The sequence below is a fragment of the Notolabrus celidotus genome, chromosome 16 (genome assembly GCF_009762535.1).
Source record: "Notolabrus celidotus isolate fNotCel1 chromosome 16, fNotCel1.pri, whole genome shotgun sequence".
Classification (NCBI taxonomy): domain Eukaryota; kingdom Metazoa; phylum Chordata; class Actinopteri; order Labriformes; family Labridae; genus Notolabrus; species Notolabrus celidotus.
Window position 1 is genome coordinate 9,849,259 of NC_048287.1, and position 288,358 is coordinate 10,137,616.

The 288,358-nt window shown below is 40.3% G+C and overlaps 7 protein-coding genes and 1 long non-coding RNA gene across 21 annotated transcripts in view; 6 read left to right on the forward strand and 2 right to left on the reverse strand.

Moving 5' to 3' along the window:
• The first annotated feature begins 2,870 nt into the window (after positions 1 to 2,870).
• LOC117828223 lies at positions 2,871 to 4,055 on the forward strand. Its single transcript, XR_004634360.1, has 2 exons — positions 2,871 to 3,069; positions 3,791 to 4,055. It is a non-coding gene; the product is annotated as an uncharacterized LOC117828223 (long non-coding RNA).
• Positions 4,056 to 67,663: 63,608 nt separating this feature from the next.
• Positions 67,664 to 69,718, reverse strand: med10 (mediator complex subunit 10). The gene is made up of 4 exons (XM_034705419.1): positions 69,444 to 69,718; positions 69,273 to 69,356; positions 68,661 to 68,763; positions 67,664 to 68,437 (listed from the first exon to the last, which is right to left on the reverse strand). Exons 1-4 carry the CDS (start codon positions 69,563 to 69,565, stop codon positions 68,342 to 68,344), a joined length of 405 nt encoding a protein of 134 aa, XP_034561310.1. The 5' UTR covers positions 69,566 to 69,718; the 3' UTR covers positions 67,664 to 68,341.
• Positions 69,719 to 71,323: 1,605 nt separating this feature from the next.
• Positions 71,324 to 85,980, forward strand: ube2ql1 (ubiquitin-conjugating enzyme E2Q family-like 1). Its single transcript, XM_034704183.1, has 3 exons — positions 71,324 to 71,609; positions 72,299 to 73,217; positions 82,506 to 85,980. The coding sequence occupies exons 2-3, from the start codon at positions 72,513 to 72,515 to the stop codon at positions 82,635 to 82,637; spliced, it is 837 nt and encodes a 278-aa protein (XP_034560074.1). The 5' UTR covers positions 71,324 to 71,609; positions 72,299 to 72,512; the 3' UTR covers positions 82,638 to 85,980.
• Positions 85,981 to 105,766: 19,786 nt separating this feature from the next.
• Positions 105,767 to 118,847, reverse strand: nsun2 (NOP2/Sun RNA methyltransferase 2). The gene is made up of 19 exons (XM_034704460.1): positions 118,162 to 118,847; positions 117,695 to 117,852; positions 116,770 to 116,874; positions 116,564 to 116,669; positions 116,357 to 116,428; positions 115,819 to 115,903; positions 114,792 to 114,984; positions 114,123 to 114,197; positions 113,808 to 113,938; positions 112,255 to 112,328; positions 111,962 to 112,092; positions 111,266 to 111,362; positions 110,755 to 110,963; positions 110,338 to 110,430; positions 110,116 to 110,251; positions 108,523 to 108,603; positions 107,067 to 107,205; positions 106,588 to 106,627; positions 105,767 to 106,476 (listed from the first exon to the last, which is right to left on the reverse strand). The coding sequence occupies exons 1-19, from the start codon at positions 118,225 to 118,227 to the stop codon at positions 106,161 to 106,163; spliced, it is 2,307 nt and encodes a 768-aa protein (XP_034560351.1). The 5' UTR covers positions 118,228 to 118,847; the 3' UTR covers positions 105,767 to 106,160.
• srd5a1 (steroid-5-alpha-reductase, alpha polypeptide 1 (3-oxo-5 alpha-steroid delta 4-dehydrogenase alpha 1)) lies at positions 118,846 to 126,865 on the forward strand. Of its 3 annotated transcripts, none has more exons than XM_034704463.1 (6): positions 118,846 to 118,952; positions 119,222 to 119,337; positions 119,455 to 119,621; positions 121,273 to 121,374; positions 125,546 to 125,696; positions 125,815 to 126,865. In XM_034704463.1, exons 1-6 carry the CDS (start codon positions 118,941 to 118,943, stop codon positions 125,879 to 125,881), a joined length of 615 nt encoding a protein of 204 aa, XP_034560354.1. In that variant the 5' UTR covers positions 118,846 to 118,940; the 3' UTR covers positions 125,882 to 126,865. The 3 variants fall into 3 exon arrangements, with proteins under 3 accessions (XP_034560354.1, XP_034560353.1, XP_034560352.1); XM_034704462.1 differs by lacking the exon at positions 118,846 to 118,952 and having other exon boundaries at positions 118,959 to 119,337; positions 125,815 to 125,911; positions 126,366 to 126,865; XM_034704461.1 differs by lacking the exon at positions 118,846 to 118,952 and having other exon boundaries at positions 118,959 to 119,337.
• A 2,661-nt stretch (positions 126,866 to 129,526) lies between these two features.
• tent4a (terminal nucleotidyltransferase 4A) lies at positions 129,527 to 152,404 on the forward strand. The gene is given in 14 exon segments (XM_034704466.1): positions 129,527 to 130,435; positions 130,437 to 130,598; positions 133,644 to 133,767; positions 137,114 to 137,160; positions 137,261 to 137,381; positions 140,023 to 140,130; positions 144,668 to 144,796; positions 145,008 to 145,221; positions 147,281 to 147,407; positions 147,494 to 147,597; positions 147,853 to 148,034; positions 148,361 to 148,519; positions 148,643 to 148,816; positions 149,067 to 152,404. Coding segments are annotated over 14 exon segments (2,451 nt in total). The 5' UTR covers positions 129,527 to 129,800; the 3' UTR covers positions 149,232 to 152,404.
• A 9,730-nt stretch (positions 152,405 to 162,134) lies between these two features.
• On the forward strand, positions 162,135 to 230,271 carry adcy2b (adenylate cyclase 2b (brain)). 5 transcript variants are annotated; one of them, XM_034705619.1, is made up of 26 exons: positions 162,148 to 162,364; positions 168,559 to 169,302; positions 179,369 to 179,566; positions 184,617 to 184,778; positions 187,240 to 187,389; positions 191,606 to 191,754; positions 194,238 to 194,349; positions 196,205 to 196,332; positions 197,191 to 197,349; positions 198,434 to 198,566; positions 211,719 to 211,895; positions 211,975 to 212,015; positions 212,095 to 212,175; positions 213,077 to 213,146; positions 213,343 to 213,440; positions 214,118 to 214,202; positions 216,284 to 216,424; positions 219,512 to 219,640; positions 220,282 to 220,466; positions 222,902 to 222,986; positions 224,813 to 224,971; positions 225,570 to 225,716; positions 225,861 to 225,968; positions 226,690 to 226,804; positions 229,152 to 229,276; positions 229,364 to 230,271. In XM_034705619.1, the coding sequence occupies exons 2-26, from the start codon at positions 169,039 to 169,041 to the stop codon at positions 229,514 to 229,516; spliced, it is 3,354 nt and encodes a 1,117-aa protein (XP_034561510.1). In that variant the 5' UTR covers positions 162,148 to 162,364; positions 168,559 to 169,038; the 3' UTR covers positions 229,517 to 230,271. The 5 variants fall into 5 exon arrangements, with proteins under 5 accessions (XP_034561513.1, XP_034561510.1, XP_034561511.1 ...); XM_034705620.1 differs by having other exon boundaries at positions 168,733 to 169,302; positions 229,364 to 230,267; XM_034705621.1 differs by having other exon boundaries at positions 169,008 to 169,302; positions 229,364 to 229,516.
• An 8,727-nt stretch (positions 230,272 to 238,998) lies between these two features.
• Positions 238,999 to 288,358, forward strand: part of LOC117827656 (triple functional domain protein) — an 88,802-nt gene continuing 39,442 nt past the window's right edge. For 2 of the 8 annotated variants that reach the window (XM_034704290.1, XM_034704292.1), the window contains exons 1-7: positions 238,999 to 239,448; positions 259,270 to 259,320; positions 280,477 to 280,551; positions 282,665 to 282,779; positions 284,531 to 284,723; positions 287,106 to 287,210; positions 287,396 to 287,592. In XM_034704290.1, the coding sequence (XP_034560181.1) occupies positions 239,379 to 239,448; positions 259,270 to 259,320; positions 280,477 to 280,551; positions 282,665 to 282,779; positions 284,531 to 284,723; positions 287,106 to 287,210; positions 287,396 to 287,592 (806 nt within the window). In that variant the 5' untranslated portion in view covers positions 238,999 to 239,378. Of the gene's footprint in view, positions 239,449 to 259,269; positions 259,321 to 278,466; positions 278,533 to 278,920; positions 279,018 to 280,476; positions 280,552 to 282,664; positions 282,780 to 284,530; positions 284,724 to 287,105; positions 287,211 to 287,395; positions 287,593 to 288,358 lie in introns of those variants that run through there. The other 6 variants (XM_034704288.1, XM_034704293.1, XM_034704289.1 and 3 more) reach the window with 4 other exon arrangements.

Genomic DNA, 288,358 nt, shown 5'->3' on the forward strand with positions numbered 1-288,358 from the left:
GGTGGTTATGAAGGCTAAGGTGAAGCGGATGACAATTCTCCACCTGAGCACTCAAAGCCAATGTTCAAGGTTTTTCAAATGAAGAATGCACTCATGCATTGCGTAAATACAACAATGTTTGAGATTAAAAAAAAAACAAGTTGACAATTAGTTTGACGCAAGTAATAATTTGACTGAGCATCTTTCATTTTTATTGTAAAATTTGACCAGGAGTGTCTTTACTTTGACTCAAGTAATAAAGTTGTATACTTTGTCCACCACTGATAATATAAAAGACAAAATATAAATGTTACTATACGAATCAATAAATGTGTATATTTTCACATTTAGAGACATTAAATCTGTCCACTCATTGATCTGTTATCTACAGCTGCTGTACTATAAACAAACAGTTGATTTCCAGTGATAGAAACGATCAGTGTTGTCAGCTAAACAATGTCAATGTCGTTTGTGAAATTTGTTGGAGTGCTTTCAGCCAATTTCTTTTTGTTTCAATGCATTTTTTGACATAGTTATTGATGAATCCATAACATAGAAAAAATCAATACAGATTACAAATCTTTAAATGTTAGACAGCCTAGTTCTTCTGGAGATGGAAGATTAAAAAAGCAGAGAGGTGATTGGTGAGCTCCTGACCATGGAGACCCTACATTGATTTCAGTTAGGTTGATGGGATTAAAATTAGATTCATCAACTTCAATACAATTTGAAAGATACTGATTATTAACTGATTATGTTTCATTAGGTTAGCAGGTCTGTGGGTGCTTCCCATGTGTTTCAAATAATTGTGTTTTCTGGGACGTTTTGCCACCAGTAATCAAATGATCTGTTGCTATTGGGTTTCATAATCAATTCTTGCCAGTCCATTACACCACTGATATGTGGGCTAAGATGTGAGTGGCAGGAAGTGGAAGCCTGTGTCAGTCCGGGATGAGTGAAAACATTACGAGGATTTCCATGAAAAAAAAGCTTCCATATTCCCTGATGTCATTTTGGTTCAGGCTTAGCCACTGCTATTCAGTCCAGGATAAGCCGTTAATTGAATTTGATGGCGCATCTGCTGCCTTATGAAATGACATAAGAAGCCACAGCCTATCGCTCATGCCCTCATACCAGTCTCACCCCCCCCCCTCGCTATTCTCGCTATCCGTCTCTCTGTGAAGCCACAGAAACACACGACAGACGACAGAACAATCACACAAACCAATTTGGCCTTTGTTTGAACTGCGGATCATTTGGAGCTGCTTATAGAAAGATGTGGTGTTTAACTAACCTCTGACAAACATATCAGAAGTCCTTAGCTCAGTGGGCTTAAGGATTATCTTATCTTATCTTATCTTATCTCTCTTATGGTGACAGCAAACAGCTGCATTTTTTTCAGATGTGCAGACAGAAGTATGTCTAAAATTATTATCTCTTAAACTTTCAACTACACAGGGAATTGGGTATTGTACAGAGTTAGTATTTAAAATAAAGTCACAGTTTTGTATTTGATTAGGTAATTCCTCTCTTATCATTTTTGCCATTCAAACAAAACTGTTAATTTAAGGGTATTGGGGACGTATAAATAGATAATAGAATTGCAAAGCTGATGTTTGCACAGAAAATTTACAGTATGCTCATATACATGTACACATCATGATGCAAGTATTTTGCACTGACATAAAAATTATATTTGTGCGCCCCTGGCTTGATGTTGGCAACCGTGACTTGGAGGAGGAATTTTTGCTCAAATTATGAAAGCTTTGCGTCGGGGTCTTGTCTCACCCTGTCAGGATTCTATTTCCCATAAATACCTGCTAAACATACATTATCCCACTCATTACCCGGTTACTAACTTAAGATACAGATACAATGTCAAAAAAACCTTGATTAAATGATAACTTTATTGATATAAAATTTATGTATACAGTTTTTAAAAATAGTCCCAGTTAGTATTCCATAGTGATGAATTCTTACCTGCCTGTTGCAGTCGATTTAACATAAAACTGTCCTTATTCAGCTCTCCTTCTCTGAGCTCTGCGGTTCACACACCTTAAAAATAAACAAAGTAAACGTCAAAACTTTTAAAACTGTTGCTATCATCACCACCCCTCGTGGTTTAAGTTTCTTAGTAGCGACCGGTAAAAAAGTTGCACTCACCTGCTCCGCTGCCGTTACTAAGATTGCTGGACAGGATCCAATTTGTAAATGTCCGTATCCTGCCGGTTTAGCATGCTAACCAAAACTAACATTGAAGCCACATTGTTTTGATGCTAACGAAGCTTACGGTTCTGCCAGAACTCTTTTCCTCAGATTGATTTGACATGACGTGTGATCGGTTAGCCTCTGGTGTTGCTCACGTTAGTAAAAGTTAATAACAGTCATCAAGGGGTTTTGACCAATCAGAGTCAAGCATCTTACACAGCCGGAAGATCTGTAAGAAAGCTGAGTAATAATAATGGAATATTAAAAGGAAAGCACAGAGAAGAAGACTGAGAATTTTGGAAGATGTAAGTAGTGATGTGTGTAGTGGTTAAAATCAGTCACTTTACTGGAATGTGTCAGAAAACATATCAGCTATAAGACTTTTCAAGTTGTACAGCTGATATTCTACAGCTTTGAAAAACAACATGGACTAAAACACGGTTTAGAGATCATGGAAGTGCGCACACATATAAACCTTTGAATGATACTGTGAACTAGAACATAATTGGGCATCCAGGATAAACCTAATCATCCTCAAACTGTCACACACATATTGGTGGGTTGATGTGGGAATTAAACAACAGTTTACTACTATCCCCAACATTTCCATTGATGACTGATATAAAACTCTTAAGTTTGAGTGCTTAAAGGATGTTTCTAAGTGATTTGAATGTCAACAACAAAGAACAAGCTACCTGCAGTCCTGGGAAAGCAATTTGACAGTATCAGTCTTCAAAAACCCATGTTGACGAGGGATAGCCTCCTGTCTGTCTGTTAAGAAGGAACGATGTAAGAGAGGTCATAGGCAGTGGCACAGGGGAAAACACAAAGACAGAGGGAAGAGATGAATGAGGCCGAAAGATCAAGGTAGAGAGCAAGGAGGTAGGAGAGAGAGATACAGAGAGATGTGGGCGCTCTGCCTTGGTTCAGTGAGTATTGATCTGGTGTCAGGTGCTGGAGGATGGATCATGAACCCTCCTTCTGTCTTCTCCTCCTCTACCTTCCCCCATGTCTAGTCCTTCCCACTCCTCTCTCCTTCGTCACTCAGCCATTCATTTCTTTACTAAGCCCTGGCTGTCAGGAGAGTTTGCAGAGGTGAAATTTTTCATCCCTTGCCTTCCCCGTCTTCCCCCGTCTCTTCTCGAGTACACAAATGTCTCTCTGTGGCTATCCATTTTGATCATACCACATCTATCCATCTCTGTCACCACTGTGGCTCCTTCCTGGACTCCTCTCTCCGTTTTTTTCTCGCTTTTCTTTGCATGAAAAATGAGAAACCCACACACATACAGCACATGGTCCATCTGATGTCCACTGGAAAGGTGACCATCAAGAAACAGGTTCTTTTATTTTGTTGGGGCTTGAGAAAAAACACAATACACCAAAATGTCATGTTGTAGTTGTCATGGTAACTATAGGTACATTTGTTTCAACTACATGATTGCAACAGTGCCTCATCGTGGACACAGTCTGCCTCTCTGAGCCTCCCTCTCCTCCTCATCTTCATCATGCTCTGACACTTGCAGTAAAGGACTAATGACTCAATTACATTCTCCTGTCTTTTACATAGCCCTCTTCCCCCATCTCATTTTTCTCTGGACAGAAAGCAGCGTATGACCCTGTTCATGCAGCCAGGGCTTGACCCAATTATTGACCATCCACAGGACAGGATACTCAGAGGATGCTAACTGGCTGCAGCACTGCCAAAACCAGCACGCCCTCGCTGCACTCACACATTTAAGGCCATGGCTGGACTATGAAAGAGACAGATGGGCCTGCAGTCAGAGAGGGGGTGAAGGGTGGGCATCATCAGCGGAGACAAAGTGGGTTTACAAGAGGTTACAAATAAAACAAGCTGAGGACATGAATATTGAAGAAACATTAATGACTTTCTTGGAAACTCCTCTGTCATATTTTGTAATCTAAATCACACCAACTGCACAATTTCAGATACTCAGAAATGCACTATTAACTTTGTACTAACCCGCAAATAGTGACCATTGTGACTGTCAAACTGTCTTTCATAGTACATTCACTTTACAATGATAAGTGGCATATCTACGGCTTAGAATTAGTCGTATTAAAATTATTCATTACTCAACTTTCTTACTGATCTTCCGGCTGTGTAAGATGCTTGATTCTGATTGGTCAAAACCCCTTGACAATGGTTATTAACTTTCACTAATGTATTTTGCTTCTGCTTGTTGACACCACAGACTGTAAGGTGAGGTAAAACTATTACTTTCTGTTCGCATCAAAACAATGTGTCTAAAACAGTAGTTTCTGTTAGCATGTGTAACCAAGCTAAGGCTGGAAAGGGATTTCTGGGTTTAGAAGATAAATTACCAACAACGCCACCTTGGGACTTTCACCCAAAGAGTTCTAACAATATACTTATTTTTATTTACCGACCCTTTAACAGAGGGTTTCCCCTTTAACAATACACAGGTGAGTTCACAAATGAATACAAAGGCATGGTTTAGAAAAATATATATACACTCTTTATTTAATTGGCAGACAGAGTTTTTTTTAAAACACAATAATCGTTAGTACTTCAACCATGAACAGACATCCAAGAGATCAGTGTTAGGACACCGCTAACTGCAGCCAGGTTATCTGCATCAGGCCTATAAACACGGCACACTCACTACAATAACACACATCTAGTTAATAAATTAGAAAATGCAAAGAACATGAAAAAGCCTGACACAATAAACTGTAGCTACAGCCACGGCTGCCTACACAGCCTGGACGGGGATACTTCAACACTGTTACTGAGCAGAGTCTTCAAATCACACTGTTACTGAGCAGAATCTTTAAATCACACTGTTACTGAGTAGAATCTTTAACTAAAGACAAAAGAACAAAAACAAAAGAGAAAGGCAAAAAGATACAAAAAGACACCGAAAAGACAAGGCAAAAGTGGCAATCTGGAACAAAATACATGAACGTTAACCACTTAAGCACAACAAAACACACGGCACATTAAGATAAACAAAAACCAGTTGAGGTTTACCTCAGCCGTCCGCGACCCTATCATGTCACTACCCCACGCTCGTACCGCGTACTATATGCATTGCCGGCAGACAACGATCCGCCAACCCGAAAGGAACACAGTCCTGGAATAAAAGTGAAAGTTACTCACATGTACGAACATTGAACACACTTAAAACACGCGACTCGTACCTGCTCTCAACCCGGAAGCTCTGCAGAGACTGAAGGGAGCTCCGTCACTCAATTTTATCCCCGCAAACAACCAGGTCACCACAGGTGATTGGTTCCCACCCAGCTGTGGAGCATGAGCGCTAATCAGCCGATTACACATGTAAATGCAATATTTTCATATTGGATCCTGTCCAGCAATATTGGCAACGCCAGCAGAGCAGGTGAGAGCAACTTTAAGTTACCCATTACTACAAAGAAACTTAAACCATGAGCGGTGGTGATGATAGCAACAGGGTTAAAAGTTGTGACGTTTGCCTCGTTTGTTTTTAAAAGAGTGTGAACCGCAGAGCTCAGAGAAGGAGAGCTGAATGAGGACAGTTTCATGTTAAATTGACTGCAACAGATACGAATCCATTGCCACGCTAACTGGGACTTTTTTTAACTGTTGACATCAATCATTTTAAATCAATAAAATCATCTTTTCATCATGTTTTTTGGCCAACATGTTTGTATTTTAAGTTAGTAGCCAGGTAATAAGTGGGATAATGTATGTTTAGCAGGTAGTCATGGGAAATAGAATCCCAACAGGGTGAGACAAGACCCCGACGCAAAGCGGGATGGTCTTTTCTCTCTTTCATATTAGCGACTGATTTTGCCAGCTACAAGGACATCTGCAAGACTTCATTAGCTTTTGCAAGCTTGAACCCTTGTCTCCCAAGAAAATCCTATCATTGTTTCATGCTTCCCTAACATCATATCGGACATTACCCCTCCATTATGTCACCAAGGGCATTTGCTCCAAGCTTCTAACACAGGTATGGGTGGCTTTGATGAAGAAACTTTGAGGTGTGACATGATTCAGAACTTGGAAATAAGAATAGAATAAAATGTGGTTAACGGTTAATTAGCTTTCGTTAACCTTTTTATGTCTTTCTTTTATTTTTAAGGTTGATGATGTGCTCCATTGCCTTGGAACATGGAGTGTTATTATTAGGTAATAAGCTTGCAAGCAAGACATCCTTACATTTGCACCTTGAGTGAGAGTAGGTTCATGTGATGCATTCCTTCCACTTTTGCTTTGATGTTTTTTTACTTTTGGATAAGAATGACACAACTCTCCTAAATCGTTTACATAACAACTTTTGGTGGCTCCAGTCCCATACACCATTTGGACTTAAGATTCAAAGGTCAACAAAAGCTGCCATGCCATTTAAAGCTGCTAAAGCTATTTTTGGATGGCTGTTTAAGGGAGGGTTTTATTAATTGACACCCATATGCATTCAAACATCAATATATAATCATCCCACTGTTGATAGGATTGATTGATGTTTTGCATGTGCATATCCATATGTGCCTGCTGCCAATCCTGGGGGAGTGCTGATATGAAAACATTGTTCATGACGTACCTGTAACCTTCAGTAGAGCTGCAAAGTCACTGCGACAGAGAAAGAAAGAAAGAAGGAAGGAAAGGGAGGGTGTTGTGGAGATAAGGCAAACAACACACATACATATGAATCCATACACACACACAAACAGGTAATCAAGCAAAGTCAAAGTGCAGGCTCTGACTTGAAGTCGTGTCCTGCAGGGGGCCGAGAGCACAGAGACGGCTGGCTCGGCTCCAGATGACAGGGGGAGATGAATGGAGTGAACTAAAGAAGGAAAGGGAAGATGTGAGTCTCTGCAGATCTTCCTTCACAGCAGACTGACAGACTGATCTGCATGGCTGCATACACAACAAGACGAACAGTGGAAAAAATAGTAAGAAGAGGGGGAGTTGGAAAAAGGATAAGGAAGGTAAAAAGAGGAATATGCTGCCTGTTGCCCCTGGTAATCTTTCTGCTGTTCCTGTTTTCTCTGAAAATAAGGACATGAAGTATCATGTGTATTTTAGTCAGTATTTATTAACAAGTGTTTGGTTTGCATTCAAACAATATATGTAATCAATGTATTAATTATTTTCTGTCACCATGTCCAAAGAAAAAATGACTGGATCCGTTCATTAGTTCTGCCAGCCAGGCCTGTCCCATGTTTTGATATAAAACATGAAACATAATTTATAAGGCATTGGTCAAATATATTTCTGTGTCTATGTGTGTCCACTACAGCATATCAAAAACAATAATTTCTATTTCCTAAAAATGTATTATCTTACTGTGTCATGCTATGTAAAGTGGATTTCAAACACCAAGTGTGACGGTCTTATATGAGAGGGATTTTGACTTTGTTTACGCACACTCAAGATGTTGCAAGGCCTCATTCAAACACCTGTGAATGAGGGTGTAACAGTTTTATTAGTTACAGTGAAAATGGATCAAAACTCTATACAAAACTATCCCAATGATGATTGCCAAAGCAGAGAGGTTTTTCTCATCCCTCTGAGTTAAAAAAGTTATAAGAGTGACAATAGTGACTCAAAAAAAGACTCAATAGGTAGCACTCAAGCAGGTGTTTTGGTGGCAGAGGATGGTTTTGGAGGACTTCACTCAGTTTAAAAACTGATAGAGACAGTTTGGAGGGATGACTCCACTAATTCTAAAAGGGAAACATGTTAGTATTAGTGATTCAGGGCCGTTTTTTTTTTAGAGTAGTGGGTCAGGTGCAGCCCAAGCTGCAATCGTAACATCCTACTTTTGTGTGCAGAGTAGGCAACAGTTTTTGAAATCATATCAAACGAAAGATAGTGTCTTACAAGTTATAATTGATGAAGTATTGCAGTTCACTTTGCCATTTAAGGATATGAATTAAACATGTCAGTAAAAAGGTAAAGTTTTCAGTGCTCATGTTGTAGCCATGGTTAGAGAAAGACTTTTGGAGTTGTTTTGCTTTTCACTCCAACAGATTGGACACAAATAATTTCTATTCAGCATTAAGTGCACACTCTGTCATTGTAATTTAGACCTACATTCTTATGTAGAGTAGAGGCATGAGCTTTCAGTGCAAGCATTGATGACAATTTTGTATTGCATTTCCTTCTCTGGATGTATATAGATAAACTGAATCCTGTTGAATCAGCAGCAGTGCCCTAGTTTTGATCTTATAGCAGATGATCTGGCCCAAACAGCTCTACATTGGAGGGTTTTGTTGCGAAGGCTCTGTTAGAAAGAGCACGCTCATGCAACATGGATGGCCTGAAAACACACTTTATCCATCCTCTTATAGTCATGCTGTTGTTAATGGAAATGAGATGGTGCTATTTAACAGCGACAAATGATGTTGAGGTTAGCCAGCCCTAAACCTCAAACACTCATCTTTTCTGTACAGTGCACAATGCTCATTGGCGGTCATTAAAGGGTCAGTGAGGAAAACATATGCAGAGCTCTTTCAGGCTTATACTGGCTACTACAAAGAGAACAAGGACAAGGAGAAACCAAGCACTCTTACCCCTCGTGCAGCCATACAGACATGCATTTATAGACAAATACATACTGATATCAATTAATCAGTCAATCTTTATTTATATAGCGCCAACTCAGTACAAACGTTTTCTCAAGACGCTTTACAAACGAGCAGTTCTAGACCATACTCTATGTTAAATTATTAACAAAGACCCAACATCAAGACAGGATAAGATCCAGTCCCATCTTACAGACAGGACTCAGTCTGATCTCATCTTAATCCACCATGAGCAGAGCACTTTGCAGCATTTAGCAAGTTACAGCAGCAAGAACAAACTTCCTTTAACAGGCAGAAACCTCGAGCAGAAACAGACTCAACCAAAATCTCAGACAATTCCCTCCACCTCATTAAACAAAAGCTACTTGAACTACAGCAGTGGAAACCTGGCACTATTGTCTATGAACATATGAGAGAAAAGGACCCTGGACTGAGACAAAATCTTTGAAAGGTATTCATTTTTGTAAAAGTGTTGGTATCTGACACCATGAATTTGTGTGATCTCAGTATCTAAAGGTGAAGTGCTAATTAAGTTCTGATAAAGAATATAATAAGTATGATGTCTTTCTAACCCATATTGTTTGTATTTGTATGTCCTTTGATTGGCTCTAAAGTCATATGCCTATCAATACTTTTATGACCATACCATTAATATCTTAACTATTTTTATCATAAAGGACTCCTTTCTTCGTTGGGAAGTACAGAATGGATAATAAATATCCCTATGTCTCCTCAGGGAGATATTTTCACCTTTTTTTTCTTGGTCTCCTTATAGTACAATTAGACATGTACGTCTTTAACACATCAGTTCATCAAGCTAAATGACGCATTCACTGGTTGTCATGTGTAGTGGATGAGCACATGGTATTACATCTTTCATACAGTCATATGTGTCACATGTTAAAACATCACACAGCCATAAAATTTACATTGTTTATAACATACAGTATGTGTTTGTTTCTATTACCATCTTTCCACATTATTGATGTGATTTATGTAGAAAATTACTTTTTTAATCCGTTGAAAAAGTCTCTTCAGTAATCCATCTACTGAAAGCATTTTGCAAAAGGAAGCCAAATCCTGTGCTATCTGCCATTTTGCATTTTTCTCTGTTGCACCTAATCATTGTCATCCATCTTCCTGACATCAAGACAGGAAATTAATTATGAAGCCAACTTCCTGTTTAATGAATTTTCACAGTCACACAAACACACTGAGGCATTATTATAGAGTCCACATGTTCAACACATTGATGCATGGCACAGTGTGTTCACAGCTCCCACATTCAGGCCCATTTAACTGCATTTCAATAAGGCTTTCAAATGCAACAGGAAGACACGAGGTGTAACATTTGTTGTTTGTTAGGCTGACACATAGAGACACAGGCCCCTAATGATGTCAAACTAACGATCTAAGAAGCATGGCTCAAAGTGTCTTAGGGCGTGTCTGACAGCATTTTGCTTGGTAAGCAGGGCACAGTCTATGTGCTAAGTGAGGCGTAGGGTTCAGAGATGTTGGATTAAGTTCCTTGATTAGACAAAGGTGTGTTTTGGACCAACACATCCATGGGCACTACCAAGGGTGAGTGTTCACAACATGGGTGCTAGGCATTAAAATGATGATTGTATTGTCAATGACACTCGAGCTGAAATCCAAGAAAAAGTATGACATACGTATGCATAGAAAAAGAGAAAACAGATATAGGACTTACATAACACATCACTCTATAAATGACATAGCCTCTGTATTTACTGTTTTCTATTAATAATGCACAGTGTGTCTGTATGTGAGCTTCTGAGAGGTCCTGTTCAGTTGGTAGATATTTGAGTATGGGTTTAAATGTGTGAGTGCGTGTGTGTTAGTGTTAGTGCGTGTTGAGATCAAACAAATGCAGACAGACACGGGTGAGGCAGGGTTCTTGGGATTTGCTTTGAACCAACTAAGTAAAAGAGAGCGAGTGGGTGCGAGCTAGAAAAGGATACAGAGGATGCGAGAGAGACAGGGGAAGGAGAGGTAAATCAAAGTGCCGGCCTTCACTCTCCATGTTTCATTTTCTCTCCCTGTGATCTTTCACTTCACACATTCAAACTCCTCAAAATCTTAATGGAGAAGTCTTCCTCATTTCATGGTCAACCTCGATACACCTCAAGGAATTATTGATCTCTGTAATAAGAGCTACTACTGTATGTGCACTGTATTTTTATCAATGAATAACATATTTATTTAGAGATTTGATTTATCTTGTAGAGATGGCACTTAAGAAATTGGGTCCAGGACATAAGATTAGAAGTGCTGAACTATTTTGCATTTCTTTGTTTCCTTTGCTGCTCAAAAAGGTATCAATTTCATGTTCATGTGTTTCTATTGTGCTTCATTTAACTATACAACTGGGATTGGATCTTAATTAACATACTGCTAATGAAGAATATTTTTTTTATTTTGGAGCACCGGTGGCCAAGTGGTCCAAGCTCGCCCCATATGCAGAGGCTATAGTCCTTGTCACAGAGATTGCTGCTTCGATTCCTGGCTGCGACCATTTGCTGCTTGTCTTCCTCCACTCTCTTCTCCCCACAGTTCCTGTCTCTCTTAAACTGTCCTATCAAAAAAGGCAAAAATGCCCAAAAATATAACTTGAAAATATATATGTTTAAATGTAAATATACAGTATATAGATATTTCTAATTATTTTACTTGAAATAACCAGAAATATAAAATAACATGTGTTTATAGTCTTTTAACATTGTGTCCTCAGCTCAGCTCAGCTGAATGCCTTGGTGCAATGAAACATTTTCCCAGTATGTGTTTATTTTTGGAGACAATAAAGTTTAGAAGCAAAAAAGTCAAGAGTCATTTTGCAACAGTTGTTTTATGTATGAGATAAGCCAGTCTAAAAAACCTTGTTATAATCTTAAAGAATGTATTTCTAAGTGACTTTTTTAGGCCCGCTTTTTCCTTGCCATTGATTTATAGGTGCACAAAGATAACTGGTTATACAAAATGAGGCATTATCTTGTTTCTCAAAATATGCGACTATCATCCCCAGTTTAGCTTATATGACATTAAACACACATCTGGGAGTAACAACTTCCTCAAACATATAAAAATGAAGGACGAGGAGTCGTACTAAACTAATTGACTATGGGTGTTTCAGCTTCACTTTCATTCATTAAACCACAATTTGAGGGATTTGATCTTTTCCGCTCAGTTTTCAATTCTGTTACTTTACCTTCAAGTATTCAAAAAGTATTCCTTTGAGCTTAGCGTCAGGCTAAAAACTCAAATGAGTAAACTTAATACGGCAATACAATCTGAAAAATTACGATAAATGATATTCAAAGGCGTTTTTCAACACCAAATATACAATCATAATAATACAATTCCAATGAGTGTGTAACAAGTTTAGAAATATAAAATACATCAGCCAAAACATGTTCAAAATGAGAAGAAAAATTTAAAGCAATGTGCCGTCAAGTGTGATCCCTGATCTCAACCATTCACACAAATGCATTAACACAGACAGATTGTTCACAGAGACCCATGCACACATGCTCCCCTACCCAGACTGTGATAACAGATGTACAAAAGAAAGAAAAAAAACACACAGGGGGAGATGAGCAATGCTCATCCATCTGGGCCGCAGACTGCTGTGTGTCATAAACATCACACATCATGATTTACACTAAACTACAGTGAAACAGAAAACACAGGGTTGAAGAGCAGAACTGGGTTTGAACGTGAGCAATCTTCTCCCTCAGTTCAAAGGTGAATTTGTATCCCTCTCTCTCAGCTATTTCCATACAGCAGGTGCACAAACCTGTTCTCAGTGTTTTTCTTCAATTTTTTCCCCAGCCTTTGTTTGTCTCCTTGTTCTATCACTTCTTTTCCTGCTGACCTGCCTTGTTCCCATGCTCTTAGATACTTCTGCTGTGACATCTCCAGAGCTTTCTCCAGGGCTCTCTCGCTCCAGTGTGCTGAAAAATAGAAAGACAAAGACATCAGAATCACTCTGTGCTGTCATCCTTCAGCTTTAATGCTTGCTGAAGGCTACTTTTGAAGGTCTAGCAGTATGAGGTATTTTTTTTACAGAGGATGTAATGATGAGCAAAGTGAAAGCTTTAGCTGTACTTGCTCCTGTCCAAATTGGGACAAAGGAAAAAACACACACACAAATACACACAAACACATTTGAGAGGCAACGGTCCAAATGTGACCTTTATTTGCCCCTTTGGTAGAGGCATGGATTGCAGATGGGAGCATTTGTTTTGGTTCATGATCACACAGACTAAACACACACTGGGTTTGTTTTCAGTGGGAGAGCTGGTGGTCAAATATATCCAGCAGAGGAAGTCATCCCATCACCATATGTCACCCCCACCCTAATTCCCACATCCCATTAGTCACCAAACTCTCTATCCCTCAAAACCAAACCATCCTCCACCCTCATTGGCCAAACAGTCCTGCACCACTTTGCCTTTAGGCTCCCTAAAACTGTTCACTGATGTGATGACATCATCTTCACACACTGCACTGCAGCACGACAACTCTTGTGTATATAAGTAACAAATGAAGCCAACTGTCTATGACGCTGACAACAGAGTCCAGCTCTGACTCAAGTGCCCATTTACTCATTCGTGGAGAGAGAAATGGTATCTGACAAGTTCTCTTCCTGTGCCATTAAGTAGAGGCAGTGAGGTGAAGGATACTAAAGTGTTATGACTAATAAGTGGTATTAAAACCAAACGTGATCTGATAAAGGCTTGGAAATCTTAGTGTTGTTGGCTTCTATTTCAAACCACAGTTAGGCCATGAGCGCATGTTAACAATCAAAAATCTGAAATATCATACGTGTTGTTAAATAATCAAGTTGCACACTGCATTTATAATCAAATGTATCTCTTACTCTACCTATTAAGCAGAAAATGTCAAACATATTGTAATATTATTTTAGTTCAATGTCACCTACGCACCACCCTTTTAGAAAGTAGTGATAGCCTTGCACTCACCCAACATTACTGCTACTACTTTACACGCTACCTTTCCAAATTATGTAAAACACCTCTGCACTGAAAAAAGAAAAACATTGGTTGAACTTAAAAAAATTGAGGTAATCATTCACATCTAATATTTTTTCGTTGACTCAATGTAAAGTGACGCGTTCAGTTTAATCTAAATTTTTTGAATCCATGCAAACTGTTATCTGATAGTGAGGCAAACTAATTATTTTGAGTTGACCTAAATTAAAAACAAATATTGCATTCATTGACTTAATGTAGATATTCCTTTCAGTTTAACCTAAAAAAGATTAGTTACATTTAATCGTAAATGAAGGTTAAAGCAAACTAATTATATTAAATTGCCCTTAATTAATAAATATAAACATTTCATAATACTGAAAATTTGTAGAAACTAATCTTTAAAAATGCTTTAAATATATTTTGAAAAAATTTAATAAACACATCAAATTATTTCAGAACACATGTATTTATTGTTCTATTGTTTTGTTACATTTCGCAACTGTGAAACATGTAAACACACATTTCTCACTTTGGTGCATGGAACAAGTGGTACAATTGTTACTACTGCAATACAAATTAAATTGTTTTCTAGAGGATTAGTGAACTCAGAAAATCTTTTAAAAGTACTTAGCCAACTTTGCTTGGTGATGTTGGTAGACTCTAAACTTTGATAAAACCATCTGTAAATACTGCAGTGAACACGCATTCATGTTGATACTATTTATTTTTCTCATACAGAACTCTCAAAACTGTCGGTTGTAAAAAAAGTAACCACCAATGGGGGGATCAAGAGAGTCCATTCAACTTAATTCTGTGTACTATGAGCTGCAAAGCTTGGTGCAGCCATTTAGCTGGTAATCATTGAACATTTGCAGACATATCTACAAATACTACAGTGCAAATGCAGTTCTTTTTCAGTGCAACCTCTGAAAATAAGCTTTTTCAAAAGGATTTAAAATCTTCAGTGCCAGCACAATTTCTCCCCAACATCTTTTAATAACACTTAGCGGACTTTGACCTGAGGCTGGTATTCTCTTTACCCTTGGTACAAACATTTACAATTGCAATGAACATGCAGTCATGTGACTGGAACCTCCAGCAACAACCTCTCCTGTAATGAACTGTCTTAAGTGTAGACTGTGGAAATAAATCAACTAAATATTAAACCACCAATAGAAAGGAAACAAGTGTAGTGAGTCAGTGCAACTCAACTCTTCCTACTCTGAGCTGTACAGCTGGTTGCAGAGTTTGTTAACTTTCGGGCTCATCTTTTTCCGATCAAGATCCATCAAGACTTTTTGCACAAACTCAAAGGTGGATTCCAATTTCTTTGGATACTTCAGATTGAGTGTGTATATGAGCCCAAAGATCATGGTAAAAGCTTCTGCAACTGAAGGCAAACCATTGAGAACCTCTGTTCCTTCGATGATGATCTTGATGTCTTTGGGTGGGTGGAGAGGATCCTCCTTTCCTGTGGTCAAGATTGCCATGGCTGTCTGCCTCAGTTCTTCAGTCTCATCCTGTGAAAAAATAAAAATATATATAAAGGTTGTAGTGTATTCACATTACATACATGGCTAAAGTGGTCACTTTCATCTCAAGACTTCATTTTAAAGGAATGTGGTTGCCACTGTATTTATAATGATTAGACAAGTGGCCCCAAGTATTTTTATCTTGAGCACCATAGAACAAATGGTGGTAGGAGACTGAGATTTTTTATCTAGACAAAACTTACAGGAATATGAATTTGTGCAATGTTTTATGGATTTCTTGCCTTTCATCTCAAAGTATTTTAATTAATATTATACGATTAATTCAAATCACAAGTATCACCTCTACAGTCATAGACAATTTATGCTAATTTCATATAGTTTTCGGTCCAAATCATGCCTTTTTTGCATTGTGAGTAAGTCTCATAAACTGAGTATGACTATAAAGCTGAGGCACGTGAAATTAAAGACCTTGTATATGTTCATGTGTATTTATGCATTATTTATAGTGGTCATATTTTATGAACCTTAAACGCACTGTATAAAATTACTTTTTTGCCCTCCAGGTTTAAGCCCCTTCACTATTTGTGAGAGCGTGAGATGCCCTTACCTGGGATTCTTTGATCAGGTGCTCAACACGTTCCCCCAGGTAGATCATCAGAGATGTGAGGATGCACTCTCTTCTAGTGTTGATGTCCAAAGTCTGATTGAGAACAATTACTATTAATTACAATCACAAACACACAAGGAAAATAAATATTCAGCATGGATCTGATGAAAAACCCATTCCAAGATACCTCATCTAAAAGCTGCAAGATCCTGGACGTCTTCTGTCTTACGGCTCCCCCTTTCTCCTGATGACCTCCAACAGTTTGGCGGAGATTTTATCTAACTGTGCAAATAACTTGGTCTCCAAGGGGACTGTTGTTATTCTCATGAACTCAGCATTGATCTATAAAAAAAAACAGAAACAGTAGCGCATACAAGATTAAGTTTGAAAATGTAGATTTTTTTTTTACAGCCACAATTACAGCTTAAAGTTTGGTGACACTGTTTCAAGATATATTTTTTGTCTATGTCAAATTTGCAATGAAGCAATTGATCATTATAACGGGTGCTTCTGATGTCAAATAAAGGCCACCTTAAAATAGGGACATCATAAATGTAATCAATGCAAAGCATTTGTTCATTAGGTAGACATTAACGTGTATATTATGCCCCTGGCACTGCGTTGTATTTTTTTTTTTTAGATGGGTGATATTCAAACCTGAAAGGAAAGAAGTGGTCATAAGTTTAACCGTTTCATTTCCCAAAATAAATTCTCAGAAATGTATAAAGTTATGCCTAATTGTTTTTATTATGTCCTGGTTATAAGCTACAAGACTATTTCTTGTATAGATTGAATAGTTCTTACTCTAAGCGCCATGTCTGTAACAATACACTACAGGCAGATCTGCAAAGAAATATGTTAGCAATATAATGAGCAAGCGTGTTGGAGGTCATTTTCATCCAAAAACATACCTCTTCCATCTGAAAAAGTGCAGGCCATCTCTCCAAGATGTCTTCAATGCCAGGCTTCTGATGCACTATTTCTTGTCTTCGGTATCCAAAAGTCTTTGCCATCTTCTCTTTAATTGTTTGTCGGTTGTTTCGTTTCTTAAGTTCTGCCAAGAGGGAAATCCTCTCTTGTTCCAGGCTTTCTTCAGTCTCGCCAAATGGCAAGGATGGAAAATGGTTGACCTCCGCTCGTCTAGGTCTCTTTACATTCTTTGCTGGATAGGCCTCCTCTTTAGACTTGGACTTCAAAGAATTAACAGCGACCTCTGGAGATGTGCCGTGTGCTTTAAGTAGAGTTCGGTAATTGGCCATTTTCACCTTAAGCCTTTGTTTCCATCCATAGCTCTCATTGAAAGACCCTGGTTCTCTCAGACACGGGTGCTTACTTGTCAGTGCAACAGCAACATCGCTAAAGTCTGCATCTGTAGGGTATGCTTTGTATTCGTAGACCTTTTCAGCCAGTTTCTCCAGTATGTCTGATAGCATTCTTGAGCCGGGTGTCAGTCTGGATTGGCTTCTTGCATACTCTGCATCTGCTATCTGTAGTTGACATTCAGTGTCAAAAGAGAAAAGTGGGATGGGAAAAACTTGTGGCCACTGCTGTGTCCTTAATGAGTCTGGGGAATGGCTCAGCAGTTCCGTGTCATCTGTGTGTGCAGACCCTGAGAAGGAGTCTTCACTGTTCATCCCAGGTGATGGGGTGCCACTTGTTAAGTTGTCAACTGGATACAAGACAACAGTTGTGTTATCGGGATCTAACTGGATAACCTTGATAACTGACAGATCCTTAATGACACTTGTAGAGGTCAGATTTACAAAGATGTTCCCAAAGTCAGTGTCCCTGTACTGCAGCCTAATGTACCCTCCTAATCCACATGCGTTCATGACCTCGTCAATGAGCTCTTCTGTTGAGTTGGGAATCCCATTGCGTAGTTGCACTCTGACACTGTTGTCTTCGCTCAAGATGACCAGCAATCGGACTGGAGCAATATCTGCCATGGTGCCCTGATGAAAGGAGAGAGAGTAAGAGAGAGTGAAAGAGAGTGTTAGTGTGCGTTTCTGAGGTCTGAGTATGGGTGTATGCATGAGATGGTGAATAGTGTGTGTGTGAGCAAGTTAGTGTCTGTGTGGAGTGAGACTATTATTGCATGTGTATGTTTGTCTAAATGTGTATGTTTGTCTAATCTAAATTAAGTGTAAACTGATTATCAATATGCTTCTATTTTATATTATGAATGGATAAATTGCACAATACACGAATAGCTAACAATTTGGTACATTTCAAGTGCATGTCTTGATGTCATAGTGTTGAAAACCAACCTTTCCACTTAGAATTAGCTAGGCCCTGTGAAACTATGCCTAATAAGAATTGAACAAAAAATAATTTGGGCAGTGAATTACAAATCACATGTTTTAAGGTATGAACAACTAACTTACCACAATAAACAAGCCTGGCAGCTTTTCAGACGTTACACTGCAAGAAAACAAGCAAACTTAGGTTAACTTTAGCTGAAATGATGCTTGCTACAATACAGACACTTTCAGACAACAGCTTTATTTATCAGATATTAACGTAAGATATGTCATTTATTAATTTGATAATTTTTCATTTTTTAAGAAAACAGCCACTACTCAGAAATAATGGGCAATGGCTCTACAACTAAGAAAAAGGTCTGATGCAGATATACAGTACAATTGACAATGCCTCCATCCTGATTCCTGACACTCACACGCATGCACATAATCTCTCTCTCTTCCACACACATAATCACACAACACAGAAACGTGTGTGGCTCCATAGTTTCATTTGCACGCAACTCGTCCACGGACCTAACATGCGCATGTTTCGGATCAAAGAGTGACCGTGATAACTTGTGACTTCCGGCCAAATGTGCTGCAGTCAGAACAGCTGCTGAAAAATGTCCTGGCGGCTGCCTCCTTGTTTAATTTTACATGCTGATGAGTATATTTCAACATTCTTAAGAAAAACTAATCAAGAGGCGAGGTCCATGCGGGATATCAACAACCGGTGTGACGGCGAAAACTCGCGTGTTCGCCTGGAGGTCACAAGTTAACGCGGTCACTCTTTAAAACGTAACACCCCTCATGGCTCCCGTTAACAGTAATATTACTTTAACGTTACTAATCAAACATTTAATACGACTTAGAAGTGCAAGCTACAGTAACCAGCAATTTAGCCATGGGTATGACGTTTACTAACAAACGTATGATTATAGCTTGTTATTTGCAGTGGGCTGTAAGCTAGCAAACTGAGTTCAAGACGGTTAATCCGATGTATAATTATTGACGCTTGCGCTAGAAAACGCAGGCGACCCTGCAATGATAATAAGAATAACATTAATACCACTTTCTAAAAGCTTTATTATGTTTTTCCTTACCTGTATTAAGGTTTCCCTCCGTCCAAGAGTCGTAGAGACTGTAGATGGACTCGACCGTTACTGCCAAATCCTTAGGTTTCGTTTTCCGGAACACGCATGCGCAAAACAAGTCAAACCTGATATTTTCACATTGATTAAATGAATAACTTCGTTTTGATGTCAAATTGCAAATTTATGTTGAAACGAACTAAAAAATATATATTCCATCATAAACACAACCCAGAAAGTATAGTTTAAATGTAAAAATGATTAATTTTGATCCAATGGAATGAGAATAAATACATTAAACGAACAACAGCAATGTTTTACTTTTTTCAGTGTGTTTATGAAGCATAGCCTGGTTTAATGAGTCTTTATTTGTCTTTTAATGAACTGATTAACCCTCCTGTTATGTTCGGGTAAGATTGACCCATTTCAAAGTACAAAAATAAAAAATAAATTGTATAAAGAAAACAAGTATTTTTTTTGGTATGAAACTTCTTCTGCTTGGCTTAATTAGCGTAATCAAGAATAAAATAAAAATTGTTCATTTAACACATTTGCAAACCCCCCTACATGTTTATATTACATAGATACTGTTCGTGGGTCAACTTGACTCAGCAGTCAAAGTGGCTAAAAGGGGTCAGAAGTGTCAAATACTAAATTTTTATTTGCTACTGCATGACATATTTCACCTCAATCACAAACACAAACACACACATGAAAAACGAGTGAGTTATCCTCATTGAACCATGATCTTTGGGAATTAAAGAACACCATTGCACTTAATATTGCTTTAAATGGTTAGTAATGGAGTTTATAATGAGGTTAAAACAAATTGTATTGGGGTTTTTTTCGGGTTCTGACACTTTTGGATAATTAGATATGCCAATTAAGGTCAATTAAGTTGAACCACTAACATTATTCCTGTTCCTGAGAACAAACATAACAGGAGGGTTTAAAACCAAAAACCTAATTTAGAAGCCTGATCATGATTTTGTAGTCATGCTAATCTGTATACACCTGATCACTCATCCAATACAAACATGAAAATAAAAAGGCGATTAAACCGAGAGTCTTTCAGTTGGACATAGATTGTGTTGTTCCTGTCACGATGGGCAACACAGAGGGAGGACCCATGTGCGGGAAAAAAAAAAGATATTAGTAATAAAAGAACAAAGGGTACGTACAGAAGTTACTAAAATGTCTAAGAAATAAATACAAAAGAAAACAATGGGATAATGAAGAAACACTGTGAACACAAGAAGACTTACAATGACCCAACACAGGAGAGGGGAAACAAAGATACTTAATACACAGAGTAATTAACACAGGTGTAGAACACAGGTGACACTAACAAGGTTAATCAAAAGGAGGGAAACACACAAGGGCAGGAAGTGAAATTAAACTGAAAACACAGGGATCAAAAACTACAAATTAAAACAAGAAACACAATAGACTGGACTAAAACACAAGACATGGGCTGTTTCCGAAATCGCCTACTATACTAGCAGTACGTACTGATATGTCCAAAATTCAGTATGCAGTAAGTAGTATGTGAACAAGAGCAAAATCTGCAGTATGCCAAAACTCCCCGGATGTCTACTGATTCGGGAAAATATCTCAGTGTGCATCGGACCAGTCTTCCTCGCGTACTGTTTCCCATAATGCACAGCGCTCGTTCTGCTTTTTCTTTTTCCTCATTTTTTGACAGGAGGAAATCCGTTTTTGGGTGCTGTGAAAGTTATCAAATTACATATAAACCACTTCCTAACTTTTTAAATCATAAATGGATGCTAAATAAGCATTTTATTTATCGGCTTCGCCGTTGTTTACTTCCGCTTTCCGAAACCGGAAATCCAGCGAAGTCTGGCTCAGCATGCTGCATGACAGATCGGACAGAACAGTCATACTACATACTAAATTCAAATGCAGTATGTAGTAGGCAATACCTACTGCCTACTACATTAGTAAGTAGTATGTAGCAGGCCGTTTCGGAAACAGCCATGGATCACAAATAACAAAAGGAAGTCATAGGTTAACTTGCAACTAACACAGAATACACACAGAGGAAACAGAAGTGAAATCTGTAATGTAACAAAGATGGATAAAACACAAGGGAAAATCAAACACTAAACAAGCTCAACTCATGACACTGACTTCACCACTGAAATGGATCAGAGCCACTTTTCATTCCTATTTATGCAAGAAGTAAAAACGTTTTATTCATACAAATAATTTACTGTTTCTATTCAAAGTGAACATTTTAAAATGTAGTTGCATGAGTGACTATGTCTTCTGAGGTAGACTATTTATTATAAAAACCTTTAAATCAAGGTTCATAACACACTATATTCCACTTACTGACTGACAGACAACCTCATAGAAATTCAAAGACTTGTTCTTGATTGTGTAATATCATCAAGACAAACAGAAATCATCTACAATATTTCCCGTCCCTTGCTTCTGGCGTTGCTCTGCCTTGAAATTAAAGAGTCTTAATTGTGAGGAACAGTTTATTGTCCTGTGAAAAGATTTAAGAAATGAAATTATACTGCAAGTATTACAGCGGCTGCTTTTTGTAGAGGGCTCTTATCAGAGAGACTTTGATGAGCCTGTCTTGCGTATTCTTACATCATTGTTACAAAAATGTTGAGAGGCTACAAAGACCAAACATGGTCCTCCTGATTTGTAGAACAAGTTATTTATTTTATGTTTGACAAGGTAACCTACGAGATCAATTTGTCCACATTCAACAGGGTGGTCTCACAAAGACATAGATGTCTGTTATTTAATTTAATCCTCATGTATATTTTTCAAAATAACTAGCAGCCCTGACCCCAAGAGAAAGGACAGAATAATGGTTTTGTTTCATGAGCTCAAAGTAGATCCTGTTGATCCTGTGGAGTGATGTGAGACAGTGATCAGGCTAAAGGGAGCACTGAGAAGTGGAGGAGGGCTTAGTAGTACTGGAGTGTCAGACTTAGTCTCCTTCTCTCTTTTGTTCTATTTATGACCATAATTCATTTCTGTATCACTATGGAAACTGAGAGGCCATAATCAGCGATCATTATACCAAGTGGTGCCTTAACAAAGGGACGATATTAAAGAATAGGCTGGAGAAGCACTGATGACTTTGGAGGGAGACAAGGAATGAAGAAAAACACAAGGGAAGATTTTGTATTGTTTTTAGTGAAAGGCTGGATAAAAGTTATTATCCTTTAGACAATAAAATAAGAGGCAATCAGTCAGCCTTAATGGGGCTGTTATTGGGACCAGTTTAGCAAATAGACATAAAAGCTTTGACTTAGATGTCATTTCAAAGGCAAGTCTGATTTCAACAAACTCATCAGTCTTAGATATATTGTGCACTGTGAAGATTAACCTGTTGGTTATGAGGCTCAAATCCATGTAGACACTACTTTCACTATGCCCATATATGGTGTTGGGAAGATTGGTTTACATAAAGAATGAGTCCACTGAAGGTGCTGAAGGTCTGTTTGGTCACACAAATAAATCAACAAGGGAAGAAGAAACTAGAGTTGGTTTGAGCTGGTTGAAATGGCTGTACTCACTATCTTCTCATTCTGCTCTTTATGTCAGCCAAAGTTCTGCTGCTCAACACCAGAAAATGTTTTGATCTGATTAAAGTAGTTGGAGATTAAACACAAAAAAAAAAATGATGTAGACCATAAGGATGTTTTTTTCTTTGGATGTAATAACAACATTGAATGATTATTGCAATAACAAGTCTACAGTATGATATTTATTGCAAGACAAATGAAGACTTGGGGGAAAAAAGCCAGTTATCTAGCTTTGCCCACGCATCTGTGGTGATTGAGATACACTCTGCTCGCTTGAGGCTCTGTGTAACTTTAGCCTTTGTTTCTTTGTAGAGATAGTAATAGTGTTTGACTAAAGTATGCCTGTGATGGGAATTAATCCTTTGAAGTCCATGACAGAAAATGTCCGTTGGTCTCTGGGTATATATTCAGCGATGCATCTTGTGATCTCTTGAGCTCTCTCACTTATATAGTGAGGTGAGGTTGTAAACACTTCCTTCTGAGTCTTTTGGCCTGGCTGCATTGTTTCCTTGCATATTCTCAAATCTTCTCTTTTTGGGGTGACTATTTGCCAAGAGGCTTCTCATGTGACTTGTATCATTCGACATGAATGAGGGACACCTCTCTGGCAGTGTCTGTTTTTTGTTCGTCCATCACCTTTCTCATTTGTTGACAAGGGGAAGCCAAAATGCTTCCACCCACACTGGAGCATCCATAATTTCCATTAATCCTCTTTGTTTCTCACCACTAATTCTGCTGTCTAACGTTTTGCTGCAGCACATCTGAAGTTGCTAGTAGAGCACAAAGGATAATGGCCTCTGTAGTTCCCACTGCAGCTGAAACAAAACTACAATTTTTGCCCAGAAGACGTATTATATACCATCACATGTACCACTACAGTATCGAGACACTTCTGTTTTCACGATATTGCATAATTGATAACAACGTTCACACCTATTTTATTCCTTGATGGTTGTTTTGTGTTTCACACAGAGTTTAATACATCCTGGTGTCTTAAATTGCTTGGAAAGTTGCAGTTACTGTATCTGCCTCAAATTCTTGATAGAGGTGATGCACCTGCATGTCAGAGGTTTGGCCTGCACACAGTTTCTGAATACATGTGTACTCAAGACTAATTGTTAACTTTTAATTCTATAAAAGTTAAACACAAAACTCACTACTTAAGTTATTTTTAGATGTTTTAACACTGTAGCTGAATGCAGATCAAGTACACAAATATTTTAAATTTTATTTCAGGGACCTACAAAGGACCAAAAAGTCACTGTGTGCCAGCCAATTCATCTCCTGAAGTGAGCTGGCACATGTCATTAGACATTTTTTGTCAAAGACAATTCAGACCATCTTCCTCGAGTTGAATAGGGAATTCAACGCAACATGGTCCAATGAAATCCTTACTTGTGTTTTGCATGGAAAAAAAACTTCTGTTGTACTAAAAATGATTCATTTGATAAGAATTTTGGTGTAGACTTTTTGTTTGTAAAATATTAAGTTTGTCCTCTAAAATATTCATAATGTTGGAACAAGCGAAATGTTACCCAAAGGTCCACAGTGGGTTAAAAAATCACCACAACCGCACCCTTTCAACTGAGCGGGCAAAATGATGAAACGTGGACAGACGCCCCCTCACCTTAGTGAGCAGATCGGTACCACAGCAGGATGGATGGACATCCAATACACCATGGGGAGGTCTGTGTGTGTGTTCATGTTTGGGCATATGTGTGTGCACTCAGCAGCGAGACAGACTGGCAGCCTTAAGCCCCCTGTGGAGAAAGTAGACGGAAGAAAGAGGGCGAGAGAGAAGTATCAGTGGGTGAGGGGGTGAAACAGTAGAGAGGTGAGAGAGACACCTAAAGAGAAGGAGAGGGATGGATAACCCTGCAAGAAGCTGGAGAGAGGGGGTAAAACCAGCCATGAAGCAGGGTCGGGGCTGGAGAAGAAGCAGATGACAACAAAAACTTGGGCAAGGAAGAAATGTATTTAGTACATGACGGTAAGAGGAAAGAGGGGAAATAGAGGTGGGGAAAAGATGACCAACAAAAAAAAAGGTAGGGGCAGGGTTGTGTGGAAGGGAGGTTAAGGGAATCTACCCATTTGGAAAGCTGTGAAGCAGATGGCCCCTCCTTATCTGTGCCTTTGTCTGGATTAGAACATCATCATCGAAAAACACCTTCGGAATTATGAACTCCAGCAAGGCACAAAGCGAGCGAGCACAAAGTGAGTTTACCACAATTTGGGTCTGATGTGAATCTTTTATGATTTGATTTATAGGACGCACAAGCAGACTGGGTTGTTTTGAGGAAACAAGAGAGAGAAGTAGATATTTTTTCTGCAATAATTCATGGATAACTTATAATAAAGAGAGCATGGGAATATAAACACAGCCTTCTGATGTCTTCATATGGCCTCAATAAACATGTATTTTAGCATTAATACGAATTTAATTAACTATTTTGTGATAAAGCAATCACAGATAAGCCAATCCTACACAATGAATTAATTAAGAATGTAAGTAAACACAATCAAGGAAATAAAAATCGAACTCTAACTCATATCATAACAGCACTGTGACTGGATGTGTGTTTGCATGCATTTATGTGTCTGTGATCATAAATGTGTATGTGTGACTTGTGTGCTTTTGATAGCTTGTGATTAACGTGCAAGGCAGGCAATGCATCTGTGATCACATTATTCCTGAAGCCAACCACCTCCTACTATACTGGCAAGGGTCCCTCCACTGTAGCTTGTAATTAGGACGCATTTATAGCAATTAAACACACACACACACACACACACACACACACACACACACACACACACACACACACACACACACACACTGCAAGGAGCTTATTTCGTCCATAGCGCTATTCTGAACAGTTGTGGTATTAGCAGCTTTTGTTGCAATTTTCAGTTGCAAAAATCAAGAACATCTACACAGCTATTGGTTGTTGCATGACATAATGTCACCCCCTTGTCATAATGTTGGTAAGTTAACCTGAGCATAAGTATCATTGAGGGTAAGTTGATGAGCAATACAAAACAGGTTAAGCACAACGGTTCATTATTAACCTTTAAAATAAAGCTCTAGTCTAACAGAGATAACAGAACAATGTGCAGTTCCACAACAATTTGCAAACAAAGATACATGTTTTCTCCTTCTCTGTATCTCTAGAAATCAGACAGCAGAGTTTGATCACATTCTGAAATCTCCTCCACTGAGATTTCTCCATCTGTTTGCATCTGACAGGAATTCCATTTGTGATGCTTAAAATATGTTAAAAATGTACTTCATGTTTTCAATTCAGGACAACTATCCTCAGCTTTTGTCACAGACATCTCCAGAGATATAAATAGAAGATGGAGAGTTTTTGTTTGTGAGTTTTTTTGGTCTTTCAAAGTGTTATCTTGTTTGGATGTTGAAATTATACTGATGCTTTTATATGACATACAGAAGCAAAAAGTGAATAAACAGATAGACTTTCTTGCCTGTTACTACCATCACTGGGTGTCAATTGAAGTGATAATAATCATGCTGCAGATTTGTTGATTTCCACATCAAAGATTCACAGTGAGTGAAATTATTGACTGTTACAAGAGAAGGAGGAGATTTTCTTCAGAAAATGTTACTTTCACATGTTCAAATACAGTTTAAATACAGTAAAGGTTCCACCTGTTTAACAGCAGACTTGCCAAATTATTTCCAGGAATGAATGAATGAAGACTGCTTAAGAAGTAGCACGTTTTGGGCCTGTTTAGGGCTAGACTTCTTCTGTACCTCTGTGTTTAATAAACTCTGTCAGAAGTGTGAGACACGCAGAACACACCGAACCCTATGACAGCTATATATGGGATGGCCCTACAAGTATGCAGTATCTCAGGGAGCCAGGCAGCTGTGGTGATCTTCTATTTGCTTCTTGCACGACGGCTCATCCTGCTTCACGCCACTTACCTAGAGGCGCTAGCTAGAAGACATATTGAATGAACCCCCTCACGGTGAAACAACTTAGATACACGACTCACTCAAAAGGTTTACGAAGATATGTCAGCCATTTCTGCATTTAATATTTGTAAAACCAAAAGTTCCTTGCAGTAGCATCATGGTTTTATTTTCAGTTTATTGTTTTGTTTTGTTTTGTTTTGTTTTGTTTTGTTTTGTTTGTGGATGAACCTGCCCGTCATACCACAGCTGCATTCCTCAAAGTGTAACACTGAAAAATATAAAATGAAAAAGGACAGTTAAATTATCCATGCCTTTATATTATGTAATTTGTTACATACTGTACCTTGTAAGAACAGCTTTCATCATCAGTAAAGATCTCCTCTCAGCAGTGACAAAACTTGCTGATAAAGCAGAAGGAAAGCTTGAAGACAACAGTTTACAAGCTTGACATCTGTTCAGATGTTGATAAAGTTCTCCTCTTCAATCAGGCAGTAATACAAACTGTTTGTATTGTAATATAGCTTTTTCTTGCTTGGTAATGATGGAACAGTAATGAGGTCCTTTGCATTGGGTAATGTGACATTACCATGCAGAAACACCAAACTAAGTGAACTATCCACTACTTAATGTTCATTTGAATGCACCAATAAGATGTCAACTAAAATAAATCTTACATTGTCTTTCCTGGTAAAGGGGGGAAGGGAGAGTAGAATGATTTTTATTTGGTTTATAATTGTGAAAAGTTGCTTCCCAATATGCACAGGTGGAGAATTTCCAATAGGACATTACCTAATTAAAATAATTTGGCTTTGTAGTGGAAAACATTTCACATCATTATTGAACATGATCCCATAACACTTCACACAAAGGTCTACACTTGTGAGGAGGAAACAAATGAAGCTCTAGCGGCAGTGCAACACACCCTCATTGTTAGCCAATCATTTTGCTGCTGCCCATTCAGTTAATTTATTCATTTCATGTGTGCAACCCTCCACCTTCCCATCACTGCCCAGATTTGGCAACTTCATCAACCATGGACGACATCGACAACAATATCACCGTTTATGCCGAGTGTTTGCAGTCCTTCAGCATCATCAGCCTTAGACGACTTCATCAACCATCTCATCATCACCACCAAGTCTTCACAGTTTTGATGAGCTCCTTCATGTCATCCACCTCAGGCATCTTCATCAGCAACATCTCCCCCACCAGTGTCTGAACTCCCCAGGGGGGATAGGTTTTATCTGCTGCTCAGGGCAGACACCCTTCGCTCACCCTTTCTCCCTGTAGAATTCAGGCGCCAAAGAAACTCTGACAATAAATCCTGAACGAATTTTGGCATCTTATGCAACCTCATACATTCAATATCACCCAGGATTTGTAAAATAAATAACATCTTTACTTCACTAACTTTACTCTCCTGATTCAACTGTTTTCAAGACAGCCCACATCTCTTCTTGGTGAAATGGCTATTGAACTGAGAGTTGAACAGTTATCGAACAGGACATTTTTTCAATCTGTGATTTATGCTATGCTGATCAGTTTGACATGTGTGTAGTCACAGTGTGTTACTTGGTGACAGTTATTAAAGGTACAGATTGACTAACCTAAATGATTATTGAACAGATGGTTTTGTCATTTAATACAAGTTAACACTAATGAAATGTATTTATGTCTGCTTTATTCTGAGGCCTGATTTTTAAACAAGCTGACTTTATATCCTTAATTAGCGTTTTATTTTATTGCTTTTAACTTGTGCAGCAGTGAAACAGGCCTGGAAGGGAAAGGTTTATAGATTAACTAACTTTGTGCAGTCTTGGTAAACATTAACTTTAGCACTAGCTGCCATTTGTAGTCGGAATCTCATGTGCCATCTTAGCTTGCCAAAGCTTTCTGGCCCAAAATAATATGTGGTAAAGTGTTTTGGAAATCCAAGTGCAACCAATACAAACCAATTTGATTATACAGCATGCACATACTTGCATGTTTTCAAAGCAATCTGATAATATCCATTATGTAGCTATTATAACGTTGCGGCGGTGTCTTTGTGTGCAGCTTGCAATGCTCAAACCCCTTCTTGGCAGATGCACAGAGTTCACAGAGTTCGCTGTTTTATTCACCAAATTGTCCAAAGAAGCATCCACATTGATCACAAACAAAAAAAAGTCTCATATACACTATACTGTAACACAATGTGCTCTGTGCAGCTCTGGTCCTGTGAAATAACAGAACACTCAACCATTTCATTTCACATTTAAATTGATTTTTCCTCCCTACAGAAAATGTTTGTAGCAGACCTTGATGTAATCTTGTGTTAAATTATAGACTGCAGCCAGGTGTACTTTCCATTAGAGGCTTCACATATACACACAACATTTACACACTCAAGCACACTTGAAAAGGTGAGATGGTGTTACACTGTGCAATACAGGCAAATCCTTTTATAATTTCCTTCCCTTTCTTGGCTCAGTTAATGGTCTTATCTAACAGAAACTCAGGCTGGGAGGAGGGCAGGTGATTCAGACCACTCTGTGTGTGTGTTACCGTCACAAGGTTGAGTCTGCTCAGATTGCTCTGATCAATAATGCAGGAAGAGGGGGAGAGAGAGAGAGACAGAGAGACAGAAAGAGAGAGAGAGCATCATCCCTGAATTATCTGACTCACAAGAACACACTGGAACAAAAGACAGGGAGGAAAATAGACTGAGGAGAAAAAGGGAAGGTAAAGGTGGAGCGATTGAAGGTAGGGGGACTTGGCACACAGGGTACAGGGAAACCAGTGTGACGAAGAATCATTAAAACACAAATATATTATTGACATCATTAGCACTCAATTAATCACCAGTAAACTCATGATTGATGACTCTGTTATCACTGTGTGAAAACTTAACTCACAAACCAGCCCACACACCGCTCAATCATGAGTACCCTTTTGTTAAAGGGGGATATTTTGCTTTATAAGGTTTGTGTTCGCAAACTCTCACATATTTACCCACAACAAATCATTTGTGTAATTTTGGGGATTCATAGACTGTCTCACCTGTTGCATTCTAGTTAGAGAGCATTATACTACGGTAGTACTCCTATGGTGTAGCCTACATATTACGACATCCTCGGGTCTCCGAGTCAGGTGTCAGACCTAAGATGACAAAGTATCAGGTCTCTGGGAAACCTCCAGGTTAAATCAGTCTGGGGCTTTGTGGGGCTCAACCCCTCAAATACAGGCTTTGCCATTATGCACAATAGGGTATTTATTTATTTATTTATTTTGAGGGAGCAGTTTTTGTTCTGGCTGTGTGTTTTATGCTTGCCCACAGGTGAATACTCGTCCTACATTTTTCAGATGTTTTGTAACAGCTATATCCAACAGGTCTGAACCCTCCACAGCAGATACCCAAGTCTTCTATTTTTACGAGATGTTGGCGCACAACGCAGATCAAGCGGGATAGGTAGTCAGGAACTGAAACATCAATAAAACATCCGATTCATTTTCAGCACAAAACACTGTGTTATCGCTAGATCCTATATCACTTAACTACAACATGCCGTCATTTCTTCTTATTGTGACATGTGAAGTCAAAAGACAGCCACAGTGTGTGCTTACATATTGCACTGGTTGAGCCATGACATGTGCAGAAGTGACCTGACTGGTGAAGCCATGGGACTGACGTCACACCCCTACCGAAGCACACACTTAACTCAAATGATGAAGACCCTTCAGGCTGGTACAGTCCACAGCAAAACACATTCTTCTGTTGATCTGAAGCAGACAATTAATTCTGTGTTCACACCAGACACAAATAAAAAATTGTTGCGACTGCATTTTATGTAAAGTCAATGCAAGTGACCCGAACAGAGCAAATGGAGCGAATCATATGCCCTGATGAGTTGTAAAATCAGATTGTCAACGAATCATTTGTGCCGTGATGGCCAATCAGCATGAAGATCCTCTGGTGACATATGATGTGAAGAGCAGACCAGTGGAGGTTAATTCATTTGGAAAATGAAGGAGAAATTGATAGTATCTGTGCTGCAAACCCATAACTGTACGAAACAACCTGTTTTTTTTTTTGTTGTTATATTTTTTCAATAGAAATCAAGCGGCAACCTCCTGACTTAAAATATGAAGCACATGTGGAAGTGCTAAAAACTCCAGTTCTTTAAGCATATCCTTGAGGCTGGCTGCAGAAACATCAGAAACCACACACACCCATTCAAAAGAGATGATCTTTACAGCATTAATAAACAGCCTGGTTCATAAAACAGTTTAGGTCTGAATACCTAATTTCTCTTTTGGCACACACTGTACGGGGGTACATTTTTTTATAACTCCGTATTTTCGAAGATATTCAACTTACGAGTTTTTCCCAAATAAGGGCATGACTGACTTGACTGACAGGCGGGCTCCCTGTAGCTGTTAGTGAAAAAGCCTAAAGCCCCGCCTCCTTACCTCACACAAGCTCGGATGAAGTTAGGTTGTGTTCAACATTTCCAATGTGACACCCGCAGACGATAGACTTCAAAACAGTGCTTCAGAAATAGATGGGTGACGTCACGGATACTACGTCCATTTGTTATACAGTCCATGGTCGAGACAGGAATAATAAGGAGCTTTGAGGAAAGGGAGTGAAGAGGTTGAATTATCTGGTAAGTTGAGAAAACCTTTGGCTGTCCTCGATTTCAGCTGTTGGTTGCACTAGCAGGGTATCACTGCCCCAATAAGCATAACTGGCCTCCCATCTTGTGATACTCGCTCAAGGCAATTTGACATGCGGTAGATATTAACACAAACTAACATAATTGTGTTAGTGTAATTGTGTAATTATATACATAATAATACACAATACACAACATAATTATGGAAAGTTCAATGACACTCGTGTTAGTGTTTATTTTTTCTCCGTTATTTTGGTAAAAAAAACAAAATACAAAAATAGTTGTATTTAAATTGACCTACACTGACTTTGGCTTCACAGTCAGTGATCACTGATACACACACTCAAACACACACCTCTTACACACAAACACACACCTACACACCAGGTTTGTATTCAAAAACAGTTTACACCTGACATCTTGTGTAAGTTCTTTACGTATGCAACGCATGCTGGGAGAACAAGGACAACAAGGTCTAGTTTTTTACAAGATGAAGAGCAGTGAAGTCTGTTCAGCCTCCTAGGCTTGGAGAGGTCAGTTACCACGGACACAAACATTTCATACAGAAGTGTAGAAACACCAAAAACACTTCTGCATCACCCTGCACCTTCTCTGTCTGTCTATCAACCTGACCCAGATACAGTAGCTAAAGGAGCGAGCGGGGGCGGGGGAGCCTGCATGCATCCACACAAAAGGAACATCTCATTCTGGGTTTAGTGCATCATCAGTGTGTGGATTTCATTTTATCAACAGCTGTATCCCACTTTCCCTTCGACTGTGGCCACCTTTCTGGATTTAATTTCATTGAATGCATGTCCAAGTGTCTTAGCTCTTTAAACCAGCAATGAAGCAGGGTTAAGGCTGCAGTTGGAGGAGGTGAAGATTTCTAAGACGGGATGTGCGTTCTCTGAAGCTTAGTAATGAAGGAATAGCATGCTCATGCTAGTTTATTATTGTAGCTCTTTGAGTTCCTCTCTTTGTTAAATATCAAATTCTGTGTAAACTGATTTTATATTCACTAGCTTCTTAAAATGAAGAGTAACTAATAAAGAGAGATGCTGTACTCTAACATATAGTTAACTTGTTATCTGTCAGTTAGCAAACATGCTAGCTGGATCGCTAAGTGGCCAGTGCTTCAATTTGCTGGTGTCTCTGCTCATGGCAGTATGCAACAGATGCATGTGAATAATAAATCAAAACATACAACTTGAGTTATTCACAAAAAGTTGTGGCCTTTTTCAGCTCTAATTCAATTCTCCTTTACTGCATTTGTCATTTCTGCACACCCAGTTTAGAATCCAGCCCTCTGACAAAGAAGAAATTGTCAAAACACATCACTAAACCCTATCCCCTCCACTTCTTGCCTCTTTGTCTGGCTCGTCTACCATCCTGCTGGCTCCTCTGTGTTCCAAAATACAGTTAGTAGGGTTTAAACAGCAAGGCGTGAGATTAGGTTGAGCAGGATGATTACTGTGCACCCTTGTTTTCCTTAGACTCCATGTTCTCGCTGGCCTCACAGGTCAAAGATCAGTGGTCACCCCCGGCGGTGTCGTGACACCTCATTACTCCCCCCCTGCTGCCCAGCCACCATGATGTGTCGTTATGGTAACAACAAGACAGAAAGCTTATCTCGATGCTGAGAAAATTGCACCTAAGCACCGAACCCCAGGGTGTAGCCTACGCACATGTGTGTGGGTGTGTGTGTGTGTGCGCCAGTGGCATATGGTGTCATATGGCTGCATGGGGAGGTTGTGGGCAGAGATGAGAGGAGAGCCTCCCTCATGCTGTGTAATGTTCATAAACCCCCACAGTGATGGAGGTTTCCAAAATAACAGGAGTGAGGTGGAGGCCCAGAAGGGTAGCAAGCATTAAATTAATGTCTTATATGGCCAGAATCCTGACTGGGGGGCAGGGATTTGTAAAGGTTAAATGTCTTTGTGTCATAAGCTATGCGTGGTGTCTCCTAGTTGTGCTTTTTAATTCAGAGTAATTCTATATTCACTTCTGTTCCTGGAGGCCTTGTAACAAACTGCTTTGTTGAGGAAAAAGAGTTTTCTTTAAAAATGCACCCACATTATCACATTAGAAGGTTTCTTTGTGCAGGAGTTGAGATGGCATGGTTTGTTTTGTAACCAGTAAGGTCGCTTGCTGAGTCTTTCCCACACAAAACATGTGACATAATAAAGCTACGTTTCAGTGATGAGCTGTGGGCAGTGCCAAGGCTCCGCTCTAAATTACATATTGATGACTTAAAAAAGTATTTCTTTAAAACGAAGGATTTTTTTTATATATATAAATTATTTTGATTTCTATGATTGATTTGATTTCTGCATAACGTTAATAGATCTGATGACAATTAAAGCAGCAGGAACTGGGGAAATGAGCAGGGGCATTTCTTTGTAACTGAGGTACAGTACCAGTCAAAAGTTTGGACATTCCTTCTCATTCAATGTTTTTTTAATTTATTTAATTTATTTTCAACATTGTAGATTACTACTGGAGGTATCAAACTATGAAAGAACACATGTAGAATTATTTAATTAACAAAAAGGTGTTAAACAAACCAGAGCATGTTTGATATGTTAGATTCTTTAAAGTAGCCCCCTTTACCTTGAAGACAGCTTTGCACTTTTGGTATTCTCTCAATCTGCTACATTAGGTCGTCTCCTGGAATGGTGTTGAGTTAATAGCTGCTTTGTCAAGAGTTCATTTGTGGGATGACTTGTCCTCTTAATGTGTTTGAAACCATCTGTGTTGTTCAGAGGTAGGGTTAGTACACAATGGATAGCCCTATTTGACTACTGTTGTAATCCATATTATGGCAAACCCATATTATTTCATAGTTTTGATGTCTTCAGTATTAATCTACAATGTTGAAAAGATTTCAAATAAATAAAAACAACATTGAATGACAAGGTGTGTCCAAACTTTTGACTAAATCCTGTCAATATCTGCAGCCATCTCAAAACATATTCACTAAGCAAAATTGCATTTTCAGGAGGGATCTATTGCAAGAGGGAGGACCACCCCCGACTCGACTAAGCTTCACAAACAAAGGGAGAGGAGATGTTTGTGTCGTAATAATTAAAATATATTGAGATTTTACTGTACTGATGTTAGAGGAGAAAAATAAAAACAAGAGGCCCTGAAGAAGACAGTTTATTAATCAATAATATTCAGTAATGTTATTTATACACTGAAGCAGATACTTGAATCAGCCTGCTCTTGCTAATGGAATAAATGGGGAACCCTCCATAACTCTGCGTTCAATGCTCAACTTTACTATAGAGGAGAGACCTTACAGTAATAGAACAGCTATTGGGTTACTAAACTGCATCACTAAGCTGATTTCTTGCTTTGCTTGACTGTGAGAGTAATTACTGTGTTTTAACAAGGCCTCGAAATGACTGAAGCAAAAAGTAAAGAACCAATACATAAGCTTTTCTGCTTTGTTGGCCACGTGAAGTCTTAGAATGCAAAAAATATATCAATAGAAAAGTAAAGTGATTTTATTGTTTTGTATTGTTGTGTTCATCTGTCCCAACTGTGATTCAGTGCACAGTATTTTTTCTTCACTTATCACCTTTTATAATGAAACTCACTGAGACAGCTCTAAATGATGTGTCAAAATGAAGAGTAGTTTCACATCAGGCCGCCTGTTATAATGGCATCATGCAAGTTTGATTACCAGTTTGCTTCAAAGTGAAACCTCAAATGAGCTCCACTCAATAATGCTGGCAATGTTTCATTTTCTTTATAGATGTGAAGTGAGGCTTTAAAGAAGAAATAAGTTCATAATTTACAACTAAGACACTGAATGTAAGTTTTATACCTGATTTTCTCAAATGCAGACTCATTCCACAGACCAGTTTTTACTATTTTAAAACCTTGTTTTTGCTGCCCAATTCCCCCATCCTCAAAGATATTATCACTTAATGAGTGTTGAGTGTTGAAATGATTTGGAAAATATATAGATATATTTTTCATTTCAGTTGAAGCTTCACATTGATAAGTAATTTATCTGTCCTGTTTGCTGGTTTTGACTTGTTACTTTGTTCTGGGAAAATAATAAGTATTTCCAGTTTTCTTTAAGTTATATTTTTGGGCATTTTCCCTTTATTGATAGGACAGCTGTAGAGAGACAGGAAACATTGGGAGCAGAAAGTGGGGGAAGCCATGCAGCAAATGGTGGCAGTCGGAAGTCGAACCGCCAACCTCTGTGACGCAGACCATAGTCCCTGTATGTGGGGCGCTTGGACTGCTAGGCCACCAGCACCCCAATGCATCTACAGTTTTCTGACACTTAAAATAAATTGGAAAATAATTCCAATCACCAAGAAGATGAGTCTGAGTGATTTCCAATGAAAAGTTGTGGCAATCAAAAAACGTCACCCTAATCACAACCCATCAAATTGATGGGCTTAGCTGCAACTAATGGTCTTTAACCAGACATGATAATCGAATAACAAGGACTATCTATAATGACTATCAACCTGCAGAGTAAAAAAGAACTCTGACTGTATATACTGAAATGTACTCATTTTTACGTGATACCTATTTTTCCCAGACCTTTTCCATATACATTCACACTCCACATTAACAAATAATGAAAATGAAACCTTTTAAACCACTTATTATTGCAAATACCACTCTGGCCATTACTGGTGTATGTCCTTCCCCCCCTTTTAAAGTGAGCAGATGTGTAATTTGAAAAGACACACACTTTGGAACGGTGGATCACAGATAAGGTGAAGGAAGCAGAGAGGCTCAGACTTCACAATTTGGAGCCTTTTTCTTTTTATCTTTCATCTCTCCGTCTCTCTGGCTGTTTGACAGTCCTCTTGTTGAGCAAACTAGTGCCTGATTGTTGAGGTGTACAATTTTAGAAATCAATACTCATTTACAACTCCGTAAACAACCATCGCACACTTACACAAAGCACAGAGTCAGTGTGACGTAGATCTTGATGTGAGTCAGACAGAATGGACAGCTATTCCTGTAAGAGCTGTTGACTGAGCTCTATTTTCCTGGGAAAGAGATAAGACACGCCCACACAGAATTGGTTCAGCCGGTGAACAAAATCAGCTGATAGCACCAATGACCTGTCCATCAAACTCTAATGTACCAGTCAAGCTTCTTTTGTGCAACAGCCATTCATTCAGCCTGATGGAAGCCCAGCTGGAATGAGGAGAGAGACTGAGTCACTCTTTTGTAATATCTCTCCATCTTCTATTTATCTGTCCTCTGCTTGTTTGCTATATTTTACTTCTTTTTTCATCAGAAGGATAAATTATCTCTGGAGAAACGTCAGCAAACGGAGATGTATTTCATAAAGAAAAATGTAAGATGTTTTGCAAAAGAGACCTGTTTTGGCATGCTGAAAACGAAGGTGTTTAGCTTTGTTTCTGACTCACAGTATGAGCTGATGCAATTCTTATAGCTGTGTTTCTGATAAAAATGACCAGGATGCCAAGTGAAGGAGCTTAAGTATCTCAGGGACGTGTTCAAAGTGAGGGTAAAATGGATCGTGCTGCATCGGTATCAATGCAGGCATTGTGCCGAACCGTGTGGTGAAGAGGGAGTTAAGTCGCAAGGTAAAGCTTTCTGCCTACCAGTCGGTCTACGTTCCAATGATCCTATGGTCATGAGCTATGGGTCCTGAATGAAAGAATAAGATTGCAGTATAAGCGGACGAAAAAAGGGTGGCTGGGCTCAGCCTTAGAGTTAGGCTCAGGAGCTCGGACACCCCGAGGGAGCTTGGAACAGAGCCGTTGCTCCTTCGCATCGAAGTCAGTTGAGGTGGTTCGGGCATTTGATAAGGATGCCTCCCGGACGCCTCCCTTTAGAGTCCACCTGGAAGGGGGCCTCGGGGTAGACCCAGAACTCGGTGGAGGGACTACACATCCCATCTGGCCTTGGAATGCCTCAGGTTCCCCCAGGATGAGCTGGAAAATTGTGTTGGGGAGAGGGATGCCTGGGTCGATTTGCTTAGACTGCTGCCCCCGCAACCCGATCTTGGATAAGCGAATGAAGATGGATGGATGGACATTAGATTACATAGAATAGTCTTTCCCATAAGTTCTAGTCAAGCTTTGGAGTGCCTTTGTTTAGTTTCACAAGACCATGTGTGCTATAGCATGGCAATGCGTAAATAAGACTTTTTACACAGATTTTAAAGGACCCCAGAGTTACAGGTACTACCATGAAAATGTTGTGATTGGTGGATCAAGGCAGACCGGCTGTTTTAGCCATTTTCAGTCTTTATGCTAAGCTAGGCTCACTGGCTGCTGGCTATAATAGGCTATTATACTTCAGCTATGGACAGGGGATTGGCGTTGACCATCTAATCAAACTCTGACTCTTTTACCAACAAGAAAAATTTGAATTGCATTTTCTAAATTTGAAGCATTGATCTAAAGAAGCAGCAGCATTAATCTTTCCTTTAGTTAAATTTGTGTCCCATTAATGTTTCTTTTATACCTTTCTACTGAACCACATCATGGAAACTCCCCCTTCGACATCTTGACTGTGTTTCTGTTTCATCAGGAAACAGAAGGTTAACATTTATGTTTCTTATTGCTTCCTCTGCTGTGCACAATGCTCATTAGCCTCTGCTAAAGCAGACTGACCATAGTTGCCATGGAAGCCAGAGCAGATAAAGAGACAGTGCTAGGACAGTAACACATACAGAAGCTGAAGGTACAGCATGCGGAGCTATTGCATTATGTTGGCCGTGGTGAAACCTTTAACAGCACACCACAGATTTTACTGATGGGTAGGCTTCATGATGCCTTCACTTTCTACGGGTTCATTTCTTCTTTAAAGAAGTTAGGCCCTGAGAGACAGATAAATGTTTTATCATCTCCAAACCTTTCACATCTTTTTGATTTATCCAAAACTCTAACAGCACCCACAGCCAATGCATTTTACTGCTGAATTTACTTTTTTACTTTAATTCAAGGTTGGTAAAATAGATCAGTCTTATCCCCATGTCATCTTGGATGCATGTAGCTGCAATAGATAGAGATCTTTCATTAACCTTTCATTTCATGTCTACCCTTCCAGTATTCAAAAGAATGCAAAGCTGTAGCTTTCAATTTCTTTTTTTTTTCAGCAGTAACACAAAAGTAAACAAACAGTGTGATGGAATGGGTGCTGTGTCCTTTATCTAGCTTGGTATTTAACTAACACTGAAAAAGCACAGAGAAGATAAAGCACTTCACATGGGACTCTGAGGCTCTTGGTGTGGGCAAACAAAGACTGTGAATCACACTGATACAATAGCTACAACAAATTGGTGCAATGTATCTTCCTCCAGTGATGCCTGTTGTTCTCTCACTCTGTGTGTGTGTGTGTGTGTGTGTGTGTGTGTGTGTGTGTGTGTGTGTGTGTGTGTGTGTGTGTGTGTGTGTGTGTTTAGGACGAGTGAAAAAAAAGGAATAGCTGCAGATGCACCGACAACAAAGTAACCACAGCATCATAAATTTGCCAGTACATGGTATGTTTTATTAACTAGCTGAGAAATTTAAAAAGACCACTTGGGGTTGGATCTTCTTTTCTTTTACAAATATGAGAGAAGCGAGTCCATCGCCTTCTCCCAAAACAAATGTTCATATAAGATTTACAATGACACAGAAACTCTCACTGGATGGTTCAGACCTGGATGATTTCCACTGAGTTTTAACCCAGACTTGGAAATAATCTTGGGGCAGTTTCCACTTGCTGGTCATGAAATATTCACCTCATATGAAATGAATTATAAATCCATTTGTACTGGCTTAAACTAAAATGCAGTTCCAGCGCTTTGTATCCCTTTCTGTGTACTGTCACAAAACAGAAATGAATTACATCCACAGTAATAATATATTCAGCTGAGGTATGAGTTATATAACCAATAATGCTGTTCAGAGACAGATGGGATAATTTTTTTAAGCCGTGCTGTCTATCATGATGGATGACGACACAATCTGGCACGGCTGAATGCATTCTTGCCGTGTTTTAGATGAAAGCTTGTTTTTTGAAACCAAAGTCAGCGTCTGGATGATTTTCACCCTATTCCTGCAGCAAATTCAACAGTCTGTTGACTTTCATAGATTTATTTCCATAACACAAGTTTATGTCTAAATCCTTATAACAGAGACAGAACACAGTGACGTAACTAATATTGCTGGAAAGGATCCAATATGTAAATATCTGTAGCCTGCTGATTTAGCATGCTAACCAAAACCAACGTTTTAGCCACATTGTTTTGATGCTAATGGAAGCTAACGGTTTTAACTCACCTTATGGTCTATGGTGTCAACAAGCAGAAGCAAAATGTGCCGGAACTCTTATCCGCGGATTGATTTGACATGACGTGTGATCAGTTTGTTTCTGATGTTGCTCATTTGCGTGAAAGTTAATAATTGTCATCCAGGGGTTGTCAAGGGGTTTTGACCAATCAGAATCAAGCATCTTCTGAAGAAAAGTAAGAAGCTGGGTAATATAAAACATGTTAACAAGCTATCCCAGCTGACAGGTTTGCCTGTGCCCCGGACAAGGCAACTCCTTGGCCCTAGGACAACTGACACGGCACTCAGTCCCCACACTTCCTCATTGACTCCCCTCTTAGCTCCTCTGAACACAACCTCTCTATCGTCTGTCATCACAGCCGCTCGTATTTCCTTTCTCTTTATCCTCATTGCACCTTACTCACAGACAGGTTTATATCCATTTGGACAGCAGTAACAGAGGGCTCATGCATGGGAATCCAACCTTGGCTCAAACAATTACAACAAACACAGTGATGAGTGGTACCACAATAATAGACCTGTCTTCTTGTTTTTTGCTTTGTCTATGTGATGAATCATAACATTATAAGGCCGGAATAGTTGTTTTGCTTTGTTGGTTCCAGTAAATGTCACCATTTATTCTTACCAGTTATCTCTGATCAACAAAAAATGTTACAATACCTCAATCAATCTTTATCAATCAATCTTTATTTATATAGTGCCAAATCCCAACAAACATTATCTCAAGACCCTTTTACAAACAGAGTAGGTCTAGACCATACTCTATGTTCTATTATTAACAAAGACTCAACATCAAGACAGGATAAGATCCAGTCACATCTTACAGACAGGACTCGATCTTATCTCATCTTAATCCACCATGAGCATTGCACTTTGCAGTATTTAACTAGTTCCAGCAGCAAGGACAAACTTCTTTTTAACAGGCAGAAACCTTGAGCAGAACCAGACTGGTGTTAGATAGACATCTGCTGAGACCGAGTTGAGGTTGGAAAGAGGGATAGAAGAGAATAAGAGAGAGAGAGAGAGAGCTATGATAACTATACCACACAACTTTCCCCTTCAGTTTAACAGACTTTAGAGCATCAGCTCATTCAGTTCATTTAAAGGATTGATTCATTTTCTATACAAAATTTCAGCCAAACAGATTCAATCAGGATGAATGTTGGACTTAATTTAGTTAGGAGACCAGAGACACTGCTCAAGAAGAGCTAACTGTGCTTTGCTTAATATGCACATTGGCAACTGATTCGTTATGAATTACCATATTGACCAAAAATACATAAACATTTCTACGCCCAAGTTTTTACCCAAGTGGAGTATATATTTTAAATAAATTCAATGAAAGCTGGCAAAACAGAATGGTAACTCTGAGAAAAGTTACAGTTTTGTTAGTCCTCCATACAGACCTGATGTCATATGCTTTTTTAGACTCATAAGTTTATGATGTAATAATAATTAAACCTTTGCTTGAAAAGTCTTTCGGTTGTTCTATTTTTTTCATTAATGATTGAATGTGTACATGAAACATGACTGATGTGTGGTAATAGTTTGATCTCTTGCAGCCAAATGACCAATAGCTATAACACCTGAACAACCAAATTTAAATGAATGGCTCCTTTTTGTAATGATTTATTTAAAAATAAACTTTGGAAGAAGTATTGTATTTTCCACAGACACAACTTTGATGAAAGTAAAAGGACAACAAAACTAAACCTATATACTCCCTAACAAGATGAAAGCCTGACTCAGTAAAGTCATGCTTTGTCACTGATCCCCTGGGTCCAGGGCAGGTTATGTAACTGATGCTGTCCTCTGCGTTTGGTTCCACTTCACCCTGTTCCACATCCTGTCCTTTCCTGTCCTCTCTATTTCTATGTTTTCTTTGTTTGCTCCCTTTCACCCTTTACTGTCACCGACCGATAGATAGATGTTGAATCATTAAGTGTAGTAGAGGATAATGACAGGTGAGGTGATGGCACTGTAAGTGGCCTTCTAAGAGTTAAAAGACCTGACAGAATTTGCCAAAAATATTCTCCTCTAATTAGCTCACGTCCTCCCTCTCTTCTCCTTGTCTTTTTTTTCCCCGGAAAAGATTGAACACATTAATTCCACTATGGATCCTGACAGCATGGCACAAGTTCACTGTATGACAGCAAATCAAATGTTAATCACCGTCTCTTAGGAACATTGCTCTATCGCTCTACCCAGCCATCATTTCCCCCTCCCTCTTTCCATTCTTCTCTCTCTCTCTCTCTCTCTCTCTCTCTCTCTCTCTCTCTCTCTCTCTCTCTTTCTCACTCTCTCTCTCTCTCTCTCGCTCACTCTCACTCTCTTTCCCCTCTCTCTTTCATGTCCCTTTTATTAAACTATTCTTCTCTGCTGCTCGAAGGTTGTGCTTTTGGACTCTCTTTGTTGACTTCACCACAGCACACCACAGTGGAGGCAGACACCATGTCCCTCTACTGACAGGTTGACAGTATAAGATGGGGCAAGTAATTTACAAAGGACAAGCTATAAGTTAGCTTTTAATTTGCAAAAATAAGTGGCACTTACCTCTCTGAAGTAGTTTTTTGGTGACTGAGAGCTTTTGCTCACCCAAAGCTTCTTAGATGCCTTTCATTTTTTGAAAAGCAATAATATAATGTTATTTTCAGGTCACTGCATCATGACAGCTAAGTCAAACAGACGGCCGTTTGTGTTAATTCTGTCTTTTAGTCTCTTGTGTTTTCCTCTCTAAATGCAATGTTTCTCTGGAACACATAAAGCTAGCTAGATGGAGAGATATTCAGACATTCTGTCTGGAAACACCATGTCTACCACTCCCCTGAGTACAATGTAGACTAAATTGACTACGCAGCAGCCGAGGAGCAATGCTATGATAATGATATGATAATTGAGAGTAGAATAAGGTTGAAACTGAACATCCGCCTGGATGCATAATTACTGAGGAGTCTCGGGCTGTTTGATCTGATGTATGCTAATTTCAGACATGTGAAGCATGGAAATGTGATAACATTTCATATTCACTGGTGCTACCTCCCATTCACACCCCCAACCTCAACATCTTAACTCATCCTGTTATACGCCCCAACACTGAAGCTATGTCCAGACTATTGCATGTGTAGGTGTGCACATGAAGCAAATGTTAATACATATGTTTTAGAAATAATGTTGAATGTGTCTGTAGATGTAAATGTATAAAGCACATGCAGTGTGAAATCCATTTTTTATATAGACTTAACATGTATGCCTTTTACATTACAATCTGAGATACTGTCATTATTTGTGGTCACTGACTTCTAACCTTATGTGGATGGTTTGAACTATAAATCATATCAACATCTGGTGATCCGCAACTCTCAGGAAAAAAGGTCAGTCATAGCAGATTAACCACTCAGGAAATAGTCTGTTTACTGCATTGGTTTAAAATGGAGCATCTTTGCTCTTAAGAATACAACAATAATGTATAAAATGAGTCAGGCACCTAGAGTCACCAGTGAATGAGTTACCGCTGTGGTGCTGTGAATGGTTGTCTGTGTTTATATGCGATTGTAGGGTTAAAGTCTTGTTCAGACTCTCATTTTCAAGCCTTCGGGATTTTTTTGTTACCTTGTTTTCTGATAAAAAAAAAAAGAAAGTAAGTCATCCAGGGTTGAACCCTTCTTGTTGTTTTTACAGATTAATTTAGTCAGCTTTAATATTGAAAGGTTTGGTGCTTTTGTTTTGCAAGAACAACAAAGAGTGATTCAAGAATCTTCTTCAGGAGGATGGAGTCAGGTCTGGAGCTCCTGTAGGTTTTTTTAATTGATTTTCGCAAACCAAGGATGGAAAATAATTTTTTATTTTGTCCTGCTTTGGTTTGTTTTGATTAATTCTTAAGTAATAATCAAGCGGCAACCTCCTCAAAATAAGAAGCCCATGCGGAAGTGTTATAAACTGCAGTTCATTGAGCGCCTACTTGAGACTGGCTGCAGAAACATAGGAAACTACAAAGAAGACGAACTTTACAGCAACAATAAACATGTTTACAGCCTGGTTCAAAAAATGGTTTCTGTCTGAATAGCCCATTTCTCCATCGGCACACACTGTACGGGGGGTGATTTTTTTTAGAATGCGACAGTTCAGTAGATATTAACACTTTGTGTTTTGCTAATCTCAAGACATGACTGACTTGACTGACAGGCGGGAACACTGTAGCTGTTGGCGAAGAGGCTCAAAGCCCGCCTCTTTGCCTAACACTAGCTCGTCAGCAGTTAGGTTGAGTTCAGCATTTCCAAAATGGCTCCCGCTGACAATTGGCTTCAAAACAGCGCTCAGGAACAGAGGGGTGACGTCACGGATTCTATGTCCATTAATTATACAGTCTATGGTAATAATTGAGTAAAATAATTGATTTTGAATATTAACTCAACTTTTAAAGGCTTTTGTCCACTCCAACGATAAATCCTTTCATTTGTTGAAGACATTTTTTTGTTAACTGAATCCTGGACAATACGGACCACTTATAATGTTTGGTTCATTTTGCTTCTTCCTTACAAAAGTAATGTACAATAAAAATAGCAAATTTTTTGTGAATAGGAAAGTTGTCCAAACTGAACCATGCAAGATTGCTACTCTGGCAAAGAGGACAGATTTAAAAAAAACAGCCAAATGACATATAAGTCAGCACAAACTGCTATATGTTTATGTATAGTTATCTTTTTTGTATGAGAAGTAGTGAATTCATTCACTCTGAATACATTTTCTGTATTTTTCTCTCACATATGAAAATGAAAATGACAGACTCGTCATGTCAGCATGAGCTCCTTTGTAATCCAGTATTGCTTTTTGATTGTGTTACTCTCACCAATAATGGATAACACCTGCTGCCTGTGCAAGCTTTTTGCTGGTGTCATAGTGACATCAAAAACCATGCTCAGATTATTCACAATGCTTTATTTGAGATGCAGATATCATCTTATTACCACATTTTCTTTATCAAAGGAGTGTGTCTGGGTTATGGCCAGAGGGTCATCTACACCTTAAATGTTATTGGCCACCCCAAAGAGTAACAAAGTCAATGAACCACAAAGATGGAAACATGCCAATGCAGCCAAGAAAGGTATTACCAACTCATTCCTTCTTTAATGAAACAAGATAAAAAAAAAGGGTGCCAACATTGCCATTTACTGTTTCCGCTCTTATCCTGTCTAGACACGAAAATACATGATCGATTGTCTTTTTTGAGATCCCCAGGCTAAATCAAATCCATCCCCAATTACACAAACAACACAAACATCACAAAATAATCACTGCATGGTGGTGTGGACTCATTCATTAAGCTGTGGTTCAGAGCTGAACCCTTTAACCCCCTGGGCCTGCACAGGAAAACAGATTAACAAGCCATAAACTGATAAGGAGGCAGACAGGAACTCTCACTTTAAAAAAAACTCTGAGACACCCCAGGAGGAGCCAAGTGTGGATGTAATCTTAAAATAGCTATGCAGTGACATGGCATGGCCACTGTTTTTGCAGTGTCATCCTCACCCATTTGCCAAATAAGGAAAGAATCAGCCACGACTTATGAGGCAGAATAAAGTCAATTAAATAAGACCTGCACTGGACAGACCTGCACTAGAGACAATTCACTCTGTGGTTGTACTGGCTAGCTAGAAGCAGCTATTATATGGTTTTAAAAATGTGATTCAATTGTGAAAATTTTATTATGTAAGGGCAAAACCAATTAACCCTCTTAAAGGGTTTAATGTGTCTATTACTGTAGATAAAAGCAGTGAAGCATTATTTTGAACTCTCTGAAGAGCAGAGTCTTTGCTCCTGATAACACTTCATTGACAACTCTCTAAGCTAAGGCCCATTCATGGATCTGGAGCTGTTTGTTTGTTTGTGTGTATCTGTGTTTAAGCTGCTTATTAGGACTATTCTGGTCTGTAGTGACTGCGACACACGGGTTCTTACATAAGATTATGGTTCTGCACCTAATGATCAACACATTGAGTGTGTGTGTAGTCAGGCTCACCTCACACAGTGACATTCAAACTGAACAGAAGGCCAGATGACACTCACTTTATGACCCCTTCTGCGTCATTTAAACACTCTGCCTTTCTAGCTCTCACACATACACATACACATACACACACATACACATCACACATGCTTGTTTGGTGGAAATGATTGGTGAGGGTGTATACATGCGTACATAAAGGCCTACTCTGCAGATGGAGTGTGACTAACATACATGGATTAATTAACAAAATTAGCAGGCATGTGCACACAAGCCCATCAATCAGCATGCAAATGATCCCACCAAAACACAGGCAGGGTATATGGCACCCATATATTTACACACCCTCCCAAACACACATACACACACACACATACATACACACACACACACACACACGGATTCAAACACAAAAATCAATCGTGCAGAAATTATAGTCAATTGAAAAAGCCTCTCCATGAGTGTGAAAGTACCATTATGTGGAACAGAAGAGTGCAATTCTATGCCTCCTTGTGTGCGCAACTCTGTGTGCATGTATGTATGTGTGTTTCTGCGTATGTATGAAGGATGTACAGTAGCATTTAGTGCTTTCCTCTTCATCCCAGCAGCAACTCTGAGGCTTAACTCTGTTACCCTCCATTACAGAGTGAAATCGCAGCAGTGCTTTCCTCAAAAAGCCTCATTGAAAATGTGATTTGGTCTTACACACAGACAAGCACACACAGATATTCAATGATATGATGGACAAACTCACTGTGTCCTGTTTCTGGCTACTGAAGTAAAAGATAGCAGGTGGTCCTTTATTTGGGAGGAGGCTGAATTCAAAAGCACAGAGGGAGCGTGATGTTCAGAGCACAGGATGCAACAGTGCCATGGACACTCTCATGCCCACCGTTATGCTGCACCGCACCATCAAATGGATCCAGATGGCTGTTTATGGTGTGCATTTATTCTGTATATCTGTCAATTTGTTGCATAAAAACCATTTTCATTTTCATCCAGTGTTAGCAAATATGTATGTCTGGGGCACCGGTGGCCCAGCGTGCCCCATTTACAGAGGCTACAGTTCTCCTTGCAGAGGTTGCTGGTTTGACTCCCTACCACGACCGTTTGCTGTATGTCGTCAATTCTGGTCCACTTCTTTATTATTGTCCTCTTCACTTACACTATGCTTATACGTTAGAATTAAAAAGGCTAAACTGATGTCACTCATGGTGGGAATGTTTTGTTGTGATGAATGGGGCAACTTTAGCAGAGCTCCACTTGATGTCACTGGGTCAATAACAATGGCGTCCCACCAGTGAATTTCTCAAAATGTAGAAATGAGTAGCTGTGATTGGGAGGGACTCACACACACACACACACACACACGCACGCACGCACACACACGCACATGCACACACACGCATGCACACGCACTACTGTCGGTACTAATAATGCTAGTGAGGCTCAAATAGGATAATGAGGGGTTGGTTTAATTAATAAAGATTAACCTACTTTTTCACAGACCAAAAGGAAGCCAAGGCCTTGACAAGCCCTCACGCAGTCGGACTTATCTATTTTGCATCATAACCCAGGAACCTCTCTGTGGCACTTTAACAGGGCACAACATTTCAAAGAGCATGAAATCATGACATCACCCTCTAATCCATCTTTATCCAGTCCTATTCCTGTCAGGCGAACAGCACGGAGTAAAGGAGTGAGGGTGACCTCTGGTTCTAAATAAATATGCAGAACCTTTGGTTAGTCTTTACAGACACGTCACTCATGTTGTTTTTAGGATTTCTATGCATCTCTGACTCATGTCAAATATATTTCAAAGTCTCTGCAATATCAAGCACCTCAGATAGATACTGTATGATAACTGTTGGGAAATGTTAAGGACAGATTTTGATGCGTTGACGAATGCCATCATATCGGAGAAGTGTTTATATCATAGAGATATGTTTTAGGAATATGTATCAGAGGATGTACAGTATTTGTGCAAAGAGGATACACACCCTGTGGTTGAATTCAGTCTGATGTGAGAAAGAATCTCAGTGGTCAGTAGAGATGGCATAGTGTTAGATAGATACAAGCCACAAAGCAAACAAAAGGAGCATCCCAAGAAAATTATCAGCATTAACCGCAACACAGCTTATTGACTTAAAATTCAGCAAGTGGGGATTTAAGCTGTAAACCCAGACAGATTAATTGTCTTAAATAAGCTCATAGACATGGATAAGAAAATCCTTCCTTATAACAGCACTGCTGTAGCTTTTCATTGTGTAAAGGCATGAGGGAGGGAGAAAGTGGGTTAAAGGGAAAGAAAGATGAAGGCAGAGGGGCTGAAAAATAAATGCAAAGCTGTTAGGTCTTTGGGAGAGGATTAGTTCATAGTCCCTGCACACTCACAAATGATCAGACACAGTTTAAACCCATGCTATTGCACGTGAATGATTGTAGGAATGAATAGATTGAAATACAAAGCTCTCAGATTTTTTCCACTGACAGTGGGTAAGAAGAAGGATTGCTGATCTGACAAGTCTGACCTTGACCTCATCAGCTTTCTAATGTGTCAAATAAACCTAGGTGGGGATAATGATATTATTACCTGATACATAAATCCTGCATTAACAGTAGAAACAGCTTTAGAAACCCAAACTGACAATTCAGTCTTTGTAATTCGTCATATAACTGGAATGTGTAATACACTTTTCAATTTCAGGGGCTTTATCCTACCATGCCTTGCCACTCAACTCTCAAAGGGCACATACGAGATTTAGAGTTACCCTACCATACAGTTAGTGTACTCATAAACAGATGGATTGAACACAAAATAAGCATCAACACACTAAACCAGGAGTGCCATAGTGGAGAAAGGGATTATTCTAAGGGCCCATGACTTACAGGGGGTCCTAAAAAATAGTACAACATTTGCAGGAACAGAGTGGTGGGGTCCACAAGATCTTTTTCCATATAGCTCAATTGCCCTGGTAGCATCCCTTAGCTTCATTGAGACAGTTTATCCAAAAGACATCCTCGTAATCAGAGTATGTTTAACTGCACAGAATATTGTGTCAGTCCATCCACTAGATCATACCTAACCCTATTTTGCCATTTTTTGATGTACAATTTTTCAGAGGGTTATTTTTTTTGGGGCTACACATATCACCACAGAGCAACAGTAAGGACATAACACATCTACTTCAAATCCTGAGCAGTACTCCTCATGAGCAGTAAACTGTGCACATTTAGTGAAGTGCTTTCTTCAGTCAAACAGAGTTAAAATGAGGATCCTGGATCTTCGCTGATAGTGACAATCTTGATAAGCTTTCTATTTGAAAACTGACTTTCCCTCATGGTTAACTCTTCTTCTGCTTTACTCCATGGCTCTCTTAATTTCTCCACCTATGTATGCCCTTAACAGACAAAGCGCTGACATTGTAGTTCAGTCAGCAGTTTTTCTGCCCATCTAAATTTGGCCAGCTCACGACTGTGCACTTTAAAATAACCCTTCCGCACCTCCACATCCTCCCACCTCCTCCCACTTCCCTCTTAACACCCTAGAGGCTGAAGCCTGAGCAACAAGGCAATTAAAATTTCCTCCCTTGTAGTTTCTCACCATCACACAGGTAGCACTGGTAGTCACATTAGCGTGTACTAGGATACAAGAACACACGTACTCTCTCTCTCTCTCTCTCTCTCTCTCTCTCTCTCTCTCTCTCTCTCTCTCTCTCTCTCTCTCTCTCTCTCTCTCTCTCTCTCTCTCTCTCTCTAACACACACACACACACACACACACACACACACACACACACACACACACACACACACACACACACACACACAAATACACACAAATGCTTACATGTCAGATTTGAATGCATGGTAGTGCCTGGCATGCAGCAGGAAGTAAGGCAGGACTGAAACCTACTTCTTGTCTTGTCTGGAAGTTTTTTGGGGGGCATTAATTATAACTGAAAGGTGTAGCTGCCTTTGCTGCTGTAGACCATGAGAAAAGGCTTTCACAACCACAAGCGCAGCCATACATTGAGAAATGCACAAAATATTTATGTCCTTTTAACCATTTCAAATACTACTCTGAACAAATGTGACTTATTCATGAAGCTGACTGGGTGCATTCTCACTAAAAAGTGTTTGGTTTGGGTCTTAAAAGGTGTAAAAAGTCCAACTTACATGAAAAATCCTAAATATTTAATGATCCTGTCTTTGCAGGTTTTTCTCAGGTCTAATGAGTCCAGTGTTGATTCGCCACAATGCTCTGAGAGGTTCTATGAGGACAGCCCAAATCTTACTCTGAGATTAACTTTACCAAAGCTAAATACAAGCATAACATTAGAATTATGTTGTGGTTCCAAGAGGAGCAGCCTCCCAGCTGTGAGCTAGAGAGGATGGCCACATCTAGTCCCATGAAGTATTGTTATGTAACTCTCTGCCAGTGTTGCCACTGACGGTCTGCCAGTCAGGACAAGCCGTTAAGCTGCTCAGCCTGTGAGCACAAGTTAACTAGGTCTAAATTTGCCAGCTTAGGATTATCTAGGCAGCGATACACTGACTGGCTATAGCCGTGTCTGAAGGATGACCATGGACCATGTATTACTCTGGGAACACACTCATTCGAGCGTCACAGAGAGAAAGTGTACAGTGTGTGTTTGGTGAACGGCAGGTGTGGAGGGCAAAGTGCAGCAGCCGTGAAGGTAACCCACAGCAGGATGTAGACATTTGAGACTGAGGTCTATTGGAGGCAACCAGTGAAACTATTATGTGACATGTTGATACCAGCAGAGATTCCTCCCTAAGCTGCTACATTTCTGACCGGCTTGCTGTGACTCCAAACTAAGCTCTCCTTGGTTGTGCCCTACCAAAAACAACCCAGTGCCATCCACAAGGTTTTTTCCTCTGCAGTCCACTCAACACAGCTTCTCTTCACAAATGTGACATGTTTTATGGAGATGCGAGGTTGATTGTAATCCCACTCTAAGGCTCACTTATTTTGTTCCTTATCAGAATGAAATTGTTATGTTTACATATGTCCAAACGATCCGAGCTAATGTGGAAAATGACCCCTGTTTGGGTGTGGAAGCACTTTAAGAGGGCTTAAGGTAATTTTTCTTTTTATAATAAGGATAACTTTGTATGTGGCTTGATTCATTAGTCCTTTTCATGGCTGTTAGTCAAGAGTTGCCTTTCAGGGCAAGGTTGAAAATCAGATTCATCCAAGAGGATGACCTTTCTTGAGTTCTCCATGATTCAATCTTGAGATCTTTTGTAAACCTCGGTCTAGCTCTCCTTTGCTACTCAGCAATGAGAAGCTTTGCTCTTGTTGAGCATTAAGCAAGCAACTCCACTAGGACAGGGGCTTTTCCAGGTTGGGCTCACCAAGGCTGTCAATGGCCTCCCTTACAATCTAATTGACCACCCCAGTGGGTCCTACACAATGATTGGGTGTTAGCCTTGTCAGAAGCAGGACTAAGGTTAGATTATCTATTTGGGCTTTGTTGCAACAGGCTGCCAGCAACTTTCTTCACGCAACATATTTCCATGTTATTAGTATAAGCACCTTTTGTTTAGTCCTTAATGATTCAATCGAAGAAGATTTAAATGTTGCCACCCTATTGTGATACCTTTAAAGTTAAAAAAAACAACTTCACAGGAACATAGCATCTTGTTTGAACAGTTTGAATAATATCATGTTAGTAATCGATGAATAAAAAGTGGGGTAAAAATGAGATTCATCATGTGTGCAAACATACCTATGCCCCCTGCAAAAGCTATTGCCCTGATTTGACCACCCTTAAAAAAGTCTGGTTCCGCCCCTGCACTTTAGGAGACAGTTTCAGATTTCCTCATTACAACCCAGCTGCCATCTGGTATTCTTTTTGTAAGCCTTTTTTGAAGGTTGCTATGTTACTTTGGATTAAGTTGGCAGTCATCACTGTCAGTTGATAGTTGTTCTTGCCCTTTACAATTTGTAGCTTTGCGGTGCCAGATATCTGCTGGTTGACCATGTTTTTTATGATCTTCCATTTTCATAGTTTCAACAATAAAGCAAATTTACATCTACTTCACTGTAGATGGAAATGTCCCAACCCAAATAAGTGGTATGCACTAATTAGGAAAATCAAGACCCTTATTCAGACTGCCAGCTACTATACATTTTTGCATATTCTGATTGCGGTTTGAAAGTCTTGACTAGGAAAGAAAGACATATTTGCACATCACATCACATCCAGGTCACAGATACATCAGTAGTATGTAAACCTGTCAAGGTAAACCTGTCTCCACCAGATGTGCAGCACTCCAACTTGTTTTCAGGTAGCATACCCTGCTGAGTGTCACCTCTCATCAACCAGAGCCATCTGGAAGACTTCTTTGCAGCCTCCAAGATGTTCTTAATAGCTCCTCTTCTTTGCAGTCAGCAGATGCTCAGGAGGAACATTGCAGGACAGTGAAGGGGTCCAGAGACCCTGATTTGAGGACTTGAAGCTCATTCTAGCCCATGAGATGAAGCACTCGTAGCAGCCACCTGCATCCGGGCACTGATGTGGTTGTGACTGTAAGGTCAAAAGCCCAAATCGGGGGTTGACAGGTCCCCCAATTTGGACATGGGCCTTCTGCACTCCATTTCAACTTCTACGACTTCACTCCACGGTTTATGGTCATTGTGAACAAGACAACAGAGATTGTGCAGCTGGTAAAAATGCCCTTGTCAAGATGATGTTATGTTGATGTTACTGATCGGGAAAGTTGTTGTAATAGTCAAGGATGAGGCCTTGGATCTTCTTAGGGACATGGTAACTGGACAGACCTTTCTCCTGGATTGAACCATAGGCATTTGCAAGGTCCAGCCACAGAACGGCCAAATCCCCTTATCCTTCCTCTTAATCAATCAATCAATCAACCAATTAATCTCTCGCCTCTCTTATCAGCCGGAACACTATGCCAGTGTGTTCTAGGCAGCCTGAAACTCCTTGGTTCCTCTCTTTTGGACCAAGGAGTCTAAATAGGAGTTCCTCTGGATGATGCTCATGAGGCATTCAACAACAATCCTGAAGTAGATCTTTTATTAAGCACTTACGGGTGAGATGGTTCTGAATTGTTCAACATTGCTAGCATTCTCCTTCTTTGGATTCCAAATACCCTCTACATATCTCCACTGCTGAGGCACTCATTCCCTTCTCCAGACCATCCTCAGGGTCTTCCAAAGGCACTCTAGAAGCTCAAGACCTTGTGTGGGACTCCACTTGGGCCTGGAGCACAGGCTGTCCTGATGGCCTCTCTGACCTCCTTCAGTAACAGTTCCTTATGTCAAAAAGGATGCTGGGTAGCGGGGTGAGAGGGTTAAGTGCTGCTGATATACTCCTCGTGACAGGTGACCACTGCGCTTTTGTCTAGCTTCTTCGTGAATCCAAATGGATCCACAGCAATCCCTGCAGAAAGAAACAAGATGTCTGGACTCACAAATCAAATCTTGACACTTGAATTCAGACAGTCAGTTTTAAGCTAATCTGAAAAACAAATCAAATTGACCTTGAGTTACAAAAAGAGCCAGAGATGTCAAACAATCAGCTTGCATTAAACAGTTTTTTTAGTTTCATGAAATTGGGAGGTCCTTACCTTAAAGGTAACCACTATCTTTCCCCCACACTGACCCGGACAAATAACCAGATTATTATTGAGGTGCAGATGCCTTAACCTCCAACAAATAATACACGTCTGTTGCAAATCATAGAAGTACAGGTGTTTATAATGATGGATTACTTCATAATCTGGACCCTGAATTCCACAGTTGCCTCACTGTCAACATGACAAAAAATACAATAATTACTAATCATTGAAAAAAATACAATCTGATAAAGGTCTCTTTACTGAAATATTTACTATCAAAAATAAACAGCATTGTGTGATTTACAGTATATAGAGCTTTGCACATCCAAAATGGAACTGAACCCTTTCCATTTATCTGCTAAGTTGAGCTACTAAACATGTAAGCCAACATCTGGACCTCCTCCAGAGTAATTTAATGTTTGAAGAAATCTGCTGGAACATCTTGATCAAAAGTCTATTAAGTAACACACATCAGTGTCATCCTCCTACCTTGGATGAGGTCAGAGAGTTTGCACTGATGAATGCACGAGTTAGAAGTGAGGCAGGATTAAAGAGAGTGGGAGACAGAGAAGAGGGGAATGATTGTACTCCTTCTGTTCATTCACTACTTTAGAATTAGTCAGGTGTGGGCACTACGTGGGTTCATCCGCAGTGGGTTTGAGTCATCAATGAGGAGGTGTGTGTCTATTTGTGTGTGGGCAACACAGAACAAACTGCCTCTGACATGGTCAAAATCACATGTAATCGAGGGAGAGCCAGAGAAACAGACCATAATGGATTGTGATTATCAGATTACCACTGGTATCTCTATATCAGTGGTGTGTGTGTGCATATGTTTTGGCTCGTATTTTTAAATGAGAAGCACATGGGATTGGCCGTGTGTGTGTGTGTGGTTTACTAGTGATAGCTGCTACCAGTGCTTTATGACGCTGGTGTCGCATCGAAGCCCGCCAGCTATAGGCTCTGAATTAGCCACTCCATCCTGTACCAGCGCACACCTACACACACCAATGGCTTTGAACACAGCCTCATACTTTCATTCTTGATTATTCCACAAGACCAAAAAAAACATACAAGTACTAAGAGTCAGACAGCAGGGAAATGCATGCATGTAAGAAAACACCTAGCAGAACAAGAATCCACACTCCACAGACAGTGATTAATGAGCTCTTGTTGTTTCTTTGTAACACAACATATGCTGCCACAGGGACTTTATCACAAGACGGAAACAATATGGCCCAATCGGCACATTATACAGTGGCCTGCCAGATTGAAACATACAGACAGACACACACACATGCAGACAGACACACACACATGCAGACACACACAGACACACACACACACACACACAAGCACACACACACACACACACACACACACACACACACACACGCCGGATAAAGAGTTTTGTTTTTTTTAATATTTATGATCAGCAAGAAATAACAAGGTGACAAGAAAAGGGATAACAAAAACATCTGCCCTCATTATGCTGGTTGCAACCTCGTTTTGTCCCAAACCACCCCCCTCTACACCTCTTTGTGTGCACAAACACAGACACATGACCCCTGCAGACACACACATATGCCCATGCATTTTGTATCCATCATCCCCCAAAGACCAGGGCTACCTGCATCCTTAAGAACTCCCAGAATGCTTCACTCAGGGTTTCCATTAAGACATTTCACATGGACATTCCACTGACTTTATGCAAACAGGGAGCTCAGTGACTCGGAGGACAATACCATAGACCAGAACGGTAATAGCTGTCTCTTTTTATGTTGCCTACAAGGCAGGGAACAGCAATATAGTGTTTTAATAAGAAACACTAAATATCCTCAGAGAAGACATTTGAGGAAAGGAAAGAATTAAAAAAAATATATAGAAACAATTTTAAAGCTGTCAAATGATGGGGAATTAAAGACATCAGCATTACTCCTATAATGACGTTAGGCTACTTCTCATTCGACAGCTTAAAGTTATCCAGAGTAAGGTCTAACCCTGTGTGGGGCCTTTGGAGATACAATTGATTTTATTATCAGAGAGTTTTGCATCCCGCTCTGTGTCTGTTCCCCCTCAGCCTCCCTGCAGCCCTCTTGATGTATGTGGCTGGCTCTCGGTCAGATGTGCGTGGGTGGAGGTTTGTGTGATGTGCATGTGGCCAGGTCACCTTGTGTGTGTGTTGGGGTGTGCTCTGCATGTCTGTTGGGGAGGGGCTCGACCGGCTTGGCATTTATATGATGACCTCCGCGGGGGTCACATCAGAAGACAGAAGTTAAAGCCAAATGGCGAAACAAAGGCAAGGCGTGGCAGTGGGTTTTATGGAGCCTGCAGTGTGTGTGTGTGTGTGTGTGTGTGTGTGTGTGTGTGTGTGTGTGTGTGTGGGTGTATGTGGGTGTGTGTGTGCATGACCATAGGGATGAAAGAGACACCCTGAGGACAATGGAAGTGTGTAGCAGCTGACTATGGGGGAAATTATTCAAGAAACAAATTAACATTTCACCGGACCACTTGGGGCCCTGGCTGTTAATCTCACATTGATATCTTTAAATGATCTGCAATCTTTTCTTTAAAATCAAAACTGTTTCACCCACACAAATACCATATATATAATATATTAAATGTTAGGTATAAGTACAGGTATTTTACAGGATACTTTCTGAGGCTATGTCCTTATAATGCACCTGATAAAATGATATATACCCCACATATTATCGTCTTTTCAGTGCTCATAAAGCACATCTGTTCCGTGTATAAAAACAAAAAGCTTCATCATAGCTGAATCTTATATTGATGATCTTATAACAATACTGTCCTCTTATTTTAAGCTTATTTTAATTGACAATCATTTGTTTGGTCTAAAGACACCAGAATGAAAACATCGCCCTTAACCATTCAGAAACACTGGTGAGAAACAACTTGTCTGTTTTGTTCAACCAATGGTTCAAAGCTCAAAGATATCATGTTATATTGTCATAAAGCACAAATATAAAATCCTTAATTGTGAAGATTATAAATAAATTAATTGAATGTCTATGCAGAGGTATTAACAAAGAACTATGATGTTTCATTAAGAGCAGAAATACCATTGGATAATAATAAAAATGTACCTACATGTAATTCGCTGATGTTGATAGAGATTATTTTAACAGTGTTAGATGTTGATTGGCTTGCGGTTTGTTAAAAATAGATTGTTCTAATCTGCCAATAAACTAATAACTCCAGCAACAAGATTACTAGTTTTAAGATTTAAGTGCTCTAAGAGGTGGAATCATTTCTCCTTAAATATAGAAGAGAAGATATAAAGACATCAAAGTAATGAAACAAAGTTGCTACAGGTACATGATACAGTCTTACCCTGATACATTTTGAAGTACATTTTTGTCAGTTTTGAAACAATAGAATACAGTCAGTGTTAATAGTGTTAATCATACAAGCTTTGTTAGGTTAACAGAAAAAAAAATCACTGTTAGTTTAGAGGAGATGATCTTCAAATCAGTCAACAGATGCAATTCAGATAATTAATATAAAGTCTGTTTCATTGACATTAGCCTGTTCCATTGTCCTTTATGTAGTATAACGACTCAATGGGACAGCCGATTGGATCAGGCTTCCTTTAATGATGTGCAAAGGGTAACCTACTCTGTGATAACAACAGACAGAGCTGAAATTTATATCAACCACAAGACATATAAAACAAAGAGACCAACAACAGCAAATGTATAATGAAGCAGAATTCCCCCAGTATATGTTTTGATATCCTGTGAAACACACAGCCTTGGGCCAAAACAGCCTCTGGCAAACACCAATAGCACAGAAGTGGCTATTAAAATGTGAGAATGATCAGCGATTGTCTTCCCAGGCAGTGTTTAAAGAGGAAGAACTATTTAGAAGTCAATTCAGATACGATGCGTCAGGGGAAATAGTGCATAACTGTACAGTAAATCATAACTATGAATAAATGACACCTCATTGGCTTGTATAATCACACAGTGACAGCGGGTGATGAAAATGATCGATTTTCTGTTTTGCACCATGTAATGAGCAAAGTTTAAACATCACAGTGGGATAAGGCTATTTGCTGCTCAGCACTGCTACCACTCCTTGTACTTTGCTGCACATGTAATATCTCATACACAAGATACACACAGACAGCTCACAATTTCACCTCTAACATTTAACGACAAGAGAGAAAGAGTAGGCTGTGTAACAGACGCAGATAATTAAACCAGAGGGAAATTATAGCAGCTCTCTTCTCTCTGCCCCCCCCCCCCCCCCCCCCCCCCCCCCCCCTCTCTCTCTCTCTCTCTCTCTCTCTCTCTCTCTCTCTCTCTTACTGCAACAGCAGCCTGGCTACGGATGAAAATGGTGATCCAAAAGAGAGGAGAGAAGAGAGAGGAGAAGGGAAAATACACATGCTGGCCACAAAGAGGAGATGAAAGTAATAATTCCAGTCTATTAACTTCCATCTGTGGTGATTTTTTGTTGTTTGTTTTTGTTTTTGAGGTTTTTCTTTTTTCTCTTCTTCTTTTTGGCGCAGTAATTCAGTCTCTGCTGTTAAGAGTGCTTAGCCGCAGCAGGTGCCAGGAGCATCATACAGCAGACATCAGTACGCTAATCGCTAATTTATAGTTTTTATTTTGAGTCTCTAGCATCCTTTTTGTGGCGTTTACTCACACACACTCTTCCTAGCCATTGTGTAATGTGTCTTATGTTAGCAACACAATCATGCCCTGCTCACCTCCTTGACCCACTCTGTGTGCATTCATGTGTGTGTGAGAGAAACACACAGATACTTGAAACATTCACCATCAGGCACTTACACACACACACACATATCCACAGCAAAGGCCATTGTCCAGACAGGAGAGAAAAAGGGTTTGTGGTGGGGAATGGGAGGGGTGTTTCCATGGTGACCAGGGCGACAGAAGGAAGAGGGGTCCGCCTCCCGACCTTCATTGAGAAGGTGAACGACTGTCACTAAGCTGAGGCAGGACAGCTAGTAGTCACAATGCTAGAGACAAGAGTGAGGCAGAGAGCGATCAGCTGCTACGCTGGGCTGTGGGCTGTGTGAGCTTCAGTGGTCAGTCAGAGGCTCTTATCATCCACATCAGAGACACATTATGCAAATAGCATCAAAGGCCACTGCCTTTGTGTTTCCTGCGCCAAAGTATTATACCAGGGATTTTCCATTTCAACCCTTCCTCTAGCACCAAACTCCCAAAGCATTTGCATGAAGACAAAGGGAAAATTAAGACAAAATGTGATACATTACACAAATAATGGAGCATGGCCAAGCTTCTAAAGGTCCACAGTCCACGCAGGCACTGAGGGGAAATGCAGAACAACAAAGTTAATGCTCACATCAGCTCACAGTACAGAATGAAGAGATAGAGTTAAACCAGAACTTGTGTTAAACATGTGCTCACAAGGTAGAAAAACTCACTGACATTTGTAATAACCAAGTTACTACATTTTTATTTCAAAAGACATTTGCGTTGTCTTTGTCCTTTTTCTGTTTCTCGCGCCTTTGGTGACAACCTTTTACGAAAAATCTCAAAACAATGCTGGTTGAATATAATCCATCATGTCTTATTGCTAACAAAGAGAGACAGAAGAGGGAAGACTGAGGCCGAACACAGGCCAAAATACTCCAGCTGGGAAAAAAGAATGTGTGAGACACAACCTGAATTTAAAGTGTTTCAAATGTAGGGGAGGCTGGGTATGGTTGCAACACTTTTTGAGTTAGCACCTCCACATGTTAGCACCTGTTACTCACCAAATTTTGGAGCCAGAATTTTAAAACTTGTATCTAAAAGTATCCAAATGTGTTTACCACAAATTAAAAAAACAAATACCTTTGCAAGAATTGTATAGACTTAAGTTGATGTGAAATCTGTACATAGTGGTTCTTAGTTACAACCTGCACCACTACTAAATACATGCTAGGGTAAGGAGTACCAATTAGGCAAAAGAAGAAAAAACAGAGGCCACATCTTTCGATACACTTACTCTACAGGCTTACTGAAATAAAAGATCAATCAAGAACAATGTTTCTCTCTCTGTGAGTGACCATAGCCAAAAACCCCTTTCTCCTTGAACTGGGAATATGTTATATACGTGTGTGCGCATGCATGCGTGTGTAATGTACAGCTGTGCTCATAAGTTTACATACCCTGGCAGAATTTGGGATTTTTTTGGCCATTTATGAATGATAAGAGAAAAACTTTTTTTTCATTCATGGTTAGTGGTTGGGTGAAGCAATTTTTTTTATCAAACAACTGTGTTTACTCTTTTTATATCATAAAGACAACAGAAACTACCCAAGCAACCATAAATTCTGCCAGGGTATGTAAACTTATGAGCACAACTGTATATTAGTCTATAAGAACAACCCTTCTTTATAGTTTATATCCATAACAAATGTATTTAAACACACTGAAATAACAATGTAACTGTAGAAATAACAAATGTTTGTATGTCGGCGTTGAATTTCTATAGGGCTAGTAAAATACACTTGATATATCACTGCAGCGAGGATCTGAAAATATGTTGTTAATGGGAGAAAAACTGTGAATTTACTGGGCAGTATGCAGTACATACTGTGCTGGTATGTACAGTAGCTAATATGTCAGTATGTGACAAGACATCTCTCAAAAAGTAATGCCCAAAAATGTTGCCGTTCCCCCTCCTGATTTGCTGCAGTATTGGTCATAAAGTCAGCCCCCACATTTCAACAAAAGGGACATGGGTCAAGATAGAAAATCAAACGCACACCACATAAAGTATTCTCTGTCATTTTTATTGCCATTCTTTTTGACCTCATCAAATGCATTTTCAAGCATTAGCAGGTTCACATCTGTCAGTCTTCCTTTTCCCCCACCTTGGTGGTCTGAAAAATGATCAAAATCAATAAAATGTCATTAGTTCTTTCTAAGGGGATAGTTAATGTGTTACAATACATGTCACCCCTGGCAACTATTGTTTAGCTAGCTGTATTAGCGTAGTGGTTTTGCAATTTTCAAGTAAAAATGCGAAACTATGAATCTGCATCATCAGCACAAGTACTCAACACAATATAAGTGTGCTCATTTCAAGAATTTGGCGACACTGAACCTAATGTCAGGTGATGCTGCTCTATTAGGACAATGTTAAAAGACAAATCATCTGTAAGCTTCCCAAAGAGGGAGGCACCAGAAAACAGCGGGAAGTTTTTATGCTTTCAGGACAACAACAGACCAAGCGGCAACCTCCCGTTTAAAAATATGAGTCCAATGCAGAAGTGTTAAAAACTGCAGTTCATCGAGGATCCACTTGAAACTGGCTCCGGAAGTACCGGAAACCACATACACACCAATCTTCAAATGAGAGGCACAGTTGACTTGATGGACAGGCAGGAACACTGCAGCTGTTGTCTAGGAGGCTCAAAGCCCACCTCCTTACCTCCAAATCGCTCGACAGCAGCAATATGGCTGCCGCGCTTCAGAAACAGATGGGTGACGTCATGGATACTACGTCCATATTTTATACAGTCTACGCAACAGACACAACTTAGCAGTTTACGCCTGCCATTTCACTGATGAATGTTTCTGAAACCAAGGGCTGTTCCATCTGTAAAGACTTCCCATGAAGGCTCTGAATCACAAGTTGTATGAAACATTTTAACAGCATGGAACTATAACGATAACTACCAGCTATAAAGGGGAGCTAACGGCTAGCCTCAGACATTTTCTGTAAAGACATAACTTTGAGGTCATTTTGTGACTTCTAAAGCTGTGTTGAAAGTAACACTCACAAGCTGTGTCTAACTTTATATATCTGGAAAAGCAGCCAAATGAAGCGCTTCAGGCAGAGGCAGAATAGTGCTGAAATGAGGTTTTTCACAGATGCCAGAGAGATGAGAGTTTTTGGAGCTGCAAATCATACAAAGCTACACTATAGGTGTCCCAGATTGATAATAGGGCTCCTTTAAATAGATGTAGAGTTGGTCACAAAAATGTGAGCTAGATAACACATTCACAATCATTGTAAAACAGTATTAACTTGAAGAGGACTAGATCCCTAAGCTGCTTGAAACTGAATACTTTGAATAAATTCATTTGTGTTTACCGAAAGGTGTTTGCCTTGTAATGATAACTAACCCCATGTCACTAGTCAAATCATGTAATTGATTTAAATGCAAAGTCTTCAAGGAACTGAATTAACTATAAGGCAACAAATCAGCTGATACTGCTCAAACACTCCTTCACAGTGTCATACCTGCAGGACAAAGACAGGTGTACTTATGCATTGCAATGAGTTACACCTAGAAAGTGAGGGTTCCTTGAGTCATTGGGGTGAGATATTGCAAGATCTAAAATTACTATGTTACTCACCCAGCATCTTATATTCCCCTTTTTCCCAGCATTAACCCCCCTTATGAGCTCATGGGAACTACAAATGACAAAGTGTAAGGACTGACATTCCTCTGACGCATCATTCCTCCACATGTAATAGTCAGCAGAGATGGAACCACAGAAAGAGAAAAGGTATTGGCCTTTGAAAAAAGGGAAGACGGTTACATTGGTAAAGGAAAATTATATTTGAATGGAGGTGTTGTACACAAGCCAACAAGAAGAGGTGACAAGTGTGGGGGAATAAAAAGAGGAGAGAGGAGGACTCATTCACCTTGGATGAGTCATTCAACACACCTCAGCACTTCATACAGAAACATATTTACAGTACAATGCTCTCTCCCTCTCCCCCTCCTTTTTCTGGTTAGCCAAGCATCACGACACGCATCCACACAGAGTCGGTGTCTCCCTGTGAAAGAAATGTCACAATGCACAGACACAAGCACAAACTGGATAAAAACAGCATTTAATCTTATTTCTTAGCCCTACCAATTCGCTTGTTATTGGATTTGAAATGATGCCCTTGACCGACACTGCTGTGACTCACTGCAGTGGAAATGTTCGTCATCCACGGACTGAAAAGAAGGGTCAAAGGGTAAAAATGGGATAGAAATGGAGAGAGCAGAGAAAAAGAAGTGGTGATAGCATTCAGTGAGTAGTGCTCAAGGTGCTCTGAGCAAAAATCCAGAATGTCTGTACCCTCTGTGAAGGACAGGTGCTGTGACGTGATCACCACCTCAAGAACAAGCAGTCCACTCTGATGCTGATGGCGTCACAGGTTTCCTGCTCTTTTGGTCCATACGAGACCAGAGGTTATTGTGTAATGTGAATGTCATAAAACAATTTGAAATACCAGGCTATTATTCAAAAACTATAACCTGATGTATAATTCTACATGTAACATTATACTAAGTCAACAAGTTGCAAAATGTATTTTATTTTTGGATAGGTGAGGGCTGTGTTGACAAGAGGTCATCTTTAGAGGCAATTTGACCTCTTGCCAGTTCACAAGTTGTAAATGTCCATGCAACAAAAAAAAAAGGTATCTAACAGCACAATTGGTGGCTTCCTCAAGCTCTTGCATCACCTTCCTCATTGCTCACCCATCCATTTAAGAGATCTGTTGATCCCCTATGTGTCTGGGCAGGCTCTGAGATCAGTGGATGCAGCTCTCCTGGATGTACCGAGATCCAGGCTTATAACTAAAGGTGACGGGGCCTTTTCTGTTAGAACTCTAAGACTGTGGAACCCTTTGCCATTAACAATAAGACAGTCCACAACCTTAGCTGCTTTTACTCATCACTCAAAACCTTTCAATATAAGAAGGCCTTTCTGAACCCTTAAATCATGGCTATTTTTTGGTCTTCTTATTTCCTGTTTTTCCCGTCTATTATTACTTATTTTGCATTCTGTCAATTAAAATGTAACCTGTCCATTGTATCTTATCTCCATTCTAATTCTTACTGAACATGCGTGTGGATTGTACAAATTTGCTGCGTGTGGATTGTACAAATTTGCACGAGTGGACCCCTGGTAGAGTAGTTGCTACCTTCGTAGTAACTAATGGGGATCCAGATAAATAAATAAAATAAAATATATGACTGTAGCAGCCTGAGAAACAAGTGAGAAACTGACTTATTTTGAAGTAAAATGGTATCTGTGACTTCCCTCCACTACTGACAAAAGGGGAGGCTGAGTCTACGCTACACCACAGCTGACTAAATGAGACACATGTTCAAAAATCCTCAGGGAAGAGTGACAGCCAGGGCCGTCTGTATTACTTTGCAGCATAGATCACAAACCAATAACAGGGCTCATTTCCCTCCTTCTGTCCCAGAGGATTGGCCTCAGGGGTCAGAGGGGCGTGTCGCCGTGGATAAGCCCCAGCAGGAGGAGGCGCGTTGGGCCTCCTGATGCCTGCCTGATGACGCAGCCTTGTCTGTTGCCAAAGCAACTGTCCCTATCTTATAGAAAGGCAGGCACGCTCTAACACAGGCAGGGTATAGTTACAAAGCTAGATGTTTTAGGATTGAAACTGGAGCTGAGTGACCCTGTGCAAGTCACTAATATGCCATCATGTCTTTGCAGGTCATGTCTGGGGTGGCCCACTGACACACTGTATTAACCTGTGTGTCAATGCTTTATGAAAAAGAAATGACGAGCACTGTGATATCATTAAAAGCTCTGATTTACGTTGAAATATTTAATTTATCGCTGTAGCAACAACAGTAAAGTTTGTAAGGAAGAATAAAGGTAAAATTGTAGTTCTCATTATATATATATATATATATATATATATATATATATATATATATATATATATATATATATATATATATATATATATATATATATATCGTTTGATATATTCATTTTTTTACCTGTACTTGCATTTTCACTAAAAAAGACAGATGGCACAAAAGATTGTCCTTTTAGAATACACCATCCTTGCTGGTATAGCCAAACAATTTCAGAATGTTTTTTTTTTGTGTAAAAATGCAAAGAGTTTGGGGGTCTCATCATCTACAGTACATAATATCATTAGAGTCTGGAAAAAACAGTACTGTATGGTCGTGATCTTCGAGCCCACAGGTAGCACTACAGTAAAAACATATGTGACTCAGTAGTGGAAATCACTACACAAGCTCTTCAAAAATCTTCCAAAAACCAGTGTCCGTGAACACAGTTTGTCACTACATCATGAAATGCAGATAAAAACGTTTCCATGCAAAGAAGAAATCCTGTATATAATGATCCAGAAATGCTGGCAACCTCTCTTATCCCAAACCCGTTTAAAATGGACAGATGCAAAGTGGAAAACTGCCTGTGGTATGACATATCAAGATCTGATATTGTTTTTGGAAATAATGGGCACTGCCTCCTCTGCTCTAAAGAGGTGAGGGGTCACCCATACCAGCACAGTCCAAAATCAAGTAATGTATCCCGGCAGTCAAACAGTAGTCTTGGTTGGGGAGGTCTGTGTCCAACTGGTACATCTGGGACCGCAATTCTAAGACTGCTGCTTTTTGCGACATCAATAGTTTATTTTATCAAAACAAGCTTGTGGCTCGCTGTGAATTATCCTTACCTGGAGATGACACCGGTAAGCTAGCAGTGTAAATCAAGATGCAAGATGTGCAACACAAAACACAACATATGACATGCAAGCCATCGCTCAAGCTAATAAATCAAATCAATGAATCGTGTGGTGTCATATGGGTAATGTGTAGTGTATATGATACAAATAAGTTTCTTGCAAGTAGTATATAACAACAAGGTGGGGGGTGAGGAAGAGCCACTACCAAGCACAAGCCATGAGCCCATTACTGCAGAGTGTATTCCTGTACAAGCTTCTCCGGCTCCCTACAAAATCTACAAATTTACATTCCTTCTTCTGACCAACAATGCTAACAAGTATCTAAAAGTAGTATGGGTGGTAGAGCCTTCAGTTATCAGGCATCTCTCCTTTGGAATCATCTACCAGTCGGTGTTTGGTAGGGTCCATCTCTCCTGTTAAGAGCAGGCTTTAAACTTTTGATGAAGCTTATAGTCACGGCTGGCTCAATCTTAGACCAGCTCTATGTCCTGTTGGTTTAGAATGCTGAGGGAACTGGCACACTAGGCTTCAGTTTTTTCCCTTTTCTCCTATCTCTACCTTGTCACTAACTTTAAATCTTCTTGTCTCATTAAAGTAACTAACCATAGATCCTTCTGTTAGTCCCTGAGCTCCCTTTTCTTATAGGTTGGTCTGGATCATTGCTGTAGATGGCCTGCTGCTGTGAACCTGCCAGACTCCTGCTGCTACAACTATTAACATCAGTCTAACCATTATAATCATTATTACAATGCCAATGTCAATTTTAGAACAGCTTGACTCCAACTGCTGAATGATACTTTCATTCCTGCCTCCCTTTTCAAAATCATCACAGTAAATGGTAATATGAGACTGACTTTAGCTACTTTAAATATGAAGATGATAAGTGTGCATGGGCTGTTGTTGTCTGTCTCTGCTCATCTCTCTCTCTGCATCTTCCTCCATCCCCCTTCCGATCCCAACACAGTGGAGGCAGATGGCTTTTCAACATGAGTCCTGTTATGTTCGAGGTTTCTGCCTGTAAAAATGACGTTTGTCCTTGCCACTGTAACTTGATAAATGTTGCAGAGAGCTCAAGATCAAGTCTTTCACTTTATGAGAGGATTATCCTATATTGATGTTTGGTCTTTGTAAGAAATACAGACTAAGAGTACAGTCTAGACATGATCTGTTTGTAAAGGATCCTGGGATATCATGTCTTGTGAATTTTTGCTATAGGCTATAAATAAAGATTGATTGAGAGCGGGCAAATAGGATTTAGTCAATGTAAATATTATACAGTAAGAGTACAGTATAGACCAGGGGTTCTCAAACTTTTCAGCCTGTGACCCCCAAAATATATGTGCCAAAGACTCGCGACCCCCACTGTCCCTCAAAGTGATTTAATGTGGCTTCATTTAGCTGGTCTGGAGAAAATTAGCCTATGAGCATGTGTCTGTGTTTCCTGTGCTGTCAGGAATTAACCTACTGCTATTGATGCTTTTGATAATTTATTGTTCACTAACCCTAAACTTAGGAGTCATCTGGCAAAAAGAAAGGCAGAGAACTCATTACATTTTCTATTTTCAAGGTTTTATTTCAAGGTTAGCTGCTATTTTTGTCAATATTTTTACTAACAAACAGATTTTGGAGTAACATATGCTGCCATTCAGACGGTGACGTTTTTTAGGGAAGATCCTGCATATTTCAGCAAGACAGTGCCAAACCACATTCAGCACACATTACAACAGCATGGCTCTGTAGAATAACTGATGCTGTGCTAAAGTAGCCTTCCCGCAGCCCTGAGTTGTTGCCCATTGAAAACATTTAGCACATCAAGAGGTGACCCTGAACTGTTGAGCAACTAAAATCCTTCATCAGGCAAGAATGGGACATTTCACTTTCAAAACTCCAGAAACTGGTCTCCTTAATTCTCAAACGTTAACAGAGTGTTCTTACAAGAAGAGGTGATGCAACACAATGGTAAACATGTCCCAATCATAGACTTTATAATTAATGGACATAGTATCTGTGACATCACCCATCTGTTTCTGAAGCCCTGCTCTGAAGCCAATCGTCGGCGGGAACCATATTGGAAATGTTGAATGCAACATAACTTCTGTCGAGCTAGTGTGAGGTAAAGAGGCGGGCTTTGAGCCTCCTAGCCAACAGCTACAGTGTTCCGTCTGTCAGTCAAGTCAGTCTTGTCCTTAAATGGGCAAAACTCCCAATCTTAATGTCTTCTGAACTGTTGCGTTATAAAGAAAATCACCCCCCGTACAGTGTGTGCCGATAGAGAAATTCGCTCTTCAGACCTAGGCCATTTTTAGAACCAGGCTCTAAACATGTTTATTAATGCTGCAAAGATTTTCTTTTTTGAACTGGTGTGTATATGGTTCAGGTGTTTCTGCAGCCAGCCTCAAGCAGACGCTCAATAAACTGCAGTTTATAATACTTCCACATGGGCTTCATATTTTGAGACTGGAGGTTGCCACTTGGTCCCAATCCCAACTTTATTTAAAACATGATGCTCGTAACAAATTCAAAATTCGAATATATTTTTCATAAAACAATAACATTTTTAAGTTTCAAGATTTGGTTAAAATGATTTACAAACCATTAAATGTTACTTGGATTAAACACAGCATCCCAATTTTTGGTAGTTGGGGTTGTTTATATTTATTGTATGGTTAATTCACTGTCATATGTATGGGCTTGTATAGTTCAATTATTTAGGAATGTAAGCAAAGAGTTGTAAATTTGATCTCTAGATGATTTTACATTATATGCAAACTTAAGTTTTTTATGAACTTGAGTTACAGAAATTCTATAAACTGTAAAGCCTACAAGTCTCCAAAGTGATTGTTTTGCTAAAGCTGATGACACTCTTTCATTTCATCACTTCAATGAAACAAACGAAAACATAACAAGAGTCCAACACAGATAATTTAATAACGAATAATACGTATGATACAAACAAGTTACAATTAAAGAGAGGGCTATTTTCGGTCAAGCGATCAGGCACAAAAATTACCAGCAATAACATTTGCATTTAAAAAGAATGGCCATTAGAAACCTGAGATTGATACAAAATGCCTGGAACTATGTGTGGTACAAATGAATGTTGCACTATGATTGAAAAGTATTACAAAAGTAGAGTATTGAGTTTATATATACTGTATGTACAACTGATAAAGGTAATTACTTTGTGCACCATCTGAGATGTGCCTTGTGGTTCTTCAACATTTTCTGCAGTGCAATTTGGAGTTGTAAGAATCGTAGCAACTGCATACTCAATGTTTATGCATCAGCAGGTACATTAAAAACATATGTGTCTCCTATTAAATTAAACTGAAGTTCTTCCTCTCTACTCAAAAGAGGTTTAATTATCAAGAAAGGGGAGAATTGGCTGAGTCAGGCCGCTAAGTAGAAATAACGCCTTCTCCCCAAGTGTACTCTTCAGAAACAGGATCACGACAGTTTGAGAATATTCAGGAGTTATCATATTCTGCAAAAACAGTAGATGCTACTGATTTGTCAAACTCCATTCAGGCTTTAATCTCAAGGGTCACAAGTTAAAGGTCAGGGGTCATGGCTCAGCAGCTACTAGGAGGGGGCATCTTCTCCATGGATAGCCTTATACTTGGACATCTCCTCTGGAAAGACTTTGCCGAGTTCCGAAATAAGGAGGCTTTTGAATTTCTGCAGTTCAAAAAAAAAGTAGATGTTAGTTCAAACTTGTGATTTCACTATTTATGGATCCAGATATCAATTGACAAGGTCACTTTCACAAACAGCATCTTGAGTATGTGGTACTTTCTGTATTGAAATGATAACTGACAGGGACATCATTATTTATGTCCTCAGCATGTTTTAAAGACACATGGGGCTCTGTTAATTCTTGCCAAGTGGCATCATGTCTTACAGTCATAGTGTCGATCTTTCCTTTGACCTGCTCATTCCTATCCAAGGCTCTTTCCAGACACTCCTTCGTGTACAGCTGAGGGTTTCGACCTTGGTCAATGTATCTACAAATAAAAGAATCAATATCAGTCAAATAAGTCATATTGAAGCTGAAAAGCACAAAAAGCATCTACACATTTCATTATGCAAATTTGATGATTCCTTTTCTTTCTTGACAAAGACAAGAAAGTAATATCAGAGACCCTAGAATCTGATAACTTTAATTACGATCTAATTTTAATCGTTTCTCTGCAGTTAGAAAAGAGGCAACAGAAACAGATAGCAACACTTTACTCAATAAGAAACCTCCACCTGATCACTCTGACAGCTCATGTGTGGATCAAATAGCTAACACAGAATGACGCTGAGGATATCACATCTTCATCATGGTCTAACACTTTGATTAAAACGGAAAGATTTTAAAATGGGGGTACGGTGGTGCTTCCTCATACTGACTGTGGGGCACACACAGCCTTACAGTACTGAATCAGAGCAGCAGATAAACAATTAAGAGATGAAATATCGTTCATAAGTTCATCACGCCGGTGGGTCAGAACAATACGAGGTTACTCACTCAAAGACCTCGAGCGGTACGTTGATCTCGTGAAGCTGCTGACGGCACTTCTCGATGTCCTGCAGTCCGGATATCATGAAATTTCTGAAACATAAAACAAAAGAAACGTAACAGAAAATGCGACATCATTCGGGTTCTTATTCGTAACCGCAAAACGACAAATGGACCCACAGTTTCTGGTTGAGTCCTGCCTGACTGCTGGGCTGGAAGTCGCTGACGATGATTCCCAGCTGTCGAATATTCTCAATAAATTTCTCCAAATGCTCCTCCAGATTATCAAACTTTTCAGCCATTTCGACTGAAAATTCAAAATCACTATGAATTTCTCCGCAAACTAAAGTCCTTTTGTCAAAAAATGCTGTTTACTGCTGTCTACCGACTCTCTACGACAGTCACTGCACTAACGTGCTTTACGGTAACAAGATAGCCAATCACTGTGGTTGCTCTTCTGCTACCTAGGTAACGACCAATGACAGATTGCCGGTTTAAAGCTCCAAACTGTCGTACAACTAGTTCAGAAAAATCTCCTTTGTGAGGAGCACCGGGTGCAATACCTTGGATATACTATGGCGAAGACTGATAATTTAATGTTCAATGATTTGTCTAGTGTCCTGTTGGATGATTCCACCAAAATTAACAGAAAAATCGAAAGAATATTGTTTCAGAGCAAAAAATGCTTTACTTTATTATCAGGCAAGTTTAATACTATTTGCGTCAATTACCTGAATTTGCAGACAGCACCTAATCTAATTTCAAGGGATTTCAAGAATCATTTTAAGAATTGATTTCAAATTATACGAATATGCTAAGCTACTACAAAACATATCATATTGTGCTAAAACTTCGAAAGTCAGAATATATATAGGCTACACCTGTTTATAACCGATCTTTAATGAAATTATCTAATATCATTATGTGTGGCTCAAAATGTTGGTTGTAGCTCTTCTCAGGTAGTCAGTGTTTCATTTCTGTACTGTTTAAGACAAGTCAGTTCAAATATTTAAACAGCCATTGCCTCTGTCTGACCATGTAAAGTTAAAAACATTTTTACACAGACACAGTTATTTATTCCATTATCTTTTTTTTAAGTAATTGGTGGCCCATCCAGTATACTACTGTTTAATGGTAGTGTTCTCCTGGTCGGAATAATGAAAAAGGCCATCCTAGTAATAGCTGATATTCTTATATAATTCGTAGGGAAAAAAAATAGTTACACCATTAAACTCTGTTGTAATAAACGTACGTATTAGTTGTGGGCTTCTACAGGAGATTAGGAGCGGGGAACCCTGTTTTTTCAATGATTCAGTCAGCAGTCAAGAAAAAGAGCAGAAATAGTCTGTTTTCCTCACCTCAGAGTAATTAGTATTGTGCACTGGAGTGGATATGAGATGAATGTAAAAGTAGGTGCAGTGACATTCTCATGGCAACTTCCCTCTTTCTTTGCTGTATATTGCAGTTATTCATAGCCAACGCCAATCCACACTTTATTAGGAAATAAATGAGAAAGTGAAAGGTAGCCTTCAAAATAAAGGTCTGCAATTATTTAAAATGTGATTTCCTGTTCTCGTCAATAATAGTGCTGTTTGCCTCAGGAAATAAACAATAAAGCTACTCTTAAAGCTGTAAGCTCTTATTATGTTTACTATTCAATAGCCTACTTCAAGTTTTTCTCCAGTGTATTGAGTTTATTCAGCATTAAATTTAGGCTGTTGGATGGAGCGGTGCAATGCCAGTGTTATACAGGCTATTCGTTTTATACTCGTTCAGTCTTTTATCTTTGCGTGCGTCGGTTGGGCTTTTTTATGTTCACCCAGGTGTTGATGAAAATTAAACAAATGTATAGACCAATGATTTTACTCAGGTGAATAATATGCACTTGAGTAGCTATGGGTTAATTTAAGGTTTCATCTCGTGCTGATGTTGCTTCAAAAGGTAAAAAAATATGTGAGTATGTGCTGTAACTTCAAATGTAGAGTGGATTATATCCATACATTTGCCATGTTGGTGTTTGGTTTGACTATGGACCTCCTGGGCTTTTATTTTGAAATGACGTAGCCTGTGCAGCGCATCACCGGTGAGAACAGACTGACTGAGGAGGATTACCGGGGGCTGGTTTGTCCTCGGCTGCATTAAAGCTGGAGCTGCAGCAGCTGCACACTCATCAAAGGCTCTCCTTCTTCTTCTTCTTCTTCTTCTTCTTCGCTCTGCGGCTCCTACCAACGACAGGTCCTTCTGGATGGTGAAGACATTTCCATATCTTTTCGAACAGCGGGATCGGTGTCCGCTGAACATAACGGAACATAAGACGGACATACCTCGAATTTCAGCCGTCAAACGGTAAAGCTGCGGTCAGACTGCTGGTATATTACTGGATCTGTGTGGGCGGGATAACACATAGGCGAAAATGGAAATATATCTCTTACAGGCTGTTTCATAATAAGGACTCACACCATAGCTATGTTTCTGACGCTTAGGAACCTTGTCGTGTATTTTTCAGGCGTTCTGGCATTCCCATCCTCTGTTCATTTATCCACTTTTCTCTTGGACATTGAAATATTACATTTTATATGTCACAAAACAAATGTAGAGTTGCCTCGGCAATATTCATCGAAATAGCCCACATTTTAAAGTCGAATTGATGGACTAGATATATTTTATCAGGCCTGAGGAGTCAAATGTGTCTAATGCATCAGTGAGATCATTAATAACAGTTTTGTGATGCATTTTGTTGTCCTAACATTTTTTTCTGTAGAATAAACGTCTCTGATTCTCATATAGACGCTATTTCTGTGATACTGCTTCGATGATATGAAACGCACCACTCAGTAAAAATGTAATATAGCATCACCTCAGTGCTTCTGCGTAATGCATCGTCCTATCATAGAACAACTGCAGTCATGATGTCGGTGTACTTGTGGGGGATGACTGAATCAAATTGATCTCTTTTGACAAACCTAGTTGAAACTGTTTTTAAGCAAATTATCATCCCTATCATTTATTCGTTCCTTATTTGTCTTTTTCTCTAGTCGATCCTCCTCGGGATGATCCTCTAAGGAGAAAGCTGCTCAGGATCCTGCTTGTGTTCTTTCTGAGGCTGCAGTGAACGGAGGGGGGTTGCGGTACAACAAGGTTAATAATCAGCATCAATAAAGGTCTTTTCTGTGAGCGGGAGCCAACTTCAAAGGGTGAATCTTGCCCCTGTGTGGGGGGATCAGCGGAGAAACATAGATCTATAAAATTATGGCCACCCTACTGCGGAAAATCGGTCTGATCCGCCTGCACGACCGAGACACAGAGGACCCAAAGCACCATCAGGGCTCGTTAAAAGGTACCAAAGGGAACCAGAAAAACAACACCAACAAACACTGTCAAACCGCCAACGAAGCCAACATCCTGAGCACCCCGGAGATTAAGGCGAGGAAGCTGGACCAGCACGGCAAGGACAAGCCGTCCGGCAAGGATAAACAAGTAAAGGATGCGAAGGAGAAGCAGCAAACTGGAGGAGGTGTGAGTAAAGCGACCACTGCCTCCTCGATACCACCGCTGGCGCCTCACCGGCAACACTGCACCCAGGTCCGGACGCGGAGGCTGATGAAGGAGCTACAGGAGATCAGGAGGCTAGGGGACAACTTTATCACGGTGGAGCTGGTTGAGGACAACCTGTATGACTGGAACGTCAAGCTGCACCAGGTGGACAAGGACTCGGCGCTATGGCAGGACATGAAGGAGACGAGCACCGAATTCATACTGCTTAACGTCACCTTCCCAGATAATTTCCCCTTCTCGCCGCCTTTCATGCGTGTCCTGACGCCCCGGCTAGAGAACGGCTACGTGCTGGACGGTGGGGCCATATGCATGGAGCTGTTGACCCCCCGCGGATGGTCCAGCGCTTACACGGTGGAGGCGGTCATGAGGCAGTTTGCAGCCAGCCTCGTAAAAGGACAGGTGAGAGGAGAAGGAGGGCTGGTGGGGGAGGGCCCTTTCATGGATTGTCATCAATCATATGGCATGCTTATCATCATAAGTATATTTATTTTTAGCCACTGCAACCACTGGATGTGAGCAATTCCATCAAGCATCCGCGCGTCATGCGTAATTTCAGCGTAAAACTGCTTTTACGCTGATACAACATAAAATATGTCCATCATACATGTTTCAAACAGTATTTCGATGAAAACGTGACCCATAGTTTTTCATTCGTTTCAACATGTTTGTTAGAAAATCGATGAAACGATGCTGCCAACATTAATTCAAAACATCACACGAGAGAAAATGTTATTTTATATCGTACAGATTAACATAACATGATTTTTTGTCAACTCGATAATTTGTTTTTGCTAAACGTTCGTCCTGTTTGTAGCATATTTAATGCTCAATGTAAGCTATGGTCACTGTAGGGCCTTCAGTTTCCCTCTCTATAAGCAAACAGTATTGTGAATATTATTAAGCTTATGATATATTACGGCAGCCATTTCATGCAGTGCAACCCTCAGTATCTCGCTTATGCCAGCTCCTCTCTGCAGTCCTGCTTTGCTCTCCCATCTCCTCTATAAATCAGCATCCTGAAAACAAAGAGCCGTTTCTTTCTATGTATCATTTCTACAGAGGCTGTAATGCAGTCTCACCATATCTGCACTCCTGTTCTCCAGGAGAATAATACAGTTATTTCAACGTGTGTGATGATGGAGAGAAAGAGATGAATAAATAGAGGCAGCAGGTTTGCCTACCTAACTGCAGTCCTCAGTGACTTAGACTGACTACGTTATGTAATCCTGTCAAATCCGTTGTGCACATCCTCAGTGCACTGCAGCAGCAGCAGCAGCACTGTAATTCCGATGGAAATGGCTGCATCTCCAAATGCACTCCAGGCTATTTTTGTTCAAAGCTAGATTAGATTATTTTGTTATCCACCCATAAGGATCACTATTTTAATGTATTTTCAAACACTCACTTTCTGCCACATTCCAGAGATTTATCTTTAGAGTGTGCTTCTCTCTGATTGACCCGTGCTTTTGACGTCAGCAGTATGACAGCGCTGTGGCAGGAGACCTTATGTAAACTGTCACTGGGTTCTCCTGCCTAACCCCCACCCCCAACCCTCTGTTCTTTTTTTGTCTTTGATGATATAACTGAACGTTATTATTCCTGAGTTATCTGTGGTTATTAAGCACCCGTTAGGAAAAGGAGTCCTGTAGAGATGTGTACTCTAAGCAGAGAGCATAAAGAGAATGTTTCCATTTTTCTTTGCTGCTTGAAGAGATTGGTGAGCAGCTCTGCAGTGCTCTCTAATTATGGTGCAGTCTTCCCTCTCCAGTTGGCTAATTGAAACAATATTGATTAATTATTCCTGTGTGTGTGTGTGTGTGTGTGTGTGTGTGTGTGTGTGTGTGTGTGTGTGTGTGTGTGTGTGTGTGTGTGTGTGTGTGTGTGTGTGTTTGGATCATTTTTGCCTCTTTTGTGGCTATGTGCCTACAAATATCCTTGCATGAGTTTCATATTATTTACTGGTGAATGGACTCACATGTGATGAATCAGAACAAACAGCGCTCCCATGACTGGCCTATACATAACCTTAAAACCCTCTGGTATATTTATTCTTCTTTCAGCACTTTTTCACTTTGACAATAGCAGTGTGGCTGTCCTATTTTTAGTGTGAGAGCCTGCATGCAATGACAGACTGAGACACGCATCTTGACCTGCAGATGTGAGGGAACACACAATCATGTGTGTTAACCATGTTAAGGTTTTAAACTTAAAGGTTTGAAGCAAAGAAAATCAGCAGTATATCAGCCTTCAAATGATTCGCTTTTAAACACCAACATATCAAAACGTGTTTGTCACATTATATTTTAGGTTGTGGGATAGAGAGTTGCGGGCTGGATTGTAGCAAACAGTCATCAGCAGCGTCTTGTTCTATTCAGCGGGCTTTATAGTGTGACTTAGTCTGGACTGCAGTGTTGTTGTCTGTCTAGCAGTGTTTGGTAAGAAGACTTTAATAATTTAGAATAAGTCTGTAAGCTACTGGCGAGAAGCTATTCTAATCTTAAGCTACAGCGCAGATCCACTTTTGCAGGCAAGTTGAGTAAGATTTTTACAAATATAAAGTCCCTATCATTACAAAAACCTACTCATGTTGATATTTTGTTATTTCAGCCTTCAACATGTTTATTTCAGCTTTGTTGTTCTAGTTAGCCTTGCATTTTCCCTCTAAATGTGTTTGTTTAATGTTGCCTTTATTTGAACTTTGCTAAATATTGCTCTCTAAATGATAAGTTGGGACACAAGTTCCAAGGCAACAACAATTTAAATCACTCATTAATTTCAATAAGTATTTTGTAGATGCAAATGCCCCTTTTCCAGTGTTTCCAGCCTCTGCAACACGATGTGAGGCTTTTCCTTTCCTTTCCTGGTGACATTTTACAAACGTAGTATTAATTTATTGAGAAAATGTTTCAATGAAGACAACAGAAGAATGAAATACTAGTTGGTTGCAATTATATATATAAAAATAATTCAATATTAAAGGGGTATTTCATCAATTTATAATGGTTTGAAGATTGGCATGAGCAAAAATGATAGAAAGGGTGACCATAAGAGAAAATAACTGGATAAGACTGAAAAAAGCCTGGAGCCTCCATTTCCCATGTTGCAGCTGGATAGTGTCTTTCATTTGATTCCTAAAGCCTTTGTGTGTCTTTCCCTTATCACCCAAATGTAAAATGAATAACGGCTGTTAAAAGTTTCCTCTTGACTGTGAAGGACTTGAATCTTGCTCTTATTGAAGTTCCCTGTTTGACTGTGGTACACTGAATGACAGCTGAGAGATCTGCCAACTGTGTGCAGACAAGGACATCTAGACCATTGATGCTATATATAAAAAAAAACATTGACATCGCCCTTTAATGACCCCGACATCAGTCCCACGGGGGTTTTCCTTAATGATCTAATGAGGATGATGATGACATTGATCCCTGTTTGTTTACCTCATCCCCTTTAAGCACATGTCTGAGTTACGCAATTGCCCTGCCTCCAGAACTGTTTTTCCCATCATGCACCTGGGCCTTCCCTGCTCTGCCCATTGACTGATCTCCATTCACACGATTACCCAGCAGCCACTTTACACGAGTATGTACCACTCGACAAGCAGGCGCTTAGCTGAAATAGATAAACACTGACATCTCACTGTATAGGCCCCCGGCACTCACTTAGCTGAGCTGCAACACACACACACAAACACACACACACACACACACACACACACACACACACACACACACACTCATCATCATCATCATCATCCCCCCAAAAATGGTATTAATGTTAAATTTTCCTTTTCTATGCTGGTCTTCTTCACAATCTCCTTGTCTTTGATAATATTTAAGCGATGTCTGTCTCTCCTCACACCTGAACTCCTGTTTTTACTCCATCTTTATCATCAACACCCTGTGTAATGTTCACAGTGGACACAAATGGATGAGAAATGAACAGCTGTTGCGATGCTCACAGTGATCAATTTTTGACAAGATGCTAGCAGAGGGTATATTCCCGGCTGTCATCAATCACCATGGTGATCACACCTCTTTAACAGTGACCGATTGCTACAACGCTATACATCCAAGGCAGCAGGCGCCATTTTGAGGTGGTGACAGCCAACATATGGCAGGGTGTTAAGATATGCCTGTGTCTTGTGATTCAGAAAAAGAACAACGTCCCAGTTTGTCACCAGTGCTCTCTGTCTGGAGCCTTACGGTGCACTATCTTTGTTCATCAGCCTCCAGTATTAGCATTACAGACCTCTGGCCGCACAAAGAGGCAGAACAGGTTTCAGGCAGCTCTGCTTAGGTGTCACCCAGCTGGTTTGTTTTCCATTTTGAAACCTGTTTGGATCAGTTACCTGAGAAAAGAGGAGGTTGTCATTAAATGTGATTTGGCAGAGCAAAGGAACAGAAACAAGTCCTCAAGGCCACTGCATGTAATATCCATCTCAGTGAGTCACTCAGTGAGTCATGTGTTAAGTTTCTCAAAACAAGCCAAAAACTTCCAGAATGAATAGACTTTTTTTTTACTCATGATGAGATCAGCTGTTTTCTCACTCATTTCAATCATCTGACTTCATTTGCAGCTGTTTCATTGTGTCAATCTTAATAGGAGATCAACTGATCCATCTTGTCATGTTCAGGCATTTACATCCGGTATTGATTACAATATAGATTGAAATCCATGTCGAAATAATAGGACAAGCACTTCAAAGTTTGTGTTCACTGAGAGGGACAAATTTAGAGGGAGTGCGGTGTCTCTAAGCCCTGCAGTGAAATGAGGCCAGCATTGCTGCAGGAATGGAAACTGCAACCCTAATCTCCAGATCATTCAGTGTTACCACTCATCTCCCTTTATCCTCCTGCATCACTTTTGACCCAAAATAACCGAGCGATCTTATGATGCCACATAATATCTTGATTTGATCCATGTCTTTTAATTCAAATCACTGATGTACAAACATTGTCTAACAACATTTCAGAACAAAATTTGATTCCCAGCTTAAAAGTATTTAAATGCACAAAGAGAAATTCTGGTGATCAGATGTTTCCAGTATTGAAGTGTGAGTAGGTTGAAGATAAATAAAACGCCATTATGATGTGTTTTATTGTCACATCAAGAAAATTTTAATTCATGTTTTGGCAGGAAACTTGAATAATACAGTTTTCTGAAGGAGATATTTGATTTTTCAGCAATACAATATAGATACTACAGATGAAATTACATTCTGTTTAACTTCCTGACAATAACTCTAATGAGCTTAAATACATCATGAAACTACTGATGAAAAAGCAAAGCAAATACTCAAATTAAAAGAAAAAGCAAGTATAAATTAAGCATATTTGTCCACTTCCAAGCTGACAGAGTATGAAAAACTTGAAAAATATCCCTTTAATATAGAAGAGATAAAAATGTGCGATTAATTTGCGATAAATCAAAAGTTAAATATGAACTATTGTGAAATTCCTTGCAGTTAAAAATTAATCGTTGGACAGCCCTTCCTAAAATAACTTTTATTACAGGGACTGACAATTTGAAAGTTCTAGCACTAATACAGTCTCTTGTCAGATGCTGTGGTATAATGCTGCCATATTCCAGGTAAAGCAGATTTAAGTTTATCTTTCTTCATCTCATCCCAAACTTGTTTTGTTATTGCCACAAAATTTGTTAAAAATTGGGTGAGCTGTTTTCACTTTGGAGCATGCAACATTGCTGAGGGTGTTTTAAGTGCAGCTCTTGTGAAGACTATATGCTCCTGCAAAAATCAAAGAGTACCATAACATGTAACAAGTTCCATTGCTACATTAGCCTCAATCTACCAGAAATAGTAAATAACAAAATGAAGGATAATATAGAAAAAGGTGAATACCACAAGTGTCTGTTTTTATATCTTAAACCCAGAGTTAAATGTTTACTCTACTTAATGTAGTTATCTCTTTGTTTCATCTGTCTTATGTTTAAAAAAAAAAAAAAAACTGAAAGAACTTTACTCACAATTAAATTTTCAAAAGAATGTAGAATGTAGGGAGTGGATGGTTTAAGTTTATTTTGAGGAATTTCTTTACTGTAGAGATACTAAAGACTGACATTGGTTTGGACTTTCCTGTAAAGCTTTCTAAATTAGAATAGGAAAAATGGTTAGTGGTCAGCAGATAGCATTGCATATGTCATAGTTTTTTTTGACCAGGGTCTGTAATTAATCTGGAACCAAGCACCTTGTACAGAGGAGGAGGTTGTTTTCACTCACGGTGTTTTATTGAAAGGAAAGTAAACAGGATGTAACATGCTTATAAAAGAGCTGTTTGAAAGAAGATTTGGTTGTTTTTATCAAGAGCCAGGATAGCTTTTTCCACCTGTTTCTTCTGTTTGAACTCAGCTAAACAGCTGCTTGCTGTAAATAGAGATAGAGAGATAGGGTAGTAATATCAACATTTTCACCCAAGAGATGAAGTATGCATATTTCCTCGGATGTCAAACTTTTCCTTTAAGAACAAGATGGAAAATAGAACAGGTTGAAAATGTTCGGCTGCCCTGTCATTGGTTTACCCAAATGTTCTATCCTTTGAAACTTCAAAGAAGATAAAGGTGAAACTTAAGGTGCAGACCAACAATATTAAACAATATGAGAACATTTATCTGTGCTGCACTGCAGCATGCAGAGAGTGCACCACCCCATAGAATTTCATTAGTGCTGGTCTTTATTGGGGACGGCCTCAGTGGCATTTTCCATCTTCAACAAATCTGTATTACAGACACACACACACACACCGAAAAACCTGATGTGTGACACAGAACCAGGCTAAGATTAAATGAGTCTAACATACAGCAGAAATGTTCATACAGCTGAGAACGAACAGCAGACACACATTCATTGTGTGGGATGACCTGTTTTTCACAACCTTGTATTGGTGGGTTTTTTGTGACTCTGCATGAGGCTATTTTTAGACTAGAAATGATGCACTTTAAAGAACATTGACACTTTTCTTGAATCACACAGATGTCATAGCTGTGTATCTACCTAAGTGTTCTCTTCAATCTGCCGATGGTTGTTTCAGTTCCAATTCATGTTCCCATGCTCCTCTTTAGGGAGAACTCAGCGCTTCAGCCAGAGACAGAAACGGCAGCTGTATTCTCACAGGCAGCACTAACACCTCTTTTTGTTTGGCATGATGTCATCCTATGTTTATTCTTAGTCCCAATGTGTGAAGACTCCAGTAAGGTGCTGAAAGTGTCTCTGTTGTCTGCTTGAGATGCTTTTCACACTGAGCACTAGCGGTTTGCATGCTGGTATCTTTATTTACAGCCTTTTCATGATTCAGTGCAGCGATCCGTCTGTGCCTCACTTATCTCCCTTTGGCCCGGTGTAGTGGAGGGAATGTTTTCACTTCTGATCAAATTTGACGTCTTAAAAGCCTTTTCCCTGCGTTTAAACATTGATCTAATGTTGGTCAACCTGCAATAGACAGCCCGTCCTGTCAACATCTCCCCTGTGGAAGCACATTTACCTCTATGTTTATCCTTAGGCACATGAGGGTTTTTTTTTCCTTTTTTTTAATTGTGTAAAGATGTGTTTTACAAAAGGGGTGACTATGAAAGGGTAATGTAGGGAGTAACAAAGTTACCACCACAGCAGCAAAAATGACAGCAACAATGACAAAGACCAACAAATAAAAACATGAGGAAGAGGAAGAGCAGCAAATAAACAAACAAAAGCAAAAACAAAACAAAGAAAAATGGTGAAAGACAGTTCAAGAGAGTGAATGAGAGAAAAGTGATGGCATCTGCTTATTTACAAGTAGGAGTATATAATTTATTGCATCATTAGAGAGTAGATGTGTTTATAAGATTGAGTGTTCATGTTGTGGTAGATGACAAATAAGTTAATAAACAATATTTTTTAAAAATCTGAGATTTGAACCGAAAGGCGTAGTGCAAGATGAGCTGAATAAGATCTCTGACAATCATGAACAAATGGAACAATATTTCCTTTTACTTGACAGAGTTAACAAGATCAGACATGAAATGTGATGATATGCACGGGGTTTTGAATTTTTTAAAATGAAGTTGTTTCTCAAATAGATAGGAAACTGAATCAGTGTCAACATGCTTAAAGGCACAATGACAATCAATATATTGTATTCCTCTTATGTATCTCATATATAGCTTGAATGTATTGTTCAAACTTTTCTAATTACGGTGGCACCATCAATGACTTTTACTGGTAACAGAAGGAGAGGGGCTCTAAACATCTGAAAATATAGCTTTATAGCTTGATAAGTTGATCACCACAATTTTAATCTGGAACAATTTCATGAATACCAGTAATCATTTCATGTCTTTTTAAGCACAAGTGCCAAAAAAGCTCTGCATATCTTTCTCTGTCCAAAATTGAATAAGTCACTTTGGGTTCTGGATTGGTGATCAGACAATGTGAGACGACAGAAGATATCACAATGACTGTGACATATCAATAAAGACACTTATTGGTAGTTGTGGCTTCAACTAGTAATTACTTACCCCTTTATATTATTGCACATAGGCCTAATCAGGTTTAAATGTTAGATAGAATAAAAATCATCGCAATGAAAATAATAGAAAAGCCTGTTTGTGATCTTCTTTCTCCGTTCATTTTAAAGTAAAGTCTGCAAAACAACACATCAATCCTAGATATAAATGACTTTAAAGAAGGAATGATGATCCTTGGCTTTGTATCTGTTAGTCTCTATAGTTCTGTGGAGAGTCATTCATCATTTGGAGATTTTCTTCAGACAAACAAATGTTTTTCAGAGTAAACAGCTTTTCTTTTGCAGACATTTATCATCTTTACAAGGCTGTCGTTAAGATTTCAAAATTCTGAGGCCAGAAGTTCATGTTCCGTCAGGATGGCACATTTTTTAAACAACGTATTTGACAACGAATGAACAAACTATTTTATTTTCAGATTCCTTTTACCCTCATGTTTTTATTATGTGCCTGTTACAAAGCAGATGATCAGGTTTCAAAATGCTAATAATTACATGATGGTTAAAATGACAAAAATGACACTGACTCTTAATAATGTCACAATGAAATCTGTATATGAGCTCTTCTTCTTTAGAATAACACTTGTTTTTGGTCTGACAGAGACGATTTGTACCTCTCAATCTCTCTGAGCAGGGCAGACACTTTGCTTTGCCTCAAGATTGGAAACAAATGAAAAGAAAGGCCTGGCTCTGCCTAAAGATGCTTAATATTCCTATTGGTGCCTGTAAAACTCATCAATCTAATCTATTTCATCCATATCCAATGAGTTAAATATATAAATAGATATGTACAATGATTCCAATCTGCATCCCTCTGAACCACCAAGCAAATAAGTTATGCAAGTTATTTTTCTTTAAAGTGCCATCATGTGTGTTTTGTTTGGAATTGTAGATTTTCAACTTATCCTCATTCCTAAAATAACTTCATGGATTTCATAAAAATCATTACTTCTGCTGGGTGCACTTGAGATAAAATGGAAGAACATTGATTTAAGATTTTAAACATATGCATGATGTGACAGGCTTTGGGTTTCTGACAGTGTTTCCTAAAGACATCAAGTGTTGAGTTAAATAGTCACTGAGGCAGAGTTTCTAAATATTTCATATCCTTCAACTCATTCCTAACCTCATTTCCTTCTTGTCCCCTTCTCCTCTCTCTGTCTTTCTTTCACAGGGGCGTATATGTAGGAAATCAGGGAAGTCCAAGAAAGCTTTCAGCCGTAAAGAAGCCGAGGCTACCTTCAAGTCCCTGGTGAAGACCCACGAGAAGTACGGCTGGGTGTCCCCTCCCGTGTCTGACGGCTGAGCGCTAAGCTGGCTACACTCCATCGCCCGCGCTAGCTGGACAAATCCCAGCTAGCCCTGACACGCAAAACGACACACCACGCTAACTCAACAATCTCTCATCTTCACCTTCTGCTGTTTCCTTTTTTTCCTGGTTTTGTGTGTCTGTGGTTTCATGTTTTGGGGAGGGGGGACTGGGGCTTGGCTCTTATCTTCACCAAAATGCTATGAGAGAAGACGCGTCATCATCACCGCCACTACTCCACCAAGAAGCAACTTTCCTTCCCCTCCCTCTTTCCCAGGGAAGTTCTTTCCCCTTATTTCAGAGGGACCTGAGAGAGAAGCGTACGAGTGTGTGCGTGTATGTGAGTGTGTGTTTGTTACTACATAGGACATCAGCTGGGAGTGTGTTCACGTGCAGCGGAGTGTACGTTACTGTCTTACTGTACTGTTTTGTTTTGTTTTGTTTTTGCACATCCAAGCACATGCAGTGGGAAAAATCAGTTATTGTAGAACTTTCCACCCCATGTGAAAGACTACTGAATGAACAAGACTCATTACTCTCTCCTGACCTCTTCGTCCCTCCTTTTTTCTCTTCAATATGCTTCGTTCCCTTCCTCTTTAAAGCACTGAACTAGCGTCACTTCCCTCCGTCTCTCTCTGTAGCTGTCGGTTCATTTACATATAAATGAAGCCGTTAATGTTTAATAGACGGCTGAACACTCACTCACTCCTTCATTTCCCCCTTTTTTTCAACTGTGCCGTTGCTCACAGTTCAATGCAACATGAAGATTGTAATTTAAATGGAGCTGTGCTCTTTCTCTTTCTCTTTCTCTCTATCACTTCCTTTAGCTTGCTGGTTCACTCTCCCTCCCTCCCTCCCTCCCTCCCTCCCTCCCTCTCTCTCTCTATCTCACTCTGTCTCTGTGGCTAAATTTAGAGCTCACTGTTGTGTAGATGGATATTGATTTCTAATGAAATAAGAAATCACATGTTGCTTTATGCAGAGACTATGTACGATAAATAGAATGACAGTCGGTCACTTCTCTTTCTTTTATCTCTACTCTCATGTTATGGTACGTGTGTAAGTGTGTGTGGCTGTAGAGAGGAACAAGACTTTAATGCTCATGATTTAGATACCAGATGGTACAGCTGAAGGCTAGGCCTCTGTTTGTGTATGTAACAGCCCTTTAAACAGAAAAGAATATGATTTACTGTGAATGATACTAAGGCCCAAAGGGAGTGCTGTTTTATGTTAAATTACAGTCTCTGTCTTGTCCTACTTCCTATGTCAGCTCTTTATTACTACTACTGATAACACATGCGTGGTTGTGACTGAAGGTCTACATGCACACAGCCTCATCTGTCCCTCTGGTCCAAGTAAAGCCCTAAAGGTCAGTAGAATATACGCTTCAGATGTGTAGCTGTGCTCCAGACATGTGCACGTATGCAAGAGCGCCACAGAACACTCACATGCAACACACACACACATTTGTGCATACACCTGCAGCAGCAACCCCTTAGAATTAAGACAGACAGGGAAAGGCGCGCCGCAATGGATGGAGTGGTGCTTTAAATGAGCAAACGCTTCAGAGCCCATCTGATTGATGTCTGCTAGAGGAGAGGGAAAGGAGAAGAAGGAGCCCGAGGAGAGAATTGTGGGAGCTTTGATCACTGATGGCTGCTTCTTGGAAATGTCAGGTGGCTTGCACAAAGGCCAAAGAGAGACATTACCTGTCCAACCTGCTGTGACTAGTTAAACGACACATCGTTTCTGAATTCCGACCTTTAAAAGGACTTATAAATATCTAATATTAACTCTACAGACTTTCAATCAATCAGAAACTCACACAAACCTCAGACTATCTGTCCGTCAAGTCCAGCGAGCTCTTCCTGTGTTTGTTTTGCTATCTGCCAGTTAAATGTCAGTGGGAAAGCTGCTAATTGGTCTGACATTTCAGCTGAGCGTCATTAGAGAAGAGCTGCTGAGAGCAGAAGGATGGAGGATGTCAAACCTCCTGCTCGGCACTGACATTTCGTCACCGCTTCTGCCCCGCTATTTTAGGGGGAAACAGAAGAGTTGGTTCTGTGAGTTGAGGAGAGGATGAGATAACGGAACAGCTCGATGCCAGTCAGCTCTTAGTTAGCCAAATAGTAATCCAAGAGTAGGATGTTGCAACCTCTGAGCTGGGGCCAACATGTCGTGATCTCCCTGTGTGTTGCGTTCGTGGTCTATGACAACTGTCCACCTGTGTGTGAGTGCATGTGTGAGCAAATGTGTTACACTCCCATCATAAAAAAATAGGCAAAAGAAAAAACTGCAACACACCATCTGGTATGTGATCATGTACAAAAGCGTGTTAGTTCTCTTTGAATTTGGCTAGTTATTTCAGGGTCGATCGTTTAGTGATCTCTTGGCTGTCAGCTGAGGAAACTGTTAACTGAATTACTATTAAGTCAAAATATCTCAAAAGATGAGTGTTTGCTGGTTTCAAGAGAATAATTTTGTGATATAGTTTAGATCGGTAGTTTGCAGACACTAACTGGGTGAACTGATTATGTTGTAATATATCTGCATGTGAAATGTGATTGGTAGCTAGCTACTGTATATCTTTTTTCAAGAAAAGCAAGAAAAATATGGGAAAAACAAAAGTGCAAATGCTTCTCTTATCTTGGTCTTTTTTTCTGTTTTGGGATTCTGTATTGTATGTATCTTTTTTTTTTTCTTTCTAAGCGTCCTAAAAGTGTCACATTATGTTATATGAATGTTTGTGTTTTAATTTATTTGTGGTTTGCCAAAATGAAGATTTGAAGCATGTTGCAGGTATTGTCACAAGAAAAAGAGAAGAAAAAAAACATTACTAAGAACTACAGCCTATGTATAGTGAGAAGGGGAACATTTGTTTGTTTGGGGGGATTTCAGGGAGTATAAATGGAAAGGAGTCGGCAAAGCCTCAAGATTATAAAGGGAGTATTTCTTTCATTATAGGTTCATCAAAATGGATACAAATTCCTGTTCTCCTTTGAATACTTCCTAGTCCCCTCAATGATGTCACTGCTGTCCCTTCCCCATTGGTCCTGCTCTAGATAGTGAATTGGCTGATGGGAAGTGCTGTCAACACAAAGATCTGGACTGAAAGCTCCCCCAGTCACAGATCTAGGATCAGTATGACCTCCCTGTGCTTCAAATCTCACTCATAAAGGGAATGTGCACATCTGACCTGTGATCAGTTACTCTGGGCAACTTCATCCCACTCCTGACTTGAGTGTTTGGTGAAGACCGAGGTCTTAAAAGTTTAAAAGGTGAAGGTCAATGCAAGACCAAACAGGAATGTGCAATAAAAAGTTACAGCTTATTCAAACTCTGCTGATTTGGTTGTGATTTTGTTTAGTATTTGCATTTGAGCTTACTTGATACATAGCTGTGTTTGCAGCCACAATTGCATATATTTTAATGACCCACTTCAGGCTGCTGCGTCCTCTTCACCGCCCCCTGAATTGTCCTACTTAAAATTGCTGCAGTCAATAAGACACTGTATTTTTCTTGCCACATACTTTTTCTTTAACAGCAGGTGTCACTCACTTTTTTCGCCAACTTTATTATTTGTGTTGAGAAAATCAGATATTCACACAGTCAGGTAAGAATATGTATCCTGCCTAAAGTCAAGTTTTGTATTAAACCAGTAACCAATGTTAAGTAGATAAGCTTACCACCTAGACAATCATACCGGAGCAAAGAAGAGTCAGAGTAGATGACAAAGTGGTGATGAGCGGCCCTTTGGACTCTACAGCATCGAACTGCTGTTAACTTCCATCTTTAACCCTTTTGAGGAGCAGATAATAAGTAAGTTTACAGTCTGCCATGTGGTTGCTCCTATATTGTTCTACATCCAAGGACACAGCTAAAGGAACAAAAGTGTGCTTTCACGTGGAGATACAAAACGCTAACTGTAGCACACCCTTAAACGTGCATGCTGGCTCAGTGAGTGCTCGGCATCTTTGACTACAGAGGAATGACGTTTGAAGGGCAAGAAGAGTAAGCTAGCCTGCGTATTGCAATGTGCCACTGGGTGTAGCAAGTCATGGAATTTTTGGGATACTGCATTTGGCACATGTATTGGGACAAAATCTTTCTCTGGCACACTACATGGTATTGATATTGGAACACAGCCACAGTTTAGCTAGCTCCCTCAGTAAAGACAGACTCTAATCATCCGTCCTCTCCTCTTGGGCTTTTATCAGACGGCCTCCAGCTTTATGGAAACGGTGTTGGCTGTTCACGGTGGTCATCCTAATCTGAAGGGCCTTTAAGTGGATTTGTTAAAGAAAGAGAGTGCATATTTTAAATTGATAAATGAAAGAGATACTTTGGTGTCTTTAGGAAGTGGAGATGTATGAGGTACTTGTCAATAATAATTGTTTTACCCATAGGTAATGCCAGTACTGTGTAATGACACCATATTGGTAGGGTGAACCACATATTGTGTCAGTTGACTTATGCAGGGTCAGTTTTAGGCTTAATGACTTTTAGTAGGAAGAAAAAAGGCAATTTCCCTTACCCAAGAAGCCAATAATGCCAATCAGAGGCAACTCTCCTGTGAGCAAAGATTACCTATAGGATTTCATTTTCAAATATATGATGTGCATGGATTTATTATGAGACACCCAAGAGATGTCTAGGGGGGGTTAAATAACAGGATCCACTTCTGTATCCAGCTGTCAAGGCCAACAGCCAATAATAACACCAAATATGATGGTGTGAGGTATGGTTCTCCATTTATGCTATGGGAAAGAGATCTTACACTTTCGGCAGAAATCATATTCTTTCTTTTTTCCTTTGCTAGAGTTCAGGGCATAAACAAGAACAAGGTGGGATCACCAGATTAGAAATCCACTTCAGACAGAAGAAACTCCCGTCTTGCACTTAGCCTTGCAACTTTTCTTGACTTACTTTGCAGATGTTTTATGTAGTTTGTCCATACATCCGGATGTCTCTTCTCATGAGTTTACATTGGGATGTTCCATTCTTCCAGGTTCAGCCCATCCCACTCCAATCCAAAAGCAAGGACCAATAAACGAACTGAAAACACATGTATGGTCCTTTTTTGTGTGTTTTTTATTTTATTTTTTATAAGTTATCTGACATATTGGAAAACAATTTCACCTAATAAAGCTCCTGAAAGAGGCTCATCTCCAATGCACTTCCCCCCACTCCCCAACTAAAACTTTTATTGGCTTTAGATTTGCTGTTTTCCCAGCAAGGAAGACCTTTTGCATATAAATAACTGCTTACTGGAGAACTGGAACACTTATATAAGGTCTACAAGACGAGGGTGCAAGTATTCTTCATCAAGAGCCGATACACTCTTCCTTCTCTGGACTATTAATCCTTATTTCAGGCATCACATTTCAACAAACCCATATGAGTGGACTTAATATAGCGCATACACAGTATGAACATCACAGACATATTTGAAAACATTGATGACTGAAATCCATCAAGTCGTTCCGATTCAGGCTGTACATATACTTGTTTACTGAAAGGCCTCATTCAGATACTCCAAAATGAAGGCTTTGTCCATTTTGTTGGTTGCACCTTTAATTTTACTGTGAGGCGAGATTTAAATGATATGCCTTTCTCATGTATTCAATGAATATCATTTACATAACATCAAATCTACTCCTAAAGAGTTGTTGTTCAGCATCGTCAGATCTTCTGTCTTGCTGAGACTTAATTAGCTACAGCTGGCCAGTGGTTAGCTTAGCTTAGCATAATGACAGCTAACCTGACTCGGCTATCCCTAGTTTACTCAATTACTTCTGATTGTTTTGTCATGAAACTTTTACAAACTCACGTCAGAACTGTCTTTGTCAGCACCTGTTCAGCAGGTGTTAGCTAACGCTTCTCTGCTGAACAAGACAAAGTTTCTAAATTACAGTAAATGAGCACCCATACATCCACCTATGACACAGAGACATGCATCTTGCTATCATCATTGCTGACATATCCCAATTAATTGATCCCTGAGCACTCTTGTTTTTATCTAGCTGATGTTTCCCTGCTGCTCATTAGGCCGGTGGAGAGACAAAGCTGTGTATGGATCAAAGAGAGCACGCAAGATGTTGATGACGCCATCCTGTATACTCTTGGGGCACCGGGGCAAGTTTACTGATTAGTGATCAGTGCTGGCATACAAAGAAGCCAGTTCTGTATGTACCTGACTGTGTTTGCGTGCAGTCCTGCTTGTGTTTAAGCAACAGACATTGACATTCATTATTCAATTTTGAGACAACTAGAGTTAATCCTCTGAAGGTTACCTTGACACAGAAAACATCCAAAACAACTTCAGCGAGGTGCAGGGAGGCAGATAAAAAGCACGGGAGGAAGTGAGAGACACAGTGAGACAGAAGGAGCAAGCTTAGAAAAAGGGGACTGTGTTTTTATATTCAGGTCATTCCTTTCATTTTAAATATAAAGACAAATCCCCCACAGAGGAAGCTGTTCATGTGGTTTGTGAAAGCAGCATGCTGCATGATGAAATAACGCGGTGACAAACTGAGAGATACAATCTCATGGCACCTGTTTTCCTGTGGCAAGATTACTTGGAATTAAATTTAAACAGGGGTAAGGAAATAGTGATAAGATGTTTTATATGTGTGGTGGCAAACTTTAGTCAGGATTACGAATAGTGGAGGGTAACACCTCTGAAATGAAGTCTAACCTTGTTTGTATCTGTAGTGGTTACCTTTTACACATTGGGTATAAATCTGTGTGATAAAGACAGATCGCTGCAGCACATCTGGAGATGAGTAGGAGATGTGTTTAGTATGGAAGCCCCAAGCGAACATGCCATATATTTTATGTTTTCCTTTTTCCTGTGATGACTAGTAATTGTTTTTTGAGATCTGGACTTTTTATCTCCTTATCTCAAACCTGTTTCCCAGTTGTGACAGATAACACCACTATCTCAAGATAACAAAGTTTGTTTTCTCTCTTTCTGGCAAAAGTGTAAATAAAAGTGTTATACAAGAGCTCCTTTGGCCACTTTGGCTAATGGCATCAAAAGATTCAATGTTTCTTTATTTGTACCCATAGGTAGATTTGGATTGCAGTGAGTCTTCCTGCTTTTAACAACCACCAAGGAACAGCACAAGACAAGACATGATACCCATGCATCAGTGGCAGAAATACACATTCACCTTGACCCAATTAATCGACAAAAAATGAAGACTGTTGGCACCAAATGCTAGATTTGATGGCCCAAATTGATCGCCAATTTTTTCCCACGTAACACAAGCACTCAGGGCTTAAAAACTGTATTTTTCCTGATAAATGACTGAGCTGTAATGACCCACCTCATCAGAAAATATAATGTATCTCTTGGTTTTAAGATAAGCTGCTTTCTGGGCTAATGCAACTAATGGCTGTCATTATAGTAAGCAAACGTTTCATATCACCATAACAGCAAATATCATTCTCTGGCAAGAACATGTTCAAAGAGAAACATGAAATGCTTTTTTGAATGTTTTCTGATGACAACCAAAAATGAAGATGATCAATAATTGTTTATTTTATTGTAAGGATGTGTTACTTGTTAATCTATGAATTCTACTTCACTTAATCCATCACTAGCATCTTCATCCAAAGGCTACATTTTACTGTCAGCTGGCAAATGTTTTTTTTAATTTCTTCTTCCAGTGTTAGGGTAAGAGTTAGTGCAGACAGTGGAAGGAGGGGGGAGGGATGCAACCAGACAGTTAAATAAGGCCGCACAGAGCAGAGGTCAGCCTCTGCTCTCCTTAAATTAAATTAGCTTCATTTGATAAGATGTGATTTGCGTGTCGCCCATTTCCTCTGCCCTATCCTCGCTGAAACATATCATTTTGAGGAGATTTGCCAGATTGTTTCCATATGAGATTAACCATTTAGAGACCTGACCAGAGGATGCTTGCTGCTAGCATAAAACAGAAACACATGAACTATTAAGTACATAAATACAACAAACAGGCACATACATGGAAACACTGGCTGATCAATTGATAACATAGTCGATGTAAGAAGACTTAACAGGGACTGGAGAGACTGAAAGAGGGTCAGAGAAAAAAAAAAACAGAAGAGCAAGAAGCCTCATGGGGAAAGTCATCGAAAAGCCAGTGTTGAATTATAGATTCTCCCTCCTAACCATATATACACCAATACATGATGTATAGCTGTCCTTCAAAATGCATTAAATACTGAAGGTGCTGATATAAAGATCAGAGAACATTATCTCTTTCCCACAAGGTGATTTACATTGATACTGTTTGTAATATCATAGATGCAAAAGCTTGAAGGTTCCCCTGTAAGCTGAGAAATATTGTGTGCATAAGTGATGCTATAGCATATACAGCGCAGGATGCAACACGGCTTTAACCATGCAGAGTGAGGAGACATTGGGATTGGGATTCCATTCTATATAGGCTGCATGCATTATGCATCTATGCCCATTACACTGTGCCTCAGTGAGATATGAGGTGTTAAATAATGAATTTGTTTTGTTGATGTACAGATGTATGGATAAAATTGGGTCTATGCATGTGTGTGGGAAGATTTACATCTAAATAAAGCACGCATTGTGCTTGTGCTTGAATAACAGGCCATGTACATTTTATTTTACTCCATGAGCAAATATGTGCCTGACAGACTGGAGGCATCTTAAAGCTGTGTTGAGAATTGAAGCTATTTGCAGAATGCTAACGCTCGGTACATACACTGTATTAATTAGTATCACTACATATCATCTCTCAAGCTAACAATAGCGATTCCAAGAGATAACAACATAGCAGTGTTATAGTCGAGTTGGCAAACCCCAAGTCTTGAGTCCCCAGTGTTCAAGGCCCATCAAGTCAGAGTCACCTGAGATGAATCTGGGTCAATTCTGAGTCTAGTCTTCATTTACCTGAGGATTTATAAGGAGGAACACTGTTTCTCTGAACTATTCCCTGTATGAACTTTGACTGACCATTGAGGACCCCCCCCCACACACACACACACACAGACACACACACAAACACTTTCAGATGTTATGATGTGTAAGTGATAATAACCCTGGTAGTACCCAATAGTTGTAGTACCCTGTGTAATAATACCCTGTGAGTCCACAGTACTGGGGGCATGTTAGTGTTTGGCCAACATGCCAGGCAAAAGGGCAAAGCAGCTTGGCTCAGCAGCATCAAGCACACAGCCTGACAGAGACCAAACTCTACAATACTCATACAATACATGAAGATTTAGTTTCATGAACTAATTCAACCCTAAAACCCTGATCAGAGTTTATAGATATCAAGTTTTCTTAACCAGCAAATGTTTTCTTCTTAATGTGTTAATAAAACTTCATCACGGTTCGTCTGATGGAGATGTTTTTAGCTGTTAGAATCTGTCTGCCCTTATCCGCCACGGTAGAAATACTTGCTATCAAAAGATATGGTTTTGTCTGAGATCTAGTCCTCCCTGACTGCGCAGCCAGACGAAAGAGCAGGAGGTGTTTGGCAATTATTGCAGTGTCAAAGTAGCTGAATTTATTCTTCTAATCTCTAATAATTAGCCTTTTTAAACTGGGGGACGGACCTGACAGCCACAGCACACAGCTCTCTGTTGTGCATCAGTTTCAAGGTGTTTTGCAGAAATTGTAATCCATTTTTCAAAAATATGAAAAAGAAAAATCATGAGTTATGCAGAATTAACAAGGGCAGGTTTAGTTTGTTTTTCAAAATAGGTGTTTGTGGAAGCTTAAAGCTCCTGTTGTTTTGTATTTATTTTGGCGCCCCCTGTGGACAAACTGCTACCTCCTATCTACAATTTTGTCCTGTAGATGTTGTGTTTTTCACCAAAAATAGTTCTATCCTGCTGTCTGTTAACATATGTACCATTCATTGTAAATTGTTGTGGTTTTATAAGTGTATAATGGATCACTTTATCTGTTACCTATGCTGCAGCAGTTTCAGGTATCCCAACCACAAAATAGTAATAATATAGCTCATTGATTAATGTCTCATTTATTTTTGTTGCCAATCAAGTCAAAAACAGTTCAATTTTCATTCTATTTTATACTCAGAGGAGCTTTACGATTGTAGCATCCTTAAACTTGGTGTTGTAGCTGCTTAACTTGTTAGCTTATAAGCTTATTAGTCTACTTATTATCATAACTTGCACTTTTATCAATAAATGAAAGAGTTCAACAACCCTGACCCGGTTGATCTTTCCTCCAGTTACACTATTCAATTGCAACAGTAGATTGTATATCACAGGAGCATCAGCTGGACATAAACAATACTTTTGGTTGATAAGTCATTTTTGGACAGTGAATTTTTCAACTTGGGGACAAAGTATTCCATCATCCTCCTGTGTGTTTTGATAACATATCTCACCATGCACACACTTGTAGATGTGTCACTGCAACTGTGAGAGAGCAACTCTGAGGGACTTCCTCTGTGCAGAAAGTTGAGGAAAGTACCCAACTTTTTACAGAGGATGTGCTTGTGCACTTGTGCAGTTTTGTCCGCCCACACAAAACAGGATTCACTGCCACTCCAGTGAAGCTTGTGAAATGAGTAAAGCCTCATAAGAAGTAAGAAATGACAACACATGTGACAAAATACCTGAAGGACTCAGGTAGGCTAGTGCATGTTATGATGCGATTTCTTGTTTTTTTTATTCCCACTGAATTCGCTTTTCTCTGTTCAACTGGCTGCAGTGCTTACTTGGTCAAGTAATGTAACTGTAAAGAACTCAAAATCAGAATTCTGTGTTTTAATTACATGTCATATTCTTGACTGATGAAAAAGTCCCATAACTGTAAACTTGGTCAAATGGATGTGTTGCCAGTAAGTTGTGTGATTCAGTTGTATATGCGTATATGTATATTAAACACACAGAGAGAGTGTAAAGCTCTGCACTACTCTCTCTAAAACTGCAGTTAGCTCTTATGTAAGTTCTGGCACTTGAATAGAAGCTACTGCAAGCTTTGGCAGACACCCCCCACCCCCACCCCTTCTCTCATTCTCTCTCTTTCTGTAGCATCCTTGCCATTCTGAGCAGACTGGGGCTCACTATAAATATTTTATATGGCACAGTGCATGTGGGAAAAATGTATTTTTAGCATCTAATGCTTTAACTTGAAGCCAGCTCTCTGTGAAGCCAGACAGCTTTTTGGTGTGGATCCGTTTGGCTCTTCCTGTCCGTGCATGTGTAAGGGCATGTGCATCAGGGCTGGCTTGATTAATTTGATCAATTCTGACTCCTGTCCACTGGCTTTGGATACAGAATTGATTCTCACCAAGTTCTTTTGAGGTAACATAGCTTTATTGGCTTTGAAAGCAGTAGATGTACTCTCTCAGGAATCTGCATCTCAGCCTACTGGGTGTTTCACAAGGTGATCCTTCTCCCAAAGGACAGCTCGACAGACAGGGACTGTGATACTGCAGCACTGTTACTGCACAGGGAAATCAAAGAATAGAAGGAGAGAAAAGCATTTGCAGATGTCTCTAGTGAGGGATGGATGTTAAAATGCAAAGCACACCCTACCCCTGACCACCAAGACATGCATGCATGAACATGAGCAGCAGACAGCGGACACACTCTGTTGCAGCACTGCTAACACCCAAGGATGTTGCTCTTAGCATCTGCTTAGACAAAAGAGATGAGGGAAAGATTAAAAAAAGAGACACTCATTAGTAGTCCAGGCATTAGACACATCCTTGGATCATTAGCTACGCTAGTGATGCAACTTGTGTGCATGGCCAGAGGAGGATCTGCTCGGTTTTAAAGCAAAAACAAAAAACATTGTCATGGGAATTTTGAATGTAGGGCAACAGAGGAACAATGTGGTTGTTTTTCTCTGTGTCCCCGTATTTACACCTGATCTGGTAAAGGGCTGCAGTTAGTTGGTCCGATCACACACTCTCTCACGCTCAGAGTGCCCTCAGTCTAACCTTGATCAATGCTACAAAGGCTCTTGATGGGATGTGGGAGACAGGAGTACATCGGGTCCCTTATCCAGCTGCTCATTCTATAAGCTCTTTGATGAGATAAGTAATGTCAGTCAGAGTCATTTAAAGCCATCATAGTTTGTGTTTATTGTGGCTGTGTTTAAAGTGAAGAATACCTGAACAAAACCAGCCTCCACAGACCAAATTGATTAGAAAGTGCAGCAGAGCAACAAATGCTATGGCAACAACCTTGGTGTTTTGTTTTTTTTACAGAATGATTTCAGAGTTTTTTTTTCTCCCTCATGTCTACTTTTTCTCTCTAAGTCATCTCTCTCCTTCTGCCTCTCCTTGCCCCCGTTTCCTCGTCTTCCTTCTGACAGGAGGACAGCAGCCATACTGACTGCTAATGAGGGACGGAGCTTTTGCTAGTTGTGTTTCTGTGTGTGTGGGTGTGTGTGTGTGTGTGTGTGTGAGCGCGTGTGTGTGTCTGTGTGTGTGTGTGTGTGTGTGTGTGTGTGTGTGTGTGTGTGCGTGTGTGTGACAGAGTCTGAGGAAGAAAGACGCAGAGAGAGTGTCTTTGTTTGTGTGTGAGTGCATGCGTATCTGTAATGGGATTTTGGAAGAGGGTAAGGCCAGAAGCAGAAAGAGAAGGAGAGAAAAAGATAAAGGGAGATGTGCTCTCCAGCTCTCTTCCCTCGATCTGTTTCCTCTCTGTTACTAGGCAACACCTGCAGGCATGCACTAAATAAAGCCTTGTACCCACTATTCAACCTCCCTCTAACTCTGACTCTCCTTCTCTCTCCTCATGGAACTCATCCATCTCTCATTCTCATGTTCACCCCACAACTCTACAGAACCCTTAACCTTCACCCCGTCATCCGCGCACTTGTTCATTCCCCCTCCCCTCAAACGCTGTTTTTACTCCTTCTTTCTATATTCAACCATCACACACGGGACTACAGAGCAAGGTTTCTCAGGTCTTTAAGGTTTCAGTTTTTCTATGACACAGCATGACTTGGTTAAGGGAAGAAACATGCAAGTTAAATCTGATCCAGTTTTGTGTTTAAGAAAAGAACAAAAGGGGCGCTGGTGGCCTAGCAGTCTAAGCGCCTCACATACAGAGGCTATAGTCCTCGTCGCAGAGGTCGCTGGTCCGACTCCTGGCGGCTACCATGTCCTGCATGTCTTTCCCCACTCTCTACTCCCCACATTTCCTGTCTCTCTTCAGCTGTCCTATCATAAAGGCACAAAAGCCCCAAAAATATAACTTTAAAAAAAAGAAAAGAACAAAAGTAGATATAATATCTTTAGTCCCAGCAGCTGTTAAAGCCACATTTTTGTTATCACTTCTCCGAACAATAATGAAGTCAGGCTGTATAGAAATCAGAAGTACGGAGATAAAAACAACTACAGTAAAAGATCACCCGATGGATTGACTTGCACCAACAATTTAAAGTCTCCATTAAGAGTCGATCTGTTCATCCTGAAACTTTTAGGGCAGCTTTGGTTCAGTCATAGAATCAGTTGTGTTGGTTTGATTCCAGCACCCACAGTCACATGATGAAGTGTCATGCTGAAGTCACATGCTGAAGTGTCCTTGTGTAAAACACTGAACCTCAAATGTTCCTGGGGACATTGTCGGTGGTGTATGAATTGAATTCATCAATATTGACAGTTCCCTTGAATAGCATCCTCTGCCATCAGTGTATGAATGTAGTGTGAATGCATAAATAAGATGTGAAGCACTTTGAGTGTTTAGAGGGATTGAAAAAAGCTCTATATAAGTACAAGTGCATTTACCATTCATGATCATTATTTAATATAAACCCTGAGTAGATGAATAGCTGATTTACTATTTTACACTTAACAGCCAGTCCTTCAAACAATTTTATCTTAATAAGGAGTGCATAAATGTAGTATATCTCTCTGAAGGAAAACTTTTCAACTAAGAAAAGCTGATTATAGAAACCATATTAATGTTAATACATCTTATAGAAAAGCTCAAGGTGATATGAAGGCATGTTGTGTCACATTTTGATATGTCTTTCATAATCTGCTCTGATTAAATGATATAAAATAGAGTTATATAAAGTGCAGGTCCCAATTTATTTCACCATAAATTATAGTCCTCTTTTAATCTTCACTTTCACTCATGTTAGCAATAAGCATGCTAGCATTTATGTTGAACATTTGCTCAATTTGATAAAAGTTACTCATAACAGTAATGGAATAATGTTTTGTTACAGTTAGTTATTATGAAAACACTGTCCTGTGCAATGCAACCAAGCTGCAACCTCCAGCCACGAGATTTGAAGCCAAAGCACAACTGTTAAAAACTGCATTTCCTAGAGTGTCCGCTTGAGGCTGGCTCTGAAAGTACCAGAAACCACTTACACACCAATTCAAAAAAGACAATCTTTACAGCAGAAATAAACATGTTTACAGCCTGGTACAAAAAACGAGTGTAGTCTGAATAGCTAATTTCTCAATCGGCACACACTGTAGGTGGGTGAATTTTTCCTGAATGAGTTTTCCAAAAGGAGAGGCACAGCTGACTTGACTGACAGGCGGGACCACTGTAGCTGTTGGCGAGGAAGCTCAAAGCCTGCCTCTTTACCTCACACTAGCTTTGACAGAAGTTAGGTTGAGTTTAGCATTTCCAATATGGCTCCCGCTAAAGATTGGCTTAAAAAAAGCGCTTCAGAAACAGATGAGTGACGTCACGGATACTACGTCCTTTATTTATACAGTCTATGGCTTCAACTCTTCATTTTGTGATACGTAGGTCATCCTTAAGTGAATACTTGTAAAGACTAAGTTTAAACTGTGCTCGCTCTGGAGAGATAATATCATGTATATTACAGACATAATGCTTACACGAAAGTACATTTATGTCGCCTTAGGAAAGCTGTGATATGTTTTCTATATGACACAATATTAAAGACATAAAATGCTTCCATGAACAGTTAATCCAAAGAAGTCAAATGGTCTCTGTAGAGGTTTAATACAGATGAAGCTGTCCAGTAGTAGAACAATACGTGTTCTGCTACTAATATTATCATTTATTTTGGATGCAAGGTGTTTCAAAGTTCCTTCATAGCACAGAGGACCACCCTGAATAAACCTCCTCCATACACACAGTCAGGAACTCTCCATGCTCCTCTCTTTGAGCTATTTTTCTCTTCATACTGTACATGGAGCATTTCATGCATTCTTAAAAGTCTCTGCGCGAGTAAAAGCCTCCAGAACTACTTCCAAGCACTGTACTTGTTGAGGATTATATTCTCCATTATTGAGTAGTAAAGGCCAGAAGAGCTGAGTGGTATGAGCTCATCTGGTTCGAGGAATTGAAACTCTGCTGCTAATAAAATCTGGAGAATCCCAAGAGTGTTCACGTAGAGAGTGAAAAGTGACCTGACCCACACCTGGATTCGTCTCCGAGCCTTCAATCCACTTGCAGAGAGAATATTATTTCTCTTCGGGTGATTTGTCAGCAGAGACAGGGGAGGGCTGAGGTTACAGAGATGCAGACAGAGACGGATAGAAAGAGCGAGGCGATAGCTAAAGACAGCTCACCTGGGGACTCCGGCAGGTAAAAGTAACCCCAAACTGTCACTGTGACATAACACCCCATCTGTCTCTGCTTGCTGCTGAGGAGGATACAATTTCGCCTGTACATGAGATCAGTCAACCTGACAGGCAGCAAGTAAGTACACTTAGCACGCAATGATCCTGAACTGTGCTGTGATCTTAGATCTGACCCATACGCGCAATTTAGTGAATGGATAGCGAAAAGTCCTTCTTTTTAAACTCTGTTTAATGATCAGTTTAACACACACGTAAATAAAAAAAACTTCTTAAAATTCATATCACTGATTCATCAAATGATTCATAAGATAGTATGTTCCTGATTAATCTTCTGTTTGACCTTTTTTCTTCTCATAAGACGCTGCATGACGTGTAAGCATGGAGACTCATCTTGTTGTTCAGCTGTTGATTACAAATAAGTGTGAAGAGGACTCAAGGGTTCCTCTTGAGGCTTTCATCTGGTCTAATGCAGGAGAGGATGTTTGCTCACCCATGAGAAACAATTTTGTAACACATTAGTGGCACAACATTCTGGTTTAAAAAAAAAACAGTAAATGCATCCTGTGAGTTAGCACAGTCATACACAGTAAATGCATACTGTTTAAAACACCTGCATACATGTCAGGTGTCAGGGCCGGATGAGGAGGGGGAGACGTGAGTGAAGGCCTGTGAAAGCTGCAGCATCATACACCAGAGAACAGACTGTGTATCTTTTAATAAAAAGCCCACATAGCTCAGTCTGTGCATGCGTGGAGTGGAAAGGGAGCTGCATTAAATTTTTATATTTTGTGAGTGCAAACAAGGACACAAACACAGAGGCCTGCACAATAACACTATCAGACAGACCCAACATCCATAACCAGAGATTTACCCGTGGATTTTAAAAGGGCGAGCGATTGTGTATGTGTGTGTAGAGCTGAGTGGGATTTGGTATAATCCAAACATGAAACACAAGAGTCCCCACCACCACAGGCACACACCGTACACACACTGCCCCTCCTCTCTGTCACTCTCTGTAAGTGTGTGTGTGTGTGTGTGTGTGTGTGTGTGTGTGTGTGTGTGTGTGTGTGTGTGTGTGTGTGTGTGTGTGTGTGTGTGTGTGTGTGTGTGTGTGCGTGCGTGTGAGTGAGCTTGCCTCCCTTAGTCTCTTTTAGCGTTGCGTAACAGCTTGATTATATAATCCCAAACATATATGCATGTCCACGAGGCTGAGCGCTGGAGTGCATGAAGCATCCAAGAGCATCAAACTGAAGAGGGGGATGATGTGGAGCAGGAGGAGGAGGAAGAGGAAGAGGAGGAGGAGGAGAAAGAGGAAGAGGAGGAGGAGGAGGAGGAGGAGGAGGAGGAGGAGGAGGACTAAGAAGAGGAGGAGGAAAGAGGAAAAGAAAAGGAGAGGAAGAGGTGATGAGGGGACAACTTCTACAGCCCTTTAGTACTGAGGACATGTCTTGTCTGAGTGGAGCTGCTGTGACATCACACATTTACTGCTGTTAATTCAGTCATGTTGACATGAATGTAAATGTTGGTGAGCTTAGCGAACACATTCAATAAAATAATATCGTAATAAAATTCAAAGAATATGACAGTGTTTCATAATATCAAATTCTGTTCATAAAATTGTTTGATAATGCTGTAAGCGCTCTGAATTGCTCCTTGTACAGATGCTACAGTCCACATAGAGGACAGCCCGGGCTTGATTCCAACCCAGCCCTTCTACCACATGTCATTCCCCCCTCCCTCCCGAGTATCCCACTCTATCCACTGTGCCATCTCTAAATAAAGGCATAATACCCCATAAATAAACTTCAAAAACATGGGACAGCTTATTTTCATTTGTTCATTTTATGCCACTTTGCTGCAGGGAAATGTAGCACCAACTGAACAAATTCATCTTAAGACACAGAGGAACATTTGTTTTGTTATAGTGTTTCTTAACGCTTAGTGATGATTCCAATGTTTCTTTAGTGTTCGCTCTTTTTTATGCTGCACCAGCTTCTGAGGGAAATTAAAGTCCTAACTTGTTATCTTTGTCTGAGCAGGTTTTCATGGTTTGCCAGCATAATTTTGATACAACTAAACCAATTTTAGTTATGGAAATGGAAAAAACTTTATATAGAACATACATAAATTATTCCAATAAATTTGACTATTGACCCAAAAAAATCTCCAGACTAATCTACTTTTTCATATGTCAGCATGAAGTGCTCGAGTGTTCTAGTTCGTAGTTGGCATGAAAAAGTGAATCTGTAAAATCTGGTTTAATGTACCCAAAAATGATAAGGTTATGGTAAAGTTTGAGTTCAAAGTTGATGTTTCGCTGAGTCAGAGATTAAAAAAATAAAAAACTGTTCAACACCGCTATTCGTAAAATGTCATTTTTCAATACATGCTATAATCTCTATCACAACATATATTTGAAAGTAAAATTAATTAAAATTTAAAATCACACTAAGAATATTTTGTAGTTTTGAAAACCAATATATAAATATATTTTAATAAACCAATGTTTGCACTTTGTTAGAAGTAGTTTGAAAGCCTATAGGAGAAGAATTGAAAGCAGTTTACCATGTAAACAATGTCTTTAAAATACTTCACTTGATTCTTTTTTTATATTTGGGTACATCTGTGTGTGACAATTTGTTACACATTCTGAAAATAGAAGATGTATTGATGTTTGTTAAAAAACAACTTTTTTGTAACGTGATTAAAATGACTTTTTCCTCTGCTTGTGCAATTAAAGGAACAATGAAACAAGAATGAAACATATCGAAGGTGTTCTTGTTACACAATGAGTGGGATTTTTTTTTAAAGTTTCCTTGTTGCAGAATCACCCATTAACAAGTGATACGTTTCAAGTTTCTGGAGCTTTTATAGGCCATTAAATATGTTTTTGCTACATCAGAATCATTATCAAACCTTTTCCAGTTGGTAAGTGGTAAGAAGTCTAACTTATAAAATAAAATCTAATCAGAGGCAAAACTACGAGTCATGTTATCCCCTACATAGTAGTCAATTCACCCATGGCCACAAACAGGGCCTGTGATCGGTAAGAATCATTCAATCTGAGCTTTAATGTGTACGCAGAAGTTAACTGCGGATTTTATGAATGTAGTTATTTGCAACCAAAAAAGACAGATCTTCATTTTTTCTTAACATGAATTTAAGTTAAGGATTTTTTTTATCTGGTAATGAAAGAGAATGATTTTTGGTGGGTGTCAGATTAAGCAGTTCACAGCATGCAGCAAAACAGTCTTTGTCGGCATTTTCCAGATTCTGGTAAGCAGCACATTAGCTAGATGCTAGATGCTAGTGTGTCATAAGAAATAGAATACCCTGCACACACGGCTGGGACGCGATCAGCAATAAGATGAGATATACGCTTTGTCCTGGTCAACCTATAAGATCACAAACTGAAATTCCATCAGTGATTCTTTAGGTAGGTAGTTGAATGCATTCATATTAGCAAGTATACAATACAACAACATCAAATAAGAGATGAATGCTTTGCACTAGACTTAACTGAAAGCTCATCTTTAATATTTACCATTAAAAAATTAGCAATGCACCTCTGGTGTGCAGTGATAGTCAATGTATTAAGCTGGAACAGATACTTTAAGGTTCCAGCAGACATGATTTCTGATGTCTGAAGTCTTGAAAAATATCAGAGTATCATTTTTATAGTGATAAGAATAACAACAGAGCTAGAAAAAAAGAAAAAAAAAAGGTAAACTATAGACGAACTAATGGCAGAGACTTTAACGAGAGGACAGTTTGAGAACATTTAGAAACAGAGCGTTCGAAGGTTGTGAGTGCTTTCAGAGAGAGCTCTTTAAGGGAGAGAGATAATCAAAATGGAAAGAGGAATCCAGGGGTATGAAGTGAGTTGGAGAGAAGTACTGGATGGACATTTAAATAAGAGTGTAAAAAAGAATACACAGAGGTGAGGATGAGAGAGAATGATGGAGACAGAAAACAAAGTTATTAAGTGTGTCCCTGGGCTGAGTTATGTCATTTCCATGGTGGGGAGACAATGCTAACACTGACAAACCAGCACACAAACTTGAGACACACAAAGAGGAGCTTAGCTAGAGCATACACACATATTCAGACGCAGGCTTAACTCAAACACACACTCCCACGCACAAAGACAGGCCGATGACTCAGTAACAACTTTTGCCTTATCTCCAAACCTTTCTCTATCTGTCCAATTCAATTTATTCATCCCCCACCCTCTCTGTAACACTCCATCCACTCATCTTTCCTCGTCCTCCCAAGGCTTTTATCATTTTTGACTCCTTCCATTTTCATACGCTATCCTCTGCTCAGGTAGAGAAATTGAGTTTTCTTTTCTCCTTGTTCACCCTTGACTGACTCCAGCAGCAGCCCCCCTCCTCTTCTCCTCTTCTTCACCCCCACTCTGAGGTACTAAATATTGCTCAAAACAATAAACTCCATTCTCCAAATCAATGTTTTGCTCCTCCTCAAGTCTAACCTTTCCTCTCCCTCCCTCAGCTATGTTTTTCAAAAACGAAGCAGCCTTTCATCTCAACCTGCCGCTGTCGTACAGAAAGTCAGAAATTAGAACATTTTGTAAAATGCTCATTCGCAGTTTCTTTTTTTTAAAAATTGGTTAAAGAAAGGCCAGGAAAACCACGCTCTAACTGTGTTAACTCCACTTTATCTTCACATGTAAATCCAGCACTGAGTCGCATCCCAGGCTTGTCCTCCTCCGCCTCTGCAAAGCGCTGTCACAGCCATTTCCATAGCCCAAGGAATTGACATGACAGTCACTCCACTGGATGGTTAATACCCATAGTCATACACTTTAGAGGTCACAGATCAGATTAAAAACAAAGGGAATGAGGGACAACAGAGAATGAAGGAGAAAAGTGAGGAGAGAGCTAGGAGAAGAAAATAAACAGCAGAGCGGAGGAGTGCAGGATGCTTTCTGTGGTCCCTCTGTCCTCATCCCTCCCATCAACAGAGAGGTGAGGGGGCTGGTTGTCATGACGGCTGTTGTCATGGCAGCTGGACTAGGTTATAAACAGGAGAGCTGTCTGTCCATCCAGTGCAGTGAGGCTACCGTGGCAAATGCAGACAAGATGTGCCAACTGAGCTCATATCGTAGGAGATTCAAACTGTGTATTTATACATTTGTGACTGTCACTTAAAGTTCCCTGATATACACTTGTTTATAGATACACTGCTCCAACAGGAAACCCACTCTGTAACCATGCTAATGTTAGTCCAGACCTGCATATCTAAACAAATATAGAACATTGGCACAGGACATTTACAGCTGCCAGAGAACACATCAGAACATGTAGTATTTGGAACCATTTTGCTAAATCTGCAGGTCAAGACCTCTTAAATTTCTCAACAGCTACAAAAACTTTCACACATTTGAGCTCTCTTTCTGGCACAATGTCAAGATAATATAACATTAGACTCAGACATTTTGTCTAATGAGGGATTCAGTGGAATTGTTTAGGTGAACACTTCTTATTTAGACTGTGGCTTAGCAGTAGAGCCCTCCTCTCAATTTGACAGTTGGTGGTTTGAATGTAGCTAATGCAGTCTCATGCTGACAACAGTGTCTGATCGTGCACGGTAATTGGTAAATGTGACGTTGTATTAAGGAGCTTTCAGCTCAGAAGACTCCAACAAATATAGTCTTACCACCATCATATAAAACATTCATTCTATACTTCCTTTATGACTATTTACTAAAAAAAAAAAAGTATAATATTCACGTCAGCTTCATCTGTAATTTCTGTTTATTGTTGCATTGTGACTGTCATGATGCCAACATGCTAACAAGGATGGTAGACACGCTAAACATACAGTATCTCACAAAAGTGAGTACACCCCTCACATTTCTAATAAAGATGATGCACAAGAAAGTCCGCAAACGGTTTACTAAAGACAGCAAACTAAGGACATGGATTACTGGAACCATGTCTTGTGGTCTGATGAGACCAAGATAAACTTATTTGGTTCAGAAGGTGTCAAGCGTGTGTGGCGGCAACCAGGTGAGGAGTACAAAGAAAAGTGTGTCTTGTCTACAGTCAAGCATGGTGGTGGGAGTGTCATGGTCTGGGGCTGCATGAGTGCTGCCAGCACTGGGGAGCTACAGTTCATTGAGGGAACCATGAATGCCAACATGTACTGTGACATACTGAAGCAGAGCATGATCCCCTCCCTTCGGAAATTGGGCCACAGGGTAGTATTCTAACATGATATTGACCCCAAACACACCTCCAAGATGGCCACGCCTTGCTAAAGAAGCTGAGGGTAAATGTGATGGAGTGGCCAAGCATGTCTCCAGACCTAAACCCTAATGAGCATCTGTGGTGAATCCTCCGACAGAAGGTAGAGGAGCGCAAGGTCTCTAACATCCACCAGCTCCGTGATGTTGTCATGGAGTAGAAGAGGATTCCAGTGGCAACATTTGAAGCTCTGGTGAACTCCATGCCCAAGAGGGTTAAGGCAGTGCCAGAAAATAATGGTGGCCACACAAAATATTGACACTTTGGGCCGAATTTGGACATTTTCACTTAGGGGTGTACTCACTTTTGTTGCTGGTGGTTTAGGCATTAATGGCTGTTTGTTGAGTAATTTTGAGGGGACAGTAAATTTACACTGTTATACAAGCTGTACACTGACTACTTTACATTGTATCAAAGTGTCATTTCTTCAGTGTTGCCCCATGAAAAGGTATAATTAAATATGTGCAGGTATTTCAGGGGTGTACTCACTTTTGTGAGACACTATAGCTAGAAAATGCTAGCATTTAAGAAGGAAGATTGAGGGTCGGAAAATATACGCAGCAACATGCATTTTGTTTGTTGCTTAGCTTTGTAGTTTTTTAGACAAAGACAAATTATATTTGATGACAGGAGATATTTATTGAGTTGTATAGATTTTATTTAAGGGACCATGTACAATATTGAACATAAAATGTTGCCATTTGATGCATGGTATCAGAGTTAGCTTAGAGCTAATTTACATCTGCAGTCGTGCAATAGCCTACCTGTGATCCTCATTAGGTAGCTGCTGTATAAGACGGATCAACATAAACATTTACTTTTGGAGAACTTTTTGGTGCTTTCATACCTTTACTGAGAAGGACAGACCAGTGGATAAAGTTGGAAACAGTGCAGGAGAGTGGGAGTTGAACCTCCAGGCCCTCGCTTGGAGGACTGTACTTTCCATGATGCGTGGGATTTAGTCTTACTACTGGACAAAACTGGCAACCCATAACGGCATATTTGAGTATTCAATAAGGTGATTATCGCTTCCTTCTTTCGTTTATATTTGAATACAATTTAATGTCAGCCATTATGGTTTTTAATGTGGGCAATCTTGAAGAAACTGGATATATATCTTCCCCCTAGCATGTCCTGAAGACACTTTGGGGGCTTTTGTTGCTATGATTTACATTACCTGAAGATCTGTTTGGTTATTCATAACTCAGTTCTGTTATTTCTATGATTAATAGAAATTAATTAGCTAAATCAACCCCTTCTCTTGCATGGCTTCAGCAGTCAAGGATACGCTTGAAGTCCAATACTAATAACATGACTACTGACACAATTGACCTTCAAATGCTTTAATCAACTCTGTATTTCTCCATAATAACAGGTGTAGAAAATGAAATGCCGATTCATATAAACCTTTCTGAACACAAGCAACTAAAAGAAAATTGAGGGTTACAGTTCAGTGAAATAAATGTGTTAAAACATAAAAAAAACATGTTGTAAAACAAGACAAGCCTTTTAACTAAAAGCTGACTCCCAGAGAGGATCCAAACATCTTAAATCCAAACGGAGTCCATCTCTGAGAGGGAATCCTTCTGCGTTGGCAGTGTGTTGAACAGGGGGATCGGTACAGGCACATCACTCTCCTGAGGTCTTAGACCTGGATCACAGCTCTCAGAGCTCTAATAGTAGTTCAGTCAATCATCCTCCCCAACTTCTCTTCGACATCCTCAGCTGCTGGTCACCTGGTTGCCAGTGTCCATCTTTGGTGATCCATTTTCATTACCATTCTCCAAGTCCAGCTCAGCCTCAATTTTCACTGCTCCTTCCTCCTGTCCGTCCTTTCCCTCCTCGTCCTCTACATCTCCCTCTCCCTCCTTTGTTTCCTTCCTCTGTTCCTGCCCGAGGCCCTGTTTGCCTCTAAAGACCTCTATGCCTAACATTCGAAGGTAATGAAATCTCTCGTTACGTGGGACGAAGGCTCTGATGGAGATTTTTCCCCTCCAGCCACACAGCTGGATGGGACACTGGGGCTCTGATGGGTTACTGATGAAAAGGAGGTAACAGCAGGTGTCATGAATGAGGAACAAAAGAACATCACTTTAAAATCATAGTGATAATATAAATGTGAAAGACAATACACTAATAAAAACTTACCTTGGGTTGGGAATGTAATTCAACACAATGCTTCCCATAACTGTTGAAAGAATGAGAGATTAATAAATAAATGAAACAACCAAATCAGCAGAGAACATAGTTCGATCTGAAAGTATTGTTACTTGCATTTATCTCTGAAAACAACCAGTGTAACTAGAGTTTCCTTTTTTTAGAAATGCTTTGCTCCTCTTCAGAGTTTTTTGGGTCAATACCTTGCTCAAGGGCAGCTCTACACTGTTGCTGAGGACGACTGAGCATTACTCATTCATTTCACTCTCTTATTGTATGCCAACAAAGCTGGAAACCTCCAAGTCAATATCTACTTCTCTAACCATTGTGTTTCTTCCCTGTCAACATCTGGAGTCAGTAACTGTGAAAATTTCACTAAGATTAATTACCCAAGCTTTACTTCTGTGAAAGGGTTAATCACATGAAATACATCTCTTATTTTTTGGTATGAGAATATTTTGCCTGTGTACCCATTTTCTTGACTTGAGCGTAAGCATCCTTCTGCAGTTTGTGGAGAAAGGGGTTCTCCTGGGTCAGCAGCACTTTGATGTCCTCCACACTCACTCTGATTATCCTGGAGCGGATGTACGGCTGAAGAGTGTAAATACCCTGACGGAAAAAGAAGAAACAAGTGGTTGAAAATCTGTGTACCAAAATAACATTTAAATGATGAAACCAAACTCAACTATCACCGAGTCTGAGTGTGACCTCTGCCATATGGAGTCTTTATTGTTCTGAGATCTTCTGATAGATCTGAATAATAAGAATGATGGTGAGATTGACTTGATGAATGTTATCACTCAGGTAGGACCATAAACTGTATAAATAATGGACGTAGTATCCATGACTTCACCAATCTGTATCTGAAGCGCTGTTTTGAAGCCAATCGTTGGCGGGAGCCATATTGGAAATGCTGAACTAAACCAAACTTCTGTCTAGCTAGTGTGAGGTAAAGAGGCAGGCTTTGAGCCTTCTGGCCAACAGCTACAGAGTTCCTGCCTGTCAATCAAGTCAACTCTTCACTAATCTTAATATCTTCGAAATTGCCGCATAATGAAAAAAATTCACCCCCCGTACAGTGTGTGCCAATCGAGAAATGAGCTGTTTATTCCTACTGTAAAGATCGTCTTTTTTAAATTTGTGTGTACTTCCAGAGCCAGACTCATGCGGACACTTGATGAACTGCAGTTTTTAACACTTCTGCATTGGCTTCAAATCTAGCGGTCAAAGGTTGCCCCTTGTGTAGGACCTGCTTTTTCACCAAATTTCGTGAGAGGATGTCTGAAGAATTTTCTCCTCTGAAGAAAGAATGTTGTAGCTGACAAAACTGCATCGCTAGCTGGAGTCCTGGCTTACACGTGTCTCCCTGTTGTCTCCCATAGCAATCATCCACTCGTGAGCCGTTGAATGTTGTAAAAACTAAAACTACTTTATTTTGATGTTCCATCAGTGTCACAAATCCAAAAATGTAGTACATGATGCAGGATTCCATGATAATAAACACAATTCTAACAGACAGGGTAAAAAACCATGCGACTCCAAAACAGTCTAGCTTCCACTGACTCCTCTCCCACTGTCTGTGCCATACACACAAATCTATATTAAAGAGACAGTGTCTTCTCATCAAAAAAGGAACTAAAATAGCATAAAAAACAACCAAATCTAATTATAAATTTGACATGTTGTACCACAACAATTTTCAACTATATTAACGCTAAATGAATCTATAAATAGTAATTTACAACCTGAAACACTACTTTGCCCCATTTAAATGTGTTTGGATGAGAAGTAGTATTCGTGTGTGTGTGTGTGTGTGTGTGTGTGTGTGTGTGTGTGTGTGTGTGTGTGTGTGTGTGTGTGTGTGTGTGTGTGTGTGTGTGTGTGTGTGTGTGTGTGTGTGTGTGTGTGTGTGTGTGTGTGTTTTACCTCCTGAGCTAGCCTGAAGGCACAGCCAAACTCCTCTCCGTCACAGTTGCGAGACCACACCTTCACCCCGGTGTTAATGACCTGAGAAACAAATAAAAAAATCACCCACTGAAACATGTCTCTTAGCACAAAAAAACACAAATCCCACTTCATTTGACTCATTCATCTCTCCTGAAAACAAAATCAGGATTAATTTAAACAAAGATTAAGGAGTCATTATGTTACTTTTTGTTATGTAGCATCACTGGTAATGTTCTTGTAATACTGATTCTCTCTAAATTGCCTTGCTTGAGGCATCTACTGAACAACATAATACAAAACTGGGCAAACACAGTAAAGTGGCTCTTTAGTGTCCCAGCGGGAGTAGTAGGCAACTGTCAGTGATTTGCAGAGTAAAATACAACCTCACTCATGCAAATTAATATGCACGTTGAACTTCTCAACAACCCTTGGGAAGTAGAGCAAGATAAATTACGTTAGCATTGTTAATTGATAAGAGAATATTGCAAAAGGGTACATATGTGTAAGAAAATCAAATACTCATGATTCTAATATTTCTTCAAAGTTCCTCTGGTTGTCAAATCTCTGTTGATGGTGAATAAAGTGAACTGAATCAACATATTTCTCAGTGTGTGTTGTATTAACAAGAAAAGCTGAGTTCATCTGCCCACTGAGCTGTGCTAGTAGAGCCAGACATTAACCAGAGGTTGGTAATCCAAGCTGAAACAAACAGAAATGTTACTAACAACATCAATGTATGTGTCACTTTAGGGCTCTGGTGCTGAGAAGCACAGATTTCCCAGCATCATCAGGCCGAACCCCAACAACACTGACAGCATCAGCAGACACTGAAGCATTTTTATATCATAAACTTATCACAGGCACATAACTCAAGGGAAAGTCGAAAAAACTACACTACATTTCTTATTGATGTTCTGAAAAGAGACAATTTCTTATATCATTTGTGAAAATTGAAAGACTGTAACAACAAGAGAAGTGAAGTGGATATAGGCTTTTGTTTTTCAATCACCAAGCCCAAAAGCTGTTATGATTGTGGAGAAATCCATTTCATTGTGGTTAAGCCCAACCAACTGATTCAAGTGATTCAAAAGTGAGGCACATTAAACACAAGGGGAACAAAGAGACTGAGGCACACAAACAAAATCACATGCACAGTGCCACCTGTGCAGGTGCTGCAGGGCGGAGGACTAGAGGGACTTTGGGTAGAGAAGAGGGTCCCATCTGTTAGGCTGCTTTCCTCTGATAGGCAGGTAAATGTACACACAGATGTACATAAAGGAACTGTTGCATCCATCTTAAGTATGTAGCTTCAGTATTAGCTGCACTGTCACCAGGAGAGAAGTGATCATGCATGTTCAAGAGAGGCATGACACACAGCAGAGCCCTGGTGGGATCTGAACCCAGTCCTTGTGTTAATGACTCAGTGTTGGTACATGGGGCACCGTACTCAAAGTTGATCTATTTAAATATTTGTTCTTGTATAAAAAGTAGGTGTTATATCATCATCACAACACATGGCTTTAATGTGTGAAATGATGCAAACCCTGTTCCAAAAGGGGAACAAACACACACCTTCATGCGCTCACTGTTGTTGAGAAGCACGTTGCGGAGCTCTTTTGACACCATGTACAAGTGTCGCTTCTTGCCGTCATGGGTCCTGGTCAGAACATTGACCTTGGGGAAGTCAGGTGACAGATCATAGAAAGATCTAGAGAAAAGAGAAAATCAAATTGTTTGGTGTAAGTAAAGAGCTGAACTCTGATTACCATTTCTAACACATGTTGAGGAACTCACTGTATGCTGGTGAAGACCGGGTCTTCCTCTGTGAGGAACACAAAGGGGTCTTCTTTATACCCAAACAGCTTCATCTTCTTAGAGGGTGGAGGGCTGTTTAACAGAGAGCAGAGACCATTCATCCATGCTTATTTGAAAACTGAAGACCAAATGTACTGTGATGAGGCTGAAAAACATCACTAGCTTGGTAACAGTTCAAAATGAGGCAAACATTGTTCATGAACTTTTAATTATGACCTTCATATTAATCATTGACATTAGAGATGTTGACTTCAGAAGAAAAAAAGCCAATTTGAGCACTTTCTTTAGAACCAGAGATGGCTTTCTTGATTCAATGACAATTTCATCTGTATTTGTAAATCAATAATGGCTCAAGACATTCATCTGTGCATCAGCTCACCAAAACAAATGACTCACCCACACACTCCCTCTTGTTTAGTAGATATCTCCGGGGCCAAGGAAGCTCCTTTGGGTGCCTCCTCCACCACTTTTTCCCCTGAGCCCTCTCCCTCTCCCTCCTCCTCCTTCTTCACAGCTTTCTCTGGGAGACATGGAGTGTCAGGGGACGAGCCTGCTGCAGGGACTCCAGCTCGGACCTCTGAGGTGGATGACACGTCCTTCCTCAGCTGGAGACGACGGGGAGGGAGATGAGCAGATAAATAAAAGAAGAAGACCCAGCTGTGGTTTGTAAAACTGGATAAATGAGGGATGCAAGGAGGCATGTTTGTGTGTTTTGGGCAGGGGCAGAGGGGGGCTCTACTGGTTTCAGAGACATACTCCAAATCCACATGGGGAATTCTGCTCCATTTACCTCTTCAAGTACAACTGACAATTTAATCATCCATTAAGTGTGTGTGTGTGTGTGTGTGTGTGAGTGTGAGTGTGAGTGTGAGTGTGAGTGCGTGCGTGCGTGCGTGCGAGGAAGTACCTTGGGATATCTTTTGTTCCACGGCATTGGCGCTTTCTTCACCAGTACAGCAACAAAGAAGCCTCCAGTGTTCTGGTGATGTGGCAGAATCCTCATACTGACATTAAAATACACACAAACATAAATCACTGCTTTGACTTTCATGGTGCCGCCTACCGTGAGAAACACAGGCCTTTGTTGACATTAAATGAAAAGGGTGCCTTAAAAAAAACACGTGACAATAGCTCCCTCTGCTGGCCAGTAATGTAACTGTCTGTGCTTAGGTAAAAGCTACAGAGTGGGGATGACATCATCCTCCCATGATGTGAGTGCAGGTGTGTACATACTGTATATGCACATCAATGCAGACACGTGTGTGTTTGAAGCTAAGCCAAGAAAATAAATCAAACATTAATCAGCTAATGGATTTGGAATCAGTGAAGACAGGAGAGACTGCATGTGTGTGTACTTAAAGGATACCCCATGATTATTTTGGCCCTCATGGGAGCATTAAACAAGTCTGCTGGCTCTCACTGCCCCTACTTTCTTTGGTTACAGGATCTTAAACAGAACATACTGAAACAAGGCTACACTACAATTAGAACTTACTTTACTTACAAGATAAATTGTTTTAAGGTTAGATGTATCGAAAAGGATCAGAAAAGTCATATTCACACAGCTCACAGTACAAAAGTTTAGAGTGCAAAGTGTTCGTACCATCTCTCCAGATGCATGCTAGCAAGTTTCTCTGGGTCTGTTGGTGGAAACATAGTGGGGCGGATCTGTGTATGACGAGTGCTAGGTACCTCAGACCAGTCTGAGAACCACTGGCCCTCTTTGGTCATCAGCTAAAGAGAAAACAGCTGTTTAAATTTGAAATTCAATCAAAGCAATTCACATCAAAAAACATCAAAGTTGAGGAGCCCTCGTGGCTTAAACACAGTTTTGTGGCTTGTTGTTGGAGCGCTCGTTTTTTTATAATGACCACCAAAGACTAAATGTTCCAGTACCTTCCAGGAAGTGACCCCAGGCATCCACTTCAGCCCTGGCAGATCAGCGGAGCTGTCGGCCAGCTCTAAGGCTCCTGCCAACGGGAACAGGAAAGACATTAAGACATGGCAAAAAAAAGACTCAAGTTGTTATGTTTAGACATAATTTTCATGTACCATTTTACATCCACATGTACTTTTGGCATCTCAGAAGCTCCTGTGATGTGGGCTGTAAAGCTATTTATATAAAGTAAATGGGTTTAAGCAGCAGGAAGTGCTCTTACTCCAGTGTTTTGTATTATCTTACTGGTTTAATAAAGGCGGCCATGGCTTGGAGAAAATTAGAGCCGTCCCTCTTCAACGGTCACTCCTACAATAACAGAAATGTCCTGTCTGGGCTCTTTGAATGCTCAGATACTACTAAACAAGATATTTTCATCAAAACACTCAGACGGAACTCAAATGGTTTTGAAAACTAGACCATTAACAGCAAACATGGTGTCAGGCCATGGCAGCCAAAACACGCATCGACAGCTTACACCTGGTCTTAGACACGAGTCCTGGGTGATCTGATCACAAGTGGACAGCTCTCGGCACAGCTGTTCACACCTGGTCAGATCATGTATCTACAAATGTGTCTCCAGTGGCCACTTGTCTTATGCAGTGTAGCGAGCTGAGCGCACAAACACGGGACAGATCGCTTTCCTTGTTAGTGAAGGTCAGAGCATGACAGAACGGCAAACACTACATCCGCTTGTCTCGTTTATAAATCATCTGTCATCTCTTCTTCTGCTGCATGATTGCAGACTGATGAACTGCTCGTGTATCAGAACTCTGACCTCTGCTGTCTCACAGATTTCTCTCGCCAGTAAAGGTACTGGAAAAATGTCATGCAGACCCGATACATTCTGTATTTCAGTGCACAAGCCTTCATTGAACAAAACTTTGTATCTCGTGAAAATATGTTCATATTCATTTTGCATGCAGAGTGGGAATACTGAATCAATCAAGTATAAAAGGGGGATTCTGCTACTATTCAACAGCATTGCCATGGATACAAGGAAAGTAAGTGGTCCTTAATGTGGCCATGGACACGTGTGTGTTCACACTGCTGTATAAATGTGGAGAAATGTGTCCCAGACCACCTCCGTATGAGGCCTGACTGACTGGCTCTGCATCCTGACTGCACTCTGTGTGTTTACATCTGTTGTTAAGGCTGTCCACTTGTGATCCGATCACTTAGACCACATGTTGACACGAGGTGTAAAAAGGGCTTTTTGACAATATAATGACAGGGGAGGTTGAGGTGGATATCTGTTCCCATCTTGGAAAAACGTATTATAGGCTGCATAAACCAATCAGAGCTCTGACATTTGACTTGTGTTCAAATGCCGGCTTTTAAAATGTCAAAGATAAAACAAACACTGTGACAATAATAAGGGGTTAGGTCAATAGAACGATGACGAGGAGGCATGTTAGTAACTGCAGGTAATGGTGAAAACTGGAGCACATAGAACAAAAAGAAACTGGAGCTTATTTGTGTAGTACTGGTATTGATTCTGTGTGTTTCTAACCTTCGCTTTTCTCCAGCAGTGCTGCAATGACAGCTTCGTCCTCTATAGGGTTGAGTGAACAGGTGGAATAGACCATCCTCCCACCCACGGCCAGCTGTTCTACACCACGCACTGCAATACGGATTTGGAGCCTGGTAACGATAAACACGCAAACACACACACACATAAAAACAAGCTACCTTATACTTCCAACTTTTTTAATTAGCACCAAAAGATCACATAACGTTCCCTTGTTGTTTAGTCAATTTTGTCTACCACAGGCGCGCATGAATTCCTATGTTGTCATAAAAGCACAGATTCTCTCTCTCCACTCACCCATGGAGATGCAGGCTGTTGCTGGTTGTCCACTTCTTCCACACGTCTATGTTCTTCCTCATGGTGCCGTCCCCGCTGCAGAACACAGAGCAGACAGTGGTACATGAGAGAAACATCCACACTCTGGCCCAAGGCACTGAAAACACCAGGCGCTTTTCATACAGCAGAAATGTCTACATTGCACAAACTATCTAAATTCTAGGCTTTAGCTGACTGCTCAAATCACTGCTGCCTGCCTGCCCTCCATTCTGTCTCCATTACTGCTTTCCTTGCCTATCTCTCCCTATGTTGTGTTTTTTGGCAGGGTCTTCTGACTTCTGCACAACAGCTGGCCAAACTCAGGCAGCATTTGCAAACACTTGGAAGTTCTGTTTTGGCCAGAAAGTGATGCTAGATTTGAAGAGAGGAACAATGTTTTACCACCAAGCATGAAGAAGTAAACATTATAAAGAGCTATTTATAGAGGATCTGTAAAAAGCCTGCATCTACCAGAAGGCGTTTGGAGGGAGGGGGGCTCATCTTCAGTGGTCTTAATAAATCTCTTCTCCAGCTGATCAACCATCTTTTTCTCTGTATCTGCTTCGTCCTCAGACTTTTAAACTCCAACCCAGCTGCAGTGTTCTAATGTGCATCATTGATAAAGACAGAAAGTTCTGCAGCCTTCCCGACCTGCAGGGCACATCACACAGGATGCGGTCGTAGAAGAGGATGTCCTTCTTGCCATCTACGTCGATTTTCAGCATGGGGATGCAGGAGGCGTCATGGTTGACTACCATGATGCAGGGGCTGTTGAGACGCTTGGCTTGGTGCACAAGCAGGTAGCAGCGCTTATTGTCCACATCGTTGGCAATGACAAAGCCCTCTGAAGGTAAAGAAACAGATTTAAGTTACCAACCAATGAAACGAGAGCACAGATTTTGGCAGTCGGCTACCTATAAGATGATCTCTAGGTTAAATTCATGGATGTTCTCTGTGTTCTGTAATAACTCAAAGAGCCGCATATGAGTGTATTTTAACTGTTTCTTAATCCCTCTACATTTGATCGGTCTTTAATCTCATCTGCACCCTCCACAGGTGGTGAAGGCGCTCGCTTGTCTTTAGTTCAGGGTGCATAGAGCACATGATGGAAAGACTGGTCACAGCACATACCATCATTGACCTCAGGCACAGCAGATTGCTGTTAAAGATTAACATTTCCACTGTCATGGTGAAAAAGCATCCAAGCTTTGAATATTGTTTTTCATTGTATAATTATTTTTGCAATAAAACACTGAGTAACTTAAAACATCTGCCAAGTTGTTGTGTTTATTTTTGATCAAGGCTGCTTGTGTGATGAAACTTAACCTGTACTTCTCCTGTGGTACAGAAATTAGAATATGAAAGGAGGCTACGGTGAAAAAAAAAAGGCCTTTTAAGTTTTTGTCTCTTCAGTTAAATTCTTCGCAAAGTTCCAGCTGTTACGGCAGCATTTTTTTTTTAAAGTTTTATTTTTGGGGCTTTTACACCTTCATTGATAGCGGAGAGGACAGTGGACAGTGTAGGAAACTGCGAGAGAGTGGGGGAATGACAAACAGGAAAGGAGCCACAGGCTGGATTCGAACCTGGGTTGCCCGCTACATGGGCTCGCAACTTAACCAGTAGGCCAAGTCCCCGCCCACGGCAGCATTTTTACAGATTTTGAATGTCCAATTCTGACCTGGAAAAGGCACATCCATGTCAGCATGGAGCATCTCAATCAGCTGGGCTGTCTTTGACCCGGGAGCAGCACACATGTCCAGGATCTGTAAGAAACACACGTCAACAGATCAAGATCAATCTTTCTCAACAGACAGCTGGTTTTTAAAGCCAAAGGGAGAGAGAGAGAGAGAGAGAGGGAGAGAGCTTTACAAGGGAACAGAACGCTGAAAAAAATAAAAATGTATTACTGTTTGGCAGCTCACGTCCTTCAACAAGCATGCAGAAATTTGATGATATCTTAAAACTCCTTGACACAGCTCTCAAACAAGTGCAGTGCTGGTGCAGGATGGTGATGGCAGTGAAAGAGCAGAGGGGTGATGGGAAACTTGCAGCAGAAGTGGACGCCAAAGATACTGTGTTTTGTCATGTGATTGTGAAGTGAGAGACGTCAACTGTGAGTAACAGTGCAGCTCATTGGCTGCCTGAACTAACTTCCAAGCACTGCCCCGCTAAGCCCCGTCTGACCCCATAATTTCAACTTTAACCTGTGCTCTTACCTTGTGGTGGGACTCAATCTTCATGAGCAGAGGGGGGATCATGCTGACGGCTTCCTGTCGGCTGATGTTACCCTGAACAGATGAATGTAAAAATTGTACTTGACTCTTTTGTTTTCTTGTTATCATTCCTTTCTTTCTCTCTGAAGTATAACATCAAAGCCACAAGTGATTCCAATAAATGTTTGATTTGATCTGTGCGTTACTCACCGACTCTGTCTCGCTAACCAGAAACTGGTGGAACTTCTCCAGCAGGGGAGACTTCCTGATGATCTTCCTGCTCATGTTAGTGTGCCAGGCTTGCTCATCAGGATACCTGAAAAGGACAGGACACGGAGAGCAACTTAAACTCTTAGAGTGAGACTTTAACCGAGTATGTGAGCCCTTTGAGCCAGGGGTGAACCGTGACATCTTACCAGCTCAGAGGCTGTGGAGCCTCAATCTTCTGGCCATCAATCTCCACCTCCTGGATTTCCCTAAAGTATTTGTCCTTTAAAAAGTGGAGGATTTCTTTGGCATGGCTGGAACAAGACAGAAAGAAGGTGAGTAGCAAAGAATGTTATAGTAGTTGTACTAATAAAAACAAGTCCCCCCTATAGAGATAAAAAATCACATAAAAAGTCATTCAGATGTCTGTCAGCTCATCTCCCATTGGCTAGAGAGTTATGAAGCCTAATGGCTGCAGGGATGAACGATTTTCTGTATCTCTCAGTCCTGCAGAGATAAGCCGTCCACTGCTGCTGTTTCTCTGGTCCACAAAGAAGTTGTGAAGTGGATGATCTGTGTAATTTAGAATGGCCTATAGCTTCTTCTGAGTGCATCTCTCCACCACAGCCCCCAGTGAGTCCAACCTGGTTCCAACAGTGCCAGCTCTTTTCACTAGTTTGTCCAGTCACCCCGCATCCTTGTGTTTTATACTGCTTCCCCAGCAGACTGCAGCATAGAATAACATACTTTCCACCACAGACTGATAAAACATCTGCAGCATCTTACAGCAGATGTCTAAGGATCTGAGTCTCCTTAAGAAAAAGAGGCAGCTCTGCCCCTTCCTGAAGTACGTCTGTGTTACTATCAAAACAATTGGAGCTTGGATCAAGCTTTACAGATGTGCATGGTTCTGGGTCTAATGTATATGGGCTTTTATTTGTGTGCGTGAGAAAAATGTGAATTTAAAGATGAGAAATATTCAACAAACAAAGGAGTACTTTTGTGAATGTTTTTAAAGCATGTGTATGCTTTGCCTGTAAGAAAAAGGCACACATTTAGAGCAGCTCGCATGCCCAGCTTGCATGAGACACTTTCTACCTGCTTGAAAGCACAGGATAAGTTTCTCCAGCTCACCTCTTATATCCAGTGATGCGGATGGTTGCAGGCAGCGGTTCCCTCATTGCGTCCATGAACTGCTCAAACTCTCCATCAGGCACCAAACCTAGCTCTTGGTAGTAGTGCTCAAACAGTTTATTCTCCTTGACGATGTCGGCATAGCCAGCTCCCCAGGCCTAAACACACGGAATCAGGGTTGTTAGTAATGACTGATCTTGTAAAGCCGGGTGACACGGCATGTAGCTAGAAGTGGGTAAAACGAGACAAATGGTGGCCACACATGGCTTTGAGCTAACAGTGTTGTAGTTGTACAGCACTGCCACATACGCACGACAGCATGTTTTTCGTACAGATAACTTTTGAGAGGTGAGGTCGTGTGTGTGTGAGGTTCCCATGCATGTATTAATAATGCTAGTGTATGGCCTGACTCCGCTCTTTCCACCTCACTGTAGGAAGAGTTGCAGCTGTAAACGTGTGAATCTTACTGCGTTGTCTCTGTCATCCCGGCCAGTGCCCTGGTTTTTCTGCCGCTGTCTGCTTCTTTTCCCCATGTTTGACGAGCGGACAACTCGGGAGAACAGTCTGCTGAAGGACGTGGTGAGTGGATGCCGAGGAAAGTCACCAGTAAATTGATATAAACCTAAATCTACTGGGCGTTTGGTGTTGGAAGGCTACGCTGTGTGTATCATGGAAGCGTGTTACCTGCGTCAGACGCACATGAATGAGGACCCTTCGAGCGAGGCGGCCCAAGATCTGCCTGAACATAAATAAAATATATTCGATGATAGCGGAGCACAAGATTCTTTAAATGTTGTTGGTTTCTATTGCTTCATTGCGCTTTGAGATTGACACAACTTTATAGGATTTCGCTCAAAAAACACATCCCATTTTTTAATTTTATTTTTGGGGTTCATAATAACTCCCTTGTATTCCAATTTAACGACAAATAGAAAGCCACATTGCACTTGTATGTTATGTACATTGGATAGTAGTGCACTAGTTTGTTGAATGCATGTTAGTATCAATTATCAGTCTATGGTAAAAAATCATAGACTGCATAAAATAGGTAAAAATCATCGGTAAAAATCTATGGTAAAAATGCATAATCATTAGCCTGTGCATAACAAGAAGATTTAAAAGGAGCAGAAGCGAACGTTTCTATTGGTTGATAACACTCAAACGTCATATCTGTTCAGGGCTAGTGATTGGTTCTCGATAGGACTATTCATCGGGGGCGTGTGTTCGGTGCGCGCTCTGCACTCCTATGTTTGGCATGGTAATAATACTACATTATCTGAACCGGTTGATAACTTACATTGATTTTGTTCTTGTTTTGTAAGCATAGAAGAAATGGACTCGCTCCTCTCTTGGCTCTTCTCTTCGGAGGAAGAAGAGTTGTACATTTTGGACTGCCTGGGTTACTTTATGGTTTTCATGGCAGCCTGCACTTTCGTTACTTTGCTCTTTGAAAATGTCCCATACGGGCGATATGCTACAAGCAAATATGGGTTTCCAGTGAATGTCAGGTTTGCGTGGTTTGTTCAGGAGCTTCCTGCCTTCCTGGTCCCTTTCTGTTTAGTGTTCTGGACGTCATGTGCGAAAACCTCCCAGCTGCCCAACCAGCTGCTAATAACCATGTATTTCTGCCACTATGTTCAAAGGTAGGTAGGACACTATCAAATAGTAGCATTTTATCCTTTTCAGTGGTATTAATTAACTTATCCATGCATAATTTAAAAAATCCATATAAATATATTGCAACTTTTGTTTTATTTCAGATCCCTTATTTATCCATTTCTGATAAGAGGAGGCAAACCAACACCATTCGCCTCATTTGCTCTGGCCATTGTTTTCTGTCTGTATAATGGATACATGCAGATCAGATATCTGAGCCATTATGCTGAGTATCCTGCACACTGGGTTACACATCCATGTTTCATTGCAGGTAGGTGTCACTTGTCTGTCAGACCGTTTATACAAGAGAAACTTGAATTGTTTTGACCTGGTGACACGTTTTAGGTTGTATAATAGGCTAGGTTTGTTTGAAGTTAATGTGTGTTAAATGCCTATGGAAAATAGACTTGTATTGAATTTAAAATGTATTGACAGCAACATTTAAATAGTGTTTAAGTGGCAGAGAGAACAATGCTGTGTCATGCAAAAACATCTGCATGTTAATAATGAAATCTACTTCCAAAGACCCCCTGGGAGGAGTTCTAGAGTGGTTGTGAAACAGCCTGAAATTAGCACAGATGCCTCTTTGTGAGCCACAAAAGCAAGCAAGCCTATCATCATCAGCAAGACTGACTTTCCATATTGTAATTTTCATACCCGAAAAACTGCAAGAGGGTGGTTGTCAAAACAGTACCTTGACTGCACACTGAATAAACAGCCTTTCTTTACATTTATTCATCTACAAATATTCACTCAAGTGATGAAGTCTGTTGAAAGAAAGCATGGTGATCGTTTTTGTCAGATAAAATACCTTGACAGGTACAGGACAAGAACAGCACAGAGAAAAGCTGTAATTCTTTGCCCACAGGGGGCGCCATCATTGACATAAACTGTAAGTTCATCACAGGAGCTCTAATCAAAGTTATTAAGCTAAAATAATATTTGACGTGGAACTGCAAGTTACTGTGTGATGAGTGTAAGTGTGCATGTGCAGGTTAGACTCCATCCCTCCTGCACCTCTGCTCTTCACTGTCCCTTCTCTTTCTATAATTTTAGTTGTATTCAATATTCAAGCTTTCCATACAGCTGTCAATCCAACTTCATCATTAGCTCTGTCATCAGTTTTGGAGTCACTACAGGTGCTTTTAAGGCTCTCCAAATTGAAAAGTGGTCTTTGGTTTTTCTTGGCCACCCTTGCTGTTGAAGCTAACAGAGAAAACTGTCATTTAGATATGCATATATTTTCTTGTTTTAACCCTTTTCCCTCCACTAACCTCACAAACCCGACAGAAAAATCCTTGTGCATCATATATTAAATCCACAATGCAGAATCTGTCATAACATTGGCCCTATGGGGAAATAAGCAATAAATGGGGAATACTAGCGCTATAGCTATCCAGTTTTTAATCACAGAGAAATTCTGAGATTTGGCTGGCAATTCATAGGTGTGGACCCAGGCTGATATAAAGTAATTAGTTTGATTATTCCAGACTGTGTCTACAGTCCAGCCCAGTTATAAGACAAATATGAAATGATAAATTCTGATTTTTTTTTAAAATGTGTGTCATCATGAAGGTGAATCTATGTTAAGTTTCGTGTTGTACAGATTATAAGACATGTATTGCTATTTTATGACCTGCTTACACACAGTGAAATCATGAAATGAAGCATATAAGGTTTAACAGACAGATGATAAATGAATGCCATATGCAAGCCGTTACAAATGTGCAAATACACTCATTTGTTGATATTGTGGAGTTCAGGTGAGAAGACTTTGACCTTGACCAGTATAAAGATTGTAAACAGCTTTCTTCTGAGTATTTCCCCACATTTAAAGTATGTCAAGTAAAACATACTTGTCTGACTTTGTTCTGGTCAGTAGAATGTCATGTTAAAGCAGCTTTTGGTTGGTGTGTCTTCAGGGTCTGTGCTGTGGTTTGTTGGTTGGCTGATGAATGTGCACTCAGACCACATCCTGAGGAACCTGAGAAAGCCGGGAGAGACTGGCTACAAGATTCCCACAGGTAAGAGCTTGAGTCATGAAACATGGGAAGAAATAATTTATCACACCAGAACACATTTTTAATATTTATGATAAATAAGATGTCTTGTTAATAGTTACTGGATCCAGCCTTAACAGCATTCTACTAAAAATACTTGACAAGCAAAAGAGAACATTCTTGAGACAGTATTTAAGATTTTGAATGCAGGTCAACGTTTGTAAAACACACATCCTCTATAATGTTATACTTCTACTTGGCTTTAAAATTTGATTCTTTTTCCACCAATGCAAAGGGGTGACAAGAAAGTGAGGAAAGCAGTAATCACATTTTGGCCCAAAACTCTGTGGTCTTCCTACACAGCCCTACATTCTAATTTTCCAGTGCGGTCACATAATTATACAGAATCAGGCTGTAAGCAGAATCACAGGTTGTCAATAGTTGTCTTTTCCTCTCTGCATTGCTCTCTGTGAGCCTTTACAGTAATTAGAGTTCTAAAAAGGTTCCCATTGCTTTAACTGTAATATTGTCCAACTCACAATACCTGTAGTGTTTGTGTGTTTGCAGGAAGTTAAATGATCTGAGAGCATTAAATGATGTTAACATAAAGCCAGCTCTACAGCGTGTGTGATGATCTGAAATGTTGAAGTAGTGTTCATTTTATCATCAAGGTTACTTTAATTTTACATGAGTCAGTTTAATAATTATGCTAGTTGGGATGTCTTAACAAAACTAGTTCAGTGTGTTCATAATTTATTAAAGGAACAGTCCAACAATCTGGGAAAAATGTAAAAAGGCAGAATACTGTAGCATCTCATCGACACTGAAGATGCATCCTGTTCAGGATTTAGTCATTTGGGGCCCAAGGTGAAAATCTACATCCGTTGGTCTATGCATTGTTAAACATGTCATCATCTACTTTGGGTTTCCAGGTGGCAGTAGGTTGATTAGGATCTTGTGTTAACTTATTACAGTGAGAGGATAACCAAAGACAGTAAGAGACAAGGATTTTTAGTATTTGGTAGTAATACTTTATTGATATTACATAGTAATAGTACATTTTGTACAGGTCCTATTATTATTATTATTATTATTATTATTATTATTATTATTATTATTATTCTCATTCTCATTCTCATTATTATTATTATTATTATTATTATTATTATTATTATTATTATTATTCTCATTCTCATTATTATTATTATTATTATTAGTAGTAGTAGTAGTAGTAGCAGTAGTAGTAGTAGTATTAGTAGTATTTTTTTATTATTATAGGTATGGTTATAATTTTACTGGTAAGAAGAGGTTGGGGAGAAAACACATTCTATAACAGTATATCAGTAAAGAACAGAATCATCACATCCTCCCTGAGATGTCTGAAATGGTCACTTAAAAGAGAGAACCAGCCTTTTAAACCATTCATGAAAGTAAATGAGTGCTCTTACTTACTCTCTTCTAGTCCTTAAATACAATTTTAAGATACAAATAATTTATTCTCATCTTACTTTTTCTCTCAGTTTACATCTCTGCTCAGCTTGGTCTAAAAGGGACATGTTCTATTTATACTCATCTGCATGAATCTGAAAATATTTGTTTCTTGTTTTTTTTTCAGATTCAGATTAAAAGTACTAAATGTAAAAAATAAAAAACTCATTGTCAACCCACATTTTAATGCTAATAATGTCATACTATTATACATTGTTAAGCTTTGAATGAAGGATTTTTACTTGTCACACTGTATCTCTACACATTAAGGAATAATACATTTCTTATGTAAATGATCTGGGTCCCTTTTCCATCACTCAACAGCATTTGTGTTCAGTACAATGGCCTACAAATAAATATTATCTCACCAACAGGGGATGGATTATTGTCTGCAAATAGAATTATCATTTATAATTTAGTGTCAAGCGACCTATCACCTAAAATTGTCAGCCTGCTCACCCTAATAAGATTCATGCAGCTCTGAGCTCTCCTTATCCATATCAAACAGGATGAAACATTATAATAATAAATCATAACTAACGTTAGGTGTCAAGACAGAAGACTAAACCACCTGAACGAGGAGGGACGCATATCTTTAGCTGGTGCTTGAGTTTATATAGCTTATAATATTTCATTTTTTCACTTTTTGATGGGTTGACGCTCAATTGAACACTTGGGTAACTCACTGCTCCTTGCTATCTTTCTTGTCTCAACTGTGATTGCTGTGTACATCACCTCCTTAAAGCACTGCATAATGGTACAAACTATGCATGATAGAATAGTCCATGTAGTGCAACTGTGCAGACTTTAGTTATTGATGAATTTGGCATTCTTCCAATGCAAGTTTTTACGTATGGGTCTTTTTATAAACAATTAATAACCATTTAAAAGTCTTTCTTAAACATGACTTTTGGGATATTTATGGGGGCCCTGCAGTTTGGGGCCCTAAGGCAATTGCTTATTTCTGACTATTGTTGAAGTCTGCCACTGGACCTGCTGATTTGAAAAAAGAAAACACTCCACCCACCACTCAAGCTCAATAGTAAATGTGAAGTACCTTTGTTTTTTTTCCTACCACAATATCAAAAGATAAGAACAACAAGATGCTATTCAATCACAGTCTAGCTATTTTCCCCATTCAAGTCTTGTTATAAAGCTGAGCAAGTAAGTGTTTACAGCTCCACATTGAAATCACAAGCATACGTAATGGATGTTGTAATTTAGAGAATTTGCAGATGTATTTCCCAACATGTTTCTTTGCAATAGTTGATCTCTTTAAGGTCTCACTGCTTTACTGTTTTCAACATCTGTGTTTCCCTTGTCTTTAAACATTTGGCTGTTTCTTTGTTTCTGTCTTATTCTGGTGTATCTTTAAAAGCCTTTTAAACACGTTGACCACACACCACAAAAAACTGCCTTTGGGCTCATACTGTACATTCATTTTATTTACTGTATTTATTGATTTGCATCGCCCCTTCTGAAACAAACATACTCAACATTCAAGTAGAATGGTCCCTTTCAAATCAAGGAATGATTTAACATATCACTCATATTCATTAAAAAGGGCGGCTGTGTATCATAGAGGGAGTCTGTCATCTCTCAAGGGGTTGTGATAATCGAAGGGTTCGGTGTTGATCTTGCTGTCCACAGGCCAAAGTGTGCTGGGGCAGAACACTTCAACCCTAGACTGCGCCCAGTGGCTGTACCAGTGGTGTGTGAATGGGATCAGTTAATACTGATAGTGCCTTACGTACCAGCCTCTGCCACCAGTGTGTGAATTTGTTGTGAATGGGTGAATGTGACATGTAACGTAAAAACACTTAAGGGGAGTCAGGAGACGAGAGAAAATGTTTATTTACCATTTACCAAGGGAATGATCATTTCTGTTCATTTTTGTAGCAAGTTGATTAACAACTTTTCAAAAATACATACACAACAAAACAGATGGAAGAGAGTTTTTGATGCTGTTTTTTTCAGTGCTTGGCCTTTACAGAGTGACAATAAATGATCATTGTATAAGAACCGATAAGCTCAGGGTGGGGTTGAAGAAACAAGTCTTTGGCGCATCTCCAAATTCCTTTGAGAAAACTGCCTCAGGGCGTTAGTATTGTGAAGTCAAACAGAATCCATAGGTCTACATTTTTTATCAAATTATGAACAAATTCAAACCATAAGTCGGACTTCTCCTCTGCTAAATCAATCAGTAATCATAACAGGTTCTGTGAGAGAGCAGCTCCCCTGATGAAGGACGTAGTCACAACAATAGCACCTTGAGGCTGAACTTGTGGTGAACCTGTGAAAACAATCCATCGTGGACCCTAAAGGAAAATAAAAGGGAGAAAGCGAGGAGAGAGGAAGCTGTGAGCTGGGCTGCTACAAATGAACTTCCAGGCACGTCTGGAATCCCCTCAGCCAGGAATCTGACATTTTCACATTGGGGGTAGCAACACTACTCATAGCCTGGAGTCAGATAGGGAGTGCTCAGCCATCTATGGTCACTGTTTAGCTATGTGAACAGCCTTCAAGTGCTTAGCAGATACAGAGTTATATTGACAAATAGATGAAATGTCAGCACTTTCTCATTCAGAGTTTTTAATGGAAGCAGGAGCAATCTGTTCCATTTTTCTTCTTCAGGGATTGTTTTGGCTGCACTGCATCTATGTAAAGTTGTCATACCTGTCTTGATTCCTTACTCTTAAACCCACAGGCGGCATGTTTGAATATGTGTCTGGAGCAAACTTCTTGGGAGAGATAACAGAGTGGGCGGGCTTCGCTTTGGCCGGCCACTCTATCCACAGTTCAGCGTTCGCCATCTTTACCGCAGTGGTCCTCGCCAGCAGGGCTGTGGCCCACCACAAGTAAGAATAATGATACACACAGAATAAGCAGGTTATTCATGGAGTGTATAGCAATGTTTGCAGCAACTGTTGGTATGAATGGAAGAAAACTCTCTTAATCCTCTTTCTATCCCCACAGATGGTACCTCAGTAAGTTTGAAGACTACCCTAAGAGTAGAAAGGCACTGATCCCTTTTCTGTTCTGAAGACTCTGTGGGTACTGAAAGTCTAAAAAGGTGAAGGATCATCATCTTGCTGAAAAGAATATGTCCATAAACATTATCTTCTGACAGAGGAAGGCTGTGATGTCAGAGAAGTTCTTGAAAATGCAGATTGAAACGTGGGTTGTGTGCGTGTATATGATTTGAGCTGTAAGGGTTTTTGTTATTGTCATCTCTGCGGTAATAATATCCATGGATCAAAACCACCGACAGAACAACAAACGTCTACAACCATAAGCTGATTTTTTTGGAGGGTTTTGCTATGAAAAAGCAACAGCAGAAATTAGATACTTTAACAGGGATATAGTGGATTTATAACACTGCTCTGCACCAGCAATAAACAATTACACCAGCAATATACAGTTTTAAGACTCTCGGCTGATCTGCATATTCTCACAGATGGAACATAAACTTCAAAGTGCAAAGCAGACACTAAAAGATGTCACTGTCATTCTCTCATCAACGAAAGGCTTTTCTACTTAACTCATCCTCTAAAGAAGAGAAGCCACTTTGGAACAGTGACCACATCTCTGAACTAAAGACTGACACTGCAGCAGGCCAATCAGAAGCTACTCTGCTGCAGGGACATCAAATGGAGATCAAGCATGGGCCTCAATAACTCACCCATGCCTGAAATGAAAGGAGGAGAGCGTTGCCTGGGCACGTCACTGCTAACAGGGATGCATTTGTGTTTATGAAGAAAAACTAAAAGAAAAAATGAGAAAGGAAAATACATCTCTTTAATGTTTTAACATCAGTTTAACAATGAGCCAAAATAAGCTTCTTATGTACCTTTTGAACACTATGTCTGTGGTTATTAATCCTGTCCTTAAACAGTAGATTATAAACAAGTGCAATTATCTCTTCACGAATTACCTTCCTTCACAAGTGACAAAAAGCATTTTCTCTTGACACTGGTCATTTTAAACCTTCAAGTGGAGTTTTCTACAATAAACATATGAAAAAGTACCAGTTTGTGTTTTTAGTTTCCTCTCATAACTTGGTCAGTTCTCCATTTCCAAGCATAAGATGAATTTTAGACACCAAGAAAGCCAAGAACTAGTCATTAATTTTAAATATGTACGATGTTTTGAAATAAATTCATATTGAGGCCATTTTTGCAAGCAGTGTCATCAATAAATGTGAGGACTGCTGTGTCTGAGTGTGAAGACAGATAGAGGCTGTGTCTTGCTGGAGGCTATACAGAGTGACATCCTTCATGTTCAAGGTCCATACTGTCTCATTCCACTTCCAGGCGGCTTCCTATGTGATCCTCTGTGTCAACACGTTTGGTAATTGTATCACTATATTACACAGCTACTATTAACTGCTGTTCCATTTCACTTTCATGCCATTTATCTTCAGGCAGGCTTCATTCGATTTCCTTTTTATATGCAAAGCAGATCAGTGGATTGGCTTTTAACTGCTCAACTTACATATTCATGCAGGCTGAAGTTGCTGTGTAATTTTCCATTTAAAGACGCCAACTAGTGCCATTTAAAGAAAGAAAGATAACAGCAGTTTGGACCTTGATATTGACTAACAAAGACAGGAATGGCTGCTTCAAATTTAAACCTTTGCCAACCTCAGACATTAAATGTTATAGCAGCACTTTGCTTTTCCCTGATAAATATTTTGAGAATACAGTTTGGGCTATAAAACACTCTGTAGGATTAATAAGATTCTGTAAATGTATTAATCTCAGTCTATATCAGCCTAAACATGCATTAGTGTTTGTAAGTTGTGTAAAGAACTAGATCATTCGATTATGACAGGAACTCAGCACAGACAACTTCCATGACCATACACAAAAAACATAAAAAATGTATCTTAAGTACCAATCCAGAGCTTGTGAAACTCACAGTGGTTATTTTCTGAAGCCATTCCCTCCTGTGGTCTTTCTGTGACAGTAGATATATGTACTTAGACACAAGACTCCTTTAACCCCCTCTCTAAAACAACAGGAAGGACAATCCTGCAGTTCTGAACCTGCTGGAGCTGGTACCAAGCGAGTGAATGATGCTAGCTAAGCCAGCTGTTACACTTTCCTTGTTGCTTTGTACACTCTATGACCCTGCAGTGCAGGACTGACTCCGCGGGCAGAATAACCATGTGTAAAAATGTGAAATGGCTGTTGAAATAAAGGCTAATGTGGGTTAAACAACTGGAACATGTTGCGGCCTCATTATCATTCCAGTCACATGCATGCTCAGTCTACTGCCTGCCTTCATCATATTTTCTGCTATTATTGTTAGGCCTGAGAGCGAACTGTGGACTCCTCTAGCCCTGTCTATGTTTTCATGCGGGCAGGTGTATGTTTATGTGTGTATGTAAGGCATCTGTCAGCTTTGGTCCAGTCATCACCAATGTAGTAATCCCGTTAAAGCTGACAGTGAGGCAAACCAGCCTGTAAATCGCACCCAGGCAAACACACACACACACACACATACACACTCACACGCACACACACACACACACACATACAGAGTCAGTGTCGGGGTTAGGCTAAAGCTGAGACTGTGACACCAGATATGAGAGAAATAACCCATTTAATCTGGTGTGTCACACAGACGCTTGTGTTTGATACAGTGTAAGACAGAGAGAGAGAGAGAGAGAGAGAGAAGGAAGCTGTTAGATAGATTTCTACAGGCTTTCAGAGGGAGTGAGCAGCTGTGTGTATGCCTGAGTGTGTTATTCAGAGAGCAACATATCCTAGCTGGCACATAGTTTGCTCTGGGGGTTTTCCTTGACTCTGTCACATGCTGCACGTGAGTAGAAGTGGTTGGGGGTGGACATTATGCAAGACGCTCTCTCAGTCTCTCTCTTACATGCATATCAGAAGGTACTGATTTTTGCCTTCTCCACCAGCTTAATGGCCTGGGAGATAGCTAGTAGTGGGTCTGGAATGATCAACACCACCTGCTGGGTAGATACCGCCCCTTGAAAATAAGTATTTTGATTAATTGGCCACAGGGTCCATCTGCAGTAATAAACGGGAAAAGAGGAAGCTCAATTTACACCTAAATAGTGGGAGAAAAACGTCTGTATTACCCTGTAGAATACAAAATGAATTCTATGTGACAAGCATACTAAGGAGGGGCAGTGATTGTTATTCAGGCCAATTTGATAGATAGATAGATAGATAGATAGATAGATAGATAGATAGATAGATAGATAGATAGATAGATAGATAGATAGATAGATGGATGGATGGATGGACGGATGGACAGACAGACAGACAGACAGACAGACAGACAGACAGACAGACTATTCTTCTTTAATTTTAAATGTGTGCCAATATATCCGCATGGCTATTTGGGGACGTTATCTGTCAGTCCTGCAATATTCAGCCACTATCTAGCTGCCTCATATTGATGGGGGGATCCCCTATGAACCCACCCACTGGTGACGGCCGGGAGGTGGAGACAGTGCGTCAGAACCACTGGGTTCTCATTCGCAGCTTCAAGACCTGAGGAACCACGGGACCTTTATTAATCTTGGACGTTTCAACGTGTGCTTCGGTTGTTGTTCCATTAAATATTTATCAAATGAAAATTCAAATATTTTGTTAGTGCAATTCATCAACCGACCGGAGTGATGAGGGAGTGGGAGGATGGGGGGCGCAGTCATTATTTAAAAACCCCTCGTAAGGCGCATGCGCGTGGATTTGAAGAGAATACGCCATATTGAATTCCCGTAGGAAACGGCTAGCTTTTTTTCCAGCTAGCGGTGTAAATGGGCCACTTTATAAATGGTCCTAATTCGGTTTAATGTCTAAATACTCCCCCTTTCTTTACCCCGGACAGAGAAGCGACCTGTAACAGGTCAGGAAGCGACACAGACTCACGACGGACTCGGTAGTATTAGTTAGACTCTCGCAGGGGGGTTACCAGAGAGAAGTTGAATGGATCCGAGGGTAGCTTGGATTCAGCCCGAACAGAAAGGACCTGCGAACGCCTTATGGATGCACGTCTGGGAGACCTCTCAGGGAGTACGGACGCTCTCCGCTCAGCAGCTCCACAATCAAAACCACAACCAGTGCGTGAATTATGCTGCGTTGGATGTTCTGAAAAATGTGGCGAGCGCGGTGGCATCAAGCAAGAGTCTTTGCAGCAGCAGCGGCAGCAGCAGCCATCACAGCATCATGAACGGCACTACTGGAATTAACGGCACTGCGATGTCCTCGCTGGGGATAGCGCTGTCAAACGGGAACGTACACAACTCCATCACCACGGCTAGTGCCACTGAACCAGGTGAGGGAAAAGCCCTGCCCCAGAAGACGGGATCTGTCTTCTCTTCGTCCTCCTCACGGGAATCCGGGGCGGATAGCCCCCCTTCCAGCTGCTCACTTGATAGGACTATGATTGGAAACGTAACAGGAAATATTAATAAAAACGTCGGGGGTGCCAATCTGCTTTTTAATGTGAGCGACAGTATTGACAACAATGTCAACCTTTACCACCATCATCACCGTCACCTACAGGAGCACCCGGCGTTCAATCCACAGCAGATTTGCGTAAAGCGCCATCAGGTCCAAACCCTCTCTACCTGGAAATCACACACACCACCCAGGCCGGAGGAAAAGTGACAACAAAGCGAGCACTTATGGGATGAATTACTTGCTTTCTAACTGCACTAATGGCAATTATGCGAGCACTTGGACACCCTGGAAGACGAGGAAGTACAACCCCGGAGTCCTCGGGTGAGTGGATCTGGTTAACTGTTGACTGCCTCTGGGCTGAAAAGCGTACAAATCTTACGTTAACAATTGTCTACTGATTTCTGGTTCGAGGCCATCGTCATGCTATATGAAGCATGGCGGTATAACATGTTAATTTATGTATTTGTGTTTACCATCGTTGTAATATTTTGACGTTTTCGTGTAACTGTAGTTTGATATCTAGCGTTAGAAACGCACCGTTACGCACTAACGTCAGTTGCGTAAAGAGCACGACAGTCGAGCACAGGGAGACCGGAAGTGTGTGTTTCAGTCTGGCAAAGTTTGAATTATGCCGTCAAAAAACTCACAACATACTTGTCAAAAAGCACAATAACAAAACAAGTTTGACTGTAGTGTTTTAAATTCATCATGTATATAATTTAAAGTCCCTGTTTTTTGTTTAATCATGTATTTAAAAGCATTACACCGGATGTATCGCTGCTTTGTCACTTATTGTTACAGTTAGCATGACGAAGTAGCATAGCATGCTTGGATAACGGTTGCCCGTCTCACCACAAAATTTAAGTTACGAAACCAGCAATAAAACACCTCTCAGTCAAATAAATCGCAACCAGAAATGTTATTTTTCAACACTTCAGAGGAGTCCATTAAAGGAGGACTTGTCCACACTTTTTCTAATGGAGTTGGGTAACACTTGACTGTTAAATAGTGGATTGTTAAATGTTCCATAAAGTACTTAGCTGCCCATCTACTGCAGGGCAAGCTTCATTGTGTCTGCACAGTTTCTGATTGCTTTATCATAAAACCAATCTGCTCACAGGGACATGATGATACAACTTTTAGTACAAAGGAGAACATTTTGAATTGCACTTTTCAGTAGATTTCACTGCATTTTATTGCACTGGATACAAGTAAATAGTAACTATTCTTAGTATGAAGCAGAGCATACTATGTACCGAAGAAATGTGATTTGAGTAACAGTGAATGCACTCTGATTTTACTTTATTCCTTTTATAGATCTTTATCTTTATCAATAGTTAACCTCGGTGTACACATGTCCTTTTTAAAAGTATGTGTCCAAAGTAAAGATCTTCATTTACACAGCTTAAGTTCAAGTATAATGGGGTTTATGTTTCTAGCTTGAACTCATATTATTGCTATTTAGTACAAAATATAAACCTTTAATCCTTTATTCAGATCCCCATTAGCTGCCACTAACGCAGCAGCTATTCTTCCTGGGGTCAACATAAAACAAACATAACATACAAAATATACATGAAATACAAAACTGAAAATGCAACAAACATGAAACACAAGAACAGAAAAATGCTACAAACAGAGAATACAAAAACTGAATATACTACAAACATAAGATAGAAAAACTGAAACTATGTGGGTCTTGAAATAATAATAGTAATATAATAGTAATTGTGATATGTGTCATTGACAAACAAGCCTAAAAAAACTAATTAATTTCAAAATAAAAGGCCCATGACTACGTTTGTGCCACCTGATATTTGAGAACATGCAAATTGCCAAATAAAAGTTTTTTAATACTCTTATGAGCCTTTAAACTGTTGATGTTTCTAAAACTATGTTTATATCTAAGCTCTCATCTGTAAAATCATGCCATGGTGTTTTAATTTGAACTTCTCATTCTTCAAATACTTTTTTAAATTGTGTTTTAAGTCAGTTCACTTGCTCACATTTACTTTTTCAGGGTTTGAGATACCGAAACATAAAATAATACATGACCCATATATTAATAATAACTAATAATATGTTTTAGCGATTTTACTCAAAGAACACATTTTCCCAATGTGTTGCAGGGCTTTGTGATATTTTTAATGTCTGGTTGCACTGGTGTGGGACTTTTCTATACAAGGAATTAAAGCACTTGCCCATGCTTGATGCAAGTTTTCCCAAGCTTTAAACATAAGATAACTGAAGCTGTTTGGGGTTTTCTCTGCAAACAGTAAATAGGTATCACACTGCTTTGTCTCCTTGTGTTTGTGGCTGTACATGCTCTCTAAAGCAAGTTATGGCTTGTGCACTGACTTATCTTGCAGTATGTCGCCTTCAGGGGCTCCTTTGAAGTCTCACATTGAGGGATTTGCTGTCCAAATTAAAAAGAAAAAAATACACATAATTGTGAACACTTATGGTTCATTGATACTGGAGTGATCAGAGATACAATTTGGGTTATTAGAAAACAGTGTTTACACAGTAAAAACATAGATGTATCAGGTTGGATACATGGAAGTCAGTGGTGATGTGGTATAAATTCAAGGTGATCAGTTTGATCAGTGGTGGGATTTTGGCATGGATCTGCCCTAACTTATTGGCAAAGTGCATTCACCAAACAGTGGGCACATGGGCTGACTGCATATCCTCCAGGGCTCTGGTAATTGACTGTGACAGTCTCCCTGTTCTGTATTTCACACTGACATCATGGCATGCATTCCTAGAAAAATGAATGGCCACAGGGTCGAACAGAGTTGCAGTGTTCGGAGGCTTGATCAGATATCTGTGCTCGGTGTGCGCTCCTATATTGCCAAACAAACCCACAACAACACGGCTGTCTTAGTTTAACCAAGCCCTCTTTTTTAAGGTCTTCTAAAACCTATTTAGAAAACAGAAAAGTGATGGTATCTTTATGTTTTTAGTGCTTTTCTTTGCTCATACTTGAATGCAACATAATTGATCCAGTGTTGTGCCTCCTTTCAATTAGTTCTCCTTTGAGAATCTGACAGGTCAAGTTGTGTAGAAGCAGAGAAATCAGAAACTGTGATATATTTTTCATACCAAAATATAAATCTGTTGCTTTGCTTGTCTGGCTCTGGCATGATGGGGTTAAGCAGAACAGTGATAAGCAGGAAGCATATCTTGGGCCATCTGGAGAGTGTGTTTTTTTCTGTTGTTGTTCCAAAATGTAAGCCAAATCATATTGTGCATTTCTCATCCTGCACAGTTCCCACTCTCAATCCATTTCATACTGGAGTGTGTGTTGAATAACTGTTGATGTGTTAAGCTGAAACCTCTGTGTGTCATCCTCTTTCTTACCAGACTCCACGAGGAGGTGATGGACTTCTACAACTTCATGTCCCCTCGCCCGGAGGAAGCAGCTATGAGGAAGGAGGTTGTGACCCGGATAGAGAAGATCATCAAGGAGCTGTGGCCCACTGCAGATGTAAGTTACACACACATGCCTCTTAATTATTTGGATCAAATCCCCCCTTCAAGATCCTTGATGAATCTGAGAGAATATTCTTAACATCATCTGTCCAGTCTTGGAGGAGGAATTGCTGGCATACTAACAGACTGATGCCAGATTGCTCGAAAATCCTTATAATTAGAAAACTTAAATAATTTTGTTTCTTTACTTGAGACAGTGGTAGTACAAGTGAACACCAATTTATTCCACATGCATATACTTTCTCTCAACATCTGTATCAGCAGCTTTCGATTCACATGAGGTCAGCTACATGGGTCAGAATTCACAAAGTTGGATAAAATGTTTGGTCCAATTTTTTAAAGAAATTCAGTAGTGGGACATTTAACTCTTCTATAGCTGCTTGGATTTCTGCCAGACTCAAAGTAAATGTTTGATGTTGGAAAATATCGCTGTTTGCACACACTAACTCGTTCAATTGTCATGTGAAGATTGGGTGGTTAAAGCATCTAGAGGGAATCGAACTGGTTAGGACCAGGGGAGAGCGACAGACGAAGTTAAGCTCAGAGGTTAAGTGACAATTTCAGAGGCTTAGATGTATGTTAGGATGTGTCCTAACAGAAAGCAGGAAACACAATCAATCACATGTTAGAATACTCTTGGACAGTCAAGCACAGAGACGAACAGACAGACGGTGGTGAATAGGTTTCTCTTGACTCCTTTTTTGTGTTTCTTTGTGTTCTGTTTGTGTCAAGCTTAAACCATAATGAATATTACCTTTTAGTTTGTATGCCCACACATTGTCATCCTTAACTTTCATATGACAGCCTTTAACAGTCCGTTTTTGAATCACCTGTTTTGAAAGTACTGTTTTGCAAAATTTGACTTCACTGTACTAACTGCCTTTCTGCGTACAGAAAGAGCACATTTTTTCAGTTTTTTAAAAAGTTTTTCCTTCAAACATACATTAAAGGGCGTACTCAAACATCACATCAGATTGATTGCATGAACTAAAAGCAAAGTATTCAAGAGTGTTTCGAGGATATCCCAGAATTGAAGATCTATTTAATGTATCAGGATTTAGTCTAAATATAATGCAGTAATATTTCCAGGCAGTTCCTAGCCCTGTCAACATCAGCCAGCTAGCTTTTCTTGGCAGAAAGCCTGGAAATGGGGGAAAAAGTTAGGCATGCTGGTCCTTAAAAATCCTTCAAACAAGAGCATCTAAATGTCACATATTTATTTGTGATATCTTCTTTGTAGAATCCATAAACAAAAACAAAGTGTAAAGATGCCATTCTTTCAGCTTAAGACTTATAAACAAACACTTTTCTCAACTGGTCACGGAACTTCTTGAAGCAGCATGTCCAGGTCATGAATCTGTTATTCATGCTCGTGTCATATTTGCTATTAGTGTATTTTTAATATAGTTAAGCAGTGTGTCCTCTACTTTACAGACTGACAGGCCACAGAGTTCAAATCTCTTAAAGTACTGGAAATTAATTGTTCTAAATGATATTTTAAAGAAGTTAGATGAGAATGTAAACTGGGTGAGGATGAAGATTAAGCCAAATAAATCAAGAAGCATCTCACTGCTCAGAGGGAAGTTAAAGGAGAGGAGGCTTTATGTAGACGAGGAAGAAATATCATCCATCAGGGGAAAGTCAGTGATGAGTTTGGGTAGGTGGTACAATGGGGACCTGAAGGAACGATGTAGCAGAGGCGATAAGAAAGAAAGAGGGCAAGTTGAAGCTATGTTGTTTGCATCCCTGTCTATTCCCTGGATTGATGTGACCACTGTCAGTTTATAAACCAATTTTAAAGGTGGTAAGTCAAGAGGTTGTTAAACTCGTTTATTAGGAAATGGTTAGGAGTTCCCCTGTGTCCTAGTAGTGTGGCATTGCGTGAGGCTTACTTCAGCTACCAAAAACTAGCTTAACAGAGGAGTTCAAGTGTGCCGGTCAGGGCTGAGATGTTGCAATCTGAGAGCAAAGATACGACATGTAGTAAGTTCATTCCAAATCCAACCAGAGGTAGGAAATGGACCCTAAGAGATGCAGCACAGGATGCAAAGGCAGCTCTGGTTGGGAATGTGCAGAAAGGTCAACAGGGGCTTGGGGCTTATCTCATACAAGCCGGTGTGGAACAAAACAGGTCCTAAAAAAAAGGAGGAAGTTGGTAATGGAGCAGGTACGTCAACAAGAGGAAGTCATAAGGCGTACAATGGATGTTTCTCAGGCTAAGCAGGGACAGGGGACGAACTGGAAAAGTGTAGAGGAAAGGAAGCTTAACTGGGAGGTGTGGATTACTGTTCGAGGCTTCTTACGATGTGCTGCCATCACCTCAGAACCTGAGGAGCCTGAGGTTCTGAGTAGACCCATCGTGCCCATAGAGACGGCAACTTTCAGGCATATCTGTCAGGTTGTATGGTTAGACTGTCCCAGGATTGTAAACACAGTGACACAGCCAGGTGTTAAAAGAAGGTAGGTTTTTGAGCAGGCACAAGTAAGGCCACCTAAAGAGTGCTAACGATTAGGACATGCAGGTGGATTTGGGAGAAAAAACTTGTAGTATAACATCTCTCCACAGACTCTTTTCTTTGCTAGGTTTTGGGGGCTATTAGGGGCCTGCTAACATCCCTGAGGTGTCTTGGGCGTAGCTTAGCGAAACACCGGTGAAGATAGGTGCTTACTTGATAACCCCTGGGATACACTGGCTCTCACTGCCCATCTACCCCTTCTATCTCAGGTTTTTGGGGACATTAGGACCCTTATTTAATTTAACTCAGTATGTGCAGAAACAGTGACGTTGGATCCTCAATTGCAGGGTTGATGTAATGCCCCTCTCATTACTTAATCATGTAAACCATGCACTGTGGTGATTTGTTGGCTGCCAGTCTTCCCCCTTCCTCTGTGAGCCAGATTGTCAGGTAAATGGATCAAGTCCCTGATTTGTACCAGCCTCCCTTTTCATTTCAACCTATCAATCTGGGCCTGTCTTTGTGCTATTGCCTTGTCGTATTTAGCAGACGGAAAGGGAAAGAACTCTACTCTGCTTCCTTTTGGAGAGCTTTCACTTGCAGCCTCCAAAACACAGCATTCTTTTCCCTCACTATTGTACGCTCAATTTGGCACCTTACCTAACTTGGCAGGGATCACTGCTTCTGAAGCGGAACGCTGAAATACCTAGTTTCCCGTAGTTTGAACTGGATATGAATTGGACATCATCATGACAAATGGGCGTTGCACTATTCGTACACAGAGCCAAACCTATTGAGTACTTAACCCTAAAGCTACTGAATAACAGATTGTTTTATTTCATGTTGGTCATCCTTTTAATAGTCCTTCAACATTCTTCTCTCCAGGTTCAAATATTTGGCAGCTTCAGCACAGGCCTGTACCTTCCAACAAGGTAAGACTCTAGTTTATGACACAAGACAACCTGTTACATTTCTTAATGGTGTGTTTTGCTTGCTAGTGTTCTAACATTCTGTCTGTTCTTTTGCTCTCAGTGACATTGACCTGGTGGTTTTTGGGAAGTGGGAGCGCCCCCCACTGCAAGAGCTGGAACAAGCTCTCCGCAAGCATAATGTGGCAGAGCCTTTCTCTATCAAAGTGCTGGACAAGGCTACAGTGAGTAACAACAACTGGGGCATGTTTCTCAGATCTTCTGGTTTTCAGACGGGTTGATAAAGTTCAATATGTGAAACCTTAGTGCCGCCTTTCTCAAACTCAAGAGTACTGTAGCCCACTTAAAATACAAAATTACTCTGGGGTCGAATCAAAAATCCAAACCCTCTGTAAGCTGCAGCTCATTTTAGGTCAATCTCAAATTTCCACTATTATTTTTTAATGTTTTTTCTAACCTAGGGGCATGATATTAAAAACTGGAGTTTTTGGGTCAATTACGTGATTTTTACACATATGTTATGATAGCTCTATTGCCATTCAGTGTGCAAACATTACTCACGTTGGTGGTATTAGGACAAAAATGGCTGCATTGAAACCCATTCAAAACACACATTTTATGATCCTGTAGGGGCATAAATTCTGCTATATGAGTACCTAAGGGCAAATGGGTTCAGCCTTTGTTGTGTTCACTGCATACCTTCAGATGTCTAGAAGGTGTGTGTGTGTGTGTGTGTGTGTGTTGCCAAAATCGGAGTAATTAATTCCTTATGGGAAAAATGCCCTGATGGAAACCACATATTCCCACCTCTGGCACATTATCCATGGTAATCAAAAGGTTAAGTATAAATTTTGTGAATATTTAGTATGTCTCATTACTACTAAAGTGGATTAAAAGATTTTATAGAAATATTAGAAAGTTTCATTAATGTCAGACATATGTAGATCAGTTTAAAGCAGCGACCATTTTTGTCACCCTTAAGACCTTTAATGTTATATTTTCTTAAGGCTTACAAAGGGTTACACACACACACACACACACACACACACACACACACACACACACACACACACACACACACACACACACACACACACACACACACACACAGTGATGTGTCAGCCCTGTTGGCTTCATCAGCTGTATATTTTATGAAGTCGTCACCAAAGCTCAACTTGCGTTCTGAATTATTTTCACCTTCTGTTCTCACAGCAGCAAGTTAGCAGCATGAAGAGGAGCGTTGGTGTTAATGAGAGCGCATCATGATAATCAAAACCAATGTGGTACTGAACGACATCAATGCTAACAGAAGCACTTAGAAGGGATTGACACAGTGACATTACAGGATCTTTATTAAACAGGAGACACTTCAACCAGTACATTTACATGAGGGACTCTCTCTCTCGCTCTCGCTCTCGCTCTCTCTCTCTCTCTCTCTCTCCCTCTCTCTCTCTCTCTCCCTCTCCCTCTCCATGTGTGTTTTCCTGTCAAGCATGTGGAGACCCTGTTCTCTCTCTATGCTCGTGGCATGTACACACGGGAAGGGCTAAATGCTAAAAGTGTTGGGTAAATATAGATAGCCTGCTTCCAACCAGCTACAGTCAGTGTGAAGAAACGTGTCACGCCTTGTTTCCCATCATGCCTTGTGCATGACTGAGTGCTAATCCTATTTAGTCAGTTGTTCGTTTTTTAAACACATTAAATATGAGTATTGTTCCGGTTATTTATCTGTTCAAAAGATGTTATTTGAATGCAGTTGTTTGTTTTGTTGTTTTTGTTAATCTGTAGTGCTGACCATAAGCAAGAAGGCAGATACATTACATGACTGAGGGTGTACTGAAGCTCAGGTTGCCCATGTTGCACCAGATATGTCACATGATGATGTCTTTAATTCTGGTACTACCACCTGAACAAAAATGCCGCCACGGCTATTTCTGATCGTCCACACAGTCTAAATATGCCGTCTGTGGAGGTTTATAGTAATCAATCATGCTGGATGGTACAGAAGGCTCATACAGTCGACTTCTCTTGGACCTCTTGCGGCCCACACTTTGTGAAGCACTGCCTTAGCGGTTTGTAACAACAGATGTTTATCAAACACATCGGCGGCTTGATTAAAAATCTATTCAAGATTCCTTTTACACTGATGCAATATTGACTTTGTGGCACAGTTGTGTGATGGTTAATTTCAGTCGTCCAAAGGGGTTTAGATTTCACAGGAAGTGATAAATATTGTAGCTTTAGTTAATAGGAAACCAGTTGGAATGTACTCGGCCAAACCCTAAATTTGGTAGCTCTTTTTAAATCCCTCAAAAACTCCTCTGGACTTCAAATAGGGAACATTATAAAGCATTGGCTCCCTCTCTATTTTATCTCCATGGAAATGTTACAGGAAAAGAAAATGCTCAATTAGTGTCTTCCATCTGTTTGCATGATCTGTGGTGCACACTGACGATTGTGTGCTCATTGTTCCTGTTTAGCTGAATACGCACAGTCTTCTGTCAGATGCCAAATAGAATATTTCAAGTCTGTTTCTAGTGTTTAAGAATTACTTGTGTCTAAAAATAACTTCCACCTTAAAGGTTACTTAGTAGTGTAGTCCCCTCCACAGAGGTGAAGTTTAGTAGAATACTCAGTCATCCTGTGGGGTGTGCACATGTCCAGGCAAACCACCGCTAGCTGCAAAGTCGTCTTGACTGACGAGATAATAAGTAGTCCATGTCTGAATTTAGATTTCCCCTCAAAGACTGTCAATCGGGAAGTACTTTTTGTTTTCTCCCTCAGGTTTCTCCCACAGTGACAGTTTTAATGACTAATGACTTCACCAATATGTTTGATCACAGATTACATTTTCTCTCCTTCAAGGTGCCAATCATAAAACTGACAGACCAGGAGACTGAGGTGAAGGTGGACATCAGTTTCAATGTGGAGACTGGAGTGAAGGCGGCAAGCTTCATCAAAGATTATGTAAAGGTGAGGTTAACCTGTAATGGTTGTGTCTGGCTCAGTGATTATCACACTGTGTCTTTGTGTATTCTTTAAATGAGAGCAGTGTTCATTTAATTACTGAAAATTATGACGATAAATGTTCGTCGACCCTTTATTTCAAGACAATGACCATGACAAGCTGAAGTAAATCAGTGATAATAAAAACTGAATAAGGCATGTTTTGTTTTTGTTAACGAGACAAAAACGTCAGTGGCAGACAGTGGGACATTCAAATCCATATTTTCCCCCGTGCTTCTAATCTTTCAAAAAACAAGCGATGCATTCCTGTGACAGGCTGGATTATTATTTGAGGGTAAGCAGTGTTAGCTTGGTCACTACCTGCAGCAGGTGTGCTGTGTGAACCAGCTCTCCCCGCTTCTGAATCGGTCTCATTTTCATTGATGATTTTCACCCCTGATGTGTGTTGGTGACTGAGACACATCCATTCGGTACAACCACCGTGATACCAATATCTGATTACATGATACCAACTGCATGAAATATTTTAAAGATAGAAAGTGTTTTGAGAAAAATCAAAGACTAGAATGTGACTAAAACTAACAGGCGTTTTCATCTATGGACTAAGACTAAAACTAAAATAGCTGCCAAAATTAACACTGATTGAGAGTAGAAGTTTTTGATTGACATACAGAAATTCTATTGCAATGTTTACATTGTAAAGCCTGATAGAGTTTTTGAATAGATGTCTTTGAACTAAGTGCACCCCAGCCAGAGCAAACATTACAAGAAGCATGAAGATGGAGACAAGTGCAGGAAGAGGTCATGTTGAACATTTGAAAAATAAAAAAAACACCAGAGGAGTCTCATGATTACTATTTTATTGAGGGCTCAAACTCGGAGCGTTGGAAATTCACGTAGAGAAATAGGCGAGCCAGCAGTTTAAGACATCACACTTCTTTTCTCTCCAATCATGTATTGGCTGGTCTCATTTCCAAAATGAAGCTGGAACAGACCCAAGCAACCTTGCTCAGTATAATCTCCACTTACATTAAACTCGGTCTGCATGATGCTGAAAACCTTGTTGCCAATTCTACTCAGTGAAAGTGCAATCCACCCCGTGGCTCAGACAGAATTCCTGCTGAAGGTGGATCTCTACCTGCCTTAGTCACAGCTGTAGAGAGGAATTCCAGGTGCTGATGTTCCAGCATGTTGTCAGGTTTTGGCGTTGGTCCGTTGTTATTGTTGTTACATTTTTTTGGTGTTGCAGTTTCTCTCTGAATACATGTCCCGGCCTGAGGGTTGACAACAACACTCAGCATCAATTCAAAAGTGGCTGATGTTAATGTCTGGGTGTAGCAGACTCCAGTGCAGTCTTGTCATAAAAAGGTCATCTCAAAGTTAATCCTCATGCGTCAGGTTCCAATGCAGACAGATGGAGCAGTGTACTTTTAAAAGCCTGTTTAAAAACTCTAACAAGTCCTGCTGCTTTACTGTCAAAGACTTGCACTCCAGTAGTTTCCAGGAGCATGTGCTTCCTTATCATTAGTAAAAAGGAATATGTCCAATATCCATTCCCAGACTCTTTGGCCTTCCTACATACAATGAAGTTACAGTCTCTTGAAAAGTCAATTAAACGCCTTCTTAAAAAGTGAAGCCCATTTGGAGGCTCAAAGAATTATTATGCAGTGCGCTTAGGGAAAGCAGCAATTCTATTTAAAAAATGAAGCCAATTCGGATGTGCTAAAAACTGCAGTTCATCGAGCGACCACTTGAGGCTGGCTGCAAGAACACCGGAAACCACATACACACCAATTCATAAAGAAGATCTTTACAGCAGAAATAAACATGTTTACAGCCTGGTTCAAAATACAGTTTACTGTACGTCCGAATAGCTCATTTCTGTCAATTAGTTTTTGAAGATATTAAACTTATGAGTTTTGCCCAAATAAGGACATGGCTGACTTGATTGACAGGCGGGCACCCTGTAGCTGTTAGCGAAAAGGCTAAAGGCCCGCCTCTTTACCTCACACTAGCTCAGACAAAGTTTGGTATTGTTCAGCATTTCCAATATGGCTGACAATTGGTTTCAAAACAGCGCTTCAGAACCAGATTGGTGACGTCACGAATGCTCCATCCATTTTTATACAGTCTATGGTTTAGGGTAACACTCATATCTAACTATGGTACAAACTGTTACTACTTTCCAGAAGAACACTACAGATCTTAACACAACTGATGAACACTCTCCTTCTACTGTTCACAGGTTTTTTTTTTCCTGTTTTCATATTTCTGTCCGTTCCCTTCACAATGTGAATTTCACTTGGCTCTCTTTGAACATCTCTGCTGTTTATCCATGCACAGTGCCGTGACTGAAAATGAACGGCCTGTCGAAGGATTATTAGATGAATGTTGTCAAAACATCACAAAGATGGGATTCTGCGTCATAACCACCTTCTGTGCCAAGCTTCAAGCAGAAAGCCCCACCCCCTCACCTCCCCACCACGACCTTGTACTTTTTGGCAAGGCAGTCTCCAGACATTCTCCCTCAGACATTTATGCTGTTAAGCAGTGAAGTTGGAGGACTTTTGTGAATAAATGAAACCTAGCGTAACTTGCTTTCGCTTAGTTCACTTATTGAGCTTGTAACACAACTATATCTGTATAGTTTAGTAGTATAGTGTTCTTTTTTCAATGCTTAAATCCCCACCATTCAGATTCTATTCTTTTTTTAAGTCATTTTTTTGGGCATGTTTGTCTTTTATTTGGTAGGACAGCTGAAGAGAGACAGAAAATGTAGGGATTAGAGAAAGGGGGATGACATGCAGCAATAGTCTAGGCCTGGAGTCGAACCTGAGACCGCTGCAACAAGGACTTTAGCCTCTGTATATGGGGTTTGCACTTAAACCGCTATGCCAACATCGCCCCTGAGCTTCTATTATTGCTCAGATTTGAAAGTACTGTAGATTTGAGATTAAAATAAAGTCCTTATAAATCACTCCCGGAAGCCTAAAACAATCTTCATCACACAATATGTAGAACTCCTCTTATATATCATGCCTGGCTTTGACTGAACTCTTGATTATCTGTCATTGTGTGGTTTTCCTGTTTGAAATGACTCCTCCATGTACTTGTAACATTGGCACTTCTTCCGTCTTCTAAATATGAAGAAGCCCAGACCCTTAAATCCCATCCTCTGCTTAATGACACATCTAAAACACTAAGTTGGGAATGAAGAATAGCTGAGCTTAAGTGGAAGTGGGATAAGCTCACAGTTTCCTTTGAAATCTGAAGGGATCAGCTGTCAAAATACCAACAAACAGATGAGGCAGTCAAAGCAAAACATTTTCCTGATCTAATCTCCCCGAAGAGCCGTAACCATAAGGCCCTCTTTAGTAGAAGATCTCTTACCTGCCCCCATCCCAAACCCAGCCAAGATGTGTCGTTAGCTAAATGTGAAGAAGAGGTCTTCATTGATGAAGACAACAGATTAAAGGAGACAACATAGCTCCCTCCAGAAACCTGCAGTCTCTCTTTTGTTCTCTCCAGTCAATCCTCATCCAACAGTTTTATTTAGCCTCACTCACAGAGACTGTTCAGACAAAGATTCTGCCGTCTGCCCCCTTGACCTGCATCCTGTTTGAGACTGTATTGGTCCTAGAATACCTCACATTAAAAGTGTCTCTCCACTTGCTCTGTGCTCCTTCCAACAAAGCCAAACCCTGATTACCTTAAAGCTAAAACCCTTCAGGTCCTTATCAAGATGTTTTATCCAACTTTTGCCATCCCTAAACCAGAGCAACTTCTTGAGTAAATTGCGATCAGTTTTAAAGTCGGCACAGACTACTTTGTGTCTTCATTACTGAGCCTTCTCCTCTCTCCAGGTCCTTCAGATCCTCTAATATAAGCCTCCTGATGGTTCCCTTATGCACAGACTGTGAAGAGCATCATGAATCGCATTTACTGTTAGCTTGAGCACAAGTTCTGACATATTCCCATATTCCACGAGAGTACATCACAATTAATTTCACTGAAGAATAGTTGATAATATTGACCTTTTTACAGTACACATAAAGGTCAATATTAACTCTTCCAGACTAATTTCCTTGATATAAAAGGAACATTGTTTTTATTGAGCACTCTATTCCTGACAGTTTAAACACTTTGTCTATGTAATGCTTACAAAAGAACGTGTAATAGTTGCTGAATCCTGTCACGATAACCAGGATTCAATCAGGAAACAGTGATTTCCCTTGAATCAAATCACCTTTTACTGAATCATAAATCAAGCAAATCTAAACAACACATTTGGATCTCTCTTATTTGAATGAAATATTCTCTTCACTTTGACAACAGTAAGAGTCGTATCTCCATCATTGAACTCTAAACATCTTATCATTAATCCCAGGGAGACGCTCAAAAAGAACCTGAGCCAAATTTAAATCTACCTTTTCTCTTCTTAGGATTCTCTCCGTCACCCTCTTGCCTCTCTACTTAATCCAAAGTTTGACTGAATCAACAATTCTCAAATGTCTCTCTTTTTCTTCCCTTTCTTTTTTTTTAGATGTATCCAGTGCTGCCTTATCTGATCTTTGTGCTGAAGCAGTTTCTGCTGCAGAGAGATCTGAACGAAGTCTTCACAGGGGGAATCAGCTCCTACAGCCTCATCCTCATGGTCATCAGCTTCCTGCAGGTATAGTAAGATTGGGACAGCAGTCAGTGTTTGTGAAACTGTAAGATTGTTATTGGCAGAAAAAGTATGCAACAGTCTGTATTTCACATAGTGTTTTTAATATTGGTAGTTTAAGCAGTTGAGAAAGATTGGGAAGAAACCATTAGTTGCAATACGCACACATCCAGTGTTGAGCATAGACATTAATTGTCTCCTTGTGTTTTCCCTTCAGCTCCATCCTCGTATTGATGCCAGAAATCCCAATGAGAATTTGGGCGTATTGCTGATCGAGTTCTTTGAGTTGTACGGACGCCATTTCAACTACTTGAAAACAGGGATTCGGATCAAAAACGGAGGTGCATACATCGCCAAAGAAGAGCTCATGAAGGCCATGAAAAATGGATACAGGCCATCCATGCTGTGCATAGAGGACCCACTGCTTCCAGGTGGGTTTTTCTCTCACATTACACAACGATTGAGTGACTGTTGATGTTCCCACACTAAATCTGTGTGTGAATTATTATACCAAGTAGGGATGAGTCGTGATTTTCAAATGTTCGGGTGTTCGTTCCATAATAGAAAAACGCCTGACAGTGGCTGTAGGCCATCTGAAAGCTGTTCAATTTTTGACATTCAATAATGAAATTACAACATTCCAAACAACATAAGAATGCATAAGTGCCCGCTGACAGTAAAATTGGTGCAGCTCTCTCTCTCTCTCTCTCTCTCTCTCTCTCTCTCTCTCTCTCTCTCTCTCTCTCTCTCTCTCTCTCTCTCATAATGTCTGCAGGGGGGTGAGGAACTATTCAAATAATCAGTGATTGTTAGTAGCGACTGTGGAATACTGTTTAATGCTTGAAATGCCCATCCCTAATACAAATACACTTCTTGGGTTGGGTACCGTTTTAATTTTATCGATTCCGATTCTGGTTCTTTTCGATTCCATTATTTTTGGAGAGTAAAAAAAAATATATATATATACTTCAAGAGCAAAACTTAGTCTGCCTTTATTGTTCGGACTTTTAGGTTCTGAAAACTGTCATCTGTGAAGTGGATTTTCTTTTTTCCTTCATTAAACATCTCTATATCTTAGCAGGATGGATCAAGGAATTTTACAAACCATAATTATTTAAAGAAATGAAAGAAAAAAATATCAAAAACACATTAGAATATGAACTATTATCATCATACATAATGCATTTTGCACACCTAAACACTGGAGACTAAACGTTTGAATAGAGGTGTAATCCCATCACCACAAATCTTGAGCTGCACAGAGACTATCCCCCACTTTCGTTCATCTCGCCCTTCATCTCTAAAGTGAACAGAGTTTCTGCACAACAGGATCTTGTATCTAACAAAAACTTATTTTAAATACTTTTTAAATGATTTTTTTACCTCAATATAAATGTGAACACAAGCTTATTTGTGTTTTGTCCCTGAGTGTGACGGGACGTTACTACAGCTGCAGCTGGGGCGTTTTTATAAACATGAGACCACAGCACATCGAAGACAGAGCATTCCCTCAAAGTCACACATCGTGTGAAAGTAAATGTCATAATCCACCTGCTTCCCCTCTTGTGCTTAGCCAAAGTTTCGAAAGTTTGTCAACCATGTTCCTCCTATCGCAACTTTATGTCATGTGTGACGCAGCATGTCAACAATGTTCTGCGAAACAGCAGGTCCTCCTGGCAGATGAGAAAAAAATTCTGTGGATTGCAGAATTCTTACTGAGTTTTAATCCTGAAAGATTGTGTCTCTGTTAGGAACCGAAAAGTGGAACAGAAATGCAAGTTCCCTATCTAATCTGCAAATCTGAGAAATTTGGAGCCGGCTCCAAAATGGAACTGGTTTTCAGTACCTAAGCCTTTACACTACTCACAAAAAGTTAGGGATGCTTAAATTCCAGGTGACATTTATAGAAAACGTAAAAAGTTCATGCTGCAGTGAGATTATATCATGAAAGTAGGGCGTGTAAGTAGAAGTATGCAATCGTTACTACAACAAAAGGTGCAACATTTTAGGTGCAATTCTGAAATTTCATCTGAAAGCCAAACATCTTAAACTCCATGTGAGTAGTGTTTGTGTAAATTCCCTCAAATTCACCAGCAATAACTGAACCTTGCACAGTGAGGGGACACTTTAACTATAACAAGAAATATTGATGTCATTTTTATATTTTTACCATGGATCAGTGTTATCAGAAGCCTCAGAACAACTTCTTACTTCTTTTGTGCCAGTAAGAACCTGAACTCTCAGTAACCCTTGTTAAAAAAAAACCCTCTTTTAGTGCCATCCAGTGGTAACTTCGGCAAATGGCAGTGGCACATCTTATTTTAGCTGACACACTTAGGAGTGTGTTGTGTCTCACAGCAGGGGAAGGGTTGATCAAAATTTAAGAGCAAAGTATTAACAAGTAAGATTATCAAAGAGGCTCCTGGTCTCATTCATAAAATAATCATTAATATTTACTACTGTTTTATTGTTTGTCTGTACTCAATGCAGGTAATGATGTAGGAAGGGGTTCCTATGGCGCCATGCACGTCAAACAGGTGTTTGACTACGCCTACACTGTCTTGAGTCACGCTGTTTCCCCGCTCGCACGGTCATATCCCAACAAAGACTCTGAAAGGTAAGTTTTCAATCCATTTAACGACCCGAAGATTGTCTTGCATAAAAGCGCTGCTGTTTAGAACGCCTTCTGTTCTTTACCTGCAGCACCCTGGGAAGAATAATCAGGTTGACACAGGAAGTGATCGATTACAGGGAATGGATCATTAAGAAGTGGGGGGGCAGAGATCTGGCTCGAACAGACAACAGAGGTAAGGTTCCTGAGACTTTTAGCTGCCTGTTTTTTCCTCATCATGTCTTGAAACCAAGTCTGAAAAAGGAGTGCAGGATAAACTATCTGGTCAGCTTCAGAAACCAGAGTCACAGATTCATAAATATAGTAGAAATCTTGTTGAGTGATAAAAAGTATGCACTTAAAAAGTAAGCTTTGCATGTACTAGTATTACAATCAAGTGTACAAAGTATGCAGATTTGATGTAACTGAGCCTTGCATGTTTTGTGAACAGTTTCACCCCCCAAGGAGACCGTATCAGAGCAGGAGCCCTGTGTGCTGGGAGGCGGTGTCGGGTCAGAGGAGCAGCAAAGAGACTCTGTGTCACCCCACAGCACTGACTCTCCCATGTCCATCTCCAGCCCACAGCAGCACTCTTCAGCCTCCTCAGTGTCCTCGCTGTCCGGATCAGACAACGTAAGAACTGTTAATTTTCACATAGGAAATATTCCACTGATGTAACAGCTACTCTATTGAACTCCTGAGAGAAAACATCCATGGCTAACTGATCAGGTGTTGCAGACCTTGCAATTTGCTCTAAGAAGCCTCTTTGTCACACTACGACAATCTCTTGTGGTCATCTAACATAATAAAGCACCACTCACTAGATTTTATTCCCTGATGAAATTATTGCTTAGTTAAGTGCATTCCCTTCAGAGAGCTCTTATAGAAGCATACAGTAGCTACAGTCGAGCAAACACAACATCCCTCATAGTCTCTTATTTTTTTTTATGATGTTCCAGGACTCTGATTCAGCGCTGCCGTGCCCAGTCCCTCCACCAGCTCTGCCACCATACCCATCTTTCCGGCCTCTGGGCCTCGCTTTGCCACCAGGCCTTAACATGGGCAAGCCAGCCATGGGAGGACACCACCACCACCTCCTCATGCATCCAGGATCACAGGTAGGTAGAGTCATGAAGGACAATCATGATGTTTGTGTAGGACGTATACATCATTTAATTCAACAAGAAAAACATGCTTTGGAGTGTTTCTTGTGATTAACACTCTGACTTTGTGTCCTTCAGGCTCGCGTCTCACTGCCCGGTGGTCTAACAATGCACTCCCTACCTGGCAGACAGGTGTGTATAGACACCGGGCTCCCTCCCTTCTTCCACATGCCCCCCCCAGCCCATGCTCATCCCCCTGCCCCCTCCAGCCCCCAGCCTCCGCCCAGCCCCCACTCCAGCCATACACACAAGGTAGGCTGCTGGCTGCCTCAAACGCACTGCCAAGGAATACTTGTCTTTCATACACACACACACACACACATCAATCTACTGATTCATTGGGTTAAAAATGATCCCATTTGTGGTGCCTCATCAGAAGAGAAATGAAAACATGTTTGACTAAGTAATCACTCTCTCTCTCTCTCTCTCTCTCTCTCTCCTCTCCTCTCCTCTCCTCTCCTCTCCTCTCCTCTCCTCTCCTCTCCTCTCCTCTCCTCCTCAGAACGGAGTAAAGTTCAACGTGAAGGGCTTCCACAACCCGCCGCTGGTCAACAACCCTGTGCTGGCTAACCGCGGACACACACACACTCACACACATACACAGTACCACCGCAACACTTGGCGACGCAGAAAGAGGGACAGCCTACCCGTTAGCATCAGCAGATAGAAACCACTCCTCTTCCTCTACTCTTCCTCTTTCTCCTCTCTGGCTGCTCAGACCCTGGCTCTACGTTTGTCCTGAAGGAGGACGGACTGGCAGACAGAGGACCAGAGACCAGCAGTTTTTCATTCTGGGGCTGCCACCACCTGGATCAACAGCCTGCATCTTTCTCCTCCTCCTGCTTAGCTTTTCAATTCAGCATGACTTTGGTTCAGGTGTTTGTTATTATGTTACTTTCAGTATTTAATTTTCCTCATGCTTGTTTCAGGTCAGTTCCTGTCTTTCTTTTCTCGTTTTGTTTGTTTTTATGGGACTTGGAGGAGAGGCCATTGCCAAGCTCACTTGACCTCGTCTTGACCCTTGCAGCCAAGCTGCCTGTGGTTTAGTGTTACTTCTTTTTCACAATTTATACACTTAAGAACAAACTGTTTTCATTTGGTGCAATAATTTTATTTTGCTTATTTAATTTTGTTTGTGTGTATATGTAAAGGCATTTTTATACGGTTTTATTTTTGTAGAATTTTAAATTTTGTTTACGATACCTTTCCCCTGGCAGCATCTCGGGAGAATGTCTGTCTGTTTGTTGATTGTGTGTGCGTGTGTGTGTGCGTGCGCATGTGTGGGTGTGAGGGAGTGTATGTGCCTGTCTGTCATCAGGTTAAGATGGACCTCAGTTCAAGCCTCACCTCCCTCTTCTCTTCTTCTCTTCCTCTGTAGCTTGTGTTTTTCCGTTTGATAGAAAGCAGCGTGATCAGAAAGGGAAACTTTTATCTCGATGTCCCTTAAAGCTTTCCTTCGCCCGTCTTGTGACAATGGACGAGCTAGACATGAAATTCCTCATGGAAGTTTTGTTCCTCAGTCCAGTAGTCTAAGTCGGGGATGGAAATAACACCCTTGGATATCTTGAGAGACGTCCCAAAAGGAGGGAGCCCCTGAGCAGATCGAGCTTTAGCAGTGATTACAGAGTTGTTTGTGTATGACTCCCTGTGTGTGTGTGGGTGTTTGTGGTGTGTGTATGTGTGTCCCTCTGTGGGGCTGTGCTGTTGCCATATTTTGTCAGTCAGGGGAAGGCTGGCATCGGCCTGCTAGTTATTTTTCCTCAGCCACCTTTCTCTCTGGAGGCGATTTTGAAAGAAGAGCCTCCAGACGGTGCAGGATTTTGTTCTGAGAGAACCCATTCTGTTGAACATATATGCTGTTGTGTTTTCATTTTCATGCTTGTCTATTTTTATAAAATGTTGTAGGAAGGTTGAGGCCAAGAAGGCTACACCTTATCTGACTTGAATTTGAAGATCAAGATTAGGGTTTGGTGGCAGAAGCCGCTGATTTCATGTCAGAGAAATCCTCTTTCTCTCTCTCTGGTGGAGAAACTTGGTTGTGAAATAACTAATCCCAGGGCGGAGGTTGACCTTTACGTACAGCTGTAAAATCTGTGTAGACCAACACTACGATGCTCAGTGATAAGGTTTTCACCTTTATTGTCCTGGACAAAGGAAAGCGGGAGAGAGCGGGGAGTCTCCCAAAACCAAGGGCCCTCGTGAAAGGGAATTATTTTTTGATTCCATTCAGGAATCGTGTACATTTGATTGCCAGGTACTTCCGCTAATTGTTTGCAATGCCTTTCTTTGTGTTTACTTTGAGTGTGTGTATGTCGTTTTCAGCGAGCACACAGTGTCACAGAAATACACACACTCACAGACAGGACTGTCGAGGGCTGTGACTTGCCCAGAACACTACACACGCTGGTGTTATTACTATGCAAGTGGATCATTGAAATTGTCATGTCAACTCTCGTCCTCCCGGTTATTTTTCCAAAATGACAAACATGGCTCGTCGGACAGTAAAGTCACTCGCTGTCCGACTCCCAAGCCAGCTCATGTGAACTACAACCCCATCCTCTGACACCCCTGTGTTTGTACAAAGGTCCTGACATATTTCAAAATCTAGTTTTGTACATGTATCCGTCAAATGTAAAGACTGGGGGATGTTAATGTCAGTGATTGGGTCTGGGTCTGTGTAGTGTGTGACATAGTGAAATGTGTGTGAGAAAGTATTGAGACTCATGACACCACAGGTTTTTTAATCAGACACTCCACATTTCATGAGCCAGTGCACCCAGACAGCGACTTGCACTCTGCAGGTGCACGTCAGTGTGAGCAAAGTGTCCACCAACAATTCTTTCCCTTTTTTTACTGACACTGTTCAGAACTGTATCACTATTTCTGTTTACTCCATGGCAACTCTGACACCACGTCAAACTACATCTAGCATCAATTCAATCTCAGATGAAAGGTATTGACTGGTTGCTCACAGGCAATTAAAATTATGAGGTTATCATCAGCTCACACCACAGAGAAATTCCTCCGGTTAATGATTTGACCAGAACACATTATGAATGCAGCAGACCAGCAGGAAGGCAGTTTTGTTTTTAGATGAACCAAGCTCCACTGTCTTATTCATTCAACCTTTCCTTTCCAGTAATGATTATGCAATCCTAGCCCCGTGTTAATTGGACTAAAGCAAATTTTTGATGTATTAAACCGGCCCTTTAAGGCCTTTCAAACTGCACTTCTGACAGCCATGTCTGCTTTTAGAAACATCAGAACCAGCTACGATGATGAAATTGGTAATGGAAGGTGGTTGACTGGGTTAGAGTTGCCTGCATCTTCACAACAAAGACTTGACATGCAGTATCCAAGGAAGTCTGTATGGATTAAAATCTCTGTGCATCTCAGTGGTCCTACACAGTTGACTCTCTCTGTTCAATTTACTCTTGTCACTTTCGATCAAGCCAGTAGTGGTGGAAATGATAGAACAAAGGGCTGGGTTGTGCGCTGCCACATTGCCTTCACTTCTTCAGAGAAGTTGAGACTAATGGGATAAGGAGAGAGTGGTGAGGCCCACTGAGATTTGGCATACACATGTACATGTAGATGCAATGTAATATTACCCCCATTGGGATACAATGAGGGATTTTAAACTAGCAGCTGCTGTTTTAAGAAAGGTGGCAGCCCCTCTATGTCCTGGCTGGTTCATGTGAGCAGTGGACCTCCAAATGGACACCTAGCTACTGGTGGCCAGTGGGAACCACAGCCCAGCTTTTGTTTTTGTTTTCTTGACATTTTTATGTAAATATATTTTTTTCTATTTTATTTTTTAATAAACATTTTAAAACTGCCTGTCCATGTGTTTTCTTTTGTCCTACAGCATTATTAAAATTAGTTTTTGTGCCCTTCTGGGAGCCAAACTAAGAAACATGTAGGTGTAAATATCCATGTAATAGTGCTGTGGTTGTCTGGAATCAAGCGTTCGTCATGTAGGGCAGGGGTTCCCAAACGTTCAGGGCCACGACCCCCAAAATAACAGTGCCAGACTCTGCAGACAACTCATTGTCCTGAGGTGGTTTGATGTTGCTCAGAGTCGCTCGCAAGAACTAGTTGGCCAATCCAAAAACCTACATATTTAGTTTTCATTTAATAAACACTATAGAAAGCATCATTTCCTCAGGGCTCATATGGCAACAAAGTAAAGAAGGAAATGTTTTTTATTTGCATGGTTTTATCGCAAATTCAGCAACTGTTTTTTTGTATATATGTTTACAACAATGGATAAAACATGCAATTTTAGATCATTCTAGATTTTGATTATGTTTTGGAAGGCATATCACGACCCCCCATTTGTGTCTTGTGACCCCCATTTTGGGAACCTCTGGTGTAGGGCAGTGGTTCCCAAATTTTAGTTACCTCTGGTGTCACATTTGATAAGGTTATAAAGTAGATTGTTGTTATAAGTTAATTTATGTGTTTGCAGTTGTTATTAGCGTGCTTTGCTGCATTTGAAGGAGCTGTTGAATAGCGAGTTCAGTAGCAGTAATCAACTATTGCTGGGGCATAGTTAATGTTGGGTGTCCTGTGGGGGCTTAAAGTTCAGCTACTAGCAGGTTGTTGGCTCTGTATCTCTGACCCCCAAAATAAAGGTGCCTCAGACCTGCAACCCACATTGTCCCTCAAAGTGGTTAAATGATGTTTCATACTTCATTTAACTGGTCTGCAGAAAATTAGTCTACCTACATGCACATGTGGCTGTGTTTCCTGTGCTGTTATGAATTAACCTGCTGCTACTTATCCTTTATCCTTTATTCACATTAGCTCCCACTAACAGCAGCTACTCTACCAGGGGTCCACATACACCAAATGTTACATACAAAATATACATAAAATACAACAAACATTTCAAAGAAGTGAATAATGAATGAAATATACATGTTCCCATGAATTATTATCAAGATACATTACATAACATAACATCAAATTCAAATCAACCATAAGTGTTCACTGATGATCATTAATGTTGGAGTTATTTTAAAACTGGCCTTACTGGCTGCTTCAACTATGATAACTTGTAAATTATTCCAGATTGTGATGGCTCTGTACATTACAGATCTGCACACTGCATCAGTTCTAAATATCCCTGAACAACCTGCGGGGTACTGTGACTATGATGGTCTCTAACACACTTTATTTGTGAGTACAGACAATTTGGTTGTTTACTACAACAGATATTTGTAATTAAATTCACAAGGTTGCATGTTAACTAGGAAAGACTGACATGCATACTGTACTCAGCCTCACACCAGAACTGATGTGTTTGTTAATTAACTGTTCACTAACCCTAACCTCAGGACTCATCAAAGAAACAGGAGGCAACACAGAAAGGCAGAAAACAAATTATTTTTTATCTTATTCGCCAGGTTTATTTCAAATTTAACGACCATTTTTATCAATATTTTTTTACAATAATGGGTAAAATATGCAATTTTAGATTACTTCAAGACGTCTCATGACCCCCATTTAGTGTCTTGCAACCCTCAGGGGTTCATGACCCACACTTTGGGCAACCTTGATGTAGGGCATGATGGATTTTTCAGAGCATCAGCAGCTACTTTGACTGCTGTAACTAAATGAAATGGTAAGAGTTTAAAGACTGTTAACCCAGAACAAGACGGGAGAGATCATTTTCAGTGGTGTTAATACAAAGAGGGACCCCTTTTTCTCAACACATATTCATTCAACCCATTAACAATAGTTAAAGATGTATCTGTTCATCCACCGGTGCATCTTAGACTTAATTTATTTAGAGTAACTTATGAAAAGGTAGGTTGAACTCCTGATGTTGGTGGTTCTGTGTTTGTTTAGTGGGTCTGATATCTCCATCAGTCGATAAGTGATTCTTTTGATCAACACTGGGTGGTGCACATGCACTGCTGTTGGTGATGATGTGGAAGAATCTCTCATCCACAAGACTGCTCTACATTGCTGAGCTCCCTCTCTCCCACAGTACATCTAAACCCTCGAACCAAATATAGAGGCGTTAACTGCACGTTGCCAGACTTTGTCCACAAGCTGTACATTTAGTCCCACAGAGGCTTCAGTGGATGTCAGGTGTTCAGATGTGTGTGCTTTTGTTCAGGATTAGGTGTACTGTCTGTGCTGATGGCTTGGCATCTTGTGTAGCTCTTGAGCATCTGCCCGGGTGTCTTTTTGATGAAATGATCCACTTGTCTAAACCTCACTGATATTAAATGGGAACAGTAATAAAGCTGAAGTGCTGAGGAGGTTAAAAAAGAAAGTCCTGAAGCAATGAAGCAAGGTCAGAAAAGCCAAACAGTAAGAGCACTGTCATTGGGAAGTAGCTTCCTGTTCAAAGGTGAGTCCTAGGGATTGGTGTTCAAGTGAGGTTGAACAATGTAGACAAGCAGAAAGAGATAGACAAGGACATAAGAAATAGAGGTTGAACAATGTGAAACTGCAAAAAGGTAAGAACCTTTCCAGATTTTGAACATTTGTATTTTCACAGCAAACAAAAAGAAAACTGTTAGAAAGCTGGACAGATCTGTGAAACCTTAACACAGGGGTTCTCAAAGTGGGGGTTGGGACCCCCTGGGGGAGTCGCGCAACAGTAATGGGGGGTCCCAAGATGGGGTTTTTTCTTTTAAGTAATATAAAATTTCATATTTTGTCCATTACCTTAAATATATTGGGGAAAAAGGTAATTCAATTTCAAACACAATTTTTTTTTAAAGTAATATTCTGCCTTTATTGTTGCCAGATGACTACTGAGGTTAGAGTTAGGGTAAGTTGACAATAACAAAGCATCAGTAGTAGTAGTCGTGAGTCTTTTACACCTATATTTTGTGGGTCACGGGTTGAAAAGTTTGGGAATTCCTGCCTTAACATATAGTCCATCAAGGCCTGTTGCAGTGGTAACCAAAGAATCCTCTGTTGGGCATCCACAGTGAGAGAAGTCAAGGCTGAAGAAGGCGGCCTTTCCTACTTGGTTAGCCCATGGGTCTCTGGAAGGAGCAGACAGGTACCGGTTGGCTGAGAGGGCCATGGCTTCTTTGGGGTGTGGGAGGATTTTGGGTAGACTAGGGAGAAGGGTTTTGGTAGGCCTCAAGGATGTTCTGACAAACCATCAGATGGCTTAAGAGGGGAAAGCAGGGCTTCTCTCAGACTGTTTTCAGCAGGGGTGGGAAAACTGCTGACCTGGACCGGGGAAGTCCTGAACCCAACCAGAATAACCTCTGAGAAGGAGGCAGAGTTCGGAGATCCAGTGGGAGTGGGACGAGGCTGTGATGATGATCAGCACCTCTAAGTCTGAGGCCCCGGTTCTCTGCTGGAAAACAGTGGATTGATCCCTCTGGGTGAGGAGTGAGTCCTTACCCAAGTGAAAGATTTCAAGTATCTCATGGTCTTGTTCACAAGTGAAGGTAAAAGGGATTGTGACATTGACAGACGTGTCAGTGCAGCAGCAGCAGTAATGCGAGCATCGTACCAGACCACTGTGGTGGAGAGGGAACTGAGCATGAAGGCAAAGCTTTCAATCTCAATCGATCAATGTTCCAACCCTCATCTATAGCCATGAGCTTGGGTAATGACCGACAGATTGAGATTGTGAATACAAGTGGATCAAATGAATGTGGCTGACCTTATAGGGACAGGGTTCAGGGCTTGGACTTCTGAGAGGAGCCAGTTGAGGTAGTTTGGGCATCGAATACGGATGGCTCCTGGGCGCCTCCCTGATGTGATGTAATGTAAAAGGTGTCATTCATGTCAACAAACACACTGAGACTTATATGTATCAAAGTCAAGGTCAAGGTACACTTCATAATTCCCAAAGGTCACCCTGTCAACTTTTACATAATAATTTGTTTCTTTAAAAGTTGGATTGTGCTGCTTCAAGTGGCCCAAACATCAATTAGTGCAATCACTGGAGAGTTGTTGTTCTACTTGTTGCCTCTTAAATAAAGTCTACCTGTATCGTTCAATCTCTCCTTGAAATCATCTTAAAGCTCTTAGAAATATATGGTGACCAAATTCAAAGGCACCACCCACAGGTTGGGAACCATTGCTTTAAATGTGATACAAGTTTTATATAGATACAGAATCAAAGTGAGTAGTGATAAGGTAACTATCATTATTATAATTAACTGATAACTCTGATATCAAACAAACCAGCAACCATGCATCATAAACCATTTTATCTAAGTGTGTATTTACTGTTAAGGTGCAGAGAAGTCACAGCCTGCAGTATTTAATGATGTTGTGAAACTCCAGTGTTTATCCAGGGAGCCTTCAGACATAATGATCATTCACTTCTCAAACCTTTGTGCTGCGAGAAACAGAGCCAAACAGCATTTTAACAAGCCTGGTAAGAGCCCCCAGAACAATAGCAATCACAGGCAATTAAAAGGCTGATTAGCTGAGTATTTTGTCAATTCCCAGATACTTTGTATGTCTCTTAAACACAACATTTTTCTCAAGGGACTTAGTGCACAATAGTCTGAGTCTATGTGTGGTACTAACCGCTGCGTTTGATTGAGAAAAAACATTTCGGTTCATACCTAATAAATCCCACTGCGTTGGTCTTAATGAGGATTCAGGAGTTCTCAGTGTGGGTGGTATCTCTCTTCATCTCTCTCTCTCTCTCTCTCTCTCTCTCTCTCTCTCTCTCTCTCTCTCTCTCTCTCTCTCTCTCTCTTTCTATCGCTCTCTCTCCCTCTCCCTCTCTCTTTATCTCCTCCACCACTCACTCTCTCTCTTTCCCACCTTCCCACCTTGATTGCTACTTATCTAGGTCATCTCAGTGTGTTTTAATCACTGCTTGGTTGAGAAAGACCCAGTTAGGTGATGAAGCCCACTTTTCTCTCATCAAGGTGGGAAATCTGCTTAATTTCTAGCACATCAGCAGTCCTGCTGTAATTATCATTGTTTGTGCTCAGCTGCATCTGGGATCACAGCCAATTTAATATTCATAAGATGTTTTTAACCCAGATCATCTCTGGCCCTCAATATCTTTGACACCTTTATTTCAAACAGGAAAGAGAGGCTCTTGACCTTTTAAGTATGTGTGGCCATCAATGAATCTATAAGACAGGACTGATCTCTACTTCCTTGTTTCCCTTATGAGTAAGTAGGATGTTTGACTCCAAGCTGGCATGAAAAAGGATGTCTATAAGCTGATTTCTGGAAATCCTGGTGGGTGTATGACTTTGCTGTTAATGGAGTACTTAAAACAGCAACACATTGAGAAAACCATGCCAGTATCAAAATGAAATTCTCTCTCCCTTTTTCTCTGAGCTCATCCAGCTGTCTGTTTAAAAAGGCTGCAGGCGAGCTGCAGGTTTTCCTCAGCAGGCCTGCTTGCGTCGTGAATGATAATCATTCCTTTGATTACACAGGCCGGATAATAAAAAACAAATTCTTGAGCACAGATTAGATGACTCTGAGCCTCATATTAAAGTGCACGATACCAGACACTTATGTAATGTAGCAAAATACTTACTGACCACAAAACTTATGTGCAGGTAAGATTTGAATGGCACTTTGCATTTCATGCTTGTGTTTCTCTTCTGCTTCCACAGATATATTGATAATTTGGATTGTAGTTGTTTAAAATACAGTATAATTTTGTTATTTGAATATGTATAGCTAACTCAACTTTAACACCTACAATTAATGCTGTAAAGTGTCATATCAAATTCCACTCTAAAACATTTATCACATTATCAAATCAAAGGTATTACTTGAACAGACAAACTGCTACCCGACCTCACCTTCCCTTCAAGTCTTTAGACCATTTAGCCTGTTTTAGGGAAATGTTTTGGTTTTACTTTGCGCTGAGAACACATTGGCTATGTAAATAAGGCAATGCTGTGATTGGCTGTAGTACCTCTGACTGTTTTTTAATAATCAGGGTTTTTTTTGTGATTCATTTTTTATTATTATTGTTATCCACAACAAAGAAAGACAAAATTAAAGATAGAAAATAACAGAAGAAGTACAAGAGAGAGGGATCATGTCCATTGCCAATGTCAGATAAGAGATAAGTAAATGGAGAGCAAAAAATAAATAAATAAATAAGTACAAGAAAACAGAGATTCAATTGTCTCTCTCTTCTGCATCCCCGTGGAAAGAATAACAAACATAGGTAAACAAAAACAAAAATAGAAGAAAGAAAGAGAACAAACTCCTCACCCCCATAAGTACCCTCCCACCCCAGTCCAAGGACCCTGTGGATGGACAAAAAACCTGTATATAGCAAAGACTTCAGAGTATTAGTGGTATCAAACCAACTTGTAACATTGTTGGTTTTAGCATGTTGTATGTCTGCTGCCCAACATTTCATGCTGGCAATATTGATAGAATATTAATAAGAGTTTTGACAGTTAGTAGCATATTTTGCTGTTTCAAAAAAAAAAAATACCGCAACAAAGATTGCTATCTGAATAAAATTCAGAAACTCAACGTGAAGAATCAAAAATATCTGTGCAAAGATTTGACACTTCTAAGACAGACAGTTGAAGTTAAGCTCGACATCCTAAATTCTCAAAGCCTTTTATTCCACATGTTTATCAAAAATGTATTCTTGCTAAGTTTGGAAAACCTCAGACGCAAGTTCTGTTATAAGTTGTGATAGACCTCAGTCCGAACCTCCACATTAGTATGTGTTCTTATGTATATGCCATGTTTCCCACAGCAATCGAAGACAGCGTCCCCATCTGCATGTGTTTCCTCATCTTCCATCCTGACACTTTCCTTCTGTCTCTGTGTAGGAGGGTGTTGATGCAGAATTAGTGTAAGGCCCCTTTTCTTCAATGTGCTCTCATTCTGCCAATCGCCTTTAGCCTTGTTGTGTGTCTCAGTGTTTGTGTGTGCGTGTGTGTGTGTGTGTGTGTGTGTGTGTGTGTGTGTGTGTGTGTGTGTGTGTTCTTGGCGTGGGTAGCAGGTGGTCAGCTAAACCACACCTGTTTTTAATATGATGGAGTATAAGAGCTAATATAGAATGTCCCATTTATAGCACAGTGAGCACACACACATGCATGATGAAAAAGATGTGGTCTGACAACATGATAAAGGACAGGCCTCAGAGTATATTGCTTATAGCTACGTGTGTCTCGCACATGCTTGCTTGATGTGTTTGTGTATTTGTGTATATATGTGTGTGTTCAAGGTCAATCTGTCAATCTTTGTTTGTTTTCATCTTTCTCCTCCCCCACAGAATAAGTTACACTTTGAGAAGCTTGCTTGTATGTGTGTCTAATAGGGTGCTAAAGATCGTATTTGTCCTAATTTTACTAACTTTTCTCAAGGGCTCATGAAAAACAGGATTTATCACACTGAGCAATGTGAAAGTTAAATAAAAAACCTGTGCATTTTAGTTGAAATTTAAAAAAACAAGGCACATACATTCAAAGCTGTCTTAACCCTTAGATGCATAAGTGGGGTCAAAAATGACCCCAAGGGTTGTTATTCTTCAAAATCTTTGAAATTAAAAGTGTTTATATTTTCATATTCCAGGTATTCCTCATAAAACATGTTTGTGACATGAGGCCATTGCATTTTTTTTTTAAAAATTCATACATTTTAAGAAATTGCAGCTTTTGTATCACTACCCCACTTTTCCATGAGCGGGGTCAAAAATGACCCCAAACATTTCCTATGGAATCTCAGGGCTTAACTCTAGGAACCTTTGATACTTATCAACTGTGATTGTCAGTATACATTTACTGTTGCACTTACACATCTGATGCTGCAGTCTCACCACCCAGGAGGTCATTTTTACACAGCAACATGTAAGTATTATCTTCATTTATGGACTTAATTTCCACATTTATGACTTTTCTGTGATAGAGCATTAGTATTATTTTCATTACATTATCCTGCTTTGTTGTTAGCTAGTTAGCTTACTACCAACTACAAAGTTAGCTTACTACAAAGTAATTTTAGCACTGTAATGTATTACACAGCAACACACATGTAAGTATTATCTTCATTTATGAACTTAATTTCCACATTCATGACTTTTCTGTGATAGAGTATTAGTATTATTGTCATCAAATCCTCCTACTTTATTGTTAGCTAGTTAGCTTACTACCAACTACAAAGTTAGCTTACTACAAAGTAATTTTAGTACTGTAATGTATTACTGTATTTGTTGTGTAGAGACTCTTACTATATTTATAACATCATTGTAATAAAAGCTAACCTGTTAGGTAGCCTTTTTTATGATTATTGATTATTCAATGATGTGTGTTTGCGTGCGTGCGTGTGCATGCGTGCATTTACATGCATATAAATGCACAGACTTACTTACACAGCTACATAATGATTCATAGTTTTGTGTGCCATTCAAACATTGCCCTTTTCATGTTTTCTCATTTAGAGTATCATGGCTGCTAGGAGGCCAACCAGGATTCCTGAGGCACTTGCACTACATTTTGACATTTTTTGATTTTTGATTGTTTTGTAATGAAATGTGAATAAAAAGTAATAAATGAACATGTCAAAAATGAAATCACTCTTTTGTTGATCAAAATATAATAAAAAATCATCAACTTTAACCAAAATTAAAGAAATTTCTTAAGTTTATTGCAAAAACGCATTGATTCTAATTGGGGTCATTTTTGACCCCACTCATGGAAGAGTGTAGGTATCGGTAGGTCATGCATCCAAGGGTTAAGGGCTGTGTGTGTATGTGTGTGTCTGTGTGTATGAGCTCAGTTTATCAATCTTGTCTTTGTTGTGTCGAGGCAGACCTAATTAGATTATATTACCCATGCTTATTTAAGGCAGCCAAACACTAGGCCTATGATATATTACAATTTGGTAGAATACACACACAAACGCGAGGATAAACCAGACACCAAACACTGAACATCATGTGTTTGTCAAATGCCTCTTTAATCACAGAGGGGGCATTTGAAGTTACACTGTCACAGAGATTCACACCACTTTGGATGGGGTCAAAAAGATGAGGTGTCAGAGCAGACAGACTAGAATGAGCATCAGGGTATGGCAGTAAATACATCCCCCTTCATGTCAAACAGCTAGTAGCTTCTCAAGGGGAATCTGGGTTATTATCAAACGTAAGTCCTGGCGTCACTCCTCTTCACTATCTTGAGGCTGTCGTTTCTGTTATTAAAATAAATATTTGGCCTTCTGCTGTTCCAGAAGGCCTGATGTTTTTTTTAACAGCATTACCCCGCTTTACAGTCAGGAGGTTATTGACACTGAGAACTTGATCCTTTTATGATCAGCCACTGGATCAGCTGGCTTATGATGTACTGATGTGGTTACAGCACATGCCACACAATCAGAACTGCAGACAGTGTGCTTTGAAGCATTCTCTGTTTTTTTCCTCAATTAAACTGAACCGTCCATTTTACATTTTCTTTTTTTCCGTTTTGTATTTGCTTGTGTTTTATTCTGTTTAATTTTCTGAAGATGTCAGGATTGTCTTTTCTATTTTTGATCTTTAATGTTGACTGTGGATTTTCATTTTATTGACCTGACATTTAAACACATCATGATAAGGTTTGATTTACCCTCGCCGAAGAGTAATTTTCCGACCCGACCATGAACACACCCTAATGTTACCCTATATCACCTAGGTTAGTTAGCTTAATGCTTCTATCCTGACGATTTTACGACTATTACTGTGACTATATTTGAATTTTTAGGACATGTTACCACGTTTGTCTGAGATACCAGGGCTGCTTTGAGTGGAGAAGGAGGAGGGTGACTTTCCTGTAACAGCAGCAGCAGTCGGAGTTATTTTCAACCTGAAGAAAGCTAAAGGTATTGCATTTAGCCAAACTTCACACCTCTTCAAACAAATGACCAACATAATTCGTCTTGGTGCACTTTGAATCATGTAAGCTGGGAATGAATTGCATAAAATTGAATGTTTGCGCATTGGTGCTTTGATTGATCAGACATCAACTCAAGATATGTGACGTCATGGGACGCTCGAGACGTGATAGCAGTATGAGAAGCTCAAACTTTCATAATTGACTTTTGTAAAATGTTAAATTAGGTAGGCTACATAATGGAACTGTGTGATATCTTTCTCCATTTCTGCTGAAGGAGCTTTGTTTCTATTGAACATTAAACAAATTGAAAGTTATCAATGTAGTTCAAATAATCAACAACTAACATCAAAAACTAATATTGAAACCACCGAGCGACATAGATAAGTTGAGTCTAACAGCTCTCCTTACCTCGTATCTCTATGTAGCAGGTGGAGGGCGTTTTTCCGAAGATGTCTACCTGAGAGAGGAATTAACCAGTGGGTGAAGATAGTTGGACAGCTGCAGAGGAAAATTGTGCTGAAAGGTTATTGGTCCTGTTTTTTGTGGGCTTGAAACAAAGCAGCAACACTGGAATTGAAATATTAGTTAATATAATATGAAACTGATGCAAAGTGCAAAAGACTGCAGTTCCCAAAGTGTCCACTTGAGGCTGTTGCTGGAAGCACAGGGAGTTGTACACAACCATTCAAAAAACAAAAAAAATCTTTACAGCAAAAACAAAAAAAACTTGTTTACAGCCAGGTCTCAAAAAGGGTTTGATCTGAATGTCATATTTCTCTATTCACACACACTTTAAGGGGGTAACTTTTTATATAACCCATTAATTTGGAACATATGAAGGTTATGAGGTTTGTATACTTAGGGGCAGGACAGACTTGACTGACAGGCAGGCACACTCAGATGTTACAATGTTACAATGTTACAATGTCATTTAGCAGACACCTTTATCCAAAGCGACGTACATACAAGAACAAGAACAACACAAGCAAAGATCTAGACAAGAGGAAACAAGATCAGTACGGCTAACAAAGTGCTTCAAGTCCATTTGGGTGCAGGTACTGCCAAGCAGTGTAAAGGCAATGCACAAAGTAAATAAGGATTTTTAAAAAAAAATGTCTACAATGAAGCAACCAAACCATTTAAGAATTTTCGTTATCATCATCAACAATTAACATCACCACAATAATGACCAAAGTACCAAGTGCTGGGTCCCTCAAGAGCTGAACACAGATTTCCAGAGTAGAGCAGACAAGTGCGAGTCAATTGTAGCTGGAAGACATGATCTGCCACTGGGGGCAGCAGTAGAGAACAGTCTAGCTAAGTGCATAGTGCTTCCTAAAGAGCTGGGTCTTTAGCTTTCTTTTGAAAGTAGAGAGGGACTCTGCAGATTTAATGGAGTTGGAAAATTCATTCCACCATTTAGGGGCAACAGAAGAGAAGAGTCGAGCTAGTGAGTTTGTGTGCTGGAAGCACTAGGCGCTTTTCATAGGCTGAGCGTAGCAGGCGAGAAGGGTAGTGGACCTGGATGAGGGGTTCCAGGTAAACTGGAGCGGTTTTGGTTACTGCTTTGTAAGTGATGATTAGAGTTTTGTATCTGATGCGAGCTGCAACTGGAAGCCAGTGTAGCGAGATGAGCAGGGGAGTGACATGAGCTGTCTTTGGCTGGTTGAAGACCAGACGTGCTGCTGCGTTCTGGATCATTTGCAGAGGTTTCACTGTGAATGCAGGGAGGCCTGCCAGTAGAGAGTTGCAGTAGTCAATGCGTGACATTACAAGAGCCTGAACCAGAAGCTGTGTTGCATGTTCTGTCAGGTAGGGTCTAATCCTCTTGATGTTATAGAGGGAAAAACGGCAGGACCGAGCAATCGAGGCAACATGAACCTTGAAGGTTAGCTGGTCATCGATCGTGACACCCAGATTTCGGGCAGCCTTAGTGGGCATGAGGTTTTGAGATCCAAACTGGATATTGATCTGTGGGTCCTTAGTGGGACTGGCTGGAATGATAATAAGCTCATTCTTGGACAGGTTGAGCTGTAGGTGATGTTCCCTCATCCATTTAAAAATATCAGCAAGGCAGGATGAGATCGGAGCTGAGACAGTTGGGTCGTCATGTGGAAAAGATAGGAAAAGCTGTGTATCGTCTGCATAGCAGTGATAGGAAAAGCCATGGGAGTGGATCACTGCACCAAGTGATGTGGTGTATATTGAGAACAGGAGGGGACCAAGCACTGACTCTTGAGGTACTCCTGTTGATAAGCCATGCATATTGGACACTTCTCCTCTCCATGATACTCTAAAAGATCTCCCTGGGAGGTAGGCCTTAAACCACTGGAGGGCAGACCCTGAGATACCAAGTAAGGAGAGTGTAGAGAGGAGGATTTGGTGGTTTACTGTGTCAAAAGCAGCAGACAGATCCAGCAGATACAGATAACGGCTACAGACTGATCAAGTCACTTTGCTTGATTTCTTAGTCTGTGTTTCGCATGTCACACATGGAATATCCACAGCTCTGCACTCTCTGGTTTCTGGTGGTTTGTTTTGCTCTTGAATGGTAAAGTAGAAGTTCAAATGTTAAGCTCAACGCTCCAGGTAAAAAAGGACGTAGTCCCTTAATTTTGTAATGAGACATAATGCTTACCTGACTTATACAACACATCTCGCTACTAGATTCAGATTTTCCTCCAAATTATACTAAATGCCTGACATAAGTGGAACTGACTGCTGGAATGAGATGAAATATGAGGAACCCAGGTGTCTGGGTAATTATCTGTCTCTGACTTTTGTGGAGGAGTTGCACAGGATGTCTCAACAGCAGTTTGATGCAGACCGGTATAGTCATGAAATTTAGTGCAGACATTCATATCCCTGGAGAATATGTCCTTATGAAGTTGGTAATGATTTACTTTTCATCGTGACCTGACAGAAACTATTTCCCTGCAGATATGTCATTGTGTTTTTAAAAAATGTTGAATGCAGAATAATTTTTAAAAATTCAGTAATTTTTTTACCTTTTGTAAGAAAGGTCTCGTTTGTGATTTTTCATCAAATCTCTGTGAAACTACGTTCCCAAAACTTTAACTGAACTTAGTGTTTCAAGCTCATTGTCAAATGGTAGCATGCTTTAAGGCTTAAGTAAGATGCAACCTGTCGTCCCTGAACCACTGATCAGGTGTGTCAGAGGGAGCTTTAGTTTGTAAGCAGGAAAACATCGGGGGGAAATAGGGGGAACATGTTTGTTGAAATACAACCACAGAACCAATCAGCCTTCATTGAACACCAGTTAATCTTCTTATTCTGTAGAAACACATAACTGCATGTTAGTGCATATAAGAAATCAGCCATAGATTTAGTCTTTACTCCTACTCCATCCTGTGGCTCAAGCTGCCATTCAGTCTGTAAACAATGAATGAACAGAAGTGGCTATTTTAGCCAGGAGATCTGATATCAGTTATTCATATATCTGCTGGCTGCACCAGAAGCCACACAAAATTGTCAGTTGGCACCAGAGGCTGAATCGCTGTCAGAAAGTAGCTGATGTGTTCCAAGAGTGCCTAAATAAGAGATTTTTAGCACTGTTATTATGATCATTTTAGCATACTGATGGCAGAATATAGCTCAGGGTGCACTGTCCCAGCGTGGGCGAAAAGAGGCTGTGCAGTCTTTCGGTTTGCATGAGGTGTAACCAGATTATCCACGGGTAAGGAGCATAATTCACCTGGAATGGCAGGCTTTTTACTTTGCCTATGGCTGCTTGGTGGAACAGGAGCTTTTTCTGTTTACTTAACGTTTACTCTGGATGCGATCAACACTCAGCTATCCCCAGATAATGTGTAGCCTCGAACCTTTACATTGAACCTTTAGTTCTACATATTAGAATTATCATTAACAGATAAAATACGCCCATCAGCCATAACATTATGACCACCTGCCTAATCTGGTTTAGGCCCCCTTCTTGTCAGATGGGTCTGAAAACCGGGGCCTGTGGACTTCACTAAACCTTTGAGGGTGTGTTGTGGTAGATGGCTCCAGGACACTGGCAGGAGATTCTTTAGGTCCTGTCAGTTATGAGGTGGAGGTGCCATGGTTTGGTTGGTTTTCCAGCACATCGAGTAGATTAAAATCTGGGGAATTTGGCACCAATTCAACACCTGGAGCTCATCATTGGGTTCTACTAGACCAACTTCTTCATGCTTTGAGTTTTGGTTCTGATGTGCATTACCATTGTAGGCACTTTCGGTAATGGACGAATGTTGACTGGCCTGCTGTTATACATCCCCATGATTAACAAACTTTGATTCACCTTGTGTTCTGACCATAGACTGAATAAAAAAAGGACATAGTATCCAGCCATCTGCTACTAAAGCCTTGTTTTGAAGTAGATCGTCGGCAGCGGGTTCAATATTGGAAATGCTGAACTCAATCTAACTTCGTCCAGGACAGTGTGAGGTAAAGAAGTTGGCCTTTAGCCTTTTTGCTAACAGCTACAGGGTGCCTGCCTGTCAATCAAGTCAGCCATGTCCTTATGTGAGCAAAACTCATAAGTTTAATATTTTCAAAAATACGGACTTATAAAAAATCCACCCCCACACAGTGTGTGTTGATAGAGAAATGAGCTATTCAGACCTAAACTATTTTTTTTTAAACCAGGCTGTAAAAATGTTTATTATTGCTGTAAAGATCTTGAATGGGTGTGTATGTGGTTTCTTGTGTTTCTGTAGCCAGCCTCAAGTGGACGCTCAATGAACTGCAGTTTTTAACACTTCCACATGGGCTTCATATTTTTAATACCAGAGGTTGCCGCTTGGTTCTGAAAACTTTCTATCAGAACAAACATTCTTATTCTTTTTTTTTTTTTTTTTTTTAGCAATTTGAGTTAGCTCTTCTGTTGGACTGGACCACTCAGGCACACCATGCTCTTCAGTGAGCCTTGTCTGTCCATGATCTTGCCAGATTTTCTCTCTAGTCTACTTTTGGTGTATTGATCACTGCATGGAGAACATCCTACAAGAGCTGCAATTTTTGGAGTTGCTCTGACTCAATCATCTAGCAGTCCCAACTTGGCTCTTCCCAAAGTTGCTTACATTTTAACGCTTGCCCATTTTCGTAGCTTCCAACACATCAACTTTAGATACAAAATATACATCCCACTGATGGACAGGTCCAATCTGACAAGGTAATCAGTGATATTCATCAGTGTGCAGATTTTGCACAATGTGGATTTGAAACATTGGGATGGCCGAGGTCATTTTCACACTTGAAACAGCTAACATGTAGCATGGCATGGATGGGAGAGAGAGGGCGCCAGCTGTGGAAGCACAGGAGTTTAAATGAAAGGTTGAAAAGAAAAGGAGGAGTGAGATGGTGCAACGTTAGACCTTGTTTTACTCCCTCCAACACACACAGGCTCACACTGTCGCTCTCAAACTTTCACTCATTACCAGCTCTCTCTTCCCTCTACCACCCCCTGTTCGAAGCACCAATCTCTCTTCCTCCCACACTCTTTCTGTCTCACGAGGTTTTTCCCTTCCTGACTTTGTTTCTTCCTCCTCTTCCTCTCAGTTCTTCCCCTTCTGTGTGCTATCTTTCTATTTCGTCAGCGGCTGCTTGATGGCATTTTATTCTCTCTCCCTCCACACGTTGCTCCTCTTCTCAGTTTTTGCACAGCTGTTACAACCCTTCTCACTCACACACACACACACACACACACACACACACACACACACACACACACACACACACACACACACACAGACAAACACACACACACACACACACACACACACACAAACACTTCTTCTTTCTCTCTTTACTTCTGCCAACTTCATACTGTCCTCTATTTCTCTTATATAAATTTCTCCTTTTTCTTGTACCTTGCAATCTCTCTCTCTCTCTCTCTCGCTCTCTCTCTCTCTCTCTCTATCTCTCTCTCTCTCTCTCTCTCACACACACACACACACACACACAAAAACACTCATGAGCACACACACATAGACTCTTGAGTCATATACCAGTTCTCTCCACATTAGCTAATCGCACATCACCATTCTCACATTTCCACCCGCTCTGATAGCCACACACACTTTTACCCACAAGCTCTCCCCACCACACACACTGGTACACACCCTCTGCTCTCTCTCTCTTTTCTCCCTCCCAGCCATACACATTCTCTCTCTCCCTCAGTCCTCAGCTGCACCTCAGCACAGTAACATGTTGCCTCGCTGCAGCTCCCGCACAGAGCGCTGAGCAGACGCTTCCAGCTCTATGTCTCACTGACCAAACATACAGAGCAAACAACAAGGAGAAGAGGAGGAAGGGTCGTCTCTCTTCTTTTTTTGTCCTGCCACATTCTTGTAGAGAAAAGGAAGCTGTGGAGGACAGATTTGAGCGCAGCCTTGGCTTACTTTCACTGAGGGGGACAGAGAAGGAAGTGGCGGCTGAGGATGATCTGGAGACCAGAGGAGCAGAAAAGTTAGGTTGGCGCTTGTCTCTTACGCTCTGCTGCTGAACCATCGGAAACAACTGACCAAAGTTTTCTGAGCAGGAAGGAGGAAGAGGAGGAGGTGGACTTTTAATGGTGAGGAGCATCCCTCACACTGGTGACTTTTTGTGACTCGTGTTTGGTCAGCCAGAAAGTAAGACCAACTCCAGAGGCGGCTCCCCATGTGGCAGGAGGCTCTGTGGACCCGTGGACGCTACTTGCTGGAGAAGAACGATGGCGGCGAGTGCACCGAGGGGCCTGAGAGCTTGGCAGATGGGTGCCCGGGGTTCCAGGGTGAGGTGTACGTGGAAGTGGAAAAGCCGCAGGACTGGCTGTATGAGTCCTACTACAGAATGAGCCAGCAGCATCCGCTCATCGTGTTCCTGCTGCTGATTGTCATGGGAACCTGCCTCGCGTTGCTGGCCGTGTTCTTTGCCTCAGGACTGGTGAGTTTGTTTATGTGTGTGTTGGTGTGTGTGGATAAGTTAGTGTTTGGAGGGCTTTTTAGGTGTGTGGCTAAAATCATTCATGCAGAAAGAAGGATTTCATGTATTTTAAATCCAGAACATGAATGTGCATAAACAGCAAAATACAGTACCAATCACAGAAGCAGCATTCCAGATGCTATCACACAAACATATTTTTGCTATCAGAAATAACTTCCTCGGTGTTGAGAATAAACAGAAGAACAACTTCAGGGGATGGCTCAACATTTTTTTTAAATTTGGGTTTTGTGTTTCTTTAGGGGTTATGATTTTAAAGCTCAAGCGGATCACTTCTAAGTTGTAGCTTGACAAAAAAGACTGAAACTAGGTTAGCTTTGCACAAAGGAATCAGGAGAAAAAACTTACCTGGCTTTCACAGAGGTAGAAAGAATCATAGGAGAACTTCTAAAGCTCACTTACTTATTACACTTAATCAGCATAGAATGTAATACACTCAGTTTACAATGCTGCGTTTAAGGTATGATTTTATCCTGATTCATCTCAAGAGAAACTGAAGTTAATTCATGAATGAATATGATTCTTTTATTCAGTTATAATACAAGAAACATATTAGATATATTGCTTTGATAAATGAAATCCTACATTTACTTAGAGAATTAAGTGATGTTCTTTTTAGACTGTTTACAACTTCAAAAAATCACAGCACTTTCTTGAAATAAGTGAAACCCCCAAAAAGTTTTACAAAATTAAAAATATAAAAAGAATAATAATAATAAAAATTAAAGTTATATATCTTGGCATTTCTGCCTTTATTTCATAGGACAGATAAACAGGGAATGTGGGGAGTAGAGAGTTGGGGAGGACATGCAGTAAATGGTCGAGGCTGCAATTGAATCTGCAACCTCTGCGAAGAGGGCTACGGTCTCTGTATATGGGGTGCGCCCTTAGACCACCAGGCCAACGGGGCCCCACAAAAAGGATTTTTAATCAAATCAAATAAATGTATAATACAATTAAAGAAAATATTTTAGCAAAAGGAAAATTAGCGAGGAATCAACATTTTAACATATTAATGATTCTGAATGACGGTGAACCTGTGTCTGTTCCCACAACGGGCCTTATATGTACACTCACCTGTTATTAACATGACAAATTAGTCCCAAACAAAAAGAGTGCAGAACAACATGAGCACCAACCAGCAGGGAAAAAAATCACTAAACAGCAGCATAAGAAGGTTGATTTTTAACACAAGAGATTACACCCCAATAGTGCTCATCATGATTCATTATTCATCTCATGGATTGGAGTAGTCTCTTAGATAAATGTATTGTCAGCTGCCCCAGTAAGTATGTTTTCATCTTTATTAATACATTTTAAAAACAAAGTGAAAATAAAAAACAAAACATTTCACAGATGACAGTGTGCTATCTTATTTTCCAGCTAGCTGTTCCCCAGTCTCCACTCTTTGCTAACCTAAGCCAACCAGATGCTAGCTCTCGCTTTTTAATCATTGTTCAGAGGTGTCGACCAGCTCATGTTACACCAAGAAACCAACAAGTGTCTTTTTTTTTTTTTTTTTTTTGTAAGTTATATTTTTGGGGCTTTTTACACCTTTTATTTATAGAGCAGAGGACAGTGGATAGTGTTGGAAACTGAGAGAGTGGGGAAATGACATGCAGGAAAGAGGACGCAGGCTGGATTTGAACCCGGGCTGCCCACTACATGGGCGCACAACTTGACCATCAGGCTGCGCCCAAACAAGTGTCTTTCAATGAATCTCTATTTTACTTGAATTGAAAAAAAAAGCCAAAAAGAGCTTTAACATACATTCAACTTTTAAGGAACTTTGCAGCTTGTAGCAGCATTTCTGACATTTTTTAATGTGATAGTGAAAAATAAAATGAAGGCACAATGGTAACAACGTTGTCCATTGAAGAAGAAAGTATTTTTTTTTAGCACTGTAACGTAGCGTTTTAAAATATTAGCGTCATCACATTTCCTATTCAAACATGACATCGCTGTTAAGTAAATAGCTCACTGTTGACGTTAATGTTAGCAGCTAACTAGCCCATTAGCTTACCGAGGCGGCTGTCCCTCTTCGTCAGAAATTGAATAAGCCATGACGTGCTTCCACTTCAGATGCTCGTGCATTGCTGTCGTACCACCATGGAAGGCAAGTTCTTTACATTGCACATTCTTCTCTTTTATTTTGGAAAAATGCTCCCAAACTTTCGAGCTCCTTAGCCGGCTAGCCACGATACTGTTTGGGCATAACATTTCAGGTGACATCACGGCTGACCCGATTACCACAGCTGACCCTGATTACCGCTACTGCGCATGTGCGTCATGGACAGAAAGGTAGACAATACAGCAGAAGGTACAGCAGCAGTTTCAAGTGAAAAAGAAAGCTTCAAAAAATAAATGATGACGTCGATTATTAAATATGTCATCAACTAGTCGACTAATCTTGGCAGCCCTACTGAGTAACATGATACCTGAAAAGCTTTGTGGATACAAATTCTTTTTGGTCTCCACCATGTAACCACAACATTTCTGATATAGCACTATCTTTTATTTTTGCAATCTGTCCAAAACATCCATCGAGCCTCTTTCCTCTCAGACCTCTCTCAGGATAACCAGCTAGAGTTGTTCTCATTAGTGGAGCTGAACAAACTTACATTTCTTTTCCCACAGAACTTTTTTGATCAAATCAGAAACACCTGTCATATTTTCAGGAGAAGGGCCAAAGTGGGTTTTTAATGCTGTGGAATGCTCAATTTTTATCACAGCACCGCAAAAGATTTGAGTGACTACAGCTCTATATTCCATTATCGAGCATCAGATAGACGATCACAGAGAAGCGAACAGAAGAGAAGAAGCTGTTTTTCAGCATGAAACTGAATGAGACGGGGAGACCCCTGTGTGTGTGTGTGTGTGTGTGTGTGTGTGTGTGTGTGTGTGTGTGTGTGTGTGTGTGTGTGTGTGTGTGTGTGTGTGTGTGTGTGTGTGTGTGTGTGTGTGTGTGAGAGTGTGTGTCACAACACAAGAGACTGTGAAGCAGCACTTGAAATTGTAAAACTGGGTTTACAAAGTGGATGGAAAGCAGAATGAGAGTTTAGTTCGTAGCTGTGTGGGTGTTTGTGCTTTTGTCGAGTGAAAAGTGTTGTTTTGGCCACAAACACTCAACCACAAACACCAGCCATTGTTTCTCAAGTACTGCTTTTGTGTTTTATGAAGTAGCTGTACAAAAAGAAGCCCACTCGTCCGTTTAGTTGTTGTTGTTTCAAAATGATTGTTTTGCTGCTATCTGTGTTCTGAACAACATGTAGATGTGTGCTTCTCTCACTGCGTGCTTGTGTGTTTTCATTGTAGCAAATTGGGTGCGATTGCTAAACTTCAGTGTAATGGAAGCCCTCGGAAATGATGGAGTATTCACAGTACACACAAACTCTCATGGACATCTTGACTCGTTAAAATATTAGCTTTTTGAGCCGTTTGATGATCACTATGGTCAAAAACCCCTCAGCTCTTTCATGAGGCTGTCAATAAAGTCCTGCTCCATCCAACCGATCTCAATAACAGGCTTTTTCCAGGGAGAACCTCCACTTGAATCGATCCCTCACTTCTATTTACGTCAAATCAATAGATGTTATTGCCCCAGCTGGTCCATTAAGTTCTCCAGGTTTTCCTCTTATTCTCCGGCTGCAGACTTCACCAGCTAAATCCCAATAATCCTGTAATCATTTCCCATTATTCTAAGTATCAATAGAAATCACCCCCCTCCCCAATATGTGCTCCTATTAAGTGTAAGACTGAAATGTGTAGTTATGACGTAGTTGTTCGGGGAGGCATGTGTATTTACGTCTGGTGGATGAAGAAGAATGTCAGGAATAAATAGTGTGGGTTTTGAGCTGGGGGCCTGGAGGCGGAGGGGGAGAGGATGTTGTTTTAAGTGTTCTGGCTTTATCAGTGAGCCGGCAGAAACCCAACCAAAGCAGCACTAATGCTTCCAAAATTACTGCACGCTTTTATCTTTCTCCTCAGATCAAGGCTAGAGTGAATGTGGTGTTTATCAGACACAGGCTCCCCCACCCGTTACATACAGTATGAGTGTGTGTGTGCTTGTGTGCGTGTTTGTGTGCGTGTGTGTGCTTACATACGTGTTAAATTTGTGACTGCATGCGTTCTTTGGGTGTGTTAGTCTGAGGAAGTCTCTCATTTCCTCTTTAGGTTTATCTGCACTTTTTAGAGAAATAATTTCTGTCTTGTTGCTTCAAGTTGTTCTTTTAGGAATTTCTGTGTGTGTGTGTATGTGTGTGCATTTGCATTCCCAAATGTGCCTTTCTCTATGCAGACCCAGTAATTGCATGGCAGTATGTCACTGGAATGACATTTCAGACATTTTTGACAGTTTAATGGAGATCAATATTGCATCTAGGTAATGGGTCACCTGGGAGTCATGATTTGGACTTTAAAGATCCCATTACTTCATGATTTAGGTCATTGATTAAACAGTTTATTGGCTTCAGTCTTTATTTCACTTCAGGTTTTTCAAGGTCTGAACACTTGCAACTAGGGCTGTCAGTGTTAACGCATTAGTTGCGATGCGTTTAAGGTCCAAAATTAACGTGCTACATTTTTATTTAATCGCTTGCTTTGTTTGTCCATTTTGGCACACAGCTGTTAAGCTTAAACTAAAAAAAAAAGTCAAAAGTGATACACACTTTGTGTCAAACAGAGTTAAAACATCACTTCAGTACTTCAAGTCTGAGGTACCTCCTGCGAGCTAAGCATACAGGTGCAGCTACTCAGACTGATGTCAGCGGGCAGTTGAGAGTTAGCAAAAGCCTGCTAATCGCCACAGACCTGTGGCTCTGAAGCTATCTCAGGTTAACATGGTCTAATCAGTCATAGGGATGTAAACAATTAAGCGAGTATCGATTAATCGATTTTTAAGAACTTACTCAAACACGTTTTTTTATTTATTTTTTATTTCATGTGGTCTTATATTTGGTTTAGCTATCAGGGAGGTGTTTTAAGTTTAAAGCATGTTTGGATGTGAATCAGCTGACTAAAGGTGTTGCGCACAGTGGAAACGCTCAGCTTGGGGCTGCGGCTGAGTGACAGATCTCCACGAGTGCTTTTTTTCTCCACCGCCGGACTGATTCTGACCCGGTTGCACTCCCAGCTGACACCTGGCCGCGTTCACATGATTATTTTTCTCAATAAGAATGAGTAGGCAGAAAACTGGACACTGTGATTCTAAAAATTGTTTCTGTTCAGTTCCCTTGTTGCAGTTAATCCACATGTTATAGTCTGAGCCTTCACTTTGTGACTGTATGTCCGCGGAGATACGAGCCTGCTCCACATGTTGATATTCGGCATGTTTAATGTTTTGAACTCCTCAATACGATCCGTAGCTACTCAATACTGTTAGTTATATACATTGTGTTGTGAAGGAAAATTTGATTCAGGGGAAAAAAACGCATTTGGCATTATTTTTTAACATGGAAAACTGTTACGTTGTTTTTAATGATTTATCGATAATTGATCGTTAACATTTCCAAAAATCGATCACGCAAAATACTTGAAATTTACATCCCTAGTCATGCCTTGTTGCTGGTAAAATGTTTTTGGCACACAGGTATGGTATGGTACAGAGAAAGCAACCAAACTGGAACTACTGAAAAGTGTAAATGTTGCATTAACAGGGGATCCCAGGACATCAGTGAGTTATCAAAATTAATCTGGAAATAACTCAGTATCGACACTGATTGAATATTTGATAAATGCACTCCTGCATATTTTTAATGTGTAGCTGTGTTATCCTAAAAATAACAAACTAACTTCATAAAAAAATAAAAAGATAAACACTGTATTCTAGTTAATTCACAGAATAAGCACTATGAAGCTGTCTCTAGCATTAATTTGAATGATAATTCCATTCATTGAAATTAATTTAGATACTGAAACTGTGTGATCAATCTAAACTGACTAAACCCCTACTTGTAACACAATTCAAGTCTTTGCATTAGCAAGCACTTGCAGAGCAGTAGAAGCATTGTGTCTTGAAATAATGGATCACCAGTGTGTTCAGCAAGGGCAGGAAGGTGAATGAATGAGGAGGAGTAGACGGTGACATCACTGACTAACATGCAACACCACAAAGCTCTGATGTTGTACAAGCACATAAAGGTCTGAAAACAAAATATGTTGAGTTAAGTCTGATGCTTCTGTACCTGATAGCTTCTTCAATACGTGTGATAAACAACTAACCAAAGTTGTGAAAAACTTAAACCATCACTTGCTTCTTTTTCCAACAACAATGAGGCGAGAATGACACTTTTGAAGAGTGCTATTATCAGGAAATACCACCTGTTACCACTTATTTAGTGTCATGCTATTAAAAATCAAGAGGCCTTAGTACTTTGACTTTCAGTCTCAAGTATTGGTAAAGCTTCACAAAAACAACTTTCAAGGTTGCAAGATGTATGGTGATTTTATACTCCTTGTATCATTTTGATTGATTTACCTTCAAGTGAACATTCAGTCTTCAATTATTCACAGAAAATCATTTTACCCTGCTAAAATTTCACAAATTGCCGTGTTAACTTGTTCTGTTTTCACAGCTTTGTGATTTTTGTTTGGCTGGTAGAAATCTGTGCTTGTATGGATGTGTGTCAGACTGCTTTAATCCTCTCAGCAAGCCCATCCTACTGCAAACTATTTTTGTATGGTTATGAAATAGCCCATTCTTGACTCACATAGATGAAGTTCTTCCAAAGGGTCCTGTGTTTGATGGGTGTAAAATCACATAGCTGAAAAATAACAAAATTCCCTGAGATCTCATCAACAGGAAAATATCTAAAGACATACCCCTTATTGTTTTTATTTTCAAAATAAAATGTGTAACTCCATGAATTTATTGATCTTTCAGGGGTGAGAAAGACTAAAATAAATATGCATAGGATGTAGCATCAAACTTGTCCCTGACTACAATACGTTTAGAAGATTTATGGACTTCAGATTAGCTTTATTTCATAGTTCAAACTAGTTTCATATCATAACCTTTGTGTGCTCAGCAACTTCTGGCCAGTCTTAGCGAGCTGTATGTGAACGTTCCTCTGCACTGATGGAACTCTCCAGGCAAAGGTTGGTTGATTATTGATGACATTCATAACCAAGCTGAGAGCAGATTGAAGAAATTTGCTTAAGTGCTGCTTGATCAGCCTGAACAAATATCACAGAGATATCCAAACATGAGGAGTGCATAAAACTTCCATGCTTTAAGCCCAGGCGTCTGAGCCGCCTGCCCTTTTCTTTCACATTCTTACATCACGTATTTGTTATTTAGTCACTTCATTGCTGAATAATCAGATAACAGCATCACTCCACCTTTTTATTCTGCTGCTATAGCTCCATGTCCCCCCTTTTTCCTCCCAGTATAATAGCTGGATAAGCCAGACTGGGCTAAAAAAGGAAATAATTGTTCTGGATGACAATGCAGTATATCATGGCAGGCAGGCCCAACTCCCTCTCTCCATGTGATGTGGAGGAAAGTGGTTTTGAAAAAGGTTTTAACAGGATTAGATGGCTTACAGTCAGAAATGCGGAAAGTGCAGATGTGTCTTTATTTCAACATAAACACAAGAAAAAACTCCAACAGTAATAGCATACCTCCTTCTCCATGAGTGTGTGACTAATGTCCACCCAGGTATCCCTGCAGTGTTTGCACTATTGCTTACATCCTCATTGGGATTCAGCCTGCGCCCAGGGCTGACTGTATAGCCGGTGTGGCGTCAGCAGCCAGATCCCATGGGATCCTTTTGCCAGACCCTGACTCATTCTACCTCTGCTACATTGTGTTGCTACACTTCCACACAGCAAAATGCTCTCTCTCCTGCTTTTTCTCCGACCAAATAGCTTCTGCTGTTCTCAACAAGCAGTTAGAGTCAATACACTGTCAAATCAGCCACAAATTCAAGGGTTGAGTCTGTGACACCTTTTCATTCTGTTACATAAAAGCTGCCCCAGCAAAATTGTACATTGAGAGAATCAATCTGAAGTCATTTTCATGCCCACTCTGATGTTGGTTTTATTGCAAAAGCTGTGACATGTAATCACATGGTGACGTGTTAATTTAACATTTAAAGCCACTGGACCTGTCAGGGCAATCATGACTTTGGAATAACTTAAAATACTTCATGTGGGTGTGTGGTAGGATCAAGTCTGTGAAAGTGTGTTTGTTCAGTGTGTGAAAGCTCTCAGTCCTCTCCTTGAACAAATGATGGTGATTTTGCTGCTGCTCCATTATTCCCTCTGACCTAAAAGGGCAAAAGGATACAGAGGACTCTTTATTCTGAGCACAGTTTGTGTGTGTATGTTTTTGAACATTGTTTTTGAATGATGGGGTTTCAGCATGGTGAATTATGTTTGAGCAGAAATCAGTCGAGGCGTTGTACTTTTGCCACGGAATGAATAATTAGAAAATTGCTTCAGGCTTTGGCAGATGCAGAGGTCACGGACAGGTCAGAGAGATGAAAGTGCTCAGGATGAAGACATTAAGGGGAACTGAAAGGTGCTGCTGTCTCCTCCTTTTAACATGAATAATAATAAGGCACATGAATCTAGGTTACATAAATCCTGCCATAGAACAGTACAAACTTTTGTGTCTCTTTAAATGCTGACCTAAAAAGTGTGTGAGAATATTTTAACAGTTACTGTAAGACTAAGAAAATGTACTTTGAGTTAGGGAAAGTTTTAAAAGGTCATTCTTTTCTGGCACTCACTCTTTTTTCCTTGATAAAAAATGTAGACTTCTCTTCACAACTTCATGAACAAGTTATTTGTCATTTTAAATAATTTTCAATGAAGTGAGTTTTCGCTATGTATCTCCTGCCTAAATGTTAACATTAGAGAGACAGTGTGTGTGTGTGTGTGTGTGTGTGTGTGTGTGTGTGTGTGTGTGTGTGTGTGTGTGTGTGTGTGTTGACAACTTCTAAATGCTGACTTTGACAGTGCGAGCGTAGAAGTGATGCTGTAGCACATTCTCTGGGCTCAGACTGTCTATCTGTTGATCTGTTTGCTGTCTGTCTGTTTGAGCGTGTGTCATGTTGTACTTGTTATATCTTTGTCACAACTAAATGTCTTCAATATGGTGCAGTAAAAGGGGAAATCCTTTTATTGTTTGTTAATTGAACCTTCTTTGGTTTGCAATTAGATGGAATTAAAATTTTAGCTTAAACTCATATTTAGTAGTGTGGGTTTTACTTTTGTCCCGTATTGCTGTATCGGCTCTTTTGAGGCTCAGAGGTACAGTGGGTTGTCCTCCAGTTGGAAGGTTGTTGTGTCGGTCTCTGTCGTCCTGCGGTCCAATGTATGTTTCCCTGGGACATTGAACCCCATACCACTCCCAAAGGCATTGCCTTCACTCACTGAATGTATGTAATTGATGATGGTTCATGGTGGGCTGCCTGGGTCTTTGCGTGGTAGCCTCTGCTGTCAGTTCTCGTGTGTGTGTGTGTGTGTGTGTGTAAATGGGTCAGCGCTGACGTGCAGTGCAAAGTGCTTTGAATGGTCTGAAGACAAGAAAAATGCTGTATGAGTGTACTCAGTTTACTGCGGAAGAGGATAAGGGCAACTGGAAGAAAAGAAAAAGTAAGGTGCAATATTTATATTTTTAAATTCTGAGATAAAAGTCAAAATTCTGACTTGGATTTCAGAATTTAAAATAATTATTGCACCTTGATTTTTATTTTTTTCCAGTGGCCCTTATCCTCTTACGTAGTTTGCCCTTTTACTTTTCCTATGGTCAACCCTTTTGTCTATCTGAGGTGTACCATGCCAACAAGCACCAAGCTGAGGTCTGTCTGTTTGTTTGTCTGCCTGCCCGCCTGCCTGTCTGTCTGTCTGTCGATCGTCTGTCTGCCTGCCTGCCTGCCTGCCTGTCTGTCTGTCTGCCTGCCTGCTTGCCTGTCTGTCTGTCTGTCTGTCTGACCCTCTGGATGTGTTCAGGGATGTAAAAGCTCTATAAACCCATCACCCTTCTTTCTCTCCGTGTCTACAGAATACAGAAGACCACCTGACATTCCTCATCACAGTTCCCGCAGCTCTCTTCCTCTTCCTGTCCATCTTCATCCTTGTCTGCATTGAATCGGTCTTCAAGCGGATGCTCGGCCTGTTCTCTCTGCTTATATGGGCCTGTCTGGTCACCATGGGTTACCTGTTCATGTTCTCAGGAGGGATCCTCAGCCCCTGGGACCAGGTAGAAAAATCAATGCCTCTAATTTCTTTTTGCACAGATGTGCGTTAGTTACTGTTGCTAGGCTTACTAAGCTTTTGTCCTAACGCTTGACTTTTTTAGGTTGACTTCAGGGGGATTTCTTTTTTAGTAACCACATTTTGCTGTAGATACAAAGCTGATAGTGTCAATGTTGGCTTCATGAATTCATGGAAGAAAATGTGATCGGCTGACTTTTAAATCATTTATTCTCAATCTTTTTTTATTTGAACTCTGTAAAGGTGTCTGAAAGAATCATTAGATGACTACTGACAAGATACAAGAACATGGTTTTATGACTTCCTTAAAGACTGAAGCTAAAGCTGTTTGCATCACCAGTTGACAAGCAAGGTATCAGACCTGGTAATAAGATCTAGCACCTACATCCTGCAGTCTGGAGATGGTAACACTTGTATTCTTAGTAATTATAAGGATAAATATAAGATATGTTATATTGTTGACAACTTTATCCTAACCATATATGTTTTGTTACCAGGACAAGCTAGACAAGTCAGTAAGGTTATATTTATACTACAGTTTGTAAGTGTATGTGCTGGCACAAACAGGACTGTTTTAATGTAACCAATGAACAAGTAAAGATAAGAGATGAGACGTCCCTTAAAAACTGCTCTGGATTATGTTACTTAAATGGAAGGACAAGAAGATGGATAAACGAATGATTGCAGTTTCTATTTTATCTGACACACACTCTGTCAAATTCACCCTTTACTGTTCTGCACTCAACTTTCAAAACAGCTAAGATACACCATCACTGTCTCCATCCAGACTCAATAGAGACAAATCTGACAATTTACTGGAAGTTAGCAAGCTGCCATTACTGCAGCAGCATCTCCCTGCATCATATGCACATTTGAAAACAAGCAATCCGTGGAATTGAGCTATTTTCTACTTAAACCCAGGGGCGCTGGGTTTTGGGCCCCATGTGTCACTTGTGTAATCAGACAAGGGAGGAAGACCCATGTGCAGACAGTTGAAGATCAAAATGCAAAAGGTCACACCAAAACTTTTTTTACATGTCCATTAAACTAAATCTAAAAAGGTCCAAAAGAAAACATAAGGGAACCACAAAGAGCACAGAAACACTGGAGATCAAGGATGCAATGATCTGACACAGATGAGAGGAAAAACAGGCTGTTTTCGGAACAGCCTGCTACAGTATATACTACCCACGAATGTAGTAGGCACTACATACTGTATACTACATACTGCATTTGAAGGTAGTAGTATGTAGTATGGCTGCTCTGTTAGATCTGTTTTGTAGTATGCTGGGTAAGGCGTCGCAGGATTTCCAGTTTTGGAAAGCAGAAGTAAACAATGGCCAAGCTGATAGTGAAACTGCTTCTTTAGCATCACTTAAGATTTAAAAAGTTGAGATGTGGTTTATATGGACTTAATTTTGGATGAAGTACTACTGGTATGGTAGGCGGTTTCGAAAACAGCCAGAGGATAAATAGTGACAGGGGCAATCAGACACAGGTGAGAAAATGAGACACAGGTGGAACTCGTCAATATACAATCAGAAGGGAGGGAAAACTGACAAAGACGGGCTGTTTTCCAAGTAACTTGGTAAAAAATGTATAAATAAATAAAAAATGGAATAAAAAAGGAGGGAAACACACAAGGGCGGGAAGTCAAACTAATATGAAACACAAGGATCAAGAACTACAAAATGGAACTGGAAACAAAGATGGATAAAACACAAGGAAAACCCAAACCCAAACAAGATCAACTCATGACACTGTTGTAACAAATGTCTCAAGTGAGAAATCAGAATAATAAGATCTCCTGATTAAGGTATCTTCATCAGTAGCTGTCTATTTGTGCTGCTTTCAGTTAGCAGGCAGCAGCAGACCTTGAGTTGCCACCACAATAATGGCAGATTCACAAGATGTTGGAACATAGAAATTGCTCCATTCATCTATAGACTCAGAGATATCAGTCAGGACTGCTGTGACTAGTTTTAGCTGCTGTGATGTACAATCACTGTTCATGGGGGAGACTGACCAAAAAGACACATTATGACCTGCACACATAAAGTTGGGAGATCTCTACACATGCATGTGTATCCATGAGTGTGTTTGTAATGCAAAATGGTCTGCTGAGTTGCTTCACCTATTAATCTGTCAGTGTTCCCACACTGCATGATTGTGTGCGTGCACAAAATTTCAGACGAGAGCAAATAATTAATTCCACACGTGACAAGTGTTAATGAAGCCTGATGAGAGCTGGAGGTGAGCAGATCAGCAGACAGACACATTAGTTTTCAGGGCCAGACTCCTTCTCTCTCTTTCTGTCTCAGGAATCCTATTTTCTCCTGGTAACACTCTGTCTCCCCCTATTCATCAAATCCCATATTTCTCTCTCCAGCTTCTCCACCTGCCTTCTCTTGTTAAGACCCCCTTCTGCACACCCCTCCCTGTCCAAATTTACTCTCAGTCCCCCCTTACCACTGCTTCATTCTGTCCCCCCTTGCTCCAGGGTGGAGGTATTTTTACCATCAGCCACCTGTGAGGGCATAATCACTTTGTATTATTAATCACCTCCAATGACTCTCTCTCTCTCTCTCTCTCTCTCTCTCTCTCTCTCTCTCTCTCTCTCTCTCTCTCTCTCTCTCTCTCTCTCTCTCTCTCTCTCTCTCTCTCTCTCTCTCCTCTCTCTCTCTCTCTCTCTCTCTCTCTCTCTCTCTCTCTCTCTCTTTCTCTCACTCTCTCTCTCTCTCTCTCTCTCTCTCTCTCTCTCTCTTTCTCCCTCTCATTCTCTCATTCTTTCTATACATATATATTAATACACACACATATCTATATAAAGTATAAGAAGACAGTAAGAAACAAAGACTAAGAGGGAAGAAAATAACTTGTCTGAAAGCAGAGAAAAAGAAAGAACAGCTGGAAGTTCAGCCAGCTCTCAGCAGGTTGAATTGATTGTGATTACGGAGAGAACAGCATGTCTGATGGAGAACACAGAGCTAATAACAGTAGAGCCCTGAAAAAGAGCGAGAGGAGGTTAGATGAATAATGACAAAGGAGGGATGGAGAGAAGCTGGTGCAGTGTTCCACATGTACTCTCTTCCTATACACCTGGCCTCTAACATGCTGGCGTGATCACACTCTAATCTCTTTCTCTACAAATACAAAACATACCTATTAAGCTGTGTCCCCCTCCTGCAGTGCTATACTCCAGGCTTGGTTTCATTCATTTTTTCTAACAAGAGAGCAGACTGAAAATGACCACCACACCTGATCTTTTAGATTCAAAAGGACCGGTATATGAGTGAGTTTGTGTTGTCAGACTTGCAAAAGAAGAGGGTGATCCAAAAATGCTGATGAGCTGTTTAATACTGAACAGTTCTGAAGGGAGGAAAAAGACAAATATTTACGTTGCGGGTGCTGGAGCATACATATCTGTGCATCTGGGTGCGTTCAGGCAAGTGAGCTTTAGCTGCCTTCGTCTGGAACACAGAGAAAGTCTGGAAAACAAGAGAGAAAAATAATCATCCAAAAAGCTAAAGTGAGCTGGTAGCCACAGCTGCTGTTTGGAGGTCTTAGAGAATGCATTAGGATTCAGGCTAGGGTGCTGTGGAGATGGAGTGTGTCTAGCTGCCTGTGTGGCATATAGGAGCAGGTGACACACCTGGAATTGGACTGCCATTCTCAATTCCCATAGACACTCAGATAGATTCCAACTAGCCCCCCCTTTATTTCCAGAGGTAGGAGTTCAGGTTCAGGAGTTTGTCATTACAAAAACATAAAAACTCTCTGCACTGACATCAGCATCCTTCTCTTTGCTGGCTCCCTCAGGGACAGAGAAACTGAACTTACAAAAAGCACCTAAATCTCTCTTCTCTGTGCTCAAAACTTCTTTAAAATTGAACCTGGTCGACCAGATAATCACATTTATCCAGTGTTCTGTTCATTTCAGTGTGTCTCTCTAAAGCTATGCAATGCATCACCAAGTACTCTTTCACTGCAAATAATGTTGATGCAACACACACTATGAGAGGCATGTGACAAGCTCATCCCAGCTAGCACTCGCTACAAGGCAGTTCAGGACTTAGAATTGAAAGACAAAAGTTGTTTAATTTGCATATCTATCTTTTTTATGCCAGATAACATGTCTCACTGTGCATCAGAACTTATGTCAGCTATTTTGTTTAGCAGATCTAATTCACTCCAAGCAGTGGATTCCTGTTTGCTGAGCAACTCTTTGAACCTGAAAGGTAGAGGAAATAAACAGACAGGCAGGAAGGTCGGAGTTCATCTTGTGTCCCAGTTCAAACTGTGACCCCTCCTCTCTGGTCACCACGACAACAGGAAGGGGTGGGCTGACAGCAGGGGGAAGTGGACAGGGACAAAGCAAGAGGTTAAGTCAAACAGTATCTAGGACCAACCCGGTAGGAAACAGACATCTAGGACAACAAATAGGAGAATGCACAGACACGCATATGCCCACTGTCAGAGTCAACGATTTGATAAAACCTGGAAAGAGCAATCTGATTACAGTTAACAAGCAGGAAACAGCATCACGTCTTCTCTTCTTGTGCATCATGTTTTATTTTTCTGGGAGGTTTATAACAGGACCTTGAGATTTTTACTGATAATTAGAAGCCTACTCATCTTATCATTGATCACAGGAGCAGCAGTTTACCGTTGGGATTCAAGCATCGACATTTTTACATCTGTATCTGTATTTGCTGTGATCCTTCTTAGCATCACTGCAGTACTTGAATGAAAAGCAGCCAGACTTAGTTGGCCACTAATACTTAATATGATTGCAGTCCACAATTATTGCAATTTTGTGAAAGAGGTTGTTTCCTGAAGCATAGTAGTGGAGGAGAGTTTGTTGGTTGAATATCCCTCTTACACAGTGCCTTATTAATTCATGTAGGGGGATTGAACCAGCTGAAGCTACAAAGTAATTATAACTAGTATCGAGAAAATATTACTATGCAAAGATCAGATTTATTTTACAGATGAATACCTTCCCTTACTGACATCGTCCTGTTTCCCATTTGCAGGTGTCCTTCTTTCTCTTTATTGTGTTTGTTGTCTACACCATGCTGCCCTTCTCCATGAGAGGGGCTATTATTGCCAGCGCCATCACCTGCTCCTCTCACACTGTCACCCTCAGCGTGTGTCTGGCCTTCACTGTCACAGAACTGGAACCTCTGGTCTGGCAGGTAAGACTGATAGCTCATCATCTAATGCTTGAATTTACACAGCTCAGTGGAAGTGTTGAAATATGCAATTTACACAACTTCCAGCTGCTATTAAAGACAGCTCTCTCCTGAGCTTGCAGTTTATGCCCTCAGAAGGCCTGAGTAATTACCTCACAGCACTGAGAGGAGCAGCACTGGGGTTGGCATGTCATTTTGGTCATGCTTTTCCTTGCATTATTGGAAATGATGAGGAACAACATTTTAATAGGGTCTGAGCGGTAAAGCATTAAAGTTATTCTGCACCATCATGACACAGCACATTCAGCAAAACCTCCAGAGTCAAATGAACTGCATTTTAATATACCCAGGACAAAGCTTTTATAACAGAGGCTCTAAATGAACTCACTCTTGATGGAGTAGTGCATTATAGTCTCTGATGCTGCTTCTGAAAAACACTGAACACAAACAGCACAGTTTGAAAGTCTAAAGTCTTTGGTATACTGTAAAAGACAGGTATAAGACCAACTGAAGCTAATGTGTCTGTCTGAGACAGACAAAGAAACTACACAGTGAGTCTTCCACCCAAACACACTAATTACTCTCAAATCCCAATAGTTTCATTCTCTCTCACACACACACTCATACCCAGTGGAACACCAAACCAACAATAAAACATGGTCAAAGATGCTCATCACCATTGAATCAGGCCCGGAGTGGCTAATCAGGGTAACCAGGAAAATACCTGGTGGGCCCAGCTGGTTGTAGGGCTGAGGGCTGGTGTACGGTGACATTAAATACATCATACATGCTGCACTTGTATGGGATGGGTACGATGTCTAATTTTTTGAGTCATGTTTCACTGATAAAATGTAAGGTTCTACAACAGCCAATCACTAAGCTTGGTCGAGGAAGTCCTTGTTAGACTGGAAACACAAGCTTAACACTGGTTCTGTAATTACATTGGCCCCTTGACATTGATTGATCCCTTTGCCTCAAGAAAGTCAAGAGGCAATGCAAAAGATAGGCTTCTTACAAAAAGCAAATGTTGCACAAAAAATGCCAGATTAAAAAAAACAACAAGCTTCAGAAGCTGGTGAGACCAAATGCACCAAAACCAATTAGTAGCTGTAAATGTGCCAGAAGGAGATGACATGGGTAAGCTAGCAGTGCAAAGTCAAGATGCCAGATGTGCGCCACAAAACAGACCATATAATGTGCAAACAATGGTTTAAAGTTCAGAATCAAGTTGTGTGGTGTTATGTAGCCTAGTTCCATTTATGTGCAAATAGTATGTTACAATAAGAACTAAATGTGACACACTGCCATGTAGCCCATGAACAGCAGCCCCTCAACCAGTTTGCTGCTAACAGTGAGAGAGAGGTAGAGCAACTAACATAAACACAAGCCATGAGCCAACAACTCCAGTGTGAGCAGGTCGGATTCAGTCAATGTTGATGATATAAAGAGTAGTCCAGACCTGTTCTATATGTAAAGTACCCACAAAAACAGAATGGTTTAGGGCTACAGTATATAAATCAAACTGGCAACTAGAGAGAGAGAAAACTAGTAAACAACCATCTGTCTGTCGGGACTGGATTGGTCGAGAAAGTGGGATAGAGGGAGAGCATAGACTGTACAATAAATGGAGGTAGTATCTGTGACGTCACCCATACATTCCTGAGCGCTGTTTTGAAGCCAATAGTTGGCAGCTGCCATATTAGAAATGCTGAACACAACCTAGCTTTGTCTGAGCTAGTGTGAGGTAAAGAGGCGGGCCTTTAGCCTTTTCGCTAACAGCTACAGCCATGCCCTTATTTAGGCAAAACTGGTAAGTTTAGTATCTTCAAAAATACAAAGTTATAAATAAATTAATGTGTCTATAGAGAAATGAGCTATTCAGACCTAAAGCGTTTCTTAACTCATTGATCGTAGAATAGTTTTGTATATATTATGAAGACACTAAATCCACAACTGAAAAGGAATGGGATGAAAAGAATGTGAAATTAAACTATCTGTATACTGTTTATCTTACCATAAAAAAATAATGAGCTTATACCTATGAGATAAAATACACTATGAATGACGAGGTTGTAGAGAATAGTATTGTTTTACTTTTGACTTGCATAATAGTTAGGCTTAAGCTGTACATCTCTAGTTAAAGGTTTAAAACTTAAGTATGCTAGTTGGAGCCAGGAAACTCCTGGGCTGAAAATGAGTGCCACACTACTCTCTCTTGAATACAGCAACAAGGCCAGCCTATTGATATGTAAGGCCATATTTGAAAGAGCTTGAGGTTGACATAGTGGTGAAAAAGGACGATCGAAGTGTGTGCTCTTGCTTTTATGAGGCAATAATCTCGGCATAAGGAGAGGAAGGCAGATAACAGGAAAATGACATGTTCAGGCGTATCTGGAACATGCGTCACCTGCTGACAATACTAATGTCCTTTTCTCTGTTTGTATATGTGTGCATGTGATGGCAGATCTTAGCTAATGTGATCATCTTTACCTGCGGCAACCTGGCTGGGGCGTACCACAAACATCTGATGGACCTCGCTCTAAAACAGACCTACCAAGACACCTGCAACTGTATCAAGTCCCCTATTAAACTTGAGTTTGAGAAGCATCAGCAGGTAAACACACACACACACACACACACACACACACACACACACACACACACACACACACACACACACACACACACACACACACACACACGCTACATGCAGAATAAACATGTCTCATATTTTGTCTCAAAAAGTAACAAACAAAATTGACAGTTAATCTTTTACCTTTTATTTACTATACATCACATCAACATAACCAAATATCTCTGTATATCAAAGACAACTACTTAATTATTTGCTTGGCACAGAAAAGCAGAACAGGTCTTATACATGGAGAGTCTGTCCCTCACGTACTGGCTGATGGAGTTTCTTTATTGACTCATGCTCTGTCAAAACGAACAGGGACAAATATCCCTTAATGATGTCCCTTCTTTGGCTCTTTAAGTCCCTGACTATTTATTGCTCACTTGGGATGGTTACCATTAGGATTTGATCAATATCGGCATCAATACCTGTACTACTTCTTAATATTGATGCTGCTCATTGATTTTGATACTTATCGATACTACCCTCCATTATTCAGTGCAAATAACAGATGGAGGCTGAAACTTGACTGATGTTTCCTCTAGCTTCAATTAAAACATAAATTATAAGTGCTATCGACTGAAGCTAGCTCAAGACAGTGACTGAAAGACTGCAGACTTATTCATAGAAACCATTCACTTTATCTTCATTTTAGTCCAATTGGTACCGTTGTTTTCAGAGCCACCAGGACCCAGAGGTCGCACTGCCCGGAAGATGTAACACAAGTAACAGAATTACTTTGGTTGCTTTGCTTTACCAGTCTACTTCAGATTTATAGAATAGGTTGCTGATACATTTAAACATAAATTGCTCAAAGATGCTCCAGAGTTCAATTTGGTAATGTGAGCCAAACTTTCGAATGCATCTCTCTGTCTGCCATTATATACAATTACTAGATGTTCTCAAGCATGCCGCCACAACGTATTACCTCTCTTAGTGCCCCATGTTTAATGTCCATATTACGGGGGAGCTACTTGGCTCATTTAATGCTGGTAGTATATTTACCAAACCAGGTCTTTACTTAGACATGTGCAAAGTATACACTATGAGCACTTTCTCTGGAACATGGACAACCACACACACACACACACACACACACACACAAACCCATCAGGCCAACCTCTTAAAGGGACAGACACCAGGCTGTGCCATCACTTAGAGACAAATGCCAGCAGCATTAAAACTAAGGATTAAATAAAAACATAGAACAAAACAGTTCGACAACGATAAATACTGATAGGAGCACTGCTTGTCCATGAGCTTATCAAGACTTTTGGTACTGACGCATCACGTACAGTACCAGTACAAAAAAGGACAGGTAACTATGAGATTCATTGCTGTGTAATATGATCTGAACATTCAGCTTCCTTGAGACAGAACTGAAATAGTTATGATGATGAAGTTTTGTACCTCAGTATTTTTCTTTGTCTGTCATAAGGGCAAAAGTGACTTCATTTCCAATAAAATTCAACAAAGTTAATAACATTTCCATGAACCATGCCTTTGTATTTGCTGCTCCTAAGCATATTTTGGCAGTAGCAGATATTGTAAAGGCTCAAATGATTTCTAACTTTTAAAATGAATTACCCATTTTTTTCGGAGTTCAGCTTTTTCTTGAATTTGGAGTTTTAAGTCCATCATGCTTAAAAAGCTTTATGCTCTGACATTTGCTTAGCCCTGCTGTCTGACTGGGAAACTACACATGAAATTAGACATTATGATTTAGTCTTCCACACCACTCTGAAGGGATCAGCTGTGATTTATTAATGAATTTCACATTTCTTAGAATTTTCTTAGTAAGTGATGAAAAACAACTTAAACATCAATGGGTGCATCTCAAAGCTCTAAACGTCCATCCTCGCATCATTTACTCACGTCGTTTCCTCGCGTCTTAGTCCCGCCCACAAGAGATGCGAGGAAATGAAACCAGAGGAGAGAGGAACGAGGACATTGGTATTTAGAAAATGAGACGTCCTTTCCTCCGGAGCGTCACGTGAAGCGACGCCGGTTTGTGATGACGGCTTTAACAGCTGTCAACATAAGTCTGCACACATGTTCACTGTAATAACTCTGATAAATATAAACAGTAACAGAGCTCTGTCTCTGTGTTTACATGTTTGACAAACACTTGCACATGAAGAGAATCAGCTCTCTGTTTATTCTGTCCTGAAGCATCACAGATCGATTCACCGGTAAAATGCCTCATTATTAAATTATTTATTACTTTAAGGGAAAATAGAAACCATGCAACTCTTTTCAAACCTCGTCCTCATTAATGATCAGCCTCATATGAAACTTTATTAACCTGACAGGAAATATAACAAGTGTTTTTACTAACAGACAAACTTTACTGACAGACGTTTATTCTCTTCATGAAGAAAACGAGAACAAACAGGGAAACTAACAGGGGAAATAACTGACCATTAATATATATTCTATCTATGATATTAGACTCTATTACTCTATTTCGTTAGACAGTGAATCTGACAAGGACCATCAGATATAACATAATCCATCCTGAGGAGCGAGGAGACTGCGGTTTAGAGCTTTCAGATGCACCCAATGTGTACATCTGCGTTTGTGGGTCTTGTCTGTAAGAGGATCCGTGCAAATGCCAGTATATGACTAATCAAAAGCCAAATCTCACTCAGTAGCTGAGTACAAATCACTACTGTTCATTAATTAAAGCCTTCATTTTTAAAGCCAAATCTCCTCAGGCTATAACACCCTCACGCTCACTGTAGAGTGTCCATATTGCTTCAGTTATGAATAAGTAAATAAGTACGGTTGGTGTGGGTTTCTATTTTTAGTCTACCCCCCCCCCCCCCCCCCCCCCCCCCCACACACACACACACACACACACACACACACACACACACACACACCCACACTTCTCCCCAAACCCATCTCTCCATTTAACTTGCTGTTGTGTTTTAGGAAATGAGCTTGCGGTGTGTGAACAATATAATGACCCTCTCTGCTGTGAGATGCATTTATGAGTCACACCCCTAAGGCAGCTGCTGTTCACTTTCTCTAATATGCACACACAAACAAATTCACCCACACATGCACAGACTTTCATGCATGCACCATAAAATCACCCTCAAACAACCATCCATCTGATGTGCATGGTGCCAGATCAAAGCAAAAAACCCACAACTCACATGGTTACTCAACAACAACAGCTACAGGTAATTGATCTTATATCACTGGTGGCTTTTTATGCGTATAATCAAAAAGAACACATGATACCTTCCTGTTAGCGTTTTTCTGTCCTGTCCTGTCCTGTTCTGTACTGTTTAACTAATGCACGTTATCTACAGCTCTCAGTAGACTATACCCCGGGGCTTGAGCCATGAGAGACATAGTCTTTCAGATGCTATATTGACAATATTTATTGAATGAATTGACTTCATGATTCGTTACTTTATAGCAGAAAAAATGGTTCAACAGTTTCTAGTTAGTTTGAAGTGACGTGGATGTTCTTAACCCTAGAACACTATCGCTGGGTGATTTTCAACCTAGCAAACAAATTTACATGGTCTTCATTATGTTGCATTTGTGTGAGTGTCATAGATCCCTGGGTAGCTTCAGCATCGTCTTTGACGTCTTTGAAGGCATGGGTGTTTCCCTACTCCAAAACCCGCTTTTTCCTACAAGCACGTGTTCGGGTGATTTTCACAAGGCAATAGTGTTTTTTTGTTTCTCTCTCCTGCAGCTGTTTTTGTGTCAAGGAGACTGTTTCTTCACCAGGGAAGTCTCAAATGTCCCAGGAATGGGTGGACCAAACACCAAGTTTCTAGTTTCACTTTTTTTTGTTTTAGGAATTTTTGGTCCTGAATTCCAAACTTTTCAGTAATTTTGGAGCATTTTTATAGATTCCCCCAATGATACACTTTTTTCATTTAGTTAGACATGGCACAGTTGAAAATAAAAGAACACTACTGTAATTTGTCATGTATTGTCATATTTTGATATATTTTGATGACGAGTGCTTTTTATTGGGTATATTGTATCAGGTAAAAAACATCCGGCGTTTATGATTGTGTTACTAATTTTAGCAATAGTGTTCTAGGGTTAAACAATAGCTAGAAGCTGCTTTCGTAAGGTGGGACAGTCCTGGAAACCCTTTTCCCATCCTGTTGCTTGACTGTGTCACGTCTGGCCTTCATCCCTACCCACCCCTTGTCTCCAGGAGCGTTTGCTGTTATCCTTACTGCCCGCCCACATAGCCAGAGTGATGAAGGCTGAGATCATCCAGCGGCTGCAGGGACCCAACTTTGGTCGCACTGAGAGCACCAACAACTTCCATAACCTCTATGTGCAGCGGCACACTAATGTCAGGTAAGGCTCCTTCTCCTATATCTGTGCCTCCACATCTCAAAGGTTGTTATTTTCTGCTCTTATCTCAGGGCTTGAATTCCCCAATACACTCTCATCCTCCTCCTCAACCCTGGCTCTTGTTTTCTTTTGTTCTCCCTTATCTCGTCTTACTCTTACATTCAGGTGGCTCCTATACATTATGCTCCTATGACCCTCTGTCAGCTGCTTTTATTTCATACTCTCTTCTTCTTTATTTTCCTATCATCCCTTCTAGTCACTTTTCATTGTCAGGGGCAAATTAAATTCAGAGTTAATCCACTTGCATTGTGGTTTGAGGTCACTTTGCCAGATGAAGAGGAGCCTATGTCCCATGTTGTAGATAATTCCCTCTTCTATATTGGTGAGGTTCAATGAAAGAACGTCAAGCTAAACATAAGAGCTTCTCAATAATGTCCTCTATGTTCCTGTTGTACACATTGTCATTGTGTACCGCTGAGGAGGGCTTTAAGCTGATCTCGTCTGTATGTGCTTGTGTCAATACTATACCTCAAAAACTAACCCATGGTCTAGCTTACATGATCATTATGTTCCAGATCATAGATGTGACTCTCAAAGACTGTTGAATCCTCCCACAGAAGAGAGTTAGGGGCTGCTGTGGCTCAGTGATTCAGTCAGTTGTCTCTCGTATGGAGGGTTGGAGGTTCATTCAAAGGTCCTGAAGTCCATATGCTGAAGTTTCCTGAAGCATAACACTTGACCCCAAACTGTGCCAGAGGCGTGTGAATGGGATTAGTTAATACTGATTGGTGCTTTGCATAGCAGTCTCTGCATCAGTGAATGAATGGGTGTGTATGACATGGAATGTAATAGTGCTTTGTGTGGTCAGAGGACGAGAGAAAGCGCCTTATAATTACAGTCCGTGTTGAAAAGAGAGGGAAGCTCTTCTACCGTAATAAATTCTTTATTTTTAATTCTTTATAATTACCCAGCTTTCTTACTGATCTTCCGGTTGTGTAAGATGCTTGATTCTGAATGATCAGAACCCCTTGACAACCCCTTGACAATGGTTATTAACTTTAACTAAAATGAGCAACACCAGAGACAAACTGATCACACATCACCGTTAGCTTCCGTTAGCATCAAAACAATGTGGCTAAAACGCTAGTTTCTGTTAGAATGCTAAATTGGGAGGCTACAGACATTTATATGTTGGATCCTTTCCAGCAATATTAGCAACAAGCGGAGCAGGTGAGAGCTACAAAGAAATTTAAACCATGAGCGGTGGTGATGTGGCCTGGTGCATGTGCAACTTTTGGGGACTTTTGGGCCGCATTAAGGCAAGCAAATATGGGATTCAAAATTCGAGAGAAAGAAAGAAAGAAACAAACAAACAAACAAACAAATAATAAGAATAATCTCTTGGGTTTCAAGATGGCCTGAGCACCGACAAGGTCGGCGAAGGCACTAATTAAACACAAAATAATAGACAAAAACAAAATAGTCACAAACATGTGGCACCAAATATCAGTAAAACAAAAAGTTTCAAAGCATTGATCACATAATAATGTCTAGGAGAAATTTATCAGCATGTGTTTTAGCGTCTTTTTAAAAGATAATCAGTTTTTTGGAGCAGATCAAAGGGAGACAAACCTCTTAAAAGAACCGCCCTTATCATATGATTAGTTCTTGGACTTGGTTTGAGCAGATGACCAGTACTCACTTGAAGTGTCATAAACCTGGGATATAAACCAGAATGTTTCTAGTTTATCACTGAAGAACGGTGGCATGTTATTCCATCTAACAGTTTGCATAAATGACAGAAGATATGATTTTAATTTAACCTCCCCAGATTATGCATTTCCAATACATTAAAACAAAAAGTTGTTTCTTAATACTAACCAATACATGTTGGTTATAATAAGAAACAGGTTAGTGTAATATGTTTCAATTCTTATTGAAATATTATTCCAAGAATACTGACCTTTTTAATAGAAAAGATGAGTCTGTTAAACTGCTTTATTTTAACTCGTAGCATGTAGATTACATCAAAAATATTGAATTGGTAAATAGACTTGTTCTTATGTAGTGCTTTTTATTCCACCCAACCACTCAAAGTGTTTTGACATCACACGTTACAATCACCCTATTCTCACTTCATTCATACACAGACGGCAAAGGGCACCATATCTACACCGGCTCATGCACATTTACACACACTGCTGGTATTGCCACCAGGAGAAATTTGGGGTTCAGTGCCCATCGACACTTCAATGTGTGGACTGTGAGAGCTGAGATCAACCCTCTGATGGAGGAATGACTAACTCTGAGCTAAAGTAGTATAACATCTGAGACAGCTCTCTGTATCCATGTTACTGCACTAGTAGCACTTTTTCCTCTCCTTTCATAGTGCAAATAACAACTAAAGGATGCATTGACTTCTTGGTTTGATTATTCAGTTATGAGAAATACATTTTTTAATGACTGATATTTTGTTTCTTTTGCAGCATTCTGTACGCCGACATTGTGGGCTTCACCAGGCTGGCCAGTGACTGCTCTCCAGGTGAACTTGTGCATATGTTGAATGAGCTCTTCGGCAAGTTTGATCAGATTGCAAAGGTAAGCAAGACAAGCGCACAGACAATTTACCACTTTTCATCATCACTCATTCATGTCATCACACATTTAAACATGAAAGAGTAAACAACCACAACTGCTCAAAATAGAAACAAATAAAATGACCCCATATCCCCACCCCTAACCCCCCAAAAAAGAAATACAAAATTAATATGTAATGAATAGAGTACCTTACCCAACTTCTGACTGAGAGGTTGGCAGTCTGTTGCAGCAATTCTCAGGAACTTTTCCCTGTTCAAGTTACACTGCACCTTATGTTATTGTCTATTTTAAATCTTATCACAATTTTTATCACACAGGGGTGAACTTGTTCAATGTCACACACAGGACCATCACTTTATCCTGTTACTTCTATATAGCGTGTTGTTACTGCCCTGTAATATAATTTATTATTTATACCTTTGTTTACCATTTCTATAAACCTCTTATATATTTTATGAATTTTTTTTTTGTTTGACTTTAATTTTTTTTGTTTTGTTTTACAATATTTAAGTTATGACTCTTAATCCTATTGCATTATGTCCTATTTTGCTGCAACAAACAAATACATTACGTCTTTTCTTTTCATTTCTTGTCCTTTGTTTTCATCCCTTTTTTCGACTCTTTTCTTTTTTAATATCTTTTCTTTTTTCTCCTTTCTTTCTTTCTTTCTTTCTTTCTTTTTTCGTCTCTCTTTCTTTATTCTTTTATTATTTATTTTCTTTCTTCTTTCTTTTCTTCTCTTCTTAATTTTTCTTTCTTTTTTCTGTCATTTTCTTTTCCTCGTTTTCCTTATTTTTTCTAGTCTTCTCTTTTCTTTTCTCTCATTATTCTACTTTATTTTTCTTTTCCTATTTTTCTTTCTTTTTTTTCTTTTTTCATTTCCCTTTCCTTTTTTTATTTCTATTCTTTCCTTTTCTCCATTTTCTTTTTCTTTTTCATTTTCTTCCTTTCACTCTCCTCTCTCTTCTTCTCATCTCTTATCTTATCAGTGATCGAAATCACTTCGAGTGAAGGGTTGTGGTTGGAGGGCTGACTCTCAGATGTTACTGTAATGGGTTACTTTAAAAAATAATACGTCATACATGTACTTTAGTTTCAAAAGCAATCCATTATTACTATCTTGAATTTTGTTATACAGTTGTGCTTATAAGTTTAAATACCCTGGCAGAATGTATGGTTTCTTGGGTAGTTTCTGTTGTCTTTATGATATAAAAAGAGTAAACACAGTTGTTTGATACAAATTTTGCTTCACCCAACCACTCACCATGAGTGAAAAAAAAGTATTAAGTATTAAGATAGAGCTCTGTGCACACAATAAAAGAACCAAGTTTAGCAAACGGATTCTGTCTGGTGCTGTCAATCATTCATAGCGGGGGCCTTGAAATGAATGTCTTCTCTGTCCTGCGGCCAGTGACGGCCTCGTTATTGTACTTTGTCAGAGCCCTGGGTGAGCTGAACTGGCTGCAGTGTGGGCTGGTCAGAGTGTATCTCTGAGTCTCATGGGCCCTCTGCTTTCGGGTCCAAACAGTTGAGTCAGGCCGCTCTCTGCTTTGTAGCCAGCAGTTCTGTCCTCCTGCCTGACGAAGCCTCCGTTATATAAACCTGAAGCAACGATGAGCTGTTACACATCCCACATGTGGAATGAGAGCTAATGGGTTATGTGTGTGGGTGTATGATTTTGGACTTGATGGATGTGTGTGTGAGGTTTGTGTTCAGATGAGAGAGAGCATGACAAATTCATAAAATAAAAAATCAACCCTTACTGAAATATGAATCAAGTTAGACAGTTGATTTAGTTTGATCACAGAGTATTCTAATTCATGTCACCCTAACCTTTACTTTCCCTCTCTTCAAGGAAAATGAGTGCATGAGAATCAAGATTCTGGGAGACTGTTACTACTGCGTCTCCGGTCTGCCTGAGTCGCTGCCTCACCACGCCAGGAACTGCGTGAAGATGGGCTTGGATATGTGTGAGGCCATCAAGTAAAACTCCTCTTCCTCTTTCTCTCTCTCACAAACACACACAAACACAAACAAACAAACACATGCCGGTCAAACAGATAAACCAGAAGGAATGCCAGGGTTGATTACAGCTCTGTTTGAGCTCTGGAGTAAACACAATGTGAGTTTAATATGATAAGCCTCCCAACTGCACAAATAGAAGGTCCAAACAAATATTCCTTCCCAGTTCCCCTCTTTGCTCTCTGCTCTCTGTCTATCATTCATCCATGAACACACACATCAATTTTATAGATCAGTATGTTTGCTTGATGCCATTAACCTTTAGTCAGTCTTTGATAAAAGACACCAGTCACCAGCACTCATCTCTGACATAATGCACCAGTGCCTGTATTTAAATGCAGCTTTGGAGGATTTTCTAACCTGACAAGAGATACGTTCCTGAGAAAACACTGAATCATTTTGGCACGAGTCAGAAAATGTAATCCTGGCTGCTGACAGCATGGGTCTTGACAGTCTATAAACGGGTAACCTAATATGATTATTTTAAAACTCAATGTTTCAACACATTAGTGGGTACGTTTGTTTTAAGTTATATTTTTTCTTCTTCTACACATTTATTTAGAGAGGATAGGAGAGAGGATAGAGCAGGAAACGAGGAGAGAGAGTAGGGGAATGAAATGGGGCTGGGTTTGAACCCGGGGCGACACTAAATGGGTGCGTGACTCAAGTTAGGCTAAACCAACAACTATTAATGTGCTGCCTTAGCCTGTCAATTTGAAAGATTTAAACTCTTACAGCTCTGTCTGTGAAAGAGTCTTTTCTCCCAATGGCTGAACTCTTCCTCTGAGAACCATTTCCTCTGCTTTTTGCTCCCGACAGGAAGGTCCGAGATGCCACTGGAGTTGATATAAACATGCGAGTAGGAGTTCACTCCGGGAATGTCCTTTGTGGAGTGATCGGGCTCAGGAAGTGGCAGTATGATGTGTGGTCACATGATGTGACACTAGCCAATCATATGGAGGCAGGAGGTGTGCCTGGGTAAGATTTATCTCTACTTTAAAGATGTTTGCTGGATATGAATACTTCAGATTATGTACCTTGTGTGTGTTACACTTACTATAAGCCTGATCTCCAGAGTTGCAGGATTTAGTTGGTAAATCAGAGAAGAAACAGTGTTTTGGAATTTGACTGACACTTCTCTCTAACAGTGATTAATCTTGAGTTGCTCTCTACATAGTGAGCAAATTACCATCTGCTCCACTGCTGCTTCATGTGGCCTGAAGCTTGATGAGCTAGTCTCAATGGCCAGCAGCATGGTGTCATCATCCAGTTTAAGTGGAGTGTTCTCTTAAGGAGGCTGTTATGTGGCTTTTTCACCCTTAAAGGATAACACTCATTACTTTGTTTTGATTGCTCTTTTAATCTCTGTGGTGTTAAATTTGCCAGATTATCAGAGAATATCATAGAAACTAAAAAGTGTCACACTAGACTCAGAGTTTCAAAACTGTGTAAACAATCCCCTGAACTCAAAATGTGATGACATTTATCAAGGGAAGAATACAAAGGCATTGTAATAACGAGCTCAGCTAAAAATAAGTGCAGGCTACTGCATGATTAAGTGTGCCATTTTCACTTACCTACCTTTTTCTAGTCTGGAAGCACAGACGTGTATTGTCTAGCAGTCTTATTCTTACCCATCAGAATCATTTTGGACAATTATAGCCACCCTTTTTGACCAATCATCTCCACATCTGTTAAGTGGCCATTAGTCCTGCCTTCCTGTAATGAACATGGGGAAATTGATTTCTGGGGCTTATGTGTATTTCACACTGAAAATAAGCGCCCAAAGTGGCAGCATGTTTTCTCACTGGGCTGCTAATGGTTTGCCTCATCTTGTCTGCTGAAAGGTATCTGGAAAATATGCCCATTGAAAAAAAAAACACATTCCCATCCCCATCCACTCTGCAAGAGTAACAAACAAAGCTGAAAATTGAAAGTGGTAGGATGCTGCAGTAATAACGCTGGAAAGTAAGTGATTTGTCTGATGCTGTTGACAGCACAGTGTTGCTACCTCTTAACCTCTCATCATCCGTCCTCTTATCCCGCCCTGTCTCGTCTCCAGGAGGGTCCATATATCCTCGGTGACGTTGGAGCATTTGAAGTGCTCTTATAAAGTGGAGCCTGGAAATGGGCAGAGCCGAGACTCCTATTTGAAAGAACATGGAGTGGTCACTTACCTGGTCATCAACCCCAAGGTCAGATACCATTCAGTTAATTAGTTTCATACGTTCACATGTGACAGAATAACTGTGGCCCTGAAGGTCAAAAACACAACATTTCACAGAACACAACATCACAGATTGCAGAAAAGGAAGGGACAACACTTCTTGTTTCTGATTGGACAGAACCCAACAGTGCAACATCACTTCCTGTTTCTATTACATACTACTCAGGTGCGTCACATCACAACTTTTAAACTGATTTGGAAAGAAAGGAAGACGAGGCAGAAATAATACAGGAATATTTCAACAAAAGATATGCATATAATGTGATACTCAACATGCTTTTAACCCATCATAACATTAACATGTCCCTTGAAACCCTGAAAGCAAGGTTGAAAGAGTTAGGACTGAGGAGATGGAGCAACTACTCCTCAACAAATGAAGTCAGAAGGGTCATCATATCAGAACTGTGCAGGCCTAGGGTAGGTTTAGTTAAAAACTCCATGTTTGTAAACCCTGAAAACGGGGAAACTCTGGGTTTTCTGTTACAGAGAGGGAGGTCCCTCATACCCGTAAAAGAGGGGTAACTGAAGCCCATTTTAGAAAGAGGGGAAACTGAAGCTCTGAGCCATAATGGCAAATGAGGCAACCGAAGGACAAAGTCTGTATTGTGCGCATGGTAATAGCGAATTGTCTAAATATAAATCCATGTTTTTTTGTAAGGGCTTTCAGGTAAACGAGCCTACATAATGGCATGTCCTTTTATCAAGGTGCCGAAAGTTGAAGGGGGTGCGTTTGTGTGGAGAGAGGATCTTTAACCCTAGATATTGGATATTTTATTATTTCAAGAAATCAAGCCGACCTATTGGAGTGTTATCGCTTTTCTTTACTTTCTATTGTGTCTGTATGATCTTAAAGCTGGGGTTAGTTGTCTGATTTACATACACTTTTTGTCATACTAGTTAAAATGATCTTTATGTCCTGATGGCAATCAATACATAATGTGTTTTTAAAAGAGTGCAAAAAAGCTGCTATCTACAGCCGGAGTAAACCTGGGAAAACACCAACCAATCACCGTTTTTGGGTCCCAAAATTTTAAACCAATCAAATCCTGTCCTTCTGTTCTGCCCGCCTCTGTACATTTCCCTGGCATGTACTCCTCCAAGTCCCTGTCTCCTGCCTCTGCTTCCCCTGACTCTATTGACTGCCCCTCTCGCTCGACCTCGGGCCTGTCCCCTCTGACCCGATGAGGTGCTTTGCTGAGGACTGTAGTCCGGATCAGAGTCTAAAAAGCCCTCACCACGGGGCTCTGACAAGCAAAAGAATGTATGACATATAGTAAGTCCTACAGAAAATGTATATGTATTGTAGCGTCCGTCTGGACGCTGTAGTGATGACGAGCCGATTTGTGAACACGTTGTGCTTTACTAAACGGTCCCTGTCGGCCGTGAACACGCCAACCAACAAAGAAACAATCAATGTTTGAATGAATGAAAAACTTCTCCTCTTGTCTCTCTTGTGCATGTGAGCTGGGGGGCGTCGTTTTGGAGGAGCTCCGAGGGGAGGAGGGGAGGGGTTAGACGAAGTCATGAGGAAATGCTACATTGAAATTCATGCTAGTTTTCTGAGATTACCAACCCCAGCTTTAACAAGTCTTACATCACTATATTTACCGATTATTGATACGCTCATATGCAATATTTTCTATTTTATTCTTCTGTTGTGGCTATTTTTAATCTACAGCTGCTTCAAAGTTCCCTTTCTCCACCAGGATTGCATCAAAACAAAAAATTTTTTAGGTTTAATACAATTCCCCCAGTTTTCACCTGTAATATTTTCAGCGTAACTAATTATAAAATAATCAGATTACATTCAAGCATATGCATTGACCTGAGCAATAGTTTCTCCCACACTGCCTCTCTCTCTCTTGCTTCTGAAAATATGTTTAAACTTGTTGTATGTGCACATGAGAGTTTCTAATTCCACAAGGGTGATGTAGGCGGACCTCTTTTTGTCAGCTGTTGCCATAGTGAATCGTAGCATCTGAGCTCCGTTCATGTTGTCTTTTTATAGTTGTGGTGCACGCGCTGAACTCAGAGTGAACCTACTCAGAGTTAATCGAGCTAACTCAAATCAGATGTGCTGAAACTGAAAACTCAGAGAGTTTCCTCTCTGAGGGTAAATCAAGTCAGAGTTCAGGGTTGGATTCAGAGTTTGTTGAACATCCTGGATAGATGTGTGACTATAAAATGTGGCTGACATTAAAGAAAAAACATGGACTCCATGACAAAAGGGAGACAATCATGAGGACGCTTCGACATCTCAACCCATGTGGAACATTATCCAGATCATGTCAGTTAGATGTTAGACAAACATACTATTGAATGAGTCAACACTACATGTGGCACATAGCTGGGTACAGTAACACCGTACAGAATGCCCCACTGAAAGGCTTTCATTGACTCAAGAAGAGGAAGAAAATAAGGGCTATTGTCACTGAATGGGTGGATCACATCAGTATGTCTCTGATGAACTAGTTGATCTGTAATGTAGGTGTTAATATATTGACAGTAAAGGTCCAACACTTGAGTCCAGACTGATATACTGTACCTCAGAAGCCTGTTCAATTAGATTTTTCTTATATTTTGCTGCCCCACAGAGTTTTCCACTTACTGTTGGTCCTGAAGGGCCTGCAATAAATTCACTTATAAATCACATCTCACTCCATTATCTAGTTGATTGAATTTCTCTGCCCTAAGACCTCCAAACCAACGTTGTTATCAACAGCCACAAGGGAACATAGATGCTAGCACTAAAAAACTAAATCTATTAACAAAACACATCCCCATTCATTGAAAGTTGAGTGCACGCTGTGCTGGAAAAGACAGCAACACTGCACAACTTTTTTCACATCTTTTCTCCTTCACTTCATAATCATGCATTCACAGAAAACAGGGGTATATTGTTTATGTTTTATGGTACATTTGGCTCAATTACCGTACTCTATCTCAGTTGTTCTCAAAGTGGGGTCCTGGGACCCCTGGGGGGCCATGAACCATAGCGTGGGGGTCCGTGAAATAATTTGAATACATTTCTAATAAATGATAAGTGTTTGTGTCATTAAAAACAGCATATGCACCATTGTTATGATACCATTTGGTGGCTCGAAGGGATACGTGAGTCTTGCTACTGTTAATTTTCTGAAAGCGTTTAAGATCAATTACTTGAAAAGTATAAATGCTGTCATGTTGAGTCCACAAGGAATGAAATGACCCTCTGTTTTAAAGGATACAGGTGGGATTTACTTGATTCAAACTGAAGTGTTATCTGTTTATCACTATGGTACAGGTCTGAAGGATTTACATTGATACCTTTTACAATACAAATAGTTCCAAGGGGAACTAAGAGTGCAAATGGTAGTAAGCATGTGCTTTAGTGATGGGAAGTTCAGCTCCTTTCAGAGAGCCGGCTCTTTTAACTCGGCTCCCAAAGAAGAGCCGGCTCTTTCGACTCCCGAACAGCTGTTAATTTAGGATCTTTAGTAGCCGTATGTTTTACCTTAACTTTGCAAAAAATAATGGTTTGTGTTGAAAAGCCTTTAACTGTGTTTTTATGAGAAGACTTATAATTGACCAATGGTGTGCATTTATTCTGTTACAAAATCATTCTCACCCTGATCCTAGGGTTAGGGTTAGGGTTGTGATTAGGGTAAGGGTTGTGATTAGGGTTAGGGTTAGGGTTGTGATTAGGGTTAGGGTTGTGATTAGGGTTAGGGTTAAGGTTGTGATTAGGGTTAGGGTTGTGATTAGGGTTAGGGTTAAGGTTGAGATTAGGGTTAGGGTTGTGATTAGGGTTAGGGTTAAGGTTGTGATTAGGGTTAGGGTTGTGATTAGGGTTAGGGTTAGGGTTGTGATTAGGGTAAGGGTTGTGATTAGGGTTAGGGTTGTGATTAGGGTTAGGGTTGTGATTAGGGTTAGGGTTGTGATTAGGGTTAGGGTTGTGATTAGGGTTAGGGTTGTGATTAGGGTTACGGTTCTGATTAGGGCTAGGGTTGTGATAAGGGTTAGGGTTAGGGTTCTGATTAGGGTTAGGGTTAGGGTTCTGATTAGGGTTAGGGTTGTGATTAGGGTTAGGGTTGTGATTAGGGTTAGGGTTGTGATTAGGGTTAGGGTTGTGATTAGGGTTAGGGTTAGGGTTCTGATTAGGGTTAGGGTTGTGATTAGGGTTAGGGTTGTGATTAGGGTTAGGGTTGTGATGAGGGTTAGGGTTGTGATTAGGGTTAGGGTTGTGGTTAGGGTTAGGGTTGTGATTAGGGTTAGGGTTGTGATTAGTGTTATGATAAGGGTTAGGGTTGTGATTAGGGTTAGGGTTGTGATTAGGGTTATGATAAGGGTTAGGGTTATGATTAGGGTTAGGGTTGTGATTAGAGTTAGGGTTAGGGTTGTGATTAGTGTTATGATTAGGGTTAGGGTTAGGGTTGTGATTAGGGTTAGGGTTAGGGTTGTGATTAGGGTTGTGATTAGGGTTAAGGTTGTGATTAGGGTTAGGGTTAGGGTTGTGATTAGGGTTAGGGTTAGGGTTGTGATTAGGGTTAGGGTTGAGATTAGGGTTAGGGTTGTGATTAGGGTTAGGGTTAGGGTTGTGATTAGGGTTAGGGTTAGGTCTGTGATTAGGGTTAGGGTTGTGATTAGGGTTAGGGTTGTGGTTAGGGTTAGGGTTGTGATTAGGGTTATGATTAGGGTTAGGGTTAGGGTTGTGATTAGGGTTAGGGTTAGGGTTGTGATTAGGGTTAGGGTTAGGGTTGTGATTAGGGTTAGGGTTAGGGTTGTGATTAGGGTTGTGATTAGGGTTAAGGTTGTGATTAGGGTTAGGGTTAGGGTTGTGATTAGGGTTAGGGTTAGGTCTGTGATTAGGGTTAGGGTTGTGATTAGGGTTAGGGTTGTGGTTAGGGTTAGGGTTGTGATTAGGGTTAGGGTTGTGATTAGGGTTAGGGTTAGGGTTGTGATTAGGGTTAGGGTTGTGATTAGGGTTAGGGTTAGGGTTGTGATTAGGGTTAGGGTTAGGGTTAGGGTTGTGATTAGGGTTAGGGTTGTGATTAGGGTTAGGGTTAGGGTTGTGATTAGGGTTAGGGTTAGGGTTGTGATTAGGGTTAGGGTTAGGGTTGTGATTAGGGTTAGGGTTGTGATTAGGGTTAGGGTTAGGGTTGTGATTAGGGTTAGGGTTAGGGTTTTGATTAGGGTTAGGGTTAGGGTTGTGATTAGGGTTAGGGTTGAGATTAGGGTTAGGGTTAGGGTTATGATGGGTTAGGGTTGTGATTAGGGTTAGGGTTAGGGTTGTGATTAGGGTTAGGGTTGTGATTAGGGTTAGGGTTGTGGTTAGGGTTAGGGTTGTGATTAGAGTTAGGGTTAGGGTTGAGATTAGGGTTAGGGTTGTGATTAGGGTTAGGGTTGTGATTAGGGTTAGGGTTGTGATTAGGGTTGTGATTAGGGTTAGGGTTGAGATTAGGGTTAGGGTTAGGGTTGAGATTAGGGTTAGGGTTGTGGTTAGGGTTGTGATTAGGGTTAGGGTTGTGATTAGGGTTGTGATTAGGGTTAGGGTTGAGATTAGGGTTAGGGTTAGGGTTGTGATTAGGGTTAGGGTTAGGGTTGTGATTAGGGTTAGGGTTAGGATTAGGTTTAGAACCAAAACTAAATTTAAGCATACAGAACCAGAATCAAACTCAACCAGAACCGAAACAAAACCGAAACAAACCCGAACCAGAACAGAACCAGAACCATACAAGAACTGAACCTGAGCCGAACCGGAACCGAACCGAACCAGAACCAGAACCTGAACCTGAACCGAACCGAACCAGAACCGTACCAGAACCGAACCAGACTTGAACCAGAACCAAACCAGAACCGAACCAGACCCAAACCAGAACCGAACAAGAACCGTACCAGAACCGAACCGGAACCGAACCGGATCCGAACCGAACCAGAGCCATACCAGAACCATACCAGAACCGAATCAGAACCGAACCAGAACCGTACCGGAACCGAACCAGAACCGAACCAGACTTGAACCAGAATCGAACCAGAACAGAACCGAACCAGAACCGAACCAGACTTGAACTAGAATCGAACCAGAACAGTACCGAACCAGAACCGAACCAGAACAGAACTAGAACAGAACCAGACCAGAACCGAACCAGACCCGAACCAGAACTGAACCAGAACCGTACCAGAACCGAACTGGAACCGAACCGGAACCAAACCGAACCAGAGCCATACCAGAACCACACCAGAACCGAATCAGAACCGAACCAGAACCGTAGTGGGACCGAACTAGAACCGAACCAGACTTGAACCAGAATCGAACCAGAACAGAACCGAACCAGAACCGAACCAGACTTGAACTAGAATCGAACCACAACAGTACCGAACCAGAACCAAACCAGAAAAGAACTAGAACAGAACCGAACCAGAACCGAACCAGACTTGAACCAGAATCGAACCAGAACAGTACCAAACCAGAACCGAACCAGAACAGAACCAGAACAGAACCGAACCAGAACCGTACCAGAACAGAACCAGAACCGAACTCAAGCAAACTGAACCAAAACCAGAACTAAACTCAAGCAAACAGAAACAGAACCTACTCAAACAAACAGAACCAGAACCAAACTGGATCAAACATTATTAATGTCCTCAGCTTGGATGGTCTGATCCGGTTTCTCCTCTCAGTGAGTATTTGCCCGGTCTTTGAGAAGAACCCTAACCCTAACCCTCTCAGAAGGAACAGATGTAGCCACGATACACAGCCTTCCCTCCATCACCTGTATCCTATATCCTCACATGTGATTGGCCGCATGGCCGCCATGCTGACCAATCAAAACAAAGTTCTGCTGTGAGCAGAGCTGGGGCTGAGCACTGTGAGAGCTAAGCAGGGAAAGGAACAAACTGGGAGTCGGCTCTCTCTCAATGCGAGCCGGCTCTTCTGATTCACTATAAAGCATCGTCTCTCAGAGCCGCAGCTTTTGATCATGACACATCACTAATGTGCTTAATCTGTGTTACAATTATGAGGGGGTCCTTGGACTATCTTCTCACCTGTAAGGGGTCCCTGGCTCCAAAGAGTTTGAGAACCCCTGCTTTAGTTAGCAGGAGTGCAAACTCCCGATAGTGAAAACAAACGGAACAAAAAGAGCGACACAGCTGCACAGAAACTCCACGTTGTAGACATCACTGATCATAACAGACATCGCCATGCAGGAAGACAGTTTACTTTTTTTTAAATATCTGAGAGATCTTCAAATACAGAGTGCGTCTTTACACCAGTGAGATTTTTTCAGAGTTTAACTCAAATAAAAAAACGTGACATTGTTTTGTTTTATATCGACCACTTAGCAGGATGAATATCATGATTAAGCAGGTATATTTTGAGTTTGAGTTGAGAAACATTTGTGGCCATTTTTGTCATTCAGTTCTATTTAGGTCATTAATGCACTGGTCCTCTGATCATTATTATTATTTAATTATTTCAGTAAGGCAGCTTCCTGATTCCTTTGCTGGCTCTTTTGTTTTTTTCTTCGCTCATTTTATATTTTTGGAGAAAAGAGAAAGCTGAGATGTTGCCCATCATTGTTACTTGGTTGCACTAATAAAGTGAAGTGCTGTACAGCTGTGGTTGCATTATTCTATTATCAAGTTGCCATCATTTTTAAGTATGTAAGAGATGATTTCATTGATAGCCATAGACTACATGTCTTTCAATGTAGACTTCCACTGAGAGGAACATATTAGACTATTTAGGAACTAAATTTAGAATTTAGAAAATGTCCTGGAAAATGATCTCTGGAAAAGAGTGGGAACCCTGTATTAATATGAAAACAGAAAGTCCATTAAGTTCTATACTGACTCCCAGCCAAACAGCACTGCAGTTAATCTTAAATAACTAGTTTTTTTCACATTTGAGAAGGCAAACAAAGGTACAGAGAAAAGGGTTTAATGATCAAAAAGAGATAGATAAAAACTTACTGTTAACAACAAGTACACAAAACACAAAATCCAAGAACCGTAGGGAAAGCCACAAGGAACAACATGGGGACAGGACACACAATAAACTAACACAGGAGAGGGGAAACAGAGGCCCAATCTCAATGTCCTCCCTAAGCCCTGAGCCCTTCTTGACTTAATTGACGTCAGCTGGAAAGTGATTGATGGCAGGAGGCTGTAAGGGCTCAAACTCTAGAACTAGAATGGGACAGCACTTTGCGACTTCTCACGTGACCTGCATGACGCCAGCAGCTCATCCTAGCGATATTAGAAATGTGTATTGCACAATTTTGACTTTCCTCAAATTCAAGGCGCTTAAGGGACTGACTGTCATGTGATTCAGTCTCTTACCGTACAGACTGCTTAATCACAACATTTAAAATATATAAATAGGCTATATAACTACAAATGTATGAATTATAGGCTACTGTATACACATATATGTGAAGATAAATAGATTAAGGCTGTTTTCTATATTTATACTTACAGGTAAACTTCAACAAATTTCATTGAAACTTTCATGCTTCTGTTTTACTGTCGCACTTTTTTTTTATTTCCATGTTACGGTGCTTGTTTGCCTTTCCATGCTCGTGGGCTTCCCCTAGGAATCCCGTGTTTCACGTCACAATGCTATGAACTCTGGGTAATTCCCTTACGCTAAGTCTGCACAAATGCCCACTTATGGAAAGGGGGCATAAAGGGCTCAAAAAGTCAGTGAGAGATCCCTCACACACTTGATGATTTCACAGTGGGACAACCCTAAGCCCTCACAGACTTAGCGGGAATGCGTCTCAAAGTCAGTGAGTGCTTGAAGGTGGATATTGAGATTGGGCCATAGAAATGATACACAGGGTAACGAGCAACAGGTATGGACACAGGTGAAACTAATGAGAGCAATCAAAGTGGAGGGAAACACACAAGAGCAGGAAGTAAAACTAAACCAGACACACAGGGAGCAAGAAATACAAAATAAAACAGGAAACACAATGGACTAGAAACACACAAGGAATACAACACAGGACAAGGTACTGAGAGACACAAATAAGACTTAAGAACTTACGACTAATACAGAATATAGGCCAATGAAACACAAGGTAAACCTACAACTATATGACAGGAAATCAAACAACACAAAGGCAATCAAAACTGAACAAAAGCAACACGACAATTACAACATTCAGTTTTGGTCACAGCTGTTTGTTTTATTACTTGATTTTTCTGTAGTTACTGATTGTGAGTGTTTAAGTTTTGCACCCCTGCTGAAAGTTTTTGTCTATAGATAATTACTATTTGGATATGAAAATTATGCAGAATAAACTATCATTTTTGATCATGTTTGAATATATACTCACAGACGTTGTTGGTTTGCAGAGGCACTTACTGCCTATGGCAGGTGTTCTGGGTCGTGATGACATAATGAGCCTAAATGCAGAACTGTTAGGGTCTATTTTCAGCACCACTACTTTAGAAACGTTTCGATTTGCAGGTCAGGTTAAACACAAAAGATCCCACGCCACCTTTTCATTCTGCCAAGAGCACAATAGGCAGCTAGACAATTTTTGACATCATGATATGAAGTTTAGGGAAAGAAGTTTGAAGAAATGAAGCAGAACAAGTATCTTCTGAAATTAACCACATCAGGTGTGTAAAGTCAGCTTTAGCTTGAGTAGAGTGTTTTATGTTCCTTGTCACTGCTTGAGGAAGTGTGTGTTGTAGTGTGGATTTATACTGTGTTTCCTGCAACATTTTGCAGATCCACTCGTCAAACCAGGACACAGTTTGAGGATTTATAGGAGTTTATACAGTTTTGTAAACTTACAGAGAACATCTCAATGCAAAATGTGTTGCTGGTATCCGGACTGTAAATTAAAAATCTTTTTTTTCAATCCTTTACCCTCCTAATCCCTCCATTACCTATTCAAGATCAAGAGGCAACCTCCAGTCTCAAATATGAAGCCTATGCGAAAGTGCTAAAAACTGCAGTACATTGAGTGTCCACTTGACACTGGCTGCAGAAACACCGGAAACCACATACACACCCGTTCAAAAAAGACGATTTTTACAGCAGAAATAAACATGATTACAGCCTGGTACAAAAAACTGTTCTGGTTTGAATAGCTCATCTCTCTATCGGCAGGCACTGTACAGGGATGAATTTTCTTATAACTCAGTATTGTTAGAAGATATTAAACTTAAGAGTTCTGCCCAAATAAGGGCTTGGCTGACTTGATTGACAGGCGGGCATCCTGTAGCTATTAGCAAAAAGACTAAAGGCCCGCCTCTTTACCTCACACTGGCGGACAAAGTTTGGTTGTGTTCAGCATTTCCAATATGGCACCGGCTGACAATAGGCTTCAAAACAGCGCTTCGGAAACAGATGGGTGTCGTCAAGGATGCTACGTTCATTTATTTATACAGTTTATGGCCAAGATGCACCAACCCTGATAGATTCTTACATTAATGCCTCTTTTCCCCCCTGTCTGGCATTTTTTATGTCCACTTTCTGCTTTGGTCAAAGCTCATTGTGAATCTTTTTGGATTGTCAAAAGTCACATCAGTGAGCCAAAAAAGTCACTAAGACTTTTCAGGATCCAAATCTGCTCCTCTTTACATTTTCATCTTCTGATTTCCTCATGAAGGAGCTTGACAGAGGTTTACTTACCTTGATCTTATAACTCAGTACTAAAAGTTATTGGTATTTTAAAAAGTTGCATTTGTAAGGAATTGAGCATGTTTGTTTGTCATGTGTAAAGTCAGAAAAAGTTGAGTTCATGAGCATATCTTTCATGACATATTCTATGTAGTTGTTACTCTGGTAGTTGTTTTCAGGTTTGGGTCTTTTGGCGATCATGCAAGCTGCATGTGATCATCTGGCTGTTTAATACCACTCTCTGGTGTCTGCAGTGTATAATATCATATGTAAGTACAGGCCTAATTAACCTGCTCTGTTTTATTACATGTCCTTTTATGACATAATGACCTTACAGGAAGTATGACAGATCGCTGCTCCTTGTCCTCAGGGTGTTTATGAAGCAGATAGCTTTTCAATAACCGATCAGATGTTGGTGAAAGGCTGTGTTTGTTTCATGAATGGATCATGGCCAAATATGGAGCGTGGAACGCAGTAGGTGTCATCTCCGCTGTCATTGACATTGATTGTCACTGTCAGAGCTGTTCAGTGCACCCGCAGGAAATGAACACTGACATTACGGACAGTGGTCTATTTCAGTTCTCATGGGTTCATGTTTGGTGAGTCACAACACCTGTCTCTATCAGCAATTGAGATAAACCACCCAGGGAATGGAACCGGAGAAATCATCTGTCTAACACAGATTATCCGTGTTTTTTACAGTGTTGCGGAAAAAAGACAAAACTGTACTCTGTATGGCTTAATGCATGGTAGTGTTTTTGTCAGCAGTGAAATGGTGCTGTGTTTGTCAGAGGAAAGCACTCAGCCGGGATAAAAAGAGAACAACTTCATTCTCCATAAGTGTTTTAAGCGGCCTAAAGTGTTGTCAGGCTGGTAACAAATGTCAAGAGCTGTCAATTGACCACTGTTCCCAAAGAACCAAGTCCTTTTTTACAGTAAACTCTGTTAGTCTGAGCATGTTTTTCAGAAAAAATGATGCTTTGTACATGCAGTCTTTGTAGAAAGCTATATAATGTGTTTCAAACAGCAAGTGTTGTTCTATCACTGTCTCATTGTGTTTTATCATCTTTTGGTCCTTGGTGCATACTTACATGTTAGTTTGCTGAGCAGAGTTTGAATAAAAAAACGTCTCATGATGTTTGAGTGTCAACACAACAACAACACAGTAAATGTATCCTCTAAAGATAGATGTCTGTCACTGAAAAGATAGGTTTGGAATTCATTGCAAATAAAATAACTCATGCTCATTTCACCACACTGATGAGTTCCTGCTGTAACCTTAATTGGTCTGCTCAGATCAAAGTTCATGTTTATGTTAACTGCCTACTTTGGATTTAATTAGTAAGTCACAAAGTAAGGAACACAATTCACAGTGTCCCCCAGTGGAAGTACCAAAATAAAAGCTTAGTAAAGGGATACAGATATCCAAACCATAGTCTTTCAGATTATATCTTACATATATTTGTCACAACAAAAAGAGATGTGAAAATGCTCATAAATAATCCCCTCAATGTGATGACCTTAGACGTTTTAGACCTTATGTGGAGAAGTGTTGCTGTTATTTTCAGTATGCACAACTTTACAAACGGTGTCCCGTATTGTACAGTGTGGCGTTGGAAAGCGATTGACAAACATATTAACATATGTTCAGTCAACTTTAACAGTGAGAATTTTGGCATCCATCAACTCATTTATGTAATTTTAAAGGAATTTAACAAAGCTGCTCTATCAAGAAAGCTAAAGAGACAAACTATCTACAAGACTCTTTATCTAACCTGCGTTTTTAGAGGCTTGATGTTGAAATATAGTCGTCAAAGCTGCAGAGAGGAGAGCTGATGACGGTTAGTTTACAGTTAGCTGAACTTCCGTCTAGGCATTATTGGAATTTCTTATGGTAACCAACTCACACTGCGTACCTGCGAGAGTGTTTTATTATTATTTCCATATACGAAATATAAGTAGAAACATTTTGCAATACAAAAAATCAATACATTTGATTGTTTGTTTTATAACAGTGATAAAAAAAACTAATAACATAGTATGCAGCAAACCAGTCTCCATCGCATACTGTTTCCCACAATACAAAGTGCTAACATTCCACTTCTTCTTTTTATCCATATATGATGGGAAGCGCTCAATTTTTAGGTGCTGTGAAAATTATTAAATACCATATAAACCAATTCCTAACTTTTTAAATCAGAAGTGATGCTAAAGAAGCAGTTTCTCTATCAGCTTGGACGCTGTTTACTTCCACTTTCCGAAACTGAAAATCCAGCGACGCCTGACCCAGAATACTGCAGAACAGATCCAACAGAACAGTCAGACTACATACTACCTTCAAACGCAGTATGCAGAACATACTGCATACTACATTCTTGGGTAGTATGTAGTGGGTGGTTTGAAAAACAGCCATAGTCCCACTGTGCTGGATCGATCATTCAACCCACACAGGAATATGAATGAACACCTTTTCCCTCTTCATCTTCTTGGTTTTCTCAGACTGAGAGGCACAGCCCCCTGCTGGGCGTCCGCTCTCGTCCCTCCCTGGACGGCGGGAAGATGAGGGCGTCTGTCAGAATGACACGATACCTGGAGTCCTGGGGTGCAGCCAAGCCCTTCGCCAACCTCCACCACAGAGACAGCATGACCACAGACAATGGCAAGATCAACACAACTGTGAGTACAATGCAGCGCTCTCTTGTCTTACCCACACAAATGCAGACATCATGCACTGACTGTCTAAGTTCTGTTTCAGGATGTTCCTATGGGCCAGTACCACTTCCAGAGACGAGAGAGGTGAGCCAGCAGATACACTGCTTTACAACCATGACACATGTTATCACGTTAAATCTCTCCTGCATCTCTTATAACCCAGGTCCAAATCTCAACGGAGGAGGTTTGAGGAGGAACTTAATGAGAGAATGATTCGCACTATTGACGGCATCAACTCACAGAAGTATGCAAAATATCTGCCAACATCTTATTAAGTCTGCATCACTCTTTTTAACTACTGTTGCTTCACATAAAGAGACTCCCGGTGTTGAATAAGATAAGCATCACGATCAGAGGAATCAGCAGTAATCACATTTGTGTGATAAGGATGCTTTCATAAACTCAAACCACAGAACCCTCTGAAATAACGTAACGTCTGCAAGTATGTATGCAATGGATGTATTTCAAAAACAGTTTATTTAAATCCTTTATAGTTAATATATTAAATGGTAATTAATAAAAATAAATACAGACATTTATGTATTATGAGACATAGCAAAAAGTTTAGTTGAATAAACATCCAATAAAAAGTTACATTGGACATACTTCTAGTTATTTGGTTATGTATTTATAAAATGGAAATCAATCTTTATTTGTATAGCGCCAAATCACAACAAACGTTATCTCGAGACGCTTTAACAAACATAGCAGGTCTAGACTGTATGCTATGTGAAATTATTAACAAAGACCCAACACCAAGACAGGATAAGACTCAGTCTTATCTAATCTTAATCCACCATGAGCATTGCATCTTGCAGTATTTATCTATTTACAGCGGTGAGGAAAAACTTCCTTTAACAGGCAGAAACCTTGAGCAGAACCAGACTCATGTTAGACAGACATCTGTCTCGACCGAATAATAGGTATAAAAGGTGTTTGTCCTACTACATTCAACATACCTTTGCTATTTTAAAACATTGCTCAGTATAATTAAAACAGTCTAAAATAGTAATATTTACACATAATTCTCATATTAATATTTGATTCACTTATGTATCAAGAGGGGAATAGACCAGATACCACACAACACACCACAGAACCTGGTCACTCTGTGTGGTCTGACTGTGTTTCACATGTGTCTTCAGGCAGTGGTTAAAGTCGGAGGACATCCAGAGGATCTCATTGTTCTTTCACAACAAAGCTCTGGAGAAGGAGGTAGGCAAATGCATACAAAACACCGGCCAGCGTTGTTCACCAGGGAAACGGATCAATAGACATGTTTAGTTCAGTGAAACAAAAGTCACTCAAGAAGCAGCATTCCCTTATAGAACACATACAGCATAGTCCACTATACAGTTTTATCACGTTTCTATGTTATTTCCAATGATTCTGCTCTTTCTTCTCCAAACAGTACAGATCTACAACGTTACCAGCCTTCAAGTACTATGTGACCTGCGCCTGTCTCATATTCTGCTGTATATTCATAGTGCAGGTCCTCGTCTTGCCCAAGTAAGTCTGCAGCCCATCTCAGGATTTACACCACACTTCCCCCTGTAGCATCAGCACACTCCAGCTGTGGCAGCGAGTTGATGTGAAAAAGTCATTAGACGCCAGCTGGCTCGTCAGCAGGGACACACTGACGCTGAGGAGGGAGGGGGGCAAGAGGGAGAATGCTAAAGAGCAGTTTGCGATAAAAAGGCACCATGTCTGGTAGAGAGTGTAGATCAGTTGAATCAAAGTGCTGCACCTCTTTAGTGACAAGGAGACAAATCCACAGTTGTGCTGATTTAATGCCTTTGGTAGCCAAGGGTATAGTTTAGCTCATGAGTAGTTATTGATTGTTTAATTCACCTTTGTCTTTCACTCCTTTTGTCTGTGCTCAGTTTGCTGCTCTGATGTCACATTTAGACGTGATTGATGACGGCGTGGTTCCTAAATCAGGAAACTGTGTTCCTTCTTAGAAAAAGTGAAACATGAACATAAGTGATTACGCATCACCTACACTGTGTGGCTGTGCAATCCACAATTGTGCTTACTCAATGTAAATGGACTGCAGGTCTGAGGCAGAATACATTAGAACCTTCATTACATTTATTGGCCTGGATGGCACTGCAGAGGGCCAAGAGGAGCCAACTGGGATTAGAGTAATGTGTGCGTGTTTGTGTGTGTGTTTGTTTTTGTTACAGAACTGCGGTGCTGGGGATCTCCTTTGGCCTGGCTTTCTTGCTGTTGGCTTTGATCCTGCTACTTTGCTTTGCAGGTCACATTCTGGTAGGTTTTCTCGGATTCATCAGTAAATATAGGAAAACACACACACCACATGCTCACTTATATATGCACAAACACACAAACCAGTATTTAAATCAGTATAAATGTATATGGAAACACAAACATGGTGTAAATGGAAATGTTATGGATAGTGAAGTCTCCTTTAAGCAGATGACTCTGTCAGTTTTCATGCAGGATGATGTTTTTGGCTTGACGTCTTTCTGGAGATATGTGTGATACTCAATAACTTGCCCATGACAATAAACTTATTCAAAGGAAACTGAAAATAACATTTGTCATATTGTCCCTGTCAGTCAGTCACCTTGTATTTCCATATTTAATCATTTCATTTTTTCCCCTTCATCAACTCTATTGATCTTCCTTCATGTCTGTCAATAGGCTTCCTAAATTTAACAGATGAAAGTATTTTTTGTAGTTGAATCTTATGCAGTGTTTAGTTATGTCAAAAACACATTTTCTTACTTCCTGTAAAGTACTGGTTTTGGAGATACAAGGTTGATGATATTATACATATGTCTGTATGTGTTTGTATGTGTGTAACCATACATGAGTGAGCATAAACAGTACATCTTTGAATCTTTGTCTTTATGATATTAAATCAGATTATTTACTTTAACAACATGAACCAGTCTGAACTTGAATGTTTAATAAAATGAAGGCCTAATTTTTCTGCAAAATTCCCCACACAACCTCTTAAGACTGTAAAACCACCACTTCTTCAATATTAAGCAGCTGACAGGATACCCTCTGGTAGTTTTTAGTGTGTACTATCACAAGATGAAATATTGACCTTTCATAAATTATAGAGCCTTGAAAAGTTTGGCCCTTAACTGTAAAACTACTATAAAATGAAGAAAAGGTTACAGCCCCTGATTTTGCTGTGATCAACCAGTCTGTTTTTAGTTTTTTGTAATTTGTGGCTGTTTGATGTTTGTCCTGTTTTAAAAGTGTTATTTTTTATTATTTAAATGGAAATGGTTGTGTCTAACAATAGCCAGAATTGACCTTTGTCTTTCCTGCACATTAAATCAGTTTACCAAAGTCTGTCCACGAGATCTGCATTAACATCAAACAACGTAAAAACTACAAAAATGTCCTTTCTCTCGACTTAAATTTTAGCTTACCAGGATACTCCCAAATAATAGCCAAGTTAACTGAAACTGGGCCAAGATTTTGTCTTTACAAGAAGTATAATTGAACTGTTTAGCTACAGTACAGTGACTTTTTCTATAACTATTTCCGAAAAGCTGACCAGTGTTTTAATGAAGTCATCTGTTGCCAGTCTAAAACACAGCTTCTTTGACTTGATGCATCTTTAAATGCCTTTAAAACTAGTTCTCCAATCAACACACAGCCGTAAATCACCAATACAAGTAAAGAGACAACTGCAACAACCCCTGACAAGTGATTCATAGACAATCAATGATTTCTTCCTTTAAAAATACATTTCGCTCCTGAAAGAAGTATTATCACTGTGAACACAAGGTGCGTTCTTATTAATGGAGTTATCAGTAACCTTGGGTCTGACCTACATGTCAGCTTTACACTCTGCTTTATGACAGGTTTCTAACCATCAATTCATCTCTGAGCATGTTTTCAATAAAGTCTCCTGTTGTTTCCCATGAAAGGGCTGACACACTCTGCTTTTGTGTGCTGAAGCTCTGTGTGAAGGTTGTTTTTTGTATAAATAATGATTAATGTTAATTATCAAATATGTTTCATTCTTTTTTCCCCCATGGTAAGCGCATTCACAACCACCAAACAGGATACATGCAACTTGTGCCCTAATGCATCCTCCTTCAAACTGTGAAGACATTTTATATTCAGACTAATATTACTTATTTGGTGTCAGTAACAAATCCAAAACACTTTATACACAAGAGAAAATACTTTTTGATAAGTAAGACATGGGTTAATGTGATCTTACCCGTGCAGGTGATTTTATAGTACGCACCCCCACTTATGGCATAACTTTAAGAAATGGGCCATCTGTTTCATCAGCCCTGAGTTTTAAGAATCACAGACTCTGTTCTAACACTGTCTCTGTTTCTTTGCTTCCTCAGCAGGGGGGAAAGGGCTCATTCTGCTCTCTAACCTGGTTCCCCACTTCCTCCCGCATCATCGTAACCAATAATCCCTGGCTGCGATTGGTTTTCACCATGACAACCACTGCTCTCATACTAGTGATGGCTGTCTTTAACATGGTAAGTAATGTTACAAGATTAAGATGTATTGTCGTGTAGTACTGTAGTGATAAACATGGTCATTTTTATTATTTTATGATGCCATGATTGGATTGAGGTCTTAGTGAGGAGAAAAATGTTACAACGAAGATATAATAGGAGAAAAAGACCCACAAAAACATTAGAATTGAATACAAACTGTTGACACTTCCAGTAAAATAGATGTGAAAAACAAAAAAGCTGTTAGGAAATACTAGTCTTGTGAACCCAAGAGCAGAACACAGGGACTGAGGCAGGTTGAAGGCTTGAAGAATTTATTCCTGATACCACAATGTAATCAAGAGTCTTAACTTGCTTCCAATGAGTCCTAAGGTCCGTTTGTGTGTGTGGGTCCAGAGTAGGAGAGGAGTGGAAGGCAGGCAGGCAGGAGTACTGAAGGTAGCAGAGTCTTCGATCTGGCAGCTTGGTGGAGTAGGGGCCCAGTATATGTAGCCCAGTGATTGGCAATGACATGCAGCTGCTCACCAACGCCTGCATACCTAATTCCACTCCTGTAATCAAACACACACACACACACACACACACACACACACACACACACACAAACACACAAACACACAAACACACAAACACACAAACACACAAACACACAAACACACAAACACACAAACACACAGGGAGAAGAACGAAGCCTCCTGGCTAGGATGAGGTGGAGGGTGTGACAAAAACACTCACTACGAAAGTGTTGCGTATGTGGAACTTATTCAATCAGGTTATTTCTTAAATTTTACATCAATCAAGTGCTCACTTCATATGTGTTTATACTCAGAATACAGAACTACTGCATAGAGCATGAGTAACTAGCAGTTGTTTCAACCTTGTGCTCTTTAATTTATGTCATTTATTCTCCATTGCTCTTGTTTTGTTCCACTACCGTTCATTTTTAATTACCTGATGACAATGGACCTCATTCATCAACTGTTCTTGGGAGAAAACGTCTCCTTAAAGCCCACTTATCCAGTCTCCATAGATTCTGGTATTCACCAATGTTTCCTTCTCTGGGATTTGTTCTTAAGTAAGAACTAAATCTACAGTCACCCCAGAGCACACAAATGTATAGAAACATGATTACATTTAGTCAGCTATTGTTCTTATTTAAAATGTTTGGTCTGATCTGCTTAGAAGTACATTTTGAAATAAACTAAGTACCTATGTGAGATTTTTAAATGTACTAAAGAGAAAGCTTGCATTTCATACAGATCTTTAGCTGACAAATCTGTCTCTTGTTCCTGTGTTTTACGGGAGAAGCCTCTGAAATAAATGTATTTTTAAATCCCTTTTATTCTTAAAGACGTATGGACAGTATCTCTGGACTTTTTTCACTCAGATTTGAGTTTCATCCGTTGTGTATCTGTTTGTGGTAAACATTCAGTTTTCCTGACTTATGCTGCTCAACATGACTTGTTTAAATCACTTAGTTTATTGTTGACCTCTTGCAGCACTACCCCCAAATAACAACAACTGGACTTTTTCTTACATTTATACCTTATTTCAATATTTTAGTTTGGTAATTTGCGATATCTCTGTGCCTCTGCTTTCAATCCTGTGTGATTTCTGTGTGCACAAACTCCTTCAGCCTCATGATCATATTGGCATTGGACAAGCATTAACTTCTGCTAATTAATAAAAAACAGGTAGACATTAATTAGTTTGGGAATAAAGGTATAAATCATTCTGTAGTTTAAGAATCTGATCATAAATCTATTTTAAGCTTTTTTTCAGAACTTTGAATCCGAGGACAATATTGGTCAATTAGGCCCAATAAGAGCAGCTAAAATTTTACAGTGACTTCCTTGTTAAACCCATGAAAAGGGATTCACGCGCATGAACACATAACATGTCTTAAGAACAGGCCATTTATCTTTGTGAATCAATTAAGTGCACATCAAATCAAATGTGACATAGAAATAAGTGCATATCCACAGCTCATGTGATGAACTTCAATTGGTGAAAACAAGAAATCAAAACACTTAAACGAGGTAGCTGCTCCATTCTCAATTTGGTTCAAAGGAGGAATATGGCTGAATACATAAATCATAGGAACTTAAAACCCATCTTTATATTTAGTCCTGCTTATTTATAAAACTGCCCTTTGAATAAAAAGTCTGCTGCTTAAAAATAAAAATGACAAAGTGAGTAGAAGGGGCCTAAAATCATGGTTAGATTTCTTTCGGTAAGCCCCGTTTGTTTCTACTTACCTGCGTCCAATGAGTCAGATAACCCACAAATACAAAATTCATTACTATCGCTACACTGATGACACTGAAATATATGTCCCATTAAAATACAGTACAAATGACTCAAGTCAGAACTCATTCATCATCCTCCCAACTCGTCCAATTAGCCTCCATGCTCCTCTTTGGAATAAAAAAAAGACTTTGGGACCAATTAAAACTCTTAAAATGAGTGGGTGGGGGGTTGTCATTCCTTTTCAAATGTATGAAAAAAACATCTTAATTGTATTTTTTAATATTGTACATCTTTTTATTATTAAAAAAAAAAATTAAGTTATATTTTTGGGCATTTTTGCTTTTAATGGATAGGACAGCTGAAGGGAGAAAGGAAATGTGGGGAGTAGAGAATGGGGGAAGACATGCAGCAAATGGTCAAGGCTAGAATCGAACCTGCAACTTCTGCGATGAGGGCTATGGTCTCTGTATCTGGAGCGCGCGCTTGGACCACGAGGGCAACCTTGCCCCCCTCCACCTTATCTAATTGGTAGTTCACTACCTCACAGGGCATCCCTCAGTCACTGCTGCAAAACTCTCACAAACACAAACATGCACACATCTGAACTGTTAATGCACACAGCAGCTTTACATCCTCTCAATTTTCTCACCTCTGAATGTGTCAGCCCTGTTGGCATCATCACTTATTCGTATGTTTTAAAAAGTTGCTCCAAATGCTCTTCACCTTTTAACTTGTTTTACCTGCGATTCTGTTCTCAACGACTAGCTTCTTTGCAGCCTTTTACAGTTTAAAACCAATGTCAGTCGATTCAGGTAATGGTCCATTTTCAAGCCCTTCATCCTTTCTTGTTTTTTCAAGTTCTTTGTGGAGGATCCAGGAGGACCTGGAGAGGAGGTACGGACAACTTCTCCACCTGTAAACCTAACTAACGAGACCCTGTTGGACAATATGGAAGAAAACTTTGGGGAAAACAAGTTTTACCTCCCAGTAAGTACAATATTAATAATAATGGGTAAACAACATGGGATGGAAAAGAGGGAAAATGTATTGAATCAATGAACAGCAGTTTTCAGAATGAACTGAAATGAGTCGAGAGGTTTACAAATGTGTATTTAACTAATTCAGCTTTCATTACAACATTGGCTGTGACACTCAAAGACACATTGTGCTTAACTCAACATAAACATATTTGGATCACATGGTAGTGTGAAAGCAGAATGGATATCTGCTGCCAGGCATTTGTTAAAGCAGCCTCTCATTATTCACTGTTACAAAGATGTGTGTCTTTACTATTAAGGAAAAACTGCTCAAGACAGCCATGTCAAACAAGGCAACTTTTGTTAAGTTGTTTTAAATCTATTGAGAGAATAACATGAATTCAAACCACAAAAAATAGATTCAATTTAAATATTGTTGACTGTAGTCACCAGTGGTATCAAGTTGTCTGACATGGGGCTCTGGCTCAAAGCGTTCATTGATTGTCTGTCTCTTGTGGGCCTTTTTACACTGTATCGAGATAAAGACACACTATTATTATAAGGATCCAGTCAGATTATCATACCAGTATTACATTTTTTGCTTGAACCTCTTTGAAAATCACTCTTTATGAACTCTCCTTCCATCCACAGTACTTTATCTACTGCTGCATCCTGGGCCTGGTGTCATGCTCAGTGTTCCTGAGAATTAACTACGAGCTGAAGATGGTAGTGATGCTGGTTGCAGTGGTGATCTATAACATCATTATCCTCCAGACACACGCCTCCCTGTTGGATGGATTTAGCAGAGCACTGTACCAAACAAATACGCTGGATAGGTAGCTGACAACTTCACTGTACACGCAAACAACTATTAGTCCCTCCTTAGGTCAATGTTGTCTGTCTACTCTCTGACCTTGCAGTGCAGAATATTATGACTAATGAGACTGAACCCTGGTTTCTAGAGGGAAAGGTACTGCTGTTGTGGCAATATCAATCACGACTCTTGAACAAGTGTAACTCTTGGAGAGCCGGCAGATGCAGAATGAGATACAGCAGATTGTCTAATGGAGCAGAATTCATTTCTCACATCTGACTGACAGCTGGAGCGCCACTGCTGAAAAATTCAATAATGCAAAAAAAAATCATAGAAAGATGAAACACCTGGAGAGACATACTTTTTCCCCATCTACCATATTTCTCTGCATGTTTCTGAATCCAACTTTGGCTTTATGCTGCTTTTCTGAGGCACACCATCAATTTTGAACATAATTCAATTGAATAGATCTCATTCTCATTCATTTCAGGACAACCCTAGTAGCAAGGTTTGGCAACTTCAAGAATTCAGATAATGCCCACTGCAATTTAAATAGTTAACACAAGACAGTGGTTGGCTAAAACATCAATCCTTATATTTTCTTTGAAAATTAGTTTTTTTTGTCTTGATGTCAACAAGTCCAGGACTAAGTACAAAACCAACATATACAATAGTCTGCCTCCTAGTACAATTATCACCCTGTCTGTGACAGTCAGCACAAAGCTCAAGTACTATATGAACCCCCAGTGTTGTTGATACATTTTAATAACTTATTATAACTAATGATATGTATTGGTGATAACAAACATAATTGCATAATTTGAATGACTGAATTATGATAAATTGTAAAATGTTAATTAGAACACAGTTTGAACATAATTTATCATTTAAAATGTTTCCTTGAAAATACTACAAAGACAACAAATCAGATGTTGTATTTTTCCTTTCATTACATCTCCAATCGGTGACAAGTAGGGACCACAGGCAGGCCAGTTTAGACTCCTCCACTACAGAGCTTTAGAGTTGTAGCGCGTTCGGAATGTTATTTGGCGTTGTAATGCTAAAATATGCCAGGTCTGCCCTGAAGAGGGCATCGTCTGGATAGAAGCATTTGTTGCTTCAAAACCTGTAGCAATCGTTCAGCATCACAGGCGCTGGCTTTTGAACCGTGCACTGAGAACCAACCAGGTGGACCCTTGCCTCTTTACAGAGGATGCAGTGTCCATGATTTCCAAAAAGACTGTCACATTTTGATTTGTCAGACCACAGGACAAGTTTTTGCTTCATCTCTGTCCATCTTTAATTGTCTTGGGCTTGGAGATGTTTGTATATTGTTTCCTCTTTGCATGGTTCAGTTTTAATCCAAATTTGTATTTTTTATGAACTTTTTTTGTTCAGTTTCAACATTTGATAGTCTTTGCATTTTTTTCAATCAATATAAGAGTTTAAAAGATGTGAAACTTTTCTAAATCTGAATTTATCAAGCTATTTATTGTTAATAAAGGAATTAACATGATCTAAATGTTATTTAAACATTCTTAATATTATTAGGTTAATTTAGAGGGGTTGATATTTTAGAATAGAATAGAATCTATCTTTGTTTTCATTGCACATGGTACAACGTAATTGAAACACAACCCATTTAACAGTGCAAAAAGTAAAAGGAATAACAATCATAAAAACTGCAGACAAATATAAACACTAAATAAACAAAAACAGAAAAATACACAGCATTCAACATAATTGCACAGTAATTTGCATTATGTAGCATTAAGTGCACTAACTGATTTTGAATATTTTCATCAGATTTAAAAAAGTCTGCTTCATAATCACACAATCTCAAATGTTTTTATTTTAGGCGTAGCATATTCACACTCTCACACTTTATAATTTCCTGTTATGTTTCATTTTGAAACCTTTCATTTCATTATGTCATTTTTGAGTGGCTAACTCAGTATCCACTTCCCTTTGTTATACTCACACACAGGTAATCTGCTAAGCTCAGTGGCTATTGTTGAGCTTGCCAGCTAAAGAGGCATCGTGGAATAGCAAAAAGGTGTAACAGTCACATTTGTGTTCCGGTCATTAATTGAGAAGTAATCAAATAAATAAATGAAAAAAGCTTCAGTTGTTATGAAAACTGATGATGAAACAGGAGGGAATAGTGCAATGGTCAGGGACTATTCACACCACATTTAGAGAAGCATTTTGATGCCATATGTTGGGCCGACTCAAATTAAACTGCAAAACTGGTGTTTCGTGTTCAAGGTTATTTAAGGTCATGCTACCCAGTGTGGCTCATTTGTTGTTTTACAATGAAGTGTAACAGCAAATAAGCAACACCAATGAGCACTGAGGCATAAGTGAAACCAGGCTGTTCTAACACAGAGAGTTTTTCAGATAGTTTTTTTTTTTTCAACTGTTTGATGATCATATTTTCTTTCTTAATCTTTCCAGACCAGGAGTACTGAAAGATCTGAAGACGATGGGCTCTGTGTCTCTTTTTATCTTCTTCGTCACCCTGCTGGTGTTAGCGAGACAGGTCAGTAGTCTGAAAGTTTGAAATCAAAGTCACTCAAGTTAAGAAGCAAGTGAACCCACATTCACACACACACACACACACACACACACACACACACACACACACACACACACACACACACACACACACACACAAACACACACAAACACACACAAACACACACACACAAACACACGCACCTCAGATGTGAGCTAAACTCGGTCGACACAGATTTAGTGTTGGTGCTTTATCTTTTCGGGGTATCATCCATCAGCTCTGACCCCAAAGCAGCTGTCCTGGACAGAAAGACTCTCCAGAGAGTCTCTCACTCAAAACTGAGGCTCTCGGGAGAGTCATGTTTGGTCTAAAAAGCACCATGTGTTGTTCTTATTCTGGGTCACTGTCAACATAGAGAGGATTTGTACTGGAAACAGAGGTATTCTATCATAAACTCTTTTCCACCATCGTTTCTTATTCTGAGCTAATTGGGTTCTTTCTGTGGTTTATGTTTGTTATTAACTTAAGACACCCAAATACCTCATCAGCTATCACCAAAAGAGTCTGACAAAAGGTCTGTTAGTGAGCTGTCGCTAAATAATAATAATCTTTTCTAAACAATTTTACAAATTGCTTCACAAAGAAGAAGAAATACAAAAAAGAAAAAAAAAATGAAGATCCTAAACTGCATGACAACACATCAAGAGCAGAACAACATATTTACTGCATCAGAGTTAAAGGCTTCTGATGCAGAAGAGGTGTTAATATGATGGCACAAGAGCATCTCACATGGCATTAACAAATTTGCCTTGCAAAAAAATCCCATAATCAACTCTAATGAGTCCATTTTTAGCAATTTAGTCAGTAGGAGGAGAAAGCAGGTTAGCAGAACGAGGCATCTGTAATTCTTCCCTCAAGAACAGATGCGCGATGGAGCAAAGCTCATTTACAGGCTTGTTAGCTGGTTTCTCAACAGCATCTGAAATGAGCTCCAATTCTTCTGGCCTATTTTCTAGACAACTTGAGGAACTTGAGTTCCTCTCCTCTCAAGATGTGCAAGTGCTGAAAATGAAGACACATATGGTGGTCCCTACTAACTATCCTTAGAGGGTTATAAGCTAGTCATTATTTCTACTTCAGCCTCAGGCAATCAGCACTATAGGACCAGATCTGAGCTCTGTGCAGTAAGAGCCTACACTGCTGGAGCCCTCTAAATTGGCACCATGCTTCAGTCTCAGGGGAACAAGTATTCAGTGCAAACATACATCATCCAGACTTCTCACTACACTCGTGAAATGTATCTCACATGAGACTGACACAGCTTCCTCATATTCGTCTGTACATCCATACACTCTATAAAGGGACCGGCCCACACATAGCCAGAAGCTTTCAGATATATACGAGGTGTGTTCAAGGGATCCAATCTGATACAAAAACACACACTCCTGGAATGTTTTGACTCTCATAAATAGCTAACTCCCTTAAGCTTTAATAAGCAAAACATTAAAAAACAAACAGTTGCTATCTCTCATGCAAAACAGTCCTGCCTGCTTACCATGTCCTTGAGCAATGAGAGCAAAGCTCCTCACATTTCCATCGTTGCCTCATTGGGATATTCATTTTCTATAAATACCAAGTAAGTCTTAAGGTCTCAGTAGGTTCAATTTTCTCAGAAAACCTATACAGTTTCTATACAGGACACAGCTCCTCATTTAAAGCTGACTCACTCAACCTTGTCAGTTACTTTCCTTGGTTTTGGCACGGGTTTCGTCTGTGGCCTGAAGCTTTGGAGCAGAGTGCTGGGTGTGAATGACACAGGTGTCTCTTTACTCTGTGTCCTTCTGTAACAGAATGAATATTACTGTAGGTTGGACTTCCTGTGGAGGGACAAGTTCAAAAGGGAGTGCGAGGAGATAGAGACCATGGAGAACCTCAACAGAGTCCTGCTGGAGAACGTGTTACCTGCACATGTGGCTGAACACTTCCTGGGGAGGAACTGGAAAAATGAGGTAAAAAATCTAACATTGTGTTTTAGTTCTAATGTGTTATCAGTTATATAAGTCAAAGGATCATTCAGACACTGGAATATATTCTTATTCTCTTTAATAGAGTCTTTTTACCTGTAACCAGAAACCAGTTAGCTTAGCTGAGCAATATATGATTGAATCTCATACTTCATGTATTCTGTTGATACACATCTTTGTCAGCATGTTACTTTGTTTTCCCTGTTACATGTTGTTATCAACGTAGCCCACTTGATTAACCTACTTTCCATTCGTTACGTTCTCTGATTTGCTCCACTACTGGATATTTTTGATCACACTTTGTACCTTTATTTGCCGTACTCCTACATCGGTCTTTCCTGTGATGAATGCTGTCACTATTCATCTCCTGTGCTGACCCAGTGTCACCACCGAGATGATTAAAGTTGTACCTTGTTTATGTCAAGAGTCAGTGCCATTGTTCAGTGTTTTGCTTTTCAGCTCATAGACCTCCTTTGTGGTTGAGAGTCATTTAATACACAGAACATTCATCTTTACCTTTCCTCCACTGATGCTCAATCAATACAACACATCCAGCTGTTATGTTACTCTTGCTCGTCTTCAGGATCTTTACCATCAGTCATACGAGTCGGTGTGTGTGATGTTCGCCTCCATCCCAGACTTCAAAGAGTTTTATACAGAGTCTGATGTCAATAAGGAAGGACTGGAGTGCCTCCGTCTTCTAAACGAGATCATAGCCGACTTTGATGAGGTAAACGGCTCTCACAATAACAACCCTGGCTGTCTGACAATATGAAAAAATGTCCAGAAAATGTGCCATTGTTTGGCAGATACCTAGTTATTTCCTCCTTCTGTGTTTGTTTTATTATATTCCATATTCTTCCTGTGTTCTCAGCTGCTGTCCAAACCCAAGTTCAGTGGTGTGGAGAAGATCAAGACCATTGGGAGCACCTACATGGCTGCAACTGGACTCAATGTGACACCAGGACCAGAGAGTATACAGGCACGCTTAAACACATAGCACTTATGCACGCACATGTGTACATAACAGCATATCTTTACAGAAATAGAGGGTTCCATGTTTAATCTTCATTGGAGTTAAAGTTCTGACTGTCCAGCTTTCATTAGGGCTCATATTTGTTCATGGAAGACAAAGAGCAAGTGTTTTTTTGTTTTTTTACCATGCTCTCTCCATTTCAGCATGCCAGGACAGCTCTGGCACCCCACGATTATATTCAACCAACTTGTCAGTTTTCATTAGCAGTCACAAAACAGGGAAAAGCTCAAGCATCAAAGTGTTCATTGCTGTCCTGATACATTGGAACGCTTTGTGTGGGTTGCACTTTGAAAATTGTGCCACACATAACATTAAAGCATCACTGATTCATTACTACGGCCATTTACAAACATCAGAGTGGCCACTGCAGCACATGAGATCATCACACAGAAATAGGGCAGCACATGTTTTTCACTGAATCTCCTGGATTTGTCGAAAAACTGTTTTCTGTTGTTTGTTGAACCTTAAACTTATAAACCATTGCTACTATTACATATGAGATGAAACAGTTTAAAATAGTGGCATATTCTCTCATTCTTGTAGAAAGAGTTTTAGACAGAAACAGTTATCAGTGTGTGTTTTCTGCTGCCACTGATAATTTGAAAGTGACATATTTTTTAAAGTTTGTTCAGAAAGCACTTGAACTTGTTTTCTGTATTTCCCTCAGGAACATGACAGACAGTACATGCACATTGGCACCATGGTGGAATTTGCCTTTGCTCTAGTGGGGAAGCTCGATGTTATCAACAAACACTCCTTCAACGACTTCAGACTCCGAATTGGTGAGAAAATGTCTTCAGGATGAAAGTTCAGGTTTAATCCTCAGGATTGATTAAATTAATGTCTCTTCAGTCTCTGTATTTGTCACACTGTGGTGATTCAGCCAATGGCCCATTAGGAGGAGTATAGAGTAGCCTCTCCTTCAAGCAGCAACCTCAAAATTTGAAGCCCATGCAGAAGTGCTAAAAACTGCAGTTCATCGAGTGTCTGCTTGAGGAAACCACATACATACACCACATACACACCTTAAAGTACAGTAGAAATTAACATGTTTACAGTCTGGTTCAACAAACAGTTTAGGTCTGAATAGCTAATTTCTTTCATTTCTCTATCAGTACACACAGTAGAAGGGGTGATTTTTTTCCAGAGATTTTAAACTTACAAGTTTTGCCCAAATAAGGACATGGCTGACTTGATTGACAGGTGTGCACCCTGCAGCTATTAGCGAAAAGGCTAAAGGCCCGCCTCTTTACCTCACACTAGCTCAGACGAAGTTAGGTTGTGTTCAGTATTTCCAATATGGCAGCCGCTGACAATTGGCTCCAGGAACAGATGGGTGACGTCACGGATACTACATCCATTTATTTTACGGTTTATGCTCTCCCTCTATCCCACTTTCGCAGCCAATCCGGTCCCGACAGACAGATGGCTGTTTACTAGTCATGTCTCTCTATCTCTAACATCTCTCCCCTCCAAGCAGTCCAATCCTATTCAAACCTTAATGGTCAACATTCAATTTAAGAACAATTAATTTAAAGAAAGTAGGATTTGGTGAGATTTGCTTTAACTTGGTTTGATTTGATGCAAACTGATAATTGAATCCCACGTTATTTTTTACTTCATATAACTGAGATAAACACTAAAGACAAATTGTCGTCATGTTAATAACTTTTCCAAAAGACAAAAGATTTAACGTACAAACTGATAAAAATAATTAATAAACGGAAGTCTTGATCACACACAGTTGTATCACTATGGGGGTCATAACTCCAGCAACACTTGTAGTATAAAGAACAACCTTATTCTTAGACCAAAGCATTTCAACTTGTGGCCTTCATCAAGGTCAGAGTAAAACATACAACAGACATCATTTACATAGGATAGGTTTAAGGCCATCTTTATACCTATCAAGTATTCTGAGTTCTTCCCTCTGGGGATGGTGCGCTTTAAGGTTTCTTTTTAGGTGCATTGGGTGTGTTGAATTTGACACACACATGTTAGCCAATAGGACTACTACAAATGTGGGTTGGGTCTATGGACATGAGGCTACAGGCCAGTTGTTGTCCCAGGTTGAGTTTCCAATGAGGGATCTAGGTGATGTTGAGTCCATAAACAGTGCTTCACTTGTGCAGAGAAGAGATTCAAAAATGGGGCCTGTATGATGTTTTTTAGGCCTACTTTTAAAATCCATTGTCTCACTATGACAGGTAGTTGGGTGGAGGATTATAAGAAATTGTTAAAAAGGAAAACTTGGCTGCTCTGAATATCTACCTTCATGGATTTTGCTGAGCCCTGTTAGCAAGTGACACAGAGTATTATGTTTCCAAGTGACAGAAAATAAAAGCCAATTAAACATAGAAACAAACACTATCTGAGAGAGGGTATTGTGTCACATAAGATGGAAGAGCAGTGCATTCAAATTGTATCAAAAACAATTGAAGACATTGTTTTTCCTCCTCAGGATTTCTCTGTTATTGCTGCTTTCTTTTAATTTAGAATTTTTTAACTCAGTTCTTACTTTAAGAAACGAGAGAGAGAGAGAGAGAGAGAGAGAGAGAGAGAGAGAGAGAGAGAGAGAGAGAGAGAGAGAGAGAGAGAGTGTGAGAGTGAGAGAGAGGGGAGAGAGAGTGGAGAGAGAGAGAGAGAGAGGAGAGAGAGGAGAGGGAGGAGAGAGGAGAGAGAGAGAGAGATGATACTAATGAGAAAGGTAGTAGTAGCTGTAGCAGCTGGAGTCTGTTGCGTCCACAGCAGCACACTGACTCAGAGGAACCTACGAGACAAGGGAGCTCAGGGACTCCAGAAACTTTAATGGGACAAGGAGAGATAAAGTAAGTGATGTGGGGGAACAGCTGTCCTGTCCATTAAAGGCGAAGATATCACTTAAAAAAAAAGAGATTGCCGTTCCTTCCATGAATAAGAACAGACAATGAAACAAAGTGCATATCTAAAGAAAAACAAACAAGTACCAAGTTCAGTACCTCACCAAGAGAAGATACATCATACCTATAATTACCAAGTATAGCCATATGTGCCTCTAAACAGCCACAATATCTTAATAATTGCTACTTTATTGATGAATGATTATTTCTAGGAACTTAATTGTGTTTTTGGTTTTGTATTTTTCACTAGGGATAAACCATGGGCCAGTTATTGCAGGAGTTATAGGAGCCCAGAAGCCTCAGTACGACATCTGGGGCAACAGTGTGAATGTGGCAAGTAGGATGGAGACCACTGGAGTACTGGGAAAAATACAGGTGGGATGTGTAATGATATGCAGATGCATGTCTGCAAGTATGCAAAATAACCTCTAATTCAAGTCGTGTTTGTTTCTCTTTGCACAGGTAACAGAGGAGACAAGTCATATTTTATCAACACTTGGGTACATGTGTTCATGTCGCGGCATCATCAATGTGAAGGGCAAGGGAGACCTGAAGACATACTTTGTTCACACAGAGATGACCCGCTCTCTGTCACAAGGGACTGTGATGCCTTGAGCAGAACACGCTTACTGAAAAAATAAGACTTAAGAACACAATCACACTCAAAGTGGCTGTACGAGTGATTTGCCATGCTCTGTAACTAACACCCATTACCAGAGGACAGCAGTACAGTGGATAGACCCAGTTTTGTCCCCAGCAACACAGTGTAGAGCAGTGGTGCTGAGAAGTACGGACACAGTCCTCCAGTGCTGCTTTTTGGACCCATTTTCATCACTCGAGTGTAAACAAAGGACAGTACTCTGAGGAGTCTCTTCACTGTGTAAAGGAGTGCCTGACTTAGGAGAGGTTTGCTACATTAGTGCAGCCCTGAAGGACCTCAGTCACCTGTCTGTACAGTAGTAGTGGTGTGGATCTAATTAGCCATGCCAGTGTTGCAGTGCTTCAGAGCCTTATACTTGAGCAAACTGAGCTGCCTGCCGAGCTGTGCTTTTTTGTATCTGCCTTGTTGGCACTGTGTGCCGGTTTTGTTCAGTTTTATTCCAAATGGATGCTACAATAGTTTATTGTCATATAACGCAGCTCATGCCAGCAAGTTGCCAGTGTGGTGGGTAGTTTGCCAAAACCTGTGAATTGTATTTATAGCTTCAGGGCTGCCTTTGTGTCCCACTGAAGCGGAGGTGGACTCAGGCACAGGATCCAAGAGGAAAGTAGAGGTTTCTTTTTTATAATTTATCTGGAAACAAACCAACAGCTATGAGTGTAAATGTTCACTGCCATCCTTTTGTTATTCATTAAACATTTGATATAAATAACTTGCATCTGTGTGTGCGTGTGATTGTTTCAGTTCATGAAACAGAAGTGAACTATGAAAGAATCCTCACAGTCTGAACCAGTGTATGTTCATCTCATAGAAGAGACTAAAGTTCCCCAGAGTATTGCTTTGAATCAGAAGACATACGGGTTTACATTTGGCGTATCTATTTATTGCAATTTAACATGACAGAATGCATCAGAAAACTGGTCTTTAATGGTACATTATATTACTTGATCACTTTCTTTTACAAAATCCATTCTTCCTGTGAACACTGAGCAGAAATATTAGCAGATGAATCTTTTATATGAGGTGTGAAGTATTTGTTTTATTTTCTTCATTTCACTCACTATTTTCCTTTTCCTCAACACCTTGTGTGTTAACATTCAATCTTTTTAAACAAACACTGCGTTTGTTACACTAACCCCTAAATACTGCATCAGTTCTAAGAATAAAGTCTCTATTTCTGACAGAGTACAAAGGCAGAAGCAAATGAGAGCTGTCTGTAATTGTATTGTGTAGGAGGTTGGTCTCAGTTGCGTGGGTTCAGGATTTATTCAGAATCAGAACTCAAAAATTCAAGTGATACATAAAAAACTTTGCATCATGTAAAGGTAACACAAAATATAATAAATGAGAACTCAAATATTAGCAATATTTAGTGACTTGGAAGAAGTGGTTATGGGTTAAGTAACTCTTTCTGACTCCTTCAGTGTAAGTCACTAAACCAGAGTTCTCAGTGGTGCATGCTCATGTGACAAACCTAGCATGTTAAAAAGTTCACATTGTACTCCCGTCCAGAACATTTAGTTCCCAATAAAACAAGCTTTCTACTGAAGAAGGAAATTTGAGCTGCAATAAGTGGAAGACATTTTATTTAAATTTATAGACCATCTGAATTTACTGAATGTGTTCTCAGCACTGATAGAATCAAAACTTTAAAGCAAGAAAATGAAAGTTAGGCTTCCTCATAAATGCCTCTGCTATTTCCCTTTGATTTAATCTCTAGGGTCTCTTGCTGGATTGAAAATATTTGTCTTGCTAGTAACTTCTGTATGTACTCTAATAAGAAGTCATCAGATTTAATGGTTGTTGAAATCATTTCTGTTATTTTTTTTATACAGAGGATTCATTGTATAAACTCAAATGTGCACACAACAACACTGCTTTATTTTGGACTGCTTTCACTGTGATTGAACACTTCAATCTCATGCAGAAGGTTTTCCAGCTGTCCCATTAGTCTTCGTCCTCATTCCAGGGGAAGCCACAATTACTGTTAAATTCAGATTTCATGACATCCACTCGTCTGTATTGCGGGTTAGTTTGAAGGAGGAGAGGAACAGGATGTGGCCGTACTCAGAGGAAGACAGCAAAGGAACATCTCTGGATTCTTCCCAAGGTTGAGGAGGACAACAAGGCAGAGAAATTATCTATTTACATCAGTGAAAATAGACATCACAGAGTGTGCTCAGCAGAGGGTGCTCAACTGTTGAACACTAAACCATAACAGTGTCATACCTGTCAGATAAATACTCTCTGTAAATATACATGTAGATATACAATGCAACAATTCTCAAGCAGAATTCCATATTTCTATTTTTTGTATTATTTAACTTCTATTTTATAATGTAAAACTACCTCTGCAACTCACCACTGCACTTTATCATATTATTTTAGCCTGTACATATTAGTCAAGCTATTTGTTGTTTCTTTGTATTTATAGCTAAGGTTATTGTTATTATATTTTCATTTTATTTTTTTATTGTAGTTCTTATTCTTATTCCTATTCTTATGCCTTGTACAAAGAGAGCACAGTTTACCAAAGTCAAATTCCTTGTGTGTTCAAGCATACTTGGCGAATAAAGCTGATTCTGATTCTGATTCTGATTCTGTATTGCTTTAAGTATTCACAGCACTGTCTGCAAATAATAATATCAAACATTCTTCAAACAAGCTTTTTGTTCAAGAAATTAGCTGACTGAGTAACTTTGTGTTGTCTTTTAGATGCCCAGTCCATTTATCAATATATTAATTGAGTGTATTTAATCAGGGTATTGCACATTAAACAAAATTTCAGCATTACACATCATTGTAAATATGCTGGAATTAGCCGATGGGTGCTAATTCCAGTTTTATACTTGCATGAAACAAAAACAAACATTTTAATATAACAGAACATGTTGCAGAAGTTTGCAGGACATCACACAAAGTAACTCACAAACAATGTTACATACAAAATGGACACTTTTGTGACATAACAAAAAAAGATCCACTTACAGTAAACTCATCAGAATATAAAGGGGAGCCCAAAGTCCCCGGGAACGCACATCAAAGGAGGAAACGTCTATTACTCATGAGTACATAACTGTACGTACATGTTTTAGGTTTTTTTTTAAAGGTTAAGTAGATCTCACAATCCATGGTTCGTGCTGGTAATTTGTTCGAGGACTGCATCAGAAAGGACCACCCTCTCTGCTTTCAGTGACCCAGAAACTCTCTGTGAGCTAGATTTCTTGACATGAATATTTACTCAATGGGGATGAAACAGAATCAAAAGCGTTCATAAAACTTGGAGATAAATACAATATGTCAGCCACCACATGGTGGAAATGCTAAGACTTATAAATATGGAACACTTTGACGCGCTCTTTCTGAACATGTTTTCATATTCGACTGACATTCAGAAGGCGATGATGTCAATAACATCTTAAACTTGAAGATGCTGTTTGCAGAATTAAGAGGGACTTTCTCCTGGTGTTCAGGAAACTGTGAAGCAGAGCACCGATGTCTTTAAAGCTGCTGTTGGTAGTCGTGATACAAACATCAGTTCTGTCAGAGATTTCGATTGTCAACACTAAATTCAAATTCAAATAGCTTTATTGGCATGAAAGTTAAAACAATATTGACAAAGCATAAACAAAATCACATCAAACAATATATACAATCACAAATAAATCAACAAGAGTTTACAACTATTAACATCAAAGGTTATTCAAGATAAAATAGTAGGCCTATATTCAATATATTTAGATATTAAAACATAGAATGAAAACAATAGGATGATAATAACAGTGTTAGATAATAGAGAACAGAGTTAGAATCTCTCTGTGGTGTGTGTATGTACAGGTTTAATTAGATGACTACCCCTCCCCTCCCCTCTCTGCTGTTGTAGACCCGCCCACAAAAGATTGTTGTGTGCGTTCTATGAGGAGGTAGTGGCTTCCCAGTCGATCAGGGTGACGTAGTGGGGCCGCAACTCTACCAATCAGGACAGAGGGTTGGGGAGTTGCTCTGATTGGTCCATGATAATGGGAACGAGGGGAATAATAACATTGCTTGATACAAAAGCATTGGAAATCACAGAAATTCCACCATAATCTAAAATTACTTCACCTACAGATGAGTACTGATGGGTATTATGACCTTTTCTCCAAACCCAGCAGAAAACAAGTACTGTTTTTTACACCATTTCAACCAACAGCAACTTTAACTTCAGGCCACTTAGGCAAAAAGATAAATACAGAAGTCAGGTTTGGAGTAACAAAATCTGTCACAGCTTTGGTTTGGAGTCTTTTGCCTCCTAACCCTCCATAATAACCCTGATGCAATTCACAGGACAAAATGTGTTGCATTTGTAGTAAAGCAACTTTTTTCCCCTTTTTCACTGAAACCTGTCTCAATATTGATATTATTCTTAATTAGCATTTTACAAGTCAGTTGCAGGTCTGTATTGATAAAACATCACAAGAAGCTGTGGACAATATGAAGAAGAAAACAAAGCTCAGTAACAAAGGTACCTATCTTTAATAGCTCTGGACCACTGAATTGCTGACCCCTACATTCAGGTGCTTTCACTCCCACAGTGACACCTACCAAATAGCAATATATCCCTTTAAATGTCAGCAGTAATTACTTCTGCGCCTTGAGACAACCTCTAAAATGAAAGCAAGCAGGTGGTGATCATGCTTGTCTCCTTCACTCTGGCTATCTCTCTTTGTCCTCACATCCCCACTGTCCTCTGTGTCATTGTTGTTGGAAACCTCTTGAACTGAGCTGCAGAGCTGATGGTGGTTTGAGCAGAATCTGTGCTTCTCTGCTCACATTTAGATCCAGGGCTTATTGCTGAGCCTTTCTTTCTCTCTCTCTCTCTCTCTCTCTCTCTCTCTCTGTCTCTCTCTCTCTCTCTCTCTCTCTCTCTCTCTCTCTCTCTCTCTCTCTCTCTCCTCTCTCTCTCTCTATATATATATATATATGTATATATGTATATATATATGTGTGTGTGTGTGTGTGTGTGTGTGTGTGTGTGTGTGTGTGTGTGCGTGCGTGCGTGCGTGCGTGCGCGTGACAGCCAGTCCCAGGACTCCCACCTGCTGTTATTGTCCTCTCCTTCCACATAATTATGACAAAGCAGCAGGGGCTGGCCAATGGAAGGAAACCACTTGCTGCGCCATAAGTTGGTCCAGACACATATACACACACACACACACACACACACACACTTACACACAAGGTGTGTCACTATGTCGCAGCCGCAGTCTTTTTAATGGGAAAAGCTAAGTGGTTAACTATTCCACAATGAGAATCATGTTGGCTTCCTAAAGCATTTTGTGAATTGATAGACTGAAGTGCATTGGTTTACACGAACACAGGGATGATGGAGGAGGGCAACACATACAATGGCCTCTATTCTTAGTTTTGTTTTGAGAAGAATTACAATTTCCTGAGGAAATGGACTGCAGTTAAACATCCAACCAAATGTTCAAGAAGCAGTGACGTGCAGAGCTATGTGTGGGCCATTTATTTAAACAGGGTAAACAAAATGACAACAGATTAATGTCAGTTATATATTGTCAATAAAAATCAGATCAGATTAACATTAACGCTCTCATGTGAAATATCATATATGAATCTACAGTCAGCACAAAATTGGCATGGCTATGCATAAAACTAACAGTATGATAAACTGCTCAGCTGCTTTGGCCAATGGTCACAAATTTAGCTGAGCTCATCAGTTCTCTCCTCTCTTTTCTTGTTTGTTCTATTCATTCACAAACTTGAGTGAGAAAAAATGTTGTGTGTTTTCTTTTTCAAAAGTTATCTGCTGGATCTTTCATCACTTGGCACAAGGACTTTTTCTGTTCTCTTGTCAGGAAAGGAGTAGCAGCTCTAGGATGGAATGCCAATTAAAATAGGCCTACAATTTAACTATCAACTTCATGTAGCTTTGTTCATTCATTCATAAAAACAAACATGAAAAGGGGGAAAAAAAAGAGTTAACTTCTCATAAACACAACAGTATGAATACAAATATCTTGAAGTGGTTGCACCGTCTCAAAGTTTCTTCCTCCATCAGAGGACTCAGATTGCCATGTTTACTCTAAGGTGCACCATTTGTGTCTGGACATACTGCTGAGAGTTATTCATACTTATATAAAGCCACATATTCACACAATGCTTTAGGCAAAGTCTGCCCGCTGTTATAAATTGATTCTGCATCCAGAGTTACGTAGCAGATGCAGTGAGAGACCTCTGAAGGACCTTGAAGAGACAAGTGTTGCATAAATAAAGATACTGGTGGAAGTGTGCATGCTATCACTGTTGACTTCCAACAGACTTGTGGCAGCTATTCACAAGAATACCAGCTAATAACAAGACTGTATTTTCAGTATGTATTTTCACTCTACGTATATCTTTGACCATTACACGAATAAATTAATCTTTACATACATAAACTTGTTGAGCTGCTTAAGAACCTACAGGTAAATACCAATCGTGCTATTCTCAGTTTTAGCTGAAGATAGATCAAAATTTATTGGAATATAAACAACTGCTTTTGGATGTTTCAATATGGTCATTCATCAGGGCTGTGACACAGTAAGGCAACTGCCTCTCAAACCAGTGTCTCTGCATATTTGATTATACAAACTATGCTAACTTGAAAACCTCGCAAAGATGCCAAAGGAACAAAACGTTTGTCTTTATCAATTACTGATGATAAAAGGAATACTATTGGGACAGTAACTCAATAATTCCACATTTTGGCTCTCCTCCTTATTAATTTATCGCTGCAAAAATAGCTCTGTGCCTCCTCAAAAAGGGAGCATTAATTTTTCAGGTCACAGGCCAAACTTAATACCATGTGGCTCTCAGCTTAATTGGTTGATCATTTAATTATTTTAAAAAGTGAAAAGAGAAGACTTCCTAAATAAGCATTCAGTAGATAGAATCAGCTGTAAGTGGGATAAGATTAAACTTTATGATTTGATCACCACGAAAACCTCAATGTGAAAAAATATGGAGGTCATTGGTATTCTACATTTGCTCTAAGTATTCCCATATTAGCTCTTGAAAGAATGTTTTAGGGTTCATTGGCATGTGCATTGACTCTTTGCAGATTAATGTTAGTGTCAGTAGAACCTGATGAAAAACAGTCCTGCAGAAGTAGATTACATAAGTAGGGATGCTAAGCACTACGTTTGTGATAGTCCTAGGTGCTTTAGTTTAAACAACAACACTACACCATGGAAAGAGTGCATGATGATGAGCAAGTTACATTGACTGCTACTGTTAACAACAATGTGGGAGTCTCTTTAAAATTAGCCCACAGATTTCAGCTCCTTCAATATTTTCTTTTTTGAAATGGAGATGTAAGCATTCTGTTGAAACTTGGATTTGGAGAGGAGGGATGATATTGACCTTGTTGTTCTACCACCAAGCCTGATTTTTCTCTGTGAATGAAAGCCAGTTTATAAGAAGGATCAGCTTACCCCCTGCTGGAAGTGAACTGTAATACATCAGAATCTACATAAATTTAAGTTTTCACACAAAACACTATCAACAACAAAAAAAGGAAAAAATAATCCAACCAGGGTTTTGCAGCTTAGGCCTTGGTTCAAGTATAACCCATGTAGGCCATTCTTATCTGTTTAAGCATCCCTGACTAAAGACGACCCTCTGTGAATTAGTTATTTTTTTCTAGTTGTGTGGCCAAAAATCATACATTCAAACTAAGAAGAAAGGAATATTATAACTATTATTGAGACTACAATTATACTTGTAGTCTCAATAAAGAAAAGTATAGGCTAAATTTGTAGTTACTGTAAACATCTATGCTCCTCTTGAGGAACTAATTCCAGTCTTATCAAACACTGCATAATGTGTAGGTTTTTGAACAACATACACAAAGACAGACCTGCATTAACAATATCTACAACAGGTTAGTGTGTCTGCTGATCTCCAGCAGTTCAATATATGTGACCCTAGATAGATAGATAGATAGATAGATAGATAGATAGATAGATAGATAGATAGATAGATAGATAGATAGATAGATAGATAGATAGATAGATAGATAGATCGATAGGCACTTTATTGTCATTATGAAAATAAATACAATGAAACTTTGTTCGGCAGCATTTCCATACAGCAGCATGTCAATATGATAAAAAAGTAATTAGATATAAAAATATAAATATATACAAATTGGTTGCTTTTATGTTCAGAGTGTGCAATTGATGAAGTGGCTGGAGTATAATAAAATGTATGAATCATAATTAATACATAAACAGTTATTGCTTAGTAATGAACAGTAATTAAATAAACAGATGGATTACCAGCAGCTGTACAGTGTAAGACAGGAAGACTTAAGAGTCAGTGTTGCACTTAAGTGCTGACCTGGTTTTGGGGTGTGGGGCTGGGTAATGGGTTCAGAAGTCTGTCCACAGCTTTGAAGAAGAAGCTGTTTTTAAGTCTATTTGTCCGTGTGCGGATTGTTCTGAGTCTGCCTGAGGGTAAGGTGGTGAACATGGAATATCCGGGGTGCGCTGACTGAGTCCCTCATAATGGACGAGGACAATACAATGCCAATAAATCACTCTCTGATCTCTGATCTCTGATCTGAGATCCTGCAACAATTCTCTAATAGCAACATTTTCCTTGCAGAAAATCCCTTAGAGAATTCTGTTTGGGTGTGTGATTTTTTTGGTATGTTACTAAAGCACACAACCTGAACTGTAATACTCTCCTAAGAGGATTCCTGCCCCATCCCAACTATACTAACTTGACATCAATTAAGAAATTACTGGGATGAGCTGATTGGTTCTGATGGGTTATTTCAAGGGAGTTTAATTGATATAATTTGAACCAGCTGCTAGGTTGGGTCAGGACCAGAGACTGTTGAAACCTCACAGAACATTAATTCATTCATTTATTGATGTTGTTCAGTGTTGGGTTAAATCATGCACAAAAAAATTACCTTTCATTTGATCACTAAAAGTTTCCCGTTACTAATGCGAGGACAAAAGAAGCATTGGCTCATACTTCGACCAGTAGATGGCGCTAGTGTTCCAGCTCAGATCTCAGAGTTTAAGACCTCAATCAAAACAGCTGACCGTCAGTGTTCAGATTGTATCCGGTAGACTTAATAAAATCCGTCTGCTCCTCCCTTTACTTAAGAGGAACTATTTTCCTATGTTCTCATATAAATATTATTAACAAAAAAGCATGATGAAGCATAAGCTGTTAAATATTCAAAGCAATTGCCTCTCCTTTACTGACAATGCGTCGCATGATTGGGACAGACTCGGTTTCTTTGGCTTTCTGATGGTTATGGACATTAATGTAGCAAATGCCTTATCCTTGATCACACGTAGTTTTCAATGATCTTTGGCTGAACATGTCAAACATTTCTCTGTTGGTTACACACACGCACACACACACACACACACACACACATGCACCCACACACACGCACACACTGACTGCCGTCGTTCTTTGATGACCCACCGTCTGCTCATTTCCGAAAGCTTACGGAGATTCACCGAGCAGCGACCCGGCCCCTCCCGCCCCCTCCTCCCCGCTACAGCTACTCTCCCCTCGGCTCCACTCCGAGGAGGAACCCGGTGCCCCCGGCTGATCGTTTCCAATTACGTTACCCTAAGATGGAGGTCTGCAGATGGCACTGCTAGCGTCTACGAGTCGCCGTAACCACCCGTGTGTCTTTAATGACGCTGTTTTGGGGACAGGAGGGATTTTGTGCCATCTTTTGACAATTTTGGGGGGATCAACGAAGGGGATACCGAGCGCTAGGTTCAGGTTGTGGCAGCCATGAGCTCCGGGGAAGGAGCGGAGGAGACGACGAAGGACGCCGGCGACATAGCGGCGTTCTACAAGACCGGTAAGCCCACGACTGAGTGCGAGAGGTCGGACTGATCTTACAGGGGAGCTGCTCCCTTTTGGGTACAGGGACATTGTTCCCGTTTGTGTTGATGGTTTGGACTCTGACAGTAAGGACCTGGGGAGGCTTGATCAGATCTGCATTTCATGAGTGTTGGGTACAACAATCGCAATGGTCAACACGACTGTGGAAATATTCTTAAAATGGGTGTTTCTTTAGTGCATTTATTTGACCAACATTACATATCAGACCATCCGGGTTGTGTAGCCTGGCATCGCAAGCTAGAGTGCTAAAAGTCTAGGTTCCATCTTCGGACGGCTCTACCCGGACTCAACAGAGCGTATAGAGTCAGTTTTCAGTGTATTCTTCGAAATACACATGTTTTTATTTTGTCCTTCACAGGTCACGCCTTTAATTCACGTAGACTCCAGACTGACTGTGAAATAAAAATAATAAAAAGTAGGTTTAACCTAGTAAACGTGACAAAGGAAAACATATGAACCTTTAATGCATGTTCTCAGTCTCCAACTCCACACCAACACAATTGAATCAAAGCAACTTGGAGAACAATTATAGCACTTTTACAATAAAGTATGTTTGAGATAGTTTAGAATAAATATCTTGTGTTGGCTGTGGAGTTTAGCTGAAGCAGGTCAGGGCTGTCCGATAATAGGTCTGTGTGTTAACTACCCAGTTTGTATCATTAGCTTCTAATGTTAGCATGTAAGCTAGTGGATCATGTCTGCTAGCAATGTTAGCATCGCTAGCTTCCTTGTGAGTTGACCAAGCCGAGCAGCGTTTTAATGTATTAAATCATCTAATGCATATAATTTGCGTCTGTTCGAAACTCAAGATCCCATTAACACCAAGTTTGATCTTGTCTGTGTTGTAAAATAATAGCACAACTATGCTAGCAATGTAAACAATACATGGCGTGGCACCGACAGGCTGGGTGTGCACTGTGCAGGATCTGCTAGCTGTGTAACATAGAGGCTAAAGGGCTCACCAGTTTATCACTATCACCGTCTGTTGTTTGTGATAGAAGACCATAAAACCAGTGACACTGATTTCTGCATCGAAACCACTACTTCTATACCCGGTCAGTGTCTGGTTGGCGAGGATTATAACACCAGCCATGTAGGCTAATTAATCAGCAAGAACTGTGACTTGAAGTCCCAACGCGGGCCTACAGTGATTTCAGATTGTAACAAAGACTCATAAACTGGGAAGTTCAGGGAATGAGTATGTGTTGAGTTTTATTTTACTCACCAGACTTTGCACAATGAGGCCATGTGTAATGATGACTCATTTGTTATTCATTTATTTATTAACACTTTGGATGTTTGTATGACAAAGATTAAACGTATGATGTGTGTTGTCTGAGGGTAGAGTTGACAGAAATGAGGATCCATCCAATATATTTATTTGTTTGTCTTTGTCATGATATGGTTGTGTAGTCCATGAGCTGCACTATGCATAGATAACCCATAGCTGTTCGCTGACTTCAAGCAGTGAAGTAGATCCAGTGTCTGATGTCATGTCTGCTAGTGCCATCACTTACTCTTCTGGCTGTGCCTGCTTACTGCTTATAGGTTTTTACGCCAAGTTTCCCCATGAACCAATAGCTCTGTGTTTAAATCTGACGTGGTGGCGGAATGGTGATGTCTCTTGGTGATATGTTGATAATTTCTGGTGGTGAAATATTAAGCTGTAGCATACAATACTAGTAGAGAAGTGGGTTCACTGTGTGCTAACCACTAGCTGTTCTGTCAAACTGTCACGTGGACCATTGTGGAGAACTGGGATTTTGAAATACAGTTCTAAGGGTGTAAACAGGGACAAGAATGCAAAGCATTGACATCAAGCCTCTGGCTCCTGTGGTTTTGTGTTAAGTGAGATAATAAGCACAGAGGGAAGTTTAGTATCTACATTGAGCTGATTTAGTGACTTCCTCCTACAGGGAGGGACAAAGCATCCTGTAACTCACTTTCGATTGCCTTGTTTATATTGTGCGTCTGCAGCCAGTTAAATGCTCATTTGTAGAATTATTACATTGGTAAAATATGCCTTTACTTGAAGTTCATAGCTCCTTTTCACCAGTATAGCACCATATAGTAAGGATCTTTGAAGATCAATGACTCAGATTAATATTATTTTAATTTGTAATAATGATGGAGTTGTTGTTGAGTTAAAAGAAGAAGAGAAAGTATGATTAAAAACAAACCACTACAGTCCCAGAGTATGGGAAAATTGAATGTTAATTCAAACACTGGAGATTTTCTTGTCTTGACAAGATAGATCATAAAATCTTTATTGCAATCTTGCAAGAGGATCCTTCAAGAGCAAATATTGCAACACTTTTTTCTTCACCTCTCAAGGTAGAAGCTCTAATAACAGTATGTGTTGTTGCTGATTGTGCTTTAGTCACAAACAGCTGTATTTCACATTGAATATGACGCTAGTTTGCTTGTTTGGTACTGTTACATTTTTCTTTGTTTTAATGCTGTTTGCATGTTGTTGTACCCCTCTGATATCACTGAGTGCAACAGGGCAGTGATTGACCACCTATGGTAAGAGCTAACTATGGTTACAATGCACATATTCACATATCTTGTGTATCCAAACAATCTGTTGCAACTGTGGAAATAAGAAATGCTCCATTCTGAGCAGTACGTCTGATTCATACTGTGCACAATCATAGTCCTTTCTTAACCCTAACTGGACCTGAGTCTGTCATTTTGGGTGTTAGCACAAAAAAGCGGAACATTCATGTTGATGTCCTCGCTCAGAGTCTGACATCTAGTGAAACCAATAGTGAAACCAGTACACGCCACAGATAGCTTTTGTACAATACGTTGTAAGGCTTGAGTGTCATGCTCAGGCTCCCCTCCTCTTTGTTTTTCTCGTGAACTTCCTCTTCACAGATCTGGGAATCTTGTTGTGACATGCACAGGTTTGAGTGTCTTGCCACAGGCTATGTTTTCCCCCCTCCATCCCTAGCTTCATCCTCATCTCTTTTTTCCCATCCTTCGGTATTTGGTCTCTTTTGTCTGCCCCCCGTCGTCCCCCTTTGCTTTCTTCCCCTCTCTCTGTGTGATCGCCTGCTGCCTGAGAGTTCATTTACAGCTGTCTGTTTCTGCTCTCATTCTTGTTGCGTCGTGTTGGGCTTCTGTCCTGATGCAAAATGACAACTTGTGAAAAAAAATGAGCTTAGCCTGTCTCTCCTCTGTCTTCCAGACTGGAATTAATACCTAGGCCTCAGAGCTCTGAGACAGGGAGTTTTGTTATGGCAGGTTGTCAGTCATCACGTTATTTTACTCCAACCGTAAATTTGGCTACACTTGTGACTAAAGGCTGATTTAGTGTTGATTTCATAAAGTTAGTACTTGTCAGTAGTGTAGGACATTATTTATGTCGGGGGAAAAATCTGCCAACCACAGTGCTGGGTCAACATGAATGAATGTTTAGAGGCTGTTCACAAGGTAGGGTCTGTATGTTTGAATGGACGTATGCGTGTGTGTGCGTGTGCGTGTGCGAGACAGAGAGTGAAACAGACAAGCAGAGAGAGGGAGAGAAATCTGATCCAGAGCATGCATTTATGACTCAGACCCATTCACCCAGGATGAGGTCCGCATAGACACATACACACACATGCAGACTGAGACTAATGGATATTGATCCAGGAGATGGAGACTGATTGAGGTCCCTCAGTAAAGGTTTCCTGCAGGCTTAAACCTGCCAAGTCAGACACAGAGCAGATGCTAAAGTCAAATGCTGTACAAAGCAGATTTCTTTTTATCATCCTGTGTTTATGGGCCGGATGTAAACAGAGGATCGGTGCAGCACAGATCAATGCAAATGAATTATTAAAGGCTAGGTTTGTTGTCATTTTGTCGTGCCCCTTTCTTTAAAACATGTCTTTGTACTTAACTACTTGACACGTTGTTCAGGACCTTTAATTATAGAGAAACAGCTAACACATGCTTCAGTAGCACTGCATAGTCCAGCTCGGTTTAGGCTCAAGGTTGGGCTATGGTGGGACTCAACCCACTTGAGACTGAGACTGATGGTTCCTTTGACAAACGCTACAGATAGTATCCAGCTTTTTTATGGTATCTTCAAAACCCAAAAGAGTGATCAGTAATGGTGACTTTGCAAAGAGTGAAAAACATACACCAACAGTTTGTACTATACTGAATGTTCTGGATTGAAGATCACACAATTTGGTTTCGGTTTTGCCACTTCCTGTCTGTCACTCTGCAGACAGGAAGTGGCAAAACCAGGAGTAGGCAGTAGACTAACGCTGTTTTCAAAACTGCCTGCAACATACTAGCTACGAATGTATTATGCAGCACATACTGCGCACTGCGTTTGAAGGTAGTATGTAGTATGACTGTTCTGTTGGATCTGTTCTGCAGTATGCTGGGTCAGGCGTCGTTGGATTTCCGTTTTCGGAAACTGGAAGTAAACAACAGTCAAGCTGATGGAGAAACTACTTCTTTGGCATCACTTATGATTTAAAAAATTATTGGTTTATATAAAATTTAATAATTTTCACAGTACCTAAAAACTGAGTGCTCCCTGTCAAATATGCGCTTTGCATTGTGGGAAACAGTACGTGAGGGAGACTGGTCCGATGCATACTGAGAAATATCACATACTACATCCTGAATTTTGGCTAAATCCGTACGTACTGCTTGTATAGTAGGCAGTTTTGAAAAAAGCCTCAGTTTTATCTTCAGTTACTGAGTCCTGGATTGATTTTCAGGTGGCTTCAGAGCAGCATCCTCGGAGTCTTCTGTTATTTCCGCCATTAGTGTAACACATGAAATTCAAGCCACAGATTGTAGATAACCAGATTTTTCAAGGGGATTACCAAAGAAATTTTCTCCATCTACTTCCATAAAGTTGGAGAGCTTGTGTGAAACATATTTCAAGATAGCGGATCAGATATCCAGATTTTTCCAACCTCAAAATCACTGGTTCATACCATAGACTACATAAATAATGGACATAGTATCTGTGACGTCACCTGTTGCTGAAGTGTTGTTTTGAAGCCAATAGTCGGTGGGAGCCATATTAGAAATGCTGAACTCAACCTAACGTCTGTCGAGCTAGTGTGAGGTAAAGAGGTGGGCTTTGAGCCTCCTAGCCAACAGCTACAGTGTTCCTGCCTGTCAGTCAAGTCAGCCGTTCCTCTCATAATCAAAAACTCTTAATCTTAATACTTTCAAAACTGCTGCGTTCTGAAAATATTCACCCCCGTACAGTGTGTGCCGATGAAATGAGCTAACCAGATAACACTCGTCTTTTGTACCAGGCTGTACACATGTTTCTTTCTGCTGTAAAGATTGGCTTCTTTGAATTGGTGTGTATGTGGTTTCCAGTACTTCCAGAGCTAGGCTCAAGTGGACACTCCAGGAACTGCCGTTTTTAACACTTCCGCATTGACTACAGCTCTCACATCCGGGGGTTGCCACTTGGTTCATACGTTTTGCAAAGTGCCACTCAACACTCTGAATGACATCATCAGGTATATTTATCACAGTGGAGAAGCCCCCCTTCATACTTCATTCAATGAAACTGCTAATGATGTCTAAGATGAATATATCGTGTTTATCAGCAGAGTTCCTATCTACTGACAGACAAATCTTTATTACAAGCAGTTTTGTGTGCCCTGAATAATCCATAATATGAAACATCAGACGCTTTATGTAATATGTTTTTGGCCACCAGACAATGCTATCATTAAAATCACAATATAATTTGATGTAGCGGAGAGCAGTATTTGTCCACATTAATCAAGCACAGATATTTCCAGAGTTCCACATTTCTTAACAGTAGTAGGTGACCTCAGATGAATTATGCAAATCTGTGGAAAGAAAATGCTGATAAGAGGTGGAGAGAGGTAAGCAGAATAATCTATTTGAATATACTGAGATTTAAAGGGGAAGATCATGGATATACAAATCACATCTGTGTCAAACTATAAACCTGATAACTTCAGCAATGGTGTCAAGAATCCTCACTTAATATTTCCCTCGTCAGCAATTTCCAGTGATTTCATTATTACCCAAACAAATCTATTCAGTGCTACAACAATAACATAATGAGTCCTTTGCTGCAATTTGACACCTTTTTATAATTTGTCAGTTCATATCAGGTGATAGGAGATGCAAATGTTTAAGGTATATGATGTAGATGCTAGAAGCAAATATTCAGTCTCAGAGTTTCTATTTTTTTTATTGAAGTTGTAGAAATAAGGCCAGGTGTAATTAATTCTGAAGGAAAAGAAGAAGCAACATTTCAGTTTTAATGTGACAAAGCACGGAAATCACTGGATTGTATGGACACATTTAAAGAAGAAGTTCAGTCTGAGTCTGACTCTTTTTGACACCGGGGCATCATGTGGTTTGCAGTACAAGGGTCTTTGTGATAGGAGGTCACTGTTCTCTCTCCCAATTGCTTTTCACATTCACTCATACTGGCACTTTCCCAGCTTGCCATTTCTACTGACCCAGTCTCTGTCTCTTCCATCTTGTCCTCTCACTGTCTCCGTTGTTGGGCTCCTGCTGTACTATCATGACATGCACTGTGATTGGCCTCACTTACTCATGCATGTCTGCTAAGTTGCTGAGTACGAGGTATCTCTAAGTGATCGTACTGTTGTGCAACAGAGACATAATGAATGGAGCCAGCTGGAGGCAAAGATGATGGTTATGAGATTTCAGCCTTTTATTGAGCTGTGCAGCTTCAACCAAGAGGAAATGTGATAGTTGGTAAAAAGCTTTTTTAGAAATGGCAGATTAAGCTCAAACATGGGGATAAAAACACTTCTTCTACTTGCACTCTTTTCTTGATTGTGGCATTTAAATGTGATGTTTCAGTTAGAAAGGCATTCGTCCATTACATGAAGCACTAATACATCAATGAACACATGGTCACAAGACCAGCAACACAGGCACTTGGAAACCATTAGTGGCACAGACCATCATGTTCTGAATAACAACTTCCTTCTGTCATCCTGTCATACACTCAACAACACAGAGAAGAAGGGTGTAAATTGCTGAAAGTATCAGTGAGTAAAGAGTAAATCAATTCTTCTTTTCCCATGGGTGGTGAACACATAATCTTTCTCTGTCCAAGTAACAGGTGCATGTACATTAAATTTTTAAGGCAGACGACAGCTAGCAGTCAAACCAACCCCCTCAGTCTGCTGTGAGATCACTTTCAGTGGGAGGAATGTGATTTTGTTTTTGAATCATCGTTTGTTGCAGTATAAGTTTTGGTAGATTGCTATTATTCAAACAGATGGTTAACAAGTCTCTCACTCAGTGAGAGAAATGACGGCAGATAAGAGCTTGAATATGTAGCCTCTAATATGTTTCATTAACAGGAGTTGAAAACTAGCAATAGATATTCACTCTATATGAGAAGCTTCAGTTACTACAGCTGTTTGTAACAGGCAGAAGTTGTACTATGTAATTTGCATTCAAATAAACTATATACACTACCAGTCAAAGGTGTCGACACACCTTCTCATTCAATAGTTATTTATTTTAATTATTTTCAACATTGTAGATTAATACTGAAGACATCTAAACTATTAAATAATCTGGTTTTGCCATAATCTGGATTACAACAGTAGTGAAATAGGGCTAGCCATTGTGTGCTAACCCTACCTCTGAACGACACAACTGATGGTCTCAAACACATTAAGAAGGCAAGTCATTCTACAAATGAACTCTTGACAAGGCTCATGTTAATAAGAAAGCATTCCAGGAGACCACTTCATGAAGCAGACTGAGAGAATACCAAGAGTGTGCAAAGCTGTCATGAAGGCAAAAGGGGGCTACTTTACAGAATAACTTTGGCTTGAATGGAACGTAATGTCACCGTCTGCTTGACAAATCACCCTGTTACTGCATGTGACAGAAACTATGACCTAATGTAGCTTAACTCTTGGAACCTGTCCCACTTTCAGACTACGAGCAGCCATATCAGTCAGAGTCAAGAGAAAGCAAAGCTATTTATCTCACACCAATGAGGGTGAATTAAAGCTACACAACACTTCTACGTCTGACTGTTTGCTACTTACTGTAAGTGTTTCAATTTACACAGCTAGGAGAGCTTTGTAGTATGATCGGCATTATTAGCATGATATGTGTTTCTGGCCATTCGATGAAACATGTCAAACACTCACGATCCTGTTTTGGTTCTCTTCTAACTTTTAAATGTTCACATACTTACACCAGCTAGTTGGTGTGTCGATCTTATGATTGGCTTTAAGCGTGTAGCGTACAGTAAGGGTATTGAGGGTTAACATTTACAAAGCTGTTACAGCTAAAAGAGTCAACCCAGATTTGTTTTTTCATTAAACCAAAATTGTCGGCTTGAAAGAGTTGAAATTACAACATTACATGCACACTTATACATGTATTAATAATGAATATTAATTATATCAGCTTTAAATCTTAAAAAGGGTGTTATGCTAGCTTTGTTGTGGCTTTACACGATTTACAGCTCAAGCAGTTCTTTACTTCAGGCTGGTGTCTTTCAAGCCCGTCATTTCAGCCTCTGTCTGAAACATTTCATTTCAGCAACCATCTCTTTAAGGCCCCCCAGCACTCCAGAAGCCTCCTCTACTGTTGCCATGCTACAAAGCTGTATTTATCTATTTAAAATACCAAATTATGAAATACTGCTGTATGATTTTGGCCCCAAATCTAACCTGGAAAGTTCAGAAAGAGAAAACAATCCCCAGAAATAAAAAAACATGTTGGTGTTTTATTAAATATGCTCTTTTAAGGAGATCCACCGAATCGTGATGTCACGATTTCAGCAAATCTTGTCCCTCTTACGTTATTCTTGTGCGACATTTGAACAAGCCGTTTAGAGCAGCCTGTGGTCTCATCCTGGGATTACTTCAACACACGTTACCCTCACAATTTGAAACTCTGCCCAAGATTGATACTCGCGTCCAAGATTTTAACTCCTTTGTTTGTAAAGGATGAAAAAAGCATAATATCATCTCTTTAAGCCACGTGTTGCTTATGTACCAGCCGCACCCAGCATTTTGTGTTGATGATTCAATAATGATGATATGATGTAAATGAAATAATTTTTCAACTACCATGGTAACAGACAAGGAGAAAAAAAAAGAAAAAGAAAGAGTTTTGGACCTCAAAGACTGGGGTCCAAAGCAGAAGTGGTTGGAAAATCTAGCCCACAGATGTCTGGCTCGACTAGACGCTGTGATTTTTCAGTCAGAACTCTGTGAGAAAGCCATCAAAAAACATAAAGTAAAATGAATGGCAGTAGTGCAGTTTGTAGTAGCCTAAAGCATGTATGATGTCAGTGTGAACTCAAGGCCTACCTCAGTAATACAACCCTTATTGCAAACAAAGAGCAGCGGATTGCATTTCAGAGGGACTAGCGTTTACTTCCCTGCTTGTAAACAAGTTTTGTCTCTCTGGATGTGCCCTACATGGCAATGTGAAGAGTGGCCTGTAACAGCTTACCAATGAGGCCGGACAAGTTTGGGGAGTGACTTAAAGGATGTAAAGGATAACAGTGGCCGTTAATGTGAAGGGTTGCTCAAATGAAGATTACAGACGGTGACAGCGATTGCAAATTGAATATGCCATGGATGCACATGCTAAGGGCTAAATGCTGTAAATACATAGTCAAGAATAAAATGTTTTGATACCAGAAGGTTAGTATAATATAAATAATAAAGGGAGCAGATTGCAGATCCTCTCACAGAGGGTATGGAGCATGTGGGAAAACAGACTGGCCAAGAACTGTTTGAACAACAAATCTGCTTCTTTAAACAGGAGAGTATATATGTATATATATATATATATATATATATATATATATGCTGTGTTTGAGAGCAGAACTATGTGGCAAGTGGACAAGTCTCTGTCTGCGTGGGTGTGTGTGATGTGTCAGCTCTAATAGCATTAGGCATGTTAGAGGTGAGAGTTCATTGGATTACAGACACTGACCTAATCTAATCTGGTGTTCAGTGTCCAGGATTACTGCGTGTGTGTACGGGGTTTCAAACAGTTGTTGAAGTTGACTGAGGGATTTGGGGGTGATTCTTGGTGTCCCAATATATAATTACACATACACACAGACAAAAACAAATACATAATAATAATAACAGTAATTATTGTTATTATCATTATTTGTATTATTATTATTACTAGTCAATCTAACTTATAATAATTATAATAACAATAATAATAATGCATATTATAATTAGATATTTTTGAAATTTTAGATAATATAGGTTATTTACATTCTTTCTAAAAGTTAGATACGTTACTATCGGTCTCGTGTAAGATTGTTAAAATTAAACGAGCTAGTCGAGTTGTTTCCACAGAAACAGTTCTACCGCAACAATATTCCGAAGCCTAAATAAAAAATAATCAAAGAGAGTAATTGTCCAAACCCAGAAAACTATAACTTACTTAAATTATTTTGGTCCCAAAAAATAAAATGTCACAATAAACTATAATGAATAAGAAGGTTTCTGCAAGGGCACAGAGCTACATGGACCTACAGCACAGGCTAGCGTAGAGTCAACATAGATGTAAATCGAGCTTAAAAGCTGGTTTATACTTCTGCGTGGACCATACGCGGCATGGGCTGACGTGGGCATGAGCACCACATACTTCTGCGTCGATGTATCCGTGAGACACAGCACTACTCCCCCGAAACGCTTGAGTACAGTGTGGTCTCTGATAATTGGGTCATCTGTTTAATTTAGAGCTGATACATGTTGCTGTTAATCATACAGATATGATTACAGGGAAGAATAGAGAGGACACTTCAGAGGAGGAGATAAAATGTACGGCCGATATGCAGTCAATGTCCGGGATCCCGGAAGTGCTCTAAATGCGGGAAATACAATGTCGCCAAGCGGACCAATTACAGGGCTTACGGTCTGCAACGATTCAACACATGGTTACATTTTGGAGGAGGTGCACGTCAGCTATGTGCGTAGCATAGACTACACCGTCAATTCAACGCAGAAGTATAAATGAGGCTTCAGTCTCAGCAGGCGATTGAACAATGGTGCATCCCAAAATGGTAAACTATTCATTCAAATGCCACAAAAATAACTCAAATAGAGTTGTAGTATGAATCAAACAATAAGTAATTAAAAATGATATCTTTGTGTTTGGTGTTAACCTCTGTGATTTTATAGTTGTAGTTACATTTGAGTATTACAGACACGTGTGTAACATGTAATTGTTTTAGTCTTAAAGGTGAAGGTCAGAGAAGGTGGCTATTTTAACACTACCACAAGCTACACGTTATAAAAACAGCTGTCTGTATTTTATATTGTAACCTGCATTCATGTCCGCCAACTCACATGGTTTAGCAGTCTGTCAACATGGTAGCAACAACAACTACCACGTCTGTCTATTTGACCCATGCTATGTCTTGACTAACAATCCTATGTAAACCAGGTCGGCAAAGGCCAGTGCTCTCAGTGAGGCTTTACTGCTCATGCAAACAGACACAGGTTTCCACCCAGATAGGGACATGATAAGACCAAAGGGCAGCTGATAACTGCTAAAAGGTTTCCGTGGGCTTGATATGGGCCACTCAGCTTGCAGTGGATCATTTGCTGCATTTGGATGCATTAAAGTTTTACTGGGGGTACCACTCCTGAAGGAGTTTGATCATGTATGAAAATACCCGTAAAGTGAGAAAAAGCGAGGTATGAAGTTTTAGGGAGACATTAGAAGTTAAAAGTTGCTTGTTTTGTAATGTTGTGATGTTTTTGCTCTCTTGAAGTTATTTAAAAGTACATGAATAATGTTAAATATTGTCTGATAGTACATGAAGTAAGGATCGGAGATATTAGGGTGTGTTTCAGATGTGTAAATAAAAGAGTTTTTGGCTTGTTTAAATCCTCACTTAGGAACGGCTGAAACACACGTACAGTACAAACACACTCACTCACACACATGCAAACCTCTTGCCTCTCTGTGTTTATAAAAGGAGCTTGTCCCACTTTTTCCTCTCATCTGCCATGCTCTTGTTCGTTAATTTCTCTGGCGTGATAGCTAATTGGTGTGAGCTCGGGGAAAAACTTTGCCTCCCCACCGCTGTCTTTTTCAAACAAGCTGGAACGAGAGAGGGAGAGAAGTCGAGGGGGCACGGAGAAAAATGGAGAGAAGATGGAAAAGGAGGGGAAGACGGGAGGTAGGTTGTATGAGAGGCAGGGTGATGCAAGCAGCCTCGAGATCACGTGTGCGAGATAACCATTTTCTTTATGCATTCCTGCAACAGGAGCATAAACAAAAGGCCTTGGAGTAAGTGAATGATTTTATTGTCCTGTTGAAGGGAAATAAGGAAGTCTATTCAAGAGAAAAGAGAGAGTGAACAGTATTCAAAGACAGAGGGAGAGAGACCTTGGACAGATAATAAAGAGAGAAGAAGTGTAGTGTGATTGCCAAACTGTGTTGAGCAAGTTTCTGGGTTTATTAAAGAGGTCAGTTTAAGAAGTGAATGGAATTCCATTGATTAGGATCATTGTGAAAGATTCACCAGAATGCCCTAACCTCCTATTTTGAGAGCTAGAAAGAGACAGAGAGAGAGTGAACCAAACTAGGACAAGTCCTGAAAGACCATTGTACTCCTTTTTTTGTCTCCAGTGCATTCAAAACTGCTATCTCACTGTTGCCCTCCCCATCTCACTCACTGTCTCTTTCTGTCTTTTCCTGTCTTCTCTTCTTCCTTCTTCCCACCCTGTCCCTGTTACGATAACAGTACAACCAAGAGAAATTGATCCACTGCAAACATCACAGTCAGAGGTCCTTTTGTGTCTCGAAGCAGAGGGCTGTGGACTGCTAAGGTCCTTCAGAGGACCCCGGAGGCCTGCAGGCAGAGTGAAGAACACTTTAAAGCAGTGGACTTAAGTTCTCGTCCTTTGGGCACAGTCTTGCTTTTTCATCTTGGCTGCAGTGTCAAATGTGACCAATTTTGCACCTGGGATCCTGAGTGAGGACAGAGCACTTTGGACCAGAAAATTTAAGTCTGTAGAATCAGGACTGAAGAGCACTGGTTCTCTGAATTGAGTAGTTTTATATTTTTGCTGAACCCCCTATAGGTTCAATTTTATTCAGATTGTTGTTGGATGAATCCGTCTTAAGGATGGTCACGTTTGTGTTTCTTGTGTAAGTTCTAGTTTAAAATTTGTATTTCAACCATAGATTGTGTAATAAGTGGACATAATATCCTTGATGTCACCTATTTTTTTCTGAAGCGCTGTTTTGAAGCCAGTCGCCGGTGGGAGCCATATTGGAAATGCTGAACTCGACCTAACGTCTGTCAAGCTAGTATGAGGTAAAGAGGCGGGCTTTGAGCCTCCTAGCCAACAGCTACAGTGTTCCTGCCTGTCAATCAAGTCAGCTGTGCCTCTCGTAATGGAAAACTCACAATTGTAATATCGTTGAAATTGCCTCATTTTGAAAATGTTAACCCCCCCCCCTTTCAGTGTGTGCCGATCGCGAGATGGGCTAACCAGACTAAACTAATTTTTTTGTGCCAGGCTGTAAACATGTCTATTTCTGCTGTAAAGATCGTCTTTTTTAAAATTGGTGTGTGTTTGATTTCCAGTACTTCCGGAGTCAGCCTCGTGCGAACACTCCAGGAACCGCTGTTTTTAACACTTCCGCATTGGCTTCAGTTCTCACGGGTTGCCGCTTGATTTAAACACAAAAAAAATCTCTTTAAATCAAACATTTTTGGGAGGACCAGATCAGTAATCAAGCTTACATTTGGTTAATATTAGGAGTCGACTGATATTTGTATTTCAGGGCTAATATCGATTATTAGTAGTTCATGTGACCGATAACCGATATTTGGAAAGGATAAACATTTACAGTTAAAATTTTAAAGATTCTGTCAAAATGAAGATTTTAGAATATTAAACTCCAACACAAACCTTTGTTTAAATGCCTTTATCAAATGTTTATTTATAGCTTCAAACTGAGCCAGTTACATCACACAGTCCTGTGAAGTTAGCCAATCAGATAGTGTTGTGGGCGGGACATCAAAGGAGATAGAGTGGTGAGTGAAAACAGACTTCAAGGGAAAGACACACTCAGCTTAGCCAAAGTAGCACAGGTTTGAACTGATTCACTGTCTGTGATTGGTAATTAAAAATGCTGATACAGATCACTGAACAAATATTGAATATCGACCCCGATAATCGGCCTAGTCTGATAACCAGTCAAATCGACCCATGACTCAAACCCAAACATGCAGAGCTTGGCAGTGTATATTGGTATATATTAAAATATTATTTTAAATGCATCTGATCCACCATTTAATTGAATTTGATGCCACTAATGTTAACTAGTTGATATGCATTGGAGCAGGTGTCATTGGGCCCTGCTGCTCACTCACAGTGCGCCACACTTCTTACTTCTCAGCAGGGTGCCTCCTTTCAGATGCTGGATTGAATTAGTCTTGCTTTTAGCTGCAGAGACAGACTTTGTCAAGCTCAGCCGGGGATTGAGGTTCGCTTGAGTTCAGACTGTGCAAATCAAAACACCTTCAGACAACTGAGGAGCCTTGTTTTTGGGAATGCGCTTCTCAGATTTGTGCAAGTGAATGCTGGTGTCTTTATTATTTACCTATGTCCCAGAAGAACTCTGTTACTCAAAAAGCAAAACCACAGCACCAATGATGTCGTTTAGTTATACATTTATCTTTCGGAAGAGCACAGAGGGGTAACAGAGACCAAGATAACAAGACCATAGTGTTTTCAGCATTCTCACTATTTTGATTACAAGTTTCAAAAGCTGACATCATGCTTTCTTCACTGTTCACCATGTCCTCCAGTATCAGCTCCTAGCACTCTGTGTGCCAGGTAACACAAATGTCTCTCGGGTGGGTGATCCCGTAGGTATTACATCGCTAAGTGCTCCGTCCATGGCTCTTGACATTTAAATGCTTGCTAAACCCCTACAGCTCTATCTTCCGCTTCACTTTCCAAGACAGCTTTGACAGCAGGTTATTGCTCATTGTTTTTGTGCCTCACACCTCATTCTGGTCGCTATGAGCCAGACAATGGGTATTTTGAAATGAAAGGGGGTCTTTCCTTTTCGTGTATGAGTCAAACGATGAGTGTGCCTGCCGAGAAGGGAAAAGCAGGGGCCCTCAGAAAGGGTGGTCTTGCATTAATGTAGGCTCAGAGGCAGAAACAGTGTGTTGGGACAAGAGAGAGCTGTCTGTAGCAGGGAGCTCAGTTTAGGATACAGTATAACCAGTGTTCAACAGCGCTTGCTGAGGTCTGTGTGAGTTCACTGTATCTAACTGTTTGCATGTTTAAGAGAAGAAGGAGTTGTGGGGGTTTATGGGAATGGGTCCAAGTGTGCTTTTTTTGCTTTGTCACTTCCTCAACAGTGTACAGATGTGTGTTTGTGTGTGTGTGATCTGTTTAACTCTCCAAATGGCTTTGTTAACATTTTGGCAGTGTTCTTATACGACCATGGACTGAAACAAAGTCTGCTCAGTGTGTGTGTGTTTGTGTGTGTGGTTGGATTAACCCACTGCTTCAGCTGTGACAAACCTAGAGGAGAAGCCTCTCTCATAACTGCATGTGTGTATATCTGCGTCTCATGCTTTGCACACAAACTGTGTGTTTTATCCTCTTTTTAACTCCTGGCTCGCCTTCTATTCATATTGTTTAGGTTGAGATAAGATGTGGGCAACCACTACTGTAGTCTGGTATTACATTGTTGCACACTTTGGCTGAAGTGGACATCTTTGGCATTGCAAATATGTGAAGTATGCGGGTGTTTGGTTTTTCTCTTGCCTTCCTTTTTTCCCCTTCTCTTCTCCCTCATGCCGTTCACTCTCTGTTAAGTTCTCCCAGGTACACAGCTTTGGAGGAGACTCCCTTGAGATCCATGTGCTTCTTCTGACTGCCTGGCACTGCTTCCCCGTGCCATGTGTGTGTGTGTGTGTGAGCTTCTCATGAACACGAGTCCCATTAGCTTTGGCACTTATTACCAGCAAGTTTGCTCGTGTAGTTTTATGTGTACTGTGCCCGTGTATGTTCAGTTAGACGAAAAATGCCCTCAGCTACATATTGCTTAATAACAACTGTCTGTTGCCTCTGCAGCTTGTACAGAAGAAAACCAGTTCTCATATAGATGAGCATTGTTTCATAAAGACCTGATTATCTAAGCAGTAGGGTTTAAATCTTACTTCTTGCTCTTACTCTCACCTCTGAAAGGCAGACATGACCTGTATGTACGAAACCAGAAGGAGTTAAGTTCCTTGCTAAGGACCCTTTAGTCAGGCACATACTTCCTAGTAACATGTTATTAGTGTCTGTGGTTGATTCTTTCCAAGTAAAGTAAGAAATTCCTCAATGTGTTGAACTGACATTGACAGCTGAGCTCTCCCCCATCAGGCCACGTCCAGGGCAAAAAGTGACAGACATTATTGGTGTCATTATGTTTTCAGATTGTCCATCCGTCTGTGTGTGCTAGTCTGGTGATTGGGACGAATCCAAAACACCAAGAAGCGTGACAGGAAGTCGGGCACCAAAACAAAATGAAAACATCCAGTTGATTTCAGAATAAAACACTCTGTGTTATCACCAGATCGTTTTTCACTTAACTACAACAACAAACCGTCATGATGAGCGGAGCTAGGCCTGGAGTCAGCAGGTCAGAGGTTTTCAGACGTCGATAAAGACAACATGGATGAGAAGAGGTGTCGGATATTCATTATTTCAGTAATTAAAGCAGAGAAACCTTGGTCACATGACTCCAGCTATCCGGTGGTCTTGCTCCGTGCTGATTTCTGAAAACGCAGCCAGTCGGTGTTGACGGACGAGAGATCAAGGAGCCAGACCGCAGCGGATTGGAAACGGACCAGACACAGATTTGGTGGAAGTCCCAGGTTAGACTCAAGGTTGAACTAAGGTTGAAATATGTGGTGTTCAAAGGTCAAGGTCACAGCGGCTCCACTAAATGTTTAAGCCATGATTCCAAAAATTATATGCTCAAATTTAACATTTGTTTTTTTATTTATTTTGCATCCATTTGTGATGGATCAGTCCCCCCTACAGCTGCAGGTAAGCTGTCATTTCAGCTCCAGTGTTGGATCCTGGACTGATTCACTTTAAAGACTTTGTTTAATACTTGACTTCTGTGGATTTGACACCAGCGTTGACTTATTTCAGTTCCTAGCCTTTTCTGCTAATGTATCCTTCCATGGTGGCGATGGTGGTAACAACAGTTCCAGTCCAACAATTCACCACAGAGACCTTAAAGTGAGATCCATCACAAACTACTGAAAACTTGATGGTAGTTTTAGTTTTTCAAAGTGAATTAACAGTGTTAATATATTCAGTGCACCTAAATCCTGGTTGTCATCTTTGTATGCAGATAGCAAATGTTGAAATCACTTACGAATAAGCCTACTCCTCAAGGCAGCACAGGATCTCACATCACAATATCAAAAAGTGACACTTCACATGTAAAAAGTGTCACACAACACTGTCTCGCCCATGTCATTAGACATAGGACATCCCATAGTCCAGTGTATGGGCAGTAGTCTGCAAACCCACCATGCTCTGTCTGCCTCACTGCAGCCCTCTGTAATGTTAAACAGGAGGAAGAAGCCTGAGTCAGAACAGAGGGAGCATGTGTGACTGAGTCAGCCAGCAGAGCGTCCAGCAGCCTGTTTACATGCTGACAGCACATGACACTGACTGTATCCTCCTCTCAGTCACAGCAGCAGCCGCTCTCACACGCGGGCTATAGGCTGTATCAATGAGCTGATTGTTGTATTGGCTGGGAAATGAGTGAGCTTCAGTCATGAGGTATGGACCGATGAGAAGATGACTTATTCATGCACCGGTCAAGTGTAAGCAGAACATTCTCTTTGACAACATGGAATATTTTCGTGTGTCGTTTGGTAAAATAATCATAAAAAGATTATGGTTGAAACATTTGTGTCTGTTTTCTTCTCACATCAGTGGAATTGAGTATGATCTTATTTCTGTTTTTCATTATTGAGTTCAAAATCAACTTTTTACCAATGCAAGAAAGAACCTCCTTCAGCTAACATTGGGTCATAATGGATCCCAATAAAGACAAGTATTGTTCAGACTGCAGGCCAGTTCTCCTTGTTACCACAGCAGCACCAGTGGCAATGTCAAACTCACACTGTTGTTTTTTGGGAATGACCATGTTGGCATGATTAAATATTCTGGAGACGTTATGTTCCCCAGATTCCCATTCAGTCTTGGTGGAGTTGAACCAAACTACTACTTTGTTACAACTATAATCTTGTGTTGAAGAAGTTTGTAATTGATTAAAGAACTTCTGTCTCATGGGTAAAAGTTCCGTGTTTAAAAAATGTCTTAGGGCCTGTTTCCACTAGCCCCTGGCACTGAGCACTGGTGGCACCTTGTAGCTTAAAAAACAATCCAGTTAAGTGTTTTTATGCTCAGCTTCCTTGGCGCAAAAAATGTCCATGGCGTCAGCTGTCTTTTGCTGCTGTGCTCACAGAGCTCTCAGTTTGAAATAGTTCCAAGTTTTAGAGCACCATGGTGTTCATTTAAGTAATTTCTCCATAAATGACCAAGCGAAATCAAGGAGGGGCAGCCCTTGTGATACCAACAATAATGATGGAGGTCCGTACGGAGGAGAAACTAACCACATTAGTTTTTTGGGGGGGACAGTTTTCAGGTTTCGAGCTGCTGATAGTGCTCGGACTTGATTTCTATCTTTTATTATGTCCTTTGTAAAATTCCACTGAAGACAAGCAAATATGGAGCATACAGAGCAATTTGAAACCACTGCTAAGGGATGCGGAGGCCATGGGAAAAATTTCATAACCAAGAAAAAGTAAGCACTCTATGATTGAGGTTGTGGGCACTGCCAGTGCAATGACGGGCTGTTAGTGGACATAGGCCCTTACATCGGCCTCTGAAAACCTCTGACCTGTTGACTCCAGGCCTGGCTTTGCTCATCATGAAAGATTGTTGTGGAAGTTAAATGAAAAACGATCTAGTGATTACACGGAGTGTTTTTTATTGAAGATTAACTGGATGTTTTCATTTGTTTTGGTGCCTGACTTCCTGTCATGCTTGATCTGCTCTGTAGAAATGTATGTGTCGGGCTCCGGCATTGGGCAAAAATAGAAGTCTTGGGTTTCTGATCCGGAGGGCTCCGATCCAGTGGAAGTTAACACATTGACTAGAATAGAAACCTACCAGAACCAGTGCTTTGACAGATTGGCGACGGTTTAGACACGTATCCAGTGGAATTTGGCCATTATAATTCAGTGTTAAATCCGCCTGCAGGTGGGCTGAGTGCATTGTGTGATGGGCAAGTTCCTAGCTAGCTGCTAGAAACTATTAGCCTCCACCCAAAGTTAAAACTTAAATGTTGACTGCAACATTAATGTCTAAAACCATGTAGCCGTTTAATTTCTGCATGTACGCTTTGTTGGCATAGTTTTAGCAGAAGTATCCATTGACATTGTTTAGCTGCATCTACATTAACATAGCTCAACCTTACTGTTGTCATGGTATTTTGATAATGTCATTTTGGAGGGAAGGCAGGTGATGTGTAAGATCAAGTAGAGTTATGGGAGCAGAGTTACGAGAGCAGTGTGGAAGCTAAGACACTCTTGAAGCATGACAAGCATTGTCTTTTTCTTTATTCCAATTAACCCTTCTCTCCAACAATCATCACATTTGACTAATTGTAACTTAGTTCATTCATTTTCTATGTTGGTTAACATTTTATTTTTGTGTGTCTACAGATGGATCCCTCCCGAAAGAGCCAAAAGAAGATGTATCGAGCCAGATAGCAGGTAAACCAATCACCCAAGCATACAGGGTTTTTTGTAGTGTGTGCCATGATGGTGAGAGAAGAGTGTGTTCTTAATTAATGTGGAAATAACACTGTGACACACCAAGACACACACTCTCACAACACACACTAGATTAATATTTCAGTGTTCCCAGTGACAGACAGGTCATTGTCACCATCACCATCGTTTCTCACATCTCCCTGACCACCCTTCCCTCCTCTTCTCCATCCCTCTATCTCCTCCCTCTCCCCCCTGTCATTGCACACACTGTTCCCCAGCCAGTGATTGGCTACCTTTGTCAGCCTTGTGACAGTCAGTTCTCCATGATGATTTGAGATGGATGTGTAGCTTTCTTTCTGTCTCTGCCTTTTGAGTCCTGCCCTCAGACAATTTAGCTTTGATATCCAGTTGCTTCTGCTGTCCTCTTCATTATGTTAAATTCCCTGAATTTGATATTCCATCGTCCTAAGATGACCTTTCTCCTCCGTCATATTTGATTCTCCTTCTGTTCTAATTAAAGCAATATAGGCCAGGTCAGAAATGTGTGTTATGATTGTCATAGTCAACAGTACCAGCCCCTTATATGATATTACATGACCTGTGACCACTTTGATGAGCAAAGGTATGGAAATAGTCCATGTTGTCAGAGCTAGGCCTCGTAGTTTGAAAGGTAGTCAAAAAAGAAACGACTGACTTTGAGTGGAGATGATTAGCAATGCAGGCCTTTAAAAATCTTTAGCCCCAAACCCTAGATATAAAGGAGGACAGTGAGTTGGCAGGTTGCTCTATAGCCCGGGGGCTCAGAAGGCGACAGCTCTAGTGCCTGCAGAAAAGGCGTTAAAAAATCATGAATGCAATTATGTGTAGACAATACTTGGCCTGGTTGTTACTGGTTGGCCTGTCTGTGAAACACTGACAGGGCAGTGATCACTTCCTGGTTTCTGGGGGATTGGAGGATTAAGCTCGTCCATCTGCTGGCCTGGGCCTCTCAGCCACTGGTCTGACTGGGCAGCTGAAGACTTTGTTGCAATGGGAGAGGGGGCAGTGCTGTTATGTAATAATGTTAATGCCTTTAGACCCAGACAGATGTGCTGAAGAGCACTTTGCAAGGAGGGAATGTTGTGGGTTTGTGCATTTCCATCACTGTCTCTTCCCCCCCTCCCGCTCTGTTCTTGGCAGTTTGATCAAAACGTAGAACTACTCCAGTTTAAGTGAATTGAATCGGTGTAAATCTTCAGTAATCAATTGCATTATGCAAGCTGAAATTGAATTTCTTAGTCGCCTGCAGATGGCGTATTTGTGCAGCGTGGAATAGCTGAAGCAGGGAAAAGATTGCAGCATGCAAATCTGCAACTGGCTGCTGAACCTCAACAGGAGAGAACAGCTGAAACCAAGACGTCAGTATCAAACTGTTCTCCCCGTTATGCACTAATATTGTGAAGGCATAAAACCAGAAAAAGGTAGGATACATTGAAACGAAGTGTCTGTCTCACTCTTGCTATCATGGATTTATCAGATCCTCATGTATTAAGCGCTGTGTTGCCAACAATGTATTTTCTGTCTCGTCACGGTTTGTCAGAATGAGATCAGTTGGCATTAAAAGGCCCGAGCCAATGATCTCTTGGCAACTAAAACAAGCTGTCTTTTCTCTCTTCCCTTTCTAAATCTCTCTCCCCTCCTCCCCTGCTGTGTTTGGGTCGCTGGGGTAACCCTGGCCCGTTTCTCGCTCGGTTAGCCTACCCTGCTATTAGAGGTCTGGATGGAGAGAGAGAACAGAAAGAGGCAGAGGTAAAGGAAAGATGGTGCTCTCTCTCTCCTGGGCCAAAACTCAGATTTGGGGACAAAAAGAGGAAAATGGGGCAGGACGTGGAGAGTCTGAGCGGAGTGGACTGGAAATAAACACCCAGGCACTGTGCTGTGTAATGGCTTGCTCTGTCAGCTCGGTGTTTCTAGATAATGATACCCCGTTTTCACTGACGGGGCCGGAACTTCAGCGAGGCGTGAAATAAGCGCACACTCATATCTCTTCTCCAAACTGCACCTTAAAGCCCACTCTGTCTCTCTCGGATCAGATCAGGCAGCTTGAGAGGGGAATCATTCCAGTAGAGTTGAAGAGGATTGTACTCCATAAGTTTAAAGCAGTCACGCTGAAGTGAAACCTGCCTGTCTATGCTATAAAGACCTCACAGAGAGCAGACTGTGTCTCATGATGATGTACAGGCTGTCCTACACAAACTACAATAATGTATGGATGCAAAAAGTGAACAGTATCACATCATTTAAGCATTCTTCTAACTTAACTCTGAATATTAAGAATGAGTTATAGCAAATGACAGAAGATGGGAACTTATTGCTAAATTACCTGATGCAACACTACGCTGTAATTACATTCTAAGTTTGTAATTAGGAAGTCACTTGTTTGTGTGTGTACAATGGCACGGCCGGTGCAGACTGTACTCACAGTAGGCTCATTGTTAAACTCACGCAGCTGTGTGTGATCACAACAGCCAATAGGATCAGATGTTTCATAGCTGTCAAGTAGGGCAACACCCTCCTCTGTCGCACCCAATTGAGGCTCCTCTACTATGTGAGGTGGGTCGACAGCAGCCAGACATAATGCTGATTGCAGCCAGACAAGAGGAGATGAATAAGACAGAGCCATTGGCTGTGAATATAAACAAAAGTAATTGCAAAATAGTAACAGAGAAAAAGAGGAGATAGAAGACTTGGAAGATAAGAGAGTGAGATAAGGAATAAGACATTTTTTCTAGTCTAATAACATTTGTTAAGCATCACCCTGTTTAGACACAGGCAACAGGCTCTTTAATCACTCACACACAGTTTTATTTTTTTAATTTTGTGACTTTTTGCCCTTTTATGAGCTGATTATTCCAACCCTTCAAAATAAGAGTCCCCAAAAAACACCAATACCACATTTCTTTTAGATATTGCAGTAATCAACAGTTCCTTAAACCCTCCACCTGGACAACGAGATTCCAATTATGGCTACGTAACCTTAGGAAACTTTAAATGTTTACAATCGTTAGCATGTTGACACTGTTAGCATGATGCTGGAGCAGTTTGAAGACTCTGGATCTCTGTTTATCTCCTCTACCCTGTCCAGGTGCAGAAAACAAGGAATGTATTAAATACTGCAGCGTCTGAACTTAAATATGATATCGCACACATTAGCATGTCAAGCTAACTAGCTTATCGGTGATGGCCCGGCATTATTCAGCAACTCAGAAAATCCAATATTGTGAAAAAGTTCAGCATTTAAGAGAGTGAAAATATAAAATGCTCATTACACATAAACTAAGAAGTTTCCAGAATTTTTCTATTTTAATTGGGATAATTGAAATAATTATAATTATGGCCTACAGCTAAATAAATGTTTAAATACTTATCTCAAAATATTAGAATATTTTAGATCAAGTTTGAGTCACGATTCAGTATTCAATCAGTATGAATACTGTGTCTCTCTTGGTCCAGTTTGTTATGTGCAACCACAATTGTGGGAAGACTGCTGACCTGATATTTGTCTAGAAGACGATCATCAACACCCTCCACAAAGAGTGTAAACCACAGAATGTCATTGCTGAAAAGACTGGCTGTTCACAGAGTTCTGCATCGAAGCTTACTAATGGAAATTTGACTGGAAGGGAAAATGTGGTGGAAGACGCAGCCTTGAGAGGATTGTCTAGAAAAGTCGATTTAAGAACGTGTGAGAGCTTCACAAGGAGTGGACTGAGGCTGGTGTCATCAAGAGCCACCATGCACAGGAATACATCAGTTGAAGCCCCTTTCCTGAAGACATCTAATATCAAGTCACTGCAGAGACAGCATCAGAAGAGTCTTACCTGGGCTTTGGAGGAAAGAACTGTTGCTCAGTGGTTCAAAGTCCTTTTTTAAGATTAAAGTACATTTTGCATTTCCTTTGGACATCAAGGTCCTAGAGTCTGGAGGAAGAGCGGAGAGGCACAGTATCTGTGGTATTTGAAGTCCACTGTAAGGTTCCTGCAGTCTGTGAAAATTTGGGGTCATGGACTTTATATTAAAAGGGGACCATTAGTGTTCACTTACTGTGAAGCTAAAAGATTAAGTGCTCTCTGGCTGAGGTATAGGTCCTTAACCCAACCTTCCTCATGTTAACAGATGGATCGTAGGTCAAACTATAAGATTAAGATACCAGTCAAATTTAATTTTTGTCAACATGGTTTCTGTCAATATCATTTGTTCTCATCATACAGATTTATGTCCAAGTGTTAATTTTTCTGAAAAGTTCTGTTTTAATTAGTAATTTGATTTTTTTAAGATATTTGATTGACAGGCCTGTTGACAAATGAGGGCTCCAGCAGCATTCTACTGTATATCTTAGCAGAGGAGAGGAGGAATGGCGAGAGAAGACATAACCAACACTAACATAGGTCATTGAACTTTTCATGTCCATTGACTGTCTGCTTCAAACCTACGTATGAATCTTTTCTGCTGTGCATTGATCTGAGGGACTTTCAACGTTTCATCGGGAAGTTAATTGCGTGTTTTGACGCAAAGGCTGTGATGTCAGTTGCGTGGCTCTAGGTTGCTTCTGCGCATGTCTTTACTCCACTAGTGCAACATGTCAGAGTCTATAAGGGATGAGACAGGATTTTCAAATATTTGAATATTCGCTACGTCACAGAAACACTGACTTAAAGATCGAGACAGACGCTGTGCCAATGATTATCAAATACTATTTTGGCGTGAACTGCCCATCCCTAGTGTCTATGGACGTGTGTTTTTTAGGCTTCCCATCTCACAATAGTTAGAAATTAATGCACATTATCCATTCTATATACACCTAGTGTTTGTGTAGCCATGTTATCTGCTGGTGTTGGTTACCTGTGTTTTATCAAGTACAAAGTCAACACAGCGTCTAAACGATTATTTTAGAGCACTTCATGATTCTACACTTCCAACAGCTTTTTGGTGATGCTGATTGATGAGCAGTACCTAGAACTTGCCCACTGCGCCAAAACTACTACCGAAGGGTCTTCTGACCATGATATTATTGTGCTTGATTGGCCAGCCAACTGGCCGTGTCAGGAGGAAGATGAGAAACACCTGACCTGACCCAAAGCTATAGATGAGTGGAGCTTTGATAACAGCTCAGCCATGGCACAGGCTGATTGTCTCAATGCTATGTCGTGTTGATGCAGTTATGTGTGGTAAAAGAGCCCCAACCAAATATTGAGCGTATAAATGAACATAGGGGAGAACGAGGTTGGTTGTCACACTTTGTACTGTTCTGATGATTGCTCATCATCAAAACATCTTTCAATAGTCATTAATCTTAAATTGAAGCTTAAGGTGTTGGCTTGAAATGTGTATCCCTCTCATTTTCCAACTCATTGTAACAAAGAGGCAATTAACTGTCAAAGCTATCAACCAACCCTATCACAGGGATGGTTGTCAAAATGGTATTTTAATGGGAAAAATATTTTTAAAAAGACAAGAAGGCAGAACTAAATTTGAAAGTTTAATTGCACTGACAAGTGATAGACCTACATAACTTGCATGCATTTTAACATAAAATGAGCAAGGACCATGAACAGGAAACACATCTTTAAGCCGGCCTATATAACAACATAAAGAACAGAACAAATAGGCCTAACACTAATGGCCTACTCAACTAGGCTACATGCAGTCACTGTCTGAGTTACAGTGATGGCAAATGTAGGGTCTGAGCACTCCAACTAATTTCACCATGCATGATTTTGCTAACATAGGGGTTGGTTGTTACATGCGACAACCAACCCCAAAGAGAATGTGACGACCAACCCCAACTGGAATTTTTTGTTAGCATCAAGGCTAACAACCATCTAACAAGTAGTTAGCTAGCTAATACTAATCTAAACTATAGCTTTTCCAGCTTTTTAAGAGTAACACTTGTTTTGTTATAAACCCATCGTTTAAAAGCCTAGAAGAAAAATACTGAGGAGCTGAATATTTACAATTTGACATAAAAACACATAAAGTCCTCTCACCTCAAGTTCTGCTGTCTTACTCCAGAGAAGGCTATGTGGGTGAGCTCTGATCCTAATTCTAGAAATGTCCATACCCCAATTTGAGAGACAGTGCCCTCTGGTGGCGAGATATAACAAGTGTGCCAACCAACCCGTTTGACAACCAACCCTGTTCTCCCCTACTTATTAGAGGTTGGACAGTTCTGTATTGTAAATCCTTTTTGGATTGATCTCAGGAAATATTCTAGTAATATGACTGTATTCCTGATTTCCATGAGGTATAAGCCATAGTCATCAAAATTAGAACAAACATGTCTTGAAGTATTCATATATGTATATATATGATTTAAAAAGGTTATCTTTTTGAATGTAATTACAAAAAATGTTTCACAATATTACATTATTTGAGCTGCACCTGTCAGTTTTCAATGCTCTGTCCTGTTCTAGGTGTTTACACCTTAGCCAAACACATTATCCAAGACAGCCTGATGTTTGCCAATCACATCCATTTATTCTCTGTCCAAGACTTGTTTTCTTTGCACATCATTTTCCTTAAAGTAAGAATTATCTGACTAATTAGATTCTCAGTGCAATACACAAACAATACTTTTTGTTTCCATGCCTTCTACAGTATGTAACACAGCTTTATGGGGTTTCCATGTCAAATAAATCAGCTGGAAATAAATGTGACAATCTGAAATTCATTAGATGTGCTTCACAGTAAATGGCAAAACCTCCGACGCTGGGCCACAAGTTAGCGGAATACTTGTTTTCCTCTGTCTGAAATAAAAGACTCATTTCAGATGTCACAGGGAATTTCAAGTGGTAAATCCACCGCTGCCATGGTTGTTAACATGCATTACAGGCATAGCAACAGAAACCAAAAGGGGAAGAGCAAAGCAGCCAGTCTGTCCACCTCTACTCTTTGGGCCACTTTGGGATTTTTATATGATGAGTCAAACTAAAGAAGTTCATTTTGACCATTGGTTGGGTGATTTCACATCAGAGAGGCCTTAGTTTGACTGGATCTTCAAATTGAAACCATGGTAAATAAGATGTGTTCATGCGTAGTTGAGTAAAATCAATAAAAAGTGTTACAATCAGATTGATTCCATTTACGAGTTTCCCACAGTGAATCAATCAGGAAGACATCTGCATGAAGTGAAATAAAACTGCACGTGTTTGTAGCTTTCAGAGCGTCCATGATCAGGATTTAGGTTAGGGGGTCCAGGTCATGGAGGGTGTATTCCTGTCCACTCCCTCACTCTCTAGGAATTCCTACCATTCCCACACATCTTTCAGGAAGGAATCTCTGGCACGCTGTGAATGCGGGAAGTCCGCAGCTATGCAGGGATGCACACACATAAGCACGGTTCTGGTTTCCTTTGACCAACAACAGCTGGTTTAGAACTGATGCGTCAGAGTCAGCTGCCAGGGAGCCATCAAGAAATTACTCCTGCTTTAAACCAGACATGGGCGATACTGTGTGTGTGTGTGTGTGTGTGTGTGTGTGTGTGTGTGTGTGTGTGTGTGTGTGTGTGTGTGTGTGTGTGTGTGTGTGTTTGTTCATTTTGCAGTATGAAAGCAACTTCTCCCCTCCCTCTCCAGGCTGACCGTACCACCCGTCCCATCTGTTCTGGTCTGGGCAGCTGTTGCATTCTCTCTGCCATTTTTTTTTTGATCACAGAAACACACAGATTTTGACCCCTCCCTTGGCTATTTGTCACAGTCTCTCTGGGGCGCTCTTGTAGTGTTGCTGTTGAGTAAACTTCTTTGTTGCAACACCCAACCTAATGCCCACTTGACCTCTCGAAGGCCCCCACCAGTCTCAAGCCGCTTAGGTGTGTACCAAGTGTTGACATGATCAGACACAGACACACGACTGCATCAGTCCTGACCTGGAATGATGACCTGGACTGTTGTTTCCACACTGCAAAGAATGATTGACATTTCTGGCATTACCCTCTCATCCCATGCCCTTACACATCCATTGTAGGGTGTAGCTTTATCTCTGGTTACAGCATTCAGCACCACCCACTTCACTCAGAACCAGTGATACAGGAAATATTGGAATCAAGAAAGATTGATCCAGCATTATGGTGTTTATTTCATGTACTAGATGGACAAGCTTCCTGGTGAATAGTGTTCACCTCGGCTTTGGAGAACACATTCCGGAGGATTTAGAATGTTCCTAAGAATTGTGGATTTTAGATTTCATCAACAAGGTAACGGCCTCTAAAGCTGTAGATGACTAATTAATGACTGAAAATACAAATACTGCCATTGCTTTACATATTTAGCAGTTTCCAGCTGTTTTTCTTATACTTTGTTACTGTCAGGGAAGGTAAACATATCTTAACTGACATTTGCTAGAGTTTTTTTATTAATGATTTCACTATCAGAAATGTCAGGAACACTGCCTAAATTGGTATTAGCAAGAACGCCAGGAAATGCAACAATCCAGAATCGTATCTAGTTGCCTTAAATAACTGAGCTTGTTTGAACAGATATTTATTTGTCACCACTCCAGTGCAAATGTTCTCCCTCCATTGGTTTGACGTTGGTGAGATTGGTAAACATACTTCATCAATTTATTGCAAACAACAGTGTGGAGCCAACACATGAGTTGGTTGGAGTTGGAGAAATGTAAAGAATTGTGAAGTATTTGTTCTGCAAAGAAACTGCTAAACAGGTGTGCAAGAAGTTTGAAGGGGTGTTGTATACAGGGTTCAACCAAGCGGCGACCTCCGGCCGGCCGGGAGAATTGAAGCCAATGCAGAAGTATTAAAAACTGCAGTTTCTCGAGCATTCACTTAAGGCTGGCTCCAGAAGTACCGGAAACCACATACACACAAACCCAAAATGAAAATATTTACAGCAGAAATAAACATGTATACAGCCTGGTATAAAGACGAGTGTAATCTGGATAGCTCATTTCTCGATCGGCACACACTGTACGGGGGTTGAATTTTTTCATAACGCAGCAGTTTTGAAAATATTAAGATTACAAGTTTTCCATTAAAAGAGGCACAGCTGACTTGACTGACAGGCGGGAACACTGTAGCTGTTGGCTAGGAGGCTCAAAGCCCACCTCTTTACCTCACACTAGCTCGACAGCAGTTTGGTTGAGTTCAACATTTCCAATATGGCACCCGCCAACAAAGTCAGCTTCAAAACAGCTTTTCAGAAACAGATGGGTGACGTCACGGATACTACGTCCATTTATTATACAGTCTATGGGTTCAACAAGTAGTACTACAGCTGCTAAATAGTTTGCATTTTTTGTCTCATTGCTATTGGATTGGCACTCCATGTTACCTAGTATACATGTTTTGAAATCAATAACAGGAAGGCAAAATCCGGATATCTGAACATCTTTGTAATGTCTTCATCTTACATGTGCTCGGCAGCTTTACCAGTGTGGGACTTGTAATGAAAACTAACAAGAAACTTCTTTGTTATTTGTAGCTATCTTGTTGTCAACTTGTAAACAATGCAACATTTATTACAAGAGTGAGCAAGGCTTTTATTTGTAAGAACATTATAAAGTGTTCTCTTCTCAAATCATTTTACAGATTAGCTGTAGTATCATTGTACTCAGGCCTCATTAAAGCAACATATTTACACAGTCTGCTGTATTTCGGATGTATTTCAGGGAAAGATTCTTATCATTTCTACTCATAGATACACAGTGATGTGTATCATGCTGGGAAGCTACCCAGCATGGCCACATTGTAGTGAGCTTGATTACTGTTTGGCTGCACTTAAGTGACAGTGGGAGGAGGGACTGTGATGTGTATTTGGTGGTATATCTAAGCCTCTATTACACTGTTAGGAGTTTCCTGATCAATCTCAAGTCTCCTGATGCTAAGCAGCTTCTCTTAGTGAGTAAACGCAGTGCAAGCATATTTTAATTACTGCCCCTCCTACACATTGAGGATTAACTCTAGGAATCTGCCCCTCCAAAGACAGACAGATTAGCAGCTCACCTAATGCCACATGAGAAGTTTATTGACCTCAAGCATCTACGCAGTGGACTGGGACAGTCTACAGCAACTGCTACGTTTGGAAATACTTGCAACAGCTTTTCCGTGCGGGTATGTAGACGACACCAAAATGGGCGGTTTTGGTCGTCTGCTGGATCGGAATATCTCCCCTCAGGAATCCCAGGATAAGCCTCAGTCACTCACTCTGTGCCCACAGTGGACTGGGATGCCTTCAGCACAGCGGCCCGTCACTCTATCATTAGCTGACGGTAGCAGCGGACTACGTTTCCCATTAGGAAACAAAAGCCATCTCCAAAAAGCAATTTATGGATTTTTTTAAAATTCGTGGAATAATTTTCAAGCATGACTTGCTGGGCAGCCAATCACAACTGGCGGTATGCCCAGACAGGCTCCGCCCTCGTTCATCTGACAGGTACAAAGCTGTTTCTGGTGGTGTATGGGTAATGGTGTGGAAGTTATATATCTACCATGAGATCATCACTCTTCTTTCCCTTGTTCTTTCCCTTGTTCTTTCCTTTCATTTCTTAAATAAATCAGCCCACACAGACTCCTGGTCAGGTATCACAGGTATATATATATCAGGTATATATATATACATGTATGTTAAATTAGAATTATTTAATTGGAAATAAATAGATAATAGCCATTCCAATAAGATTCAAGCAAACGTATCCCATTAGGCAGGTTCCCCCAATCCACTTTATTTATTTAGCACATTCAAAAAATTATAAGTGCTAAACAATGGCATAAGATAAGTTAAAACATTAACGTTTAAAACACAGTAAAAATGGAATAAAATAAAATAAAAGAATCATAATAAAACATGTAAGAGACTGGAAAATACTTAAAAATACTAAGAAAAAATAAGAAATGAAAATAAAAGACAGAGACACACACAACTCTCATGCTGGGTTAAAAGCCAAGGAATAAAAATAAGTTTTAAGATGGGTTAGAAACACAACCTCTAAGAAGTTGTCCTAGAGGTTGTGTGTGAGTCCAAGGTGGCATTGCAGTTCCAGCGAAAAGAGAGAAGTAATTAACACGCTTGTGTTAGTCCTTGTTCCTCCCTCAACCTAATACGAAATTGATAAGAAAAATTCTTCACATATTTTTGGTTTTGAGAAAAAAAAACAACAACTTACAATAGAATTTGGAGGAACAAGATGAAGGAAAAGAAGAGTTGAGGAACACAAAATGCAAAGAGGGTATGTTTATGCTGAAGTAGTTTGTGAGCGGCTGATGGTCTGTCTTCACTACTCTGTATTTTCCTCCTTGTTTTCTCTGTCTGCCTGTTTGTTCCCATCTGCTCTTTTGTTCGTCACCCCTGCGCACTTTTCCTCTCTCTCTCCCTTACTGTCCCCTTAATTCTTCCCACCTCTCTCAGTCACACTTTCATTATCAGCCCCATCATGCTCGGTGTTGTTACACATGTTTTGTTATCCCTTTTCTTGTCACCTTGTTATTTCTTGCTGATCATAAATATTAAAAAAAAAAAACTCTTTATCCGGTGTGTGTGTGTGTGTGTGTGTGTGTGTGTGTGTGTGTGTGTGTGTGTGTGTGTGTGTGCGTGTGCGTGCGTGTGTGTGTGCGTGCATTGGAGAGAGTGAGTGACCTGGCTACTCTATATTTAGCAGCTGTGCCACTTTTCAGTGCCCAAGTGCTGCAGAGCACAGGGTACATGATGCGTCTGTTTGGCCTAACTTGCATCATGGTCTGACAAAAGAAGAGAAATACTTGTACCCAGTTCAGACTTATGCTGGAGGTTACATTGTACTGTACAGTTCATTGTCAGTTTGTAAGCTTCTTCAGATACTTGATGGTGTAATGTCATTTAGAGGAAGAAAATAAATCACAGATCTAGATAATGAACTAATGATCAGATAAGGTGCAGTCATTTTTTACAAGCAGAGTGATCATTTGACTACACTATCACAAACACAATGAAATAAAGGGCGCTACCACACCATAGGCAAATGGAAAGTATACCTTTAACATATTGTTGATATCATACAGAGTGAAGGATTTGACCTTTTCAGTAACATCCAAATAGTGACATTCAAAGTGAGATGAAGAGTGTTGGGGACGAGGTGAAAGACGTTTTGAATGTATGACTGTGTGTGTGTGTGTGTGTGTGTGTGTGTGTGTGTGTGTGTGTGTGTGTTGGGGGGGGGTCTGTGTGTGAGACTTGTGTATGTTGGTGTTTACAGAGGCTACAGTGTGTCTGGACAGGCCTGAATCCAGTGACAGTTAAACTTGAGTGTACAGTGGTGGATTGACTCAGAGTTAAAAAAGCACCTACTGTATGCTCTCCCACACTATGCACACACACACACACACACACACACACACACACACACACACACACACACACACACACACACACACACACACACACACACACACACACATCCAAGCACGGGGGTTTTCTGCTCGTCATTTTGCCCACATTTGGTTTTTCCTCTGGGCTCTAAGTATTCTGATGCTTCATGGCTGCCAGCCAATCAGACTGTGAGCTTGTGGCAAACATCAAAGACGGTGTAAAGTTCAGACCAATCCATTAGTGCATAAACAAGTTTCCTTAACCAAAGGAGATGTTTGAGGAATAATTACAGCTATTCAAATAAACCTCACTCAGCTTGAAGGCATTGATTAGTATGAAGTGTTTGGAATTCACATCTCCTGCAAGGTCAGGTTTGGCCATGACCTCCTGTGATATAAGGTAACCAGTCAGGTTCTTTTGCCATTGCAAAGCTTCAATTATAAATGGAATTGTCAATTTTTAGGGAGAAAAAACAATTGAAAGTAAAAAACAAGTCAATTTAAAAAGTTGTCATAATATTTATACTTCAATTTGTAATCGAGAGTCTCTCTGCATAATGTTGCGTTCACAACTGTCTTGTGGTATTCGTGCGAATACAAACGCAAGGCTGTTTTGTGTTTACTCGCTTAATTCTCACAAATGACTCGCTCAATTTCTGCGTCAAAATCAAATGTACACAAGTGCCTAAGATGCAAATTTTCGCCACAGGGGGGAAGGTTCCCACGCCACACAAGTCTGTTGTTATCAAACAAGGTTGAACTTGCAGGCATTGAATGGAGAAGCCAGCTATGCTAAAGTGAACTTCCTTCTACAACCCATGGCTGGAATCAAGTGACGACCAAAGGTTTTCACAATTTACCAGATAATCGGACCTCCTCACTCACTTTCTTCACAGTGAGCTCTTGTTTATTCTTGATCCCATAAAAAGTAGGTAGTGTCACAAAGTTCAGGGAAGCTGCACAGCAATATAATCAAAATGTCCTATATATTCTGGGTTAATGAACCTGCTGGTCCATATGCCACATCATACATCACAGGAGGATCTGCATGCTGTTTACTGATTTCAGAGTTCAGATTTCAGAACTTGCGTTGATTTGCATCTTTACATTGACTTTACATGTCTTCCATTCGTGCAAAACAATCAATCAATCTTTATTTGTGTAGCGCCAAATCACAACAAGACGCTTTTTCAAACATAGAAGATCTAGAACATACTCCATGTTGAATTATAAACAAAGACCCAACACCAAGACAGGATAAGACTCAGTCTTATCTTAATCCACCATGAGCATTGCACCTCGCAGTATTTAGCAAGTTACAGTGGCGAGGAAGAGCATCCTTTTAACAGGCAGAAACCTTGAGCAGAACCAGACTCATGTTAGACCGACATCTGCCTAGAACCAAATGATTTTATTCGTGTTTGGTGTGAACACCCCTTGAGGTTTGCAGAGTTTGTGCTGTCCCAAATCAAGGGGAATGGCTACACCAAACATTAGCACAGCATATAAGGTGTCATCCAGATATCCAGGGAGTCGCACCCTTGTATCTTTTCAAGAGAACAAAGCATCTTCACCTCATTAGCACCCCCTTTCTGCTGCTCTGCTGTAGTAGAGATGTTCCCTAGCATCATGTCCCTCCTGTATATGGTTGTGTTGCCACCTCTCTTGAGTATAAGTAAGGCTTTGCAGTGATATTTTTAATTTTGTATGTACATTTTATCAACCGATGATAACTGATAATAAACTATGCACTAATTAATAAGGAAACCAATAGTTGGTTCCAGCCTGATTTGACCCCCTTCTCTTCCGTAGAGAGTGAAATCTGCTGTGTGAGTGCATGGTCCCAGAAATAGAGACCATGAAAGCGCCTTCCCTTTGAATCAACCTTCTATCATGCATTATCTCTAAAGAACTACAATCTCACTGTCTTCAGGAGCACAGTGGGAAACGTAGTTGATCATGTTAATTTGTATTTTGTGGCGCCCTGAGGGAAGTCGGGAGACAAATGAGAGGAGGATAGAAGAGTAAAAATAGAGACGGGTCCTGATTCTCATCCATCTTTCCGGTGGTGAGAAGGAATTAGCATCCTCATTAGCATACAGTCATAAATACGACGACATGCTGAGATCAGAGACTGCAGAACAATACACTACAAGTGCCTGAAGTGTGTGTGAGTGTGTGAGTGTGTGAGTGTGTGAGTGTGTGAGTGTGTGTGTGTGTGTGTGTGTGTGTGTAGCTCTGCATCATAATAATAGTACATGGTCTACTGAGACAGAGAGCGCACTCCTCTTTACTCATTATGTAACATGTGGTAACAGTTAGTGTGTGTGTGTGTGTGTGTGTGTGTGTGTGTGTGTGTGTGTGTGTGTGTGTGTGTGTGTGTGTGTGTGTGTGTGTGTGTGTGTGTGTGTTACTAAGCCTTTGCTCTAGGAACAGTGAAGCGTTATGGCTGATTGGACGGGATGCACAGGACCCTGACATGAAGCTAAAGTGTCTCACTCATCTCAACATTATTTCACAGCTACTTATTAAAGAAATCAATCATTTTTGACATAATTGAAAATTGACAAATACAGTTTGATCTTCAACCAACAACAACTTTTGTAGCCTTCTTAAAAGGAACGAACCTAGCTGTTATTACTAGCATTAAACTGAACAATTCCAATTATACCAAAGTATTATAAGGTAAACAGGTCAACATGAATCAGCACTGTCAGAGTTCTTAAACACCGCTGCTGTATCCCATACCATTTTCTATGGATAGTTGCTTCATGTGTCATTTTCAATTTTGTAGTTTTCTCCGCTATTTCCAACCTTTGTAGTGCTTTTCCCCTCTTCTGCCTTTTGCTGTTGTTCCTATCTCTGTTTGTGCTGCGTAATACCCGTCAGAATCAGGTACTACCACAGCATCAGTCACTGTGTTCTTGAATAGCAGACACCTTTGTTTGAGACATCCAGTAAATTAACTCAACATACCTTAAAGAGGTAATTTCATTACAATTTCTGCATCATAGGTCACTTAATACAGAGTAGGGACGGGACAGGATTTTCAAATACTCAAATATTCGTTCACTCATTAAAAATTGAAGAGTTAATGTGAATATTATCTGATTTTAATAGTACATATTTTCATTGTTTTCACCAATGCCTGGTTGTAATACTGATTCCTGCCAGATGGTGGCAAAAGATATTACTTTATTGATCCCCGGGTGGGAAATTCAGTTGTTACAGCAACCCAGACATAAGTACATCAAGAAAGAAGTTTCAATAAGTAAAAATAAGTAAAAATAAAAATAGATAAATAAAGCTAGAATACAATTTAGATATATACAATGTTACAAATGGAATTTAAATTAAATAGAAGTAATTACAGGCAGTATTAAAAAAAATTCAGTAGTGACAGGTTGACATGGTGTGATTATGGTTGGTAATGACAAATTAAGCAATAAATAAAAATAATATGGGTATGTAACAGGAGTAAAAGCATGCTAACTGCATTAAATAGCAAAAGAAAAATTAAACATTAGCGACAGTCGCTGGAAATACTTACGTAGTCGTGTAAGGTTCAGTCATGGAGAAAATTTGCTGAGACTGCACATGGCTGTAAAATGTAAACATACACGCCACACTGCTGCATTGCAGAAACACCAGCATAAAGGTTGAGACAGACACTGCCACTGCCCACTATTAGCAGCATCTCGTCCCGGTGCTGGTTAACGCGACTGCGATGTAAACGGACCGTTAACGGGACAGGTGTTCCAGGCAGTGTTTACTTCTTCTGTCTATACCTGCAGCGCAATAACTGTTGTGTAAGTCGCCGTTGTCTCTACTAAAGAAGCTCAGTTACGAATAATCACTGAATAGATGCCAGTGATTATTGAATAGTATTTTTTCCTTGAAAAGCCCATCCCTAATACAGATCTCATCACAAAGGCTGAGGATTAAAACGTGGAAAAGTAGTCACAGGGTGGCCAAACATTGGACCCATCAGCAGTCGTCATGCCTCATGGTACGATGGCAATGTTTCTGGGAACTGATGCCAACTTCTAAGCAATATGCTGTAGCCAGCAGTTAACATTCAACAACTTCCAGCCAACTTCCTTGTCAGTGCCATATTAATGTCGGCATCTTAAACAAATCCAACAGTTGTTTTAATAAAAGCCCCCAGAGGAGTGCCTGTTCATCTTTTCTGGTGGGCCCCAGTTCAAAAGTGGGTAGTAAGTCACACAGAGGCTTCACTCTGGGGTTCATTAGCAGTATGACAGCAACAAATAGATGTTTTAGTTGTGATTTACCTGCAATTAATGGTTTTTGAGTTAGCTAGAACAATGACATCATGATTCAGATCTGTCCAAAGTGAAATGCTTTGCCAGGTTTGGAGGAGGAGAAGAAAAGAACTCTTAAAATGCTTTTCTGAAAAGGTCAGATTGTGATGCAGGTGGTAGGGAAATCTGAAAAGCTATTGGCTTTGGTGACACAGCACCAAGCAGATTAGTCACACAAATTGAAATGTGACCTAGAACTGATTGTTAGCAACATGTGCATGCAGAAACATGTTTCTGGAGGGGAATACATTGTCTTCATATTTATTCATTACTGTGAATTGTCACCACCATCTTTTTTTCTCCATTACCTCTTTTCCACCGAGGCAGTTTCAGGGCTCAATTGCTAACCAGTTTTTTGTGTTTCAACTGCGAGAGAACCGGCTCCCAGCCATGAAAATAGGTTCCAGAGCAGCACCAACTCTTTGCTGGTCCAGAATCGTGAACCGCTTACATCAGGGGCGAGGAGCGAGGGGGTGAGAGACGGATGACAAAAAGACAAACCATACGAGTTTCCGCAATTTTCCAGCAGCCAAAAAATAACCAAGATGTTAAGTGTTAGTAAAGTTGGATAAGTTCTCTTCAGGACCTCATGTGATTACGAAAAGCCAGGAGCAGCACCAGCAGGCATGCTATGTTGTCCACCATCGTTGTTACTGTGAGGGAAAGTTTGCGGTACCACTGCTGTGAAAAGTGGTCTCGTAGAATTGTCATCATGACATGGCTCTTCCACGGGCTCGAGCAGGTGGAAAAACCAACTGGCGCTGAGTTGGTTCGCAAGTCGAACCAGCTGTGAACCAGCTCCAAACCAGCGCGAGCACTGGCCTGGAACTAGAACCAGGTTCAGGTTGGTCGAAAAGGGGTACATGAGGACTGTTGTCCCTGCGTACATCAGAGCCTGCTGATGTGTGATTGGTCAATACTACTCCGGCTACAAATTCAAAACAACCAGAAGCATAAACGCATGTTGAAAATCCAAACCCCTGAGTTCAGATTCTACATTTCTATGTAGGGTCTGAGAATAGAGGTTACAGGGAGACACATTTATAAAGACATACAGAGTGATGGAACCAGAGTAGATCTCTGCCCACAAAAACCAGAGCTCTGTCCTGCCTGAAGGACACCTTTTCCATTTATCCACCTGTGTGTGTTGAGGTTGTGAGTTTAATCACTTCTGGGAATGGTGTGTCTATACAGGAGTTGTTTGAACAGGTTTTCACTTAGTGAGTATCCCCTGACAGTCATTCATTCACTTCTGGCAGAATATTAGCAGCTCAGCAGGGGGATATTTGGCACAATCACACCCACGAGATGTAGCTTGACATTTATAGGCTGTCAATTTATAGTTAAGATTATTGCTGTGGGGCTCTTCTGGTGCATGGATTCTCTTGCTTGCCATCCAGTGTTTCATCCATTTGTTATAGACAAACCAGTTCGTAAAACACATCAGTCCTTGAGCATAGTCAAAGAGTCAGATTTTTTTCTCAAGAAAGAACTGCAGGTATAGGCAAGCAGGCACAAGGATATGTTAAAGTAATCAAAGCTGCTCAGTCACTTTGTGTGATTCATCCCTGAATATGAGCAAGTAGAGTCATTTAGAGGAAAGTGTCAGAGATTAGTTGACTAAAAGACGTCAAACTAAGTCTAAGTGGATAAAGAAACTATATTTATTTTCATTTTTCCCTCAGCAAACAGCTTGTTGGTCCTTTTAATAGTGACATTGAGAACATCATGCTGTATCATTTTGCAAAAGTCTGAAAGACATTTTGAAAGCTGAGTTATCTCAGTTTCTAAAATGTAAACACACACAGTGAGTCAGTAGATTTGGCTTTGTGTCGTGATAAAGAACTGTAAATGAGAAGATTGAAGTTTTGATATTTAGAAATGATAGAGCTTTTCTTCTTTTTGTGATTGCAGCGTCTGTGTTCCAGTCGTTCTATAAGCTATTGGATCTGTTACCATAAAACTCAGTAAAGACACTTTTGATGCTCAGGAGATGATTCTGATGATCCAGTGCTATTATCAGGTCAAAGTTCAGTTGGATCCTGATGACAGGGATTGGTTGGTGTTTTCCCAGGTTTACTCCGGCTGTAGATAGCGGCTTTTTTTTGCTCTTTTTTAAGAACACATTATGTAATGATTGCCATCCGGGCATAAAGTTATTTTTTACCAGTATAACAAAAAGTGTATCTAAATCTGTCTACCAACCCCAGTTTTAAACCACTAGGCCAACAGCACACCTGGTTACTCTTTTAAACCAACACCATTGTGTAATGGTGTAAATTCTGCTCCATTAACAAATGGGAAAGATTGGTTATTTTATCTATTTTAGTGTATCAGTTTGATACTGGTTAGAACTAGTGGTGCAACGGATCATCGTTGATCCGTACGGATGCCTCTCCACAGTTCGGCACGGACGTGGTCCGCGGATCAGTTGATGAAAAAAGTTGCGCGTGCTCACGTGATGACTGCATGTTCAATCCACCCTCACTCGCCAAGCGCAGCGGTAGTCATGGTAAGTGAAGGAGCAGAGGAACTTGGAAAAACCTCCTGCATCTTGTAAGTCACATGTATGGGAGCATTTTGGTCTCCCTGTGAAATACAGTGAATGCTGAATGTGCTTGAGCCACGTTATGAAATTCCGTCGCGCACCCACTAGACCAGAGGCCGTCAATACGGCCGCGTCCGGCCGCCTATTTGTGGCCCCCGAACTGTTATTTCTTCACTCTGTGTTTTGGTCGGGTCACCTTGTGTTTACCGGGACTTGTCTCCATGTCAACGATACGCAGACAGCCTGTTAATGGGTCAATTAGAGTCCAATGCTGCGAGTGAAATCTTTAACTTTCACTTTCGTTTATGGAGCAGTTCACATATTGGCACTTTGCCAGCTCTAGGACCCTAGAATGCATGAAAACGGTGTGTTCTAAGTTTGCAGCTCAAAGAAAAGTGGACAGTGAAAATCAACGATTGAAAGAAGAATGGAGTGAATCTTTTGAAGTTCCTCAGCTCCTTCACTTGTCATGCCATGAAATGCAGTGAATGAGGTAGGACTGGGCCCACAGATAGGGTGCTTTGCACAAGCAGTACATTTTGAGTTGAATCTTGTTTTTATTTTATTGGCAAAAGTTTAAAAGTATTTTACAAAATAAATGGAGGGACACAGTTGTATGTCTTTTTTTTTTTTTTTTTTTTTTTTTTGCTGATCTGAAAAATGATCCGATCCGTGACTCAAAACCGTGATCCGATCCGAACCGTGAGTTTTTTGATCCGTTGCACCCCTAGTTAGAACCTCCATTGCAGCCATGTTCTCCAAGGCTGATTTCCCCAAAGCATATGATGCCATAACCAACTCCTGTCTGTGGGTGACCGATAAAGATGTTTTAGTCACTTTCAGTTAGTTCTCAGTATGTGTAGCTTGTAACTGTATCTGTGTGGTTTGAAGTTAACTCAGCTATATCCCTGTTGGATATGTTCAGACATCACCTCACCTTTATTTTGACAGTTAAAGAAGTCATGTTAAGTTTCCTGCTAATGAAAACATCAAATTTCCTGACGTGGCTGTTTCATCATTGGCTTAAGACCAGCGGGCCTTTATTTCACTCCTTCAAGGAGGTAGAACCCTTATAATGGAGACATTAGTCCCAGCTGTGCTAGTGTCGAGTCAAACCGAGTCGAGCCATGTTATGTAGCACATGGCCGATGTTAAAGCCCCAGACAGACCCAAAGAGAATCAGTGCTAGTGAGCACACCCACTTAATGTGGCTGTTATTAGCTGATATCAAACTTGGAGAGGAGAGGAGGCAAGTTTTCCCAATGAAACCACTTTGCTCTTTCACTGTAAACATTGACTTCGCTCTTGCCACAGGGAGGAGGGGGCGGTGCTCTTTGGTCAGCATGGCTCTGCTCTGAAGCAACATACTTAATCTCATCACTGTATCACTGATACCACGATAAGACACTTTTTATCACGTAAAAATGTATACCGGATTATTGTGAGTGTTATGAAACTGACATTACTGTAACCCTACTGTAAAAACCTGACGGTAGATGTAAAAAATCAGCAGATATGCTGTGTTTTAACTGGATCTGTTGAAAACTGAAGTAGCCTGTGGCATTTAATGTTGCTTTACCCTGTTTCACCTCTGCTACAACAGCTCTTTGTTTCTCCTTAACTTCCACTCTGTTTGGCCTCACTTTGTCTCACCACTACTGTTACTCAAATCACTGCAGCTATGCTTCCTCTCGGTGTGTGTCAGTGTATTTTTTATTCATTTGTTTTTATGGTTGTTTGAGTGACTTACTGTTTCCTTATGATGTAAATAATCCAAAACAAGAGTCAACCCTTTTGAAATCTGCAGATTACAAGTTGACAAAGTCTGTTCTGTTCCAGATAATCTGCCCTCGAGAGTAAAAAGAAGAAATGCTGATCATGAGGGAGAGAATATGGAGACATGCTTTCACTTTTCTTGTCATTCAAACTACTTTTTCTTTGATTCCTCACAGGTTTCAGGAGAAATGAGGAGATGAGAGCGATGGAAGTTCTTCCCATCCTTAAAGAAAAAGTTGCCTTTTTGTCAGGTAAGATAAAGTCTGTGTCATTTGAGAATGTGTGTGTCCAGCCTCATTAGTGAAACTCAGCTGACTAATCAAAATAGACTAATTGAGCACTCTGCCACTGTCCTTTTGTAGCTCTCTTGTTCTCTTTCCCTTTTTCTCTTAAACATACACACACACACACACGCTATGGATTCAATAATTAGCTGTGTTCTCTGCCTGTAAACTCTCATGGGGTCAGACTGAGTTCCAGACACTCGACCTCTTGACTCCTCTCCACATGCATATATGAACCACACATCAAACACACACATCTCCTCTGGAGTCAGTAGCAGCAGGAGCACCGAGTAGAAGACACTGCAGTCTATCTGTCCCCTCCAAGGAAGGTACAGCTATTTCTGATACACACACACACACACACACACGCACACACACACACACACACACACACACACACACTGATGGGAAGGCACACAAAATCAAGAGTCCTGCAAGGGAAAACTCACAGGAGGCCGAGCTGGAGATGAGGAGAGCCAAGAACATCCAGCAGGATTATTTGTAAACCACAAAGAACATTATTAAGCTCATGCATGCATGCAAGTGTGTGTTTGTGTGTGTGTATGTGTGTGTGTGAGAGAGAGAGTGTGTATTATCATCCCATGTGTCCATGTGCTGATTGAAAATCTCTTATCCAGTAGATGTCAGCAGAAGCAAATTGATTAATGAAATCAAATGCATGTTAATTATTCTGACTGTGCGTGCGTGCGTGCGTGCGTGCGTGCGTGCATATGGCGTGCGTGCGTGCGTGCGTTGTTTGCACACTCCTTTTTGGCCTCCTTGTGTGTCCAGCGAAGGTCATAGGCAGCAACACTGATGAGGACCATGACTCAGACAAACCCACTAAAATCTCAGAGAGAGAGAAAGACAGAGTGAGAAATAGAGATAGAGAAAAAAAGAGAGAGAGAGAAGAAGGCAGGACTAGGTTGCCATGGAGATGACTTACTCTCTGCTATTGCATCCCATAGTAGTTGCTTGCGGAGTAACGTGCTCTGAAATGAAGGAGAGCGGAAGGTAGAGGACGAGCTGATGGTGAAAAGGAGGGTAAATGAGCCAAGCCTATTACCCTGGTTCTGGCCCCTTAATAAATCGGCCACATTAGCCCTCACTCATGTTTGCCTGTTTGCCACGTGACGGTTTGATTTTCTCCTCTGAGCAGCCGGGCCAGCCCCACAGGCACACAGCAGCCCGGCTGAACTTTCTAATTTGAGTTCTGAGCGCGTTTGTTTACAGTGAGCACGTGAGCCGAGCAGCTCACTGCTTCTGTAACTTGTCAGGAACTAAAGAAGAGCATAATCCTCGTTATGATAATACCAGGTATTTATAATTATGATACATGATTCAGTCTCATTATTTCACTGATACAGCAAATGGTACCTAACTAGTAATTAAAAATAACAAGAAGATAAAGGTTAGACTGAAGATACAAGGCGTGTGGAGGCTTAGGTTCTGTCAACAGAAATAGCAGAGAGGGAAAAACATGCATGCTGCAGAGTTAACACAGTGTCCCTGTCTCTGGTTGTACATCTGAATAAAGATTTAAAGTTGTATTGATCATTGTAAGACGTGCAAGGGTCAAAGCTTCTGATGTAGACTTTGTTAAGACAGAGTTATATAAAGGACATACAGACAGAACAGCTCTTGGTGTATGTTGTTATTTCCAGAAACAAGGAGCATCTTCTTCTCCTTCAGTTTGGACCGAACGTGCGTTTCTCTCTGGATGTCATCTTAAAGCCTTCTGTTTGACTGTTTGCTGCTGTCTGCCTTGTATCATTAGATGGCAGATAATATTTCAAATCAATTGTTGCCAGGCTGTTTAATTTAGCAGCTCAGCAACTCATATTTATCAAGCCGATCACTCAGTCACTGGATTAGCCTCCTTGTTACTAAAATGAATTCAGCGGTCCAGTCCTGTTTTGTGGATAAAGTGATATATGATCACGGTAGTTGATAAGACAAGAATCAGGGTTTGTGTTTTTTCATATTGCTACCCAAAGGTAAATGTCCTCATATATGATGTGTCTGATTCTCGCTCTGATCTGACTCTGTGTGTGTTCATGCATGATTTGTTTTGCCTCAGGTGGGAGAGACAGACGTGGAGGTCCGGTGTTAACGTTTCCATCACGCAGCAACCACGATAGGATACGAACGGACGACCTCAGGAAACTGATTGCCTACCTCGCTGGCATCCCCAGGTTACACATTCTTCTCATTTGTTCTGTGGTGTGTGTGTGTGTGTGTGTGTGTGTGTGTGAGAGAGAGTGAGTGTGAGACAGAGAGAGGGGGAGAGGGAGTACACTATCTATTTATGCATGTCTGTCATTTATCTAAAGGGAAGGAGAAGCAATGACAGAAAATGAAGCCAACACCCGTAGCAAGTGGACGAGGCTCTGTAGGACACGTGAGAGAGCAGAGATGAGCATGTGAGGGGGTGAGGGAGGAATGGAGAGAGAAATAATTCAAGACCAGTTTGCTTGCCGCAGCTTCTTAGCTGCCAAAAAACAGTCCTAGTGACATGGTAAGATGCTGAGGCAGAGAGGGAAAGCCTGGGCTAAGAGAGGGATGTATAACAGCAAACAAATGAGGGGAGGAGGAAGGGATCGTCGGAGAGAAAGCAGTGCAAAGAGGGAGGTGGGGAGGCAGGGAAGGGGGGCGGGGGGGATTAAAACTGACAGAGAAGGAGAGCGCATGTGTGAGGAGGTGTGTGTGAGCGAGGGAGCGAGCAAGTGTGCGTGTGTGAAAGCAAAACAAAGTGTCGCAGTAGCAGAGGCAGTGCAGCAGCAGCAGTAGTTACTGTGGACGAGTAGCTCCTCGCCTCGCAGGTAAAACACCGCTCCGGTCCACATCTCTGTTTACTTGTCTGTCTCTTTAATCGGGCGCATGTCTCATCCCTCCATCTGTCCTAATCCACCCATCCTGTCTCTGTCTACATCTCCATTTCAGTCACCACCTCATCTCAGCATGGTTTTAAATCGAGCACATTCACTGTTCATAATATATTTATACGTTTTGAAACTTTTGAACATCTTAAGGCTTTGATAGCATCACTGTCATCATGTCATTCTCATAATATTGTAACTCGTGTTGGTTTGTGGTGGACAGAGGTGTTCTATTTTGGGAGAGGCAACATCTGCAGACAGCTGCTGGCTTTCTACTGACAGCCTGAGAGAGAGGGAGAGGAAGATATTTGTAAAAAGGATGGAGGTTTTTAGAGATGCATGAGTAGATGTATAACACAAACATTCAAACATATCAGTGTAATTAGATGGAGGGATGATAACTTAATGCATAACATGCTCAAAGGGAAGAGAAGCAGTCCAGGGTTGTGAATTAATCGAATAGTTTTAAGGGACAAAAGTGTAAAACTGTACTTTAAAGATTTTTATCCTTTAGTTCTAAGGACAAGTACAGGTAGGTATTTTTGCACTACCTTATGTAATTGTAGCTGATTTCAGAGTCAGGTGTGTGCAGCAGATGTACTTTCTTTCTGTCTGTATGCTTATGTGATAATGTCGGCCCCACAGGGAGATCATGCTGCTGATGCACAAATGTGCTGATTTGTATTTTAATACTTATGCACACATTTGTGACTCATTCGTCACAGGTTTCTGCGTGGGTGAGTGTGTGTGTGTGTGTGTGGGTGCGTGGGCGGCTGGGTGGATGTGTGTGCTGCGTAGGCTTCTCACAGTATAGAAACTGCGTCATCACACTGTTTGTTTTGATTCTCATCATTTTTTTCCCTCTCCTTTTTCAATCTCTATGTCCCACTTCTCTTATCATCTTTCTCCCTTCATCCCTCTCTCATCCTTTCCCACGCCTGTCATCTGTCTCCTCTCTCTCTGGATTATGCTCTCTTCAATCCCTCTTTGCCCCTCCCTCCCTCGCATCCTCCCTCCCTCTCTCCTTTTCAATTCCACCCACTCCCGCCGACCTCCATCCATCCCAGCGAGGAGGTGTGTAAACATGGCTTCACGGTCATCGTTGATATGCGCGGCTCCAAATGGGATAGTATCAAGCCTCTGCTGAAGATCCTGCAGGAGTCGTTTCCATCCTGCATCCACGTCGCCCTCATCATCAAACCAGACAACTTCTGGCAGAAGCAGAGGACCAATTTTGGCAGCTCTAAGTTTGAGTTTGAGGTAAGAAAGGAGAAACCTTCAGTCTTTATGTAACAATAACAGATGATTTGATGATTGTCAGGTTGCTGCCTTCATCTGAGAAGTTGCTCATGTTTGTTTTTTAACCTGCGTACACCCTGGAGCAACACTCAAACAATGATTGAAATCAAACAGCCAGAGCGTGTTTTGCTTTAAACTGTCATATATTACCGTACATGACAACAACAAGACATAAACAACAATTCATAATCAGTTATGTCTAAGCCGTTCTAATTTTGGGAGAGGGTTTATGCAAACTGCTGCAGTTCAGATATTAGACTTAGAGTCAAAGCATGACATTTACGTAACTAAACTCTGCTGCTCAGTTAAACATAGAGTTCTACATTTTTGGTTTGCTTTTAAACACATGTGATGATCTACCTCAGTTTTATATTTGCTGTTAAAGCATTGAGTTAAAAATGTAGAACAGAAGTCAACCTGCTTTTCTGTAATTTGCTGTCAGCTGAGTTGTGATCACGACCGCAGCAGCCAGCTGAGCTGCTCATTGTCAGCACATTTCATTATTTCCCTCCCCGCTGTTTTGGATGCATACTTCTCCAGCCAGTTGTCTACCAGAGGAAAAAAATTAATCGAATTCAACCTCTAAAACAAGCACACAGCAGATCACGAGCCAGTGTTTGCAACGCTGACTGATAAGTGTTAGAGCGCATTATCACAGCTTATTAAATGATAAATCCACCAGAAAAGGGTGACTTCTTTCTTATTTATAAATGTGTGTTCTGACGAGCCGGTGCAAAGTGATAAATAGGACTGCAGGGATTAATCAGCTGTGTTTTCTTTTGCTGTTGAGGTTGTAAAGATGCTGTTGCGTGATTAGAAGTCTGTCGAGTAAACGCCCTCTAATGAGGTCTGGATAACTTTCCATCCTCTGTTTGATCCGTCGTTAAAGAACACTGCTCACTGTGATAATGATGAGCTTCTGCCTCGTAGTGAGGAGACCTGCATCGAGACAAGCCAAACCCCTGTATCATCCTGTTCCTGTCCACAGTGTATGCTTAGATTCCTGTTAAGTGTGGATCTGAAGTAATTGAGTGGAAGTAGCTGTGATTGCTCACATGGCTGTACACACACAGGTCCACTGTAGTCTGATGACACCATATTGATTCTTTGAGGGAAGAATAGACAGATGCCACAGGGCAGGTTATAGTTACCCACAACCTGCCCTGATGTGGAACAAGGGCCATGCGGGTGATCCACTGTGTACCTTCCTTTATGTATCTCTATCTGAATGCACACTGGAACATTTTGGTGGTGTTTTGTGCAAAATTGAATCCCTGAGTAAACAGGTCTTTTTCAGCATTATACACCAATCAACTCTGAGCACATCCATTATTGATTGTTACAGAAGCAGGCATGTGTTTCTGTGTGTGCTCAAATGATTTTCCTCCTCTGCTGGTAAAGACAAGAAAAACTGATACAGGATTTGTTTCAGAATGTCCTCTCTCCTCCCTTTGGGTTGATTGGATTGAGGTGGAAAGAAAAGAAGCGTGAAGCCAAGGAGAAGAGAGCTCGCTGCAACCTTGACTTTTACTGCTGATGAATTGTTTGGTTCTGTGTGGGGTGTAAACTGTACCCAATAGCCCTGACAGACTCCCTCTCTCTCCATTCAGGAGTACAAATCAATTAAGTTGAACAACAATAGCAAACATAGCAGTAACAGTCCTCTCGCTCTGTTAAGGGCCACTGTGCTTTTTTACCCAAGGACAACAGTTTGTTTCTGCATTGTTTGGCCTACACAGCTATGTAGCTATCCTTCCGTCTCCATCCATCTCTGGCCATGTGTGTGGGGGTGTTGTGCGGAGGTGGCTTAGCAGAAACACAGAGGCACCGAGACCAAGCAGGGAGACATTTCCTTACTGTTTTCTCTGAAATGGATATCGTAATGTGAAGATGTTGTGCGGAGAGGATTTGATTCCACTTATCTTTAAAGTGAAGGATGACCAGAGGTGGTCTAAACGAATCTCAGGAAGGATTTAGGATATGTGTTTGGTACAGATAAGGTGTCGAGAGACAATCTGTCATGAGGGCATGCGCCTCTGTTTTGACTTGTTTGGGTTGATTGTTACATGTAAATGGGACGGTCAGGATGAAGAGTTAATTAGCAATATGAAAAGACAGAAGCGTGCTCAAGCCATGTTATGGCTGCTAAAGGGGTTTGCTTACATGCTCTGTTAATAGCAACATTTTGATAATCACAGAGCGTCAGTGAAATAACGCAGTGAGGGACGAGGAGAGATTAAAAGCACTTTGCTCTCATTTGGCATAATTAAAACTAAATCCACATAAACCCCCTCATTTTCCTTTTCTCTGTCTTCTCTTCTCTCCCCTACCTTTGCACCCCAGACCACCATGGTGTCACTAGAGGGCCTTACGAAGGTCGTCGACCCCTCCCAGCTGACAGCCGACTTCGATGGCAGCCTGGACTACAATCATGAAGAATGGATCGAGGTGAGATCACTCACTCTTTCTCTTGAGCTGAAACGACTGATTGGAAATCCATCCTGGAATCCCTAAAACCCTGAAGTCTTAAAGAGATGCAGCAACGAGTCTGCATCTTTTTTTGAGAATAGCATGCAGTGCTGTGTTTGTAATACTACCTCCTCGCTCAGATGTTGTGTGGTGTTGTTCTACAGGTGCGTGTCGCATTCGAGGAGTTCTCCGGTCACGCCACCCAGATGTTGGCTCGACTGGAGGAGATGCAAGAAACGGTGTCGAGGAAAGACTTTCCCCAAGATCTGGACGGAGCGCGGCGTATGATAGAGGAACACGCCACGCTGAAGAAGAAGGTCATAAAAGCTCCGATAGAGGAGCTGGACACTGAGGGACAGAGGTTAGCAAGCACACCGGGTTTTTTTTTCACTTTGGCAAAACACATTTTCAAGAAGTATGAAGATACTTGCTTGTTAAGCTTCATGCAAACATTTATTATTATTATTATTATTATTATTATTATTATTATTATTATTTATGTTAATGTACTTGTACTTAAATTACTTAATTTACAATACACTTTCATGAAAAAGGTCCTGAAAGCTAAATAGAAAGTTTAAATCTTAAATGAGGTCAATCTAAAATACCTTTTTACTGTGAGGGGTGATCATGACAAGCAGATTTGCAAAGACAAAAAGAGGTGTGCAATAAATAAAGAAAAGAAAACATAGTCTAAAGACACAAAGGTTGATAGTTTATTTAGTTCTTCTAACATTTTTTGGTCCCGTCAGCTTTATTTGATAGGACAGTGGACAGAGTTGGGAAATGTGGGGAAGAGAAATTGGGGATGACATGCTCTAAGGGGCTGAGGGTTGGAGTCTAACCCAAGTCTGACAGCTTCTGTATTTAGGGCCCTCGCTCTGAACACTGAGCCAAACTAGTGTCTCCAATCTGCATTTCTGGACAGCTAGGAGATGCATTATTATGAGGAGAGGAACATTTTCTAATTCACTCAAGAAAATGTAAAATATAAGAGCTTGTTTGCATCCTGCAGCTGAGCAGTGACCCTCCTCATGAGTAAAGCAGAGAGGCCAGTGTACTTGAGAGGAGCTGTTTTTGTAATAGGGCTGATGAAGTGCACCCAAACCCTCACTTAAATGCTTAAT

Coding starts and splice junctions, on each gene's coding strand:
- nsun2 (XM_034704460.1), bottom strand. CDS start 118,227: ATGGGGAAAAGAAGCAGACAGCGGCAGAAAAACCAGGGCACTGGCCGG. Junction 110,252..110,337: donor CCGGTCTTCACCAGCATACA/GTGAGTTCCTCA, acceptor TCTTTTCTCTAG/ATCTTTCTATGATCTGTCAC. Junction 106,628..107,066: donor CGCTCAAGTCAAGAAAATGG/GTACACAGGCAA, acceptor TTCTTTCAACAG/TTATGGGAAGCATTGTGTTG.
- srd5a1 (XM_034704461.1), top strand. CDS start 119,027: ATGGACTCGCTCCTCTCTTGGCTCTTCTCTTCGGAGGAAGAAGAGTTG. Junction 119,622..121,272: donor ACATCCATGTTTCATTGCAG/GTAGGTGTCACT, acceptor GTGTGTCTTCAG/GGTCTGTGCTGTGGTTTGTT. Junction 121,375..125,545: donor TGGCTACAAGATTCCCACAG/GTAAGAGCTTGA, acceptor TTAAACCCACAG/GCGGCATGTTTGAATATGTG.
- ube2ql1 (XM_034704183.1), top strand. CDS start 72,513: ATGGCCACCCTACTGCGGAAAATCGGTCTGATCCGCCTGCACGACCGA. Junction 73,218..82,505: donor CCAGCCTCGTAAAAGGACAG/GTGAGAGGAGAA, acceptor TTTCTTTCACAG/GGGCGTATATGTAGGAAATC.
- med10 (XM_034705419.1), bottom strand. CDS start 69,565: ATGGCTGAAAAGTTTGATAATCTGGAGGAGCATTTGGAGAAATTTATT. Junction 69,357..69,443: donor GCAGGACTCAACCAGAAACT/GTGGGTCCATTT, acceptor TTTATGTTTCAG/AAATTTCATGATATCCGGAC. Junction 68,764..69,272: donor GTACCGCTCGAGGTCTTTGA/GTGAGTAACCTC, acceptor TTTTATTTGTAG/ATACATTGACCAAGGTCGAA.
- adcy2b (XM_034705619.1), top strand. CDS start 169,039: ATGTGGCAGGAGGCTCTGTGGACCCGTGGACGCTACTTGCTGGAGAAG. Junction 224,972..225,569: donor GGAGGAACTGGAAAAATGAG/GTAAAAAATCTA, acceptor GCTCGTCTTCAG/GATCTTTACCATCAGTCATA. Junction 225,717..225,860: donor TCATAGCCGACTTTGATGAG/GTAAACGGCTCT, acceptor CTGTGTTCTCAG/CTGCTGTCCAAACCCAAGTT.